Source organism: Vidua macroura, chromosome 11, assembly GCF_024509145.1.
Source record: "Vidua macroura isolate BioBank_ID:100142 chromosome 11, ASM2450914v1, whole genome shotgun sequence".
Classification (NCBI taxonomy): domain Eukaryota; kingdom Metazoa; phylum Chordata; class Aves; order Passeriformes; family Viduidae; genus Vidua; species Vidua macroura.
This window is the reverse complement of record NC_071581.1, coordinates 21,504,500-21,750,984: the sequence shown is the minus strand read 5'-3', so window position 1 is coordinate 21,750,984 and position 246,485 is coordinate 21,504,500. Positions and strand designations below refer to the sequence as shown.

Here is a 246,485-nt window from a genome sequence, read left to right as displayed (position 1 = left end):
ATATTAAATATTATCAGCTCTCATTATTCTTATCCACAGCTGCACATCTAATTCCCCAGTGGATTAGGACCATCCCAGCACCAAGAGCATCTCGTGTGCATCCTGGTGTCCTCCTGTCCCTGGCACCAGGCTGGCACAGGGGTGGCTGGATCCTTCCAGGCTGGTGGCTCTGAACTCTCCTCAAGCCAAATTGTGCCGGGGTCCGTCCTGTGCAGTTCACCCCAGCTCCATCCCTCCCAGCTCCATCCAGCCCTGGGGGATGAGAGCTGGAGCTCTGGGCTGCTCCCTGTGGCAGCAGATGCAGCTCTGCAGCCTCCCAGCTCCTGGCTATTTTTAGGAGCATGTCTGTGGCTAAATCTGGTGCCGTGTGGGCTCGAGGCTTCCCGGCCACGTGGCTGCTGCCCTGTGAGGCTCTTTTGGGTCCTGTGTGTCCTCGTGGGAGCTGGGAGCATCATGGGCACGCTCGGGGCAGTGCTCCCTGGCCAGGGTGTGCTGAGAGTGGGACGTGCAGGATGGGAAAACCATCCCGGAGCAGGGGTGGCAGCAGCAGGAGAGCAGTTCTGCAGCCCCGAGTGAACGCGGGGGACAGGGTGGGTGACACCAGGGAAACACCAGCACCCCCTGCCATATTTAACAACTCCTGAGTGTCAGGAGAGAGGGAAAAGCCCTGACCCCAAGCACACTGATCAACAGCCCGGGGCTGGGGCCATCAGGGCACCTCTTCCCTCCCTGTCTCTCCCTGGGCCCCGTGGCCCAGCTGAGCTGGGAGCTCGTGGTTGCTTTGATAAGAGGGGAAAGCTGTTGAATACAGAAATGTGGCTGCGGGAAGTGGAGCCAGCAGGGCCTTGCAGGCCCAGGGGAGTAGGAGGAGGAGGAGGATGTGCCTTCTTCTTCCAGTCTGGCCATTGCCCAGCCAGGGCTGAAACAGAGTGTTGGGAGGGTTGTGGGTTTTTTTTTTTTTTTTCTTTCCCTTATGTCTTCCCCCCAGTCCCACTGTTCCTGTGCATGTACAGCCCCAACCCTGTCTCCTTCCTCATCTCTGTCCTCATCTCCGTATCTGACCCCATCCCTATCCCTGTCCTCATCCCCATCCCCATCTCTATCCCTGTCACTGCCCCCATCCTGATATCTGTCCTCATTCTCATCTCTGTCCCACCCCCAACCCCACCCCCCATCCCATCCCATCCCATCCCATCCCATCCCATCCCATCCCATCCCATCCCATCCCATCCCATCCCATTATCCCATCCCACCCCCGCCCCTCCCCAGAGCCCGGCGGGTGCCGGCAGAGCCCCGGGGATGCTCGGGGATGCTCGGGGATGCTCGGGGCCGCTGTGCCCGGGGCACAGAGCCCAGCACCCCGTCAGGGCCCGGCTGCGCGTCCCCGCGGCTGCCGACGGCCGCTGCTCTCCCCTCTCCCCCTCCCCTCTCTCTCCCTTTCTGAAAATTGATAATTAACCTTTTGTCCGTGGGGCTGTTGTGTTTATTTGGCGCAGGCGGCTGCAGGGCGCTGATATGGAAATCGCAGCCGGCAGCCAGCTCCCGTCCCCCCGCAATCTGCAGCCGCGCACAGCCGCTGGGCAGAGATAAGCAGGTGCTTATTCACAGCCCCGCAGCTGCCGCCGAGGGCAGCCCTACCTGATCACTCCAATCTCAGTGAAAAACTACTTGAGGTTGGGCTCCCGTGATGGAGAGAGGCGATAGGGACGCGCCAGACAGCTCCCCCGGCTCCCGCTTCGCCTCCCCGCGCCGCCTGCTTCCCTCTGCCCGCGTCCTCTCCGCTCCCTCCGTCTCCCTGCTCTGTCTTCCCTCTTATCTCCCTCTCCACATCCCTTTGATTTCTTTTTTTTTCTTTTTTTTTTTTCCTTAAAGAATTTGTCTTTGTGTTCCCTGTGAACTCTCGGCAGCTCCCATCTCCCTGGCTTGGCCATCGCTCTCCTTCCCTCTCCCAGCTCCTGCTTTTTGCTCCTGCATCCCCATTTCCCTGGGCTGGAGGAGGCCGATTTAAGCCCCATCCCAAGGCCAGGCTGGGCCGTGCCCCTGTCCCAGCCCCTTTTGGGAGGTGATGGTCTCGGTTTGGCTCCGGCAGCTGCCGGTGATGTTTTGCTCACCGGTTGTTGCTGCCGCTTCCTTTTCCCCCTTGTTCCCCCACCCGTCGCTTTCAAATGGAGAGGGGAAGGCAGCGGGGCACTGCAGGCAGAGGGGCGCACGAGCACGGGGCATTTCCAGCACTGGGGAAGCGTGCCGTGCCATCCTGTGCTGTGCCGTGCCATCCTGTGCCGTGCCGTGCCGTGCCATGCCATGGCGTGTCCCGCCGAGCACAGGGCTGGCACAGCCCCGGTACGTGTGAAGGTGGCAACACCTCGACCGCCCCCCGGGGCTTTCTGACCTCGTTCCCCCGGGTCGCTGCGAGTGTGGGGGCGGTGGGAGCCCGTCCTGCTTCTCCTTGAGCAGGGGGAAGTTCCTGCTCGGCAGCGAGAGCCGCTCTGACTCAGAGAGAAAGCGGCCGGGAGCACCGGCGGGCTCCGGGAGCGTGGCCGGGAGGGGTCACCTGTGACGGGGCAGACCCCGGACCCAGGGGTTCCCCCGTGCCAGGGCGGGCCCTCCGCCCCCAGCGGTTCCTCTCCGTGTTAGGAGACCTCAGATGTTTCCCCTCGCCGAGCCAGACCCCGGGGGTTCCCCTCCCTCGCTGAGTCAGAACTCCGGATCCCGGGGGTTCCCCCCTCTGCGAGGCCGGACCCCGGGGGTTCCCTGCACCCTGGGCCAGAGCTCGGGGGTCTCCCCCACGCTGGGGCATTCCCCGGCAGCCCGGCGTCTGCAGCTGCCCGGGCAGGTGCTCTCTGTTTCCTGGCGGAGAAAACCCTCCCGCCCGGGTGACACGGGGACACGGGGCCGCAGCTGCCTGGGATTTTCCTGGCCGGCCCTGAAACCCTCTTGTTTTGACTCGCTGCCCTGGGACACTCCCCAGAAGTCGCCACTCCGTGTCCTATGGCCAGCCTGGCCCTGGCCAAGGGGGAGCTTGGCAAAACCCCGAGCGATGACACAGCGCCCACCTGGGCTGGCCAGAAAGAAAAGGGGAAGAAGCCAGAGCCTGAAACACAGCTGGAAACCCTGCCAAAACCTCTGCCAGCCTTCAGTCCACACTCAGGCTGCTGTGCCTGTGCTGGCGGGGCACGGGCATCTCCAGGGTGGGCAGAATGGAGCTGGGGTTGCAGGAGGTGGGGCTGGGGCTGTGCTGGGGACAGCTGTGACACCTCTCCCCAAACACACGGTCCTGGAAGGGTCAGGCTGTGCTTTGTAGCTTGTGGCCCTTTCCCCAGCACATCAGCCCCGTGCTGGGGATTCCCCTCATCTCCCTGCAGCACCCAGACCCTGCTCAATGTCCCCTGGGGCTCGGGGCTGCACCCAGAGGGCAGGGACCCTGCTGGTGACACCCCGCTTTACCCCCACAGCACAGCACCCCCACACCTTCCACCCATCCCTTCCTGCCCCCCCCCCGAGCCCTGGGCGGGGGGCACGAAGCGGGGAGCCCCGGGTACCATCTGCAGGAGCCCAGGTGGCCGCCGAGACACGCCATCTGCTCAGCCACCTTCGGGGACCGTGCAGGCGCTGCTGTATTTTTAGGACACGTTTCCTCCCTCCCACCTGCAGCCCAGAGCCGCCTTTCGGGTTTCTAACAAGTTGTTTCTCTCTCACTGACAGCTCTTGGGGAGCCCAAACGCCGGCGCTGAGGGGCCTGGCCGGGGGTGCAGGGATGGGCTGCACAGGGGGGGGGTCACCCCAAGTGCTGAGAAGGTCGGGGCGATGCTGCAGCTGCAGATCAGGGCAGGAGCCGTGGGGAAACCTCATCCCATGGATGATCCCAGGCAAAGGGGCTGCAGCAGGTGGGGGTGAACCCCGTGTTTGTGCCAGGCTGCAAATGGACAACCACGCCATGCCTTGCCATGCTGGTTATGCTGTGGCCCGGTGCACGGGGCTCCCTGTGCCAAGGTGCACCAGGACAGCCGTGCCGTGCCAGTCCTGCCGTGCCCGTCCTGCCGTGCCACGCTGCACCGTGCCGGCCCCTCGCAGTGAGGAAGTGGGGCCGGCGCGAAGGGGAAGTTGTTGGAAAGTCAGACCGGAATGGCTGATAGGGAAGGCAGAGCTGGGCTTGGTCACAGATGGTTCCTGTTGGGGAAGGACACGGGCGCAGCTGCCCGGCCACCCCCACCCGCCGCATTATCACTGCCCGGCAGCTGTTCACCTTCCCCTCGCCATGGGACACGGCTCCGCTGCCACCGCGGCCCCGGCCGTCACATGAGCGGCCCTGGCGGCCGGGCAGGCGCCGAGCGGGAGCGGGCAGGACACCCCGCGCCCCTCCGGAGCTCGGCATCGCCAGCCCCAGCACAGCTCCTGCCCACACGTGGGACAAGGCTGGCGGCACCAGGCTCGGCGGGGCTCGCAGATTTGGGGTGCTGCCAGCATCCCCTCAGGACTCCTCGGAGCGGACAGGGACCCCTCTTGGGCCAGGGCACCACGCAGGAGCAGCCAAGGTGAGAGGCAGAGGCGGGAGGAAGGTGGCGGTGGCAGTGCCATGTGCCGTGGCACGGGTGGCTCACCCCGGTGCCAAACACAGCCTTGGGCAGGCAGGTGCTCCCCGAGGGTGGCACGTGGCTGGCACCAGTCGGTGCATCTCCCTGGGGACCTGCCAGAGGGAACGGGGAGCTGGGACACGGCCAAGCCCGTGGCAAAGGCACCATGGGGCTCCATGGGCTCACTGTCACGGGGACCCATTCGGAGCCTGCTCTGTGATTAAACCTTTCCATAACGAGTAATCAGCCCCGGGGATGTTTTATTTCCAGCATTTCAACCCTGTGTTTGCTGGGTGTTTGCTCATTCTGGGGTCAGCAGCTCACATCTGACCCCACGGGTGCTGCTGCTGATGGTTTGCAGTGTGGAGGCTCCGTGGGGATGGAGCATCCCACACCCCCGTGCTGGAGCATCCCCAGGCACCGAGGCCAAGGGGCTGTGGCAGCTCTGGGGGGCTCGGGGGCTCTGCTGGGCCCCTGCCCGGCGCGGGCAGGAAAGCGGAGCCGGCTGAGTCACCAGTGTGAACAATGCTGGCCCCGTGCCTCGCTTCCCCTCACTCCCCACCCCGCTGCCCCGGCACCGCGCTCTGGCCGCAGCCCCCTGCCCACCCCTGGCACCTGCCCATGGGTCAGGGACACAGCTGGGACAGCACAAGGGCAGGGCTTGGGTGCACCCTGGGTGCTTCACCTGTTGTGCAGGTCCACCAAGGGTGGGGGAGCCGCGCTGGGGTCCCTGTCCCCAGAGCTGGCACATGCCAGGCAGGGGCACGCTCCGATAAGGCGCCGGGATGAGGCGGCGCGGCCGCGGGGCTCGGCGGGCACCGCGCTCCGGAAGGCTGCAGCCAGGGAGCCGTGCAGATTGCTGCGGGCTCGCCGGGCTGCCCGTTAGGCTTTTGGCAGGAGAAATGTTTATTTTGTTGGCCAAATATCTCTGCAAACTTCCTGATTTCCTTGCGGCCGGCGAGGCAGCGATAGGGCTGACGAGGCCGTTGCCGGCCCCGCTCTCCGGCTTCGGCACCGAGAGCTGTTATCTCTGATGCACAGCGGGCAGGGAAGAGGTGGAGAAAGGGAAATGAAATACAACAGAGGTGGCACATTTTTTGCTCTTGATAACAAGCCCTGCTTTTAGCCTGGGAACTTGGAAACGATGCAGGTGGCCAGAGACAGCCGCAACGTCCTCTGCTGCCGTGGCGCATCTGGAGCTCGTAACAAATCCCAGACCTCATCCGTGGCTCCCCGTGGCATGGCCTGGCACAACACAGATCAGCACTGGCCTCCTACACAGCCAGAGCCCAAGGCTGGAGGATTTTGGCCCTGGGAAGGTTCTGAAAGCAGCCCCAGGGCTTGGATGTCCATCCAAGCTGCGTGCCGGAGTGAGGGCAGGCTCACACCACCTCCTGCTTGCTCCCATTGATTTTTGCAGGGATGCGAGGTGTTGGAAGCTCAATGCCTGCTAATTAAATTCCCATCATTATTGGGAACGATGCAGGCGGTGCAGCCTGTGGGATGGGGAGGGCCAGGAAGGAGCTGCTCCCCAAGGTTGGGGTGGGAGAAGGGGAATGTGAACCTGTTGTGAACCCAAGGGCAGCTCAGGGGATTTTGGTCAGCATCTCCCAGTGAATTCCTGCTGGCCAAGGTTGAGGCTGGCTGGACTTACGACTGGGTGCTGCTCCCATGGAGGTGCCAGCAGCGTCTCCATGCACCCCAAAACAGCTCCTGGAGTCAGGGCAGCACGTGGCCATCTTTGCTTTGCAGTTCAAACACTTCCCAGGCTCTCCATGGGAAAGAAAAGCTGGAAACTTTGCCTTTGGCAGCCCTAAAACCTGGAGGCACTCAGGGAATGGTGCTGTATCCTAAAGTCTCCCGTTTTTTAAGGCAAGCCAGTGATTTTCTGGAGCCAGCAGTGCAGGGCGAGCGGGATGATAAGCAGTACGGGGTGGTTTCCCTTTGAACGCCACGAAGCAGGAACGAATCTGTCAGCAAGGAAAACAGGATTTTAATTTTTCTTTTTTTTTCTTTTAATGGGAGATGCTCTTTTTTTTTTTTTTTTTTTTTCTTTTTTCTATGTGGAAGTTGTGAGAAAGCCACAAAGCCACTGGATCTGCTTCAGCAGCTGGTGGGGCTGCTCCTTCCAGCCCGATGGCTGCAGGGTGGGTGAGCCCAAGTGTGGGGACCCCCAGGAGTGGTCACGGAGGGAAGCCAGGCACAAGCGAAGCCCCTTCCCCGGGAAAGGCTGGTGCACGGCGCTTCCTGCCGAGCAGATGTCCCCGGGCGGATGCAGCTGCGGAGGGCGATAGCCGGCGGGCAGGCGAGCGTCTTCCCCGGCCGCTGGCTCCCCACCAGCCCCTTATCTCCCTGCTGCATTCCCCGATGGATTAACGTGCAGGAAAATCCAGCGCCAGGGCTCCTGCTGCAAGGCAAATGCCAAGGGAAGAGCGCCGGGGGCTGCAGCCCGGCTCCCGGTGCTCCGCGCTGGCTCAGGGATGGATTTGGGCACTGAGATTTGGACACTGAGATTTGGACACTGAGATTTGGGCCACCACATCCGTGCTCGCAGCCAGGGCGATGGGATGGGACCATCCACGGTCACACCCAGCTCAGCAGCTCCCTGTCCCTGCAGGGATGCTCCAAGCAAATGGGGGTTGGAGACGCCCCAGCCGTGCAGGGCTTTGCATCACTGCAGCTTGGGGACACTCGGCCACACGTTGTCACCAAGCTCTGCTTGTAGGGCACCGCTGGCAGTGCCATATCCGGCGGGGACTCAGAGAGGTACCCAGGGATGCTCTGCTCCCCGAGAGGGAACGGATAGAGATTGAGAAACCCAGACGGACAGACAGACCCGCTGGGGGTGACACAGGAAACCCGTGGCACGCCAGGGCTGAGCACCGGCACGGCTCGGTGCCCTCGCCTGCAGACACCGTCCCGTGAGAGCGGGCAGGGGCAGGACCCGGCACGGCACGGGGTGCCCGTGGGGGGACAGGGCTGAGCCACCAGCCTGGCCAGGGGCAAGGTGTGATAAAGCACCGTGGGCTTTTTTAAAAAGCCTGAGGCTTGTGAAGAGGGGATGCAGCCGGAATAGCAATCAGCTCGTCCCGGCACGCTGGGAAGCGCCGGGGCTGAACCAGAGCTCCGGGAGAAGGGGGAGTGCATCAGCTGTGGGAGGCACGGGGACAGCACTGGGTCACCACCGATGGGTGGGCACCCACAAGCTGTGAAAAGCGTCCCCATCACCACGGTGGCTGCAGAGGCAAGAGGGGGAATCCACGGGTGCTTTGGTGGCACCGTGAGCCCAGCAGCCGCCGCGCTGCCCCTGCCTGTGTGCACGGCCCCGATAGCTGGCAGGGTCATGTGCCGGGGCAGATATGGATGGCACATGGTGGTGACCATTTCCTGTGAGGTTTTGTTGCCAGTTGCCTTCATCTGCCCTCAGCGAGCGCTTTATCTCCTGGCACGCACCTTGCCAAGGCCTCTGTCCTCCCCTTCTCCCCCAGGCTGTGCCTTGGGGTGTCCCTTCCCCTGGGACAGGTCCTTGGCACCCTCAAACCACTGCATGCAGCCTCTCCACGTGCACACCCAGCAGGGATGGAGGACACGACCCAGCTCCGTGAGCACGGGTGCTGGGTGATGGTGACACCCTCCCGTGGGACTGGGACCCCTGCGGGGTGGGCAGGCATGGATGGGCACTGGGCAGTGGGAGATGCCACCTCCCCACAACAAGGGGAGCACGGATCACCACAACGCGTGTGGCTCGTCCCCGCCCCGGGCTCGCCACGCCATCAATCACGCGCCAGCGTGACCGACACCGAGTCAGGACAGGAGTTTCCACCGTCTCCCACGGGTGGGAATGCACTGGGGCCCCATCCTGCCCCGGTTCCAGATTTGCCGGGGGAAGGATTGCCAGGCCGGGGCTGGGATGGATCCAGCCGGCTATCGGGCTCCGGCAGGCGCTTATCTCCGCTCCAGCCGTTAATTTCCCACCGCAGCGGAGCGGGGCCACCGGCTCTGCCGGGGCGGGGCTGCTCCCATCGCCTGTCCCCAGGCACCCAGGGAGCCCCAGCAGCACAGACCCCAGGGAGCTGAGGGATGGGGGAATGTTTTCCCGTAGGAATGCCAGATCCCCCTTTATCCCACCCATGGGACCCCGGCGTGTGGCCATGGAGCCCACAGCAGCCCATGGCTGGCAGCGGGTTTAGGGCAGGAAAGGGTTAACCCGGGGAAGTTTGCTCACTCTCAGCAATGATTTAAACCAGACAGAAAGGTTCTGTCATCCATCACGCTAACAGCCAGATCATTGTGTTTTAAAGTGTCTGTAATTGCAGCAATACAGAGACCGGGAGGAAGATAAAGGCTGGGAAGATGCAAATGCCGAGGGAAGCAGCAGCCCCTTGCACCCAGCAGGGAGAGATCTGGGGACAGCCCTGGGGACAGCCGGGCGTGGGGGGGCCCAGGTCGCCCCCTGCGTGGCCGTGGCACGGGGTGGGCGATGGGGTTTCTCTGGTGTGGTGGGAGCATCCCCAAAACAGCACAAGGGTACAAACGCAGTGACAGGGATGGGTAGGGAAGGGTCTGAGTAAGTGCTGGACTCCAAACATTGTCTAAAAATTACGTTTATCTTCCTCATTATCACTGGATTAGTACAAAGTGGCTCTCTTTTCCCATTTCCTTCGGGATCCAGAGGATCCTAGGGATAGGGTACAAAGGAGGGTGGGAACTCGCCCAAAGCCTGCGAGGAGGTGGCCACGGCCATGGCCACGGGTGCCCCGGCTTTGTCCCAGCATCCCAGGCCACGTGCAAAGCCGCCGGCGGGGAATTATTAACATTCAGCCGAACCCCGCCGAATAAAGCGAGCTAACACAAATGTTTATTTTCACAGTAGTGAATTATGACTTCAATAGACCAAAATTACAGGCTGCGTGCGTGGAATGGGAACGCAGCAGCCCCTGCCACCCAAACGCTGCCGGGAGGTGGGGGGGGACGCGGTGGCTCTGTCCCCCTGCTGTCCTGCGGGGTGACGGTGCCACCTGCCCGTCCCGGCAGTGCTTGAGGGGCTCCTGGGGCACGAGGTGCCAGGGCAGGGGGTGTTTGTTTCAGCTGCACCCCGAATTAAGGAGAGGTGGTGACAGTTCCCGGCAGGTCCCTGTGAGGTGCTCGCGGCAGGTCAGAGGGGACGGGTTTGGTCATTGCCAGGCTGGTGGCACGGCACCATCTGGGCACTCACAGGAGGGCTTTGTGGTGTGCTCCAGGGCTGCCCTTGGGTGTGTGACACAGGTGGCTGCGCTGAGAGCGTGGTCACCCCCATGGGCAGGTCCCTGCTCTCCCAGTGAGCGGCCTGATCCCGAAGGAGCCCTGTGCTGGCAGCCCAGAACTCTGGGAACACTCTTGGGCTGCCCCCCTGATGCTGGGGGTCCACAACGCCTCGACCTGTGCTGGGAACCACGTGTCCAAGTGCCTGTGTCCCCAAGCACACGTGGTGCTGGCATTTGCATGTGCCAGCGGTGCCACCCATGCAAGGCCGGGTGCAGCTGTGCGGGGTGGATTTCCCTCCGGTGCTCCTGTGCCAGTGGGGCCATGGCACCTGTGTGGCTCCTGGGGAAAGATCCCCGTGGGAATGGGGGCAGCACGACCTGGAGAAGCAGAGCCCCCTGGGAGCCCCCTGGGAGCCCTCTGGGAGCCCTCTGGGAGCAAAAACTGGAAAACTGGAGCTGAGGCTGGAAGGGCTGGGTCAGGGCTCTGCAGCACCTCCTGCCGTGACCCCATCAGTGCGGGGAGCTGGGCTGTGCAGTGACCAGGCAGGGGTCATTTGGGGACCGTGTGGTGGCCCCACAGTGGCCAAGTGATGGCCATTTAGTGGCCATCGAATGGTCACTCCGTGGCCTTGTGATGATCATTTACTACCTACAGAAAGGTCACTCCGTGGCCACGTGATTGGCATTTACTGGCCGTATGATGGCCATTTACTGGCCATGCAGTGGCCACACAGAGGCCATGCAATGACCATTTACTGGCCATGCAGTGGGCACGCAGTGGCCATGCACTGACCATTTACTGGCCAGGCAGTGGCCACACAGAGGCCATGCAATGACCATTTACTGGCCATGCAATGACCATTTACTGGCCATGCAGTGGCCATGCACTGACCATTTACTGGCCATGCAGTGGCCACACAGAGGCCATGCACTGACCATTTACTGGCCATGCAGTGGGCACGCAGTGGCCATGCAATGACCATTTACTGGCCATGCAGTGGGCATGCAGTGGCCATGCAATGACCATTTACTGGCCATGCAGTGGGCACGCAGTGGCCATGCAATGACCATTTACTGGCCATGCAGTGGGCACGCAGTGGCCATGCAATGACCATTTACTGGCCATGCAGTGGGCATGCAGTGGCCATGCAATGACCATTTACTGGCCATGCAGTGGGCACGCAGTGGCCATGCAGCACTTGTGCAGTGGCCGTGCCAGGGCCGTGCAGTGCCCACGCAGTGCCCACGCAGTGCCCACGCAGTGCCCATGCCTCTGGGCCACTCTCTGGCTGTCCAGTGGCCACGCAGCTGTTCTGTGGCACCCAACCCCGGCTGTGCAGCAGCCGTGCCATGCCGGTGACTCCGCCTGGCAGAGCTGCCGCTCTCCCAATCCCTGGGAAGCGGGCGAGGATGAGTAATGCACCGGCACAGGGCAGTCGCAGAGGGAAGCAGCTGCCAGGCACAGCAATTACACACAGAGGCAGGGCTGGCTTCGCAGGGAAATTCGCGGGGAAACTCACAGGGATTGTGTTCCCAGTGCACAGGAGCGGCAGCGCTGTGGTAGGACCTGGGGAGGGAAAACTTGAATGCTGTGCCCCAGCTGGCACAGGGGCACGCGGGAAGGGTGTGCCAGGCAGCCAGATGTGCACCGCTGCCCCGCAGCGCCGTCGGGGAGGGTCCCACCGGCATTCCCAGCACGCAGCTGCCCGTGGAGCCCCACCGAGGCCCAGCAGGGTGGGGGGCACTCCAAGGCCAGGCCGGGATGGGCATGTGGGACTCTGAGGGCTGTGCCTGTGGTCTTGTGGCTGCTTCAGTGCAACCCCAGCCCTTGGGCCCCTGGAGAGGGAAGCTGAGCAAGCACAGCTCCATCCCCCCGCAGCCCCCCAGCCCCTTACAGACACCCCCACCCTGCTCCACACCCTTGACTCTTCCCATGGCCCCAGACAAGTCCTGGCCCGTTCCCTTGCAGTCCCTCCACCTCCCCCAAAACAACTCCCAGCTCCTTGCAGCTCCCCAAAACGCATTACCCCGCCCCCCATGCAGCCCCCCACTCTCAGCTTTGCAACGCCCGATCTTTAGCATCCCAAACTCTTTTTTTTTTTTTTTTGCAAACCCAAATCCCTGCAGCCTCCAAGCCCCGTACACCGCCCTGCACGGCCTTCCAGTCCCCATGGCGTCACCAGGTCCCGCTCACCCCCTGAAGCCCTGGGCAGCCCGGTGTCCCCGTGCAGACCGCGGGTGCCCCGCAGCCCCGTGTCCCACTCAGTCCCCCGGTGCCGAGCGGCCCCTCGGTTCCGTGCCGAATCCCTGGTGCCCCGTATCCCCGTCCATCCCAGCCCGTTCCCGTCCCGATTCCGCCCATTCCCTGTCCCCGTCCATCCCAGCCCGTTCCCGTCCCGATGCCGCCCATTCCCTGTCCCCGTCCATCCCAGCCCGTTCCCGTCCCGATGCCGCCCATTCCCTGTCCCCGTCCATCCCAGCCCGTTCCCCTCCCGGTCGCGCATCCCGGGGGTCCCGCTCCGGTGGCGGCGGCGGCGGCGGGGCGCCCCCTGGCGGGCGCGGCGCGGCCCGGTCTAAGGCAGCGGCGCGGGCGGGCCCCGCTCACTCCGGGCCGGGCGGGCGGCGCGGCGGCAGCGGCGGCGCGGCGGGGGCCCGGCCGGGCACGGAGCGCGGCCGCGGGGGCCCCACGGCCGCGGCGCGGCGCCGGGAGGATGCGCCGCCGGGCAGCGCGCAGGGGGTGAAGCGGCCCCGCGGATTTACCGCGGCTTCTCCGCCCTCCCCCGCTTCTCCGGTGCCCCCCCTCCGGGGGGAGGGGAAGCGCCCCGACCCCCGGAGCTGGCGGCGGGCGGCGGCCCCGGGCGCGGCGAGCGGCGGCGGGCAGGTGCCGGGGGCAGCCGCCGCCGCGGGGCCGCGCTCCGCCAGCGCCGGCCTTAAGCGGACCGGGGCCGCCGCCGCCGGGGGCCGCTGCCGGCTCTGCCCGTTCCTGCCGGCGCCGCCGGCCCCTGCCTTGGGACTTACCTCACGCCTCCGCCACACCTCAGGACGGTAAGTGCCGTCCGCCAACCGGGACCGGGACGGGGAGGCTGCCGGTGCCCGCGGAGGCTCCCGTGAAAGCGGGGCTCGGAATTCTCCAAGGGGGAGGTGTTCGGGGGATGCTCTCGGTGCACGGGGGAATCGGAGGCTCCCGGTGCCCGGGGGAGCTCGTAGGGCAGAGGAGCCTGTGGGTACTACCGGTGTTCGGAGGATGCTCCCGGTGCCCGGGGAGACTCTCGTGGAAAAGGGGCTGGGAATGCTCCTGATGCTCGGGGGTTGCTCCCGGCGCGAAGGAGCCGGGGAGGCTCCCGGTGCCCGGGGGACGCTCCTGTTTGTGCAGGAGTCCGAGATGCTCTCGGTACCCGGGCGAGGCTCCCGGTGTCGGGGAAGCTGCGGGTGCGCAGGGCGGTAAGAGGCTCCTGGTGCCCGGGGAACGCTCCCGGTGCGCAGGGCAGTCGGAGCCTCCCGGTGTCCGGGGGATGCTCCCGGTGTCGGGGCAGCTGCCGGTGCGCAGGGGACGGTGATGCTCCGGTCCCCGCCACGGCGGCGGAGCGGGGCAGGGCGAGCGGGGGCACAACCGGGGCGAGCGGGCGCAGCGTTCGGAGCGGCTCCGCGGCGGAGGCAGCCCCGGAGCGGGATCGCCGCGCCCGTGGGCCCCGTTCCCACGCAGCGCGCTGCCGCGGGGGGCGGCGGAGTGCAGACCCCTCTTCCCTGCGCTGCCGGGCGCTTCCTGCTCTCCCCTCCGTGTCCCCGGCGCCGTTTCCCGAGCGCCGGGGCGGCGTGGGGCGGCACAGCGTCCCAGGGAACCCACGCGAGTTTGTGCCCACCCCCAGCAGACCCCCCCCCCCCCCCCCCGGCTGTGGCTCCCGACTCGTGCCCAGCAGTCCAGCTCTTTGTCATCCCCGCATCGCTCCTCTCTGCCGCCAGCTCCGCATCCCACGCCGGCTGCTGTGGGCTTGGAGCTGCAGCCGTGTTGGGTGGCGAGGAGGAGCTGACCCACTCGGGAGAGTTTGCGGGAGGAATCCCGGGGCTGCTCTGGGAAGTTGCAGCTCCCTTCTCTGTGTTTTTTGTGCGAGGACGCGGGTCCGTGCTGGGGACACGGGAACGCTGGCAGAGTCCTGGCGCGTGCCAGGGGATGTTTGTTTGGATGCGGATTTGGGAAGGAAGGCTGGCTCGGGAGTCTCCAGCGCTGCCATTCATCACCGCCTGCTCTTGCTTTCCCTTTGGAATTGCGCTGAGCTGGGCAGCCCGGCTTTGCCAAGGGAATGCTGCCGGCGGAGCGATGGAGCGAGGCTGGCCCCGCGCTTCTCCGTGGCTCCCCCGCGACACTGAGCCGGAGCACAAGCAGCTCTTCCCGTCATTCCCTCGCCGCTGGATGGTGCCTTCGGATACCGCAGAGCGTTTCTCTAGTTAAACACACCTTTTCTTGGAATTATTTTTTTTCCCTCTATTAGCCAAGAAAAACTTTGCAACTTTCCTTCGCTGTCGGAGAGGAGCCACTGCCGCTGCTGCGTTTCATTTTGTTTTTTTAATTCGAGGTCACGTGTGCATTGACAGTGTCTTTGATTCCAAGCGATGGTCTCGTCTCCAGCTTAGGAAGAGCTTTTGAGCTCTTCCCTCTGTTGTTTTCTCTCTGTTCAGGAACAAAGAGATTTTTCTGCCTTTAATTAAAAGGAATATTAATTCCCTGCTCCTTTGTCGAGCGACTTGAAGACACTCTGCAAACATCCGTCTGCTCGGCGCCGCGGTGGGGTGAGCTCTGCCGTGTACAGGGCATGGAGAAATGGGGGAACCAGCCCGAAATCCCACGGCAAACACGGAGCAGCAGCCGGGGAGGATGCTGACAGCCACGGTCCTCGGGTGAGGAGCCCCATGGAGCTGAGCTGCCGCCTGGGGTGGGCTCTTGGGTCCTCGGAGCTTTGTGAGGCAGGTCCCCGTGCTGAGAGTTTCCACACAGGGAGAGATTGCGTGGTTGGGGAGGTGAGTGGAGGTGAACTTGGCTGTGCCAAGGGGGTTTTCCCTGCCGGCTGCCTCCCATGCTGGCAGGTAAGCTTTTACCCGGGAGCAGACAGATGTTGGGTGTGTTTTGTTTGGGAAACGTGAGTGCAGATGTTGGTTTGTAGAGGGGAAAAGCCAGGACACGGCGGGGGAGAGGCTGTTCTCCCGTGGCTCTGGGTGCTGCCGTGGGCTGGGTGCCGGGTTTGGGCAGTGGGGAGGCTTCCCGTGGCTGCAGGATTTGCCTCTTACATCGGGAACTTCCAGGCTGCAGGACGGAAAAATATTCTGGTGCTCAGGCCCCCCTTCAGGGCTGGGCTGCTGCAGGCAGGAGGGGGCTCTGGCAGGTCCTGTGGGGTACCTGGGGCTGGCAGGTCTCTGCCGACATCGCAGGAATTCTGCTTTGGAGCCATGGATGTTTGCATGCCTGGAAAACCCCTGGAGCTGAGGCTCCTGCGGTGTCCGGCGGTGCTGAGGAAATGGGGTCTGGCTCCGCTCGCTGCCGTAAATCCCTGCTGAAGTCTGGGGGCACTTTCGGCTCTGCCCGTGGTTGTGCATGGTCCCCTGTCCTGCAGCCACCTCGGGAAGGTGTCTACGTGCTGTGGGACCCCCGGGGAGGAGAGGCACCCCATAAATATTTTACCTCTTCGTGGGAGTCATTGGACTGGCAGCGAGTCAACCAGGAAGTGCAGGGCTGCCAGGGAGTGCTGGCAGCGGGGCAGGAGCTGGGTCCCTCCCGGGGGGACACACAAATCCCCCCACACCAGCACTGACCCTCCTCAGCCCCCAGCCCGACCAGCAGGGTCACAGTGAGCACAAGGTTTGGGGCAGATCAGGGCCGGGTACTGCGAACGGGGCTGGGAGGGACCAGGGACAGCCCATGGGTTAAGCCGGGCTTAATGGCTGCTGCTGGGGCCGGGGGACGCGGTCGGAGCTGCAGGTCGGGTGCTGCAGCCCGGCCTGGGCTTTCCAAGCTGGATCTCACGTGGGAGATGGATTTAGCTGCCCTGCAGGATGGCGACAACGGGAGTCCCCAAGCTGGGATCAATCCTTGCCAGCCAGGGGCAAGAACAGGCTGGTGGCACAAAGGGCACCCCCTGCCCGGGTGCCCTGGCCTTAGTGCCATTGCCCGGTTTGGGGTTATTTTTAGATTTCCTGAAGCTGTTTTCTGCCCACCCTCCCGCTGTGCTCAGGCTCCCCAGGGGGAACCCCACCTTGACAAACCCCCAGCTTTCCTTCGGAAGATGCTGACCGATGGTTCCAGAAAACATCCAAGGGATTTCCTGTTTATTTTGCAAAACTCTCATTAATATTTTTTTTCCCTGTGTTCTTTGAATTACATTTCACATGGGCAAAATCGCCTTGGAAATGGAGCCCGTGGTTCAAAAATAGACAAAGAGTCGGTGAGGCAGCAGCCGGGAGGCTGTGGGAGAGCGCGGCCGCATCCGGCACCCCTCGGAGCCGCTACCAGCCTGGCGCCCGCGGGGCAGGGGCTGGCACGGGGTCCCTGGGGAGCCGGCGGCGCCTCGGCGTTCCCACGCTGCAGGGGCCTCGCCGGGAGCTCCGGCGCTGTGGAGGGGGAGCTTTCCCTTCTCCAGCCACTCTCTGCCTCCAGGATGCCCCGAGCCCGCTGCGTGTGCCGCTTGTCCCTGCTCCAGCCACCGGGGCCACCTTTGGGCATGAGCATCCCCGTGCCCACGGCCGCAGAAAGCCCCGGCTGGGGCGTGGGGCCGGTTTTGGGGTGCCCCTTTGGCAGTGCTCTGGGGGATGGTGCAGCCCAGGCGTGGGTGTTTCCTGGGTGAGGGCAGCTCCGGCAGGGTCAGCCCCAGCCCTGCTCCTCTCCAGGTGTTCCGGGCTGCCCGCGGCACTGTTTACTCCTGGTGTTTAGCCAGGATATTTAATTTCCAGGAGTGTAAGGCAGCTGGGGAGCAGCAGGGTGTGTGTGTGCGTGCCCACCTCCCTGTGCCACCCCGGTGGGATGAATCCGACGGTGGCAGCGGGCACGACACTGCAGCAGATATTGTGCCCTGCTGGCCGACAGATCAGGGGGACCCCCCAAACTGCCCCTGTGTGTGGGGGACCCCTCCTCCCAGCCTGTCCCCCCGCCAGCAGCCACGTCGTCGCCAGCCGCTGTTGACTCACAGGCTCCGCTGTCGAGTCCCGGGGCTGAGGCCGAGATGCTTTTACAGGCAGGGCTGAAATGCACAAAATGTTCGACTTGTAAAATATGTAGCGTGAGAAAATAGCCTTTTCTGCTCTCCGCCTCCTCCTGCCGCCGCTCCCTGCCCCATCTGCTCGCTTGGAAAGCTTCCCGCAGCCGGGGGGGGGGCCGGCGGCGCCCGGGGTCCCTGGCCAGGGATGGCACCCACCCCGCGCAGCCGTGGGGCCACCCCTCGGGGCCACCAGGAGGGCTCCCGGGGGCAGCACGAGGATGCGCTGGGTCCATGAGGACGCTGCCTCCTCGCTCCTCTCGCCATCCCAAAGTTTTGCTCTCTCCCGTTTGGAGAAGGAGCGCGGGGCTGGCACCGGCAGTGCCAGCGGGGCTGCGCCGCCCGGCGCGGGGGGTGACGCAGGGGCATCCCGTGGGGCTTGGGCTTTCCAAAACCTCTCCAGAGGGTCCCGGGAAATCCCCGTGCGAGGCGCCCCGGCAGCCCCGGGAGGGAGCCGCCACGCCGGAGCTGGCCACGAGCCACGGTTTTCACCTTAATCCATCATTATCTGGGCACATTTCGGATCCTTGCCAAGAGCAAGGTGGGAAGGGGGGGGTGTAAGCATGCTTTCCCTATTCCCCTGCCATCCTTTTTGCTGCCTGTGTGTAATTAACAGAGTAATTAAAAACAGGATGAGTTAATTGGTATTCATTTATGTGGCAGATGTTTTTAATTGAGATACGAAACAATTTACCTGTTTACATAAACAATAGCAAATGAAGGCTTGTAAAACAGAGAGGGCACCTTTTTTTTTTTTTTTTTTTTTTTGGCTTTTTTTGTTGTTGTTTCGAGGAAAAATCAAACCCATCCCCACCCCCGGCCACGCCAGCTCGGGGCCAGCAGGAGCTGCTGGCACTGCCTTGGTGGCACCGAGCCAGCTGGTTTGGGTCCCTGGGTGCTTGGCTTTGGCTTGAAAACTGGGATTTTGGGGTTTGGGGTGCGTGGAGAGCCTGGCTGCGGGTGCTGCTGTCCCGTGTGGAGCTGTGCTGTCACTGCCACATCACGGGAGGTGGAAGGGCACCGGGGGGGGGCTTGGGACCTGCAGGGAGTTGTTGGCCTGGAGTTGCCCGTGGGGCATCTGCCAGCAGCGCTGGCACTGCAGGATGCGGGTGCTCAGAAAGCAAAGCCAACTGGGACGTACCTGAGCTGGGGAAATCTGCTCTGCCCTGGAATTGTGCTGGTGGGAGGCGTCCCAGCTGGGCCAGCAGCACAGGAGCTGTCTCAGGATGCCCGTGGGGAAGGTGGGGATGGCCTGCAGGGGCTGCCCAGGACTGGAGCTGGCTGAATCTGGGTTCCTCTACAAATTGCGCAGAGAGTTTGATTAATTGGATTTACTTTTGAAGGGCTTAATTTCTGCTGATGAGTGCTGGGTGTGGATTGCTCCCTGCTGGGCTGGCTCCCCAAAATGAGCACCTGCGATACCCCGGTGATGGATGGGCAGCATCCCTCCAGCATCATCATGGAATCGTGGAATGGTTTGAACTGAGAGGGGCCTTAAGGCTCACCTCATTGCCCTGCCAGGCAGGGACACCTTCCATCATCCCAGGCTGCTCCAAGCCCTGTCCTTGCACACTTCCATGCATCCAGGGGCAGCCACAGCTTCTCTGGGCAACCTGTGCCAGGGCCTCACCTCCCTCCCAGGGAAGGATTCCTTCCCAATATCCCACCTAAACCCACCTTCTGTCAGCATCCCACAGCTGCACTCCTGCTTTCTCATGCTCCAAGTGCAGCTGGGGATGAACTCCAAGCTGCCTGTTGTCACCTTTGTCCCCTTTGTCACCATGGCCCCAGGGAGGGGGTCAGGGTGGGAGCTGATGGTGCCGTGAGGTCCCACCAGCTCTGCCGGGCTGGTGCACGTGGCTGCCGCTGCTGCCCGGCCTCAGGCGCTGCACGCTTCCAAACCTGCTCCAGCTGGGACAGCTCCGGCCCTGCCATCTTATCGGGGAGTTGTTCTTGGCCCCGCTGGCTGCGGCAGCTGAGGAGCAGGAATGCTTCCCTGCCTTTGTTTCGGAGGCAGCCTGGCTCGGGGAGACGTCGCCTCCAGCATCTGGATTTCATTTGTGGCCATTTGGAGAGCATGAAGGATGCTGGGCGCTGCATTCCCTTTAACCCCTTCTTCACCCGGGAAGCTTCGCCTGCAGGGAGCCGGGGCTTTCCAGGGGCCACATCCAGGGCAGCTCTGTGCTTCCTTCGTCCCCATCCCTGGGGAAAGGAGAGCAGAGCAGCCGGCCCGGGCGCTCCGCACTCACCCCGGAGCTGGCACATCCCACTTGTTGCCCGGGAAGAGGCAGAGCCCCGGGGCTCGTGGTGGCTGGATGGGCTCCCTGGGGCTGTGGGAAAAGCAAACGCCGGGCTGGGATGGCCGCCAGCCCCATCCCTCCGGCACTGGTCCTGTCCCCCCGGCTCCAGGCTGCAGGATGCCGTGTGCCCGCTGGAATGCTTGGCCGTGTGACGGTGTCACCCCAGCAGGGACCCTGCCCCGGGGGTTAAACCCTGCCGTGTGACAAATGGGGGGCCCGGGGTCACACAGGGGTGTGCGGGGGTCCGGCATCCGCTGGCCCCGGGGGGCAGGGTGGGGAGCAGCCGCTCCCGCCAGCCCAGGAGAAAATACTAATCCTTTTATTTTTATATTATTACTTATTCATCTGGGCTGCACAGACCTAATGGAAACCAGATGGAGGAAAACAGACACGGCCCCGAGCGGCTGGGACAAATTACCCCAAAGAGAGAAAAAAATAGAGGGAAAAACAATTCCAGTGGAGTTGGAGTTGGAGTTGTGCTGGGGAATCGCTGTTTGGAGGGAATCACTGAGGGGAGGCTGCACTTTGCTCCCCAAAACCTCCTTTGCTCTCCTGGAGCTCATCCCATCCTGCAAAGGACCTGAGTTGGTGGCACAGACCTGGTTGGGTCCTCTGGGCATTCCAAGCTCTTTACCCCATTCCTGTGCCTGCCTGGCTGTATTTGGGTTGCAAAGACCTCGGGGAAAATTTAAAACTTAAAGGCAAAAAAGAAAATACAAGAAAAACCAGAACCAGGCCCCATTTCCCTGAGTGCTTGCTGAGCTTGATGGAAACTTTCCTGCTGATGGGAAGCTGTGGAAAAGCCATGTCGGTGCCAGGATGGATGTATCCATGTTTTCTCCTTGGTGTGGGAATGTGCACGGAGCCAGGGCAGCGAGGGGGACCGGAGCTGGGATGGGGATGCAGGTAGGGACCATTCCAGGGATGCAGGCAAGGATGCTGCCAGGGGCGTGACAAGGACAGGGGTGGTGCCAGGGATGCAGGCAAGGATCGTGTGGGATCCAGGTGCTGCAGCTGTGACCCTCACAGGGTCACACTCTGTGCACACTCAGGGTTCATCCTCTGCCCTCAGAGCTGGATCCTGCTCCGCTGAGTGACGGGGGAGGCCTGGAAGGCTGGAGAAGTTTTGCCCAGAGATGGACATTTCCACGAAAAGAAAAATAAAAGCTTTTCAAAGCAAACCATTTCTTCTGGCAGGCCCTGTAAGGAAGCTGAGGTTTTGGGGTGAGGGAAGCTGCGTGGTCTTGGGGTTTCTCCTGTGGCTGGGGAGGCAGAAGGGAGCGAGGAATGGGGAACTGCAGCATTCACATCCAGGTGTGTGCAGCATTCCAGTGTGCTGTGGACAGAGAGGGATATCCATGGTGCTGGAGCCTTCCAGAAGGATCCTGTGGGTGACCAGCTGAGATTTTGGCTCCTGCCACCATCTCCTGGCGCTCCATGCGCCGCTGGCTGTGGCACAACCCCGATAGCATCTCCGGGGGATCAGGCCCCGCTTTTACTCCGCCCGGCCAATGCGCTGTGGCCGGGTTCAATTCATCTCCCCGCAGTTATCCTGGATTAAGGATGAATATTGGATTAGTGATTATCAGCCAGGCCAGGTGGGAGCGTGCCAGGGCACAGGGGGGACCCCATGGCCAGGGGTGGCCGCTTCCATCTTTGGCCAGAGCTGGCGGCAGCGCGGGCACGGTGACAGATCCCCACAGCTGCCAGCACTTGTGGCCACCCGTCACGGCCAGCGTGGCAGGCGCGGGGCCCAGGCCCTGCCCCGGGGCCGTGTCTGCAGGGGATGGATGGTGCTCCCCCCGGGAATGCACTGCTGGCAGTTATTTGGGGTTGGGAGGGAGGCGGCGATGCCCGCTGGGGTGATGGTGATGGCCGGAGCTCCACGATCCCTGGATTGCAGGACCTGGCCTTGCAGGGCCACTCGGGTCTGGGGGGGACAGTCACTGGTGCATGTGTGCGTCCTGCTATTGTCACTGCCACTAAACACTGGCTGTAACGATGCCACAGTCTCTGCCAGGGGCTGTGCCAGCCCTGGGTGATGCTGCCAGGGATGGTGAGGGGTCAGCAGGAATTCCCAGGATGTGTCAGGAGGGTGCTGTGCTGTGACAGCAGTGATGTGACACAGGCTGGGGCAGGGTTGGCACGGCAGGGGCAGAGCGGTGCCAGCACCCTGTGTCCCTGCACAGGGCACTGTCCCCACCTCTGTGCAGATGAACAGCAGGTCCATCACCCTCCCCAGCACCCTGTGGCACACAGAACACTGGGCACTGTCCCTGTTACCCGAGTTCTACAATGGCACTGCCGATGCCCGGGCCAGCCCAAGGTCCCCAGGTGTCCCCTCTGCCCCTGAGCCCTGTTTGCCAGGGAATCACTGCCCTGCCTGGCACACCCCCGCTCACCACCCCGTGCCCTCTTCCCGCAGATAACGCGGAGACTCCGGCCGCCGCCATGCCCGACTCGCCGGCCGACGTGAAGACGCAGGCCCGCTCCACGCCGCCCAGCATGCCCCCGCCGCCGCCCGCCGCCTCGCAGGGAGCCACGCGCCACCCCTCCTTCACGCCCAGCACCAGTGAGTACCGCTGGGCACGGGCTGCCAGCCCGGGGCCGTGCCCTCAGCTCCGCCTCGCGTGGCACCCGGGGCCAGCAGCGCGCTCAGAGCCCGGCGCGGTGCTGCCGGTGACGTGGGGTGACATTACCTGCCCTCGGGCTGGAGGCTCTCCTTGGGTGCACGTTGCCAAGCCGTGGTTCCTGCAGGGAGCACCGTGGCGCTGCCCGTGGCCAGCAGTGCCCTGTGAGGTCCCTGGGGACAGGGACATCCTGCTCTTCTGCCAGCCCGTCACCAAGAGCTGGCACAGGGCAGCACGTGGTTGGAGGGTGGTGGGGCTTTGGGGAGTTCCTGTGGATCAGAGATGGCCCTGTGGTGGGTCCCATGCATGTGGGGACACATCTGCCACTCTGCACGTGGCACCCAGTGGTGGCAGGGCAGTGTCATGGCCAGCCACAGTGGCTGGGACCTCCTTGCCCTGCCCAGGCTATGGCATGGTGGCATCAGGGGACTCCAGGTGGGAGTTTCAGTCTCTGTAGTTGGACTGGGGACAGCCACCCAGCGCGGTGGTGGCACCAGAGGCGCGTGGGCTCATGGCACACCCGCAGGGATCTGTCACTGTGCTGGTGCCACCGTCCTGGCACGTGGATGGACAAGGCACATGCAGTGCAGGATCCAGGCAGGCAGGGGACAAGGCTGGCCCCCTGGCAGCAGTGGCAGTGGCCACTGCCAGCAGCTGCTCCGGTTCTGCTGAGACTTTTCCTGGGCACGCGCATGCGCAAGGGTTTTGCTCGTAGCTGTTTCTTGCTCAGAAGAACCCCAGTGGGGAAGAAAACACCACAAAACAACCCCCGAGATCCATCCCCTGACACCTGCAGCCCCCCAGCAGCCCTTATGGACGCTAAAAATCAGCTCATGCTCGGCTGTGCTTGGAGGGGCTTTGGGTGTCAATCCCAGCCCCGTGCTGATGTGGCAGCCCAGCTGTGGCTGGGCCTGGGATGAAGCACCAGGGGTGCAGGCGGCCTCTGCACCACTGCTCAGCACAGAGAGGGGTTTGGGACACGGGGCTGGGGGTGCAGGCAGCCTCTCTGCCACGGCTCAGCGCGGAGCAGGATTCAGGATGCAGGACCAGAGGTGCAGGCGGCCTTTCCTTCCCAGCTCAGCATGGAGCAGGGTTTGAGACACACGGCTGGGGGCATGGAACAGCTTGGCATGGACACCATGGCATTTTGGTTGTTTTTGGCTTTGAGGCACCTCATTTGGTCCCTAAACTGTCAGGACTTTATCGGGCAGCCGAGCATCCATCCCCTGACCCCTCCCTGTGGCTGCAGTGGGACGCAGGGACCCGGCTCCCCGGTGGGTCTGGCGGCTTTGCCCATGGCACACGTGCCCGTGGTGAGGAGCATCCTGTGCAGGGCTGGAGAGCTGCCCCCTCTGCTCTCTCATCATAGCGTGTTTTATTTTGCTTGCAGATCGAGACGCTGGCCCTCCGACGTTTCTGCCTCGCGGCCGTTTTCATGGTTGCTTGAAATGGTCGATGGTCTGTCTTTGTAAGTAAAATGAAACACCCGCTCTCATGAGAGACCCGAGCGCAGCCGCAGCCCCGGGGGTGCTCCCCGTCGCCAGCCCCTCGCCCTGCCCCGGAGGGTCACGGGGACGGGAACCCCAGCCCCATCCCGGCCCGGGGACACGTGTGGTGTCCAACTTAGGGGCGCACCTGTCGCGGGAATAAAAGCAGTTGTGGCCGCCGGGTTATTTTTGGCACCTCTTCAGCGGGCGGCGGGCGCTGCCCGGCCGGAGAGAGAGCGGGACCCCCCAGAGCAGGCAGGGCTGGCAGGGCAGCACGGCACCCCCAGGTCAGTGAGAGCCCAGCGGGGACAGGCGCGTGCGTGCCGGGGGCCGTGGGGCGACGCGCCGTCGGGACGTGGGTGACACGTTTTGTCACCCGTGCTGGCTGGGCACAGGTGATGCGTGTTGTCACCCTAGCCATTGGGACATGGGTGACACGTTTTGTCACCCGTGCTGGCTGGGACACGGGTGATGCATGTTGTCACCCTAGCCATTGGGACATGGGTGATGCATGTTGTCACCCGTGCTGGCTGGGACACGGGTGATGTGTGTTGTCCCATGCCATTGGGACATGGGTGACACATGTTGTCACCTGCACCATCAGGACATGCGTGATGTGTGTTGTCACCCTAGCCATTGGGACATGGGTGATGTGTGTTGTCACCCTAGCCACTGGGACATGGGTGACACATGTTGTCACCTGTGCTGGCTGGGACATGGCTGATGTGTGTTGTCACCCACGCCATTGGGACATGGCTGATGTGTGTTGTCACCCACGCCATTGGGACATGGCTGATGTGTGTTGTCACCTGCACCATTGGGACATGGCTGATGCGTGTTGTCACCCGTGCTGGCTGGGAAAAGGCCCCTGTGGGGCTGGTGCAGGAGAGAGTGGTCTGCCACTCTGATGGTTGATACCCCAAAATATCCCCCCTAGGTCTGCTGGTGTGCGGTGTTCAGGCAGCTCCTGTCTTTCCTGACCGGGCAGTGGGGACAGAGGTGGCAGGGTTCTGCAAGCCAGGCTGGGCTCCATGGGAAATGGCTCATGGGCTCTCTCTGGGAGTGCTGAGCAGCTCCCCGAGGGGCAGGATGGAGCCCCTCCCCTTGGCTGCTTTGGCTGTTGAGGAGCTGGATCGGGTCCTTGCTGCACTGGGGCATGCTCTGCATCCCCTCCTTCCCCACAGCCCCCACAGCACTGGGACCAGTCCAGGATGCAGCCCCAGGGATTCACCAGCATCCTGAAACCTTCCAGGGGCTGCCAGCCCCACATTACCCAGCAGGACACTCTGGTCCTACCATCCCAGCCTTGTCCCCGTGGTGCCAGGGCACGGCCACCCGCTCTGACCTCCCATTCCCTGTCTCCCCAGTGATGAACGGGAGCAGCCACTCGCCAACCGCCATCAACGGGGCTCCGTCCACCCCCAACGGGTTCAGCAACGGGCCGGCCACCTCCTCCAGCGCCTCCCTGTCCACCCACCAGCTCCCTCCGGCCTGTGGGGCCCGCCAGCTCTCCAAGCTCAAGCGCTTCCTCACCACCCTGCAGCAGTTCGGGAACGACATCTCCCCCGAGATCGGGGAGCGGGTGCGCACCCTCGTCCTGGGGCTCGTGGTACGTCCGTGGGCTCAGCCACGGGGACCCCTCCATCTGAGGATCCTGGGTTTTCTTTTGGGGATGGAGATGCTGCTAAAAGGGAAAGAGTGGCCTAGATGGTTCTAAATCCTGGAGGAGAGGGGGTTGTTTCCCCAGCGTCTCCTGGGAGCTGCACAGACAGTGCAGGGTTGGTCCTGGCTGCTGGCGCTGCCAGTGAAGCCTTGAGCATGGTTTTCCCTTGAGTGTGGTTTCCCTGTGAGCCTGGCAGAGGAGCAGGAATGGGGGAGGAACAGCCAAGTGTCCCCAGGGGTGCGGGGGCTGTGCCGGGGGTGCTGAGCCCGGGCTGTCCCCACAGAACTCCACCCTCACCATCGAGGAGTTTCACGCCAAGCTCCAAGAGGCCACCAACTTCCCGCTGCGACCCTTCGTCATCCCCTTCCTCAAGGTGGGTCTCCAGCCTGGGCAGGGCGGGATTTGTGGCAGCATTTCAGCACAGGGGATTTGGGGATGGCTTTGGGGCTGGCAGCTGCCTGTGGGTCTGCCTGTGCCCCCCCAAGACACACGTGTGCCCCCACACGTGTGGAGTCACACAGGGCCAGGGCTGGTTGCAATAAAGCGAGGGGTCAGCCCAGCTGGTTGCCATTTGCAATTCATTAAAAATCCCCCCCCTTTTTTTTTTATTTTCCTTTTAATTTCGTGCTGACTCTGCAGTGTCACCCCGCTCCAGAGGAATTTGCCCAGCGCTGGCACGCCTGGCAGCACCGGCACTGCCAGCAGATGTCCCCTGTCCTTTATTAGTGAAGGAATAATTAAAAAGTGCAAAAATAGCCCCTTTTCCACCTCTGCATGCCAGCTCAGAGCAGGGGTCCGTGAGTGGAGGTCCATGCTCATCACAGGAATCTGCTGGAGTGGTCTGCTCCAGGCTGAGCTGGAGGGGGACGGCAGAGCCCCCTCCCCTCCTGTCCAGTTTGCAGGGTTTTTGGGATCCACGGGAGCAGGGAAAGGTGAACGGCCAGGCCCCCACAGGCACTGGTGGCCCTGTGGCTCCAGGCAGGCTGGGATCCATCCCCGCTGTCCCAGTGCCAAGAGCGCAGCGGCCGCGCCGGCCGCCCTGGCACCCCGCTCCCAGCTGTTCCCACCACCCGGCCCAGATGTTTCTCATTATCCTAACTGCAACCAGCCGGGCTCGGCGTGCTTCCCAGACTGGGGACTTGCTGTTTTTGTGGGATTGCTCCCCCCCGGCCAGGGAAGGGAAGGGGAGGGAGGGTCTGGCCCTGCTCACCGCAACTGCAGCTCGGGCTCGGGCGCTAACGTGTCCCACAGATGGGATTTGGCTGCGGCTCAGCTGCCTAAGGCAAAATCCAGGGCTGGCAGCCAGAGTGCCAGGCAAAAGGGGGCTCTGCTGCTTAATTCCTGCTGCTCCTGGGGCTGCAGCACCGTGGGGGGACACAGTGGGTGGGTGGGAGGGGAGTTCACAGTTGATCCTTACAGCTGTGGGTGCCACAGGGGCTGGGGGTCCCAAAGGTGCAGTCCTGGGGCCAGGGTGGCCGGGGTGGCTGACCTGGCCCAGGGATGATGCTCTGCAGCCCCTGCCACGATGCAGGAGGGCTCTGTTGAAGCTGTGTCTGAACCCTGTGGGGTGCCACACACGTCCCCCAAAAGCCCACCTGGCCCCTGGGTACCCTACTGGCATCCCAAGGCTGTCCCCTGGGGAAAAGGAGCAGGACCCCAAAGGGAAGGCACCCCCTCACACCCCCTGCCCGTGGCGAGCTGGGGGCACAGCCAGGTGCTCCGGGGGGCTGCAGGGCTGCGGACTGAACTGTCACCTCCCCCCGCAGGCCAACCTGCCGCTGCTGCAGCGGGAGCTGCTGCACTGCGCCCGCATGGCCAAGCAGACCCCGGCCCAGTACCTGGCCCAGCACGAGCAGCTGCTGCTGGACGCCAACGCCTCCTCTCCCATCGACTCCTCCGAGCTGCTCCTGGAGGTGGGCGAGAGCGGCAAGAGGAGGACGCCAGACAGGTGCCAGCCGGGGAGGGGCGTGTGGGATTTTTCGGGGACGCACCCCTGAAAAGTGGGTGGGGACCAACCTCCAACCTCCTCTCCTCCGGCCAGGACCAAAGAGAACGGTTTGGACCGAGACCCCCTGCACCCCGAGCACCTCAGCAAGCGGCCGTGCACCATGAGCCCAGCGCAGCGCTACAGCCCCAGCAACGGGCTGAGCCACCCCCCGAACGGGCTGGGGCACCCCCCCGCCGGCCCCCCCCTGCCCCAGCACTACCGCCTGGAGGACATGGCCATGGCACACCACTACCGGGACGCCTACCGGCACCCCGACCCCCGGGAGCTCCGCGAGCGCCAGCGGCCCGCCGGTGAGCCCTGCTGTCCCCAAGCACGGGGGGGGGAACGGGGCTGGGACCCCCCTGAAGGATGGGGGGTCCTGCAGGAGGGGCTGACCCCGCTCCGCTCTTGCCTTGCAGCCGTGCACGGGACGCGGCAGGAGGAGGTGATCGACCACCGGCTCACGGACCGGGAGTGGGCGGAGGAGTGGAAACACCTCAACAACGTACGTAGTGTCCCTGCCCCATCCGTGTGTGTGTGTGTCCTTCCCCTCTGCCCCCAATCCCTCACGGGGCTTTCCTCCCGAGCATCCTCTGCTTCCACAGCCAGCTCAGCAGCCCGGAGCCGGCACAGCCTGGCGTAGCCCGAATCCCCCTGCCCAGCACCGGGCACCGCAGCCCCCCGGCTGCCCGCAGCAGAGCCCCCTCCCCATGCCCGCTGTTGCCCCCGCAGCTGCTGAACTGCATCATGGACATGGTGGAGAAGACGCGGCGGTCGCTGACGGTGCTGCGGCGGTGCCAGGAGGCCGATCGCGAGGAGCTCAACCACTGGATCCGGCGCTACAGCGACGCCGAGGACATGAAGAAAGGCAGCCCCCCCTCCGCACGCCCCCACAACTCCTCCTCCGCCGCCACCGAGGCTCCCCAGTTAGGTACTGACCCCCGGGGCCGCGGGGGCCGCTCCGGGTGCCTGCGCCGTTCTCCCGGGGGTCTGGCGCTGCCGGCGGGGGCGTCCCAAGGGGACGGCATCTCCTAAGGGCGTCCCCTCTCTCCTTCGCAGACGCGCACCGGGACTTCGCGCCGCGGCCGCTCTCCGGGTACATGCCCGAGGAGATCTGGAGGAAGGCTGGTGAGTGCGGGGTGTGAGCAGGAAGGGGCTCTGCCCCAGCTCCCCTCACTGGGATGCCTGCGGCGCAAGAGGAATTCGGGGTGGTTTTGCGGGAAGGGGGGGGGATGCTGGGGCAGCGGCACGCCGCGGCCACGCTCGGCTGCTGCCTTCCAGAAGAAGCCGTGAACGAGGTGAAGCGCCAGGCCATGTCCGAGCTGCAGAAGGCCGTGTCGGACGCCGAGAGGAAAGCCCACGAGCTGATCACGACGGAGCGCGCCAAGATGGAGCGGGCCCTGGCCGAGGCCAAGCGCCAGGCGTCCGAGGATGCCCTCACCGTCATCAATCAGCAGGAGGACTCGAGCGAGGTGGGGACCCCGGGGGGGCGGGTTGGTGGCAGTGCTGGGGTGCGGGACCTGCTCGTCATGCCATCGAGGTTGCAGCATCTGCATGCGAGGGTGGGAATGGGAGCATGCAGCAGCACCGTGGGATGGGAGGAGAGGGGAATTCCTGCAGCGAGATGGGGATGCAGCACGTGGGCAAGGATGGGGTGCATGGTCCTGGATGTGGATGCAGTCTAGGATGATGTGCATGGTCCAGGGTAGGGTTGTATGGTCTGGGATTAGGGGGACCTGGTTCAGGACAAGGGGAGCACGGTCCTGAATGGGTGTGTCTGGTCTGATATGGAAATACACAGTCTGGCATGGATGTGCACACTCTGGGATGGATGTGCAGAGACTGGGATGGATGTGCACGGTCTGGGATGGATGTGCACACTCTGGGATGGATGTGCACACACTGGGATGGATGTGCACTCTCTGGGATGGATGTGCACAGACTGGGATGGATGTGCACACATTGGGATGGATGTGCACATTCTGGGATGGATGTGCACGCTCTGGGATGGATGTGCACACACTGGGATGGATGTGCACTCTCTGGGATGATGTACATGGTCTGGGATGGATGTGCATGCTCTGGGATGGATGTGCACTCTCTGGGATGATGTACATGGTTCAGATGAGGGGTGCACACTCTGGGATGGATGTGCACACATTGGGATGGATGTGCACACTCTGGGATGGATGTGCACATTCTGGGATGGATGTGCACTCTCTGGGATGGATGTGCACACACTGGGATGGATGTGCACTCTCTGGGATGATGTACATGGTCTGGGATGGATGTGCATGCTCTGGGACGGATGTGCACACTCTGGAATGGATGTGCACTCTCTGGGATGATGTACATGGTTCAGATGAGGGGTGCACACTCTGGGATGGATGTGCACGCTCTGGGATGGATGTGCACACTCTGGGATGGATGTGCACACTCTGGGATGGATGTGCACGCTCTGGGATGGATGTGCACACATTGGGATGGATGTGCACACTCTGGGATGGATGTGCACTCTCTGGGATGATGTACATGGTTCAGATGAGGGGTGCACACTCTGGGATGGATGTGCACACACTGGGATGGATGTGCACTCTCTGGGATGATGTACATGGTCTGGGATGGATGTGCACGCTCTGGGATGGATGTGCACGCTCTGGGATGGATGTGCACACTCTGGGGTGGATGTGCACTCTCTGGGATGGATGTGCACTCTCTGGGGTGATGGAGTGCCCAGTCCTGGGTGGGGGTGCACAGCCTGGCCCGGGGTGCACGTTCCGGAGCTGAGGCCGTGTTCCCGTTCCCGCAGAGCTGCTGGAACTGCGGGCGGAAGGCGAGCGAGACGTGCAGCGGCTGCAACACCGCGCGCTACTGCGGCTCCTTCTGCCAGCACAAGGATTGGGAGAAGCACCACCACGTCTGCGGGCAGACTCTGCAGGGGCTGCCGGGCCCCGCCGCCCCCGGGCCGGGCCAGCCCGACGGGGTGCCCGCCATGGCCAGCAGCCCCAGCGAGGCGGGCTCGGTGGCCGCGTCCCGTGCCGGCACTCCGGCCACGCCGGCGCCGCTGGACAGCGCGTCCCGCTGAGCCACCCTCGGGCTGCCGGAGCCACGGACTGCACCCCGTGCAATTTCCTCAGCTACCTGACTCGTGTGACCTCCGAAACGACCTCTCTAGCTCTCACAACTAATCCTCACGGATCCTCAAACTGGGCTTTAAGTGGAGTTAAGGCAAATACCGGTCTCTGTTCTTTCTTCAGTCTTTGTTTTGGCTTTTTTTTCGGTTGGTTTTCTATCGGTTGGGGGATTGTGGTTTGGGATTTTTTGGGTTTTTTGGCTGTTTTTTGTTTTTTTTTTTTTGCTCTTTGGATGAGGGATTTGGCTCCAGCATCACCACGCAGTGCTGTGGGGAGAGACCAGCCCGATCCCATCCCCCATCAGTGCTGCCGAGGGGCTCACTTGGAAGAGGACAGAACCTTCTTTTCTTCAGCTCTCTCTTCCTATTTTTTTTTTCTTTTTACCTTTTTTTTTTTTTTTTTGTAAAAAAATAAAGAAAATAAAAAAGAAAACGTCGGACTCTTTGGCTTTAAGTAAGAAATTGTAAAAAAGAGAAAAAAAAAAAAGAAAAAAAAAAAAAAAAGGAAAAATCCAAAAACCAGACGACGCGTGACGGACGCTCACCTGTAACTACCTTGCTAGCTAGCCAAGAACAGACCAGACTCACCTCTGCTCCAAAGGAAATCCAAAACCAAGGAAGATCCAAACGTCTCTCCACTGCCAAAGTTCGTTTCGTTCTGTTGTCGCTTCCTTCCCCTCCCCACAAGGATGGATGGACATGCCCCTGGGGCTTTAAAGAATTTCTATTAAAATAAAGCAAAAAAAAAAAAAAAAAAAAAGGTGTTTTTTTACTAAAACCCCAACCCCCAAGGTGTGGGAGGGGGAGATGGGGCTGAGAACCGCAGCCGGAGCCGGCACATCTCTACCTCTGCCCGCCACCGCCCTGGGAAAGGAGAACAAAAAGGAGATTTAAAGAAAAAAAAAATAAAAAAAAAAAGAATTAAAAAAAAAGAGGAAATTAAAAGACGGATTTTGGGTTTCTCCCTCACCGAAGCTGTCGGGGGACCCCCCATCCCTTCACTGCCAGGCTGCTCCCACACCCCGCGCTGGATTTGTTTCACAAGGATTTTTAAGAGGAAAAGGAAAAGGAAAGGAAAAGGAACGCTGCCGCCTTCCTGGCCAAGGACAATGTGGATTATTTGGGATTCTTGCCTCGCTGGAGCGGCACGGAGGACGGAAGTGCAATAGGGAAAGTCCGAGCTCCGAGCGGAGGCAGCAGTGCTGTGCGCTAATGTGAATGTAAATAGTGTCTGCAGAGGTCCAAAAATGAATAATAATAATAATGCTAGTGATAATAATAAGAGACGTTTGCCAAATAAAGGATGAGGAGGAAGCGTGGGGCCGTGGCGCTGGCCGGAGCGAGGCCTGGCATCGAGAGGAGCTGTAGTTTTTCCGCATTTGCAAAACCCATCCTGTGTGTTTTCCGTAGGGGAGGAAGAGGAGGGAAGGGCTCGGGGCCGGGGGTTGGGGTTGTGCTGCGGGTCACAGGGCTGGGCTGAGCCACAGCAGAGCTTGGCACACGCCAAGGGTGATGTCAGTGGCCCTGTGCCGCCGGCACCCGGCCCTGCTGGGGGTTCTGTGCACCCCAAAGCCTTGGTGCATCCCCGGGGAGGGTTCTGCGCACCCCAAAATCTTGGTGCATCACCCTGGATGAGTTCTGTGCACCCTAAGACCCTGGCGGGGGGGGGGGGGGGGTTTCTGTGCACCCTGAGATCTCTCTGAATCCTCCCAGGCTTCTTCTTCTGAGGTCTCGGTGCATCCCCCCCCCCCCCCCCCCAGGAGGTTTCTCTGCACCCCAAGACCTTGGGGCATCCTCCTGGGAAGGTTCTGTGCACCCCAAGGTCTTGGTGCGTCCCCCCAGGGTTTCCCTGTGCACCCCAAGGTCTTGGCCCAACCCCGGGGACGTCTCTGTGCCCCCCAAGACCTCGGTGCACCCCCTGGGTGGTTTCTGTGCCCCCCCCCCCCAAACCCTGGGAGCTTCGCCGGGTGCCCCTCCCGTGACTGTTCACTTTATTTATGGTGTGACATATGTAATATTGTCTATTTTTCTTACGTTTCCTGAGAAGAGGTAATATATAAGAGTATTGCAGATGCCCCTGCTCGCCCGGGTGTCCGGCCCGTCCCCGCCGTGTCCCCGCCTGTCCCCGCCTGTCCCCGCGTGCCCCCGGCCCCGCTCCTGCCGGGGCTCTGCCTCTCTACCTCCACCTCGCCGGGAAACCGCGGGCGAGAGCACTTCCACAGGGACTGCTCTCCTTTCCACTCCACTCCCTGCTGGTTTGCTTTTTTTCTTTTCTTTTTTTTTTTTTTTTTGAGTTACTATGATTTTTTTTTTAATTTTAATTAAGAATAAAACTACCCTACAGAACCTTGCATTGAAACCAAAAGCCGAGGGAGGGGAGGGGGGAGACGGCGGTGACGGGCGGCCAAACCAGAACGACAGCTTTAAATGCGAGATTTCCCAAAAAAAAAAAAAAAAAAAAAAAAAAAAAATTTAAAAAAAAAAAATGTGCTGCGGGGAGGACGGAGCGGCCGCGGGGGCTGCAGTGATGCTGTGCTGGTGCCCTGGGGGCTTCCACCATTCCGAAATGGTGGTGTTGGGGGGCGAGGGACGCGTGCCACGTGCTGTGCCCCTTTGGTGGCACCGTGGAGATGGCAGCGGATGAGCAGCGTGGGGCTGGCACAGCCTGGCCGGAGCCTGGGGACACACCAGGTGCCCGTGGCTGCTCACAGCTCCCGGGTTTCCTGCTCCCATCACGGCTGGGGACACCGCGGACGGCGCTGGGGACACGGGGACAGCGTGCCCCAGGTCCCCGGGGCGCTGGGTGCTGGTGTGCCACCAAGCTGGGGAGGTGGCAGGAGGGACGTGGCTCTCTGGTGCCACCCACGGCACCAGGGTCCCCTCTCCAGCCCCTTCCTCACGTTCCCAACCCAAAATCCCAGCTGAAACCAAAGTGCCACGTCCCGGCGAGGCTGGAGCGGGGGTCCCACACCTGCCTGGCTTTTGCTCCGTCACTGCCAGAGCCCCCCGAACTCCCCCTGCAGCATCTCCTCCTCCTCCTCTTCCTCCTCCTCCTCCTCCTCCTCCGGGGGCTGCTGGGGTCCCCCTCTGGATCCCAGCGGGTCTGAGGCTGGGGACAAGATGCCACTGTGTTCCCAGGTCCCAGGCACTGTGATGGGGTGTCCCCCCTGCCGTGGCAGCCCTGGGGGCTCCTCCGATGTCACCGAAGGCCCCGGGAGGGAGGTCGTGCCAGTGTCCCCCCCTCCCTCCCGGCTGCGGCAGCAGCGCTTCCCCGGCCCCGTGCGGGGCTGAGCCCTGCCCTTGCTGCCCTGGGATGGGGACACCGGGGCACGGGGGGCCCTGAGGGGCTGGAAACCAGAGCCCCCCGCCGGGGCCGGGCGTGGGGAGCGGGGCCAGCCCAGAGAGATGACGTGGTAGGACTTTCCTTCGGCATGCTGTCCCCCCCCTTGCTGTTCCCCGCTTTCTCTAAGTGTACTGTATGTTTGACCTGTGAAAGATGTAAACTTTATGATTCAGGTTATGTCTGTTCTTAACTCTGTATCTGTGTAATAAAGACAATTTAATATCAACCAGAGGCTCCGTAGCCTGGGCTTGTGCCGGGCGCCCTCGTCCCCCACTCCTGGCAGTGCTTTGCACTCTGTGCCCCCAGTCCTGGCTCGGGGGGTTCATTTACAGCCCTGGGGCCGCTCGCTGCAAAGGAGGGGTGTCCACGGCGGGGTAACTCAGCTGTGTCCTCGGGCCACTCAAGGCGATCTGTCCCACCTGTTGCTGCAGCTCCACCCTTGGGGCGCCCCCCCTGCTGCCCCGGTGCTGCCAGCCGGCCGCAGCCCCGGCCCCACCGGCGGGGTCGTTGCACCGGGCGGGGCGGAGGGGGCCCTGCCCCGGCCATCAGCCCCAGCTGAACGGCGCTGCCCGGTCTCGAACCCGCGGCCCCGGAGTGTCGTTTTTTTGTTTTTTGTTTTTTTTTTTTCCCCCGTGGGCGGGGCCGCCTCCCGCCGGCGGGGGGGCGGGGCCCCGGCGCGCGCGCCCCGCCCCGATTGGCCGCTGATGTGTGAAAGTGGCGCGCGGGCGCGAGCCCCGCTCGTGGTGGCGGGAGAGCCGCACGTGGTCGCCGCTCGCGCGGGCCGCGCGCAGCATGTTCGGGGGCCGGGCCAGGTGCGTGCGGGGCTCGGGGCCACCGGCCGGGCACGGCTGGCCAGCGCTCGGACACGGCTCGGGCATGGCTGGCCAGTGCTCGGACACGGCTGGCCAGCGCTCGGACATCGGCCGAGCACGGCTGGCCAGCGCTCGGGCACGGCTCGGGCACAGCTGGCCAGCGCTCGGACACCGGCCGGGCACGGCTGGCCAGCGCTCGGACACCGGCCGGGCACGGCTGGCCAGCGCTCGGACACGGCTCGGGCACAGCTGGCCAGCGCTCGGACACCGGCCGGCCAGCGCTCGGACACCGGCCGGGCACGGCTGGCCAGCGCTCGGACACCGGCCGGGCACGGCTGGCCAGCGCTCGGGCACGGCTGGCCAGCGCTCGGACACGGCTCGGGCACGGCTGGCCAGCGCTCGGACACCGGCCGGGCACGGCTGGCCACGGCTCGGGCACGGTGCCGCAGCTCCACGGGCTGCAGCCGGGGCGGCTGTCCACTCCCGGGTGGGAGAAGTCGTTCTCCTGGGTGGGAGGGTGTGTCCCTCCGTGAGCCCCTCGGGAGGGTGCGGCTCTTCCTTCGCTGCCTCTCCCGGCCGCTCCCTCTGTGCAGCTCTGCTGGTGGCCGTGTGCTGCCGCCTCTTTCCGTTCCCTACCCGTCCCCTCTGTGGCCCTGGGGTTTTTTTCCACTTTAGGGCAGCTGCTTCCAGGTCCCCTCTGCAGCCCCCGTGAGCTGGGAATCGACTCCAGTATGAACTGGAGACCTTTTGGCTGCGCTTTGCAGTTCTGTGCCTTTGCTGCGCAGCTGCATTAATGTCACCTCTTCATCCTTCTGCTGGGAACGCCCTGCAAGCCTTTGCCTGGCGGAGGCTGTGCTTTAGCTGATACGTTAAATGGCTGTTGGTTCAATGCCCTTTGCCCCTTGTCCCGTCCAGTCCTCTCTTCCTGGACACTTCAGAGATCTGGTGGCAGGACCCACCGTCCCTGCGAGCCGAGGCAGCGCCCTGGGACGTGACAGAGGTGGCAGCCGTGTGCAAGGCAGCGGATGAGGGCTCGGATGCGAGCCCCCAGGAGGGGAACAGCACAGAGGAGCAGGATGTTCAGGACCCGGTGAGTGCCCGCCTCCATGGGGAACCCGTTTTCCCTGGTGCCCAAAGGAAGTGGGGAACTTTTTACACCTGGGCTGTCCCCGCTCCGAGTGCTGCTCGTGCAATTCTTGGTTTGGGATTCAGGAGCTGGAGGCCATCAAAGCCAAACTGCGGGAAATAGAGAAGGAGGATGAGAGGTTGAAGGAGCTGCAGCTGGAAGCTGAGAACCATCTGTTCATGAGCTCAGAAGCAGGTATGGGTTGTCACAGGGTGCTGTTGTCCCACCCCAGGGACACCTCTGGGGCACAGGGTGACAATTGGAGCCCAGAGTATTTGGCTCTGTCTCTCTGGGCACCTGGGACTGGACACATAAGGTGGGTGAAGGGGGTTCCAGGCCTGGTGTGGTGCTAATGCACATTCTATCAGCTCTAACCTCCTACCTGTGTGGGCCCAGATGTAGTAAATTAATTAAATTGTGCTTAATTCAGTCAAGTAATTGAGTTTATTACCAACAGCCGCAGTAGAGGAGTCACTGTGAAAAGAAGAGGGCCAAGGGGGGTGGAGGAGGAGGCAGCAGTGTGAGGGTTTGGATACACCTGGATGTGAGAGGCATCTGAGGAGCTTTGCAGTGTGTCAGCTCAGGGGTGGCTGTGCTGGGAGCAGACAGATGTCCCTCTGTCCATGACAAATCCCTCCTCTCCACAGCTCTCTTCCCACTGACAACCAAGGAGAAGATGGAGGCTGACCAGCGTTCCATCTACGTGGGCAATGTAAGTGGGAGCCCCTCTGGGTGTGTGTCCCAAATCCCGGGTGTGGATCTGTTCCCCACCAAAGCCTGGCTGTTCCCATCCCAAGTGTTTCTCCTGTGCCCAGCCTGGGAGCATCGCTGGTTGTCTGCCACTTCCAGCTCATCTGTGGCAAGTGTCAGCTCCCCAAAAAGCCCCCTGGAAGCTGTGGGTTGTGTGGTGTTGCTTGTTCCTTCAAAACGGGGCAGGTTGTCTCTTGGATTTGTGTTCCAGGTGGGAGCACTCAGCTGGGAGGGTCCCCTGACCCTCAGCAGAGGCTGAGCTGTGGTGGGGGGGTGTGAGTGGGGCCAGCTGGGCCCTTTGCCTCCCGTGCTGGGGTGTGGATCTGCTGCCTTGAGAGGCTGGTCTGGAACAGAGAGTAGACAGAGCTAAAAATTGACAAAACAGGTATTTATTGCAAGGCCTTAAAAGGACACACCTTGGGCAGCACAAGAGCCTGGCCAGGGCTACAGCCAGGTTGAATCCAAGATGGATCCCAGTCACGGGTGTTTACACTTTTCTAAGTTTTGGTTCATCTACATATTGGGTTCAATTGTCCAGTTACAGCTCCAGGTCATGAAGTCCCAACCCCCTGGCTTGCCCCCTTCCCTTTGCTGTTGTTTGTGCTTTTTGGGTAAGGTTGTCCTTGATTCTCCAGCTGGGAAGGGATTGTTTTGTCCAGCTACCCTGTGAAGAGAACCTACTAACACCTAATAAGAAATTTCAGAGTTACACACCAGGCAGCAGAGAACCTGAAAAACAGAAAAGCTGAAACCCAAGGCATCAGATGGCACTTGCACGAGTTGGGTGCTGGGGCTGTCGTTGCAGGTGGATTACGGGGGCACAGCAGAGGAGCTGGAGTCTCACTTCAACAGCTGTGGGCAGATCAACCGCGTCACCATCCTCTGTGACAAGTTCTCGGGCCACCCCAAAGGGTCAGTGCTGTGTGCAGGGAGGGCTGGGGGTCTGCAGGGTGTCCCTGGGGCTCTGCTCACACCGTTCCCCCACAGCTATGCCTACATCGAGTTCGAGGAGCAGAGCTCTGTGAAGGCTGCGGTGGAGCTGGACGAGAGTGTGTTCAGGGGCCGCGTCATCAAGGTGAGAGCTGGGGGAGCCCTGGGGGGCTGCTCCCCCCCCTGTTCCCAGCCCTGGCTGCCTGGGGCTGGGCCAAATCCCAGCTCCTGCAGCCCTTCCCCACCCTCCAGGTGCTGCCCAAGAGGACCAACATGCCCGGCATCAGCAGCACCGACCGCGGCGGCTACCGGGGCTACTTCCACGCCCGGGGAGGGCTGGGCCGCTGGGGGGGCTACTACGGGCAGCACCCCAGGGTGCGAGGGAGGATCTACAGGTGAGTCTGGGCGTGGGAGGGTCCTCAGGTGTGGAGCGGGATGGGGTTCCCTGCTCCCCTGTCTCGGCTTTGCTCCCGCCGTGGCTGGGAGGATGGAGGAGGGCTCTGGCAGGAAGGAACGTCTGGGAAGTTGGGAGTTGTCACCCTGTCCCTGCAGGAGTGTGGGCAGTGCACTCCCAGCCTGACCGGTCCCAGAGCTGTGGCTGGCTGTGGGGCTCCCCTGGTTTTGGGGGTGCTGTGCAGGAGGGGAATCCCAGCCCTTGGGAGGGTGACAGGAGCAGGGAGCGATGCCCCTGTGCTTCAGGAGGTTGGTTTTGTTCCTGTTTAGGGGTCGGGCAAGGCTGCTGCCTTGGTATTTTCCATACTAGAAGAGGCTGGACTGCCTGGTGATGCCATCGGGACTGAAACGAGGAGATGGGATTGGAGAGATTTAAAAATATGCCTACCCAAGCCAAAAAACAGATTAATTTTAAAAATGCCATCTGCCTGGCCATGAGGATTACTGGTGAGCCCTGTGCTGGGCTGCAGGAGGGAAGATGGGATCTGCTCCACCCTGCCAGCATCCCAGGAGAGCTCATCCCACCTCAGCTCTGCCCGGGGGGCTGTGTTTGCACAGAGAACAGGCTCATTCCAGAGAACGCTGTCCTGGGAAGGGAGGAGCTCTCCCAGACCATCAAGTCTTCTCCTTATCCCATGGAAAAGGGCTGTCCTGGAGGGTTTGGTTCCTGGCTGGCTGCATGCCCTCCATGCCACTGCTTGGCCATGAACCTCCTCAGCTCTTCCTGCAGCAGCTGGATGTTGTCGTCTTTTCTTCTAAGAGCCTAAAGACTCTTTCCTAAATCAATGGAGAAAGTTCTGGGTTGCAGCTCCAGATCTGATTGCTGGGGAGCTTTTCCTTCATCAGCCCTATGGATGTGACCTTCCTCTTGGGAAGCCTGATGTGGTTTGGGTCTGGTTTTTAGCTCGCTGTGTTTGTATATCCAGGACAGGGGAAAAGCATCCCTTGTTTCTCTGGGAGCCTCTCTGTCTCTGTGGTAGCTAAACAGGACCTGGGTGTCACAAAACCCTTCCTCTTTTTTAGTTTGGCTGTTAGCAAAGCCCTCTTCCCTCCCTCCTGCTTTTATTCCAATCTCCAGGGGTCAAGGGGTGCTGGCACCTCCTCTTTCTTGCAGTAGCAGCATTACAGAGTCACCTTCACTGGTGCAAATTTGGTCTGCTCTCCTTCTTTATTCCCATCACCATTCCTGCTCTGGAGTCACATTTGGGGATGGTGTGAGCCCTGCTGGAGGCTCAGGACCGAGGAGCACCACAGGAGCTGGGTACCAGGGAAGAAGGTTCCTGGCTCTTCCCTTTCCTGCTGAATTTGTGTTTATGCAGCCACGTGTTTTTAAAGGAAGAGCTTTGTGTTAGGAGAGGCAGGCTGGAACCCCAGCACACAGCATTCCTGGGAGTTCTGCATGGAAATGGCTTTTATTATGTAATCCTCCCACTAATCTTTTGGGATCCTTGGTTAGGATTCCTCTAACCCAGATGCAGCAGATGCAACTGACTCCTAAAGCAGCTTTTCACAGCTCAGGGGCATTGCCAGGCTAAAAATCCCACTGATTTTTTTTTCCCTTTAAGATCTCTAGATTTTTTTTTAAAAGCTTGGGGCCTTTACTCTTCATGTTGTGTTGATATTGTGCTCAGAGCTGCTGAGACTGACCTTGATTTGAGCTACCCTTAGGCTTAGACTATAAACCAGCTTTTTCTAGGGCTTCTGTTTGATAGGATTATAAATTTTTGAGGCTTATTTTTTAATAAAAAACTACTTTGGGGTGTTTGGACTCTGTTGTGGAAGAGGCAACACTGAGCTGCCATCTCTGTGAGTGAAAACAGCCAAATTTTTTAGATGAAAATGTTTGTGGATAACAGTGCACAGCTGTGCCTTGTGGAGATGGTGGGAGAGGCTTGAACCTCCCCAGATATTCCAGGTGGTTGCTGATGAAATGAACTTAAGTTCTGTTTGAGAAAGTATTTGTAACTGTTACTTATTTTTAAAATAAATGATCCTGCTGTGTGAACTTCATGTGCAGTTCTGGCTTTCTCCAGGCTCCTGGGATCCCCTGGGGCTGGGCAGATCTGCTGTTCTTAGCTGGTTTCTGTGGTTTTTAACTGATGAGCTGCTTGCAGCAGAGGTGTTTATGCCTGCTCCTGCTTGCATCTCCTCTGCTGAACCAGGAGTGATGGAGCTGGGATGCTTTTCCAGTGCAATTTGTGCTTTATTCCAGATAAATACCTGCTCCTGATTTGGGAGTCTGTAATTAGAACAGCAGGGAGCTGCAGGGGAGGAGATGCTAATAGAGATGAAGTTGGGATGAGCCAGGCAGCTGTGCAATCCTGATGGCTTAATCCATGCATGGATTTGGGTGGATTTATTCCAGCTGCTCTACCTGGGCTGGGGATCACTGTGCAGTGTGTCTGGATGAGGTGCAAACTGAGGCACCCAGAAATCAGCCCAGGCAGGGAAGCTGCTGGAAAGGTTTGGGTTGGAAGGGCCCTTGGAGCTGCTCTTGTTCCAGAGGGCTTGGGGCAGCCTGGGACAGTGGAAGATGTCCCTGCCCATGGAATGAGGTGGCTTTGATGTCCCTTCCCACCCAAACCATGCCATGATTCCTTGAGCAGTGGTTTGTGTTTGCTCGAGTACAAACCCAGGCAAACCTCGCAGGTGTCAGGTTTATTTTACACAGAACAAATTTAAATTATTACACAGAATGGAATATTTACAGCACTGCAGGCATGCTCCTGCACACAGGGAATGTTTCCCAGGGGGGTGGGAAGGGGTTCAGCACACCTGCATCATCATGGAGTTCACCATAGTATCAAAAGCCCTGGAGAGGGAAAATAAACACAGATTATTAAAGGAAGCAGCTCATTCTGCACAGCCCAGCTTTTGTAACAAAACTGCTTTCTCACCCTGACTCTGCCTGGCTTTCCCTAAGCTGGACATGGGATATTCCTTTAGAGCACAGGCTGTTGAGGGATTAATGACCCTTAATTAAGCTGAGGTAAGGACAGGTCTTATTCTGGCTGCTGCCCTGGGTCTGCAAAGTTGTTCTTGCCTAGGCTGTAGAAACTCCCAATTTATTAAAATTCCCTGAGAGGTTACAATGGGAATGGGGCACACTGACCCTCACAGGTGAGGAATTCCATGTGCTGAATGTTTGTCCCTACCTCAGGATAAACCCTGGAGCACTTGTTAACTCTTTAACCTGTTCTATGTACTACATTTTAATATTCACAAATATTACATTTGCAGAAGACCTCTAGGACCATCAAGTCCAACTATTGTTACCTCTATTTTCAGGTAATTTTTTCACTCAAAAAGATACATTTTCTTGGCTTAATGTTTGTAACCCCAGTTCTGAGGTAGGAGTTGGGAGTTAATAGAACTTTTTATCACACCATCAGTTTTTCATGAGCAGGAATGGCCCAAAACCAACATCAGTGCTCTCATTAAGGCACTTGGAGCACACACACCTGAACTGGCCAACCACAGGGTTGGTCCTGTTGCAGCAGAGGTGCCCTGAAAATTCCAGGAAAGTGTCAAAGAACCGTGTGGACAACCCACTCACCTGGAATGGATCCTGTCCCCGGGGTTATAGAAAGGGTTGCACATGATGTCCGTGTAGGAATTGTGCAGCTTTCGGAACATCTGCAAGGGGAGTGGAGGTGAGTGAATCAATTGTTTGTCCCTCAGCACGTCCTGAGCAGCTGCCAGGAGCAGCCCCACCGAGGTGGCCCTGCTTTGGTGCACTCACACTGCGGATCTCGTTGTCCCTCAGGGCTGTGTTGGAGGAATCCACCACCATGACAAACTTCACCTTGGAGTTGGTCACGTAGCCGTAGCTGGGCAGGGGTCAAGGACCTGCCTCTCACACAGCAGGGCCTGGCACAGCCATAAACCAGGCTGGAACGTGCCCAGAGGGACAAACTGAGAGGGAACTTCCTCATGAGGGGCAGACACAGAGCTGTTCTCTCTGTGACAGGGACAGGACCCAGGAAGCTGTGCCAGGGCAGGTTTAGGTTGGATCTCAGGGAAAGGTTCTTCCCCCAGAGGGTGCTGGCACTGCCCAGGCTCCCCAGGGAATGGGCACAGCCCCGAGGCTGCCAGAGCTCCAGGAGGGTTTGGACAATGCTCTCAGGGATGCCCAGGGTGGGGTTGTTGGGGTGTCTGTGCAGGGCTGGGGTTGGACCTGATGATCCCTTCCAGCTCAGGATATTCCGTGATTAAACTAAACCCACAGTGGCCTGGCCCAAGGCTTGACAAAGATACACCTTGTAGTCTTCAGTGGGGTAGAGGAGCCCCAGGTACAGCTCCCTCTGGTCCACCAGGGCTTTGCCCATGGCCGAGATCTTCTCATCCACCACGTCCAGGGAGGTGTGCACGGTGTAGTGGAACTTCAGCTCGTTCTCCGTGGGGACACTCCGGATGTACAGGGGGTAATTCTGGGAGCAGAGCAAGTCACGCTGCCTGGGATGTGCTGCTGCCAGAGCTGGTTAACCATTTATGCTCCCAGCAGTGCCCCTCCCCACGCTGCAGCACCTCTGGAGCACGGCTGTCCCCGTGGCAGGAGAACCACTTGCACAGGCAGCACATAAGGCTCAGGTCTCTGTGCTCTGCTGTCCCAGCAGGGCCTGTGCCTGTCTGTCCCAAGGAAAACCCTTCTCCCCAGCAGCAGGACAGCCCAGAGGCAGCCTCGCACTGTGCCTGTGCTGGCTGCCCCAGCCCTGCTCCCGTTCTGCTCCTGCCCAGCCCTGCTGCCCCGGCTCTGCTCTCTTCTGCTTCCCTCACCCCTATCCAGACCCCACAGCCTGAGATCCTGCCCGTTCCCCTCTCCCCTGCCCCACAGCCCCAGTCCTGCTCGGACCCTAAAACCAGAACCCCTCTCCCCTCACCATTCCCCAGACCCCACTAATCTCCTCTTTTCCTCAACCCCACAACCTGAGGCCCAGCCCCTCTCCCATCACCATTCCCCAGACCCCACTAATCCCCCGTTCTCCTCAACCCCACAACCTGAGGCCCAGCCCCTCACCATTACCCCAGACCCCACTAATCCCCTCTTTTCCTCAACCCCACAACCTGAGGCCCAGCCCCTCACCCTTCCCCAGACCCCACTAATCCCCCGTTCTCCTCAACCCCACAACCCGAAACCCTGCCCATCCCCCTCTCCCGTACCCCACAGCCTCACCCGGCCCCACAGCCCCGGCCTCTTTCCCCTCACCATTCCCCACACCCCACTGCTCCCCCGTTCCCCACAGCCTGAGGCCTCCGCTCCCCGTCCAGGCCTCGCTGCTCCACCCGGCCCCACCCCGGGGGCGGCATGACGCCGTCCGGACACGCTGTCCCCCCCGCTCTCCTCCCCTGGGTCCCCGCGGCCCGGCCGTGCCCCCGCACCTCCTTGGCGATCACGGCGATGCACACCGCCATCTTGGCCCCGCCCCTCCCGCCGCGTCACGCGCGGGCCGCGGTCACGCGGGCGGCGCGCGGCCCCGGTTGCCATGGCGAGCGCGGCGCGGAGGCCGCGGGGCCTCCGCTGGGCCCTGGGCCCGCTGGGGCTCTGCTGGGCCCTGGGCCCCGCCGCCGCCACCAACATCGTCCTGCTCCTCATGGACGACGTGAGTGGGGCAGGCGGCGCGGGGTGGGGGGGGGGGTTTGGTGTCGCCGTCGCGGAGGGGCGGCTGTGAGGGGCCTGCAGCGCTGTCCTGGCTGAGGAGGGGCCGGGCCGGCTGACGGGGGGATCCCATCGCTCCGCAGACACGTTCGGAGCACCGTGCCGGGCTGTCCCCGGTGGTGCCCGGCCACGGGAAGAGGAGCAGCGGCCACGAAGCGAAGCACGAGAAGCTCCCTGGCCATGGAGGGGGGCAGAGCCCCGGCACAGCTGCCCGGGGATGTGGGGCTCTCCTCTCTGGAGACATCCCAAACCCACCTGGGGGGCGCCTTCCTGCCCCGGGTGTCCCTGCCTTGGCCTGGGTGGTCTGCAGAGCTCCCTCCCGACCCTAACGATTGTTGGTCATGAGGAGGGGCTTGGTGGCCTGCTGAAAAACTAAACAAGAAGAAAAGTAATTCTGCTCATTATGGCTCTCTGAACGGGGAAGAAAACAAATGATTAAAGAGCAGAAATTATCACAGGTTTATTTCTAACTCAGAATCTTGTCAATTTTGCACCCTTGGCCACATGGATAAGGAATTATGTTAATTTCCAACTCATTCAGGTCGCTGCCATCTACCCGGTTTGCTTCTCTCCTAATAATTTCCTGCTGTGTTTGTGGTGGAAATGCGTTTGTTGCTGTTTGAAGCTACTCAGGGAGCTCATGAGGGTGGGCAAACCCTCCCTTTTTGCCAGTTTATCCTGCCCGTTGTTTCCGTGCTGTTGCCACACTCCTGAGCAGGAGAATCCCCTGCTTTTCCAGGCAGCTGAGCCCCTGGCAGGGGCTGCCCAGGGAGGTTTGGAGTCCCCAGCCCTGGAGGTGGCACTCAGTGCTCTGGGCTGGGGACACGATGGGCACTGGGCACAGCTTGGACTCAGAGTATTTCCCAAGCTCAGTGATTCTGTTACCTCAGTTTTCCATTCAGGAATATTTCCCCCCTCCCAAGCTGGCATTTGTAATTTTCCAGAGGAAAGCTCTCTGGAACAGGGATTGTCCCACTCTGGAAGTGTTGCTACAGCACGTGTCTGCAGCTTCTGTGAACCATTGATTTATTTAAAATGTCCATTTAAAACACCTCACTCTGGGTTTTTCCCCTTGATCCTCTGGGTCTCTGGAATTAGAGCAACGTGAGATTCTTTTTTCCTTGAGGATAAAGAAAAATCAAGAACTTGGGGGTGAATCCATTTTAATCCCTCATCCCAGTGCCAGGGGGAACCATTTAATTGCTCCTTAACTCAGAAACCATCTCTGCAATGATTTTCTTTTCCAAACTTATGGTTCCCTGAGGATCTGGATGCATCCCTGGCTCACCTGACACACACCTGCATCAAAGGCACCTCTTGCCTTTCCTAAAGCACACTAAAATCCCAGCACCTCTGGTGCCTAGTGGCTCATTAAGCTGCTCCCTTCTAGAACCTTCTGCCTGGAGCTGTGCTTTCCCCAGGAATGGTTTTCAGCAGTGAGCACAGACACCCTGATGGGAACGGTGTGGTTCTCCTGGCGTGTGACCCCTCGGATTCAGGAGGAAGAGCAGGGTGAAGCCACACTCCTGCAGTGACTGCTGATGCCTCTGGCTTTTAAAACACTCCCTGGCTTTTCCTGCAGCGCTGCTTTGGAGTTGAGGCCTTTTCCTTGTGTTTGCAGTCCTGCAGAGGGACAGATCCAGAGGCTGAGGTGGAATCCTGGGCTCCAGCACAGACAGCAGGGCAGGGACTGAAGGCTCAGGCGTGGCAGCTGCACAACCCCGAGTAAACCACGTGTAACTTCCTCTTCCTCCCTGCTCTGGGTGTGCCTCAGGGCTCTGAGTAGCAGTGAAGGCACTGGGCTTCCTGCAAGTGCTTTAATACCTGTTCATAAGTCATTTAATCCTGTGTGTGCCTCAATTTCCCACCCACCAGGGGAAAGTGTAAGAGTTCCCTGCTCCACAGGGCTGGCAGAGATCGTTTCTGTCACATTTGTGAAGTGCTGAGTAGGGAGATGAGCACTGTGAAAATTTATAAATTAAGGGGTACAGTGAATGTGTTATGTGGGCCCAAAAATGTGGTTGTGGAGAGGGCCTTTGACATCTTCTGGTGTGTTCCTTTTGCAGATGGGCTGGGGGGATTTGGGAGCTTTCGGAGAGCCTTCCAAGGAAACCCCTAACCTAGACCAGATGGCTGCAGAAGGGATGCTTTTCCTGGATTTTTATACTGCCAGCCCCCTCTGCTCTCCCTGTAAGTAAACTGCAGTTGGAACCACGTAAGCATGAGAAACATCTCCCTCTGAGGAGTTTGGGGTGTTTGCCAGCCTCTGACATGGGCTAACAACCAAACCAGTGCCTGCCCTCAGGCCAGAGATTGCATTTGCTGCTTTGATCTTGCATTTTGCTCCCTTTTTATTTATGTTTGGATTGGAAACCCGACAGTTCTCAGTTTGTACAAAGCGCTGCTTCAGTGATCAGTCCAGCTAAAGGATTTTTATACCATTTCAGTTCAGTATTCCAGCCCCAGTCATTGCATTTTTTTCATCTTTCTCATTTTGGGTTGAACAAAGCAGGATCTGAACTGTGGCTGGACGTATTTGGTCTGATTCTTTTGGCCCTGGTGAGACTTTCATGCAAGGAAAGGCAACAGTTTGTGTCCTGCTTTTGACCCTGGTGTCTTACAAGACTCCTGGGACAGGGACAAGAGATAAAATGAACGTTTGGGTCTGGAAGAAGCAGATATTTTCCTTCTTGTTGTTTTTTCCTGTGAGTTGGTTTGTTTTTTTTTTTTTTTACTTTCTTTTTTTCCCCTCAAACCTGATTAGCTGCCAAGAACTGAAGCAAAATTGAAGAACGGGGCCTTTTTATTTGGGCTCTTATTGAGGGTAGCACTTGCCAGTGTGTTGATGATGTCCTTGCTCAGAAAAGGCATTTAAAATAAGCTGAAATCCTGCTAAGCCAGTGGTGGCACTGCGTATGCTTGAAGTTAAACATCTGTTTAAATATTCCCTGCAGTCAGGACTTGACTTTTATTGTCAAAGCTGGACAGCTCTTTCTTTGTATTTCATGATTTTTGTTCAGTCAAGCTCGAAAGCTTAGCCTTGAGCATCTAATCAGTTTGTGCTAGGATTTCCTCTTAAATACATAATAAATATATATATATAACTGAGCTGTAAGGGTTGCTTCCTTTGACTATTCAAAGGAATGAGCCTTCAGTGTGGCTAATTTAATAAAGGGGCCAAATTTCAGCTGGAATAACTGAAATGATGCATCAGAACTGATTCTCTCCATGGCTCATGGGAGAGTGTGGGTGATTTAGTGGCTGGCTGTGACAAGAGGACACTGACACACAGTCAGTGTGCTGGCCTCATCCTCCTATAATAATCTGAATATTAAGCAGAGAATGGCTATAAATAAATGTTTGTGTTGCTTGCAGCAAGGGCAGCGCTGCTGACGGGCCGGCTCCCGGTCAGGAATGGCTTTTACACCACAAATGGACACGCCAGGAATGGTAGGAGCCTCCTTCCTGACCTCCCTTCCTCTCCTGATTTCCCTCTGTGCCTTGTAGGAAGTTTCTCTTTGGGCAAAGGGGATCTTCCCCACGGATGTCCCAAAGTGCCACCAAACCCTGTTAAGTGCTGGTAGTAAGTGTGAATTTCACAGAATCACAGAATAATGAGGTTGGAAGAGACCTCTAAGATCATCAAGTACAATTTATTGCTTCCTCCTCATCAAGCAGAAAACCTCCTCAAATTAAGAGGATAAACCTGGCTGCTTGATCATTTCTTTCTGCTGGCTGAGAAACATTTCCTCTGGGCAGGGGAATTGGGGTCTGGTGAAGGAAAATTAGGTGGGGATGTCAATCCCCACAGGGGAGAGCTGGCTGCTCACAGGTTTATTCAGATTTCTACCCAGTTGTAGAGCAGTTTTGCATCCCTCCTGCCTCTGGTGCTTCCAGGGAAGATCCCTGGGTTGATTTGGGTCCCAGAGTGACAAATGCCACGTGCTGGGACATGGCTGGGCAGGGATCAGCAGCCTGGGGTTGATTCCCTGAGCAAAGTCACACCTGGGAGCCTCAGGGGCTGAGAGACACTCTTCATTTCTTTCAGAATCACAGAATGAATTAGGTTGGAAAAGACCTTTGGGATATCACCCTGTAATATATCAGCCCTTGCAGTCTGAGCACCTTTATTGGTGATTTGAGTTAGGGAAAGGCTGCCTTCATTTTAGAAAGCACAAAGCAAATTTACACTGTAAAGACCACCCCTAAAGCACCTGATTTTCTGTGACATCTCCCTTTCAAGGATGTCACCTCCACTCTGGGGTGGCAGCTCCCTTTATTATTTGCCCTCGTGCACAAGTGGGTGGAAATGTCCCTTTGGTCTCCCTGGATCACTTTATTCTCTCCATCCCATGGGAGGATTTCCAAGGAATGGCATTGCTGGGACACCACACAACTCTATTTCTGATCCAGTACATGAGCTGTAATAATTTGAAGAGTCAGAAAGGTGTTTTTGATTTGTTTTCCACAGCATACACACCACAGGATATAGTGGGAGGAATCCCAGATTCCGAATTACTGCTTCCAGAGCTCCTGAAGAAAGCTGGTTACACCAATAAGATCATTGGCAAATGGTAAATTTATTTGGAGATCTCTTGCTTTGAGATTTCACTGTGTGTGTGTGTTGGGAAGGAGCAGCAGAAAAAAAAAAAAAAAAAAAACAGAATTACAGGGAAAAAAAAACTGTTTTGAAGCCCAAATGTCCAACTTTGGAAAGTGTGATGGATCTTCCCCCTGCTGGGATCAATTCCTGAGTGTTCCCATTACAAGAACTGACATATATCTTCATACAAAGAGTTGATGAGGTTTTATGTGTGTATTTGTATTTATAAACTCTTCAACTCTGGCCTTTTATCCACACCTCACACCACTTATTTAGTCAGCAAACACCAGGATATGCTGTTGGAATTTGCCTTGAGCACCTACATGGTTTTTATCTTTGACTCTTGCTATATGTTGGGGTTTTATTAATGAACTGAATTCCTGTGGAAAATAACAGGAATTTCTTTATCAGTTTCATTAATAAGTTAGAGATGGGTGAGTTTGAATTGTGGTTGGATTCACCTGCTGGAATTGGGAAGAAAGCAAAGCACCCTAAGACAGTGAATTATTCAGCACAAATCCAAGCAGGAAAATTGCCCTGAGGGATCAGCTCAGTGGGCTGGGTGCAATCAGCTGCAGTTCAGTGCTAATAAATGGAAATTCATACACCCAGGGAAAAGGAATAAACAAGGCAAAAGCAGATTGGTGCCAGTTCCTTGGGAAAAAAGGCAAATCTGGAAGGAGCTGCAGCTGTTAGCAGGAATAGGACTAAGTAGGAATGTGCAGGGCATTATTGTGCATCCAAAAACTTCTCCTGGACAGGACTGGGAGTGATACCTGCTCTCTGGAAAGGTGTGAAGAAATGCAGGGTAAAACTGGAGTCTCATCCTGGCCTCACAAAGGTTTTTCCAGCAGAAAATTTTCTTATTGTTTCATCATCTCTTGTAAAAACTCTTCAGGGTGTCCTGTGACAGTGAATTCCATGGTTTAATTATAAGTTTGCAAGTCAGGTATTTTCCACGACCAGCGTGGAATTTGTTGTGTTTCATTAAATCTCAATTTTTTGTGCTGTAAGATGCAGAGACTGATCTGGATCTCAGTCATTGTTTAATGTCTCTGTAAGTTCTTTTAGGGCTTTTGTAGAATAAGAGGTTTTTCCATCTCCCCTGTTGTAGAAACAGCCAGGAATGACTTTGTGTTCCCACTTCTACAAAAGGGGAAAGGGTGGAGTCCAGCAGGTCAGACCTGCAGTGGCAGTTACATCACCAAGCTGTTATCATAGCTGAAATGAGGATTATTTCTGTAATAACTCAGTTTGGAACAGCTCAGAGTAACTCCAAGCATCATTTTACTCCAGGGAATGCATTTTATGCCCTTTATGCTCAGAAGGTGCAGAGGGGAATGGCACAAAGTGGACAGGGGGCAGTTCCAGGCTTGTGAGGGGAAGATGGAATGGTTAAATAAACATTGAGCTACCAAGATCCCCTTTAGAGACAGAGAGCATGGGAATTCTCTGTCTTCAAGGTGCTATAAAAGCAGGAAATGTAGAATTTGCAGTACAAAACCTGGAGATTAGAGAGGACCTTCATCTGGAAGTTAAGGATGGAAGATTTTCAAGCTGCACAGTAGAGAGGAGCTGTCATCAGGAGCAGCTAAATGTGTTTTATGTCCACATGTGCACACAAAAACTTCATTTCATTTCCATTCAGGTCTCTTTGTACCATTTTGGCAGCATGAATGCTCCATAAAGGGGATGAGGATGGAATGGTGCATTTCACGAGCTCTGCCTTGTGTTTTTACAGCTCAGTGGGATAAAAGGGACTTGTCATAGATCAGAATCCTTAAGTAAAACATTATGTGCATCTCTGCAGTGGTTTGGGGCAGTGTAGTCCATCAGTGCTGATCATCAGACAGCATGGGAGAAGACACCAGTGGAAGGAAAAAATGGAAAACAGTGATTGGAGAGTAAATAAAATGGAATATAAGTGAGCACTGGGGTGAGTCTGCATGGCTGTGCTTGCAACAAGTGTGAGAGAGCTCAAGACATTGCTCTGGAGTAATTTATGTGATTGAAATGCTTTGAGTTTTGATTTCTTAGGCAGAGACTGTGTTCTTGCATGCTGTTCTGAGGAGCTGAGGTTTGGCTTCCCTGCAGCAGAATTTTAACTCTTCCTGTTGCTTTTGCTGCCAGGCACTTGGGGCACCGGCCCCAGTTCCACCCCCTGAAGCACGGCTTTGATGAGTGGTTTGGGTCCCCAAACTGCCACTTCGGGCCCTACGACAGCACAGAGCGCCCCAACATCCCCGTCTACAGGGACTGGGAGATGGTTGGCAGGTAAGCCAGCTCCTTGTGGCAGGCACGTTCTTCTCTCTCTCAGGATTTTTCATAGAGGAGCACAGAGAGAAGAAAGAGAAAACAATTTCTGTTTCTGCTCCTTGTTTTTCCCATGTGGAATGTGTTTGGAGAATTGTTTACCTGGGGTGATTGCTTGGTTGGATTCTGGTGAGGATTGTTTGGGGCTAGTGGCCAATCCAATCCAACCCAATCCAACCCAATCCAACCCAATCCAACCCAATCCAACCCAATCCAACCCAATCCAACCCAATCCAACCCAATCCAATCCAACCCAACCCAATCCAACCCAATCCAACCCAATCCAACCCAATCCAACCCAATCCAACCCAACCCAACCCAATCCAACCCAACCCAATCCAACCCAACCCAATCCAATCCAACCCAATCCAACCCAATCCAACCCAATCCAACCCAATCCAACCCAATCCAATCCAACCCACCTGTGGCTGCACTCTCAGAGAAGGTCATGAGTTGTGAGTCAGAAAAAGTAAGTATGTCGTTTTAGTGTCTTCTTTAAATAGTATATTAATGTTTTAGAGTATAGTTATAATAAAGAAATCATTCAGCCTTCTGAGCTGGAGTCACACATCAGCATTTCTTCCCACTGGGCTCACCTACATTTACAACAGCTCCTTGCCTGCCACTGGGGTTGTTTGGGCTCTCCCTGCTGCCATTACACACCTGGATGAGCTTTAGGGTTCCTTCCAAGCCAGGCCATTCTGGGATCCCGTGATTCTGTGGTTAATAAAGGTGCAACACCATGACCAACATGGAAGTGTCATGTGGATGGTGCAGGGATATGGAGCTGCCCTCCCAGAGCTGTTTGCTCATCCCTGGCACCCTAAAGGCTTCCACTCTTGGAAACTGCTCCCATTCTGTACTGAAAGACCTCTTTGTTCCTTCTCTTCCTGTTTGGAATAACAGCTTGTGTGTTTGCATAGCTCCATTCCCTGCTCCAGTCTGCAGTCTGGGCCCTTCTTGTCCATTCATTTTTCACTCTGGTGTTGTCTCATTTCACTGCTCTTATTTCCCTGAGCACTTCCCCAGGCCCTCCTGCTTTACTGGTGGCTGAAGATCCCTCTAAACTCATGTTTCCAAAGCAGCCCAAGTTCTGCTTCCAGCATTTCTCTGTCTCGCTGAAAGTTGTTGTGTACTTCTGAAATTTTGTTTACATTTCAATCAGCTCTTTGTGAATCACCATGAGATTTTTAAGCATTTTGTCCCCTACAGCAAAAGGCCAGTCCCTCAGGTTTGTCCAAAACTAGAAGTCATTAATTTGCATCAAGCTGTGTCACTGCTTTCTCCCATAAGAACAATTACAGTGACATATTTTTAATATCTGAAGAGAGTTTGCTGAGTGTTAACTGTGACTTGTTTGTCACCTCCTTACACGGAGGGAAAAAAATCCATAAAGGGGGAAAAAAATCCTTTTTCTGATGGTTTATTCCTTAGCATTGATTCTTTTCCTTCTCTGATTCCTTTTATCTTAAGATACTATGAAGACTTCAAAATTGATCTGAAGACAGGTGAAGCCAACCTGACTCAGCTGTACCTGCAGGTACTATTTTAGTACTGGCTTAGAAGCCAAGGTGACTTTATGCTTTTTGTTTTGGAGAAATTTTGATGGCAGAGGATAAATTCATTTTTATTGTTGTTTACAGGAAGCTCTGGATTTTATTAGCAAGCAGCAGGCCAGCCAGCAGCCATTCTTTTTATACTGGGCAATTGATGCTACCCACGCTCCTGTTTATGCCTCCAAACAGTTCCTGGGCACGAGTCAGAGAGGGCTGTAAGTTCTGCTTTTTGGGGATGTTGGTTTTGGGGTTGTTTTAATGAATACCTCCTGCAGCTGGAACAGTCAACCTGAGCAGTGGTTGGTAGATCCAAGGCATGGATCACTCCTCAAGTGTGTGTGTGCTGAAATGCATTATTTGCTTGGATTGTTCTTTCATAATTTGGCTTTAATCTGAATCTGAAGCCTCCCAGGGGGAGGAGGGGAGCTCTAAGCTCCTTTGCCAGTTGTGTGAGGAATGAAATGCTGTCTGTGGCACAGATGATTTTTTAGAAGGCTTTTGTATGATTAGTGCCTGTTTTAAAAGCCTATAAATCAGACCAGCAAATAGAAAAGCACTCCTAAAAATGCAGTTTGGAGGAGGCAAAGAGCTCTGTAGCCACTGGGAGTGTTGCTTCAAAGAGATTCTAACCATAAGGAAAGCCATGCTGTTACCTCCCAGTCTGTGGCAAGGTGGGTTTGGCCTCTGTTTGTGAATTTTATGGCTGAATTCCTCTGTCCAAGAGTGGCTCACACCTGAGCAAACCCTGACCCTCAATACCCCAGAGGGGCTGCTCTCTGCAGGCCAGAGACACAAAAGTTTGCAGTGGCAGCAGAAAACCTGATGCATGAGAAGGATTTCTGCAGCACAGGTACAAATTAAATCCACTGAACACATTGTGCTGACTCTTCTTTTGAGTATTTTGCATCTCCTTTTGCCCCAGGTACGGGGATGCTGTGCGGGAAATCGATGACAGCGTTGGGAAAATCCTGAAGCACCTCCAGCAGCTGGGCATCAGTGAGAGCACCTTTGTGTTTTTCACCTCTGATAATGGGGCTGCTCTCATTTCAGCTCCCAAGCAAGGTGAGGCTCAGCTGAACAAACCTGGCCTTGGGAAATCAAGGCTTAAATCTCTCTCTCTGAGGAGAAAAGAACCTGTGTGTGGGGTGTGTTATGAGGTAGGAGAAGCCTCAAAAGACATTTATGTTTGGAATAATTTATGTTCAGTGCTTCTGGCCACTGTTGCAGGAGATGTCCTTGGCCAAATGGAATTTTTCCTGCCCCAATGTTGCTGTTACCTGTGTGTATTTGCACTGTCAGGGAGGGAATATTCTGTAATTTATTGACAACCTGGCTCAGTAACTTAGCAGGGTGTTTACTCTCCATCTGCCAAATGCATATTTCAGCCTTCTGAGCAATTAGAGAGAGTTCAAGAGTCCCTCATTCTTTAGCTCTCATGAAAAATATCAAGAAGATAAACGATTTTTGTTGCCTAACAAATTTTCTTTTGTTTAAGTGATGGTTTCTCTGAAACAAATCACTGCAAATTGATTTTAGAACCTGCTCTCTTCTCTTTGGAGCCAGGCTTGGCTTGTGGTTATTGAACCACAGAGCAGGGAGTAACCTGAGTTCTGATTTCAGCTCAGCCACTGGCTTTGACTTTCTGTGACCTTTTAGTTATGAGACTAAAAGTTATGTTAAGTTATGTTATGAGACCTCCTGATTGTTCCTTGGCCAGCTGAGCTCCAGGGTTGGGTTAAAACTCCAGATATTCCTGCAAAGCCTTGGTTATCTCTGAGTGACCATTCAGGGAATGCAGGATAATTTTTCTCACTCTTATACCTTCACCTAATATTGTTCTGGTAAAATTTAAAATCATTATGAAAAAATGCTATTTCTGCCTGAAAGTGTCAGATTTCCTTTGGTTGCAGACAGCAGTTAACACCCTTAGAGGGAAGGAAAACACCAGCGAGGTATTTCCTGTTTGTTTGGGGTTTGTTTTTAATTTGGTTGTTGATAGCAAGGTGTATTTAACTGTCACTTTCTCCCTGTGCTGAAAAGACACTCCTAAAATTTCATCACAAATGGATATTGAAAAAAAAAATAAAATATACCAAACCAAAACCACAACAAAACAAGCAAGGAAATAATGACAAAAAACCCAACTCTGGCCGTGTTGTTTGAAGAAGCATCCATGCAGAAATGAGAATTCATTTCACACCAGCCTGAGTGACGGTGTCCTTTTGAAATGCTGGTGTTTTGTGGGGTTTAAGGCATTTTTTCTGTCCCTAGGAGGAAGCAATGGGCCTTTCCTGTGTGGCAAACAAACCACCTTCGAGGGTGGCATGAGGGAGCCGGCCATCGCCTGGTGGCCCGGCCACATCCCTGCAGGAGGGGTGAGTGTGTGCCTTGGGCAGTTCTCAGCAGCCTGGGGGGGCTGCAGGGAGTGCAGAGCTCCTTGCTGGGCTCAGGGGGCTTTGCTTCACACTTTTACCATGCCCCAAGTCCCAGTGTTTGTGTGAATAAGGAGCTGCTGCTGCCCCAGACAACTGCGCCATTTCAATGCAAATTTCCATTTAGAGGGTCTGTGCTCAACTTTGCTCTGCTCTTCTCTTCCTGCTCTTTTTAAACCCTTTACTCTTTTGGACCTCGATATTTCTCATGTGTTTGAACAAACTGGAGTATAAAGAGCAGGAGTTTGTTCCCCCCACTCTCCATGCCCTGAGGCACTGAGTGGTTTGACCCTCTCATCTCTCACTTTGGTGCTTGATGAAAGTTCCACTCGGGGAGGTTTAGATTTAGACACCACATTATTGCTCTGTGCTGCCTGTACACAAATGCAGATATGATCACTTGAAAATATCCCCCCAGTGGCACTGCCAGCCCCCCTTGTCCCAGCTCTCATTACAGGAGGATGCAATCAATCCTGCTGCAGGATCAGGGGGACAGCACAGCCCCCTCCCCCTGATGAGCATCTCTGAGCCCTGCAGAAAGTGATCCTTCATTAACTGGGCACCGTGCTCCAGCCTGCAAACCGGTCATAAATAAAACATTTGTGGAAGTTGCATTCCATGGGGGTGGTTTAATTGAGGCAGGCTAATGATAATTTATCATTTACATTTAGGAGGGACCGTGGGGCAGCTCAGATCTGCAGCTGAGGGCAGGAGGGTGGTTTGCTTTCATTATTTTTCGAGAGTTCACCAAACCTACCAAGGATGGTTTATTATTTTTCTAATTTGAAATGAAAACAGTCGTTTTGTTTAAATTTAAACATTTCCATAAAGCCTTTGCAAGCCAAGTACAACAGCCCTGGGCTAGCAAAGGAGAACATGAAACTGCAGCTGAGTGTTTTGTTTGCTGGGTCCAAACCAAATAATGTGATAAAAGTAAACATGCATTATAAATGGGGATGAGAAAATGCCCAAATTTAAAAATTCTTTCCATTGTAGTAACTCTGAGGATAATTAAGAACAGGAGGAGAGAGAAATCCTTGTGGCTGCTTCTTTTCTGCCTGGCTGGGACCCCTTTCCCAGGTAGTTTTTGGGAGCTGCTGCTTGAATTCCTGGGAAGAGACATTGCTGTGCAGAGCTGTGTGTGCAGGGTGGGCTGGGCAACTGAGCTGTGCCTGGAGCTCCTAGATTTTGGGATGCACCCAAAATCCCTCCTCCACCATGCCAGTGTCAGCCTTAAGCACGTGCTCAGCTTCAAATCCTCCTTTATCTGCTGCTCAGGAACTGTGATAGAAACTCACCTGTGTTTTCTGCTTGTGTTCTTGCCTTCGAGGCTCCAGCACTGCTCCCTCAGCAGCCCTGACCACAGGTGAGAGACTTGTGTCCACCACTACACTTGTGGCTTTTTTTTTTCTGTACCTTGCTGTAGCTTCACCATCCTCTGGAGGAATTTTAACTGCTCAGCCTGGGCACTCCAAGTAGCTGTGAAATGTGGGAAAGCTGCTTCAAAGTCTCTCGTTGCTCCTGCTTTTCAGGAGTTGAAGGAAGCAAAGGCTTGGGAGATCTGAACTTCAGCACAAAGCTGAAGGGTCTAGTCCTTTATGTGCTGGGTTTGCTCCCAGGGCAGTGGTTGTTTCTTTCCATTTGAGGAGCAGGGGAAGGGCCAGGAGCTGTTTCAGGTGGAACAACTGCAGCCAGGAAAGGAGAGTTTGTGTCTCTGGCCAGTGAAATCCAGTTATTGTGTGGAAAAGCTCTGCCTGCTGATGGGAATGCTCCAGGGAGACCTCACTGCAGCCTTGCAGTGCCTTGGGAAAAGGAGGGAAAGGGACTTTTTATATGGGCAGATAGTGCCAGGATGAGGGGGAATGGCCTCCCACTGCCAGAGGGCAGGGATAGATGGGATATTGGGGAGGAATTCCTCCCTGTGAGCGTGGGCAGGCCCTGGCACAGGTGCCCAGAGCAGCTGGGGCTGCCCCTGGATCCCTGGCAGTGCCCAAGGCCAGGCTGGACAGGGCTTGGAGTACCTGGGACAGTGGAAGGTGTCCCTGCCCATGGCAGGGTTGGCACTGGATGGGCTTTCAGAACCCCTCCAACCCAAACCATTCCATGATTCCACCTGGCAGTTTGTTAATAATTTTATTGATCCATAAGGCTGGGGGGTTTGTTTTTATTAAAGAGCACATTCATGTGCTGGAGTACAGGAGCTCCTCAATCTGTGCAAGGAGTGAGGCACAGGGTGGGAGCACCTGCCAGGCTCCGTGGAGCTGGGGATAATTGGTGCAGTTGGCTGGTTTGCAGGTTTTTGGAGGGGAAAGATGCCTCAGGAGTGTGTGTTGCTCTTGGCATCAACACTCAGTGAGTTCTGCTCCCCACCAGGAATATTTATTCCCACACAAACAGCCTGACTGCACTTCCCTCCTCGGCTCCGTTTTCCAGGTGAATTCACAACAAATCAGCGTTTCAGCATTCCCCACATCACATCTGCCTTCTGGAAGGATCCAGCTGGAAAAAAAAAAAATCATATTCTATTGGTATTTGAATCCTCCTCCTCTCTCCCCTCGCCCTCCTCCCCTTCCTCTCTCGTGCCTGCTTCCTGAAGGAGAAAAGAACATATCAACCCAAAGACAGCATTGCAACCTTTTCTTCCCTATCTCCCATGGGGCGCAAATTGAAATTGAATTAGACAGGGATATCAGGTCTGCTCGCTGTGATAACTGTAAAAGGATTTTATTTAAAAACACCCTGACATTTGTTCACCCAGTTTCAAATATTTAGCTTTCCTCCTTTCCATTCCTGGCGGGGGCGACTTTATTAATTGTCGCCTTTGATTCAGAGTTAAAGCTTGAAAGCACTGATAACAGCACTGGGGACTATTTCTTCCAGCGCCGTGGCCCACAGCAAAAGGATTTCATTTTCTTAAAGACGTTGTGTGGATACTGAGAGTTTATTAAAAAGAAGGGGGGAAGGAGGGGGAAAAAAATCCTTCCTTACGTGCGTAATACCGGCTGTTCCTCACTGATACAGCAATATCTGATCTCCCTCCGTTTATATATTATTTATTTTCTCTGGGCTGTTGCCCTCTCTGGATTTTTCTTTTTCTTTTCTTGGAAAAAAAAAAAAAAAGAAATAAATAAAAGGGAAAGGCAACTAGAATGAAAGAGCCCTGTTGACAGGAGAAAAATGGTAATTTTTTTATTTTTTCTCTGAAAATACTTCAAAGTTGTATATAAACATTAACCTTTTTTTTTTTTTTTCCCTTTTTCCTTCTTCAATGTGGTGCTGCAGAGCACAGATAAATCCAAGTGGCTGTGGCATGGGCATTTAATTTCCTTAAGAAGTTTTCTCTGCTTCGCGGCAAAAATGTTGTCTGAGACCAGAAACGTAATTGGATGATTAAAGAGAGTCATCTACATCTGGTGCTGGTTAATAAGGGCCAGGACAAGGGGAGCGTGGTGGCCCCCCAGGATTGTCCCCACGCTCTGGATAAATGAGGTGACATTAAAGGCACGAGCCCGGGGTCAGTGATTGCCTCTTATCAAAAGATTGAGGCGCTGGGACGGAGCCACAACAGGAAAAGTGATTTTTGGATTAGATGGAGAAATTGTGAGAGCTCTGATTACAAAAGGGCTCAGGCAGGGGCTGGCTCCTGGGCTGGCTGGGGGGAGCAGGAGGGGTTGGAGCTGCTCCTTCTGCAGCTCTGCAGGTGGGAATGAGCCCGGGGAGGAGCCCCCAGGGCTGGGAGCTGCTCATGGCCTCAGCTTCAGCCCTGGGGACAGGCTCAGGGGGACCTTGGCCATGTCCCTGTGCAGGGAGGGGACAGGACAGGGCTCACAGGGACCTTGGCCATGTCCTTGTGCAGGGAGGGGACAGGACAGGGCTCACAGGGACCTTGGCCATGTCCTTGTGCAGGGAGGGGACAGGACAGGGCTCACGGGGACCTTGGCCATGTCCTTGTGCAGGGCCAGGGCTCAGAGAGACCTTGGCCATGTCCCTGTGCAGGGAGGGGACAGGACAGGGCTCAGGGGGACCTTGGCTGTGTCCCTGTGCAGGGACAGGGCTCAGAGGGACCTTGGCTGTGTCCCTGTGCAGGGAGGGGACAGGACAGGGCTCAGAGTGACCCTGGTCATGTCCTTGTGCAGGGACAGGGTTCAGAGGGACCTTGGCCATGTCCCTGTGCAGGGAGGGGACAGGACAGGGCTCAGGCTCTGCTTCCAGGGCCCAGCCATGGCACAGGAGGGATGGGCAGGAACTGATCCCAGGGAGTTGCAGCTGGACATGGGGCAGAGCTTTCCTCTGTGCCCAGAGGGGGTGTGCAGTTCCCTCAGGGGACGTCCCAGAACTGCCTGGACACCATCCTCTGCTCTGGGATGGCCCTGCTGGAGCCAGGAGGTGGGACTGGATGATTGAAATCATTTTAAGGAGAGGAAAAGCCTACACTAAAATAAAGAATAAATGTACTCCAAACCCCATCCAAGCTGGCCTTGAGCACTTCCAGAGCTGGGGCAACCAGAGTTTCTCTGGGAACATCTCCCTTTGTGCCTGCCCCCAAGGCCAGGCTGAGCAGGACCTTTCCAGGCTCTGGCCATGGATGAATCCTGAACTGAGGGCCCAGGTCCTGTTGGTCGTGGCCAGCTGATCCAGCTGCTTTCCCAAGGATTTCCACAGCCAGGTTTCCTCTTGTGCTTCAAGCTTTGCACTTTGTTTCCTCCCAAGGAATTGTGGCAGGATTCTTGCATGCAGCTTTAATAAGATGTGTTCCTGCCAACACCTCCTGATGAATGAAAGCCATTAAAAATTTAAATGACTGTAATCAAGTAATGTGATATTGTAATGTTAAACTTGTAATTAGGCCCCTGCATGTTGCTTTCTCCAGTTCTTTTTTTTTTTTTAATTTCTTAATTCTTCCTTTGTGTTCACTTTGTTCAGCCCAGCCTCTTAATACAAGGTTTAGTATCCCTTTTTTTCCCTTTATTTTCGAGCCAGCATCTCATAAAAATTCATTTATTGTGTCATCATTTGTTGCATTTAAATAATTTGTGTCAGCTTAGAGGCTGGGGGTCTGTTTGTGAGTAGAAGGAATCAGAGGTAAAAAGGTCTTTGATAGTCCCAACATTGTTCTGTTGGGATTGGACTTGGATTTTAGTCAGAAAGTGCTTTGGTACTCACAGCTGTGGGGTTTTATCCAATGGTTTCTTGTTTCCCAACAAGTGCTGTGGCTGAAAATGCTCTTTTCCTGTCACATCTTGTGCTGGTGCATCCTGGTGCTCCTGATCTGGCAGCATCTGCTTTAACTGAGTGTGTCACTGACTAATTAAACACCCTGCAACAACGGGGAGGGAGCAAAGACTCACAAAGAATCAGGCAGAACAGACTTTGTAGGGTTTTAAAATATAAATAATTAAGAGCATAGAGATGAGTATGGCTTCCAAGTAAGGAAGGAGGGAAAAAAAACAACCCTTGCACATCTCCATTGAAGCCAAACCCAGATGTTTTTCTCCCTTATTAAAATATGGACTAAAAATACCACAACTTTACAGTTCTTGAATTGTTGGAAATGGTTTGCAGATGAAGTCATCAGGCTCTTTTTGTTATTATCCATCTATCCCTGTGCTTTCTGGGAACTCTCTCAGGGTATTCTGGACTCCAGAGATGACCTGGAGAAGGGAACAAATCAAGGACTTTTTTTTCCCTTGGTGTAAGTGCTGATTTTTCAATCCACAAATGAGCTGGAATTTGCTAAATTAAGTTGAGCCCTGTGACAACACACTCCTGGAAAAGGGATACACAGCAGTGAGGAGAGGGAGAGGAAAATGGAAAAAAAAATCAAAATGCAAAGTCTCCCTGGAAATGGAGCAATTAGGATTGTTTCCTTTGCTTCATTGTTTTCAGAGGAGTTCACTGGTGAGTGCAGCAGTGTGAAGGGAGAGCTTTTCAGGGAGCTTTGGAGGGAACCTGTTTCCATACAGATTTTCCTGAAGGGCTCTTTGCAAATGTGTTTCTGTTGATTTTTTTTGGTTGCAGGTCAGCCATCAGCTGGGCAGTGTGATGGATCTGTTCAGCACCAGCCTCTCCCTGGCGGGTCTGCAGCCTCCCAGTGACAGACAGATTGATGGCATCGACCTTTTACCTGTCATCCTGCAGGGCAAGCTAATTGACAGGTCAGTGATTATCCCAGAGCTGCCAGCCCTGCTCCTGCCTGAAGGGATGCCAGATTTGGGGCTGGTTTTTTTTTTTTTAACACCAGCTCACAAGTATTTAATGGAAGCTGAGTGTGTGCAGCAGCAGAGCTTCCCACTGCGCTCCTGCTCCGCTGGAACAAGCTGAGGTGGGAATTCCTGACATGTGGCATGTTGCCATACAGTGGAGTCTGGGGACAGATGAAAATGTCACAGGGTTAGCAGGGATCCCTGGAACAACATATGGCAGGAGGGGAGATAAAAGCCTGAGAACTGGAGCCTGGCTGGGGGAGAATCCATTATTTATCACTGCAAAAGCTGCCCAGAGTGTGCTGGGTCCTTGTCCTGCTGCAGAGCTGGGAGGTGAATGCTGTGCTGCTGCAGAGGACCTGGAAACAGCAGGAAAATCCTCTTCCCAAGGTCCTGGAGAGCTTCTGCAGGGATCAGTTTGGGTGGAAGACCTGGAATCTTTATGTGCTGTCAGCTCTTGGGCACAGGCACCAAGGTCTGACAGCAAATCCTGCCAACAAATATTTTATTGGAAGTGTCAGAGGTCAGGAGAGGTCTTGGAGTTGGGATTTTGGTGAGGAATTTTGGCAGCCTGGGAAATCTGACTAGCATAAGGAAACTTATGCTTGGAAAACATTTTTGGAGCTCTTTTCCTTGTTGGATGAGAGCCTTTGTGCTGTGAAATTCCTTTTGTGCCGCTTAAGCAAGGAGCACACCTGAGTGTTACCTGACAGGAGCCCTGCAGGTTCCTCAAACACAGCCTGGCCCATCTTCTGGAAGTTTGGGAAGTTGCTTTGTTGTTTTAAAAGGGAATTTAAGTGCAGTCACCAACCCCTTGCTTGTGTTACAATATCAGTCCCTCAAAGCACATTGTGGCTTTTTTTCCTTCTTTTTTTCTTTCCTTTTTTTTTTTTTTTTTTTCTTCTAGACATGACTAGGACAAAGTTTTCACAGCCCCCCAGAAACTTTCCAAGAGATGCAGTTTTTGTGGTTTTTTAAGCTTAAAAAGGAAAGAGTGAATGGGCAGGGGGGGCGGGGGAAGAAATAATTTCTATCAAAATACTGAGTACAAGCTGCAATCCTCCTTCAAAACAGAAAAATTATTTTTTTAAAAGGAAAAACCTAAAACCTTCAGTCAGGAGGGCACATAATAACTGATATTGGCTGTTGATGGCAAGGAAAAGGAGACTGGAGCGTTGTGTGGAATATTTTTGGGAGGTTTTGTTGATGGCACTGGTTTAGATCAGGTGCTGCACTTTGGCAGCTCTCTCTTGCTGCCTTTATTTCACTTCCAGGTGTGTTAAGGATACAGGAATGGGCTTTTCTGGGAGCAGCTTCCCCGTCTTCCTGGGGACCAAGTTGTTTTTCCCTTTGTTCCTGGTGACAAAGTTGTTTCCTCTTTGTTCCTGGTGGCAGCTCTTGGTGACAAAGGAGGGAGGCTCATTGTTACAAGAGCTCTGAGGCCACTCCTGTCATTCACCCAGGGATATTTAAATTTCACCTTGCATTTAGGGACGGGTTTTTCCAGGTGGCATTGCCAGAGTGAGTTGTGTTTGGAGTGGCATCTGAGAAGGCAAGACAAAGGTTCCCCCTGACAATGACAAACAGCTTCACCCTCGTGTCCTGTCAGCAGCCCAAAAGAGCTGGAGAGAGGAGCTGCACCACCAAATCAACCCCCTCTCCTCCAGATAGTCCCTTCCAGTAAAATTTTGTGCTATTCCCTCAAAAAAAAACAGGAGTGTTTTGTTGGGAAAACCAACAGGAGTGTTGCTGGGATGCCCAGGGAGCAGCACAGATGCAGCGAGTGCGATGCATTTCCTGGATGAATTATTAATTAGGGAAACCTCTGGGAGCAAGTGCAGCTTTAGCAGCGTGTTTACATGCTGCAAAGTGAGGTTTGGGGTGGGGGCGGGGGGGGGGAAATGGAGAGGAATTAAAATCACAGCGTGTCTGGCTGCCAGGTTTTTCCATGTGGAGTTTCTCAGAGATGTCATCCAGAACACGCCGGCATCTGGTGTCCTCCTGGCCACCCTGCCCGTGTGGCACTGCCAGCTCCACCCTGCCCCTGTGGCACTGCCAGCTCCATGGCAGAGCTGTGGAGCTGGGCAGAGGAGCCTGAGCATCCCAGAGCCCGTGAATCCCCCTCTTCCCTCCCAGGCAGGCACTTGAGAGCCGTTTGACGCTGGAACCGCCACGCTCCAGAGGAAATCCCAGGGGCTGAGAGTTCAAGGATTAACAATCACTGGCAGCCAAGCTGGATAATGTTTCATTCTTGCACCGTGTGAGCTCTCAACTTGATGAACACTTTAAGAAATGTTAATTGAAAACCTTGCAGAGGAGACTATTAGGAGGCAGCCTGTTCCTGCCTGATATCCACATGGGAAGTGGGATGCCATTAAGGGGTTTGTGGCCCTTATCAGGGGGCTGGGCCCAGGCTGTTGGTGTTTCTCATGCAGCTCTGCTCTCCTTCCAGGCCCATTTTCTATTATCGTGGCAACGAGCTGATGGCAGTGAGAGCTGGGCTTTACAAAGCTCACTACTGGACCTGGAGCAACTCCTGGGAGGAGCACGGCAAGGTAATGGCACAGGGAGCTGGCCTGGAGTCACTGGGATCCTGGGGACAGACACCCTGTAAACTGGGGGATGTCACCATGCTTCAGGCTCCTCAGAGCTACCTGAGCTGCTGGGCAGGTTTCTGTCGGGTATCAGGAATATTTCTGCCCCAAAAGGGCCGTCCAGCCCAGGCAGAGCTGCCCAGGGAGGTGGTGGAGTCCCTGTCCCCCTGTTTAACAGCCATATGGATGTGGCATTTGGGGACATGGGTCAGTGGTGGCCTTGGCAGTGCTAGGAGAACAGCTGGACTCGATGGTCTTAGAGGATATTCCAACCTAAATAATTCTGTGCTCCTAAAAAAACCTGAGGGGACTGGACACCCCCCTCCTGAAATCAGGGACAAAGAGAGGAAAATGAGCAAATTCCAGGTTGTTCTGAGGGATGCTCCCTTTAATCAGCTCTTAATCCCCCTTAATATTAAACCTTCCCTGCTGAGTTTGGAGCTTTTAGATGTTCACCTCTGGTTGGACTCCCTGATCCCTGTGGGTCCCTTCCAACTCAGGATATTCTGGGAAAGTCTGGAGCCTGATGTCACACTGACCACGAGTCTCACAATTCCTGGCACAAAACCCCTATTTTGAACTATTGAAATGGAACTGGGATGAGTTTGTTGGGTTTGTGATGGTTTAAAAGGAAAGCTGTAGGAAAGGCACAGTGGAAAATACAGCAGTGCTTGAAAACAGTGAAATAAACGTGTTTAATCTGTTATCAGCACTTGTGTGAGCCCACATCACACTACGTCCAACACTTCATTTATTTTATTTATCTCCTGGCTGATCTCCTCACAGTTAGATGTTAAGCACTATTATTTCCTTTACTTTTTGTGTCTTTCTGGGCCCTAAGCTCTGGGGCATTTGCTGAGTGGCAGCTTCACACGTGTGCCATGCTGCAGATCCCTTCAGACAGGAACCCAGAGCATTGAGGCCCAGCTCTCAGCAATCCTGACAGCAGCCTGGGCTTGGGGAGGGATTGTTTGTATGATTTTTTTTTTTCATGCTTTCGTTTTTTTTTTTTTTAACTTATGGAAGGTCCTCAAGGCATCACAGGTGCAGAACTAAGTGCTGGTGACATTTGTGGATATAAAAGTGCAGGGATTCTTTCACTGGGATGTCCTGGGGGTAGAAGGAAGTGTCAGCTCCAAGGGAGTCATTTCCACTCAGGGCTGTAAAAGTGTGTTTGTCTTTTTTTCAGACTGCAGTGCTTCAGGAGTCAAAGCTTGTTTTACAGGGAGCAAGCAGGAAAGGAAAGTTGGCTCTAGAAATGGTTTTTATGCTCTGTCTCAGTGCTAATTCCACACAGATAAAATGAGATCATTTATTTGTCATGTGTGTGAGTTAAAACCTGTTTATCACCCGTGGAGGGTTTTCCTTGGGTGGGAAGAACTGGGAGCTCCTCTGTGTGTGTGTTTGGGTGTAGGGGTAGCAAATTCCCACAGGAATTCTTGCTCTCCGTGGTGATAAAAGCACATACCCACACTTCCAGTTGGCAAATAAATAAACCCCTGCATGGAACTCAACTCATTCCTACATGTCTGAGTGTGGAACAGTGATAATGGGGACCAGCTACTCCTTCCAGAGGCTCTCCCACTGTGAGCAGTGGCAGTGCTGCAATTAAGGAATATTTATTTCTTTCCAAGTCTTTGTTTAACTGCTGTCTGATAAAAGTCAGCAATTATCCTGTACATCAGAGAGACGATTACAAATCCACTCTCTTTCCTGCAGCTTGGATCACATGAGCTGGATGTGGGGAAAATTGGAGCACATTAGTGGCCAGAGCAGCCATTAACAACACGCAGAGGAAGCTGAGGCTGAGATTTGTTCCAATTCTCCTCATGTCTTCGAGCCATTAATTACAAACCTCGCAAGTTTAAAAATAGAAATAAATCAGAATGCAGGGCAGCTCCACAGCTCCCAGCCCTGCTGGAGGAGTTTCTAAGCTCACCTTACAGCACAGTTCCCTCTTTCAGTGACTGGGCTTCCCAGCTGTGTTGATATTGGACTCTGGAATCAAAAAGGCCACTTTGTTTGCTAATTCCATTTGAAAAACAACTATAAATCCATGCACATCTGTGGCATTTGGAATTCTGACTGTTGGCTGTTTGTTCAATAAGGTTGGCTTGCCATCCCAGTAGAGCTCCAGCTAATGAGGATTTGTTAATTGTATGATCTTTAGAGGTCTTTCCTCATTGTGAATCCAGTGAGACTTGCAGATATGAAACTCTCTGTGTGAAGGTCCCCACCCAGACCTGGAATATGTAGTTTCCCTGTCATCCATTGGAAAGAGAGCTTAGGTTGGCCAGATGTGGCAAAACAGCTGCCTGCACATTTTGGAGAGGTTTGTTTTATGGGTAGGGGAATATTTCATGGTTTTTACAGACAGGGTTTAGCCAGCCCTCATTTCACTTTCAGAGTTCCCTTGGTAATTGACTGTGTGGAAAAGCACTGATACAGTAAACTTGCCCTGGGTTTCATCCACATTTTTGTTCGACTTTCAGATGGGATTGTCTCATTAAAGCAGCCAGAACCCCATTTTCATGCTGATACTGGAAAATGGGGAGCTGGTGCCTGTCCTGGGCTTGTTTGGGATGACCAGGATGGTGAGGGAGGATGTGGCCCCTCACCTGGAAAGCTGTGTTTGACTGGGGTGTGAGTTGGTTCAGTAATAAAGGATGTACACACAAATAAAAATGTACCAGGGAGACACAGCCTGCAGAAAGCACAGCCTAGCAAAGCAGAACAGGGCTCTGAAGACTCCTCTCCATCTGGCACTCGGAATATTGACTCTGGAAACATCCCGTGCAGGCAGCACACAGGTTTGCTGTCATCCTCCAGTCCCATGACAGCAACATGCCCTTACTGGTCTGCATCCTCTGCCTTATGGCCTGGGATTAGGGCTTGTCATCTGACACACTGATGAATTGTGCTCTTCTGTTCTTCCCAGCTTTTGTTTGTTTATTTTTTAACCCCCAAGCAGTTTTTTTTCCCTAGTCTGACTCCTGTCAGGAAGTCTTGTAGTCTCTCTCAGTGCTGGAGGATAACTTGATGCTGCCTTTTCTGCTGGATTAACTGGATTTCTTGATTCTTGAGGGGGTGGTCTCTTGAAGGCATAAAGGGAAGGCTCACTCCACAGAATCAAGTGGGAGTAAGCATTTTGTGGGACATTTTCCCTCAGGATTGCACAGGAGGCTTATTTGGAGCTGTTTACCTGCCTTCCATCTATATAGGTGGCTCATGTTTACATAATTTGACATCTCTGACATTCAGGAGGTGATAAATGGGACAGAGGGAGATGAAAGGAAGCCTGACTTGAAAAATGTGTTTGTATTTTTAAACAGTTTGATAAAGGCAGAAAAATCTCCCTCCTGCACACGGGCTGAGTCCCTGCTGCTCCAGGACTGGTGGATATCAAGCTTTTCCATTGCTGTTCACCTTTTTTTCCTTGTAGCAAAAATCAGCAGTGATGAAAATTGCCATGTGTGCAGGAGCAAAGGGAGAACTGAGGATAAACCTGGGGAGATCCCTCTTGGACAGTGAAAATACACGACTTTTACTGGCAGTCACCTGTCAAATGCTGGGGTTTTTTGCAAGTAGGGGTCTGAAAGGGTAAAAAAATTGGTGTTTTCTATAAATTTACCAGAGTAGGCAGCAAGTCCTCAGCAATTTCTTAATTTAGTGCTGTATAGAGGAGGCAGGAATGGGAGGTAGCAGGAGAAAGGAAATTTCCTTTTCTCTGCCTCCCACCAAAAGCATCCAGCACAAAACAGCCCTTGTACCTCCCAAGAGCACTGGTGCAAGAAGGGGAAAAAATAATGAAGGAAAAAACGTGGAAAACGCCCTTTGGTTGTGGGAGAGGGGCTGATAACATCAACCTTTGTGCTGTGAGCTTGGTCGGAGCCTTCAGTGGGATTCCTCGAGCGCTCCTGTGGCTTTAAAGGCTGCGTGGAGGCGCCTCCTGCAGCCGCTATTGTTTTAATGCGAAATGCCAAAGGGGTTATTCCAGTCAGGCTCTGTGATTGCCCTTCTCCTGCACGTGAAGGGATCGATAAAGCCTTTTCTTCGCCGGGGATGTGAAGTCAAGTAGAACCTCACAAATAATGATATTTGATTTTGGTCCTCTGAGCATATGAACCAGGCATCGATCGGAGCTCGCTGTGCTGCCCATGCTGGGGGCTGCCCATCATCTCTGGGGCTGCCCAACATCTCTGGGGCTGCCCATCATCTCTGGGGCTGCCCATCATCTCTGGGGGCTGCCCATCATCTCTGGGGCTGCCCATCATCTCTGGGGCTGCCCATCATCTCTGGGGGCTGCCCATCATCCCTGGGGCTGCCCATCCACAAGGGCTGCCCATCATCTCTGGGGGCTGCCCAACATCTCTGGGGGCTGCCCAACATCTCTGGGGGCTGCCCATCATCCCTGGGGCTGCCCATCATCTCCAGGGCTGCCCATCATCCCTGGGGCTGCCCATCCACAAGGGCTGCCCATCATCTCCAAGGCTGCCCATCATGCCCAGGGCTGCCCATCCACAAGGGCTGCCCATCATCTCTGGGGATGCCCATCATTTCTGGGGGCTGCCCATCATCTCCAGGACTGCCCATCATTTCTGCCCATCACGTTTCAGGATAACAGGAGACCGGAGCAGGAGGCAGAGCTGGGCTGGGGTGGCTCCTGCTCCTGCCAGCCCGAGCGGCTGGGCTGGAGCCAGGCTGAGGAATTGCCAGAGGGCTCCCGTTAACACAAGTGGTGATTCCATCTCTTGGCAGGGAGCCCAAACTGGCAACCGGCTGTGTTTGTCTCATGTCTATATTGACACAGCATCTGTGGGCCATTTGCTCTGGAAATTAAAGCTGTGCAACCAAAGGCTGCTGCATCGCAGGGATGGAAAACCAGCCCAGGCTGTGTGAGTGCTGAGAAGGACAGGGATGGTAGTCGCTGGAAGGCTCACCTGGTGGGCAGGGAATGTCATGCTTTAATCTGAATAATGGAAGGAAAGGATTGTTGGACTCTCTCCTGCAGCAAACAGGTTTCTGTGGTGGTGCAAAACGCTGTAAGAGCAGTGAGCTGAGCTGCTCTTGATGGGCTCCCTTAGAAGGCAGGAGATGCTCCGGACTGGTTTGGCTTTCAGGCTTTTGTGATGCAGGAGAAAAGCTCCAAGAGTTTGCTGAAACACAGGGAGTGGCCTCTGTGCTGTGTTTGATCCGTGAGCCCTGCAAGTCCCAGAACCCTGGAGGCTGGAAAAGCCCTCCAGGGTCATGGAGTCCAACCTGGGACCAGTCCCCAGGTGTGAGCACTGAGCCACATCCAGTCCTTCCCTGAGCACCTGCAGGGATGGGCACTCCACCCATTACCTTGGGTAGGGAGCAGGGACAAAAATTAGGAATCTGCTTAAATTATTGATCCCTGCATATTGCTATGAACAGTCTGACAATAAGCAGGATAACAGGAGAGTGGGATTGGGTGGTGTTATCCTCCTGGGTAGGACAGGCTTCTCCAGCTCCAAACATCACCAAACCTACCTATACAAAATAAATAATATTGAATTCTATATATTTCTATATATTTTTTACTAATTTGTTGATGAATAGATAGAAAATCTTTGAAGCTCTCTCTGCAGGTTGAATATTGACTCACAGAGTACATAAAAATAGCAATATTCAATTTTATTTCCAGGAATAAAGTTGGAATGCCTTAGAAATGTCCTAAAATGGTATTATTGGGGTTTTATTTACTTACCTATTTATTTATTTGACTTTTCTCCACTAGACTGCTTTTCAAGAGGGCACTGAGTGCTTAAATTGGAATGACAGGTGGCTTTGGGCTGGTGGCATCAGGCAAATTGTCCCAGCATTTTCTTTCCTGGGAATCTTTGGGATTGTGTTTTGGAGTATGGGCTACAAGGATTTCCTGGGAAACACAAGATAAAATAGAAACAGAGCAATGTCTAAACAAACACCCAAGAGACGAAAATCTTTCACACTGAAGCATTTGCAGCCAAGGAGCATTGTACCAATTAGCAGGCTCTTAATTAAATTGCTTGTTTGATTTGCATCCAAATTATAATTTGGATGTTATGGAGGCTTTGATACCTTTTCATTACCCGGTCCTTTTGTGGGGGAAAAAACCCACAAAAATCTCTTTTCCCTGTGTGTTTCAGAGGCCTGTGGCATCACAGGCTGGGAAGGTCAATCAGTTTTGTATCCATTTAAAGTCCATTTATTGGTAGGGCCACTCCAACCTATCGAGCAATATTTTTCCAGTCAGTGATTCAGGAATCTATAGCCCTGTGCAGATAAATGGGATTTCATGGGCTTCTAAACTTCTTGCTTTATTGAAAAGCAGAATATTAACTGCTCCACTGACCAGCTGTCCATTAAAAACACGGGATATTTTTAGAAAATTGTTTGCCAATCAAATCCTACCAACATCTGTAGAGAGCCTTTTCAGTTTGTTTTATAAGCAAATGCTACAGCTGCTTTCCCACTTCCACTGAACCATTCCCATTTACCTGCTCTCCATGTCTCTGTCCGTGTCTCGGGGCACTTTGGGATTGTGAGGAACAGCGTGGGAGCTGGAATTGTAAAACCCAGCTTTAACAAGTCCATTTGGGGCCGGGCCTGCCTGGGCTGGGCTGGGCTGGGCTGGGGGGCCCTGCTTTATTGCCTGCCCAGGGAAATGAGTGCTTTTGCATTTTTGGCTCTTGCTGGGGTTTAAATGGGCTCTGGTGGCCCTGGAGGCCACAGGCCAGGGATTAGGGAGCTCCCAACTGGCAAATCAGGGCTGGCAGGGCAGGGGGGCAGATGGAGCTGGCAGCTCTGGTGCCCAGTGAGCATTTAACCCCTCGCTGCTCCCAGCTGCTTCCCCAGGACATTCCCAGTAGCTGTGCCCTGCTGCTGCAGGGAGAATGCCACCTTGTGCCCCCACAGATGGTCAGAGACAGGAATGTGGGAATGTCTCCCCTTCCTGCAGTACTCCCATCCCCACTGTCATGCCCAGGAGAGTCACTCAATATTGAATCAAATTGAAAACACATCAGTTTTTATAAAATTAACCAGTTTTGCTTCATTTCTCAGAGAAACTGGTCCCTCAGGTGCTGCCAGGGGAGTTTTCAGGTGCCTGCTGCCTCTCAGGGTGTCTGGATGTCTCTCCTGGGGTTTTGGTTTTGATCAGAAGTGTCAAGCAATCCCCTCTTCCTGGGGCCTTCCAAAGCCAGTAAAACCAGCCAGAAAATCCTTTCCACGTGCAGGATTTTTATGATTAAATGCTTCCACCTCTTTGTCTTTTCCTCTGCCATTTCATTTTAATGAATATTTTATTGGGATTATATTTTTATAAGACAAGAATACACGGCTTTGCTTCAGCTCCTGTGTCAGTGCAACACCACTTGCTCACCTTATTTTACCCCACCAGCTCAGAATGTGTTTTGGAGATTGAAGTGGACTCTTGGTTTAAAATAATCCTGAGGTTTGTTGGTGTTTTGCTGGAGGAAGTGGCATCAAGTCAAGTTTTTGCTGCCTGCCCTGCATCACCTTTGGTGACCTCTCTCCTTTTTTTCCTGCAGGGCATTGATTTCTGTCCTGGCCAGAGCGTGGCTGGAGTGACCACACACACCCAGGAAGAGCACACTCACCTGCCCCTGCTCTTCCACCTGGGCAGGGACCCTGGTGAGAAGTACCCATTAAGGTGAGCCACTTCATGGGGTGCCATGAAAACTCAGCAGTGTCACTGTTCAAAAGTTATCTGCTGGTTCTTGAAATCTGCTTAAAAACTGTCCCAGAAAGCCACGCTGGGAAATAATGGCTGTCCTGCTGGCTTTTTCTCTGGAGAAGGAACAAAAACCTTGTTTTCAGGTGGTCAGGTGAGCTGGGTGTGCACATAGACTTGTCAGCCTGGTTGTTCCTGTTCTGTGTCCTGCAGCCCCTCGGGGAGGAGGAAAACACCAATTTTTGGGCAGGACAGGGCTGAGTGCAGCACACTCAAACGGGGCTGCTGGGCAGCTGTGCCTTGGAGTGGGAGTTTTGGGGCCAGGGAAGAAACAACCAGTGCTGTGTGCTGCTGGAATCTCTGGAGGGCAGACTGGTCACCTTCCAGTCTCCTACCCCAGCTAAGAGAGCTTCTCCAGAGGGTGTTTAACAGGAGGACTTTGTGCCCAATCCTGCTCCTTCCTCGGGCTCTCCTGGCTGTCTGAATCCATTTTCCTCTAAGCCTGCTATTGTAATATTTATCTCTGGCACTCACCGTGCCCTGAGAGATTCCCACAAGGATTTATGCAGTCAGCAGCCAGCAGAGGCCACAAAGAGCCCTGCCACCTCCAAAAATGCTCCCAAGGTGTCCTCACCTCCCTCCTTCCCTCCCTCCCTGCAGCAAATCAGGGACTCACAGCCTCATCCCTCACCAGGGGCTCTGACAGGGAGAGTGTGGAAATAAATCAAGAAGGAACAAGAGCTGCTGGGACTGCCTGCCCAGAACTGGGTTTGTGCAGCAGCCTGGAGAGGCAGAGATGTTTCCTGAGCTGACAGGGCTGCAATTACTCAACTGGTTTGAATAATTGAGTGGACACACTCGCCCCATTCCTTCCAGAGGAGATGAGCCTGTGCTGTCCACGGAGTGTTTTCACTGGAGAGAGGAGGGGAGGGGAAATATTTCCATTCTCTCTCACTTAACAGAGCACTTTAGAGGTGCATCAGCAGTGGGTCAAGCTCTTTGGGGGCTCTGCTCCCACTGCATTCCAGCACTAATGAACAAAGCACAGCTGCAGCCCCAGGGCTGTAAATACAGCTCAGTGCAACTAAACCGGGCTGGGATTCCAGGCGAGACCTGGGCAGTTTAACAACTGGTTCATTTCCCAGGGGATGGAGGGACAGGACACAGGGAATGGCTTCCACTGCCAGAGGGCAGGGATGGATGGGATACTGGGGAGGAATTCCTCCCTGCCAGGGTGCTGAGGCCCTGGCACAGGCACCCAGAGCAGCTGGGGCTGCCCCTGGATCCCTGGAAGTGCCCAAGGCCAGGTTGGACAGGGCTTGGAGCAACCTGGGACAGTGGGAGGTGTCCCTGCCATGGCAGGGGTGGCACTGGATGGACTTTCAGGTCCCTTCCAACCCAAACCATTCCAGGATTCTGTGATTCTGTTCTAGGAAATGAGTGTATAGAAATAATCTCTTTTTCCAAAAATCAAAAAATGGATAGCAGTAACTGAACTGTAGCTTACCTGCTGTGTGTGTCACCTTTGTCACCTGCTCCAGGTGACCCTGCCTTGCCAGGGGATTGCACTGGATGAGCTCTAGAACTCTCAGCCCTAAATACTCTGTGATTTTGGGATTCTCTGACACTGTTTGTGTTTCCTCTGGATTTGAGGCAGAGGAGCTCTTCCCTCAGAGGTGTTTGCAGCACCTGCTTCCCTGTGATTCCACTGTTCCTTCCCACCACCGTGGAGTGAGCATTGAAATAAATTCCAGGGTTCCAACTGCAATCATTTCTCATATGGTTGCATTGATTTTTTGGATATTCACAAGCTGTTGCCTTGATTGAATTTTATGGCAAGATTATGACCCAATTATGGAGAGCTGGGCTGGTGTTTATTATGCAGCCCCTCATAGAAACCCTCGTTTTAGCACTCCACTCTTCCTTTCTCCAGCACATTCTGCTGCTATTGTCTCCTCTCTGGTCACAATGGAAAACTCATGGGAAGTGGGTCTGCTCTATCGAATGTGGTAATTAAATTATCCTCATTTGTGGAGCTGCTCTTGGTGTGTATTTTTATTTAGCTTAATTATCCCCCTTGGCAGGGAGCCTGCTGGGAGTCCCGACACTAATGTTTCTCCAAAGGGAATCCAGCATCCTGCTCCCAGCCTGCATCTGTCTGTCCCTACGTGCTGGCTCTGTTCTCCCTGCCTGCTTTTGCTCATTTTTTATTACATTTATTCCTTATTTAGTGCAGCCTTTTCTTCTCCCTTGAAATGATTTTAATAATCTGTCATCTCTCTTGATTTACATGGGTTTGGAGTGGGGTCACGTGCAAAGCCACCAGCAGTGGGTGTCACTGCTGCTCAGGAGGGCCTGGCATCACATGCACCTCCAGAGGGAATCACTGCTTCTATATTTGGCATCTCAGAGCCAGGGAATCCCAGGAATCAGCAGCTCAGTCACCCCTGAACTCGCAGGGTCGTGGCACTGCACGTGCAGGACACACAGGGACAGTTCTCCCAGGCTGCAACTTTATAGGTTCAGGGAGGATTTAAGATTGGAGCCTTAGGACCACCAGGTGCCATTAACCTGGCCCTGCCAAGCCCACCACTGTTTGACTCTTCTCATGGGGGCTGGAACTAGGTGAGTTTTGAGGTCTCTTCCCACCCAAAGCATTCCATGATTGTTACTCTCTGTCAGGAAGATGAGTGGATAGAAATAACCTATTTTTCCAAAGCTTTTCAGTCTTTGTTAAAGTGGCTGCTAAAGGGATCCCTGAAGATGCAAGTCCTGCAAGACCCAGAGGCAGCAGTAACATGTTCACCTCCCTGGGGTTCTTGGTGAGGCAGGACAAGTCCTTCCTCTTCCTCACACTGTTCGCTGCATTTCCTGGAGCCTGCCTGCAAAGAGTCCCAGCAAAAGGAGCTCCACATGCAGTGAAAAATGGCTCAGGCCATTCCAGGCAGGTCCTGTCAGCGTGTGGGGACACGTTGGCAGTGCTAAGCACCTGCCCATGTGTTCTCTTCCTGCTGCTGCCCCTCTGGATTTGGCTGGACCTCCCCTGCCCCCCATCTTCTGCCAAGGGACACAGCTGTGTGTGCTCCTTGGCCTTGAAATATCCTGGGATCCTGGAATGGGTTGGGTTGGAAGAACCTGAAAGCTCATCCAGTGCCACCCCTGCCATGGCAGGGACATCTTCCACCATCTCAGGTGGCTCCAAACCCTGTCCAGCCTGGCCTTGGACACTTCCAGGGTGTCACAGCTGCTCTGGGCACCTGTGCCAGGGCCTCACCTCCCTCACAGGGAGGAATTCCTTCCTTTGGATTCCTTGTGTAGGAAACCTTTAGACCCTTGTGTAGGAGTCACCTCATCGCTGGTGGTGAGAGGTGAACTCTTTGTGCCTTTTTCTCACCTAGATCAGTGCAGGCTGGGGACAGAAAAAGCTCTTTTTTTACAGCTCTCAACTTTAAGCTGTAACTAAGACTGTGTGTTGGGCAGCACAGAAAGCAGAAGCATTTCCCTGAGTCTGAGCAGGGCTTTGTTTCCTCCCTGGATGCAATAACTGCCCTTGTTACCAAATTTATCCAAATGCAGAACTAAAAGATCTGATAGGCTTTTTACTTGGCAGATTCTGTTATCTTTGGCCTGTGGTGTGTGTGCTAAGTACCACAGAGGGAACTTGTTTCTCCAATGTGACAAATTCAGTAAAATTATCTGTTGGTACCATCTTCACAAGCAGTTGTCAGTTTTATTATCTGAGTCAGACTATTGTTTATACAGACATTTACTAAAATACTGCATAATGATTATATATATATATATAGAGAGAGAGATAAATATATATATATATATCTAAAAAAGCAAAGCTGGCACAGCTAAAAATACAGTTAGTAAAATACCTAATGCAGCCTGAAGTAGAAAAAGTGTTTTGAAGCCAAAGAATTTCTAACAGCAATCTCTGAAATGCTGCCAGTTTGAGCCAGAGGTGCAAAGCTTAATAACAAGTGAGGCCAGGGTAAGTACAGCCTGCTCACACCTTGTTGTTACTCCAGGTTTGTAGCAGCTTCTGCCCTGAGCAATGAGTTTATTGAATTATGAACATCAAAATTCCTGTGTTTTACTTAGGGCAATGGATTTTACTATTATGGAAGAAAATGGAAGTGATAAGGCTTGGTTGATGAACATAATGATTTTAGAACACATTAATTAAGAAGAGAGCTCACAAGTGCCTATTTCGAGCAGATGGAAAATTCAGGAAATCATCAGAGAGGTAATTGCAGTGGTTATGGAGCCAGAAAAAAAAGGGAAGGAGCTCCTGAAGGGAAGCTAAAGGGGAGAGGATCTGACAGAAAAGTTGCCAGTCTCACCTTAGTGCTCAGGGCACAAACCTGGCTGTGGGGAAGAGAGAGAAGGTGCAAAACAGAGGGAAAATGTGAATAATAACAGAGATTGTGCTCAGGGGAGATGCTGACTCCTATCTTGGAAAAGAGGGAAATGGTACCAGCTGCATTGCAGGGGTGAATGAGCAGCTGCCACAGGAGAAGTGACACTAAAAGTGTGGAAACTGTGGCTGAGGAGCCTCAGAGGTGGCAGTAAAAACCATGGAGCACCAACCACGCTGGGAATGGCTGCAGCAAGGTGGGAAGAAGCAAGGGAGCCAGGTGGGAGAGGTACAGAGCCAGCTGGAGGGAAATAAAATCCACCTGTGGAGGAGAATCATCAGCCTGGAGACTGGGAATGGACACAAACACCTCTGGGTCTGTGGCTGCCCTTTCCCAGGGTCTGGGACCCACCTGGAGCTCGTGGTTCATCAGCCCACAGCCCTCAGGTGTTCTGGGTGGAGTGATGCTGCATGAAAAGGAATAGTGGGAAAAAAAAAGCTGCACAAACCAGCTGGAAAAAAATGCAAAATGCACTTTGACATGGACGCCATCATCTTCATCATCATCTCCACAGACAGGTCCAGGCAGTGCTGCAGCCACAAGAAAGTGGCCTGAAGAGCACAGTACATAAATCATGATTCAGGAATAGCACTGAAAAATGGAACTTCAGGAACAGCACAGGAGCAGCCAGCAGGAGGATCAGTGGATAGCTGTTATTTCCTGTCACCTGTTCACCCCCAGATGAAGGCTTTACTGCTCACTCCACCTTTATCCCCTTTGCCATTTCAGTGTGGGGTTCCTGGCAGTGAAAGCCAGGATTCTGGGAGCTGGGGAGGGAAAACTTCCATGAAAATAGGTGAGCAGGTGGAGGATCAGCACCACCACATCTCCTTGCTGCAAGGAGTGTGCTGATCATCACAGCTTGGGCTCTCCCATCTTGGAGGCCTTTTCCAACCTGGATGATTCTGGAATTCCAAGGTTTCTCGTGGCCCAGTGGCCACATGCCCTTTGTGCCTCCAGGGATGCATCTGGCCCCAAAATGCTGCTGGACTTGGGGTAAGGGCCACCTTCACCCTTTGATTCCTCATTTGCTTTCCTTTGGCTCCTCTGAGTCTCTCCAGTAATTCCAGCAGCAGAGCCCCAAACCTGTCTCTGCCTCCTGCATTGTGCAGACCTTAAATTGCAAATAAACTTGATAATAGGAGAGAGGAACTGAGGAAGACTGAGTAATAAGACAAGATCAAGACTTGGATACCACGGTGCTGCGAAGCCTCAAAGCACTGATAACAGATAAAATCAAATTATCAGAATCTGGGTGTATTTCAGAATTAAAAATAATGGTTTTAATTAAAATAATTCCAGGGGAGAAGGAAGTAAAGTATCATTAGCCACGTTTTATGCTCTTCCCATAACTTCCTATCAATCTGAGAGCTGCTGTTCCTAGAACCATGGAATCCTGGAATGGTTTGGATTGGAAGGGGCCTTTAAAGCTCGTCCTGTTTAAAGTTCATCACCTTTGGCTGCTCCAAGCCCTGTCCAGCCTGGTCCAGAGCCCTTTGTCAGGTTTCTGTGAATCCCATTATGGGAGTTTTTATAATATTCCCATTTTGGTCCAGTCCTCTGAGTTTCACCACGGCCCCCTCGCTCCCAGGACAGACACTGCGCTGTGAATCAGCAGGATGAGGTGTAAAACAAACATCCTGAAATCCTGCTGGAAATGCTCCTGGATTTGTTTGGGTGCTGATCTATTTGAGGGTGCATTTAACCATGGCAGAGAAGCATCCCTGAAGGTGAAAGCCCAAGGAGCACAGGATTGAAGCAGAGTTTGACTCTCCCTGCAGAGCTGCGTTTGCTGGGAGGGCACGCTGGGGTTAAGCAGCAGAGCAGGTTCCAGGAGCTGTGGGGGGAGGATGGAGCAGATTGCCAAGGCACAATTACAGTAAATGAAGGAAGCACAGCCCACACCTGTGCCTGGGACCCCGCGCTCCAATCCAGCCCTGATTGCATCTCCAGGGACTTCCCGGAGGTAAAGTGTCAATTAGTGTAATGACCCTGGACTTTGTCCACTCTGCTCCCTGCTTCTGAGCGTGGAATAATTTCATGGACGCTGGGGGATCTCTTTTAGCAAACTCCTCACAACGCCACCTGCTCACCCTCTCATTCTTGCACTGCTATTCCCAGCTCTCCTTCCCGGGATTGCTGAACTGGAATACGAAATGCAGCTCGCCCCGGAGGCAGCTCTCCCAGACAATGGTGCCCAGACACCTGGACAGATAATTCCACCTCTTTTTTGGAGCAGGGAATGCAGCAAACCTGGCCTTGCAGCCCAGGCCTGGATATGCATAGCAGGAAAGGATGGGACTCCAGGTAGGAGAGGTTCCCAGCTCCCTTAACAGCTCCGACTGATTACCATGAGGTAATTATCCCCATTTTACATGCAAATTCCACGCACTCTTGCAGATTTTGTCTCAAAATGCACTTGCTTAGGGCTGGAGGCAGTTTTAACTCCTGTGCAGTCAGTAAATACTTCACAAATCCATGGATGTGGGATTTTGGGGCATGTTGTGGAGCTGAACTGGAATATCTGAGGAAAAACTGAGCCATGAAGGCAGGAAAACCAACCCCTGTAGAATGGGGATTTCCATGGGGTCAGGAAAAGAAAACCAACCTCCATGGAGCAGGGTTAGATGGGATTTGGGAAGGAATTCCTGGCTGTGAGGGTGGGCAGGCCCTGGCACAGGTTCCCAGAGCAGCTGTGGCTGCCCCTGGATCCTGGCAGTGCCCAAGGCCAGGCTGGACAAGGCTTGGAGCACCCTGGGATGGTGGAAGGTGTCCCTGCCATGGCAGGGGGTGGGATGAAATGGTCTTTAAATCTCTTCCCACCCAAACCATTCCAGGATTGTCGGCTTCTATGAAATTCTGGAGCTTCTCAGGATCCTCTGGGTTTCAGGGTGGTCCTTCAGCTCTCTCCAGCAGGATCCAGGCAGCTGGGTGTGAGAGCAGCAGCTCCAGCTCCTCATCCCACGTTCCCTTCCAGCTCTCTATCAGCACAGCCCAGCCCAGCCCCACAATCAGCCTCTCCCTGGCTGCCTGCCCAGCTGGGATATTTATAGGGTTTACTGGAAGCGCTTGGCACATCACTGGCCTTCCAAATGTGATTGTTTTGCAAAGAAGGAAATTAGCTGGAGTGTGGGGCTGGTGGCCAGCTTGGCCTGGGAGCAGAGGGAGCCCGAGGTCAGGACCCAGCTGCATTGTTTCTTTTATCTTCAGAAGGAATTTGCCGCTCTCTGTGGGGTTTTTGGTGTTTTTTTAAGTGACTCTTAAGGTGATGGACAAAGATCATTGATAGGAGTCCTGCTTTTTAGAAATACTTGAGATATTAGTGAAGTGCACCCTGAGCCACTCCAGCAAATACCTGCTGGAGGAGTCGGGTGGGTCAGGCTCTGGTCGTTTATAACCACATTTTGGGGAATGGCAGATGGATCCCAGCTTGGAATAATCAAGCTGTAATGGAAGAATGTGGATGGGGCAGAACCTCGGCATTTTGTGGAATGGGGGGAGGTATTCTCGTCTTGGACGAGGCCCTTCTATTCTTCTCCTCTCTGTTTGCATAATTTTAGTTCATTTCCTTGGTGGTTGTGGAGTTTAACTGGCCCGGGGTTGTGTTTGAAAGCCTTCCTGAGAACACTCTCGTAAAACAAAATATTGACATTCCCTACAACAAACGCCTCTGCCCGGGGCGGGTGTTCCAGGAGAGCTCTTGGAAGAGTGGGGTGAGAGTGTGGAGAGCTGCTGACCTCAGGTGGGACACGCTGGAAGGGTTGCCTTGGGAAATTTCTGTCCTAAGCTGTCTGGGAAAGTGTTTGTCCTGTGTCTGGGAAGTGTCCCTTGATAATCATTGAAGGGACAGTTCGAGGATAGCCCAGAAATGCCCTTTTATTTGCTAAGACAATTCCCTTGGGAATCCACATGAGCTCCTAGCAGATCTGCACGAGGAGGAGACATTCGGGGCCCCTGGAGCAGCAGTCTGGGAAGCTGAGCTGCTCTGAAGCCAGGTGATTTCTGGGGAGGACAAGCCACTGCCATCCTCGTTGCCCTAAGCAGAGCACCTGCACCCTGCCAGCCTGGATTTCATTCCCTACAGACCCGTGGGCAGCTGGCAGGATGTTTGCACATCTCCTCCTCCTTGTGGCCCAGCCTGGTGACGTGGACACCAGAGGAAGCCCCAGCAGTAACCCCTGTGCTTTTCCCCCTGCAGTTTTGCCAGTGAGGAATACCAGCGGGCCGTGGAGCACATCTCAGGGCTGGTCCAGCAGCACAAGGCCACCCTGGTGCCAGGCCAGCCCCAGCTGAACGTGTGTGACCAGGCTGTCATGGTGAGTGCCTGAAGCACAAATGCACTGAGCAATCCTTGGATTAAAATACCTCTTGTAAAGGTTTCATAAAATGTCAGTGTTGGGAAGGGATGGAGATGCACGGTCACACTTCCTTGCTTAGAAACAGGGCAGATCCTTCTTCCCCTTTCTAATCCCCTTGTGCAATTCTCAAAATCCTGGAATCCTGCAATGGTTTGGGTGGGAAGGGATCTTAGAGCTCCTGCAGTGCCACCCCTGCCATGGCAGGGACACTTTCCCCTAGCCCAGGATACTCCAAGCCCTGTCCAGCCTGGCCTTGGGCACTGCCAGGGATGCAGGGGCAGCCCCAGCTACTCTGGGCACCTGTGCCAGGCCCTGCCCACCCTCACAGGGAACAATTCCTGCCCAATATCCCATCTATCCCTGCCCTCTTTGTTCTGAGTCTTCTGTGGAACAGTTCATTTTCAGTGATTTATCTTTGGTCTTGCTCTGTCTCCTCCAATTCCCCCCGTGCCTGAATTTTCCAAAGTCTTTATTGAAATTGAACTTTTTCAGCTCTGTTTTCTCTTTCAAGTCTCCTGTTGGAAAGTTACAGTTTGACTTCCCTGTCAAACACTGCTTGGTTTGTTGAGAACCTGGGAGAGAAACTGGATAATCTGGGGGAGGTTGTCACTTGACAGGAGGTTGTGTAGTCTGAGGGAATGTGTTGTGGGCTGACAGACAAAATAGTAACAGGCAAAATCTTCTTACAGACAAAATCTTGCAACAGGCTGTTACAAAATAGTAACAGGCAAAATCTTCCTGATGCAGAAATAATCTCCTGAATCAGTCAGAACCTGCTGCCTCTGGTCTGTCACCAGCAAAGAACAAAACGTGGAGATGTGTCCCCTCAGCAACAAGGCAAAGATCTCCCTTAGCTTTGTCCCATCTCTTTATTTTTGGCTGTTAAATAGGAAAAAGATTTGAGGGCCCATTGTTTCTATGTTGTTTTCTTTCCTTATTCAACTTTTCCCTTCATAAACACTGTTCTCTGCTCCTCTGGGACCTTTTGGATTCAGGCACTGTCCCCAGGGCCTGGCTGCTGCCAGAGGCAAAGGCATTTCTTCCAAAAGTGCTCTGCAAGGCATTTCTTCCAAAAGTGCTTCCCAAATTGAAGGCCATGGGTGGGCTGGGAGATCCTAGTCCCAGGAGAAATGTTTCAATCCCAGCAGGAAACACGGTGAGTTCTCCAGTCTGTGTGCACTCCTCACAGGATAACTCCATGGTCACTACACCACAATATCAGGCAGCAGCTTGCTGCCTTTGGAGACCAGAAATGAAGATAAGCAAACCTTTAGGGAGTGATTATATTGCTGGGTGGACTGGGGGCTAAATCTGGTTTTGGGGGATGCTGGGAGATAAAGATAATTTACTGACACTATCTCCTGTCACCTGTTTATTTGAAAAGGGTTTTTGTTGGATGTGTTTGGGAGAGAGGAGGAGAATTGTCTTTGCTTTCACATAAACAAAGTGTGTGGAAGTGTTCAAGGAAGTGTCCAAGGCCACGGAGGGACAGGACACAGGGAATGGCTTCCCACTGCCAGAGGAAAGGGTTAGATGGGATATTGGGAAGAAATTGTTCCCTTTGAGGGTGCTGAGGCCCTGGCACAGGTGCCCAGAGCAGCTGTGGCTGCCCCTGGATCCCTGGCAGTGCCCAAGGCCAGGCAGGAGGGGGCTTGGAGCAGCCTGGGACAGTGGAAGGTGTCCCCACCATGGCAGGGGTGACACTGGGTGAGCTCTAAGGTCCCTTCCCACCCAGCCATTGCAGGATTCCAGGACAGCAGATGGATCATCCTGCAGCTCCTGCAGAGGAGTGGTGGAAGCAGGAGCAGGGGGGTGTTTGCAGCCCATCTGTGCTGGATCCCGGAGCAGTGTCCGGGGAGCTCCCCCAGAGGCAGCTCTGCTGGGTTTTCCTGCTGTGCAAGTGTGGGAGAAGCTGTTCCCCGCAGCTCGGGGCTGCCTCTGAGCACACGTGGTGTCCCCAGGGCTCCAGCACAGCCCAGCAGCGGGACAGGGACTGCGGGAGTGCAGCACAGACCGTTTATTGTTCTGCTTTTTCAAAAGAACAAACATTTCATTTCATGCCTTTCCTTTGGCTCTCAGTTCCTTCTGCAGAGTGCTCTGATTTTTCCAGCCGTGGCTGCACATTTTAGAGCAGAGGAACAGATTTAGGAAGCGACATTAATTGTTCTGAAAGCCTGCGGAGCCCTCGGTGCAGAGGTGCCTCCAGCACAGCTCCCTCTGTGTCTGCTGCTCTGCAGGAATTGCTGGTGTCTCACTGCCATCTGTTGTCAGCTCCATGGAACAAAAACCTGCTCCAGCGGTTTTTTTTCCAGGGGTTGAACGTTTCTTTTCCGTAGGAATTTAATTCCAAGAAAACAGAAATACTTGCAGGGTGAAAATCGGCAAAACGAAAGGCAAGAGGTCAGTGTTGAACTGGCCTTTAACAGGGGACAGCAGGAATGTCCCATGGATGGACAGACCTGAGAGAGGGAGGCACAAAAGATTCCCAAGGGCAGAATGGGAATTGTCATCTGCCCTTCCCATGACTGAAATCCCACATTTAAAATGGCAAAACCTCTGTGAAATTAAAAATGTTCATTTACCGAAATTCCTTCCTCCATTAATCCCTCTGGAAGCCGAGGTTGGCAGTGGATCTCCTTTTTCTGTTCTACACATGCAGGTAGCTCAGGAAACGTGGAAAACTGGAAAACAAATAGTTTTGGTGTGCAGGCACTGGAAGAGGAGTCTCAGGAATGCTTCCTGCTCCATGTGCCCATGGGTTCATCCATCAGAACGCTCCTTAAAATACCAGCATTCTGATCTCTCTCACACCCTTGGCCTTCTGCTGCCTTTTGCTTCCTCAGGACAGTGCCTGGATATTGCAGTGCTGAGAATGGGAACCCCAGGAACCCCAGGAAAACCGGGGGTGTCACCAAAACCTCCTGGTCTGGTTGCTCTGTGCTGCCACAGGAGGGAGAGGAGGGTCACCAGCATCCCAGCAAGCTGGGCTGGGAGAGGCCAGGAAGGACTGGTGTGTCCCAGGAGAGGGAATCATCTGCTGCACAGCATTTGTAGCCTTTCCCAGCTTTTATTTGAGCACTGTTTGGAGTGGGGAAGTTTATGAGCCCAGAGGCTTGGGCTTGCAAGAGGAGTTTCATTTTTCAAGCAGCACATAAAAGTGTCTTTGTGAGGATCATAAAGAGCTGGTTGGGGTGAGAGCTTAGCAGATACTTGGTGTGAATCATCGTTCTGTCTATTTCTGTTTGTTTTTAACAGAACTGGTCCCCTCCAGGCTGTGAGAAGCTTGGGAAGTGCCTGAAAGCACCAGAGTCTGATCCTAAGAAATGCTCTTGGCCTCACTGATGGCTGCAGCCCTCCAGAGCTACGCTGGACATCCAGTTTCCAATGCCTGCTCCTGTTGGCACTCCTGTTTACACAGGAAGGGTGTGATGTGCGCATGATATCATCACTTGCTCTTCCAAAAGGGCCAGTGTTTATATTCCTCGTGCTCAGGGTTTAGCCTCTACTCCTCCTTTCCCCCAGTTCTTTCCCTAAATGGTAACTCCAGTGAGGATTGGGTCGGCTGTAAAAGCTCCCTGGACAGCCACGACTCTGCCATCAGCTCCAAAATGCCATGGATCACTTCTGCTCCTTCCACCCAGCCTTGCTCACAGGGGTGCCCCAACAAGAGCCACGGGACAGGTCAGGAAACTCAGAGCTGCCAGAGAGCCCTGCCCAAGCTGCCCGTGTTTTCTTTGCCTGTAGCTTGTTGTTTTAACATTTGATTTCCATTGTGAACTCTGGACATCAACTTGTTTTCCCTTTCTCCCCAAATTTGTGAGTTCTGGGTGCAAACCAGGGATCCCTCCTGCTCACAGCTGAGGGGTTTGGAACTGGGGACAATGCCCTGAATTCCTTCCATGTGTAGCTGCAAACATTCCCTAGGTCATGGTTTAAGGAAAGGTGGGCATTGTCTTCAGGTAAGTGTTGGATTGGGGTTACAGCCCCTGCCAGTGCCTGAAGGAGCTCCAGGAGAGCTGGAGAGGGACTTTGGGGAAGGGCCTGGAGTGCCAGGACACAGGGAATGGCTTCCCACTGCCAGAGGGCAGGGATGGATGGGATATTGGAAAGGAATTCTTCCTTGTAGGAGTGGTGAGGCCCTGGCACAGGTTCCCAGAGCAGCTGTGGCTGCCCCTGGATCCCTGGCAGTGCCCAAGGCCAGGCTGGACAGGGCTTGGAGCAGCCTGGGACAGTGGAAGTGGGATTGCACTGGATGAGCTTTCAGGTCTTTTCCAGCCCAGACCATTCCAGGATTCTGTTGCCAATTGTTTGTGCAGGACATCTGTGGGGAGCTGGGGGTCAGCTGTTCATCTTGGGGCTTTCCTTAATTTCCAGAAATCTGGATCTAAAGCTGGTCCAAGCCACACTTCCCATCTCGTGCTCTGGGCCCAGCCAAGTGCAGGCTCAGAAATGCCCCTTGGCATCAGCCCTTAACTCTTGACCCCATTTCCAGCACACTCTCTCCCAGGAATTCTCCTTGTGCAAACCTTCCCAGCCTGGCTGTGGCTCTCCTTTAGCCAGAGTTCCTGGGGAACACAGAGCCTTTGCTCAATCCTGCAGGGCAGCTCCCTGCTCTGCCTTGGAGCCTGTTCCACACCCTTCCCTGTCTCAAATAAACCTGTCTGGAGCAAAAAAACCCTCCTCTGGGCCTTCAGGGCAGCAGCTGGAGGGAGCCTGAGCATGTTTGGGTTCAGACTGAAAGAGGGGAAGTTTAGTTGGATGTAAGGAAGGAATTGTTCCCTGTGAGGGTGGGGAGGCCCTGGCACAGGGTGCCCAGAGAAGCTTGGAGCAGCCTGGGATAGTGGAAGGTGTCTCTGGCCATGGCAGGGGCTGGAGCAGGATGAGTTTTTAGATCCCTTCCCACCCAAACCATTCCATGATTTTCCATTTGTCCCACCAACAGCTCTGCTTCCACCCCTCCAGTGTTTTCCACAGTACACGTGCCCTGTGTGTGTGATGTTGTGCTGCCTTAGGAAAATCCAGGTGCTCTGTACCTGGAAACAGCTCAAATTCCTCCCCAGCTAAGCTTGGAGCTGCTTGAGAGCTCTGCTCTTGTGCCAGCTGTGGTGCTCCTGGCTCTCAGCTGCTTGTTCCAGCCTCCTGTAATCCCAAACCCCATCCCATGGTTTATGTACCTGTAATCCCCTCCACGGGAATCCCTGGTGTGTGTCTCGTGAAGCTGGATAATCCCATTAAACTGGAATGAGAGCAGCACTTGGGTCAGCTCTTGCTGTTGCACCTCTCAGAAATCCCAGCCAGCATTTCAGAGATCCCTGCACATCTGCAAGTGGCATTTGTTTATAGCCCACGTTTCTTAGGATGTTCCTACTTGTCCTTCAAGTCTATCACGGCATTTCCAGCTCATCCATAACATTCCTCCTTGTTTAGACACGGCTCAAGGCTTGGGAGATGTGGCCAGCAGCTCCCTCGGGGTGAGGTCAGGGCTGGGAGCAGTTGTGGCTCTGGCAGCACAGGAGACCAGATAAAAGCAGGAACTCCCCATTTGCTGGGGCTGCTCCACCTCTGCTTTAGGGCTTCTCCGTGCCCAGAGGAGGGAATGGAGCTGGGAAGGGGCTGCAGCACCAGGAGAGGCTGAGGGAGCTGGAAAGGGGCTCAGCCTGGAGAAAAGGAGGCTCAGGGGGTCCCTTGTGGCTCTGCACAACTCCTGACAGGAGGGGACAGGCTCTGCTCCCAGGGAACAGGGACAGGAGGAGAGTTGTGCCAGGGGAGGGTCAGGTTGAATATCAGGGAATTTTCTTCATGGAAAGGGTGAAAAGCATTGGCACAGGGCAGTGCTGATATGCCCAGCCCTGGAAGTGTTGAAAACCATGTGGATGTGGCATTGGGGTGACCGTGGGGGTGCTGCTGAGGGCTGGACTCGATGATCTCTGAGGTCTTTTCCAAGCTCAGCGACTTTGATTCCACACTTCTGTCACTGGGACTGTCAGAGCATTCAGTGTAAAACTCCCACCAGAGGAGGGAGTCCATGGCTGCAGCTCCCTGGCAGTCCTGTCAGCCCTCAGATCCTTGTGAGGTAACAGCACTTGGTGGGTTTTGTGCTGCTTAGGAAGAGTTCCCCCAGGATCAGAGCAGGGCCCTGGCCTGGCCACGCTCCTCAGCCCCCAGAATCTGCTCTGGACACCTCCTCCCTGTCCCTGCCTGCTGCTTCCTCCTTTTCTCTTTCCCAGCTGCACTTTGGAAGATCCTGCTTTGCCCCTGGAACTTGCTCTGAGCAGCCACGGGGTTTGTCCCCCCCTCCCAGCACAGCAAACCCTCATTCCTCATTCCTGGAGTACTCTCAGGACACAGATCCTGGAGGGAAATTTTGCACTTGAAAGCAAGTAAGTGAAGCCATGACGTGTCTGTTTAGAATAAAAGGACATGTAGCAGATAATAAATAATCAGGGTTTAATATGACAGAGCTTCTGCTTTAAGTTTAAATAGGAATCGTTGTTTTACAGCTGCATAATAGGAGGAATTTTAAATGAATGCCTTTCCTAAAATTGCACAGATTTAAAAGTTGTGAGGTGAAGAACTAATGAGGAAAAATAAACTAATTTATCAGCAATGCAGTCTGTGATTTCACCTGTAAGCCACGGGAGTAACGCCTTGCTTTGGGGCACTCTCCCAGATTCACCTCCTGGATCATGGGACTGACTGGGCTTAAAAAGAACTTGGTTTGTTTTCCTGGAATTATTTTTACCATGGATCAATCTCCCAGCCCCCACGGTGCAGTTCAGAGGCTGGGGGGATCCAGGGCCAGCACAGGGGTGGGGATGGTGCCTGCAGCCCCCACTGCCCACTCGGGGCACAAAGGGGCCACATCTGCCCTTAAAAACCATCCTGAGTTCTGGCCTGAAGCTTCCCAGCTTGGGAGCTGGGGCAGGAGTGGGGCTGGAGGGATTTCCTGCCCACTCAGGGTCCTGCAGCAGCCAAACTGATCTGCTGGTGGCTTCTGTTCCCAAGCTAGGAGACAGAAATGCCAAAGGAATGCCGGAGTTTAGGGCTGTGATGTTCCTTTCTTTATGTTTACTACGCTGAATGCTAAAAGCTCAATATCTTCCTGGCCTAAGAGTCCGAAGAATTTCTTTGTTGTCTTTAATTTCCAATTAGCTGAGCCTCTCAAGCCTCCCAGCTCTGCCCCTGAGGCTCTGTTATCATCCCACCCTCCGTGCAGAGGAGCTTCTGAAATGGATGGAACTAATAATCGTGGAAGAACTCCGGCTGCATTTCCAGGCTCTGGCTGCAGCAGTGGAGCCTTGATTTCAAATCCTGCAGCGACAAATGGATTATTTCGGTGGCAAATTGGTCCCTGGGGACCAACAATTTGGGGAGCTGAATGCTGGAACTGGGAAGCAGCAGATCAATTCCCAACACTTAGAGCCAAGGTTAATGCCCTGCAAACTGCCCTGAGTGCAGCAGTGAGGAGAACACGGCCCTGCCTGGCCGAGGGGAGCCTGGGAATGTGTCAAAGGAAAATGGGGAGCTCTGGAGCAAGGGAAGTGAGCGAGAGTCCCATGGATTTGCTGGTGAAACCTGGGGGCTGTTTTGGGGCAGTGACAGTGGGATTTGACTAAAAGAAGTGGAACTGGGATCTCCAAGAAGGAGGCTGTGGGACTTGGGACAGCAGTGGCAGTGGCAGTTCCCATACCTGTCACCTCCAGCCCTTCCCAGACATCGTGGACAGCATCCCAAAATTCCTGGTTTCACATAAAGGATCTCCTCAAGGTTGGACACTCTTATTTTCCCCAGTGACAACAGCTTTGAAGTAACCCCATGAAAGAATTCCAGCAGCTGAGGAAGGACCCGTGGAAGGTGTGAACTGAACGGAGTTTGTGGGGGAGGAAGGTTTGGGGTGCTGGGGGGTGATTTTTGGCTGCAGAGTCCCCAGCAGCCTCTGGAGCACAGCCAGCAGAGAAATCCCTCCCCAGGGATCCTGCCCTTGTCCTCAGCACTGGGAAACTTGACAAACTAAACACACTTTTATTCTCTTAGGAGTTCCTTTGCTTGTTCAGTTTCCAAATAACTGTTCTGCAGTTAGAATGGCCTGTTTTCCATCTCTCCTAGCAGTTAGAATACTTGGAAATCGACTTTTCCTTTTGTTTTCTGGTAGCACTGGATGTTTTTCTATGTTATCAGGAGGCGACACTGTGGTGCCCCTTGAATTAAACTGTCAGGTTTTGAGAACAGCTGTAAGGGAAGAACTGAAATCCCATTTTGGGTTCTTTTCTCCTTTGGAAAATGGCTATTTGAAACACCAAGGCTCCATTTGCCTGTTTTCTTTATATCCCCTTCCACCATTTAAAATTTTGTTGTTGCTTGAAGTCTAGTTGGGATTATATAAATCCTAAATAAAGGTGGATCCATGGCCAGAAGCTTGTGGTCTTTTAGGAGGGAGAAAAAAAAAACCTCTGCCTTCCAGCTTCTGCAGAGAGGCAGTCTGGCAGCTCTGCGGGCCTTTGTCCCTCTTGGAGTCACTTAACACCCTCTGGGTGACAGGAGGTTGGTAGCACAATTCCCAGCTGAAAGGGAGAGCAGATAAAAGCCAGCAGTGAGGAATGCGAGCCAAATCCATTCGTTCTGGATCAGACACAAAACCCAGGCTGGCCAGGGCAGAGAGAGGAGTTTTGTGTCTTCTCCAAGGGCCTGATCCAACCTGCTGCAGCAGGCAGGAGGTGCTGCCTTGGGCTCCCAGGGAGGCAGAGCTGGATCACGACGCTTTTCCCTCTTTTAGGGGGACAAAACCAGGTCCGAGGCTTCCATCCCGAGCCCAGGGATCTGGCTGGGGAGCTGCATTCTTCTGGTGTTGAAATAAGATATTTCAAATTTGGGTTTTTTTTTTTTTTTTTTTTTTAAAGGGTTTAAAGTGCATGAGTTTCCTCAGCTGAGGTTGAAACAAAACATTCCAGTGGATTTGCAGGGAAATTTTCGTGCTCGTTTTCCCTCGTGCAAGGGGGATGTTGAAATTTGGGGCATTTTGTTCCACTTCACACTGAAGTGTTAAAATCCTGAACGGAACAGAAACTTCCAGGCTCAGCACAGCTCTTTAACTGCCTGGTTAAGCTGATTAAAGTGAGTTCCCAAGCTTTTGTATTCCCAGTTTCTCTGCTCCCTGGCTAGTAACACCTCTCCTGTCAGGATCTCAAAGCACTTTTAAATCACTGATGGCCTCGGTGTCCAGAAAAGAGGCAAACCCAGCGTTCCCTGGGGCAATCCAGATTCCAGGTGGTGATTCCTTTGCCAGGCACGGAGCAGCCCTGAACCTCTCAGAGCCACGAGCGGATGTGGAGTCACCTCCCGGGTGATATTCCAGAGCCCTTTGACATCACATTTGGAAAGGGGTCCTAGGAAAGTTCTTTGCAGATGGAAATTGCAGTAGGAGTCAGCGGTGTTGTTTGAAAGGTGGAACAGTCACAGGGAAAACTGATTTCCTTGGGGTGTTCCAGTCCAGTCTGTGCCGGTGGGTGCGCTTGGAATCCTTGGAGATGGGGATAAATGAGGAGTTCAGACAGGAATCTCAGCAATGTTGTCTTTTAACCACGATTTCTGGCAGCTGGGTCACTGCAAGTCCAATTTGGTGTAACCTTTGTGCCCTTCCCGGCAGAACCGACGGGGACAGACTGATCCCACATCCGAGGAGGAGGAGGAGAGATCCCTGGCTGTGGGGTGGAGCAGTGGGGGCACGCAGCAGCTCATCCTGCTGAAGGTTTGATGAGGGGCCTGGGAACCTCACTCGACCTCCAGGAAAACGTGGTGGAGTCTCCTGCGGTGAGGGTGGGATCATGGGGGGGTCACAAACAGGACAGGGGTGACACAGACCCCCCGCTCCGGCCCCTCCGTTAGTGAGAGGCAGAAGCAGAGCTGCCTGGCAGGCTGAAAAGATCCTTTTTCCCAGGAAATAAGCTCCTGCTTATTTATTTCCACGAGTAGGCAGATAAATTCCATCAGCAATTCCATCTGCCAGGAAGAAGAGGAGTTGCTGGAAGAGCTCATTGTCCAGTGCTGTGCTTGTAAGGTCACCAGAGCAAGGCGTCCAGCTCATCGCAGGGAGCTCTGCTGGAAGGCCCTGTCCTTCCTCCCTCTTTGCTTCCCTGGAACAGCTGCCTGAGAGGATTCTCCCGGTGCCAAAGAGATGATCTGAGTTCAGGGAAAATCTTAGTTTGTGGGGGAATGGCTGTGAAGGGAGCACGGGCTGTCTCTGGCAGCAGAGGGAGTTAACCTTAACGGGAGCTGGGATTGTGCAGCCTGGGGAAGAGGAGGCTCCAGGGGGACCTGAGGGCTCTGTCCAGTGCCTGAGGGGGTTCTGAGAGAGCTGGAGAGGGACTGGGGACAAGGGCCAGCGTAAGGGGGAATGACTTCCCCAGAGGGCAGGGTTAGATGGGATATTAGGGAGAAATTCCTCCCTGTGAGGGTGGGCAGGCCCTGGCACAGGTGCCCAGAGCAGCTGTGGCTGCCCCTGGATCCCTGGAAGTGTCCAAGGCCAGGCTGGATGGGGCTTGGAGCACCTTTGGCTAGTGGAAGGTGTCCCTGCCCATGGCAGGGGCTCTCCAGAGGGGGTGGGTGAAGTTTTCCCAGTCACAGCTCTCAGCAAACACTGAGCTCAGCCAGGGGTGTTACAGCTCAAACTGCTTCTGCTTTCCTCAGCGAGCTGTGCCCGGACGGGTTTGGAGCAGATCCAAGGCGTATTTGCTAATGGAAGGGGAGACCTGAACTCATTTGGTGGATTTTGCATGGCCAAACAACATTCAGCAGCAGGAGATGGGAGATGGGAGCTGTGGGAGCTCCCTGCCCTGCCCAGGGCTCGGGGACACCAGGAGCTGTTGGTCCAGGACCTGGGGCTGTGTTATTGTCCCTCATCCCAACCAACGGGTTTAACAAACACAGAACGACTCCAGGAGTTCACACGAGGTGATGAGGGATGGAAAAGCAGGAAACAGTGAAGTCCTGAGGAGTTTGCTGTCTGTGGAAGGCTGGGCAGGGTGAGGGGGTGGAAATGGAACCCCCAGGCAGGGAGCTCCTTTCTGAGGCTGAGGCCAGGCAGGGACATCCAGCTCCACAGGGAGCAGGTACCTGGGAACTCTTCAGAGGAGAGCCTGGGGCTCCATCCACTGCTCCCAGGGCTCCGTGCCCCTGGGAATTGCAGCTGCATGTGCCAAGGAGCCAGGGCTCCATGCCCCTGGGAATTGCAGCTGCATGTGCCAAGGAGCCAGGGCTCCATGCCCCTGGGAATTGCAGCTCTGTGTGCCAGGGTTATCAGAGCTCCATGCACAGGAGGATTTGGGTTCTGTGCATGAAGTGTCAGGGCTCCACACACCGAGGGTATCAGTGCTTCGTGTCCTGGGGTACCACACCTTCAGGGGGGGCTGGGGGCTCTGGGATAGCTCCATGTCTGGAGTATCAGACCTCCATGCACCGGGAATTTGGGACTCTGTGCACGGGGACAGCAGAGCTCCGTGTGCCTGGGGGCAGTGCTCCATGCTCCAACATACCAGAGCTCCGAATATCGGGGGCTGGGGCTCCAATGGCCTGGGATACCAGAGCTCCACACCCCGGGGTTCCAGAGCTCCACATACCGGGGGACTTGGGTTCCAATGCCCCAGGATACCGGAGCTCCAAATACCGGGGGTACTGATGTTCAATGCTCCAGGATACCGGAGCTCCACAACCCGGGGTACCAGAGCCCAAATACCAGGGGGACTGATGTTCAATGCCTTGGGGTACCGGAGCTCCAAATACCGGGGGACTTGGGCTCCAATGCCTCAGGATACCAGAGCCTCAGATACCGGGGGGACTGATGTTCAATGCCCCGGGGTACCGGAGCTCCAAGTACCGGGGGGACTGATGCTCAATGCTCCAGGATACCGGAGCTCCAAATACCGGGGTACCAGAGCCCCAAATACCGGGGGGACTGATGTTCAATGCCTTGGGGTACTGGAGCTCCAAATACCGGGGGGACTGATGTTCAATGCCCCGGGGTACCAGAGCTCCAAATACCGGGGGGACTGATGTTCAATGCCTCGGGATACCAGAGCCCCAAATACCGGGGGACTCCAATGCCCCAGGATACCAGAGCCCCAAATACCGGGGGGACTGATGTTCAATGCCTTGGGGTACCGGAGCTCCAAATACCGGGGGGACTGATGCTCAATGCCCCGGGGTACCGGAGCTCCAAGTACCGGGGGGACTGATGCTCAATGCCCCGGCATACCGGAGCTCCACAACCCGGGGTACCAGAGCCCCAAATACCGGGGGGACTGATGTTCAATGCCCCGGGGTACCGGAGCTCCAAGTACCGGGGGGACTGATGCTCAATGCCCCGGCATACCGGAGCTCCACAACCCGGGGTACCAGAGCCCCAAATACCGGGGGGACTGATGTTCAATGCCCCGGGATACCGGAGCTCCACACTCCGGGGTACCGGAGCTCCAAACACCGGGCGCACGGATGCTCCACGCCCCGAGGTACCTGACCCCCACGCCCCAAGGGCGCTGCCGCCCCATGCCCAGGTGCCCTCCCGCTCCGGTGCCGCCCCGGGGCGGGCGGAGCCGCCCCCGCCCCGCCCGGCCCGGCCGTGCCGGAGCTGCGGCGGCTGCGCACGGCGGGGCCGCCATGAGCGACGAGCGGCTGCGGGCGGTGCGCGACCGCGTCCGGCCCTTCCCGGACTTCCCGGAGCCCGGCGTGCTGTTCCGGTGCGGCCGGGACGGGCACCGGCACGGAGATGGGGGCGAGGATGAGGACGGGGACGGGGATGGGATCGGGGAGGGAACCACGGCCGAGACTGGAGCCAGAGCTGGGGTTGGAAGCAGGGATGGGGATGGCGCCAGGGATGGGACCAGGGCTGGAATTTGGGATGGGACCTGGGCTGGAGCCGGGCCGGGGACTCGCTGCTCATCCCTGGCTCCGGCAGCACCAGGCGGGAGCCTCCCCCGGGCTCGGGAGCCTCCCCCGGGCTCGGGAGCCTCCCCCGGGCTCGGGAGCCTCCCCCGGGCTCGGGAGCCTCCCCCGGGCTCGGGAGCCTCCCCCGGGCTCGGGAGCCTCCCCCGGGCTCGGGAGCCTCCCCCGGGCTCGGGAGCCTCCCCCGGGCTCGGGAGCCTCCCCCGGGCTCGGGAGCCTCCCCCGGGCTCGGGAGCCTCCCCCGGGCTCGGGAGCCTCCCCCGGGCTCGGGAGCCTCCCCCGGGCTCGGGAGCCTCCCCCGGGCTCGGGAGCCTCCCCCGGGCTCGGGAGCCTCCCCCGGGCTCGGGAGCCTCCCCCGGGCTCGGGAGCTCAGCGTTCCCAGAGCTGCCCCGCAGGTCCCTCACCCCCTGCCCTCCCTCATTGCAGCGATATCAGCCCCTTGCTGAAGGATCCTGTGGCCTTCAGGACTCTGATTGATCTTCTGGAGGATCATGTGAGGGCGTCTTTCCCTAAAGTCGACTTCATTGTGGGTGAGTGTTGTTGGTTGGACGTCCCCGAGGCCAGGGCAGAGCAGTGTGTCCCGGCTGGGAAGTTTGGGGTGGCCCTTGGGGAACGTTGTAGCCCTTGGACACGAAAATCACCTGAACATTGGCCTCTGTCACGTGGTGACACCAGGACAGCTTCTACCCTTCAGCTCCTTCTGGGATTTCCTGAAATGCATCCCACACTTCAGTGCCAGCTGCATAATTCATTGCTAAAAAGGAGGGGGCACCCAAAGCCTGCTGTGCCCTCAGTGTCCCCACGCTGTCCCCAGGGCAGGCAGACCCTGTCCCAGCTGCTTTTCCTCAGGGAGCCTCTCCAGGCCAGCACAAACGACCTTGGTGGGCAGAACACCTCAGCTCAGCTGGCAGAGTGCTGAGGAAGGCAGTGCTTGGGCTGGGCCACAGCCAAAGGGGCACGCACCAAACCTGGCCCAGGTGTGATAAGTGAAGTCTGCCCAGAGGTGCAGAGCTCCTGCTTGCGTGGCAGGACTGATACCAGGGCCCTGCTGGCTTTATCTCTAAGGAAAAGGGTCAGAGGGGAGGGAAGTGGGCTCTTGGGGCCAGCAGCAGCACATCTGGGTGAGAACAGGAGTGTGGGCTGTGTTTTCTTCACTTTAGAAGAGACTTGAAAAGCAAATTGCTTTTAGAATGGGAGGATAAAACAGAGGGGTTGTGCCAAGACTCTCCCCCAGTGAAATGATTCTGATCTGAGTGATGGGACAAGAGGAAAAGGCCTCAGGTTGCACCTTGGGGGGTTTAGGTTGGATATGAGGGAAAATTAATTCACTGAGAGGCTTAGCAGGTATCAGAACAGGCTGCTCAGGGCAGTAGTGGAGTCACCATTCCAAAAAAAAAGGTGGATGTGGCACTTGGGGACGTGGCTCAGTGCTGCAAATGGTTGGACTTGATGGTCTTGGAGGCCTCTTCCAACGTGACTGAATCCCTGGTTCCTGCTGTGCCCCCCAGGCCTGGACTCCCGTGGGTTCCTCATCGGGACCCCGCTGGCGCAGAGGTTGGGGATCGGCTTCGTGCCCGTGCGGAAAAAGGGGAAACTGCCCGGTGCCACCGAGTCCATCTCCTACAGCCTGGAATACGGCAAGGTGAGGCCAGGGGGCCTCAAACCCGTGGGGAGGGGGTCCCAGGCTGGGTTCTGATGCCGTGGATAATCTGGCACAAGGCCCGGGAGGGGAGCGGCGCCGAGCCACGCTCGCTCCGTCTGTGCCCACGGGTGACGTTTGCTGCTGGGCCGTGATCCTTCTCGGGGGCTGGTGCTCAGACTTGGTGCTAAATGGCTTTCTTTGGCTTGAATTCAGGGGCACGGCCGCGGGGAGTGTCCCCCACTCTGGCAGTACGTGCTGTAAGTCGGAGCCGTCCCGCGTGGCTTCCCCTGCCCCGCAGCCCCACGGCTGCTCCCAGGGCTGAGCCTCGCTCTGTGCTGCTCCCACTAACAGCAGCAGAGCCCCCAAAGCCAGGCCTAAGCCATGAGGATTGTTTGGGCCAACCAAGCTGGCGTGACACATCCAAACAGGTGCCAGTTTGGATCTGGCTCTAGGCAGAGCTCCCCAGTGCGTGACAGGAGATTTTCCTCGCTGGAGAACTGCTCTGGGATAAGATTCCACCATAGCTCACACGATGAGAGTTCAGGATCTTGGCGTGCCACAGGGTTGGCCCAGCAACCCCCTCCCTGCTCTTTCTCTGGCGCTCCCCTGTAGCTGGGATTTGTGGGGTTTTTGGGATTTTAGGTGCTGAGTTTAGGCTGATGTCGCTGAGGACTTGTCTGTGTTCCAGCATGAACCAGCAGCTCCTGAGGGGTTTCTCTCCAAGGCCAGACTAAAACAAAGCTGCTCTTTGCTCCCTGCAGGCTGAGCTGGAAATCCAGAGCGATGCTGTGGAACCAGGACAGAAGGTGGTGGTTGTGGATGACCTGCTGGCAACTGGAGGTGAGGGAAGCACGCGTGCCCCAAGTACACCTGTGTGTAAATCCCATCCAGTGCCACCCCTGCCCTGGGCAGGGACACCTCCCACTAGCCCAGGTTGCTCCAAGCCCTGTCCAGCCTGGCTTTGGACACTCCTGGGCTAGCCACACCTCTCTGGTATCCACAGCCTGGCAGCAGCAGGGGTGGCTGTGGGGCTGGAGCTGCCCCTGGAGTGAGGATGTTTCTGCTCCCCTCCACAGGTACCATGCGTGCTGCCTGCGAGCTGCTGAAGAGGCTGAAGGCTGAAATCCTGGAGTGCCTGGTGATCATAGAGTTAAAAGCCCTGAAAGGGTCGGAAAAGCTCAATTCCATCCCTTTCTACTCCCTGCTGCAGTATGACTGAGGAGGAGCAGGGAGGAGAGAGCACTGGGAACAAATCTGGGGCTTTATTTAGTGACTCTGGATGTCACAAGGGGGTGGGGAAGGGGGCTAAACACAGCATGGCCAGATGCTCTTCAATCCTAAATTTCCCAAGCACTGTGTTGAGTGTAGTGATCCCTTTTTGACGTTCATCCTTTTAGGAAGAAGGAACAGGCTGATTGTCTGATTGACCAAGATGCAGCCTCACTGAATCTGTGGTTTTTAGGAGACCAAAGCGATGACATTGCTGCTGAGGCAGGAGGGCTCTGACAGGGCACCAGCATTCCCTGGGCTGGGCCTGTCAGCCTCCAAGGAACCTGCTAAGAAATTCCCAAAGAAACACAGGGGATGGGCAAAAAGCAATTCTTTCTGTAAGGGACAAATCCTGCTGTATTTGACCTCAGGATGGGCTGGCTGCTCCGTGCTGTCACTCACACCAGAACAAGTTGCTCTTACACCAGGGCTGTGCTTGTTCAGGTGAATGAAGTGCCTGCTGTGTCCTTAGATCAGGAAGGTGCTGGTGTGGGATGAGCTCAGTCAGTGTTTTCCTTCCCTGGAGACCACAGGCACCTTTTGTTCAGCAGGAATTCCCCATCTCCTGCACCACATCCCACTCCCCTGCTGCTGCTTCCCCTCTGCTGGGCTGTTCTGGGCCATCAGGCTGCTGCCAGCTCAGAGCCTGCCCTTGGTGCCAGCTGAGGCCACAGGAGAGGTGCTGCAGTGGTCTCAGGTGTGTGAGGGGTGGGGTTGGAGATGCTTCCTCCAGCACGGTTCAGTTTGGTCACAGCTAAAATCCCTGTGTGCCAAAACTTCCACAAGCCTGAAAACACCAGGGACTGTGTCCCTGGCCCAGCAGGGACTGGACTCACAGGTGAAATAAATATTGATGTATTTTTGTATTTCCTAAGCTGTCTCAGAGCTGTTCTTGCAGTGGCTGAAGCCGTGAATGACCCTTGGGAGTGTCTCCCTGCAGCCCCAGGTGGTTGGTGGGGCAAGGCTGTGGTGTGAGCTCTCCCTTATCCCCCAAATGCTTGGAGTTGTTTCCCAGGGAGCATTCAGGTGCCTTTTATTTACTTTGCACCAACCTCTGGCTGGAGAGGCTCGGTCAGCTCAGCTCCCCTTCCCCACCCAGCCCTTCCACTTGGAAGGACCATTCCAGCTTATTTCCATCCCCATTTCCTGGAAAGCCCCTTCAGTGCTGCTCACTTCACACCGAGGAACACAATTCCCTGGGGACCTGCCTGCCCCAGGGCCCTCGGGGAGCCAGGGCAGGCAGCACCTCCCGGGCTTGGCACCAGGAGAGGGTCCCTGCTGCGGGGGAGAAGGAAAAAATCAATTCCACCCCAAAGAGCCGTGGAAAGCAGCTGCGTGCCGGGGAAGCGGCGTCAGCCCTGCCAGTGCCAGCAGGTGACATCAGGGAACGTGGGGACGCTGCCTTGGCCCTGGCTGGGCTGCCAGCAGCCCCTGATGTCATTTGCTTGGAGAGACCAGTCTGGGCAGGAGCAGCTTCCAGGTGGGAGAAGGGTTTTATCCCGAGGAGCAGAACGGGAGCTCTGCTGGGACGTGAGTGTGGCTGCCAGGCTGCTGATTCCAGCTCCTTTCCAGTCCTGCTCCTCGACTCCAGCTGCTGCAATCCAGCTCCTTCCCACCACGGTGAAGTCCCTGAGCATGGCTGAGAGCCCAACCTGCCCCAGGAGCTCCCAGCCTCACCCAGGAGTCCCCCCAGCCTCACCCCCAGCCCCTGGGTTGGATTTAATCCCTTCTCCTCCTCCCTGGAAACTGGGCAGGCTCCTGCCAGCAGAGCTGGCCAGCTGGGCTGCACAGGCAAGCACGGGCCTGGAGGAGGAGGAGGAGGAGGAAGAGGAGGAGGAAGGCCTCTTGCTCCCTCAGGAAGTGCTGTGGGATCTCAGATGCTGCCAGACTCCAGCCCAGCACTTAAGGTGGGGAATCTGCCCAGGAGCAGCATGGGATGAAAGGATGAGAGGGAGTCCCCGTTGCCTGCAGCTCCCCCGGCTCCAGCCAGCCCAGCCCGGTGTGTGTGACATGGCCCTGGGCAGCTCCCACCCCTCCCCTGAGCCCACACTGCCCTGACCTGGGCACGGTGCCAGCCCAGCACCTCCGCAGCCATCCTCACCCTCTTTGTCCCTCTTCCCAAGCCACTTCAGCCAAGTGGCCTGGGATTTCCCCTGGGAGAAAAAAAAAAAAACCCTGGAGCCCTCAGCCCTGCCTGCCCCAGTCCCTGCAGCAGCTGCTCCCCCAGCCCCATTTACAAAAGCTGCATTCAGCTCCCTGCAAACCCACGCTCACTTTTTCCAGTGAGTCTTTCTCCAGGAGCTGGACGAGGACCCAGCCCTTCCCGGCGCCAATTGCCATGGAGAACCACGAGACAGGCAGCGAGGAGGAAGAGCACTGGGTTAACGCAAGTCAACTATATTTAAAACATTTAATACAAATGTGTTTTGACAAGTCCTGTAGTTGTTTCCAGCGAGGACTGGAAGATGCGTTTTCCCTCCCTTAAAAACAGAACGAGGCCCGAAGCTCCAGAAACATCCATTTGTGACTTTTTCTCTCACTCCTTCCTGCCTGTCACCCTCTCAGCCCGCCCTGTTCTGCCTTCACCCCACCAGGACCCAGTAAATGGAAGGAAACTCTGAAATTGGACCTTCAGGACACCCCTCATTGCACTGAACCTTCATGAGAACCAGGAAAGGGAGAAGAAAAGGTTCCTCAGGTTAGGGTCACTTTCATCATCAACCCCAGGACACAGGATTGCTCAAGGACATGGGGACCTACAATCCTCACAGCTCCCACCGCAGGAATTAGTTAAATTAAGGCATTTTACCCTTCCTCAGCCACCCGAGGACGAGCCTCCCTCCAGCCCACCCCAGAACCCAGAGAGCTGTCGGGATTTGCTACACTTGGAGGAGATTGCACAGAAAAAAAACCCCAACCCTGGAGGGGCTCAGAGCGCTCCGGCCTCCTTGGCCGCCTTGTTGAGCCTCTCGGTGACGAGGCCCAGGTCCTTCTCTTTGTCCAGCTTGACGTAGGTGTCCGTCCTGAGGGCGTGGACGCCCACCCAGTCGGGCAGCAGCTCCGCGAAGAGCCGCACGTGTTTCTCCATCTCACCTGCGGCCGGGAGCAGCGGGCTCAGAGCTCGGGAGCACCAGGGTCAGAGCTTGGGAGCACCCCGGGGTCAGAGCTCGGGAGCACCAGGGTCAGAGCTTGGGAGCACCCCGGGGTCAGAGCTCGGGAACACCCCGGGGTTGGGAGCACCCCGGGCTCAGAGCTCAGGAGCACCAGGGTCAGAACTTGGGAGCACCCCGGGCTTGGGAGCACCCTGGGCTCGGAGCTCAGGAGCACCCGGGGTCAGAGTTCGGGAGCACAGGGATCAGAGCTGGGGAGCACCCCGGGCTTGGGAGCACCCTGGGGTCGGAGAGCTCAGGAGCACCCCAGGCTCGGGAGCACCCCCGGGCTCAAAGCTTGGGAGCAGTGGGGTCAGAGCCCAGGAGCACCCCGGGGGTCGGGAGCACCCTGGGATCAGAGCTCGGGAGCACCCTGGGGTCAGAGAGCTCAGGAGCATCCGGGGGTCAGAGCTCGGGAGCACCCCGGGGTCGGAGCTCAGGAGCACCCCAGGGTTGGAGCTCGGCTGCCCGCAGCCCCCTCCTCCCACAGATCCCCTTCCCCCAGCAAGTCCTACCGGGTGCCACCAGCTCGGGGCAGCTGTCGGCCAGGCGGGCACAGAGCAGCTCCATGCTGAGCGCCGGCTTCCTCTCGGCCACGAAGACGCTGCGCAGGACGCGCGCCATGGCCGGCAGCCGCGCCAGCCGCGCCGCCCGCTCCTCCTGCCGCGCGTCCCGCGTCAGCAGCGCCGCCAGCCGCGCCGCCTCCTTCGCCCGCACCTGCGGGACACCGCAGGTGAGCACGTCCCCGAGGGGATGGGCTGGGCGTGGGGATGGGGAGAGCCCCCCAGCCCCGTGTTTGGGCCAGGCCGGGGTGACTCACCCGCTCCAGCAGCCCCTGGGACACCCCTTTGAGCGCGCTGGAGGTGCTGGCAGGGGCCGGGGCTTTGGAAAGCGCCGGTTCCCCCGCGCTGGCTTCGGCCGTTCTGAGGGCCAGGTTGGCAAGAGCTTTTTCCATCTGCTCATGTGGAAGAGGGAGGAGGAGTTGGGTTACAGTTCAAGCTGGAGGAAGGAGAAGTTTCCCCTCTGCCGCCCCCGCCGTCACCCGGCAGCCCAAGTGATCCTGATCCATCCTGCCTGCACAGGGGAGTTTGAGGTGCTTCATGGAATCGTGGAAGGGATGTGGAAGCTCTTCTTATTTGCAGCCCCCTGCCATGGGCAGGGACACCTTCCACTAGCCCAGGTTGCTCCAAGCCCCATCCAACCTGGCCTCGGACAATTCCAGGGATGGCACAGCCACAGCTGCTCTGGGCACCCTGTGCCAGGGCCTGCCCACCCTCACAGCCAGGAATTCCTTCCCACTATCCCATCTAACCCTGCCCTCTGGCAACGGGAAGCCACCCACACCTTCCCAGAGGTGGCACAGACGGAGCCAGCCCCTGGCCCTGCCTCACCTTGGGGCTCAGCATCCCCCGGGCCGTGCTCAGCACCTCCTGGGCCGTGCTCAGCCTGTCCTCGTGCGGCGGCCGCGGCAGCTCCGCGGGGCTGATGTCCGGCACCTCATCCACGTTGAAGCGGGGATGCCACCGGGTCAGCTTCTCCTCTGGCACCACCATGGGAGGGCTGAGGGCAGCCAGGAATGCCTGGAGAGGGGCGAGAGCTGTGTCACGGCAGCAGGAACGGAGAGGCAGCCGCTGCCCTGCGCTCCCAGCACGGCTTGGTGACACGGGGAGCGAATTCAGAGCCCACCTCCGAGAGGAACCTCCGTGTCCTTCAGCCTGGATGGCCCCAGTGACAACCCCGGGGCAGGGGGTGCCAGGTGGCCCTCACCTTGTGGTGCTCCCTGACGATGTTCACCAGGTTGCGGTGGAATTCCCGCCGGCGCTCCAGCAGCCGCGACGCCGACAGGTGCGGGCGCCCATCCACCTTCTCCTCTGCCAGGAGGGACACGAGTGTCACCCACAGCACCCCAGCGGGGCACAAACCACGGCGGCCTCGGGAAGGACAGGATCAGAGCCCTGCCACGGAGCTGAGTCGCTGCCTGGACACTTGTCCCTCCTGTCCCACATCGTTTCCCACTTCCAACACGTTCAGAGGCTCCATTTAACGGACCAAGCAGAGAGCATCCCTATGGATTCAGGGACCAGCCAGCACTGAGCGTACCCCAGCTCTTGGGCACCCCAAAACCATCCGTACCTTCCCCCAGGACTGGCTCCAGCGTGAGCTGATACTCAGACTTCTTTCCACCGCTGCTGAAGGTGGGGACGTTCTTCTCCTGGCGCAGCCGGTACGAGCTGGGATACACGGCCTTGATCTGCCCCAAGTGCTGCTCTTCAAACTGCCTGTGACAGCACCACAGAGGTTGGGGACCCCCAGAGCTTCAGCTGGGACCCCAAAACGGGCCGCTGGCACCCCAAAACGGGCCAACTCACCTGCGCATCATGTCCTGCACGCCCTGCTTGACCTTGGCGAAGGTGACGGTCTCGGCGCGGTTGAAGAGCATCCCGGTGATGGTGTCCACGCTGCGGAACATCTCTGCCAGCACCCTGAACTTGTAGGGCAGCGTCAGCCCCGGGGGCAGGTCCTGGGCCAGGGTGTGGAAGCGCTGGTAGGCCGGGGGCTTCTGGCTGCGGGGAAGGACAGGACGGGGTCAGGGTCCTGCTGCTGCCACGGTGCCCAGCTCTCACCCCCATCCCAAACCCCTTCTCTGAGGAGCTCTCGGGGTGGCGTCACAACGCTCAGAGCCCCCACAGCCCCCAGACCCTCACAAAACCACCTGGGGGCTGCGGCAGCGCCCTCAAATCCCTCCTGCAGCTGCTCCTCACCCGGTCTGTCCCTCAGGAGCGGCCGCCCCGCTGTCCCCGGCCCCGCTGGCCGCTCTCCTCTGCCGGGCGCGCAGCTCCAGCTGCCGCACGCGCTCCAGGCGGCTCCGCAGGTCACTGCTGGTCCCGCTGGGGACAGAGGGCACCTGGCCCAGCACCTTCATCCTCTGCAGGCGGCCCTGCAGCTCGGCCACGTCCTCCTGGGCAGGGAGGGGACGCAGGGTCAGAGCGGGACGCGCGGCACCAAATCCACCCGCGCCGGGAGCAGCCCGTACCCGCTGCAGGCGCCGGGCCGGCCCCGGGGCTGCTGCGCTGGGCTCTGTCCCCGCGTCCTGCCCACGGCCCGGGGAGCCGCTGGTGCTGGCCGGGGGGGACACGGCCAGGTCCTGGGAGAGGGGCGTTGGGGGTCGAGGAGTGGCCAGAGGCGAGGAGCTGGCGGCCTGCAAGAGAGAGAGGAGAGTTAGGGACTGTCCGGGGAACCCACCCGCCCGGATCCCCTCCCCTGTGCCCCCCAAAGTCTTGCACTGGGAAAGGGGAGCCACAGAGGGGTCTGCAATAGGGGCAGGGGGGCAAGCCCGGGGGGCAGAGGGGCTGAAGGGGGCGAGTTTTGGGGCTCGTGCACTCGGGGCCGGGTTAAGTCCGGGTGAGGGGGGCATTGTGAATCAGGAGAAGGGGAGGCAAGTTCGGGGGGTCCTGCACGGGGAAAAGGGGTGGGACACTCGCGGGGCTGTTGTTTGATGGTTCCACACGCACCCATTCACTCCCCCACGCCTTTATCCTCCCCTATCCAAGAGGAAGCGGCGCATCCCCGACCCCACCACCTCCCTACCGCTCCCGGAGACCCCGGCTCCGCATCCCGGGGCAGCTCCAGCCTCTTCCGCGCCGATTTCCCGCTCGGTTCTCCGAGCCGGGCCCCGACCGGCGACTCCGCTTCCATCTCGCGGCGGCTCCGCTTCCTGCCCGCCATGCCCCGCAGGGCCGGGCAGCCCCCGCGGGCCGGGGTGCGCGGCGAGCCGGGCAGCGGCAGCGAGCGGGCGCTGAGCCCCGCCGGGACACCATCCTCCTCCTCCCGGTGCACCGGGGGACCGGCGAGGGCCGCCTTGAGCAGGCGGCCGCCGCCGCGCTTGGCCGGGGCTCCGGTGGTCGCTTTTGTCTGGCCGAAGAAGTCGGTGAGGCGGAGCTGGGCCATGGCTGCGGTCCCGATCCCGGTCCCGGTCCCGATCCCGGTCCCGATCCCGATCCCGCTCCCGGGAACACGTGAGGCCGGTCCCGCGCGCTTCTCTCTTGGCGGGAGCCCGCGCGCCGAGGCCCCGCCCACCGGGGCGGGAAGCGGTCACGTGAGACGGGTTTGGCGCCACTCGGCTCTTAAAGGGGCCGCACCCCCTCGGAGCGCTGCTGCACGTGGGGAGCCGGGGCGGGGGATGTTCGGGACAGCTCCGGGGGACGGGGGGGCTCCGGCCCTGCCGGGTCAGGGAGCAGCTGATGCGCCGTGGGCAGGGATGGAGGTTGCCCACTCCGGCTGGGGCTAGTGGGGAAAAGCCGGGAATTTCCATCTGGAATGGTGCTGGTGGTCGCCCGCACGTGGGGCCGAGCCCTAGCTGGCTTCCACCGGGAGCTCCATGGTGGCAGGGAGACCTTCAGGGTGCAGCCATGGGAACGAGGGGCTGCGGGAGCTCCTGCAGCATCCCCCCGCCCGCCATTCCCTGCCCCACGCCTGTCCCTGTGCTGTTGGCAGTGCCCGGAGCTGGGAGAAGCCTCTGGCCCATCACTGCCAGAGCGGGCACTCAGACCGTGCCCGCAGCACTTTACGGAGCCTCACGGGTCTCCCCCATCCCTCGTAAAACCTGAGCGAGGCTGGCAAAGTGCAGCAGGGCTGGATTCAGCCGGGCAGGGCAGGGCTCTGGGGTGCCATTCCCGGTGCCCATTTGCTTCCACCGCCTCCATTCCCCGCCTGCCTGCGGGTGCTCGGGGCTGGGTTGCAGCGAGAGGCTGGTGCGGGTGCCTGCACCACCCTTTCCTGGATCCCTGCTGGCCTGGGGTGCACTGGGGTGTTGGCAGGGGTAATTCCCATACCCAGGTCTCGTGGATGTTGGTGTTAACGCTGAACTTCACGTCTTTTGTGACCACGAGGGTTTCATTTACACGAGCAGCTCCCTCCGGATCCCGGTGATGAGGGTGGGTGCGGCTGAGTCCCCGTGATAAGGATGCTCCCACGAGGGGCTGTGCCCACTGAACCCATGGATACACACATTTGGGAGCCATCAGGCCCACCCTGGTTTGGGGGTTATGGTGTGGGCAGGCGTGCCTGGATGGTTCGGGGTGGGGAGAAGAGGCCCTGGAATTCTGGAGGGAGCCCAGAGGAGAGTGGGGAGCAGTCTGGCAGTGTGCCAGCTGGATGCCAGTTTATTAACCGTGCTGGGAAAACAAGCGCAGGGAAGCCAAGGAATGTGGAGAATTCCATGGGCCAGTGGTTCCTGTTGGAGGCTGGTGGTTACCAGCACTGCCAGGTGTCACCGGCCACGCTGCCCGTGCCACCGGCTGTGCCCGCTGGGATCCACCGGGATTCGGGACTGAGACAGCCCAGCTCCAGATGTGACCCCAGGTCCCCACACCTGGGCTCCCACTTCCATGGGGGTGTGGGTCTGCATCTGGCTCTGCAGTGGGCACCGAGCTCGGGGAACGTGGGACTGTGGGTCCAGCTCCAGGGATCATGGACCCAGCTCCAGGAACACAGAATGGTTCCCTAGGGCCAGGGATCATGGACACAGCTCCAGGAACACAGAATGGTTCCCCAGTGCCAGGGACACAGCACCCAGCTCCAGGAACACGGGATGATTCCCCAGTGCCAGGGATCATGGACCCAGCTCCAGGAACACGTGATGATTCCCCAGTGCCAGGGACACAGCACCCAGCTCCAGGGCTGCACATCAGCTCCCAGGGGAGCCCTGCCGAGCTCCCCACTCCATGCAGCCCTGGTATCAACAACAAACATTCAACAAAAACTAGCTCTGACTTCTTCATTTCATTTTCGGACGAAATAAACACGAAGCACATCTGCTTATCTTTCTTTCCCTTTTTCCTTCTTTTGAGTCGATACTTTTTTTTTTTTTTTTTTTTTTTTTTTTGTCCCCTGACCGCAAAAAAAGCGGAACCCGGAGGGCTGCGGGGCCCGTGCTGAGCCCGGACAACTCGTGTCAGCGGCGGCGGCGGGCGCGGTGCCGGCGGGCGGCGCTGGGGCCGCGCCGGCCCCGCGGGTGGGGGGCGGGCGGTGCCGCTTTATAAAGCGGCGGGCGCGGGGCGGGGGCAGCGCCTCGGAGCGCCGCGGCACCGGGCAGCGGCGTCGGCACCGGGGCCTGCCCAGCCCAGCCCCGGCGGGGCGGAACGGCTCGGAGCGGCTCGGGCCGGGCCCCCGCCGCGGCGGCCGGGCGGGATGAACCGGCGGGGGCTCTGCGCGGGGCTCTACTGGCTGCTGCTGCCGCTCGCCCTGCTCGCCGGTGAGTGCGGGGATCACCCAAAGGTGACCCGGGTGCGACCCCCGCCCGTGGGGAGGGTGGCTCGGGGGACGCCCCGGGGCTGTCCCGGCGGCTGTCGCCGCTCGCCGGTGGCTGCGCGGCGCGGAGGCTCCCGCGGCACGTGGGGCGAGGGGCGCGGGAAGCGCCGGGAAGCCAGGGGCGAGCGGATCAGCGCGCAGGAACCGCGGCTGGGATCCCGGGGCGGGGGGATCGGTGCCGGGACGGGCGGTGGTTCCGCCCGAGATCCCGCCGGCTCCACCCGTGACCGAGCCCACTCGCGGGGAACGCTGCGACTTTCTCCGGGGCGGGACGGTTGTGTGCGTGTCCCCCCCCCTATCCCCCGACAGCCGGGGGCTGTCCGGGGTGCAGGTGACCCACTTGGGTCACAGCCGTGTCGCCGTGCTGCGTTTGCGAGCGGAGGTTGCTCGGGCCGGGGTGGGCGATGCCCGGGGGGCAGCTGGCACCCGTCCTGTCCCCATGCCCGGGTGGATCCCGGCAAGCAGAGTGCCCACCCCAGCCCCCGTGGCTCTGCGGTCCCCAGGCTGCCACCGGCCCGTTCCCCAGCACTGTCGGCCTTTGATGGCAGATGTGCCACCCACCGAGGCAACCGGCTGGCCACCGGCCTGGAAAATCCCCGTGTCCCGGGACGCGCAGGACAAGAATCGGCTCTTTGAAGCCCGCCTGCTCCGGAGCCGCTCCGGGGACGCTGCGTTTGCGTAGACGCAAAGGAAAAAGCTCTTTATAGCGAGGATTGTTCAAGGGGCTCCTTGTGCCGGGCACGGGCTGCGGCTGGCACCGACACCGGGCTCGCACCACCCGCGCTGGGGGCCTGAGCCCCGGGGAGCTCTGGCATGGCTTTTGGGGGTGGCCCTGGAAAGGACTTTTGGGATACTGTCACCTGCAGAGAGGGGGACACGCTCCCGGCCGAGGGAGGCTCGCCCAGCCGAGCAGCCCCGTTCCCGGCTGTGTTTTGGGGAGCGGGGTTGGGTTTCGGGGCGCTGGCACCGGGCAAAGCCTCGCTGGCGGAGGAAGTCGGCGACTCTTGAAAAAGCTGCTTTTCCTTTGGTTTGCTGGGGCAGTGACTCAGAGCATCGCGCAGGATGTCAGGAGGTTAATTATAACCCAGCCCAGAGCGGGGCTGGGAGAGGGGGCTGCGCCGCCCGCACCGGGGGGCAGCGGCCGGGCCGGGGCGCGGGAGCTGCCGGGTGCGTCCCATGGGTGCCTGGGGCGACACGTGGCCTCCGGGCCAGCCTCCCGCGGGGCCCTCCTGCTCCCAATAACGCTGATTCGGCCCCACATCGTGACGGCCGTGCTTGGCTCTGCCCCCTGCTCCGGCACGGGATATGCTGGGGACCGCCGGTCCCCCGCGGATGGGGACACTGGTGGCCTTGCTGTCCCCCCCCCCCCCCCGCGCTGAGCTTGTAGGTGGCTTGTTTAAATTTGGGGCCCCGCTTGGGCGGGGACTCCGTCCTGCTCCAGTTGATTGGCGAGAGGGGGTGACTCAGCAGCGCCCAGGGGTCTCGCAGGAGCAGCACCCGGGGGAAACTGAGGCACGGTGGGGGGGGGTGTGTGTGGCTCGTCCCACTGCACCTGGGTGGGAGGATTTGCCCCGCAGCACGACCCGCCTGCGGCCTTTCCTTCCCGGCCGGTTTGGCTCTCCCCAGACGTCCGGAGGATGTTTGCTCGCGGCTCCCGGCCAGCTCGGGGCGAGTGGAGGCGCAGGGCTCGGGCCCCGTGCCTCGGGGCAGCCCCCGCTTCCCACGGCAGCCCCCCCCGGCTGGCACGGCACTGGGGGGGGGGGTCCCAGGCGTGCCCTGGGCTGTGTCCCCACCTCGGCTCCATCCTTCCTGCTGGGATTCTGGGGTGCTGGAGCCGCTGTGGGGGGGCACAGCACATCCCCCACGAGAGGGGACCGGGCACCCCCAGTGCCAGTCGTGGCCACGCTGATCCGTGGCTCTGTTGGCAGAGGTGATGGGGGAAGGTGGCACCCCCTCTCTGGGGCTGCAGTGCCCCCCGAACCCCCTGGTGTGGGGACACAGCCCCCCCAGCCCAGCCAGGGTGCTGGGGGGGGTCCCTGGGGGTCCCAGGTGCCACAGGGCTGGAGCCCAGCTGGGTGCCAGCGTGGGCTGCAGCAGCTGCCTCCTGTGGTCAGGTGCTTTTTATAAAACCCAGGGAAATAAAATAGAGGAGGAGAAAAAAAAAAAAAAACTATTAAAAAAAGAAAAAAAAAAAAGAAAAAGCAAAGACACTGCTGTCTCCAAGAGCAATAACTGCTGCTTCCTCCCGGGCACAGGGGGAGGGGAGGGGATGGGGTGGCAGGACAAGATGGGATGGAGATGCAGGCCCCGGGTGCCAGGACTGAGCCCCCACAGCCCCAGTGAGGTGGGGGACACCATGGGGGGCTCCCCAGGGGTGCAGCGGGTCCCCTTTGGGTGAGGACAGCAGGGTTTGGGCACCGCTTGGCACTGCCACATGGCAGCCACGGTCATGGCCCCACTGGGAATGTTGGTGGCTCTGGGAACGTGTGTCCTCATGTGTCCCAGTGCTGAGCCTGCAGCTCCGGGAGCCCTGTGGCACGGGCTGTGCCCTCCTGGCGTGTGCCAGGGAAGGGGGTGTCCCTGACACTTGTCCCCCTGAGCTGTTGCGCTCCCCGTCCCATGGCACGTTCCCTGTCCCGTGGCACGAGCTCCTGGCTGATGCTGGGATTTGCCGGGCTGGCAGCCGTGGCACCCGCTGGCACCCGGCCCAGAGCCCTCCTGGGGCATCTCCTGCAGCATTCCCTGGAGCAGGGTCGGGAGCTGGCGGGATCAACTTTCCACAAAAACAGGATATGGTGGGTGAGCCGGTGGGGCTGTTCTTTCCTGGAAAGAGGGGCTGAGGCTGGCGCTGGGAATGTGCCGGTGGCCAGCTCCGCTTGCCCAAGGGCTTCTTGCTTTGGGGCTGATGGGATTTTGGGATAGGAAGAGCCACACTGACGGGATTTTGGGATGAGGCCTCTGGGTTCCTCACCTTGCCTCTGGTTTGCAGCCAGCGGGTGCAAAGTCGAGTCCTGGGAGCAAAGTGACTCCTTGGTGACCCTGTCAGGGTGCCCGGGGTCGCCAGCTGGGGCTGGTGACCTTGGCCCCAACTTGGCAGAGCTGCCTGGCCCCGGCAGCAGGTAACGGGCCCTTGTGAGGCAGCAGGGCAGGGAATTAAAGAGCTCTGCTAATTAATCCTGAGTGCTGCAGGTCCCCGCAGAGCAGCGGCTGCGCCGGTGCCGAGCACCGTGTGGATGCAGAGCGATGGTGGAGCAGGGCTGCTGTGTGGGGCTCCCCCAACTCCGGGGGTCTGGGGAGCCCCCTCTCCCCGTGCAGCTGGGATGGATCCCTGCTGGAAGCTGGCTGGGTGTGCAGCGGTGCCTGGTGTGCAGGGAGGGGGCTGTGCCAGACCCCAACCCTCTTCCCAGGAGCCCAGTGCCACGGGGAAGGCGCTGGTGCCCGCTCCTCCTGGCTGCCCCCACTTTGCCAGGGGTGCCCAGTGACCCCAATCCCCTCCCACGGGGAAATTCAATTAAGGCTGGCGTGGAGGAACCCCGGCACATCCCGCCCAGCTCCCCAGTGCTGTAATTTATCCTCCTCCAGGCTCATTAATGTCGTTAATATTTCACGTGCTACCGGTGCCGGCCGCGGTGGCGGTGAGCTCCCGGCAGCGTGGGAGCTCCTCGGGCTGCTCCGGGGTCACGGGGCTGGGCAGGCAGGAATTGGGGTGCCAGTCCAGGATACCTGGCTCAGGGGACAAGGTGAGTGCTCAGACAGCCGGGGTGTCGTGGGCGAGGGCACTGCTTGCGTGGGGAGGGGGCTGTGGGTGCTGCACCCACCCCCCAGCCGGCTGCTGGAGGGCGGGTTTGCTCTCCCCACACGCCAAACTGGTTTTTCTCCCTGTGCCTGCACTTTCCCCGCTGTCAGCACTGCGGGGAACCGGTTCCCTCCCTCCGACTGTGCAGGACGGAGCACCCACGCAGCCGGGCACGGCACGCCCCGCTGCAGCCGGGGGGGTGCCAGGCCGGGCTCCGAGGGTGCCCCCAAACCAGGCTGCCACCTGTCACCACCTCCTTTCCCTCCTTTTCCACCCTGGTTGAAGCCTTCGAGCACTTCTGGGAGGTTTCCTGGTGACGCCCGAGGGGTGCAGGGTGAGCCGCCAGCCAGAGGGTCCCGGGGGGTGCTGGTGGCACCAAATCATGGGGTCAGCAGGCGGGCAACCCCCCAGCGCCCAGCAATAATCCGTGTTCTCATTGGAACTCCCAGCCGTGCCACCACGTGCCCTCGATGCCACCAGCGCCCGGGACGTGGCCGTGGCTGGGCCGGGGGGCTCCCGGTGGGGCTGGGTGGGCGCTGGCACGGCGGTGCCAGGGGCCAAGGGGCCCTGCCTGGCTCCCACGGAAGCCGGAGCAGCGTCTCGCCCCCGTGCCGGGAAGGCTCCTCTCGGCTGGAATATTTGCTCCATGAGATCATGGTTTGCCGAAACAGCCAGGAGCCCTCGGCAGCGGCTGCGGGAGGTGACGCCGCCCGGGGTCACCGCGGGGAGGTGGCTGCTGGTGACGGTCCTGGTGCCCCCCAGCCCTGCTCGGGGCCAGGCTGTGCTTCGCAGCCTTGGGGACACGTGGGGACCCCGCTGCGGGGCCGCGGCTGGGTTTAGCCCCAGCCTGGGACGTGTCCCGGGGCGTTCCTGGGCGCTCCCTCCGAAGGTGTCCCGCCGTCCCCGGCGTTGTGCCGTGTCCCCCCCCCCCCGGGTGCGCCGTCCCTCTCCCCAGGATGTGTTGTCCCATTGAAACCTCGTAAACACAGGAAGGGCTGTGCCGGGCTGCAGAGCTGAGCGTGTCCCTGGCGCCCGGCCGGGCCCCCCTCACCCCCTCCAGTCCCGCGGGGTCAAGGCTGAGCCCCCCCCGTGTCACCCCCTTCCCACGTGGGGTGCCAAGGGGAGCAGCTCCCTGCCCTGGCACCCCTTGGCACCCCAGGGTCACCAACGCCGGTTCCTTGTGGCTGTCCCCTCCCTGGGCTGTCCCAGAGGGACCCCCCGTTGCTGGTGGGATGTGTCCCTGTGGTCTGCAGCAGAGGGGATGGGGGATGTCCCCGGCAGTGCCTGGGGCAGGGCACAGTGACAAAGCGCGTGGCCCTGTCCCCAGGCGGGCGCTGATCCCGCGGGTGTCCCGGTGGTGCTGCCCATCCCCATCGGGGCTGCCCCGTGGGTGCTCCCAGCCCCTGCCGGTGCATGTGCTGCTGTCCGTCACTGTCACCGTGGTGACAGGAACGCTGAGTCCCCAGCCGGGGTGACAGGTGCCCCGCCACGTCCCTGTCCCCATGCCTGTCCCCATGCCTGTCCCCGCAGGGCGCTGGCTCGGCCCGGCTCCTCCGGTAGTTTCGTGCCTCCAAACAAGCTGTAATTTAGGTCTAAAAATAAGTGAGGGGGAAGGTGCAGAGCTGGTGGCACACCCAGAGCAGGGCTGGGGGCGGGTGCTGTGCCAGCCCTGGGGGGGGGTCACGGGTGGGGGTCCCAGCCTGGCCATGGGGTCCCTGCAATGCTCAGCCTGGTTTGGTGGGGATGATGTGGAAACGCAGCAGATTTTTCTCATGGCTCTTCTTCCCCTGTCACCCCATGTGTCTGGGACCTCTGGTGTCCCCTCTTGTCACCCACGTGGCTCCCCAGGAGTGGCGCAGCCTGACGTCCTGCCCGTGTCCCTCTTTCCGATGGCACTTTTTTTGGGGCTTGACCCCCTTGTCTTCCCTGGCATCACCCAGGACCCCAGCACCGCCTGGCATTTCGGGGTGCCCCTCTTTTGGGCATCCCCGTGGTGGGGGGGGGGGGGGTGCAGCTGTGAGCCCTCCCTGTGCCACATCCCTGTCACTAACCCTTGTCCCTCTGTCCCCAGCCTGCCTTTTCCGCTACAACGTCCTGTCCCTGGTGTACCTGCTCTTCCTGCTGCTCCTGCCCTGGTTCCCGGGGCCCTCCCCACGCTTCACCACAGGTAAGGGGCTCCCCTGGGGGTGCAGGGCTGGGATGGGGTGGGGTGGGCAGCAGGGCAGCTGCCACCCCCCCCTGCCACGGGCACCTTCGCTGCGGTTTCGCCCCGGCTGGGCAGCGTGGCTCCGTGTGGAGCCTCTCTCTGTTAATTATAGCCCAGCGGGGCTATTAATAGCCCTCGTGCTCCAGAGCGGCCGGTTTGGAGCCTTTATTAACCAAAAACCTCAGGGCTGGGCTGTGCGGGGCACACCACGAGCAGCCCCTCCGCCCTGCCCGGGGCTGCTGGGGCGTCGTGGTGGCCTCAGGGGTCACCCACAGCGGGGCAGGTGCCCGTAGCCCCCCTGTGCCCGGCTCTGACCCCACCCCCAGCGCCTGGCACGGCCACAGCTAAAAGCTTTACCCTCTGAATATTTCATGGGCTCGCACGGCCCCGGATCCCGGCACTGCCGAGAGCCTTTGCCTGGATTTACAGGAAAAAACAAGGGGAGGGAAAGCTGTTGGCCCGGGGCCGCCCCCAGGCCAGCTCGCAGCTGTGGTGGGCTCGCTGCCCACCCCACCCCCTGGCCAGGAAAACGGGCACAGGGCCCGGAGAGCCGGGTGGGATGGGGGCACGGCTGCAGCTGGTGGAAGGGCTGACGGGGTTTGGAGTGAGGGGGACCCCTGGAGCCCTCCCACGGGACGTTCCAGCAGGGATGGGGACCCCTGGAGCCCTCCCACGGGGTGTTCCAGCAGGGATGGGGACCCCTGGAGCCCTCCCACGGGGTGTTCCAGCAGGGATGGGGACCCCCTGGGTCCCAGCAGGGCCAGGGAGGTGCCAGCTGGGGCTGCAGGGCACATGGATGGTCCTGGGCTTTGGCTCTTGCTGGGTGAGGGCAAAGCCTTGGTGGGATCCCGACCCTGGGGCAGAGCCCTGGAATCTCTGGGCGCAGTGCTCCCTTCCCAGCTCTTCCTGAGTGTCCCTGCTGGGGTTACTGGTGTCCTTGGCTGGTGGGTGGCAGCTTTGCCCGTGTCTGGCAGGTCACACCAGCCGCATCCTCAAAGCTCTGCTGGGGACCAGCATCCTCTTCCTCCTCGCCCACCTGGCTTTCCAGATATGCCTGTACACGCTGCCCGTCCTGGACAACCTGCTGGGGCCCAGCTGTGAGTAGGGGGTGCCCGTGCCCACCCTCACCCACCCACCCACAGCCCTGTGCTGCCCTGGGGCTGCACCCTGGGGTAACGTGTGGGACCCATCCTGCCGGTGCTGGGGGGGGCTGCTGGGGCTCTGCAGGGTCCCAGCCACGTGCCACCTCTGAGGACATCCCGTGCCATGCCGGGGTGTCTGCTGGGTGCCCCCTGCACTGGGCAAGAGCCCTTCCTGCGCTGCCATAGATGGCAGTGCTCTCCCCGTGGTGGGGGATGCTCAGTGCCTGCCCACGCGGGGTCTGCCCTGCTCAATGCCCCCCTCCTCCCCACAGGCAGCTCCTGGGAGGTCCTTTTTCGGCACATTGGGGTCACCAGGTAAGGGCACCCTGACCTGTGGGGCTGGGGGTTGGCAGTGGCTGGGGGGGGGGTCACCCCTGAGCCCTCCCCTGCCCCGCTGTCCCCCCAGGCTGGAGTTGAGTGACATTCCCAACTCGGTGCGGCTGGTGGCACCCGACGTTGGCATCCTGCTGGTGTCGTCCCTGTCCTTGTGCCTGTGCCACCGCCTCAGCCCTGCCACCTTCAGAGGGAATCCCGAGCCCCTGGAGTCCTCTGAGTTGGTGAGAGCCACCTCCACTGCCATGGGGACATCCCACCATCCACATCCCACCGGGCCCTTGCCAGCCTGTCTGGCTGGTCCCTGTCCCTTCCCCGGGCACAGCCTGGGGCTTGGCATGGGGCCATCCCCAGTGGCAGGGGACCCAGTTTGGGGCAGTTTTGGCCAGGTTGGAGGGCTTGGTCATTGTCACACAGTTTAGGGTGACTCAGCCACGGAGGAGCGCCCATGTTTGCTCTGGCATTGCCACAGGGATCGTGGCAAACAGCCGGGACAGTGGGGTGGGCAGTTGTGGGGTGGGCAGTTGTGGGGTGCTGGCCCCCAGCTCGAGCTCGCTGGTGCAGGGCTGGGTGCTGTGCCATGCCAGCCTCACCTGGCAGTGCCAGCAGCTCACTGTGGGGACACTGTGCTTGTGGCACCCGTGGCAGAGCCACCCCCAGCTCTGGGGCTCCCCAGCAGCCCCGGCCGTGGTGCCTGGCTCCGGCTGTGCCGGGCTGTGAGTGGAGCAGCGGCCGGCGCGGATGCCTTTGCCGTGAGCCCGGGAGGGAGCCTGGAAAAAAGCTCAGTGCTGGGAACCCGGCTCCCGGAGCCAAGAACAACAGCCGCCCTGTGGAGGCGCTTTCCAGGCGGCTGACGAGATAAACACGGCCAGGTGCCGGGCACTGAGCCCGCCTGGCCGGCCACCCCTGCCCTCCGCAGAGTGGGGAAACTGAGGCACGGCCAGGAGCTGCCCGGAATCGGGTCGTGGAGCTCACAGCGCCCTGGTTTTCCCTGGCAGAGGGAGGAGAAGGACGCGGGGCGGCAGCGGCGCGCGGCGCACAGGGACACGCGGCTGCGGAGCCGGCTGCGGGACAAGGCTCACTCCCTGCTCTGGGAGGCTGGCAAGGGCCTGGCCATCCTGCTGCTGGCCCTGGCAGGTGGGCACGGCGTGGGGGGGGGGACATGGGGGGCTGTGCTGCTGGGGAGGAGGCTTGGTGCAAGGTGGGGATGCTCGGTCCAGGGTGGTTGTGACGCTCGGGTCCGAGGGAAAGCGTGCCTGGGGCGTGGAGGGGGGGATGCTTGGTCCAGAGGGAAAACAGTCCAAGGAGAAGGGATGCTTGGTCTAAGGGGGGAGAATGTTCAATCCAAGGCAGAAATCTCAGTCCAGGGGAGAGCTGTTCACTCTGAGGGCCAAATGCTTGCTCTGTGGAGGAAGAGATGCTTGGTCTGGGCAGGGAGGGGATGCTCCATCCAAGGAGGGAGGATGCTCATTCCAGGCAGGAGCGATGCGTGGTCTGAGGACTGATTTAGAGTCCAAAGGAGAAAAGCTTGGACCAAGGTGGAAAACTCGGTGCAAGGGGAAGGGATGCTTGATCTGAGGAGGAATGCTGGGTGCTGTGGGGTGCTCTCAGCCCAGTGGGGTGCTGCTCGGTCCAGGGGGCTGCCGGGCTGTGCACTGACCGCCCGTGGGGCGCTGCTCCCCAGGGATCACCCTGCCCTCCGCCTCCTCCAGCGTCTACTTCCTGCTCTTCATGGGGCTGTGCACGTGGTGGGCCTGTCACCTCCCCACCAGCCACCAGGCCTTCAACGTCCTCTGCGTCCTCGTGGGCATCTACAGCGCCTGCCACCTGCTGTGCCTCTATGCCTACCAGACCCCCTTCGTCCAGGGGGTCTTCCCGCCCCCCACCATCTGGGCACGGTGAGTCCCTGGGGAGGGAGCTGTGACTGGCTGAGCTGCCCTGTCCCAGCCTGGGGAGAGCAGCCAGAGCATCCCTCTGGTGCCAGCGCAGCGATGGGACCCTGGCTCCTGGTCCTGGCTGGGGGGTTGATGCCACCTCCTCTGTCCCCACAGGGTGTTCGGCTTCAAGGACATCATCCTGTACTACAACTGCTCCCAGCCCAACACCCTGGAGCTCAACGACAGCTACCCCTGGTTTGTCTACGCCAACCCTGGCATCCTACTCCTGCTCTACTACACCGTGGCCACCCTGGTGAAGCTGCGCTGGCGGGACACCAAGGTGAGGGGCTGCAGGACTGAGCCAGGCCCGGGTGGTGACAACGGTGACAGTGGTGACGATGTGCCTGGCTGCAGCCGGCCCTGGTGCAAGGGAGGTGGGGGGCAGTGGGGTGCCCACAGTGTGGGGTGCCTTGGCAGGGGGCTGGGGCATGGTCCATGTGCCCAGTGGTGGCATTGGGTGCCCTGATCTGGCTCCTGCCCCTCGCAGAGAACCGTGGCACCGGCGCGGCCGAGGGACCTGGTGGAGCTGGAGAGCTGGCCCCAGGACACTGATCGTGTGGCCGAGGACACCAAGGTGGGTTTGGGGGGGGAGCTGTGCAGGGAATGGGTGCGGGATGGGGGTGCCAGGGTGGGCTCTGAGCCCTCTCTGCCCTCAGCCCATGCTGTGCCCCAACACTGGGAAGCCGAGCGCCAGCAACGAGAACTGCACCATCCACACCTTGAGCACACGTAAGGCTGACCCCAGCCCCTCCCCACACCCCGCCTGCAGCCCGGGGGTGCTCTGTGCTCCCTCTCCCCACACCCTGCCTGGGTCCCGGGGTGCGGGGGGGCCTCACATTCCCTCTCCCCATGCCAGGCAGGAGGCATCCGGCGGCGTGGCTGCCCCTGCACGCCCTGGGCCACGTCCTCATGAAGCAGAGCTACGTGTCCGCCCTCATTGCCATGATGGTAAAGAGCTGGGAGGGGACGCGGCCCCGGGGAGGGGACGCGGCCGTGGTGGCCCGAGCCCTCATCGTCCCTGCGCCCGCAGGTGTGGAGCATCTCCTACCACAGCTGGCTGACCTTCGTGCTGCTGCTCTGGGCGTGCCTGATCTGGACGGTGCGGAACGGCCGGCACTTCGCCATGCTCTGCTCGCCCTTCCTGGTGCTCTACGCCGTCACCCTGTGCAGCCTGCAGTACGTGTGGGCCATGGACGTGGTGCCCGAGCTGCCCACCCACATCAGCTTCATACGGCTGCAGCCGCTGGGGCTGGTGCACCCCAGCTACCCCTGCATGGCCCTGGGGGCCAAGGTGAGCGTGGCACTGTCCCGCCCCTGTCCTGCCAGCGCCCGGCTGTGCCCGCTCACCGCCTGTCCCCGCAGCTCCTGTTCACCCTCACCTTCTGGATGCTGCTGCGGCGCTTCGTTACGGAGAAGGTGCTAACGAGGAGGGCCCCGGTCACGCCGCTCCTGGAGGTGTCTGTCACTGACACGGGTGAGGGCTCCCGGCGTCACCCACGCTGTGCCACGCTGAGCACCCCACAGCGGTGAGGGGGGTGCCCCCGCCCGGCTCCTGCAGCCCCTCTGTGCCCCACAGAGGCCAGCCAGATGCGGGACGTGCTGCAGAAGCTGGGGGAGGTGGTGTGGAACTTCTTTGTCAAGTTCTGGTTCCTGGTCTGCGCTGCCAAGTTCATCGTGGTGACCTTTGCTGGCCGCCTCGTCGTCTACAAGATCGTCTACATGCTCCTCTTCCTCCTCTGCCTCATCCTGTTCCAGGTAGAGAGGCTAGGGACCCCTTGGGGTCCTGTGCCATCCCCAGGGTGGCCCTGCTGATGTCCCTGTCCCCGCAGGTGTACTACAGCCTGTGGCGCAAGGTGCTCAAGGGTTTTTGGTGGCTGGTGGTGGCCTACACCATGCTGGTGCTCATCGTCACCTACACCTACCAGTTCGAGGACTTCCCCATGTACTGGAGGAACCTGACAGGCCTCACCGATGACCAGTGAGTGTCCCCCTACCCACTGTGGGGTCCCTGCTGGCACCAGCCCTGAGGTGGCACCAGGGCATGGCCGAGGGCTGGGTTGCACATGGGGAAACCGAGGCACGCAGCAGGTTGGCGTTGATCCCCGGTGCAGGGGCTCGGTGCCTGGTTGGGGTGGGATGGGTGAGACCCTGTGCTGACCCTCCTCTCCCCCATGCAGGCTGAGCGACATGGGCCTGGAGCAGTTCAGCGTCTCCAAGCTCTTCTCCAGCATCCTCATCTTGGGTTTCTTCCTCCTGGCCTGCATCCTCCAGCTCCACTACTTCCACGAGCCCTTCATGCTCATCACTGACCTGCAGCGCGTCCGCCCCCCCTCTCCAGCCCCCTGCCACATCCCCAGGTAGCAGCCGGTGCTGGGTGACCCCCCCCCCCTGCACCCCGAGCCCCCCATCCCTGCTCTGAGCCCCCTTCCCACAGGTCCGAGGAGCTGCACGGGAGCCGCCTGCTGCGGGACGCCGCCGCTGCCGAGACCGCCCAGTCCCGAGAGCCGGACACCGCGTCCCTGGGTACAGGGCAGGGGTGGGGCATGGCTGGGAGGGGGTGTCCTCCAAGCCAGGGGGGACCTGGGAGGGTAGGGAGATGGATTTGGGTTGATAGCCGAGTGTGGGGAGGGTATGGAGGTGGATTGGGGCATCCTCCAAGCCTGGAAGAGACTTTGAGGGTATGGATTGAGGTGTCCTTCAAGCCTGGGAGGGTGTGGGGATGGACTGGGATGTCCCCTGAGCCAGGAGGGGGCTGGGAGGGCGTGGGGGTGGATTGGGGTATCCTTCAAGCCTGAGAGGATGTGGGGATGGACTGGGATGTCCCCTGAGCCAGGAGGGGGCTGGGAGGGTGTGGGAGTGGACTGGGGTGTCCTTCAAGCCTGGGAGGGTGTGGGGATGGACTGGGATGTCCCCTGAGCCAGGAGGGGGCTGGGAGGGTGTGGGAATGGACTGGGGTGTCCTTCAAGCCTGGGAGGGTGTGGGGATGGACTGGGATGTCCCCTGAGCCAGGAGGGGGCTGGGAGGGCGTGGGGGTGGACTGGGGTCTCCTGAAAGCCAGGGTTGGGACCAGCGTAGTGCAGGGATTTATTGGGGTCTCCTCCAAGCCTGGAAGGAGGAGGATCCCCTGCAGGGATGGATCTGGATGCCCTCTGAGCCAGGAAGAGGCTGGAGGCTGCAGGGACGGATTGGGCTGTTCTGCAGGAGTGGAGGGGTTGTGGGAACGGATCGGGGAGGACGCAGGGGATGGGTTGGGGTGTCCTGAGAGCCAGCGAGGCTGTTGGGGGTGTCCATGAGGGTCCGTGCCCCACAGTGTCCAACAAATGGGGGCTGGTGCTGGAGCGCCTGGTCGTGCTGGGCCGGACCTTCTCGGACACGGTGACGCGCGGGGAGGTCTTCACGAGGCGCCTGCTGGAGCTCCACGTCGTCAAGATGGTGGCTCTCTACACTGTCTGGGTGGCCCTGGAGGAGGTACCCCTGGGGCTGCGGGGGTTGTGGGGGGCTCAGCCTGGGCCCCCCGAGGTGCTGATGTGGCCTCTGCCCCAGGTCTCGGTGATGAACTTCTTGCTGGTGCTGCTGTGGGCCCTGGCCATGCCCTACTGCCGCTTCCGCCACATGGCCTCGTGCCTCTCCACCGTCTGGACCTGCATCATCATCGTCTGCAAGATGCTCTACCAGCTCGAGGTCGTGGACCCCCACGAGTACTTCAGCAACTGCACCCAGGTGTGCCCAGCGGGGCCGGTTCTTGGGGGGCTCCCTGGCTGGAGGGGGGGCCAAGGGGCGCTGACCCACCCCCCCGGCGCTCCCCTTTTGCAGCCCCTACCCAACGGCACCAACCTGACGCCAGAGGAGCTGGGCAACTCCACGCTGTACCGTGGCCCCGTGGACCCTGCCAACTGGTTCGGCATCCGCAAGGGCTTCCCCAACTGGGGATACGTCAAGGTGGGCACGGGGACACTGTGGGGACCGCCTGGAAGGGGTTCTTGGCTTCACGCCGTGGTCCTGAGCATCTCTTCTGAGAACCTGGAGAGATGCTGTTTGCAAGGACCGCCACGGTGGGGGGGTCCTTGGCTTCACGCCGTGGCCCTGAGCGTCCCCTGTCCCCCCAGAACCACCTGCAGGTGCTGCTGCTGCTGGTGTTCGAGGCCGTGGTGTACCGGCGCCAGCAGTACCACCGCAAGCGGCACCAGCTGGTGGCCCCCGTCACCGAGACCGTCTTCGAGGACATCTCCCGCGAGCACCTCGACCTCGGCCTCGTCAGCTGCGCCAAATACTTCATCAACTACTTCTACTACAAGTTTGGCTTGGAGGTGGCAGCGTGGGCCTCGTGCTGGGCGGGGGGGGGGGGGGTCCCAGTGCTCGCAGCATCCCCGGTGCTGAGCCCCGCGCACCCCCCCTGCGCCCCCAGATCTGCTTCCTGATGATCGTGAACGTGATCGGGCAGCGGATGAACTTCCTGGTGATCCTGCACGGCTGCTGGCTCGTGGTGATGCTGACGCGGCGGCGGCGCGCGGCCATCGCCCGCCTCTGGCCCAAGTACTGCCTCTTCCTCGTCGTCTTCTTCCTCTACCAGTACCTGCTGTGCCTGGGGATGCCGCCCGCCCTCTGCATGGGTAAGGGGCACGGGGGGCACCCCACCTTTCTGTGGGGCGCCGTTGGCCTGCCCTGGGAAGGGGCTGGAGGAGAGGCCTGGCACTGATGGTGCCCCCCGCCCCCCCAGACTATCCGTGGCGCTGGAGCCATAGCATTCCCCTCAACTCGGCGCTCGTCAAGTGGCTCTACCTGCCCGACTTCTTCCAGGCTCCCAAATCCACCAACCTCATCAGTGAGTAGCCCCCCTGCCCATGGGGTGCCCTGTCCCCCTACTCCAGTCCCTGACAGTCCCCTACTCATGGGTGACAGCCCATGGCAGCCCCCTGGCCCCCCACCTCTGTGCCTATGGGGTGCCCTGTCCCCCTGCTCCAGCCCTTGACAGTCCCCTGCTCATGGGTGACAGCCCATGGCAGCCCCCTGGCCCCCCAGCTCTAGCCCCTCTGTGCCCATGGGGTGCCCTGTCCCCCTACTCCAGCCCCCCCAGCCTCTGGGACCTCCCCAGCCATTGTTTGTGTCCATCCTGCCTCCATCCAGGACGGGGGAAGGACAGGCAGGAGGGGTGGAGGAGCTTTAAGAGCCCCACTCCTTTGGAGACATAGCTTAAATCACACACACCCCCGTTGGAGAAGGAGTCGTGGCAAACCCCACCCCTTTTTGGGTGACCTTAATTGTTTTGCCACCCCCTTTTGGCAAAAGGAGGGGCCTGGAGAGATCCACACTGGGTTAAAGAGGAGGTGGGGCCGGGGAGAGCCGCACCTGCCCGGAGGGAATTAACCAGCTCCCCATCCTGGGCAGGACGGGGATGCCCCATGCCTGGGGGCAGGGTTTGGTGGGGGGGTAGCAGCATTTTGGGGGAGCCCGTGGCCTGGGCTGAGCCGTGTTCCCCCAGATGACTTCATGCTGCTGCTGTGCGCGGCGCAGCAGTGGCGCGTGTTCGAGGCTGAGCGCTCCGAGCCGTGGCTGCGGGCGGCCGGGGACAACTCCGACCGGCTGGACCGGGAGCAGGAGCACCACAACCCCACCCCAAACTTCATCTACTGCAAGTGGGTGCCCCCGGCACAGCACCCCCCCCCCCCTCCAGTGGGGCTGGGGTCACGGGAATGGGATCCCCTGCGGGCAGTGAGGGGGGCGCTCCTCTGGGATGGCATCCCTGGGGGTATGGAGGGGATGGGACCCAGCTGGGATGAGACCCCTTGGGGTGTGGACACAATGGAATCACACCCTTGGAATTCCAGCCTTGGGATGCCAAACTTTGGGGTATGGGCAGGATGGGTTCCCCCCCCTGGGATGGAACCCTTTGGGGTAGGGACAAGATGAGATCCCACCTTTGGATGGCAAATCCCCTGGAATGGGATTGAGGTGTGGGTAGGATGGGACCTGCTGGGCTGGGATCCTCTGGAATGGGACTGGAACCCCTGTGGGGTCCCTTTGGACATGACCCCCCCCTGAGCAGGGACACCCTGAGGCTCTTCTGGAAGGAGATGAGGTGGTCCAGGACGCCCCTGGTGATGGTGCCAGACCCTCACAGGCTTTGTGCCATAAACTGGGACAAAGCCCTTTGACCCCCTGATAGGGCTGGTGGGGGGACTGGGACCGTGCTGGGAAGGGAAAGGCCCCTGCTCTGACCACCCCACCCGCAGGTCCTACCTGGACATGGTGAAGGTGGTGGTGTTCCAGTACCTCTTCTGGGTCGTCCTGGTGGTGGTTTTCATCACCGGTGCCAACCGTATCAGCCTCTTCGGCCTGGGCTACGTGCTGGCCTGCTTCTACCTGCTGCTCTCGGGCACGGCCATGCTGCGCAAGCCGGCCCGCGCCCGCCTCGCGCTCTGGGACTGCCTCATCCTCTACAACATCACCGTCATCGTCTCCAAAAACATGCTGTCGGTGCGTTGTGATCCACCTGCTTCTCCTCGGGTCGCCCCGGGGTGGTGACAGAGCCCTGAGTGCCCTCTGTGCCCGCAGCTGCTGTCCTGCGTCTTCGTGCAGCAAATGCAGAGCAGGTTCTGCTGGGTGATCCAGCTCTTCAGCCTCGTCTGCACCGTCAAGGGCTACTACGACCGTGAGTTGCTGGTCTGGGGGCGATCTGGTGCGCTTGGGGCTGCAGGTTTTTGGGCTGCTGCCTGACCTGCCTGCGCCTCTGCCCGCCAGCCAAGGCGATGCCCAAGGACCACGACTGCATGCTGCCCGTGGAGGAGGCTGGCATCATATGGGACAGCATCTGCTTCTTCTTCCTCCTGCTCCAGCGCCGCATCTTCCTCAGCTCCTACTACTTGCACGTCATGTGGAACTTCCGAGCCTCTGCCCTGCAGGCTTCCAGGTGGGATTGAGGTCCTGGAGGGTCCCCATGAGTGCTGGGGGCCCCCCCGACCCTCCACTGTCCCTGTCCCCCAGGGGCGTGGCGCTGTTCAAGGCTAGCATCATGAAGAGCCTGCGCTCGCACCAGCGAGCCGAGAGGAAGTCTCTGGACCAGCTGAAGCGGCAGTGAGTGGGTTTTGGGGGCCACTGGGACCCCTCTCCCTGCACCTTGGGACACCCCCGCTTAATGGGGTGCCCCGGGGGGGCCTGGGGGGAGCGGGCTCTGCAGCATCCTCTGCCTCCAGGATGGAGCGGATCCGAGCCAAGCAGCAGAAGTACCGCCCGGAGTGGGCCACCAGCCCGGGGCAGGAGGGGGCCAGAGCAGGTGAGAGCCAAGGAGGGGGGGGTCCCTCCCGTGTCCCCAACCCCTCTGCGGACACACGGGTGGCACCGCGACCCTTCTCCAGCGCCCATCCTGGTGGAGCCCCGTGCAGCACTGTGGTGACCCCTCCCGCCCCGAGCGCCCCCCAGGCGGGGTGGGTGCCCTGAGTGGGGCCGTTCTCAGCCCCGTGTGCCGTCCCACAGCGCCCGGCGGCCCGGCAGACCCGTCCCGGCAGAGGGAGCGCTGGTGGCGGCCATGGTTAGACCACGCCGCAGGTACAGCCCCCGGCACGGGGCCGTGACGGGGCTCAGCCCCTCGGAGAGGGGACCACTAACACCCGCAGGGGCGCTGGTGGCACTGCTTGGCCAGGGTGACACCCTGCATGTCCCCTGTCCCCAGGCTCGGCCGCAGAGCACTAACCATGGCTTCTCTGCTCCCCAGCACTAACGGGGTGTTGGACTGGGGGTGCCAGGCTGGGTTTGGGGTCGCTGACGCCGGTCAGCTCCGAACGCTGGCGCCGGAGGGACGCCGCTTTGGGGACGTGGCAGTTGAGTCGTCGGCTTTGACGTCCCCCTGGGTGTCCTCGGTGCCAGGCAGCGCCCTGGGAGATGGCAGCGGGGACAGCCTGGGGTGTGACACCCCTGCCACGGCCCTGGCTGTGCCCTGACACCCTGTGCCCCCCCGGCAGTGCTGCACTCCGGGGAATACTTCCTCTTCGAGTCGGACAGCGAGGAGGAGGAGGAGGTGCAGGAGGAGCCGCAGCCGGGGAGGCCGAGCGCCTTCCAGGTGAGCGGGGCTGGGGGACTGCAGAGCAGCCGGAGGGCTGGCAGTGTCCCCGGGGTGCTGATGGCCCCTGTCCCCCTCCAGCTCGCCTACCAGGCCTGGGTGACCAACACCAGGACGGTGCTGCGGCAGCAGGAGCAGCCCGAGCAGCCACGGCCTCCCAGCACCGACAGCGCTGCAGGTGGGTGTGACACCCCAAAAAAAATTCGGGCTGGGGGGCAGGAGGGGACACAGCCCCGCCTGGCGCCCACTGTGTGCCCTGGCAGGGCGCTCCCAGTGTGTGGGGAGACTCTCTGGTGGCTACAGCGGGGTTTGGCACAAGCTGTGCAGCTCCTTTGGTGCCCACCCTGGTTTTTAAGGCGGATGTGGGGGCATAGGGGATGGGGTGGTGGATGGGAGAGCTCCAAAAATGATGCTCATCCTTCCCTGGGGTCTGATCTTCGAGGGGACGGCGCAAGGAGAGAGGTGGAGGCTGCCGAGGGGGCTGAAAGCCAGGAGGAAGAGAACGTGGAAAGTTCTGGTAGGTGGGCAGCAGGACTGCAGCGCAGGGGGGTGCTGGGGAGGTCTGAGAGGGCACCAGTGACCCCTCCACCCCTCTTTTTGCCCTGGCAGAGCACAGCAACGTCTTGCAGCGGGCACTGAACACGCTGAGGTTCCTGTGGCTGCTGTGCCAGGCCCTGGTGGACGGGCTGACCCAGTGGCTGGACACCCACACCCGGGAGCACACGGACATGTCCCAGGTCCTGTGCCTCGAGAGATTTGTCATGGCACAGCGGCTGGCCAAGGTGAGCCCGGGGGGGGACATTGGGGCACGGGGGGGGGGTGGGTGGCAGCCCGCAGTGGCACTGACGTCCTGCCTGCCCCAGGGAGAGGAGATAAACGAGGAGTTCCCGGATGAGCTCTACGAGCCTGAGGAGTTCCCGCAGGAGCCGAGCCCGCCCGGCTCCTTGGCTGCCGATTCCCAGAGCGGCGCTTCCAGGCAGGTGCATAGATACCCCCGAGGGGGCCGCTGGCAGTGCCACAGGTGGGGCTGGGGGCTCGCCCCTGTCCCTGTGTCATCCCCGGCGGGTGCCTAAGAGCTGCCCCTTCCTCCAGCAGCCAGGAGCAGGTGACGAGCCTGGAGGACGTGGCTGAGGCTCAGCAGTTCCTGGCCGTTCCCCAGCAGCGCAGGAGGACTGCCAGTGAGCTCCTCAAGAGCAGGTGAATGTGGGGACACGGGGACAGCAGGATGGGGACGGGGGGTGGCGGGGGGGGGGCTCACCCCAGCCCTGCATCCTGCAGGAGGTTTTATGTCTCCGAGCTGGAGCAGTCGGAGCAGTTCTACCAATCCCACAACCGGTTCCTGAAGCTGCTGCTGGCCGGGTACCGCTGCGTCACCGGCCACTCCGAGCTGCTCTGTTACTTCACCATCATCCTCAACAACATGGTCACCGGCTCCGTCATCTCCCTCTGCCTGCCCGTCCTCATCTTCCTCTGGGCCATGCTTTCCATCCCCCGGCCCACCAAGCGCTTCTGGATGACCGCCATCATCTTCACCGAGGTGGGCAGGGGGTGGCCAGTGAAGGGACGATGCCACCCGGCCCCCGCTGCCACCCACTGACCCCAGCGTCCCCCACAGATGACGGTGGTGGTGAAATACCTCTTCCAGTTCGGCTTCTTCCCCTGGAATGGCTACATCACCCTGCTGCGCCACGAGGGCAAGCCCTTCTTCCCACCACGCATCCTGGGCCTGGAGAAGTCTGTCCACTACATCAAGTATGACCTCCTGCAGCTCCTGGCCCTCTTCTTCCATCGCTCCCTGCTGCTGGTGAGCCCTGGGCTGTGGGTGGGTGTTGTAAATGCAGGTGAACCCGGTGGGAAGAAATGCTGATGTGTGACTCCAGCTCAGAAGGCTGAATGATTTCTTTATTATAACTATGCTAGAATACATTAATATACTATTTAAAGGAGATACTAAAACTGCCTATCTACTTCTTCTAACTACTATATCTAACTAACAACTCATGACCCTCTCGTGAGAGTCTAAACACAGGTGGGTTGGATTGGCCATCAGGCTCAAACAATCCTCACTAGAATCTAATCAAGCAATCACCCCTGGTGAACAATTCTCCAAACACGTTCCACATGAGAAAAACAAGGAGCAGAAATAGAAATTGTTTTCTCTTTCTTCTCTCTGTGCTTCTCTATGAAAAAGTCTTGAGAGAGAGAAGAATGTGGTTTACCACAGGTGGGCATCTGGGGGGAGCTGGAGCTGCTCCTGGGGGCTCCAGGCAGAACCCAGCGGGTGCTGGGTGCTCTGCCGTGGTTTCCCACCAGTGCTGGTGGGAGATGATGCTGCAGGATGGGGAGTGAGGTGTGTGGGGCTGGGGGGCAGCAGGACCCCTGACCGTGTCCCTCCGCAGTCCTATGGGCTGTGGGAGAAGACCACGGACGAGAAGCGGGAGAGCAAGGAAGGGGAGGAGAAGCCGGACGAAGCCGTGTCCCTGCCATCGGCGGTGGCTGAGGAAGGGCTGGAGGCTCCAGCCCAGCCAGGAGCACTGGGAGCAGCCATGGGGCTGGAGCTGGAGCCAGAGGGCGAGTCCGTGGAGCAGGAAGGGGGGGCCGAGGCCACGCAGCTCCGCTTCAGGAGGAAGCAGGGGAGGAAGACACTGGAGGTGGTTCCAGCAGAAGGTGAGCACCAGTTCCCAGCCCTCGTGCCCTGCTGAGGAGCAAGGCTGGCACCCCCAGGGTGCTGGGGTCGGGCAGGATGCGGCCCTGCAGGACTCTGGGTGTCACCCACGCTGTGCCTCACTTCAAGGGGAGGAGGAAGAGGAGGAGGAAGTGTCAGAAGAGAGCCACGCTCACAGGAAGCTGAAGGCGTTTGGCTTGCGGGTCAAGGGCTTCTTCCTCACCAAGTGAGTCGTGGCGGTGCTGGTTGGGGTGGGGGTGCAGTGCCAGTCACCTGTCCCCCGTGTCCCCCGTGTCCCCTGTCCCTGCAGGGCACAGAACATGTACCAGCCGGTGTGCAAGTTCTTCCGGAACATCCTGGACACACAGAGCCACGCAGCCACCGACGTCTACGCCTACATGTTCCTGGCTGATGTGGTCGACTTCATCATCATCATCTTCGGCTTCTGGGCCTTTGGGGTGAGCGGGGAGTCCCACCGGGCCCTGACTGTCCTGCTTCCACCACGGGGTGAGGCTGGGCCACACGCTGACCTCTCCTGCACCCCAGAAACACACGGCAGCCGCCGACATCACCTCCTCGCTGTCGGAAAACCAAGTGCCGGAGGCTTTCCTTTTCATGATGCTCTTCCAGTTCAGCACCATGGTCATCGACCGTGCGCTCTACCTCCGCAAGATGGTGCTGGGCAAGCTCATCTTCCAGGTCACCCTGGTCTTTGGCATCCACGTCTGGATGTTCTTCATCCTGCCCTACGTCACCCAAAGGTACGTCCCAAAGGATTCCCGGTGCCCACGGCACAGTGTGGCCCTCGCGTGGCACCTGGGTGTCCCCGAGCCCACGTGGTGGCCCCCGGCTGGTGGCTGAAGGGTGACACGTCCCTCCCGCAGGTCGTTCCGCCACAACACGGTGGCCCAGCTGTGGTACTTTGTGAAGTGCATCTACTTCGGACTGTCGGCCTACCAGATCCGCTGTGGCTACCCCACCCGCATCCTGGGCAACTTCCTCACCAAGAAATACAACCACCTCAACCTCTTCCTCTTCCAGGGGTACGGCACGGGGCCACAGGGAGCTCTGGGGCAGCCTGAGGGTGCCCTACCACTGCCCTCTCCCCGTGTCCCCACAGGTTCCGCCTCGTGCCCTTCCTGGTGGAGCTGCGGGCCGTCATGGACTGGGTGTGGACGGACACCACGCTGTCCCTCTCCAACTGGATGTGTGTGGAGGACATCTACGCCAACATCTTCATCATCAAGTGCAGCCGGGAGACTGAGAAGGTAGGTCCCCTACGCCGGGAAGGGTCCCTCACTAAACCCCTCTTGGGAGCTTGTTGGGGTCCCCCTGAGCCCACCCTCCACCGTGTGCTGTCTCCCCCCGCCCCAGAAATACCCCCAGCCCAAGGGGCAGAAGAAGAAGAAGGTGGTGAAGTATGGCATGGGCGGCCTCATCATCCTCTTCCTCGTGGGCATCATCTGGTTCCCGCTGCTCTTCATGTCCCTGGTGCGCTCCGTGGTGGGCGTCATCAACCACCCCATCGATGTCACCGTCAACCTCAAGATAGGGGGGTACGAGGTGAGCATGTGGGGCTGGGTGTTGGGGTGCCCAGATGGGACCCCAGGGTGCCCTGCCTGGCTGATGTCCCCCTGTCCCCACAGCCTCTGTTCAGCACGAGCTCCCAGCAGCAATACATCCAGCCCTTCACCTCCGAGGAATACGACGACCTCACCAAAGAGTTCGAGAGCGAGCCGGTAAATCCCCCCCCCCCCCACCCCCAAAAAAATCCCTGCTGGCTGCCCGGGGCAGGGGCTGGCAGAGCCCCCAGGGCAGGGCTGAGCCGTGTTCCCCACCCCGTGTGGCAGCTGGCCATGCAGTTCGTCAGCCTCTACAGCATAGAGGACATCGTGACCGCCCGCATCGAGGGCAGCTCGGGCTCGCTGTGGAGCATCAGCCCCCCCAGCCGCGAGCAGATGCGGCTGGAGCTGCTGAACGGCTCCTCTGACATCACCCTGCACCTCACCTGGATCTTCCAGAGGTACCTCGGGCACGGCCAGGGAGGAGCCAGCCCTGCCTGCACCCCCCTGCCCACACTGAGCCTCTCGTGCCCGCAGGGACCTGAGCAAGGGGGGCACAGTGGAGAACGCCTACGGCAAACACGACACCGACCTGCAGCCCGGCGCGCCCCAGCGCCTGGAGCTGGCCCAGATGCTGGATGGCACCAGGGATAAGCCCGTGTGAGTGTCCCCTGAGGGGGGGGGCTGGACCCCTGTGCTCAGTGGGATGGTGTAACCCCCCCTTATCACTCCACTTTCTTGCAGGGAATTGCCAAACCTCTTCCCCAGATACATCCGGGCGCCCACCGGCCTCGAAGCCGAACCTATCAAGCAGCTGCTGCCAAGTAGGTCCCAGCGTGTCCCCAACACTGGGTGCCACCTCTCTGAAGAGAGGGAGGACATGAGTCCCAGTGTGTCCCTCCCTAACACATCAGTGCTGGGAGCACACCAGTAGCCCTGATGGTGCCAGCCCCTGCGGACAGTGAGGACACGATTCCCCCCCAAAAAAAAATCGTCCTTAAGAGCACAGCAGCCGCTGTGCCGTGCCCTGACGGTGTCACCCTCTCCAGATGACGTGGAGAGCTACCTGGACGTGGAGGTGCAGCTGAAACGGGAGCACAGGGGCTCTGGCCCTGGGGAACACTTTGTGGAGTGGTGGGTGCTGAGGCAGAAGGACGCCCCAGCCCATGAGGGCAACATCCTCCCCATGGTCATCTTCAACGACAAAGTCAGCCCCCCCAGCCTGGGCTTCCTGGCTGGCTACGGGTACGTGGAGGGTGCCAGGGTGTGGGGGGGGGGGGGATCCGTAGGGAATTGCTGGTGGGATCCAGGACGTGCCCCCACTCTTGCAGGATCATGGGGCTCTACGTGTCCATCGTGCTGGTGATCGGCAAGTTCGTGCGGGGCTTCTTCAGCGAGATCTCCCACTCCATCATGTTTGAGGAGCTGCCCTACGTGGATCGCATCCTGAAGCTGTGCCAGGACATCTTCCTGGTGCGGGAGACGGGCGAGCTGGAGCTGGAGGAGGAGCTCTACGCCAAGCTCATCTTCCTCTACCGCTCGCCCGAGACCATGATCAAGTGGACACGGGAGAAGAATTAAGGGGAAGGGGCTCCAGCCGCCCCCCTGACAGGGACATCACCGCCAATGCCTTAAGCAGCCCCCCCAGCTGGGGCCGCATCCCGGCCCGGGAGGCAGTGGGATGTGGGGTTCTGGGCACAGATGTTTTTCTGGAGGTTTTTCTTACGTTGCTTTGAAGCTGTCCGACCTGCACAGACCACGTTGTGCCTTCCCGGGCAGGGGGGGACAGGAGGTGGCCCCCCCACCCACTGGGCACCCCTGGCTGCCAGGTGGGGATGGGGGGGGGTCAAGAGCCAGCCTGTGCCCCCTCCCTGCCCCAGAACCAGGTTGAACTCAAGCAATAGCCCCCTCCCCCCCCAGCTCCAGGATGGGGGTCCTGGGTTGTGGCCCCCCCCAAGTTTGAGGGGGTCTGGCAGCCCCAGTTGGACTTTAGACACTTGTGACTTTGGGTTTGGTTTTTTTTAATAATTCAAATGTTTTATTTATACAGATACCGAATAAAACAAACTTGAGGCCTCCCTGGCTGACAGGCAGCTGGGGCAGGGAGGTGGGGGGGACCAGGGACCTGAACCCCAGCCCCCTGTAAATGGGGATGGGGACTCTCCCTGCCCCTGGCTGGCACAGAAATGGGGTATAAAAGCAGCTGCCTGGGCGTCACGAGTCCTCAGCAACCTCTGGGGTCTCCCTGAGGAGCGGCACCTGCCCCAGCAGTGCCACAGTGGGATGGGGGTGTGTCCCCAGCTGTCCCCAAGCCCTTCAGCTCTCTGCCTGGTTCTGCTCCATCTCTGCTCTGCAAGGGACAGACGCTGGATGGACACGGCCTCGGGGGCAGAGCAGGCGGGGAGGGATCCCCCCAGCCCCGGTACCTGCGGATCCTGCGCTGGCCCTCGGCGCGCACGTAGGGTGGCAGTGTGTCAAGGGGACCCTGCACGAGAGGGGCCGTGAGCCTGGGGACCCCCACCAGCCCCGAGAACCACCCCCCCCCCCCCCCCGCACCCCAAAACCTCACCAGCTCCTTGAAGGTGAGGCGGCAGCTGTAGCACAGCAGGGGGATGTAGGCAGCTTTGCTCTCAACCCTGTGGGACAGGGACAGGGACGGGGACACTCAGCGGTGCCACCGTGGTGGCCTGGGAGTGGCTGTGGAATCCCGGAACGCCCCCAGCCCACGTGCTCACCCTGCTGCTGGCTCCTCCAAGATCAGCGTGGGCTCCAGAGCCAGCTCCTCCTCTGTAAGAGCCAGGGGGTCGCTGAGGGCTGCATGGCTGCTCCCCAACTCCCCCGAGCCCCCCCAGTGCCCTCCCCACTCACCCCCATAGGTGTCCAGGCCGCAGAGGCACAGGAGGCAGCGCTGGGACTCGCTGCTGGCCTTGGCCGGCTCCGGGCTCAGCTTCTCCCCTGTCCTGCAGCCAAAATGGGGGTTGTGGGTGCACCCCAATCCCCACCCACACCCCCAGTAGCCCCCCTGACCCGCCCCCGTACCGGTACACGGTGCTGATGGTGGAGGGGAACTCCTCCTGCAGCCCCAGCAGGAAGCGCTCGACCAGCTGGTGGATGCTGGGCTTCTCCCGGCGCTGTGGGAACCGACAGGGAGGGCAGGGCAGCACTGGGGGTCCCGTCCCTGCCACGGGGACACCCCCCCTGCCGTGGGCTCCCCACCATGGGAACCCCCTACCTTGGTGAAGAGCGGTGGCACGATGACGGTGGGGACGCCGAAGAAGAAGTTGTAGAAGGCGATCTCCTTGGCCGTGTAGTCCCGCATGGGTCTCACCACCATCACGTCACCGTGGCGCCGGTCCGTGAAGCCCTGCGGGTGCCGGGCTGCCAGGGGACTGTGCCACCACCAAGCCATGCCCCTGTGGCATCGTGTCACCCCTCGGTGTGCGGGCGCCCGCCCCCAGCTCACCGTGTCCACGGCGAGGAAGGCGCCGCGGCCCAGGGAGAGGTTGGTGAGGAGCTTGACGGCCACGCGCGTGAGGCTCTCGCCCATCATCACCTTGGCGTAGCCCCTGTCCCGGGCCGTCTGCACGATCAGGTGGCTCCTGGGGGCGAGGCGACAGCGGATCAGAGCCACCCTGCCCAGCTGGCATCGGTGCTGGCACTCGGCAGGGCCAGCCCCTCACCGCAGCATCTCCAGCAGCTCCTCCCGCGCCGTCGCCGTCGCCGCGGCCTCGAAGCAGCGGAGCAGCTCCTGGGTTTGGGCGGCGTCCGGCAGGCGGGGGGTGGCCGGGGGTCCTGCTGGCGTGTCCGGGGCGCTGTGACCAGGCTGAGAGGTGCCACTGTCCCCGTCCTGCCGCTGCTGCTGGATGAAGCTGTCCACAGCCTCCTTGTAGGAAGGGCCGGACGTGCCGGCGCGCTCCGGCCCCGGCTGTAAGATGGATGGGGGCAGCTCCAGCGCCTGCGGGGCAGAGAGGGATACGGGAGAAGTTGTCCCAGTGTGTCCCCTCACCTCGGCACCTGTCCCCATGTCACCCCAATACCTCCTCCAGGTGGATCAGGTGGTAAGGGAAGCCGGTGGCCTGCAGCAGGGTCTCCATCTGGGCCAGGGTCTGCTCCCGCTGCTCCGGGCTCTGCCTGCGCACGGCTCCCTCTGGAAGGCAGGGGGGCAGTGCCAGGGCTGCTGCCACATTCCCAGCCCCGTTCCTGGAGCAGGGGGGCAGTGCCAGGGCTGCTGCCACATTCCCAGCCCCATTCCTGGGGCCAGGGGGGCAGTGCCAGGGCTGCTGCCACATTCCCAGCCCTGTTCCTGGAGCAGGGGGGCAGTGCCAGGGCTGCTGCCACATTCCCAGCCCTGTTCCTGGAGCAGGGGGGCAGTGCCAGGGCTGCTGCCACATTCCCAGCCCCGTTCCTGGAGCAGGGGGGCAGTGCCAGGGCTGCTGCCACATTCCCAGCCCTGTTCCTGGAGCAGGGGGGCAGTGCCAGGGCTGCTGCCACATTCCCAGCCCCGTTCCTGGAGCAGGGGGGCAGTGCCAGGGCTGCTGCCACATTCCCAGCCCCGTTCCTGGGGCCAGGGGGGGGCAGCACCCCAGCCCTGGCACAGTGCAGGGGACACTGTGCTGGGAGTCGGTAACGGGGCAGGGAGTGGGGCTGGGAATGGGGTACAGAACGGACAGCGGGGCTGGAAAGGGGACAGGGAACAGGTAAGGGGGATAGGGAACAGGCAGTGGGGCAGGAAATGGGGCAGGAACAGGCAACAAGGCTGGAATGGGGAGTGAGGCAGGGAACAGGCAGCAGGACAGGGAATGGGCTGGGAATGGGCAGTTTTACAGGAGCAGGGAATGGGGCTGGGATGGGCAGTTGGACAGGAGCAGGGAATGGGGCTGGGATGGGCAGTTTTACAGGAGCAGGGAATGGGGCTGGGATGGGCAGTTGGACAGGAGCAGGGAATGGGGCTGGGATGGGCAGTTTTACAGGAGCAGGGAATGGGGCTGGGATGGGCAGTTTTACAGGAGCAGCAGCGAGGCTCCCTCACCCTCAACGTAGACGAGGCCGGGGACGAAGCGGAGCCTCTTGGCCGCCTCCCGGCTGAGCCCCTGCAGAGCAGTGGGGTGAGGAGCGGGGTGAGGAGCGGGGTGAGGAGTGGGGTGAGGAGAGAACGAGCTGTGCTCCCCCCGAGCCCCCCCTGAACCCCCACTCTCACCTCCTGCACCTGCCGGACCATGGCACTGGAGGCCGGGCCCCCCGACACTGCCAGCAGCACCTGGGGGGACAGCGGGGACGGTCAGCGGCCCTGGGGCCACCTGGGGTCCCCTGGCCGGGTCCCCCCTGCCGGTACCTTCTCTCCCGGGAAGATGACGCGGTTCTTGCCCAGCATGGCACGGAACTTGTGCACGAAGTACTCGCGGAAGCAGCCGCTGGGGGACACGGGGACACGGGGACTCCCGAGCCACGGGCCTGTGCTGGCACCCCCTGGTCCCGCATCCCCGCGCCCCAAAGTCCCCCCGATGTCCCCCAGACCAACGTCCCGGAGAACAGCGTCCTCAGGCCCCGACATCCCAGAGATCCCGTGAGCCACGTCCCCCAAGGTTGCTGTCCCCCCTCCTCTGTGTCCTCAGCGCTCAGTGTCCCCAAGCCTTGATGTTGTTTGGCCCCGATGTCCCCAAACCTTTAAGTCCCAGAGATCCCATGTCCCCAGGCCAATGCTCCAGACACAACGTCCCTGAGAACAAATGTCCCCAATCCCTGATGTCCCCAAGACCCAAAGCTCCCCAGCCTCCATCCTCTGGAGACTCAAAGACCCCAAGTTCTGATGTCCCCAAGTTCTGATGTCCCCAATTTCTGATGTCCCCAAGCCCCGATGTCCCCAGTTTCTGATGTCCCCAAGCTCTGATGTCCCAAGGCCCCAATGTCCCCCATTTCTGATGTCCCAAATTTCTGATGTCCCCATTTCTGATGTCCCCCAGCCCCGATGTCCCCAATTTCTGATGTCCCCAATTTCTGCTGTCCCCCATTTCTGCTGTCCCCCAGTTTCTGACGTCCCCGTTTCTGATGTCCCCATTTCTGATGTCCCCCATTTCTGATGTCCCCCATTTCTGATGTCCCCAGTTTCTGCTGTCCCCCATTTCTGACGTCCCCGTTTCTGATGTCCCCAGCCCCGCTGTCCCCGCGGTCCCTCACCGGCAGAAGGGGTCCCCGACGCGGATGACGAGCGCGGCCGTGCCCTGCCCGCACTTCATGCACGTTCGGGGGTGGCTGCGGGGACACGGCCGGTCACCGGGGACACCGGGACCCGACCCCCCGGCAGCGGTCCCGGTCCCCGGGCTGCACCGGGGATGTTACCGGGGCAGCACCGAGAGATGACCCCGGGGGGGGATGCCCGGAGGAACACCGGGGGGTACCGGGAGCGGCCCCGGGGGTCCATTCCGAGGCCGGACCGGACTCACACCTGTCTGCCGGTGCGCGGCGGCGCCGCGGCGGATCCGTGTCCGCCCCGCAGCCACCACCGCCGCCCGCCACGTCGCACATGGCGGCGCCACTGGGTCCCGGTGGATTCCGGTGAGTCCCGGTTGGTCCCGGTGGATTCCGGTGGGTCCCGGTGGGTCCCGGTCGGTCCCGGGGAGTCTCGGGGGTCTTGCTCGGCTCGGGCCTCGTTCGGCTCTCACTCGGCTCCGCTCGGCTCTCGCTCGGCTCTCACTCGGCTCCGCTCGGCTCCCGCTCGGCTCCGCTCGGCTCTCGCTCGGCCCGCACTCGGCTCCGCTCGGCCCGCACTCGGCTCCGCTCGGTCCCGCCGGGTCCCGCCGTGTCCCGGCGCGCTCCCGTCGCGCGGCGATGACGCGGCGGCGCCGCTCGGTGACGTCGCCCCCGCCCCGCCGGCCGCCGCCGCCGCCGCCATGTTCCGGAGCCTGCTGGTGGCGGCGGCGCAGCGGCCGCAGGGCCCGGCCGGGCCCCCCCGCGCCGCCCCCGGGCCCGGGGCCGCGGCCGAGGCGCTGGAGGCGCAGTTCAGCTGCCCCATCTGCCTCGAGGTTTTTCACCGCGCCGTCGGCATCGCGGGCTGCGGGCACACGTGAGACGGGGCCCGGGCGGGGGCGGCGGGGACCCCCGGAATGAGGCGGCCCCGGGGACGGGCGGGACGCGGGGCTGGGCGCTGTGCCGGCCGTGGGATCCTTGCGGGCGCTCTGCCCAGGCGGCACCGGGACCCCCGGCCCACACCGGGGATGGTTCGGTACCGGGACTCCCCTCTCAAGTACCGGGGTCCCCATCCCACAGCGGGATCCCCATCCCACCCTCCCACGCCCTCAGCTCCCAGAGCTGGCTGCTGTCCCCAGGACCCCCAACCCTTGCCCACGTGTCCCCCCGGCATTCCGGGGACACGCTGATCCCTTTCCCATCGGATTTTGGGGACGTTCCCAAAGGGCTGGGGCTTTGTTTGGGGCTCCAGCACCGCCTCACCGCTTCTCTGGGGCTGGGGGCGATTCCTGACCCTTCCACGATCCCCTGTCCTCGCTCCCCTGGCAGTGGCAGGGCCTTTGGGGTGTTTCATTCCCTGTTCCTGGTGAGTTTGGGGATAATCGCGTTTTGGGGACGCGGGGGCTCCTTTGCCTCCTCTGGGCTGCTGGCATTCCTTTGCTCCTGGCGATGGAAGGAGCTTGGGATGAGCTGATCCTGCCTGGCCTGGATACCCAGCACTGCCTTGGGCTCCTTTCCAATCCAGCCTTGGAGCAGGGGAATTGTGTGAGCCTGCAGGAGCTCCCTGGGGACTCACCTGCTCCCAGTTCTCCCAGTTCCCCCAGCAGGGACGCCGATCCCTGCGATGCCCAGAACAGAGGCTAAACAAAGTAAAAGGATTGAAATAGGGATTTATTAAAAAGGCCTTCAAAGGATACACCTTGGGCAGTGCCAGAGCCCAAGATGGACTCTGAGTCACAAGTTTTCACACTTTTATAAGTTTTGGTCCATTTGTTGGGGTTCATTGTCCAGTCACAGCTCCAGGTGATGCAGTCCCAGCCTCGCAGTTTGCTCTCCTCAATTCCCTGTGGTTTGGATTTTTTGGGCCTTTTTGTTGTTTGCACTTTTTGGGCCTTTTGGGCCTTTTTGTTGTTTGCACCTTTTGGGGCTGAAGCTGCAGCGGTGTCCTTGGTTCTGGGGCTGGAAAGGGATTGTTCTGTCTGAGCTGTGGGGAGAGCTGCTGACATTCATGTGCAGTTCAGAGTTCTTTACCAACGCAGCGCAGAATCTGAAAATACAAAAGCTAAAGCTGCTGAAAAGCCAAAGCCCATCACCTGGCTTCTGGGGGAGCGGGGTGCCCTGCTGGGATCCCGCTGTGCCCGGGGTGCTCAGGGCCACCCTGTGCCCCCCAGGTTTTGTGGGGAATGCCTGCAGCCCTGCCTGCAGGTGCCCTCCCCGCTGTGCCCGCTCTGCCGCGTGCCCTTCGATCCCAAAAAGGTGGAGAAGGCTTCCAGCGTGGAGAAGCAGCTCTCGTCCTACAAGGCTCCCTGCAGAGGCTGCAGCAAGAAGGTAAAGCTGCCTGTCCCCACTGTCCCACTGTCCCCACTGTCCCACTGTCCCTGCTGTCCCCACTGTCCCCATCCTCCTCTGGAATGTGTCCAGAGAAGGGAACGGAGCTGGGGAGGCTCAGCCTGGAGAAAAGGAGGCTCAGGAGGGACTTTCTGGCTCTGCACAGAGGAGGACAGCCAGGGTGGGTCGGGCTCTGCTCCCAGGGGACAGGGACAGCACCTCTGGGGATCCCTGCAGCCCCAAATCTCCGTCCTGCAAGGTGGCTGCAGCATTCCCGCTGCTGTGGGTCATCCCACACGGACCAGAGGTCGCTGCCACCTCAGCTGAGCAAAGCCAGCTCCTCTCCTGGCTCCTGGCAGGCGTCCCTGCACCTCCAGGAATGTTTCTTGTGCTCCTTCCCCAGGTGACCCTGGCCAAAATGCGCTCTCACGTCTCGTCCTGCGCCAAGGTGCAGGAGCAGATGGCAAACTGCCCCAAGTTTGTTCCTGTTGTCCCCACATCCCAGCCTATTCCCAGGTATTCCTGTGCCTCAGGTAGGGAAACGTGGCCCTCCTTGCATGCCCTGAAATCCAGGTGTGTGTTGTGCCTTTCCCTGGGAGGAAGAGCAGCGCCTGTTTCCCTCCTGGCGCTGCCGCTCCGCGTTTCGGAGCGCGGGGTGGGATGAAGGCTCCACCAAAGCAGGGAGAGGGGCTGGGCTGGCTCCTGCTGCCACAGAGCTTCTGCTGCGTTGGTTTGGAAGGAGTCACTGCAGCCTCCCCTCAGATCTGAGCTCATCCTTGCTCTCTCCAGCAACATTCCCAACCGCTCCACGTTCGTGTGCCCGTACTGCGGGGCGCGGAACCTGGACCAGCAGGAGCTGGTGAAGCACTGCATGGAGAACCACCGCAACGACCCCAACAAAGTGGTGAGTGCTGCTGGGCTGTGTGCCACGGCTCTGGGATCCAGCCACCCCCTGCAGCACCCCAGGCCAGCAGCACGGGTGGGTGTGGAGGCACAGCTGTGTTCCAGCTGGTTTAGATCCCTTTGGGAGGTGGGGATCTGTCTCTGCTTTGTTAGAGGCTCCCTGGGATGAGCTGCCTCCATCCCCCTGTTCCTGCAAGCCAGGTGGTGCTGGATTTCCTCTCCCTGTTCCCTCTGGGTGGACCAAGGTGGGGGACTTGGGATCTTCAGCACAGGGAGGACCTGGAGCTGATGGAGCAGCTCCAGGGGAGATCACCAAGTTGATCAGAGGGGTGGAGCAGCTCTGCCATGAGGAGAGGCTGAGAAAATTTGGGATTGTTCAGCCTGGAAAAGAGAAGCTTCAGGGAGACCTAATTGTGGCCTTCCAGGACCTTCAGGGAAGGTGGAGAGAGACTGTTGACAGGGTTCTGGAGTGACAGGACAAGGGGGAATGGATCCAAACTGCCAGAAAGTTGGTTTGGGTTGGATATTAGGGAGAAATCTTTCCCTGTGAAGGTGGGGAAACCCTGGCACAGGGTGCCCAGAGAAGCTGTGGCTGCCCCTGGATCCCTGGAAATGTCCAAGGCCAGGTTGGATGGGGCTTGGAGCCTGTCAGAGGAGGGGCACCACTCACCTCTCTGGGAGGTCCCTGTGCAGGTGCCGCCATTCTGTGTCCCCACAGGTGTGCCCGGTGTGCTCGGCCATGCCCTGGGGGGATCCCAGCTACAAGAGTGCCAACTTCCTGCAGCACCTGCTCCACAGGCACAAGTTCTCCTATGACACCTTCGTGGTGAGTGTGACCTTGAGTTAAAAAAGGGGGGCTGTGTTCTGTGCCAGGAGGTGAAACCAGCCCTTCACGGGGCACACGTGTCCCACCCACGAGACCCCCACACCCACCAAGGTTGTCCTCACACACCAGGAGGGAGAGGGGGTTGTTCCTGTGCTCCACAAAATGGGTTTATCCATGGAACTCCTGCGCTGAGGAAATTGTAACACAAAACCCCTTTTCTTGGAGGTTTTGGGAGCAGGGGGTGGGAGCAGCCCTGCCCCAGGGTTTGGGGGGGTGTGGTTGCTGCACATGGGGGGTCCCTGACCCCTCCTGTGTGGGGGGCAGTTGTGATGGCTCAGCCTTGGCCTCAGGGGAGGCTCCGTTCCCATCCTGCTTTCCTTGGAGATGTGTCAGGGAAAAGAACCTCCAGGCATTTTCAGAGGAATATCCTGACTTCAGGAGTTGGATAAACCCGACCTGGAGCTCTGCAGAAACCCCTGGCCTTGCTAGAAAGCTTCACCCTTTGGCCTCAGCTTGTGTGGGCACCCCTCCTGGCAGGTGTGGGATCCCAGGCAGGAGAGGGATGTGGGCACAGGGGGCACCCCGGGGTGCCACTCCTGGGATGTGTGTGCCAGAGCAACAGAGGCTCCGTTAAGCAGAAATGTTTCTTAAGAAATTTAATAGGAGAAAGAATTAAATACTCCCACCTGAAAAAGAGAGGACAACCTGACACAGTTAGAAAAGTTTAATTCAAAATTAAGAGTCCAGCCTGTGCCACTCCTACATTATTTTTTATATATGACATATATATTTCCTCTTTATCTTATTGCAATATTCAGGCTTACAGATAACTTTTTTCAGTATGTGATTTAAATATAAAAAAAGGTGTCACTAATAAGGAAAGTACAGGGAATATTAGGTAAAGATATAATTCGGATAAGAATTGACTAAGTCTATAACTGTGAGGAAACCAGTACTCAGGGGAGCAGGGAAAAATTCAAATATCAGTGAATTCAGGAGATTTTAGTTACAAACAGCACTGAAATCCAACAGTGACCATTAATTTTTAGCTCGTTTTCTTTTATCAGAGAGTGAACTGCGATTCACAGTGCCAGCTGTGCCAGCTCTCCTGAGCTGCCCTCTTTGATTTTCAGGATTACAACATCGACGAGGAGGCAGCGTTGCAGGCGGCCCTGGCTCTGTCCCTCTCTGAGAACTGAGGCTGATCCCTCTCCCTGCCCTGGCTCCTTCTGGACACTCCAGGAACCCTCCGGAGCCCCACTCTGTTCCCACTGCAATTCCCACCTTGTTTAAGAAGGTGGAGCCTCTTCAGTTGTCACAGTGAGTGAGCAGAGAGCGCTGGAGCAGGGCTGGGATCAATCCTTGGATTGGCATTCAATATCCGTGTTGGGAGCATAGCCCTGTGTCCAGATCTATTTATTGTTAGATGCTCTTCGGCACACTCGTCCCTGCTCTCTGTTGCAGCAGAATAGGAACCTGAAAATGACAGACTGGATGCCCAACACCCTCATTTGGGACTGGAATCAGCCACATCCTTTTAAAAAGGAGGAAGGCAGCACGGAGCATCTTTTTTTTAAACTCTCCAAGGATTTTTCTAGAGATGTCAGGCTGTCCTGACCCCCGTGCTGGAGGCTGGAGCTGCCTCCTTCACCTGGATCCCAGGATGAGACTGAGCAGTGGTTCAGAGGAGCCCTCGAGGATGGCATCCAGCATCCAGGGAAACCTCTCCTTCCTCGTTTTCTACCGGCTCTTGGGACACCAAACCCTTGCCTTTTTCTACACGAAGCGAAGCCTTTTCCACGTTTTCTAGAGCGGGGTCAGAAGCTGTTCCCCTTCACTCTGCAATATCTGCCACCTGGGACAAGAGTATTTTTATGGAACACGATGAAGAAAGTTTATTTTTTACACAGATAACCCAAACCAATGAACACGTGGATTTGGGAACGGGGCAGGAGGCAGGAGCTGGATCCCGGAGCGGCGCGTCGGACTCTGAGGTGGGGGAAGTGCAGGGATCTTTCTGGGCCTTTCCTGGATCTTTCTGGGCCTTTCCTGGATCTTTCTGGGCCTTTCCTGGATCTTTCTGGGCCTTTCCCTTCCCTCAGCAGAATTCCTCTGCCTGTGAGGGAGCGGGCAGGATGGCTGGGTTGGATCCAGGTGCTGGTTGCCCGTGGAATTGCTGTCCATGCAGGATCCCAGCCCCGAGCTCCTGCTCCCCCCAGAAATCAGGGATTGCATCTCCCCGTGGTAATCCCTCCCTGGGAACGGGATCCAAGGTGCTCCACAGCATCCTGGTGACCCCTTCCCCCTGCCCCTTCCTCTCAGCCCTGCCTGTTGCTGCTGGAGTTGGCTCTGCAGGGCTGGGAGAGGCTGGGGGGGAGATGGCACCAGGCACGGGGTGAGCCCTGAGGGAGGGGGTGATTCCTGAGAGCCTTCCTGCAGGGATTTGCAGGGAAAGGGTGGGAGAGGCCCCCTCTGCGTCTCCCTGCTCGGAGAATTCCTGAGCTTTATCCAAAACCTGGCTCCAGCTCTGCTCTAGCAATACTGGCTTGGGGTTTATTTTGGTTTTCCTAGTCCTGGATGATTTTGGGATCGTGCAGGGAGCCCTCAGCTCCCCTGGCAGGGCAGGGAAAGGGCTGGAGCTGCCCCGCTCCCCTTTCTGGAGCCAGGCCAGCCAGGAGAGGTGGGATCTTCCCTTACGTGCCCAGCATTGCTGGCACCTGGGGATGTCCCTGGTGGGATGGAGAGCACTGGCATCTTCCAGGAGGGACCTGGGAGTGTTTCCCTGTCCTGTGCTCAGCTGGGACCCTCAGCTGCTGGAGCGGCCTCCCTGAGAGCTCCGTGCTGTTGGGCCAGCACTGTTAACCTCGGGCTCCTTCCCTGCCCTCCTCCTTTTCCTCCTCCTTTTTGCCCCACAGAGACAGAGCAGGGGCAGCAAGAGCTGCTTTTGTAAAGCACTTTAAGGCCCTGGCTGTGAGGGGCCACACCAGGCTGTGCCAGGGATCCCTCTCTGTGCCAGGGATCTCTCTGTGCCAGGGATCTCTCTGTGCTGGAATCTCTCTGTGCCAGGGATCTCTCTGTGCAGGGATCTCTCTTGCCAGGGATCTCTCTGTGCCAGGGATCCCTCTCTGTGCCAGGGATCCCTCTCTGCCAGGGATCTCTCTGTGCCAGTGATCATCTCTGTGCCAGGGATCTCTCTGTGCCAGTGATCATCTCTGTGCCAGGGATCTCTCTGTGCCAGGGATCTCTCTGTGCCAGGGATCCCTCTCTGTGCCAGGGATCTCTCTGTGCAGGGATCTCTCTTGCCAGGGATCTCTCTGTGCAGGGATCTCTCTGTGCCAGAGATTCCCCTCTCTGTGCAGGGATCTCTCTGTGCAGGGATCTCTCTGTGCAAGGATCTCTCTGTGCCAGGGATCTCTCTGTGCAGGGATCCTCTCTGTGCCAGGGATCTCTCTGTGTGCAGGGATCTCTCTGTGCCAGGGATCCTCTCTGTGCCAGAGATTCCCCTCTCTGTGCAGGGATCTCTCTGTGCAGGGATCCACAGATCCCAGTGGCCGTGCCCACCAGTGCATCGCCCACCACTTTTTTTGCATAATTAGAACTTTTAACGAGCCGTCCTGTTTTTTGAAGAGGAATTAACTCGATGACGTATTTGTAGCAAACCATTTTTCTCAATAAAGGCAATTTCATCCACGCGTGGCCTCTGAGCCAGGGGAAGCACTGGAGGGATACTGGGAGCACTGGGATACTGGGAGCACTGGTGTACTGGGAGCACTGGGATACTGGGGATACTGGAGGTGCTGGAGCACTGGGATACTGGAAGCGTTGGGACACTGGGGGTACTGGGAGCACTGGGATACTGGGATACTGGGGATACTGGAGGTGCTGGGAGCACTGGGGTACTGGAGCACCGGGGTACTGGAGCATTGGGATACTGGAGCATTGGGATACTGGAAGCACTGGGATACTGGGGGTGCTGGGAGCACTGGGATACTGGGAGCACTGGGATACTGGGGGTACTGGGAGCACCGGGATACTGGGAGCACTGGGATACTGGGGGTACTGGGAGCACCGGGATACTGGGAGCACCGGGATACTGGGAGCACTGGAGCACTGGGATACTGGAGCATTGGGATACTGGAAGCACTGGGATACTGGGGGTGCTGGGAGCACTGGGATACTGGGAGCACTGGGATACTGGGGGTGCTGGGAGCACTGGGATACTGGGAGCACTGGTGTACTGGAAGCACTGGGATACTGGGAGCACTGGAGCACTGGGATACAGTGGCCCTAAAGGCTCTGGGTGCACTCGGAGTACTGGGGGACAGTTGGAGCGCTGGGGTGGTACCGGGGACACGGGGTAGCACTGGGGACTGAGCGGTGCAGGCAGCAGAACCGGGCGGGTGCCGGGAGCGGTACCGGCGGCACCGGGAGCAACTGCGCACGCGCAGGTGTTGCCCAATTCAAAAATGGCGCCCCTAGGCCCAGCCCAACGCGCTCAGGGGGCGGGGCCGCGCGTGGTCCGATCGCTGCCATTGGCTGTTGGGAACCGGGTGCCGCGCTCTCGGCCAATGGCGAGGCGGGACCCGCCGCAGGCCACGGGTCACGTGCGTGGCGCGGGGGCGGGGCATGAGGGCGGCCGGCGGCGATGGCGGCGGAGCGCGCGCTGGCCATGGCGACCTGCACGGCCCCCGTGAACATCGCCGTGATCAAGTACTGTGAGTGCCGGGGCGGGCTTGGCACCTGCGGGGGCCCGGGGGCACCGGCTCCGGGCTGGGCTGGGTGTGCGGTGTCCGGCGGCGCCGGGCCAGGCCGTGCTGCACTGTGTCCTCGCTTGCCGTGCAGTTCCGTGCCGTGCCGTGCCATCCCAAGCCGTGCCAAGCGCTGTTGTGCCTTGCTTTGCCTTGTGTCCATCAGTGCCATCCGGAACTGTTCCATGCCACTCCTAGCCGTGCCATTCCTGGCTGGGCTGTGCCATTCCCGGCTGTGCCGTGCCATTCCCGGCTGTGCCGTGCCATTCCCGGCTGTGCCGTGCCATTCCCGGCTGTGCCATTCCCGGCTGTGCCATTCCTGGCTGTGCCATTCCCGGCTGTGCCGTGCCATTCCTGGCTGTGCCATTCTTGGCTGTGCTGTGCCATTCCCGGCTGTGCCCTGCCACGCTTTGCTGTGTCCGTCGGTGCCATCAAACTTCCATGCCATTCCTAGCCGTGCCATGCTGTTCCATGCCATTCCGTGCCATTCCTAGCCGTGCCATGCCGTGCTCTCTTGCAGGGGGCAAGCGTGACACCGACCTCATCCTGCCCATCAACTCCTCCCTGAGCGTGACGCTGCACCAGGACCAGGTGGGTCAGCATCAGCACCAGGTTTAGGACCAGGACCAGGTTTAGGACCAGCCCAGGCGTGCTGAGCCCCCTCCCTCTCTCCCCCCACAGCTCAAGACCACCACGACGGCGGCGGCCAGCCGGGATTTCACGGAGGACCGGCTGTGGCTCAACGGGAAGGAGGCGGACGTGGGGCACCCGCGGGTCCAGGCCTGTCTGCGCGAGGGTGAGCGTCCCCTGCCCGGGGGTGTCCCCGCTGTCCCCTGACCCCACTGTCCCCAGTATCCCCTGACCCCACTGTCCCCACTGTCCCCTGTCCCCGCTGTCCCTGCTATCCCCTGCCCCCATTGTCTCCTGTCCCGCTGTCCTCACTGTCCCTGGTGTCCCCTGTCCCCGCTGTCCCCTGTCCCCATTGTCTCCTGTCCCCTCTGTCCCCGGTGTCCCCTGACCCCACTGTCCCTGCTGTTCTCTGTCCCTGGTGTCCCCTGACCCCGTTGTCCTCGCTGTCCCATCCCCTGTCCCTGCTGTCCCCTGACCCTGCTGTCCCTGCTGTCCCCTGTCCCCGCTGTCCTGTCCCCTGACCCCACTGTCCCCGCTGTCCCCTGTCTCTGCTGTCCCTGCTGTCCCCTGACCCCACTGTCCCTCCTGTCCCCTGTCCCCACTGTCCCGTCCCCTGTCCCCTGACCCCGCTGTCCCCTGACCCCGCTGTCCTCTATCCCCGCTGTCCCCTTCCCCCTGTCCCCCCTGTCCCCCTGTCCCCCCTATCCCCCTGTCCCCTGACCCCGCTGTCCCCGCAGTGCGGCGCCTGGCGCGGAAGCGCCGCGGGGGCGCTGAGGACACGGCGGCGCTCAGCCTGTCCTACAAAATCCACATCGCCTCCGAGAACAACTTCCCCACGGCCGCCGGGCTCGCCTCGTCCGCCGCCGGCTACGCCTGCCTGGGTGCGTGTGGGGCCCTCATCTGTCCCCTCCTGCCTTGGGAGGGGTGCTGGGGGTGTCCCCTTGCTGTGACCTGTCCCCTGCCTGGGGTAGTATGGCATGGAGGGTGCTGGGAGAGGTGACAGGGCTGTCCCCTCTGATTGCGCTCTGGCTGGCCCAGCTCTGTGGTAGCACTGGGAGGGGTGACAGGGCTGTCCCCTCTGACTGTGCTGTGGCTGGCCCAGCTCTGTGGTAGCACTGGGAGGGGTGACAGGGCTGTCCCCTCTGCCTGTCCCCTCAGTGCCAGCACTGGCCCAGCTCTGTGGTAGCACTGGGAGGGGTGACAGGGCTGTCCCCGCAGTGTCAGTGCTGGCCCAGCTCTGTGGTAGCACTGGGAGGGGTGACAGGGCTGTCCCCTCAGTGTCAGTGCTGGCCCGGCTCTGTGTTCGCATCAGGAGGGGTGACAGGGCTGTCCCCTCTCATTGTGCTCTGGCTGGCCCAGCTCTGTAGTAGCACTGGGAGGGGTGACAGGGCTGTCCCCTCTGCCTGTCCCCTCAGTGTCAGTGCTGGCCCAGCTCTGTGGTAGCAGCAGGAGGGGTGACAGGGCTGTCCCCTCTCATTGTGCTCTGGCTGGCCCAGCTCTGTGGTAGCAGCAGGAGGGGTGACAGGGCTGTCCCCTCTCATTGTGCTCTGGCTGGCCCAGCTCTGTGGTAGCAGCAGGAGGGGTGACAGGGCTGTCCCCTCTGCCTGTCCCCTCAGTGTCAGTGCTGGCCCAGCTCTGTGGTAGCACCAGGAGGGGTGACAGGGCTGTCCCCTCTGCCTGTCCCCTCAGTGCCAGCACTGGCCCAGCTCTGTGGTAGCACTGGGAGGGGTGACAGGGCTGTCCCCTCTGCCTGTCCCCGCAGTGCCAGCACTGGCCCAGCTCTGTGGTAGCACTGGGAGGGGTGACAGGGCTGTCCCCTCTGCCTGTCCCCTCAGTGCCAGCACTGGCCCAGCTCTGTGGTAGCACCAGGAGGGGTGACAGGGCTGTCCCCTCTGCCTGTCCCCGCAGTGTCGGCGCTGGCCCGGCTCTATGGGCTGGAGGAGGAGCTGTCCGAGGTGGCCCGGCGGGGCTCGGGCAGTGCCTGTCGCAGCATGTTCGGGGGCTTCGTGCAGTGGCAGCGCGGGGAGCGCCCCGATGGCACCGACAGCCTGGCCCTGCAGGTGGCCCCCGAGACTCACTGGCCGGAGCTCCGCGTCCTCATCCTGGTGGTGAGGGGCTGGCGGGGGATTTGGGACTCGGGGGGGCTCAGGAGGGGCCGTGTCCCAGCGCCTGTGTCCCCCCCCAGGTCAGTGGGGAGAAGAAGCCGGTGGGCAGCACGGCGGGCATGCAGACCAGTGTGGAGACCAGTCCCCTGCTGAAGGTAGGGGGACACGGGACTCGTCCCCTTTCCCTTGCAGTGGGGCTGGAGGGTGTGCAGTGACCCCCAGAGGGTCATGGTGCTGTGGCTGTCACCAGATTGGGGGTACAGTGACCTTCCTGCTGTATCCCCAGATTTGGGGTGACCACAACCCACCTGTTGTGGGCGTCACCAAAGTGGGGTAACCGTGACCCTCCTGCCATGGGTGCCACTGAAGTGGGGTGGCCACAACCTGCCTGCTGGGGTTGTCACTGATTTGGGGCGACCACGACCCTCCTGCCATGGGTGTCACTGAAGTGGGGTGGCCACAACCTGCCTGCTGGGGTTGTCACTGATTTGGGGTAACCGTGACATGCTTGCCATGGGTGTCACTGAAGTGGGGTGGCCACAACCTGCCTGCTGGGGTTGTCACTGATTTGGGGTAACCGTGACACGCTTGCCATGGGTGTCACTGAAGTGGGGTGGCCACAACCTGCCTGCTGGGGTTGTCACTGATTTGGGGTAACCGTGACACGCTTGCCATGGGTGTCACTGAAGTGGGCCGACGGTGACCCCCCCGTGCCGTGGCAGCACCGGGCAGAGGTGGTGGTCCCCGAGCGCCTGGCGCAGATGATGCAGCACATCCAGGAGCGGGACTTTGAGGGCTTTGGCCAGCTGGCCATGAGGGACAGCAACCAGTTCCACGCCACCTGCCTCGACACCTTCCCGCCCATCTTCTACCTCACGGACGTGTCGCGCCACATCATCGCGCTGGCGCACCGCTACAACGCCCACCACGGCCACACCAAGGTACCCGCGGGGCCCCGGGGCTGCCACGGCACCGTGGCCCTTCCCCGGGTCCCCACGTGCCCACAACGCCGCCGCAGGTCGCCTACACCTTCGACGCCGGCCCCAACGCCGTCGTCTTCGCGCTGGCCGACGCCGTGGCCGAGTTCGTGGAGGTGGTGAGGCGCAGCTTCCCCCCCGCCGCCAACGGGGACCAGTAAGGGAACCCCGCTCCTCACCGGGGAGGGTTGGGGGGTGCCGGGCACGCGGGGACTGAGCGCCGGCCCCCCCCCGTGCCGCAGGTTTGTCCGGGGGCTGCCCGTGGGCTCGGCCGCGCTGCCGCAGGAGCTGCTGGCCGCCGTGGTCACCGAGCCCGTGCCGGGGGCTGTCCAGTACATCCTGCACACCAAGGTGAGGGGGCTGGGGGGGGCTGGCCGGGGGGGACACGGCCTCTGGGGGAGGGCTCTGACCCCATTCCTGGTGCCAAGGGGGTGGTGGGACCCCACTGCTGTCCCCAGGGGTGTCCAGGACCCCATTCCTGTCCCAGTTCCTAGGGGGGGTGTGTAGGGCCCTGTCCCCATCCCCAGGTGGGTGTGTGGGAACCCATCCCTGTCCCAGTTTCTAGGGGGGTGTGTAGGGCCCTGTCCCCATCCCCAGGTGGGTGTGTGGGACCCCATCCCTGTCCCCATCCCCGTCCCCAGGGTGGTGTGTGGGACCCCATCCCTGTCCCAATTCCTAGGGGGGGTGTGTAGGGCCCTGTCCCCATCCCCAGGTGGGTGTGTGGGACCCCATCCCCATCCCCAGGTGGGTGTGTGGGACCCCATCCCTGTCCCAATTCCTAGGGGGGGTGTGTAGGGCCCTGTCCCCATCCCCAGGTGGGTGTGTGGGACCCCATCCCTGTCCCAATTCCTAGGGGGGGTGTGTAGGGCCCTGTCCCCATCCTCAGGTGGGTGTGTGGGACCCCATCCCTGTCCCAATTCCTAGGGGGGGTGTGTAGGGCCCTGTCCCCATCCCCAGGTGGGTGTGTGGGACCCCATCCCTGTCCCCATCCCCAGGTGGGTGTGTGGGACCCCATCCCTGTCCCAATTCCTAGGGGGGGTGTGTAGGGCTCTGTCCCCATCCCCAGGTGGGTGTGTGGGACCCCATCCCTGTCCCCATCCCCAGGTGGGTGTGTAGGGCTCTGTCCCCATCCCCAGGCGGGTGTGCAGGACCCCATTTCTGGACACATTCCCCCTGTCACCACCCATGGGGTGACCTTTTAGGGTCTGTGGGTGCCCCCCACCCACAGCAGGGGGGGGCCCTGCAGGCAGTGGGGCTCCCTGGTGTCCCTGACCCGTGTCCTGCCCCACAGCCTGGCCCTGGTCCCCAGCGGGTGGATGACCCCAGCCAGCACCTCCTGGGCACGGACGGGCTGCCCCGGAGCCGTGCCTGACCCCGGTGACACCGGGACACGCCGGGACACGCCGGGGGGACTCTGCCGGTGCCACCAGCAGGCCTCAGGACCTGAGCCAGGCCTGCTGCAAAGCTGTCCCCAGCCCCGGGGCGGGATGTGACGCCGGGGCTGGTTTTTTAATCTTTTGTAAGGAAACAGAAGGTTCCTGGTTCCAGTGCTGTTTTGGGCTGTCGGGTTCTGTGTGCGGGGCTGGGAGGGGGAACAGCGCCAGCCAAAAGCGGGGACAGGAGATGGGGACAGTCCCTGGGGCTGATCCTGTCACCCCGCACAGCCCTGTCACCCCACGTGGCCCCTGTGTCCCTTGTGGGGCATCTCCTGTCCCATATGCCCCCAAGTTGTCACTTGTCCCTCCACGTCCCCCGTCCCCTCCCTGTCCCTTGCAGGACTGATCCTGTCCCCATCGCTCCGATGTCCCTGCTGCTGGGACGGGCCCTGTGCCCCCGCGTGGCCCCTGTTGTCCCCGCGTCCCTCCGCGCCATCCCTGTCACCGCCGTGACCCCGGCTCGGTGCCGTGACCCCGGCTCGGTGCCGTGACCCCGGCTCGGTGCCGTGACCCCGGCTCGGTGCCGTGACCCCGGCTCGGTGCCGTGTCCCCGCGGGGGCGTGGCCAGTGGGGAAAGGGGTGTGGTCAATGCGAAGGAGGCGTGGCCTGCGGGAGTAGCGCCGCACCCGCCTTCCGGGTCGGGACCGGAGCGAGCGGAGCCGAACCGGGACAGCCGGGCCCAGCGGGGCCGGGAGCAGCCGAGCTCCAGCGGGCAAAGCAAGGCAGAGCAGAGCGGGCCGGGGCGGGCGGTGCGATCCGAGCAGAACCCGGCCGGGCTGAGCCGAGCGGAGCCGAACCCTCTGGGCTGAGCCGAACCGGACCGGGCCGGGAGCAGCCGAAGGCGCTCGGAGCGAGCCGAGCGCAACCGGGAGCAGCCGAACCTGTTCGGACCGAGCTTAGCGCAACCGGGAGCAGCCGAACCCGTTCGGACCGAGCCGAGCGGAGCCGGGAGCAGCCGAACCCGTTCGGACCGAGCCGAGCGGAACCGGGAGTAGCCGAACTCGTTCGGACCGAGCTTATCGGAACCGGGAGCAGCCGAACCCGCTCGGAGCGAGCCGAGCGGAACCGGGAGCAGCCGAAGTCGCTCGGAGCGAGCCGAGCGGAGCCGGGAGCAGCCGAAGCCGCTGTGGGCCATGGGGCAGATCGAGTGGGCCATGTGGGCGAACGAGCAGGCGCTCGCCGCCGGGCTCAGTGAGTGCGGGGGGCCGGGGGAGGTTTGGGGGCACTCCAGAAAGTCCCCGGGCTCTGGAAGGATTGAGCGCCCGGGGCATGGCATGGGATGGGTGGGGGTCCCGGGCTGGGGGTGCGGGCGGGAGGCGCCGGCGGCAGCCGGGAAGTCCCGGCCCAGCGGGGCTGCAGCCTCCGCTTCCTCCTTTTCTCTTCCTCCTCTGCCCTCTCTTCCTCGGTTCCGTCCTCTCCTCCTCCACTCTCCTCTTCCTCCGGCCGCGAGGCCAAAAATCTCCCCAGAGGCCCCGGAGTTCCCTGGGCCCGCGGGTCCCGCCCGCAGCATCTCCCCGGCATCCCGCACCTGGGACTCCTGAGGGCCACGGCACCCCCAGGGCCCTGCCCTGGACCGGGGGGGTCCCGAGTGTCCCCAGGGCCACGATCCCGCCTTGGGGCTTTGCGGGGGGCTGCGTCCCGAGTTTGGGGGCGGCACATCCTGAGCTCGGGGCTGTATCCGCGGTTTTGGGAGCCGTAGCCCGGGTTGGGTGTTTGCGTCCAGGTTTGGGCGTTTGAGTCCCGTTTTTGGGGGTTTGTGTCCCGGTTTTGGGGGGTTGTATCCTGGTTTGGGGGTTTGTGTCCCGGTTTGGGGGGTTGTGTCCAGGTTTGGGGGGGTGTATCCAAGTTTGGGGGGTTGTATCCCAGTTTTGGAGGTTTGTATCCAAGTTTGGGGGTTTGTGTCCCGGTGTGGGGGGGTGTATCCAAGTTTGGGGGGTTGTGTCCCAGTTTTGGAGGTTTGTATCCAGGTTTGGGGGTTTGTGTCCCAGTTTGGGGGGTTGTGTCCCGGGTTGGGGGTTTGTATCCCGGTTTGGGGGGGTATATCCAGGTTTGGGGGTTTGTGTCCCGGTTTGGGGGGGTGTATCCCAGTTTGGGGGGTTGTGTCCCAGTTTGGGGGGTTGTGTCCCGGTTTGGGGGGGTGTATCCCAGTTTGGGGGGTTGTGTCCCAGTTCGGGGGGTTGTGTCCCGGTTTGGGGGGGTGTATCCCAGTTTGGGGGGTTGTGTCCCAGTTCGGGGGTTTGTGTCCCGGGTTGGGGTCGGTGTCGTGGCCTGGGGGCCGTGTCCCGGCGTGGCCCCTCCATGCCGGCTGTTCCCGCAGTCCTGCTGACGGGCGGGATCGTGGCCGTGGCGGGGCAGTTCAAGGGCTGGTACTTCGCGGCGTATTCCATGTATCCTTCCCGACAGCATTCCCGGGGCTGGGCTGCGGGAAAACCCTGTCCCGATCGGGGTGGGAGGCATGACCGGGGAGGGCTCACATCCTTATCTCCCCCTCCTGCTGCCAGCTGTGCGCTCCCTGCCCGGCACAGCCCCTTTTTTTGGGATGCGGGTTGTTCCCGGTCCCACCCCGCGTTTCCTTGACGCCCCGGCAGCGCGGCGGGCGTCCTGGTCTGCCTGCTCGAGTATCCCAGGAGCAAACGGAAAAAGGGCTCCACCATGGAGAGGTGGTGAGTGCTGGGTCCCCCCTGCAGCCCTGGCACTGGGCGTCCTGCTACCCCCAAACTCAGGGGTGTGGGAGCAGAGCTGGATCCCACGGGTGGGTTCCTCGGGGTGATCCTTGCCGAGATGGGGGTGCCTGGAGGCCGGGTGTCCCCCGAGGGTGGGGACACCCCCAGTGACCCCCTGCTGTCACCCTGCAGTGGCCAGAAGTACCTGACAGCCGTGGTGAAGCTGTTGGGGCCCCTCACCAGGAATTATTACATCCGAGCTGTCCTCCACGCCGCGTGAGTGGGGTGCGGGGTCGGGAGTGGGGCTGGGCCCCTCCCCAGCTCCCTCTGAACGTCGGGAGTGGGGCTGGGCCCCTCCCCAGCTCCCTCTGAACGTCGGGAGTGGGGCTGGGCCCCTCCCCAGCTCCCTCTGAACGCCAAATCTCTGCCACAGCCTGGCTGTCCCTGCCGGATTCCTCCTCTCCACCATCCTGGGCACCGTCTGCCTGGGCATCGCCAGCGGCATCTACCTGCTGGTGAGTGCAAAGGGGCTTTGGGGGGCTGGGAGGAGCAGGGCACCCCTAAACCCACGAACCAAAGCTTCCGTGTGAATTCCAGAAGCATTCCCAGGCTGGGCTGCAGGGACACCCAGGACAGGGGGGTCACATCTTCCTTCCCCAGCTGCGCTTTCCCTGCCCCACACAGCCCCTTTTTGGGGGTGGGGGTTGTTCCTTGGCGCTATTCCCGATCCCACAGGCTGCAGTTCGAGGGGAGGAGTGGAGACCCATCGAGCAGAAGCCCCGGGAGCGGCCACAAGTGGGGGGCACCATCAAGCAGCCCCCCAGCAACCCCCCGCCCCGGCCGCCCCCCGACGCCCGCAAGAAGCAGCCGGAGGTGGGGGGGCAGGTGAACCCCATCCCTGTGGAGGTGGAATAACGGGGGATCCTCCTGCCCTGCTGCCCTGCTCCTGCTTCCCAGCTGCTCCTGGATCCACTGCAGCCAGCGGGCTCCTGGGGATCCCCAAAAGCCCCGGGGGTGCTGAGCTCCTGCTGTGGGTCCCTCGCTCCTGGTGATGCTCAGATCCCTGGGATCATCAGTTCCCCCCCGGGCTCCCCAAGGGATTCCCAAATGCCCAGTGATGCTCTGGGGTCCCCAGCTCCTGGGCGTCTGCAGATCCCCAGCAATGCTCAGCTCCTTGTAGGATCTCTGTCTCCCTGGAGGATCTCCGTCTCCTGCAGACCCCCAAATCCCTTAAGACGCTCAGCTCCCAAATTCCCAACTCCCTGTGATGCTCCCTGTGGGGTTTCCAGCCCTTGGGGACTTCCCACCTTATGGAGATTCCCAAATCCCTGGGGCTGCTCTACTCCCTGTGGAGTCTCCAGCTCCCAGGTACTCCCCAGCTCCTGGACCTCCCCAAATCCCCAAAAATCTTCAGCTTCCTGTGGGGTCTGCAGCCCCTAAGGCCTTCCCAGCTCCTAAGGATCCCCCAAATCCTTGGGGATTCTCAGCTCCCTCTGGGTCTCCAGTTCCTGGGAAACCCCTGGGCATGCTCAGCTCCCTGAGGGTCCCAACTCTCCAAGCACCCCCCAGTTCCCTGGGGGATCCCCAGATCCCTGTGGAACTCCAGCTCTCAGGGAATCCCCAGCTCCCAGGGGGATCAGGCAGCTCTGCTCCCGCTCTCCCTGGTTTTTGTCATTTCTGCAGTTGCTGTTGCAATAAAAAGTGGGAAAGGCACTGCCTGCCCCTGCCTCCTGCTCCAGGGGGAATCCTCCCAGTCCTGCCCTGCTCCTGGGAGGGCTGGGGCAGGAGTGGGGAGGTGTTTTGGGGACAAACAGTGCAGTTGTGGGCAAATCCAGGATGTGGATGTGCAGAGTATGGCCACGGCAGGGTCCCCTCCCAAAATCCTTATGGAGCCCACAGTGGGGTGGAACTGGGAGGGCCCCGCACTGGAGGTGCACAGGGAGTCCCAAAGGAGCCCCCAAAACCTGGGACAACCCCCCGCAGGGAACGTGGGGAGCATTTCCCTTCCCATCCCCACTCGTGGGTGCTGCACGTTCCCCGGTGTGATGTGGGTGCCGAACCCCAAATCCTCGATCCCACTGGGATCAGCAGCTGCTCCAGGCCCCGCTCTGTCCCCTCCCCACACAGACCCTGGCCCCTCAGGGGCTGCAGGTGGCCCAGGGCCCCCCTAGGTGCTGCCAGCACAGGTGGAGTGGCCCTGGCAGGTGGCACCAGCTCCGTGGGATGGGGCAGAGCCGTGGGAAGGGTGTGGGGTGTTGGGGTGCCAGGGCTGGGGTTTTGGGGCACCCCCGTGCCCTGCCGCCCTCCCCATCACCTCCCAGTTCATCCTGCCCTGCTGCACTGGTGCTCTGCCCACCCTGCAGGGCCTCAGGGGCGTCCCACAGCTGGGCATTGCCCACGGATGTGCCCCTGTCCCTGCGCCCCAATTCCCAACATCCCAGTGCCCGGGCTGGGAACAGAGCAAGGACTGTGCCAGGGGTTGTTAGCTTTTATTTTGCAGCATTAAATAGCACTAGGAAGGAGACAATAAATACCTTTTTTTGGGGGGGGGAATAAATAACCAGTGAGTGCAGCACTCACAGGGTCTGGCCGTGGGGCGATGCTGGCCCTGGAGTCACAGCCGTGGCTGGGCGGGGGTCACCAATAAATAGAGGGTACAAAAAGCCCCCCGGCAGCAAGGCTCATTAAATTACTCATAAATAACCAGGGGCACACCCTGGCGGGCTCGGGTGCTCTAAAACAAGCACGGGCGGGGTGACACGGTCACCGGGGCGGGCTCAGCGCGCCGTGCGGGGCAGGACGCAGGTGCAGCCCACGGGCACTCGGATGTAATCCACCTCCAGCGCCACCAGCCCCGGCCCCGCGGGCCGCGGGCACGGCTTGCGCCGCAGCACCAGCATGGTCTGGTGGATGGTCACCGAGTTGAGCGACGTCGTCTCCCGGCCGGTTTTCACGTCCACGCAGCCGCTGCACAGGCACTCGGCGAAGGCCAGCTTGCGCGGGTAGCGGTTCTCGTCCTCGTCGATGCTGCGGGGGACACGGCGACAGCTTGCAGCGAGCCACCGGCCCTGAGCGGGCGGGAAAGGGACGCGCGGGGTGGTCGGGGCGAGGGCGGCCACTCACCGGTAGCGCCACGGGGAGATGGAGCGCTCGTGGGGCTCGCTGCGGAGCCCGGCGCGCAGCGACAGCGCGGGGCAGCCGGGCGGGCGCTGCCGCCGCAGCCGCCGGGCCCCGCCGGCCTCCAGCCGCTCCAGCTGCGGCACCAGCTGCACGGACACGTGGCGGTCCCAGCGCAGGCTGCGGCCCAGGAGCTGCGCGGGAGGAGCCTCGTCCCCCAGCTCGGCCCCGCTGTAGCAGCGCACGGCGGAGTGAGCGGAGCCGCCCGCGGGGCGCCGCAGCCCCCGGCACTGCCCCAGCGCCGCCAGCAGGGCCAGGGCACACAGCCAGCCCTGTGGGGACAGCGCAGCGTCAGGGACAGCCGGGGGGACAGGCACACAGGGCACAGTGACAGGGACACCGCGGGGACAGGCACACAGGGCACAGTGACAGGGACACCGCGGGGACAGGCACACAGGGCACAGTGACACCCAGGGGGACAGGCACACAGAGCACAGTGACAGTGACACTGCAGGGACAGGCACACACAGCACAGTGACAGGGACACTGCAGGGACAGGCACACACAGTGACAGTGACACCGCGGGGACAGGCACACTCAGCACAGTGACACCACAGGGACAGGCACACACAGTGACAGTGACACCGCAGGGACAGGCACACAGGGCACAGTGACAGTGACACCGCAGGGACAGGCACACAGGGCACAGTGACAGTGACACTGCAGGGACAGGCACACACAGCACAGTGACACCGCAGGGACAGGCACACACAGCACAGTGACACCCAGGGGGACAGGCACACACAGTGACAGTGACACCGCAGGGACAGGCACACTCAGTGACAGTGACACCGCAGGGACAGGCACACTCAGCCGGGCAGGGAGCAGCAGAGCCCTCCCCAAAACGCGAGTGCGCAGCCCCACGGCCCCGGGGCAGGTGTGTGCATTTATCGATTATCTATTAGCTATCGATGTATCGATTTCTATAAGCCTCTCTCCATGTGTAATCTCTAGATCTGTAGATGCCTGCATATCTCCATGTCTACAGAGCATCTGCACGTTTTAATCTGCACCTCGGTATCTCTACATCACCTCTGCATCTGTCTCTGCGTGCCTCTATCTGGATATTTACATATCTATATCTGTCTTTATCTGTCTCTGTATCTATGTCTATATAACTAGATAGCTATATATTTATATCTATCTATATGTCAATAGATCTATGTATATATCTATTTCTACTAGATCTATCTGTATCTATATCTATCTATAGCTATCTATATTTCTATCTATATTTCTGTCTATCTGTATCTATATTTATCAGATATTTATATATCTGTCTATATTTCTATCTATATCTATCTGTATCTATATTTATCAGATATTTATATATCTGTCTATATTCCTATCTATATCTATCTGTATCTATATTTATCAGATATTTATATATCTGTCTATATTTCTATCTATATCTGTCTATCTGTATCTATATTTATCAGATATTTATATATCTGTCTATATTCCTATCTATATCTATCTGTATCTATATTTATCAGATATTTATATATCTATTTATATATCTGTTTATATATCAGATATTTATATATCTATCTATATTTCTATCTATATCTATATTTTTATCTCTATAATCTATTTATCTATCATATCTATCTATCTATCTATCTATCTATCTATCTATCTATCTATCTATATCTGTACCTATCATATCTATCTATATTTATGTATTTATCCCATATCAATCTATATTTATGTGTTTATTTATATTTATGTATGTATCCCATCCCTAAAAACTTAGCACACCCACATGCAGACGTGCTTGGGTACACTCAATATCCACAGACACACACACTGTACACACACGGAGCAACATCTGCAGGTCTGAACACACACACACAAATATAAATAAATAAATACGCACACAAATATTATATATATATATATATATATATATATATTCTATATAAATATATTTTATATAAATCTATATTTATATATAAATATATAAATATATAAATAGAAATATAAATAAATTATAAATACACACACACAAAAATATGTAGAGAGAGAAAACCTCACAGACACATATATATATGTATAAAAGTATATATATATATAAAAGTATATATATATAAAAATATATATTATATATATATAATATATTAAAAATATATAATATATTTATATATTATATATATAAAATATATATATATATATATGCACACACGGGGATATCACACCCTTCACCCCAAAAAAAGTGTCACAGGTGTGCAGGACAGGTGCACACACACAAATATACACCTACATGCACACAGAATATATATATATATATATATAAAAATAATAAAGGTAAATGTAATAAATAAAATCAATTAGAAAGAAATATAAATACATAAAAATATTTTTGTACTTCAATGTTTTAAAATAAAGTATATAAAATAAATAGAACTATAAATAAGTAAATAAATATATAAAGGATTAGACAATGTAAACAAAAGGATAAAGCAAAGAAATAGAGAGTATAAATACACATAGAAAATGAAAATAAAATAGGAAATGAAAATAACAAATAAAGAAAAGAACATAAAATTGAATATAAAGAACATAAAATGGGATATAACAGAGTAATAAATAAAAATCTGTGTGTGTTGAGGGGACAGCCTCCAGCAGCCCCTGTGCTCACAGCTGCCAAAAGCACACCTGGGTCCCTCTGTGTGTGCAGGGCTGCACGGGAACGTCCCAGCCACGGACAGAAATATGTATAAACACATACAAAATAGCTAGATATATATATATATATATATATATATATATATATAAAAAATATATATATATTTAAAAAAAAAATATATATATAAATACAAATATAAGTATAAATATAAAATAAATAAATAAATGAATAAATAAATAAATATTTATTTATTTATTTATTTATTTATTTATTTATAAATAAATAAATGCATGGAAATACAGGTAAACAGAGAGCACAGAGCAGCAGTGCCCACTCACACACTGACATGGAAATAAATATATATGTAAATATATATAAATATATTAAATAAATAAATAAATAAATAAATAAATAAATATATATATATATATATATATATATATATAAAAAACAGATAAACACAGACACAGCACAGAGCAGCAGTGCAGACTCACACACACAACACTGACATGGAAATAAATATATATGAACAGATATAAATATAGATAAACACAGATAAACACACACACACAACCCTGACATGGAAATAAATAAATAGAAATATATATAAACACATATAAACACAGATAAACACACACACAGAGCAGTGACATGGAAATAAATATATTTAAATACCTATAAACACAGATAAGCACCCAGAGCACTGACACAGGTGTGCCCACACCCCCCGGCACTCAGTGCCCGCCCCTGAGCTGGGTTTTACACACGCTCACACCTGGGCACAGGTGTGCACACACGGACACACACAGGGAAACACGGCACGGACACAGAGGTGAAAACACACACATAAAATACACACAGAGCCCTGCACGGTGTGTAACACCACATGAAATACACATAAAACACACACATAAAATACACACACGTAAAGTACACACACATAAAATACACACACACAAAATACACACATAAAACACACACACATAAAACACACACACATAAGATACACACACATAAAATACACACACATAAAATACACACACATAAAACACACACAGAGCCCTGCAGGGGCGTGTAACGCCACATGAAATACACATAAAATACACACATAAAATACACACACATAAAATACACACACATAAAAACCACACACATAAAACACACACTATGTGTAATTCACACATAAAACACACAGAGCTGTGCACAGGGTGTGTAATACACACATAAAATACACACAGGGTGTGTAATACACACATAAAATACACAGAGCTGTGCACAGGGTGTGTAACACACACATAAAATACACACACAGAACCCTACACGTGGCGTGTAACACCACATGAAATACACACACATAAAGTACACTCGCAGTGTGTAACATACACATAAAACACACAGGGGTGTGTAACACACTCATAAAATACATACACATAAAAAACACACAGAGCTGTGCACGGGGTGTGTAACACACTCATGAATCACTCAGAGAATCCCACATATGACATGAAACACATATAATGAACACACAGACACACAGAGCTGTGCACAGGGTGTGTGACACCCACATAAAATACACACACAAAACACACACAGGGTGTGCAACACACACATAAAACACACACAGAACCCTACACGTGGTGTGTAACACACACATAAAACACACACAGGGTGTGTGACACACACATAAAACACACACACAAAACACACACGGTGTGTAACACACACATAAAATACACACAGAGCTGTGCACAGGGTGTGTGACACACACATAAAACACACACAGGGTGTGTAACACACACATAAAACACACAGAGAACCCTACACGTGGTGTGCAACACACACATAAAACACACACAGAACCCTACACGTGGTGTGTAACACACACATAAAACACACACAGGGTGTGTGACACACACATAAAACACACACACAAAACACACACGGTGTGTAACACACACATAAAATACACACAGAGCTGTGCACAGGGTGTGTGACACACACATAAAACACACACACATAAAACACACACAGGGTGTGTAACACACACATAAAACACACACAGAACCCTGCACAGGGTGTGTGACACACTCATTAGACACCCAGAGAACCCCACACACACACACCCCCCCGCCCCACACCCCCTGCCAGCCCCACACTTTCTCCCCTCACCCCCCACATCCCCCAGCCCCCCGAACCCCACGTTACCATCAGCCAGGTGTTGAGGGACCACGCCAGAATTTTGGTGGGGTGGGGGGGGGGAGGGAAGGGGGTTAGGGAACACTCCCAAATTTGGGGAACAAGCCCAAATTTAAGGGGGGGCCCCTCGGGAAGCGCAGCCCCAGGGATGAGGCGGCCGAGTGGCAGCGCCGCCGCCGCCGCCGCCTTTTTATAGGGCCGGGCAGGTGATGTGCACACACCTGGAAACTCCAGCTCCAGGTTCCTTCCTCCTCCCCGCGGGCCGGCACTTCCTTCTGCACTCCACGTGTGCCAGCCGGGAGTACGGGCGCCTCCGAGCTCCAGAATCCCGGGAGGGAGGTGGGAAGGGGTGTCCCGGTGACACGGGGACGGGCATCCCCCAGGCCCTGCCCCGTTGCGTCACCATCGCATTCCCGGGCAGAAATCCCAAATTGGGCAACCCCCGGGAAGGGCTCAAGGGCTGCCATCACCCCTCCAGGATGGCCCAGTGGCTTCCAGCAGCACCAGTGGGATACTGGTTTTACACTGGGAACAAGGAGCAGGGCTGGAGGATGGGGAAGCCCAGGGGATGGAGAATCCCAGGGACCCCAAAAATTGTTCTCTGAATGAGAGGGGTCTGGCAGATGATGCCCCCCACTTTCACTTCACACCAGTAGGATACTGGTTCCATACTGGGAACAAGGAGCCTGGGAAATCCATTGGGATCAACACTGCTCCCTAAATTAGGGGCATTTATCAGAGGGAGCCCCTGATGCCAGGCAGGGCAGGGCCCCCCAGTCACACACCAGTGGGACACTGGTTTCACACTGGGTGCTCCCCCAGGAAACAGAGCAGCTTTTCCAGCTCCACGGAGCTGCTCCTGCCCCCAAAACCCCCAAAGTGAGGGGTACAAACCCCCTCCCCCCCAAAGGCAAGGGAGATGCAGAGAAGCGCAGGAAAATTGGTTATCAAAATATTTTATTTCAGGGAGATCCCTCCAAAAAAAAAAAAAAAAAAAAAAAGAAAAAAAGAAAAAAAAGAAAAAAAAGAAAGAAACCAAAACAAAACCAAACAAAAAAAAAAAAAAAAAGGAAAAACCAAAGGAAGAAGGACCCTCCTGGCAGACAGACACGCCCACAACACCTGCAGGGCTCCTGGGCAATCAACTGAACCGATGCCCTGCTCCAAAGAAACGCCAGGGCACTCCCGAGGGAACTGAGGCAGGAATATATATATTTTTTTTTCCTGGGGGAGGAGGGGTGCTGCCAGCAGTTCACAGCAGTTTTCGGCTCTCTCGGCACACGGGACTAGAACTGCATTGCTGAAGACACTCAACACACAGCAGGGCTAACTAGGAGAATACAACTCGAGGCTAGCAAAGAGGAGAGGGGACACAGGAGAGGCGGGAGCATCCCACGGGGCTGGAGTCCTCTGTGCAGAATTTACAGAGCCCCGGAGCCCTCCCGGAGCCGTTCATCGCGGGCTTTTCCCGGCTGGACAAAAACTTCCTTAATTTTCTTTGAGTGTGTGTGTGTGTGTGTGTGTGTGTGTGTGTGGGTTTGGTTGGTTGTTTGTTTGTTTGTTTTTTTTTTCCTTAAAAAGAACCGCGGCCAAAATGAAGACGAGGAACTGCAAAATCCCAAAGCGGCCGCTTTTTCCCCCCCACTATTTATAAAAACATCCACAGTCACTACGGGGCACGGCCCACTATACTTTTCCCGGGATTTTGGCCCGTTTGCGGGCGATGGCGTCTTCCACCGCCTTGAGCTGCTTCAGGAGCTCCTCCCGCCGGGACAGGGTGCTGGATTTGCTGCCCTTGGCAGCCGCAGGGCCCGGCTCCGAGCCCTTGCCCGGCACGCTCGTGACTTTGCTGGAGCTCTTGGACTGAGGGGACAGCTGGCGTTTCCTGCAGGGAGAGAGGGAGGCGGCAGTGAGAGGAGTTGGGAACGGCCCAGAGGCTCCGAGGGAAGCCCAAAAGTGCGCTGAGCCCCGCTGGCCACGCTGAAATCATGGGTTTTAAGGTTCTTACACAAATTCCATCTCTTTCCTCTTTTCACTACCACGGGTTGATTCAGCCCGGCCTTGGGCACTGCCAGGGATCCAGGGGCAGCCACAGCTGCTCTGGGCATCCTGTGCCAGGGTCTCCCCACCCTCACAGGGAAGGATTTCTCCCTAATTTCTGAACTAAAATATCAGAAGTGCCACATGTAACACATGGCTCGCTCTAGGAGCAGGTGGGAGAAAAGAGGCTGGGAGACAGGAGGAGGCCTTGGGTTGAAAACTGGCTGAAACAGTAAAAAACCAGCCATTCCATAGGGATTCCCAGGATTAAACTCAGTGCCAGCTCGTGGCTGCACTGAGCAGCTCCCTGTGAGACCCAGAGGGGGAGAGCAGCCCTGGAGCATCCCCTCAATCCCAAATCCTTCAGCCCCTTCCCTGTGATGTTTGCCCCCAGAGATCCTTGGAGAGGATCCACAACCCTCGAGCCCCCAGGGCCACACATCCAGTCCTGCACTGGGATATTCCCAACGCTGCAGCAGGCACAGCCTGCCAGGAGTTTGGCTGAGCTGGTCACCTGGCACCTGCATGGGAAGGTGCCAGGGCTGTCACTGCTCTGTCCCAAGCAGGGGACACATCTGAATATGCCACAGCAGCAAGGGGAGCAGCTGAGGGTGTGCCAGGCTGGGAAAAGGGGAATCAGGCACTGGAACCAGGTGCCAGGAGGAGCTGGGGCAGGGGGGGAAGGGGTTGCACTCTGGTGCTCATTAACACCGTGCTAACGAGCTGCAGAGGCACTGCCTGAGCTCACTCCTGACCCACTTGGCTCCTGGCACTCCTGCTCTTCTCTCCCAGCTGGAATGGCCCAGCTGGAGGCTCTGCACGAAGCCCTGGCACCCCTGGCACCTGCCCAGGCAGCTCCGCGTCCTTCCTCGTGCTGCGCTCCATGGCAACTGGAACTGCCAGCCTGGGAGAGCCTGGGAGAGCCTGGGAGAGAGCCTGGAGCAGGGCTGGAGCAGGGCTGGAGCAGGGCTGGAGCCCCTGCAGGAGTGTGGGGCCCAGCAGAAGCAGCAGCACTCACCTGTCTGCCTGTGCAGGGGAAGGTTTTGGGTTCTGGCCCCGCTGCCGTTCCTGTTTGGGGGACGAGAGTCTCCCGGTCGCCTTCCTATCGCGAGAGCCTGGCAGGAGAGCAAAAGGACATTCCTTCATTTTCCTGCTTGGCACCAAGGCACAGGCCACCCCCTGCCTGCACTCACTGACCACATCGTGCCAAAAAAAAAAGCCAAGTCCAGCAGCAGCTGGAGAAGCCTCACTGCGTGCCCCCCGCACCTCTGAGAGAAGCCAGGCAGGGCTGTGCCCCACAGTCACCTCCCAGCAGCCCTTCTTCACCCTCCAGCTGCTGGAATAAGGCTCTTCCATGGCATTTGGTGCCTGCAGAGCTGCTGGCTCTGCCCTGGCGGGTCACAGGGTGCACTGGCTGCAGCAGTGAGAGGTGAGGGCAGCTCTGCTGCCTCCGGAGCCAGCGGGGCCTCCCCCGAGGCAGCAGCACCCCCCTGTTTGTTCAGCACGGCTCAGCTGCCAGGCCCTGCCCCAACAGAGCTGCCCTGGCCCATTCAGATGCTGGGGAGCAGCTGGGTTATCCCAAGAACAGAGAGGGAATTCCACCTGGAAGGCAGCTTGTGGAGCTGCTGCCCTGCACTGACCTCAGCTGGAGCAGCGAAGGTGCCCAGTCCCTCGTGGCAGCAGCCCCTGCGTGTGCCAGGGCATCCCTCTGCTCCTGAGGATGGAGCTGGGACAGCCTCAGCCCACAGGTGCAGGTCACAGAGCAGGTGACACACTCGGCCACCACCAGTTTGGTGCTGGGATGGCGAGGGGCTCAGTCCCAACTCAGCCAAGGGCACCTTTGCCATTGGATTTGAGGCTCCGTGCCTCGGACTCCCCATCCCTGGAAGTGCTCAAGGCCAGGCTGGATGGGGCTTGGAGCAACCTGGGGTACTGGAAGGTGTCCCTGCTCTTTGGTCCCTTCCAGCCCAAACCAATCTGTGCTTCTGTGATTTGCTACGGCTCAAAAACTGCTTTTTATCAAAAAGCAGAGGATGACATCAAGGTCCCTCTAGAAAGTGTGCTGGCCTGGCCCTGTCACTCGTGTGTGAACCAGACCCTGGTGAACTTCAACCCCGGGCAGTCCCTTGCAGGCTGCCCTTGCAGGAGGTGAACCTTGCAGGTTATTAGCACAGACCTGCTGCTGGCTGGCACCCAGAGTCAACAAGATCCACCTACGGCTGAGCCACCAGGGAAAACAACATCACGTGGCAGCTCCGACGTCACCAGCAGCCACCTCTGGCTGCCAACTCCCCCCACACCCCCTCTGCCTCTGGGCAGCCACGGCCAAGGCTGGAGGGTGGCACTGAGGTCCCTGCCTGTGGCTGCCAGCTCGGTTTCCCGAGCTGTTCCTGCTGCTGGGGAGGACTGAGGCCCAGGAGAACACTTGGAAAGGCCAGGTCTTTCTAAACATCCAGGGCAGTTGTGTCACCCAGAGGTGGGGCAATCAGCTCGTGTCCCAGGCTGGCTGATGCAGGCAGGCACTGATTGCATCCCTCCCTCCAGCCCAGCCTTTCGAAGCACCAGCCTGGCAGGCAGGGACAGCTGCCCCGGGAAAACTCCAGGATGCACTAAAGGAAACTCCTGTGACTCAGAATCCTGGAGTGGCTGAGGTTTGGAAATGATCTTCAGGATCATCCAATCCAACCTTTAGCCCAGCACCACCTGTCCCCAAGTGCCACATCCTCACGTTTTTGGAACACTTCCAGGGATGGGGACTCCCTACCTGACAATCTGTTCCTTTCTGGGAAAAAAATATTTCCTGATTTCCAACCTAAACCTCTTTTCCACAGCCACATCCGAGGGCAGCAGCAGCGAGCAGGAGGCCCTGGGGTGGATGTGGAGGTGAGAACTCCGTGTCTTCAAAGCCAAGGGGTGTTTTTTTTGGACAAGACTTAGAGGGACACAGTGGAGTCACAATGTGCCCCTGGGACAGTGTGGCAAGGCTGGCACTGGCCTGCCCAGGGCCTCAGCTCTGCTGTGTTTCTGCAGCAGGATGGTGGCAATCCCACTCTGAGGTTTTGGGATGAGTGCAAAGGCTCTTTCCAGCTGTTGGAAAGCAGGAGCCCGGGCTGGAGGATGCCTCACCTCTGTCAGGTGACAGGTTGGCCCGTTTGGCTGGAGGAGAGGTTGGCCTCTCTTTGTCTGCTGGCTCGTACCTCTTCCTGCTTCCTTTGTCAGCTGCCTGCAATGGAATTAAAACAATGGAGCTGAGCAGCCACTTCCCTCTGGAGAGGGAAACAGGCACAGCCATTCCCTGGGATGTGCTGCCTGCCTCCTGCAAACACCTTTCTCAATAAACTCTGCACACACCAGGCCCAGCCATCCCTGAATCCACCTAATTCCCAACCACCAGGAGCCAACAGCAACACCCCCCTGCACTGGGGTTGAGGCTGTACTAATGTCAGAACAGGAACAGGAAAAGAGCAGCTTGCTGGGATGTTTTTTTTTCCCGGCAGCACCAAGGATAGCAGATGTGAGGGAGGCATGTGGAGCCGTGCCTTTTCCAGGCTGTCATGTGTCACTGCACACTCCTCCCTCCGGAGCAGCTTCCTGCCTCTGATAAAGCCTCCTCACGTCAGAGCACAGGGAAGTAGAGAAATCTGCAGCCTCAGACTGCGCCGGGGAATTTGGGCTGGCAGAGCAAAATATCAAAAACAGGAACCTGCCCACGTGATGGGGCCAACACCCTGCCCCAGCAGCAAACCCCACGAGGCTCAACTCCCCCACACACGCTGCGGGTTGGGATCTGCGCCGAGGGCTCCAAACCGGGGCAGCGGGATCAGCGGGGAGGGGAAGAGCCAGGTGGGCACCCCAGGGGCTCACCTGCCCCTTTCTCCCTCTGGACTCTGTGCCTGGCTGTTCCCAGCCCGCTCTGGCGTGGCTCAGGGAGCGCTCCCAGAGCATCTCCCAGGGGAAAGGCCCCGGCACACGCGGGACCTTCGAGCAAGCGGGGAAGAGCCTGGAAGCTGCAGCAGGAATGTGCCCCAGGGAAGCCGCCAACACAGTCCCAAAGTGAAGCCACCACAGGGTGTGTGCTGCCAGACTGGTTCTGTGTGCTGCCCTCCAAGCCAGCCCCAGACCTTCCTGGCTGAGCTCATCCCAATAGTGCCGAGCCTGGAGCTCCCCTCCCGACCGGATCCATCCCCCTCCTGACCAGATCCATCCCCCTCCTGCCTGCATCCATCCCCCTCCCGACCGGATCCATCCCCCTCCCGACCAGATCCATCCCCCTCAGGCCCCCAGGAGCAGGCAATCCCAGCCACCAGGGATTCCCACCTTGTTCAGGAGGGTCAGTTTGATCTCCTTGTGCCCGCTGAAGCTGCCCTGCTGCGCCTGTGGGGCCGAGGGCTGCTGGCCCTGGGGCAGCTGCTGGGATTTGCTTCCCGGGGTGGGCTTGGCTGATTTCAGGAGCTGAGCGGGCACATCCCGTTTCCTCTTCTCCTCTTTAGCACTGTCTTCTTTTTTTGACTTTCCTGTTGAAAGCAGGGAGCACAAGTGGTCATTTGGGAATGATTCCTGTAGCCTGCTCTCCCTCTGGGCAAGAGGATGCTGCTGCAGGGATGGGAAAAGCCCACAGCACTTAACTCGTGGACACGAGGTTAAGGGATTCAGGAAACCAGCACTGCCACAGAGAGCAACAGAAAAGACAAAGAACAAAAGGCTTTTGCCACAGGCTCTGCCACGGTCTGGAACGAGCAGAGGACGAGCAAAGTGATACTGGAGTTGTCCAGATTTACATCACCTTCCAAGGGTGAAGGAGAACGGGGTGAGGGAGAGGCAGGACGAGGGATGAGACAACCAGAGGCACAGGGACGGAAGGATGTGCATGCAGATTTGCTCCACAGCCTCCCTTCTCCACAGGACCTCTGCTCCTGTGCCACCTCCGCTCAAGGATTTTCCTGGAGCCCAGAGGGAAGGATCTCTGCTCCTCCCTTCTTCTCCAAAGACTCCCTAGGGGGAATACAAGCCCAGCAAAGCAGGTGCCTGTACCTTTCTTCTGCTGGGCCGGGGTGGGGGAGCGGGAGCTGGCCGAGGACACGGGGCTGGCCAGGTCTGCGTACATGTCCTCGGAGTCGGCGCTGCGCACGGAGCTGCTGCTGGACGAGGCACTGGACACGGAGGAGACGCTGCTCACGCTCAGGGACCTGCCAAGAACCCAACAGCTCATCACACCCAGGAAGGCAACGAGGCCTTTTTGCATTTCCCTGTGTAGCTCGACAGGGAATGGCACGCAAAGGCCATTCCTTTGTGTCCTGGGGTGCTGCTGGTATGAAAAATCCCAAAGCTGTCGGGTGCAGGCCTAGAAAGTAATGGTTATTTATAGCCAGGATTAAGGCAATGTGTAAACAGGTCACTGTTTGTCCAGGAAAACAGGGAGTGAAAGCAGGGAGTGCACACTGGCACATCCAGGTCAGTGTCACAGCTCAGGGCAAGGGTTCCCTGGCAGGGTTTCTGCTGCCAGCACACACCCCCTGTCACGACTGATAACGACAGGGAGATGCCCTCAAGATGGAAATCTCCTAGCAGGGCCTATCCCAGGAAGTGTTAAAGCCAGGCTGGACAGGGCTGGAACAACCTGGTCTAGTGGAAAGTGGCAGTGAGTTGGACTGGGTGAGCTTTAAGCTCCTCTCCAAGCCAAACCATCCCACTCCATGAATATTCAGGCAGCCTCTCCAGCCTGCTCTGACCACACCAACCTGCTCTGCCAGCAAGGCCCAGGCTCCCTGGCTGCAAGCTGCATTGGGACGACTGAAGGGGCTGTGGCTGCTTCAGCACAGACCAACCCTCTGCAGCCTCTACCCCTGGCACCAGGAGTTCTGAGAGGTCTCATGGATTGCTCCAACGGTGCCAGGATGAGCCAGGAACTCCTCCAGGCCACCAGGCTGGCCCAGCAAAGCTGGTGTGGGCACAGAGTGCATTTCCCACGTTTCCCCCTTCCCACAGGAGCAGCACAGGCAGCCCCAGCGTGCTCACAGCTCCCATCCATGCCCTGGTGCTCTCTGAAGCTCTTGCATCACCCCAGGCTGAGCTGATGAATGTGACAAGCACGGAGTAAACAAGCCGGGATTTCCGTAAAATAACGCGGATGTGGAACCTCGGAGTTCCACAGAGTTCACAGATGAGAATATGCAGCTGCTCAGAGCCAAATCCTGCTCCAGCCACTGGTTTTACACCACAGGACTACTCTTACCCCCATGTGCCAGGGAAGTGTTGGGTTTCAAGACTCTGCCTGTGAGGATTCAGGAAATCCTCTGTGTGAAGAGATGAAAAAAAAACCTGAAGGAATGACTCGAGAGTGGTTTGTTTTTCTTTGCTGGAAGGAGTTTGTTGTTTACACATCCCACAGACCAACAGTCTTGGAACTGTTCACTTGGGGCTAAACAAAGGAACTGAACCTGCAACTTTGCCAACAAAGGGAAAATATCATTAGCTGGGCCATTTAGGGATCTTCTGACCTACCTTTCTTGACAGGCCAAGCATCTTCCCTAAGGACACACAGGAACAGAGGTAGGAGAGGCTCAGGAGAGCCAAGCTCCGTAGCCTGAAACTGTTCATTTGTAGTTTAATTAGGATGTGGGATCACCCTGGCCAGAAGGAATTGTTCTGGTCACCATTTAGGTTAAATGGGTACTTGGACACACGGGACAGGATTATTTCCTTGAATAAACCACAAGGGAAATATCAGGGAATCGTGGAATGGTTTGGGCTGGAAGGCACCTTAAAGATCATCTAGTTCCAAGCTCAACACCTCCCAAAAGAGCAGGTTGATCCAAGTCCTGTCCAAATTGGCCTTGGACACTGCCAGGGATGGGGCAGCCACAGCTTCTCTGGGCAACATTTGCCAGGGCCTCCCCACCCTCACAGGGAAGCATTTTTCCCAAATATCCCGTTGAAATATCCCCTCTATCAGTTTAAGGCCATTATATCTTGTTCTGTCACTCCATGCCCTCTCCATTACTGTATTCCCAACACAATTCAGGACTTGGGATCTGTACCACAAACACAACTTTGTCCCACCCCCAGGCGCCTGCAGCTGGTGCTGCTGGAGCTACAGAGAGTTTCCACTGCAAGAAACCAAACCTGTGAACAACAGCCACAATCTCTGCTGTTAAATAAAGGCCACGAAGGCTCAGGGCTGTACCTGGATTTCCTTGAGCCAGAGGGAGAGTGGGAGACTGAGGCAGAGGATGATCTGGAATGAGATCTGGAGAGAGACCGGGACAAGGACCTCGATCGGGAGCTGGACCCGCTGTAGCTGCTGGCACTGCCACTGATGCTGCCACTGATGGTCCTCCTGCAAGGCAGCAAACACCCCTCCCAGAATGAGAATTGTAATGGCAAAGAGACTGGGGGGGACCCCAAGAGAAAACCAGCTCAGCACCCTCTGACTGACGGGCAGCCCTCCCTGAGGGGTGATCGGCCCCCTCCACCACTTCTCCCAGTTTATGTACTGGGAATGATGTTCTGTGGTGGGGAGCATCCCTGGGAATGATGTTCTGTGGTGGGGAGTATCCCTGGGAATGATGTTCTGTGGTGGGCAGCATCCTTGTGGTCAGTGGGGGTCAGCTGCTGACCCTCTACCACATCAGATCTGTGTGGCACCAAACAGATCCCACACGTTCCTTTTTCCTCACTCTGCCACCTCCACAAGCAGCAGCTCTCAAAAATGCCTTTTCCCCCACTCCCACCCCGATTTTGCCACATTTCCTGTGTTCCACCCACTCCATCCTCCCCCCAGCCTCCACAGGCAGGAGCCACCCATGGCAGATCAGGACCATCCCAGCCCAGCTCTCTTCCCCTTCTCTCCCTGCCCCAGGAGATGGATTTCTCCCTGAACACTGACACTCCGGGGATTTGCTGGATCTTCCAGGAGACAGAAACCTGGGATTTTCTGGATCTCCCATGAGATCAAGCATCACTCCACCCCCCATATCTCTCACCTCCTGGGTGGAGTCCTTGTCTGACGTTCCTTCCTCCTTGCTTCCCGATTATCCCCTGCCTTGGCTGGCTCCGGGGCTGCTGCTGTAATTTTTGTGAGTGGCTGAGGGACTGGCAGGGCAGTGAGTTTCTTCACAGATTTCTCCCTGGAAAAATGACAATTTTCAGGTGTGTGATCCCAGGGGGTGGGCACAGAGCACAGACATCCTCAGAAATGATGTGCTCTGTTTGTTGCTGTTTAATATTCTAGAGATTATGGAATCCTGGGATGGTTTGGGCTAGAAGGGACCTTAAAAATCATCCCACTCCACTCCATTCCATGGGACACCTTCCACTATCCCAGGTTAACTCCAAACCCCATCCAACCTGGCCCTGATGTGATTCCTGAAGCTACAAACACTTGGCTGTTTCACTAAAACACAAACACCACGGATTTCCCTAAAGGGATTTGTTCCTCACATGCTCAATCAATTCATCTTTTCAGAGACAAATTACTGTACAACAGCCAATTTTGGAGATATTTGACTTGTAAATTAACTCCTGAAGCAGACTGGGTTGAAATGTTGTTTCTCATCCATTTAATTCCATCATTTTTATCCCAGACACTTACACCTGCTTAAAATCTGCCAGACAAGCTTCAGGATGAAATGTGCACAGTTAATGCAAAAATTCTCTCTTTAACTCCAGCACACAGATCAGGAGGGTGCAGAACAGCTTGTGTGTGTGCCTGGATCTGTCCCTTGGCTTGTGTTCCCTGTGGAAAACTGGGTGGGAGCACCACTGGGTTATCCAACACCCACTGCAGGAGATGGGAATGGCTCTGGCTCCTCAGGGCTGCCCCGTTCAGGGCTCAGAGCTCTGCTCTGACAGCTGGACACTGCTCCAAGTAGGGATCCTGGAATGCTTTGGGGTGGAAACACCTTGAAGATCATATTCCACCCCCCCTGCCATGGCAGGGACACCTTCCACTAGCCCAGGCTGCTCCAAGCCCCATCCAAGCTGGCCTTGGGCACTGCCAGGGATCCAGGGGCAGCCACAGCTGCTCTGGGCACCTGTGCCAGGGCCTGCCCACCCTCACAGGGAAGGATTTCTCCCTGATATCCCATCTAACCCTTTCCTCTGGCAGTGGGAAGCCATTCCCTGTGTCCTGTCCCTCCATGCCTTGTCCACAGCCCCCTCAGGCCCTGGAGCAGCCCAGCACTGACTTCACAGCCAGCAGCTGGGGAGGAGGTGCTGCCTGCACACACACACTGCTAATTCCTCCTCCCGTGCTCAGTATCTGCAGTTATCCCCTGCAGAACACAGGATTAAGCCCATGGCACGTTATCCAGTGACAATAACCCCTGTGCTGGGGCAGGCTGCCCTGGTGTCACCAAAGCAGCACTGCCAGGAGCACTGGGAGGGAGCAGAGAACCTCGGAGGGCTGAGCCCCACGTGGAGGGGGAAAAACCCCAAAAGGCAGGCTAACAAGGGACAAGAACTGTGGCAAAGGGGATTGTCCTAAATTCTGGAGAATTCAGGGGGATTCCCATGGTGTCATTTATTTGCAGGTCAGCTTAGAAGAGGTGACATCACTGCGGTGTTGTGTCACCCTCCAACCTCCCCGTAATTTGCCACTGCAGGGTTTGTGAAATAGCAATTTCAGGAATTTAAAAGAGCAGCAGCGCTGTCAGAATGTGCCAAACCCAGCTGCAGAGAGCTCCAGTCCTGTTTTCATCTGTCTCCAGTGTGAAAAGTTGATGAGGCTGAACCATTTCTTTATTCTGAGGCTGTGGATTAACCAAAGCCACAGGAGAGGAAGGAACTTAAACTTACCCACAACTCCTATTATGTATATTTAGATTATACAAATATATCTGCACACACAGAATGCTCCAGCAGTAAATCATGTGTTTAAACACTTGTATACAGGTAATATTTAAGGATACTTGTACAGTTTAACTTGGATTTAATAAGTAAAAGTGTCATTATTTAATTAAATCTGCCAAGCCAAAAACTCTTCAATAAAAGTTGTATTTGGCATCTTTCATTTCTTTCTTAAACTTAATCAGGTTTAGAATCCCAGAATGGTTTGGATGGGAAGGAACCTCAAAGATCCTGCTCCACCCCCTGCCATGGGACACCTCCCACTATCCCAGGCTGCTCCAAGCCCTGTCCAACCTTGAACACTTCCAGGGATCCAGGGCCTCCCCAATATTCCATCTAGTCCTGCATTCCTTCAGCTCAAGGCCCCTGAAGGTCAGAAGGGCTTCTGTGGACTCTCACCCAGAGGAATTTGGATCCTTACCCTTTCCCAGGAGGTGGCAATAATTCCCCTTTAGCCTTGGCCAGTGGCTTGTGAGGAGATGGTGTTGGAGAAGGAGAGGGAGAAGATGAGAAGGACCTTGACCTGGAAAGGAAGGGGACATCACTCAGCTCTGGGATTGCAGGAGCTTTTCCTGGCTCTCAGGGCATTCAGCCACCACTCCCCCCTCCCCAGGAACCTGTCCTGAGCTTCTCCTGGTTTTATATTACATCTCTGTGCAACAAAACTTAACTTCTGCCACCAGACAGCGGGAAAAGTAGGAAACAGAAGGAAAAATAGGATCAGCTAGAAGAGAGGCACTCCAGGTATTCCACAGCAATACCTGAAGCTGTCTCCATCCTCTCTATTCTCTCCTTAGGGAGAATACACAAGAAAATAAACAGGATTTTGAGTTTTATGTTCATCACTTTATGTCCTGTAACTCCTAGAGCAGTTCATCCTTTAAACAGAAACAAAACCAAAAGAAACTCGGGAGAAAGACAAAAAATACAGCTAAAGCTAATACGGATCTGTAATTTCTGCAGCACAAGAAGCAGCATTAAGTGGAGCACCCCAAAGGTGACAATCAAGGGCAGGAGCTGTTTCCTGAGCCCCTGAGCACTGCTGGGGTGATTCACCCCAGTGCCAAGACTGGAAGTGCCTTTGTTGCACCCTCAGCAGCCTGACTCCTGTGTGCCAGCTCCTCTGGGGACAGCTGGGCACGGGGTGTTCCTCACTCTGTCACCTCGGGGAGAGGCAGCCAAGGGTGTCACCCACACTGGCACTGTCCTGCCTGGAGCATGGATGGATGGAGAAGCTCATTCTGCTCCCCAGATGGAATCAGCTCCCAGCTGAGCTTTTCCTAGGAGAAATCAGTCTCCAGAAGTGACAGAGTGTTCTGCCATCAGCTGTGGGATCTGCTCTGGGTTCCTGTGTGGCTTCAGCTCCTATCCAAGGAGCCAGTTCTCCTACTATGGATATTCCAGACTTGGGAAACTGTCTGCAGGGGCAAGGAAGTTGCAGAGGAATAAATCTTAATCAGCATGGGACACTGGATTGCTACTTTGAAGTGTCAGGACTATCACAAGACACAACTGCTTTAATAAAGAAACGGGATTTGCCTCTTGAAATAGAAGTCCCAGTGCCACAGAAAAGACATGCTGCTGAACTTCTTCCAATCAGAAAATGCAAATGATGGGAATGTTAATCCACCACAGGCATGGGAAAGAGCCCAGCCACAACAGCACTGCACCCGTGGGTGAAGAGCACTGGGGAGAGGAGGGGGTGGCTGACAGATCAACCACAGCCTCCCTCGCTCAGCGAAGGGCTTGGAACGGTTCATTTTAACAGAGCAAAAAGGAACTGTCAGGAAGCATTTGGAAACCATCCCACCACTGGTCCCCAGTCCCAGGAGCCACTACCTGGACCTGCTGCCTGAGAAAGAGCTGTGCCTGGAGGAACGACTGGAGTAGGAGCTGTAGGAGGAGGACCTGGAGCGCGAGCGGGAGGAGCCGGACCCAGAGTAGGTGGATGAACGAGAAGAGGACCTGCAAGAGAAATATTAAAACTCAGAGCTTCCTGAAAAGAAATGTTAAAATTCAGAGCTTCCTGAAAAACCCCCAAGGTTTTGTTTCCAAAGATGTTCTGCTCCAAACCCCACCTGCCTTCCTCTCATGGAACTGTCAGGATTTACAGCCTCTCCTCAAATCCCCTTTTTCTTTTAGGGAGGATCCTGTTGTTGCTACTCTCTTTGCACCCTTAAATAAGCCTCCCTTCCTTTAATTACTGATGTTCCATCCTTTCTGGGAACTGCTTCCACATATTTTGTGCCTTTTCACTGGACAATCCCCTGACAGATCACCTGACTGGGTGCAGTGATCCCAGCAGGAAAATCTGCTTCAGGAGGGCTCTGCCTTTTAGATGTCTATCTCCAATGTAACGTGTTCCTCATTCCTCCTTGGATACTTTCCCCCTCTTTCAGGAGCTTCAAGCATTTAAAGGAAATGGATCCAGTTTGTGCCTCGAGGCTCTCAGATTCAGGGAGTTTTTTTTCTGAAAGATGGTTTTTATCTTATTTTACACCGTTGGTTTCCAAGCCCCATTCCAGCCCTCCAAGGCTCTGTCAAACATCCACAATCCCAGTTCTCCCAGTAGCATTAACCTGCTCTTACTGGAGTGAGCTCAACTCCTCCCTCCATCCATCCCAGAATGACCAGGACCTAATTTTTACAGTTCTTGCTGCTCCTTTGAGATCAGTTTTCATCTAGGTGAGCTGCTATCATGCAGACTGCATCCAGCTCCAATTCACTGGAAAAGTGGCTTTTTTAAGGATTTGCCTTTCCCTGATCTCCACCAGTCACAGCACAGCTCCCACAGCTCCCTGCCTGCTTTGGCTCCCATCTCACCACGTGTCCATGGGTGCTCCTGAGCAGCAAGTGTTGAACTGCTTTCCCAAACATCAAACCATGGAATGGTTTGGTTTGGATGGCACCTTAAGGATCATCCAGTTCCACGGGGCAGGGACACCTCCCACTATCCCTGGCATGGAGAAGCCACAACCTCTCTGGACAACCTGTTCCAATCACCTCAACGCCTTCCCTGGCCACGTGTGGGAATCAGAAAAACAGAAACTTCTACAGACACTGAAGGGTTTGATCTGCAGCCTTGGAAGAAGCTTGGATTGACGTAAAAATACAGCACACAGATATTAAGCAGAAAAATCATAAACTTATATTTCTATAGTTGTAAGTAAGAATATGCCTTAAGTAAGTGAGAAACTGTACTGGTGAGATGGTGAAGGGTTATAAGGTGAGGGCATGGTTGTATGGAATAAGTTAAGAGTTTAGAAGTTATAATAGAAGTTATATAGTTATAATATATAGTTATAATAGAATATCTAAAAGAATATATTGTAGAATATATAATAGAATATATAGTTATAATTGAATATGTATTGACATGAGTTAGAAGCCCGCTAGATAAAAGTATCCTCAGTGCAGCAGAAGTAATGTGATAGGTCAGAAAAGCAAAATAAACCCTGTGGCAACTGTCTGCTGGATTAGAAAGTTCTGTATTGCCTTGTAATGAAGAAACTTGTGACTACTCTTGAGCTATGGCTGACTGCTTGCTCCTCTAAAATCTCACGGCCTCTGAGATTGATGTTTATCTGAGCAATAAATGGTTCTTAGCTTGAAAATAGTCCCATCCCTTCATTTCTAGCAGCAACAGTGACAGCCACGAGGGAGCCCCATCCCATTCCAGGACACGCTCCCAGACTCTCCCCCTTGCTGCCTTGTGAAGGCTGACCTAGAACAGAGACTAAAGAATAAAATAAGGATTTATTAAGAGGCCTCAGTAGATCTACCTTGGGCAGCACAACCCAAAATGGCCACGAAAGTGGACAACCAGTCACGGGGCCTCTCACTTTTATAACTTCTGCTCCATTTGCATACTGGAGCTAATTGTCCAGTTATAGCTTTAGATTATGAAGTCCCATCCTGCCAGAGTCTTCCCCCAGACTGGGGTGACTCCGGGTGCTGGTAAAGTCTCTCCTCCAACCCGTGCCTTCAAAGAAAGACTCAGCAGTCTTCAGTCGTGTGGTCTCAAGGCAGCTTATTGCAATAATCTCAAGGCACACAGACTCCCTGACATTGTCCCTGACTCCTTCTCCCTCTGCGTCTCTCTCCGTCTCCCTCCGTCTTCGTCTCCCTTTGTCTTCTTCTCCCAAGGGGCTGGTGCCATCTTTTATATCACACATTACCTATTAAATGTTTATAGTTTTTCCCCAGTGCCTATTACCTATGTTGAACAGTGGTTTTCTACTCTAAACCAATCTGTGAGTGCCAACATCACCAAGAACATGGGGAATAGGAAGGAGAAAGAAGGAGGACAGGGCACGCCCAAATCCCTCCATCTTAGAACCTCTGACCCCCATGTACAAAACTCAGACCCCTCTGTACAAGGCCTAAACCCCCCTGTACAGCACTCAAAAATCCTACCTTTTACTTTGTGACTACTTCTATTATAATATCTAAACTTTTGTGATTTCTTGTTCTTCCTGCAAAGTTGGTAAATTGTTCCATGGGTCAAACTCAAAACCACAGGGGTTTCCAGCTGCATGCCAGGGTCTCAGAGGCTTCTGCCCTGGGCCCGGAACATCCAAGAGTGTCTGAGGGACACCTTGGGTTCCGACACCATCCTTGTTTTTCTCTCTCCAGCCCACGCTGCCTGTGCTCCTGGCCCTGAGATTTGGATCATTTGTGCTTGGTGCCCAGCTGGAGCCAGAAGAAAGAATTGTTTTATCTCTTTGCAGAGAGCTGACAGGAAGCCCAGACCCGGGCGCTAAAACACGAAACCGCGCGGCGCTGGCCTCACCTGGAGGAGCCGGAGGCGGACGCCGAGGAAGCCGAGGTTTTGCGGCGCCTGCGCGCGCGGCTGGGGGACACGGAGACGCCCAGCTTCTTCTTGGGGGACTTGGATCGGCGCCAGGGGTCCTTCCACTCGTCCGCCCGCTTGGACGGGGCGCTGCCCAGCGCCGGGGCCTCCTTGTCCTTCTTTGGTGCCTCGGGCTGGCGGCTGCAAAACAGGCACGGGGTCAGCTGGGCTCGGAAAGGTGGGTGTGTAAGGGCTGCGGGGAAGCAGCCAGAAATGCTGCTGTAATAATAATATATCATAGCATAATATATATATTATATCGTGTCGCACTAGGACACGAAATAATGTATGCACGCTAAGATTGAAGGAGTAAAAGGAAGTAAAAGGAGCCAACTTTACTTTTGACCTTGCAATATATAGAATTCTGAAAGTGGCAGTGGATTGGAGGGTGGAATTGCCACCTCTCCAACCACACTGGTCAAACCAACAGTCCAACAATTCTCTCCTCCCACAAAGAAGAATGCAAAACAATCATTATTTACGTGAAGAGTGCGTGAGAAACTCCAGGAGAAATACGTAAACTAAAGAAGGCATAGAAAACTTTTAAAAGAACTTTAAAAAGAACAGAACAACAATATATATTAAAAAAAATTATTATATATTACATATTATAATATATATTATTATATGTAATATATGATAATATATTATATGTAATATGTATATTATATGTATATGTATATGATAATATATTATATGTAATATATGATAATTATATGTAATATATGATCAAATAAAATATAATAATATTATTTAATATTATAATACTAATTAATATTATATTGTTTATTATAATAATATAATACAATGACAATATATGAATATATTATATAACATTATATAATAATATATTCACATTATATGAATATATTAACAATAATAATTAATAATAATAATATAATTATTTATTAATATTAATATATTATAATAAATTGTATGAATAAACATACATGGCCATGGAAAAATCCCCAAATTCATGCCTTTGATTGATTGCTTGCAGCTCCTAATCTCCCCTGTGGGATCCCAGCAGCATTTTGGGGTGGTAAAGGTTTAGAAGAACTGGGTTTGGGAACCTGGGACAAACCAGAGCTGCTCTGCAAACCAACCAAGCCACATTCTGGGAACTCCCTGGTCCCACTGAGCACTCTGTGACCCCCTGGCTGATTCCAGGCTCAGCTCTTGGCCTCCAAGGACTGGACACAAGCAAGAGGGAAGGGAATGGGAAACGTGGTTCTCCCCAGAGAATGGAGAGCTGGAGCAAGCCCAGCCTGGAGCAGTGGAGGAGCCACCAGCAAGCCTGGATGACTCTGAGGTTGCCATCACCAGGACACGCCGTGGGGCTGCCACAGGCCAAGGCACAGTGACCTCCTTCCACCCTTCCAAAGGGAACACTTCCCTCCCCAGCTGGCCACAAACCAGGCTGGTTTACCCTGGTGCTCAAACAGCACCAAAGAGGTGCCCAGCCAGGCCTCACTCTCCACTTCCTCCCTTCCCTTTTTAGGGCCCTACTTTCATTTCCCCTTTTCTGGTTCTCTGGGTTTCCTTTCTCCTCTCCAACCCTCTGCAAACAATTCAGGGCCAAGTTTTCAGCACCTGCACCAGACACTTTCTTAAGTACTCCAGGATGAGTTTCTTGAGGCTGAGACTTTATTACCTCTCTTATCTCTGGGTGATTTAACCTGGAATTAACCTGCACTCAACTCCTCAATTACCTGCTTCTAACCTTCTCCATGGGGTTTCGGGCAGAGTTTGTGAGGGATTAAAGCTTTCTGAAGCCTCTTGCACTCACCAAATTAGCAGGACAATGATGCACTTACTCCTTTCCTCAAACCAGTGAGTTCCCAGGGAATTTGGGGAAGGTTCAGCCAGTACCACCCCATTATTCACACCACTGAAGCAACCACTCCCCACACAACTTCCTCTACCTTTTTGAGATAAAAAAGCCACCTTCAAGTTTTCTAATAATTCCAGGCACACTTCAACAAACCCCAGGGATAATGAAAGCTCTTGGTCAGGAGCCTGTCCTTTGAAGACTTTACACCTCACAGAAGCCTCATCCCTTCCTTTTTGGCAGAGTTTCCTCATCCCCAGCCCAGGGCTGGGATGTGCTGACCTAAAAATCCAGCATCTGACTCCTTCCTTATCTCTACTGATGTAAAAGCAATTCTACTCTTTGTCCCACAACTCCCTCGGAATATTCAGAGGAAAACCTCTCCTTTCACGTTCACCCCTCCCACCAATCTCACTCCAGCTCCAGCAGAGGAGAATTGGATGCCTCCATCCCACACAGAAGTGCTGAGAGCCCGGGAAGGGAGTCCCAGGCAGGCTCCTGGCTCAGCCTCACTCCCCAGCAGCCCCATTCCATCCTCCCCCTTTCCCAGCACTGCTCCATCACACACTGTTTAACTCAGCACAGGCAATCTGCAGTGCTTTGGTCAAGTTTTCCCAGTTACAGCCACAATTCCATGAGAATTCCACCTTGGAGGAACACCAATGTGTTACAACCTGGTAACGTTCAACAGTCCAAGCTGGGCTCAAGGGCTCCTTCCAGCAGATGTTTACAAATCCATTTGGAATTGCCAATTTCACCTCTGGAATATCCTCAAATCAACCGAGTGCAGAGCAAGAAGAAAAGGAAGACTGGGAAAAGCCTCCACACCTTGCATGAAGCAGCAGGATAAAGAGCAAGGAAAGGGGGAGAGAAAACCATGTGAGGGTGCTCATGGAAAATGCCCAATATCCTGATCCAATGTCCCTTCCCAGGGGACTGCAGTCTGTGAGCTCTGGGAGATGCAGGGGGAACATTCTGCTGGCACAGGCAGCTTTATCCAGGATAAAACCTCTGGAGAAGTTTCTCCAGAATGACAAATCTGAAACCAACAGCTGTGCCAGGGCAGGTTTAGGTTGGAGATCAGGGAAAGGTTCTTCCCCCAGAGGGTGCTGGCACTGCCCAGGCTCCCCAGGGAATGGGCACGGCCCTGAGGCTGCCAGAGCTCCAGGAGCCTTTAGACAAAGCTCAGGATTGGATTTTGGTGTCCTGGGCAGGGCCAAGCATTGGCCTGAAGATCCCTGTGTGTCCCTCCAGCTCAGGACAACCCACAAGTCCATGAACTAACGAATGCCCTCGCACCTCTCCAGGCTCAACTCCCTCCTGAACCAGTTTTCAGAAAGAAAAGCATCCTACAGGATTTATTCTCCCTTAAAACCACCTCAAACTCACATCCAACAGCACATCCTGGGAGCTGGAACAGCTCCAGCTGAAGTCCAGAGCTTGGGAGCACGGATGACTCTGAAGGCAAATCTCATTTACTTCCACCTATTACCTGGTTTGATGCAATTGCCTCTGGATGAAGTCACCTTCTGGAAGGAAGGAAAACCACAACAGAAAGGCTCATTTTGGGGTGTGCTTGGCTTTTTGACTCAGCACTAAACGCTACAGACAAGGAAGATGCTGCTCCTGACAGGACAATTTCAAAGCCTTTCCTCAGAGCTTCCAACGTGCGGCATCACCAAAGAAACTCGTTCAACCTAAAACTGGGATCTGATGCTGCTGCATTCATCTTCTCCAGTGGAATTCAGGAGGCAGAATGGGAAGTGAGCTGGAGCAGCTCCCTAGAGAACATCCCAGTCACAGCCTGGCCAGGTCCCACGGCTGGGAGATGAGCAGGGGAGGATTTCTGCTCACTTTCACTCTTACAGCCAGGTGATTTTGTGCTGGATCTGGTGCTTGGTGGAGCTCCCAGCTCCTGAATTCAGTAAATTAAAAAATAAGAATGCTTTGCTGCTGGTTTAATGAGATCAACCTGCCATGGTGAAAAGGAAGGAAGGAGGGAAGAATTCCAGGGCTGGTGAGCCATGGGATCAGCTCAGGAGTTCATCCTCACCCTCAGCACAGCTGCCCAGGCTGCTGGCAAGCCTCACCTACTTCAGAACAGAGAGTGGCAAAGAACTCTCGTGTTCATCCCAGTCTTGTTCACCAAATTCCAATTTTTAGGAAACAACTGAAGTATTTCAGAATTAACTCCTAAGTCTCTTCCACAAGGTTTTAAAAGAATTAATTAGAGGGAAGAAGAGACAAGGCAAGAATGACCTAAAACACCTGAATTTGCACCCAGATCCTCAAGAATCACTTGGGCAGCAGCTTCCAAAGGCAATTTTACCCTTAAAACAACTGAAAGTTTTCTTTTCCAGAAGGAACATGCTGATGCCCATTTGGCTGGAATGTAATGACAGCAATCAGGAGAAGTGAAGCTGAACCTGGCTTTGGCAGGGAGAGGAGGAGCAGAGGCAGCTCCAGCTGGCAGCACCCCAGCGTGGCTCAGCCAGCTCCCAAATAAGCCTGCCTCCCAAAAAAAACCCGGGCTGAACATCACTGAGTCCAACAAAACTTTGGAGGAGGGAAAAAAAAAAAAAAAAAAAAAGCTGCCCAGCTCAAGTTCTCCTCATGTATTATGCAAATGCTGCCAAAGCATTTCTAATCTTGGAGGGGAAAATGAGCGTGCAGGGGAAAAGTGTTTCCTGTCCTTCCCATCCCGTGGGACAGGGAACCAAACCTTATCACCCCTGGGCAGCAGTGACGTCAGCCTGGCTCCAGGGCTGCTCTTCCAGCTCCCTTTTCTCCAGGAGGAAAGTCCAGGGATGATTTAACAGCCTTTGTGTTCCTGCAGGAAAGCTGTGATTGCGTCAGCAGCGCTTTTCCTTCAGTGGCAAGTGGAATTTTCCAGAGGAAATGGACTCGAGGAATGACTGGAGCCATGTGCCAAGGCAGCTGTGAAGCTGTAAATTCCAGCAGAGTGCAAGCACGCAGGAACTCTTCCTGTCTTGGAGTAATGGAGAGGGACAACAGCTCTGGAGAGCCACCTACGTGTGTCCAGGACAGGGAATGCTGGGCCTTGGAGCTGCTGCCCATTGAGCTGGGTGAAATATTAGCAGGGAAAATGCTTTTCTCAAGCTGTTTCCATCTGAAGCTGAGTTATCAGTCACTTCAGAAAAAAAAAAAAAAAAAAAAAAAAAAGGAAGGATTTCTTCAAAGCCTGATGGGGAGAGGCTTGGAAATTAAAGAGTGGAGATACAATCTGAACCTCCAGGATGAAATCATCCCAGCAGGGAGATAAAGCTATCTGAGATGGCATCTCCCCTAAGGGCTGAGCATTTGACGCCTGGAGAGCCTCCTCTCCATGAGCAGGAGGCAGCCATCCTGCCTGGAATGTGCCAGTGATCCTGCCCTGGAATTACCTTGTTCCACTAAAATCCAGGCTGGGGGATCTCCCTGTAACTCCAGCTCTGAAATGCCAAAGAAAATCACATTCCTTGAGATCCACATCCGAGTCACTCGCTGCCCTCCATCTCGATTTAGGGTTATGAAATTCTTCTGCTGCTGCTGGGGAAGTGGAGGCTGCAGCTCAGGAACCATAAGGACCAACAGAAATTCCAGGCAGCAGGAATTTTTTGTGGAGAACTTGGAAAGCTTGGTTTGATCCACAGACTTTATCATCATGGAATCACTAAATGGTTTGGGTGGGAAGGGACATTAAAACTCATCCAGCCCCTGTGCAGGGACACCTTCCACCATCCCAGGGTGCTCCAAGTCCCATCCAACCTGGCCTGGGGCACTTCCAGGGATGAGGCAGCCACAGCTTCTCTGGGCAACCTCCATCTTCAAAGGGAGAAATTCCTTTCCAATATCCCATCTAATCTGGCAGTGGGAGCCATTCCCTGTGTCCTCCTGTCCCTCCATGCCTTGTCCCCAGTCCCTCTCCAGCTCTCCTGGAGCCCCTTTAGGTCCTGGCTGGGGCTCTGAGCTCTTCCTGGAGCTTTTCCTTCTCCAAGCTGAACACCCCCAGCTCTCCCAGCCTGGCTCCAGAGCAGAGCTGTTCTTATCACCAACTTCCCCAAAGTCCTGGGAGCAGAAATGAAAGCAGAGCTGTCTAAGCAGGTTCCATGGCTCGGGGTGGCAGCTGCACCACGAAAAACGGGGATGTAAACAAGTTGTTATCGTGTTTATCACAGCAGAGCTTCCATGCAGGGCACTGGATTGAGATTCCAAAGAACCTTGGATGTGTTCTGTATGTGAAAAGAAGGGAATTCCTTCTCTGAGCAGTCCTGGAACACCTGGAGTGTGCAGGAGCAGAGGTCCAGCTCCAGCTGGAGCAGATAAATCTCGTCTCAGCCTGGGAAACTCAACAGCCTGGGGTCATTTGCTTCCCTTAATCCCCTGCACTCCTGGAAGCTGCCCAGGGAGGTGCAGACACCTGCAGAGCAAATCCATGCCCCTGGACAGAGGTGTTCCCCCCTTCACTCAATTTTCATGGACACAGACTAAATCAGGGCATTCCAGGCTTTCACCAATGCCCAGCTCCAAAACCAGGAAGAGCACACAGCTGTCTGTCCTGCCTGCTCTTCCTCCTGTGGCAGGACAAACGGGAACAAATGAAGGATTTCTTTTAGGAATTAACAGATTTCCACAGGGAAAACGAAGAGGATCCCAAATCCAACCATTCTCCCACCTTTAGGCAGCAGGATGAGATGCCATCACTAAGCCCTCCCAAAACTCACTGACAGCTACTTTCATTCAGAGCTTCTACACCCAAAAAATAAGGAACAAATCCAGCTGGCAGCACTGGGAGACTCCCAGAAGCTCTCAGGAAAGACAAAACAACGACCCAGGAACACTCAGAATTAGAGATTCTTCCAAAAAAACGAGTTCAGTTGCTTTGTGGTGCACACACCACCATGAATCACTCCATTTGCATTCCCTTCTTTTTGCCACTCCTTTATCTAATCAAGCTCATTCCAACACTTTCTGACTTGCAGGCCCTGGATAACCTGCATTGATTCCAGAGCCTGGGTTATCCTGCTCATTAACGTGCTCAGAGATTAACAAAGTCAACTTGAACCAGCCTGAGAAAACAACACAAGGGTGAGCACGGCCGTGGGATCACGTAACCTTTTGTCCTGGAATCTGCAGCACCTCACACTCCAGGTGACACCTCGGGAGCAGCTGGGAAGAAGCTCAACGTTCCCTGTTGGAAAGGTTTTAGGAGGATTTATGATTTGTCCTTTCTGACTTTGCTGTCAGGTGTCTGAGTCCCCGCTCACAGGGTTATTTTGGTTTTTAATGGCTGCCTAAGTGCTCTCCATTAATAGGTTTTAGTCCTGATGGAGGGAACTTCCTTCCAAAAAAAGCGTGGTGTGTGCGATAATGACAGGATGGTCTGTCAGACTCTGCTCCTTCCTGGCACCTTCGGAGCTGCTGTCACCTCCTGGGAACATCTCTGAGGACAAGAGCCCCCTCCTTCTCCTCATCCTACCTGGCACTGGTGGTTCCATGGAATTGGGCCTCCATATCATGAGAATCCCAGAATCATTGAGGTTGGAAAAGAGCTCCAAGGTCATCAAGTCCAACCTGTGACTGATCCCCACCCTGTGCCACGTCCTGTCCCTCCTTGGACACCTCAGGGATGGGGACTCCACCATCTCCCTGGGCAGCCCATTCCAGTGCTCAATCATTTCTTCCATAAAGAAATTCCTCCTGAATCCAACCTGAGCCTCCCCAGGCACAGCTTGAAGCTTGTCTGGTCTTTATGGGAAGAACTTTTAGGTCAGACGTCAGGACAAACTCCAAGATTGGAGATGACAATGTCTCACTCCATGGTTCATTTTGCCAATCTGCTCCCCAGAAGAACCCCCAGCATTCCTTGGAGAGGAAATGCAGGTGGGAAAGAAACCAATGCCCATCTCATGAACCTTCTTCCTCCTTGCTTGATCAACAACACCGAGCGCCACCCCAGCTGAGGGGGCAGCAAAATTGAGGTGCCTTCTCTCTCTGGTGGGTCCAACCCCAGCCCTGCACAGACACCCCAACAATCCCACCCTGGGCATCCCTGGGAGTGGTGTCCAAACCCTCCTGGAGCTCTGGCAGCCTCGGGGCCGTGCCCATTCCCTGGGGAGCCTGGGCAGTGCCAGCACCCTCTGGGGGAAGAACCTTTCCCTGATAATCCAACCTAAACCTGCCCTGGCTCAGCTCCAGCCACTCCCTGGGTGCTGTCCCTGTCACAGGGACATCAGTGCCAGCACTGCCCCTTGGGAATGATCTCCTGAATCTCCCTCAGGGCTTTGGGAATACAACTACCAACAGGCCCCACAACACTGAGTTGCTTCACGAGCTCCTGGAACAAACAGATTCCATCAGATGCTGGTGGGATAAAGGCCTATGGCAACAACAGAAAGGATTAAAGCAAATTATTTCAGTGTGTGGAGCTTCTGCCCCCAGCTAAGGGTCAGAACATCTTGCACTGCTCTAAGTTTCTTCAGAGGACATATTTCATGTCACTTCTTTATCCCTGAAAGGCTTTGCACAACAGGGAGCTCCACCGGCAAGACGGAGAGAAAAAGAAGGAATTTTTGCACTCAGCAAAAATCAGGCCCAGCCTGGGGCATCAGAACTCGTTCTGGAGATGGGAGCAGGAGGACAGACAGCCAAGTTATCCCTCTAATTGATCATAAAGTGTCCTGGCTTGTCTGAGTGTTCAATGCCTGAGGAGGGAGGAGGAGGAGGAGGAGGAACAGTTTTACCATAAGTACAATCGCAGATTTTAAACTTCTTGGAGTGCTCACCTTAAGCTTGGGAAATAAAAAACCTCAACCCAAAGCTTAAAACAGCAATTGCACATTCACAGAACCATGGAATGGTTTGGGCTGGAATGCATCTTAAAGCTCATCTCATTCTACCCCCTGCCATGGGCAGGGACACCTTCCACTAGCCCAGGGTGGCTCCAGCCTGGCCTTGAGCAGTTCCAGGGATCTGGGATCCAGGGCAGCCACAGCTTCTCTGGGCAACCTGTGCCAGGACATCCCCACCCTCAGAGGGAAGATTTTCTTCCCACAGTCCAATCTAAACCTGCTCTCTGCCAGTTTGAATCCATCTCCCCCCTTGTCCTATCACTCCATGCTCTTGCTCAAAGTCCCTCTCTCTCTCTCTCTCGGTGGCTCCCTACAGGTACTGGAAGACGATTTTGTGAATTCCTTCAAAAAAGGCCAATCCACATGTGACAATCCCATTGGAGCCCAAACACCGCAGCCTCTTATTTCCAAAGGTACAAGGAGAAACACTTGTCCCTGCATGCATCAGGGTTTAAATCCTTGTTAAATGCTATTCCTCCTCAGCTCCATCACCCAGCAATGCTGGGAACAACTCCGGCTTCTCCACGTTTTTAGCCTTGAACTAAAGCCTTTTAACTTTTTAGCCTTGTTTAGAGATCAGGTTAAACCTTCCTGCTTCCAGCAGAATGGAAAGGCAGTTTGTTCCTGTATTCCTGGCTGTTTGCTGTTGGGCTTCTCTCAGCCCTTGATTCTGTAGCTCCTGGTTTGTTCCTTCCTCCAGCTCCTGCGGGAGCGACCGGCATGGACCTGGAATTACCGACATCCTCAGCTCTGCCTTGGGCAAAGCTCAGCGCTGCTTGCACAACCCCTGTGCAGGAGTTCTCCACGTTCTGTGCAGGAGTTCTCCACGTTCTGTGCAGGACTTCTCCACGTTCTGTGCAGGACTTCTCCACGTTCTGTGCAGGACTTCTCCACGTTCTGTGCAGGACTTCTCCACGTTCTGTGCAGGAGCTCTCCCAGCCCCATGGAGGAGCTCTCCCAGCCCCATGGAGGAGCTCTCCCAGCCCCATGGAGGAGCTCTCCCAGCCCCATGGAGGAGCTCTCCCAGCCCTCTGGAGGAGCTCTCCCAGCCCTGTGAAGGAGCTCTCCAAGCCCTGTGAAGGAGCTCTCCCAGCCCCATGGAGGAGCTCTCCCAGCCCCATGGAGGAGCTCTCCCAGCCCTGTGAAGGAGCTCTCCAAGCCCTGTGGAGGAGCTCTCCCAGCCCTCTGGAGGAGCTCTCCCAGCCCTCTGGAGGAGCTCTCCCAGCCCTCTGGAGGAGCTCTCCCAGCCCCATGGAGGAGCTCTCCCAGCCCTGTGAAGGAGCTCTCCCAGCCCTCTGGAGGAGCTCTCCCAGCCCATTAGCGACAGGGCCGCGTGGGCCCTGGAAGTGGCAGGAATGTTAACGGGCAGCCGTGGCGTGAGCCAGCCCGGAGAGGCTGGACCTGCCAAAAGCTGGGATCCTGCAATTAGGGAAAGCCCAGAGTCTATAAATAGAGCCCCAGGTGTGTGCTGTGGCCCTGCTGTGCATCCTGCTTCCCAGGAAGCGCGGAGCAATCCCAGGTGTGACACGTTAAACGAGCTCGGGAGCTGCTCAATCCCAGGATTGCTGCCCCGCTGGAGCCTGGCACGGAGGATTCTGGAGAAAAGGTGAGACAGCTCGAGCTGCTGCACTGCCATGAGGAAGTTGGGAGCTGGTCACAAAGTGACGTGGGACACAGGCCAAAGCCAGGTCACGGCACGAGCGTGACGGGGACGCCTGGGGAAACGCCAAGTGGCGGATGAGGGATGTGGCCTCCAAGGGAGAAGCTGGAATTACGCTTTCACTTGTTAAAAAGCTTTTTCAAAACTTCTTTCTGCAGGTTTGTTTTCTCCACCAGACACCTGCAGAGCTGTGGGACGGGGTCATGTTGACATGGATGTCCACCATGGGAACTGAAATCCCATGGCAGGGGATGGGATGGGCTTTAGGGTCCCTTCCAACGTGGGCAACCTGTGCCAGGGCCTCACCAACCTCACAGGGAAGAATTCCTTCCCAATATCCCACCTAACCCTGCACTCCCTTGAACTTAAGGCCATTCCCTCTTGCCCTGTCACTCCATGCCCTTTGAAAAGTCCCTCTCTGTAGCAGACTTCAAACAAAAAAAAAGCAAAGAGGCGCAGAAACTATTTCTGAATGACCAAGACTCATCTCAAGGAGCCTGTTTTGGAGACACAAGAGGCATCCCCAGCTCCCTTGTGCCAGAGGGAAGCAGGGAATGTGTATCCCCTGAGTGCTGTCCATCCCATCTCTGGGCTCCCACGTGGTTTCATGGAATGAGATGGATCTGAGATTGGTGAGCACAGCCACTGTTCCTACCCAGCACCCTTTGGGCAGCCCAAACTCTCCCAAGAGAGCCCTGCCCCAGGACTCCAGGAGTGCCAAGGGAAGGAGCAGCCAGCAGGCTCATCCTTGGGTCACGGTGACTGTCACTGACTCATGACCTCGAGCTGCCAAGCAGGTGACATCACTTTCATTGACATCATCTCCATCACATGGGTCTGGACAAGATCTGTCCCATCACCAAGCCAAGGAGAGCACAAACCACCGGGCAAGGTGGTAATTAAGGTGCACAAATTGTGGTTGTGAAGATTATAATTAAACGGAACATGTAATTATGGTATTCCTATAACTGCTCTGGAGCTGCTGCTGCTCCTCCAGACCGTTCTGAAACTGTCACTTCCTCTTGGGAAAGAGGGTCAAAAATCAGCTAACCTTTCAGTAATGCAGATAAAAATTTTGGGTTGGATTCAGGGCTAAGCCCTGATTCCACGTGGAGCCTCATTCCTGGCATTCTTAGCCCTGCTCTTCATTGATCCAACTCTTCCTCATGCCCATCGTGTTTCACGCCTTCCTCCAGTGCAGAGGAACAGCACAGACACCAGGCAGCAGGAAAAGCTCCAATAAATCTTGGGAAACAGCTTCCCTGCACTTCTCTGTGCTCCACACACCCCTGTGTGTCCCCAGGGTGCTCCACATGCTGTGGGAGTCTCCGTCTGCCACTCTTCCCAAGAAACTGTTCAGCAGTTTTCCTGGAGATCCCAAAATCATGGAATGGGATGGGTTGAGAAGGACATTGAAATCCATCTCACTTCACCCCCCTGCCACGGGCAGGGACCTTCCACTAGACCAGGTTGCTCCAAAATGTCCCTCTGCAAAAAATGTGATACTTTTCCATGATTCTGAACCAGACGAGGTTGTGACATCAGAGCTTCCATTCCACTGGGATATTTATCCAGTTGTTTACAAATGTGCCTCAGCCAGAAGAGGCTGGGAAGGCAGGGTACATAAATCATTGACAGAGGAACAAAACAGGAATCACATTCCTGCACTTTCAGTCTGTCTGGTTCCATTTTCTCTTTCACACAACTACGATTTCCACAAACAATGGGTGGTCAGAGGAAACAAACCTGACCTCACACTGCAATTCCACTGAGCAGAGACTCGTTCCAAGGACAATTCCCTTACTTTTTCGAGTTGTACTCAAATCTCCAGATACTTTCGCTATCCACAAACTCCCAAAGCAGCCCTGGTTCTTGTGACAGACATTTCTCAAAGCCTCAAAGGGAGCCACCACAGCCCTCCCAGGAATCCAACCCGCAGCAGCCCCTCATCCTCCCAAAACCTCTCCAGCCAGAAGGGAAGAGGGAGGAGCCGACCATCTCCATACCAAAGGACACCCCTGCTTTCAGGGTCAGGTTTTGCACTCTCATTGTCACCGATGTTTTAGCTCCACTTAGTGGCCACAAGGCTCATGAACTGCTACTGTCCTCAGCAGTCACACCCACCCGGATCCTCACTCCCATCAGTCACCAGCCAATCCCAGCTCGCACTTACCTGGGGAGCAGCGGGGACCGGGGCTTTGCCTTGTCCTTGTCCTTGTCGCGCTCCCGCTCCCTGTCGCGGTCGCGGTCCCTGTCGCGGTCCCTGTGCTGCCTGTCCTTCTCGTCCCTCTTCACTCGCTCCCGCTCCCGTTCCCACTCTTCCTTCCGCCGCTGCCGCTCCTTGTCGCGCTCCCGTTCCCGCTCCCGTTCGCGCTCCCGCTGCCGCCGCTCCCGCTCCCGCTCTCGCTCCCGCTCCCGTTCCCGCTCCCGCTGTCTGGTCTCTCTTTCCCTTTCCCGTTCTCGCTCTCTTTCCTTGAAAAAAAAAAAAAACACAGAGAAGCCACGGTGATGCTGTGGGAGCAGCTCCCAGCAAAGCCTGGCGGGCCTGGGAACGCCAGGAATGACATCCGCCCTCCCTCAGCAAAGGATTGAGATCAATAATCTGCAAACAATGACATGGAGACCAATGATCTGGAGATCAATGATAGATCAACAGTCTGGAGATCAATGACAGATCAACAATCTGGAAATCAATGACTGATCAATGACAGATCAACAATCTGGAGATCAATGACAGATCAACGATCTGGAGACCAACAATCTGGAGATCAATGATAGATCAGCAATCCAGAGATCCAACAATCTGGAGATCAATGATAGATCAATGATCTGTAGATCAACAATCTGGAGATCAATGACAGATCAACAATCTGGAGATCAATGATAAATAACAATCTGGAGATCAATAATCTGGAGATCAATGACAGATCAACAATCTGGAGATCAATGATAAATAACAATCTGGAGATCAATAATCTGGAGATCAATGACAGATCAACAATCTGGAGATCAATGATAGATCAATGATAGATCAATAATCTGGAGATCAATGACAGATCAACAATCTGGAGATCAACAATCTGGAGATCAATGATAAATAACAGTCTGGAGATCAATAATCCAGAGATCAACAATCTGCATCCTGCTGAGCAGAACCTGGTTACAAACCCAGCATCACATCCCACACAACTGTTGTTTTCAAAAGGCAACGCTTGGATTAATTTGGTTTATGAAGCTCATTAAATAAATGTATTGCTGTTTACAAGTCTTTCCTCTCGTTGCTGATCATTTCTATAACCAGATAATTAACTTTGCAAATGAGCACCAGGAAAATAATTGGTGATGTGTGGCCACAGTGAGGCCCAGGCTCCTGTCCTGCAGAAAACAAGGATTTAGAGCAAAGGAAAAGGTACTCTTGAAAGGATTTGATGGAAAGCACTGAAAAGCTCCCCCCTGAGCAGGACTGGTTGGTTTGGTCACTGCTCCAGAGGCACAAAGTTTGCATGAGGGGAAAGGAAGAGCAGGGAAAGGTTTCAGAGCCTTGTTGTCATCCAGATCCATTCCTGGTGTACCACCCACAACTCCTGGGATTTCAGCACCTGGCTGCTGCTGCCCTGGGCCTCAATCCTGACATTTGCAGTCAGGCTGGAGCCTCTGCTGCTACACAGAGCACACCTGCCCAAATCTAATCCTCTCCTTCCCAGGAATTAACAAGGAACCCTTTCCTGCACCAGGACCTTTCCTGGAAACTCCCTCCCTCTCCAAGATGTCCAAGGATGGGCAAGCACTGCTCAACTGCTACACTGAGGAGCAGCCAAGGAGCAGGAGCAGGAACCACCCTCCCACCTCAGACATGGAATTGTTAAGGTTGGAAAAGACCTTTAGATCATCAAGTGCAACCCTCAGCCAGCACCATCACCAAGGTCACCACTGACCATGTCCCCAGGTGCCACATCACAGGTTTTCTGAACACTTCCAGGAGTGAGGACTCCACCACTTTCCTGGGCAGCTTTTTCTAATGTTTTACACCCTTTCCATGGAAGAGTTTTCCTAAAATCCAATCTAATCAACTCCTGGTGCAACTTGAGGCTGTTCCCTCTCCTCCTGTCGCTGTTCCCTGGAGCAGAGCCCGACCCCCCCGGCTGTCCCCTCCTGGCAGGAGCTGTGCAGAGCCAGGAGGGCCCCCTGAGCCTCCTTTGCTCCAGGCTCAGCCCCCTCAGCTCCCTCAGGATCCTCCAGCCCCTTCCCAGCTCCCTCAGGATCCTCCAGCCCCTTTCCTGCTCCTTCAGGATCCTCCAGCTCCTTTCCTGCTCCCTCAGATTCTCCAGCTCCCTCAGGATTCCCCAGCTCCCTCAGGATTCTCCAGCCCTTTCCCTCTCCCTCATGAATTCTCCAGCCCTTTCCCAGCTCCCTCAGGATCCTCCAGTCCTTTCCCAGCTCCCTCAGGATCCTCCAGCTCCCTCAGGATTCTCCAGCCCCTTTCTTGCTCCCTCAGGAATTCTCCAGCTCCCTCAGGATCCTCCAGCCCCTTTCCTGCTCCCTCAGGATTCTCCAACCTCTTCCCAGCTCCCTCAGGATCCTCCAGCCCCTTCCCAGCTCCATTCCCTTCCCTGGACACGCTCCATCCCCTCCAGGTCTGTCTTGGAGGAGCCCAAACCTGACCAGAACTCCAGGTGTGGCCTCAGCTGTGCCCAGCACAGGGGACAGTCCCTGCCCTGGGGCTGTGGCCATGCCAGGGCTGGTGCCAGCCAGGTGCCAGTGGCCTTCTCAACCAGCACTCCAGGTCCTTTTCCATCAGGCAGCTTCCCAGCCTCACTCCCCAGCCTGGAACACTGCTTTTGCCCCCATGGTGCTGGCACAGAACATCCTCCATGCCCTCACCTCTAGCATACTCTGTGCTGGAATTAAGCCAAGACTGAATGATTTGAAAACTCCTGTTTCAAGCACTGCCCTGGAACCGTGCCAAGGCCCAGAAGAACCTGGAAGAAAGTCAGGAAGGAAAAGGGGGAAGGGGGAGTTTCCTTACTTACTCTGTAGTTACGGTAGGGGTCGGGGTCTGTGTACTGAACCCTGAAATTCTCATACTGCCCACCACGCCAGAAGCGCTCTATTTCATAGTCATAATAGGGATCTGCATAGGGATCAAGCCTACAATGAAAAACAGGGAATGTTAGAGAGGGAAAAGGCACCTTGGCACCACAAAAACTGTGTGTGCTAGGTCAGCTCAGCCACTGTGACAAGAAAACCACGTTCAGTGCAGCAGGGCTGTGCAGAGATGTTTATTTTCTACACAGCCCAACCAGACAAGACTTTTTAAAGTGAGGCTTATCAGAGAAAAGCACAAACCTTTCTTGATAAACACCAAAAAAAAGAGCTACCAAAAATTCAGCCTTCAAATCAATGTGGTGCAAACACAGAAAGTGCTTTTGAGAGCCTGCAAAGGGAGCAGGACATGCTCTGCCTCATTGATTGAGAGCTGGGATTTCTGCCCAAGCACCCACAGCTCATCCCAAACTCCTTCAGGAGGGGAAGGGATGGAGACTCCCCAGTTCCCTGCCCCTGGAGTGATGGCTGCCACCAGTGCCACCAGTACAGGACAGGTGCTGAGCTTTCCACAGGGAGCAGTGGAGCTTTTGGGGTGGGTCAGCAACACTCTGCACCTGGAATTAGCCCCTGGAATGAAGGCACGAGTTCTGCAGCTCAGATTCTCCAGTGGGAATCAGCTGCTGGCCCAGCCATGGACTGGTGGCACACACAAAACTGCAGAAGGATGGATTTCTGGGGAGGAGGAGGAGGATTGAAACCCCACCCTCCTTAAAGCTGCTTCCTCCATTTCCTGATTTCTATTTACATTGTTTGATGGTTTTAATCCCCCAACTCAACAACATCCAACCACCTGGAGTGCCAATATCAGATCCACTGTGAGGATGAGGAGGGGGTACAGGGAATAAGAAACTTCCAGGGCCACAGAGGAGTTGGTGGCAGAGCTAAGATTATACAGCAAGTGCTCCCAAATTCCAGATTATCCATAATGAGGCTCTGATTTATCAAACAACTAATAAAGGGGCCACTTTTTGAATTTTACAAGTGCCAAAGAACCAGGTTAAGATGAAGGTGCTGCCCTGTGAGTGGTACTTGTATTTCTTTCAGTGCTTTTAAATAATTTAGGATTTCTCTTTTGGACTGAAGCAATAAGCCAAGGGAAGGAGAAGTAGGATTTTGGTATGCAACAAACTCCTGATGCAAACAACCCCAAACCAGCCTGGATTCAGTGACATCAGGTGTTCAACGAGACAAGAAAACATCTCAAGCCACGCCAGAAAGGAAGCTCTGCTTTTTCACACAGCCTCAAGCCCAAATTTCCCCTTTCTATAATATTGGTGGAGGTTTTTTAATTTCAAAAAGGATCACTGCTGTGTGTTTTGGTAATTCAGTGCTTATATCATTAGAAAACAATTGGTACCACCCCAAAAACAGTCCAATATATCCACTGAGTCACTGCTGAGGGGACAGCGGTCCATCTGTGGCCTCGGAAGTTGGAGGAAATGCAATGGAAAAAAAGGCAAAGGAAAATTTTCTTACAGTTGTAACAGTACTGGAATCAAAGACCTGCTTACCCATAGTTAATGTTTTCTTTGATGTCCACCTCCCTATAGTTATTCAAAAAAGAAAAAGGGATTCATGAACTACTGAGACAGCTCCACGTGTCACAGGACAGTGCTGAAAGCATTTTCCACATCCCAGCTGCACTTCCAGTGCTCAGGTGGCTGCAAGGTGTCCAATGGGGCAACTAATTGTGTGTGGGCAGGAGAAAAATCTGTATTTTCTAGAGCTTACAGCAGCAGATTCATAACTTTTCCCTTCACACACAATGAAGATATTTTAATGTCACAGCCTGCTCACGCAGCCTTCAATTTTCAGGAATTCCAATTGTTGGATGAGTTTTGTTTAACACTGGTTATGTGCAATACATTTTTTTCTGGACTATAGGAAAACCAGGCCTGCTCTTAACAGTTCCTACATCAGAGAGGCCCAAAATGCTGCTGGTGCATTTCATAGGTCAGTCATAAAATGAAGAAAATGGATGAACAGCCCCCAGAACACTGAGGGCAAACCTCTGGTGCCTCTGAGAGGAACACAAGGCCAAGATCCAGAGCTAATTAAACTCAGGAAAATATTAATACTTTAGAAATTTATTTTCCTTCAGAACTGAGGACAGAGTTTGTTTTTTTTTTTTTGTTTTTTTTTTTTTTGTTTTTTTGTTTTTTTTTTTTTTTTTTTTTTTTGTTTTTTTTTTTTTTTTTTTTTTTTTTTAATTAGGGAAAGGAATTGCACTCCAGAGCAAATCAAAAAATATTGAACAAAAGCTTAATCTACTCCTTTCCAGACGTTTTTTAGTAATTCATCCACTCTAAAATAAACAGAACTAAGCCTTGCAAACCCTCTGGGAGTGGAAATATTTCCATAATCTGTCCATGTAGGAAGAACAGAGGATGCACGAGCAAGGAAAGACAAATCCACCTGTATTCCTTCAGAATCCAAGCCTCTTTCCCAAAAATTCTCTTCCCATTCCTTTTCTTGGCTCGAGAACTACCAAACAATTTCCCAGAGCTGGGTTTGAGGTCTCCAACACTTTCAATTTTACCTTAAAACCCCAATGACCTGAACACTTAAATTTAGGGTGCTTCTTGTGGCCAGCTTTGTTTCTCCCAGTGCCCAGTTTAACTGGGACCAGTCCAGGTGTTTGTTAAGCCAGTTCTGCACCAGTGCAAAGAAGCCCCAGCTGGGGCCATCAGCTCCTGCACACTGAACACGCTCCAACTTCGCAGCCTCACCTGGAACGCTTTTAAATTCTCATGGTTAGGGTAAGGAAAAAAAAAAAAAAAAAAAGGAAGGAAAAAAAGCTGGAAGAACACACTGGTGTGAGGGAGGCAATGCAGAGCTGGAGAGAGCCCAGGAGGGAGCAGAACTCCAAGGAGATTGGAGCAGGAAGGGTTCAAGGAGACTGGGAAGGGAGGTGGGGTTGAACCGGCGCGAGCGGAGGCGGCTCAAGTGTTTAACCTCCCGCTCCATGGGAGCTGCTCCCCGTTTGGAGGTGACATCCCCCCCAGTCTGGAGGGACAGTGAGCCCCAGGCAGGCTCCCTGCACTGCACTCCCACCCAGCTGTTATCCCTGGGGCAGCCCAGGGGTGTCTCTTACGCGGGGTCCCGGACGTCTCTGGTGATGCGGTAATTCCAGTCCCGGAAAAACTCGTTCTCCTTGTCGAACTCCCGCTCGTCCTCCCCGATGGTCACTGTGAACCTCTTCTCCTCAAAGTCAGGCTCCTGCTCTTTCCTCATGGTTGCTTTTTTTAATACCTTTTTAAAGAGAACAAGAAGTTTTAATACCTTTTTTTAATATATATATATATATTTTTAATACCTTTTTAAAGACCACAAAAACAGCGTGAGAAGGTTCCTGGGGCAGGGAGAAATTGGAATATTAAAAATCCTGCCCTCAGGAGATTTCCTGCAGCCAGAGCACCTTCTTCCCTTCAGAATGTGCAGGATACTGGACTTTTCCTGATTAATTCCCTGTTCCACTAGCTCAGAACAGCAGGAAACAGAAGTTTCCCCCCTGCAGTGATCACAAATTGGAGAAACAGGTACTGAAGGGAGGGAAATTGGATCAACTTAAAGCTTTGCTTTGTGCAAGGCTGGACTTGAGGAACAGAAATTCTCACTATTTCTAAAATATAACCCCCCCAACCTGGATTTGAGCTCCTCTTGGCTGTCTAACAACTGTGATGCACAAAAAAACATACTTAATAGATTAGAAGGAATGGAGAAAGAGCAAGACACTCGTGCTCCAAAAGGAGCTTTTCCAGTGGATTTTGGAGGCAGCAATTCCCTGAGGAAGGAATTTACCTCTTTAGCATGCCGGAGTCCCCTCTCCCAGGCACTTTCTGTTGGAGGGTCTGGAGGAGGTGGAGGTAAGATTTCATCAACCACTGGGCCTCCCTGTTGGAAAGGTGAGGAGAGCAGGGGAAGACACTTGAGTTAGTTTTAAACAGCAAAGCTGTGCTTTGTAAAGCTACCTCAGAGTCACTCCAGACGTGCCTCAGCTGCACTAAGCTGGGAAAGCATGGAAAATTACCCCCCTCTACTGGCAACTCCAAGAGCTCCACCTGAAAATCACATCTCCAGCTGCTGAGGCATTAGGTCAAAATAAAGAGGAGGAAAAGCCCAGGATGGTGGAATGGTTTGGGTTGGAAGGCACCTCGAAGCTCATCTGGTTCCAGAGGAAGGGACACTTTCCACCAGACCAGGCTCTCCAAAACCCCACTTGGAACACTTGCAGGGATGGGGAGGGTGGTGCAGAAGCCATAAACAGCCAGAAGAGATTCCATACCCAGGGGTTGGCTGGCATCAGCGGGTGAGGGCCCATGGGAGGGGCACCGTTGGGGGAGAAGGGCTCAGGTTTGGAGATCAGGGAGTAATTCCCCTTGTCGTTCACTCCGGGGTGGATGAAGCGACAGTTCATGCCCCATGTGCAGTGCCCTGTGGGAACACACAGCTGTTAGATCCCTGCTTCCAGCAGCAAGCAGCACTTCAGAGTGTTGCACTTCAGCCCCACAGCCACCAAAAACCCCACCAGGCTTTTAAAACCCTTTAAGGAGTAACGTTGTTGGAGGTGGTTTGACTTTGCTCCTCGCCAGCTTGGGTGGGATTTAGCTGTTTTCACACACATGGGGAGAGATTTGGCACTCTCCACCTGCCAGAGGGGACAAAGAGATCCAGACACAGATGGATCCATGTACAAGAACCTTATTCCCATGGGGAGAAGGGAGAGCTGGACACACACTGTTAGTTAAATGTAGGAATGAGCCTATGAGATCCTCATTTGTTAATGACAAACATTTCCAATCAGGAGCTCTGCCTTTCACAAGAAACCTGAGGGCAAAGCAAGCACCACAGTGCATCCCAAACAAACAGTGGTGAGGCAGGGAGCAGAATCATGGAATGGTCTGGGCTGGAAGGGCCTTAAAGCCCATCCAGTTCCAATCCCAACACCTTCCACCACCCCAGGCTGCTCCAAGCCCTCTCCAGCCTGGCCTTGGACCCTTCCAGGGATGGGGCAGCCACAACCTCTGTGTTTTATTCCAAAAACTCCTGCAAGTCTCCCTTTATTTACCTCCTGCAGGCCCACCCCGCTGAGGGCAAAGCCCTTTTTGTGTAGTGGCTCCATGAAAATTCAGCTTTGGCCACCAACAAACAGCAGGGTGATGCTGAGGATGCCTGGGGCAGAATTTATCATGTAACAGCAGCTTAATGGAGAACAAAAATCCCCAAACAGGACCAGCTGCAGCAGCTTTGGCTCCTCACACACCCCAGAGTGTGGTTACCTTTCATGAAGAAGCGGCAGGTGGGCCGTGGCCTCACCTTCCTGTCGTTGGGGTCTTTAACTTCCCCTTCTTCCAAGTCATCATCCTGGAACAGACACACAAAGCTGACATTTCATGTGGGGCGTGCCCTGCAGGGCCTGGCATTTCCCAGTCTGCTCAAACACCAGGCACTGAGAGCCACCCTGGGGGAAAACCATGGGAGAAAAACAAGGTCAGGTTACAGGAATGCCCCAGAGCACCTGCACAAGGTGAAGACTGAGGATTCCAGGTGGCTGTAAAAGCACCTTGCACTGTCCCAGGCTGCTCCAAACCCCGTCCAGCCTGGCCTTGGGCACTGCCAGGGATCCAGGGGCAGCCACAGCTGCTCTGGGCACCCTGTGCCAGGGCCTGCCCACCCTCCCAGGGAGGAGTTTCTTCCCAATATCCAACCAAACCCTGCCAGTTCCACCTCGTTCTATCACTCCATACCCTTGTCCAAAGTCCCTCTCCAGGGACAATGTCACAAATGAACTTTTCAGGATAAATCCAACAGATTTCTTCCAGTCATCTCCACCTTCCCTTCTACTCCTCAGCTCCACGTTGGAGTTGGGAACCAGTTCAAACAAAACTGTGCCTCATCCCCAGGGACTGCAACCCCAGGAATAAATTCTGGTAGCTGGAGGTTGCTCCAAGATTAAGAAATAACAGACATGAAACACCTCCAGAAGAAAAGTTCTTGGAACTTTCAAGTACCAGCATTTTCTCCTTTCTCCAAGGAGAAAAAAAAAACAAAAAAAAAAACCCTTCCCCAGCTTTGTTAGGCTGCACTTGGAAAGCCAAAAGGAGCTGAAAGGAGCTGGGGATGCAGGAGGCAAAGGTACAATGACCAGAGAGGTGTCACAGGTATCTGGCCAGGAAATCAGGATTTCATCCCAAAGGACATCCTGGTTTTCCCTCTCTGCCTCCATTTCCCCATTTTCAGCACGTGAAACATGGTGAAGAGGGAGCATCTGGAGAGGCCTTCCCTCTGCCTGGCCACAGCTGTTCTCTGGGTGGAAAACTGAGGGAAATTCTCTCCTTTGATCCGGTGAGCAGCTGGGCAGAAGGAAAAAGCCATCCCTTGGCTGCAGACAAACCCAGGAGCACAGAGAGGAGGGTGAAGAGCCTCTCCTGCTGCATTCCTGAGCCAGCCAGGGACAGAGAGCTCTCCTCAACAGCAACGGATTTAAAAGCCTGCACTTATATTCCAATTAAAATTTACATTAATATTCCCCTCCCTCCACGCCAGGAGGCTGAAAGCAGAAGAAAATGCAGAGCTTGAAGTTTTCCCCAAAGCTGGGGCTGGCTTTCAGTGCTGCATGAATGGGAGAACCAGCTCCACTCTGCTGCTTTCAAAAGAGCTGTGTGAAGTCTGGAACAAAAGGGGAAGTATTTATTTCTGGGAGGTCTCCTTGGAATCAGGCAGCTGAGAATGCTGTTATGAGTTAATGTATGAAAACCAGGGTACAGATTCATCTCCTGCTTTGTGAGGAGAGCTCCCAAGAATGCCTCAGGCTCCAAAGGAGAGCATTCATATTTTAATCAAGGAGCAGGCATGGAGTGAGGACTCCAGGAATTTTTTTTCTGCCCCTAACTACTGGAATTCCTTCTAACTGATTCAGGAATACATAAAACCTTTGGAAAACACGTGTTGAACAAAATCACCTGCCAGGATGGGCACGAGGGAGAAAAACTACATCATTTTTGAAAGCAATTAGACTTGTCAGTGAATTAGGGAGAGTAAAAACCACACCAAATATGATTCTTTAGAGAAAAGGGAGGAGCACAGTGAGGCTCCAGGAGCTTCCCAGGTCCCTGTGGCCAGGTCAGACCCACAGGAATGGGCCCTGGAAGGACAGAACATCTCCCCTGCTCAGCTGAGGAGCCCCAGCAGTGACCCCACCCCACTCCAGTGCTTCCCTGCACGTCCCCAGGACACTCCCACACCCCAGCCCAGCTGTGCAGCTGGAATTCTGGAATGGGGAGCCAGCCCAGGTGCTCTGCACCAGCAAATTCTCTTCACACTCCCACCACTGGGATGCAATTCCAGACCAGGAGCCCACGGGAGGGGTTTTACTGGAATTACTCTGCCCTGTTTTCTTCATGGAAAAGGAGGAAATTGCTGTTAAGCTGCACAAAACAGCTGCTGCTCTGCAGAGCTCCCTGCTGAACACAACCATGGCTGAAGGTGAGATTTTCCCTAACCCCCACTTGCAACTAAACCCCACTTTTGATTTTTCTGAGTATCTTGGTTGGTTCAGGGCTGTGAAACACTGCACGTCCCTGACCCCATCCCCAAACCATGCCTTGGGTATTTTCCAGAAATCCCATCACCTTCCAATCCCTTTCTAAGCACCCAGATGCTGCTGGAGCCCCAGGAACAGCTCAGGCTCAGGGTTTGAGCAGCACAACCACCCCCCAGCACCAGCCCTGCATCTGAACAGCTCCTGGACACCCAATCCATGGGATTTGCTGTCAGCATCATTCCCAAGTCCCCCTGGAGCTGAGGCAGGGCAGTTTCCTACAGCACTGGAGTCTCCCCACACTGAGGGAACAAAGCTCATTTTGATGGCTCTGGCACAAAGTTTTGGTTCAGCACAGGGCAGTCCCTGAGATCAGGGCTTGCTCCATGCTCTGGCCTTACCTCCAGGGAAAAGGGTTCCCTGCACACCAGGGATGTGGATATTCCCACCAGGAGGAGGAAGGAATTGCAGTGGGAGAAGCAACCAGCTCTGCCCACCTCCTACTTACATCAATTTCTCCATCATCAATTTCCCCATCATCCTCTTCTTTCTTCTTCTCCTTGAGGGGATCCTGCCCATTCTTCTCATCATCACTTTTGCTGCTGGATTTCTTCTCATCCTCAGGGGCATCGTCTCCTTTCTCCTCTTCCTCATCATCCTCCCCAGCAGCTTTCTCCCCGTCCTCCTCTGCAGCAGCAGCACTGGGTTCCTCGGGAACCTCCTCATCATAGTCCAGCTCGTGCTCATCCAGCTCCCTGGTGACAGAGGACACTTCCAGGTCGTTTGTCCTGTCTTCCTCCTCCCCCTTGTGGGGCCGGGGGCTCTTCAGCTCCACGCTCTGCTCGTTGGTGTCGGATTCCTGCGACTTGGCCTCGCTCAGCCGATCCTCCTCGTCAGAGTGGTTCTCCTCCTCTCCCCGGCTCAGGGCCCTGCCTGCCTCCTCCTCCTCGCCCAGGAGGCTCCCCTGGCCACCCTCCCCATCGAGTTCCCGCTCTGAGCCGCTCTCCTTCAGGACCTCCTCATCAGAAAGCTGCTGGTCCTCTTCCTCAGGAGAGCAGGGGTTTCGCTCCGGGCTGTCGGAAACGTCCATCAGTCCCCGAGAGTCTGCAGGGCAGAGAACAGCTCTGGTTATGGGCAGCAAACTGGGCAAGCAGGGAAGCCTCACCCTCAGGGACTCATTCTCCCGTGCTTTGCTTCCTAAAGAAAGGTTCTTGGACCTCCTGGAAAGCCAGGCTGGATGGGGCCCTGAGGAACCCAACCCAGTGAGGGGCGTCCCTGCCCGTGGCAGGGGGTTGGAGGGAGGGGAGCTTTAAGGTCCCTGCCAACCCAAACCATTCTGGGATGCCATAAATTCAGGAATACGGCTTCCCATAGATCCTTCAAGAGGGAAATTCAGAGTTTAAACTGCACAAAGAACTGATTCCAATATTGTCCCAGACTGGAGTGTGCTGCCCTTCACAGACAATGACAGAGCTTGAGGTTGGAATTTCATAGAGCCCCAGACTGGTCTGGGTTGGAAGGGATCATAAAGATCCCATCCCACCCCTGCCATGGCAGGGACACCTTCCACTAGCCCAGGGTGCTCCAAACCCCATCCAGCCTGGCCTTGGGCACTGCCAGGGATCCAGGGGCAGCCACAGCTGCTCTGGGCACCTGTGCCAGGGTCTGCCCACCCTCACAGGGAACAATTCCTTCCCAAAATCCCACTTATCCCTGCACTCCTTCAGCCTGAGGCCATTCCCTGTGTCCTGTCCCTCCATCCCATGTCCAAAGTCCTTCTCCATCTTTCCTGCAGCTCTTTCAGGTCCTGCAAGGCCAAAGCTTCTCCTGCCCAGGTGAGCAATGCCAGCTGTGCCAGCCTTTCCTCCCAGCAGAGCTGCTCCATCCTCTGCTCCTCCTGGAGCCTCCTCTGGATCTCTGCAGCAGCTCCAGCTCCTCCCTGTGCTGGGACAGGTGGGGTCTCACCTGAGGGGGCAGAACCCTCAGTAAAGAGCCCAAAATCCCTTCAAAGCAGCAGATCCAGCTGCCTGCACAGAGACCTTCCTAGAAGATGTCTACACATGTGCTTGGTGGAAGTTCAAAATCCCATGTCTGTCAAGAATAAAGCCAATAAACCCAACAGAAAAGGGCAGGGTGCAAAGCAGGGAAAAAAAACCTGGGCCATACATTAATTTCTTTTACTCCAGAAACAAAAATCCCATAAATTATAGAAATGCCTGACTGGAACTGGCTGAGCTGACTGGGTGACATCCACACAAAAGCTCTAAATACCCTTAAAAAAAGCCACAGAATTACAAATCATCTTCATTTTAATGTGTCCCATGTTTTACTCCAGCTGGTCCCTGCAAGTTCATTTAGTGCTGCCACAAAACCATGGCATAAATGAGCAGAGTTCCACCTGTTATTTTTAAAACCCTTGGAGCAGAAATGCTACCCATGTCAGACTCTGGTTGCTCCTTGAAACACACCCATCACGAAATCAGAGTTTACTAATCTTTTATTAAGTTCCTATTTCACCTTTTCCTGACACTTTTCCCTGTTTGTCCAACTGGTTTTGCACAGGAAAGGTGATTTCCCATCAAAAAGCCCCACAGACACACCAAACACAGCCCCAAGAAAAGCAAATTGAGCCTTCCCAGCACCTGAACCCACAAAATCTTTTGGTAATGAACAGAATTTGCTGCAAACTCCCAAGATCAACTCCAGAAAACGCTGCTCCTTATACTATGGGAGGTCTGCAGAGGAATTAAAACCAGAAAATAAATTCAAACCACTCCCAGAAGGACCTTAAGCTGTATTTTAGGACTGACTGTGCTCTCCCCAAGCCCTCAGAGCCCTGCTGCTATCAGTTAATTGATCAACACGAGATGATCTCAACATCAGCAGGGCCCAGAGCAGCAGAAAATCCACATTTTGAGCTCCCTCCCAGCTCCTCTTCTTCCTCTGCACACTGAAGTTGGTTCTGGCTCACCAGCAAGGTTCTGATTTCCCTGACAAGGTCAAACCCAAATGAAAAACCAGAAGTTGCCTCCTGGTGACAGCAACTCTGAGCAGTGCCCCAGGATGGAGCTGAAGCAAATGATCTCCTTATTGAGCACATCAAACCTGATGCTGAGCTCATAAATTCCTGCACAAATCATTATTGGCTCCAAGAGTGGGATTTTAATTCAGAATGGGGATTTTAATTGCCCAAGTGCCTGAGAAGTGACTTTGTGTGAACACAAAGGTCAGCCTGAGGAGGCCACCAGAAATATCAAATCTGCCAGGGGCACGTGGACTCAGGAAATTTGTTTTCTGTTCTCTTGCAAATACGCAGCACCAAAAAAAGAATTAAAAAAAAAAAAGGTATTTAAGTGAAGCAAATGGCTTTTTGTGTTTGACATGGAGACCTTTAGAAGGATGGGAGGAAACAAATATGTTCTGATGGTGAGGAATATAAAACACTGAAATACAAAACACTGACCTGCACAGCAGCTTTTATAAAATCCAGAGCATCCAGTAGTTGTAATAATTTCCTATTAATTTCCATCAGCAGAAATGATAAGAAACACAATAAATGATGGCCCAAGTGAGAAGGGTTCACAAAATCCAGGCAGGGAGGGTTTTTTTTTTGGGGTGTATTTCCTTGGATTCAGGGATTGGGCTGTTGCTCCAAGATTGCCCAAAACCAACAAAGCAGATTTTGGCAGCAATCTTACCCTGCATGGAAATGTCCCAAAACAAAGCCCAGATGTCCAAAGGTAAAATCAGCAGCAAGGAAAAAATTTGGGAGTTGGAAATTAAAAGGAAATGAAAAGGAAAACTGCCTGATGATGGAACAGGACAGCAAGTTTAATTCCAGTTTTAAGTGTTGTCTTAAAATAATCTGCAAATCAATTTATTCCAAATCTTTGGAATTCTATGAGGGTTTTTTTTTTTTTTTTTGAGATGGTTTTTAAACTGCAAATCACAATTTATCCCAAATCTCTGCAATTGTGAGAGGTTTTTTCTGGAGAGGTCTTCTTAATGTGAAAATCACGATTTATCCCAAATCTCTGAAATCTTGAAAGGATTTTGGGGATTTTTTAGGGGTTTTGGGATTTTTGTACATTTGGGGTTTTTTAAATTCCTTTCTGCTGTCCTTTAGGGAAACATAAAGACAAAAATCACAAAAACTGAGAAAAATTTACTCCTTGGAAGTATTTGAAATCAAAGAGCAGTGACAGACGTGGCAGAGCAGAAACCCCCAGGTTTCATCCCTCCCTCATCATAAACTTGGCCTTTTTTTGTGCCTTAAAACTAAGCCAGTTCCTTCCTAGTTCAAAACCAGTCATAAAAGCAAAAAATTAACTCTCCTAAGCCCCAGATAAGCTTGTTTGACTTGCAGCTCAGGCAAGAGGCAGGGATGTATTAATGCCTCTCACCGAGCAGCCTTTTATCTTTAAAAATCTTGAAAATTCAGGCAAAGCTGCCTTTGGTCCCAGCTGCACAACTATTTCTGTTCCAAAAGCAGCTCCTTTTGCTCAAAGTGTGTCAAATATTCCTTTCCTGAGTGTCTGAGGCAGCTTGGGGCAGCACAGGGCACTGGGAATTCCAGCCAGGCTCCCAAACCTCTCCAGGCTAAATGAGCTGGGCCAGCCTTGCCATGGAGAGTAAATGAAATAAATAAGGGGCATTTTCAGGCAAAAAAAAAAAAAAAAAAAAGGTCTTTCCTTGCTTTTGGAATGACTTGAGCATGCCTCAGTGAGCTGAGAGCCTCTTCAAAGCAGATCACAGCTTCTGAGGGAAGAAATTGAGGATGTGGCAGCAGAACTTCCCAGGAATGAGGAGCTTTTAGTCCCACAGCACATCAGTGACCTGGAAGTTTCACAGCCTGGGCTCTGCAATATCTCAAATTAGGGAATGAAGGATGAACTGCTCCTGAATTGATCAGAGTCCCATGGCTTGCACAAGGTGGGACAGAGGTGCTCCTCCTGCCTGGCCATCCTCACCGTGCCTGGATGCACCAGGCAGGAGCCAATTTGCTCCTACTAAAGCCTCCTTAGAAACATTCAAAATGACACATTTCCCCCCCTAAAAAGGGGAGGAGAAATTTGTGGAGATGCTACAGAAATTTAAATTCACCTTCTTCACTTCCTGTAGAAGATATTTTTATCAAAGCTTAATGACATCCAAGATTTTTTAACTTAAAGCACTGGGATTAAGCAGCCTTGGCACAGCACTAAGGGCAGGGAGAGAAAAGCCCTTTGCTACTTAAGTTGCTTTTAAAACCCCTCTTCCACCTGGCCAGGACACTTTTAAATAATACCCTGAACCTCACACCTTTGTCACTTGATTTTCACAAGGCCAGAGGAGTCAGAGCAGGAATTTTAACCCAGCAGCTCCTTTTGTAAAATCAGGCCCAATTTATTCTCTGTTGTTAACTGAACAGCACCAAAAGGTGCAAAATTAAAAGGGAAGAGATTCCAGGCAGGAACTGAGTTCCTACAAAAACCTGGAGCTGGGCAGAGCCTTAAAATCCTACAAATATTCATGGATATGAAGAACCAAGTGCATTCCCCATTTCTGTCCCCCTGGCAGCCCTGGGGGAGGTCACAGGACACATGGGAAGGGAAAAAAAAAGAGAGGGAGCTTTTCCCTTCAGGCTGAAATCTTTGGGATGAAAGGATAAAATCCACTTCCTAAAAGCCAAAGAGCTGCTGTGAATCAGAGCCATGACATGCAGGGGTGCAAGCAGAGCAGCAAAGTTCTGGAGCAGGGTGCAAGAGCAGGCAGGAACCACGAGGGAGCTGAGGAGAGGGAACAGTGCTGACAGGACAGGTGAGGAGAGAAGGGCAGCACACAAAGATTCAGGGAACAAAGAACTGCAAAAGCAGAGGCAAAGCAAAACCAAGGGCAGGAAGCAACACAGGGGAAAGCATGGAAGAGCAGTGACAGCAGGAAATCAATTCCTCAGGATCCAGGAGAGGGGAAGCACAGAACACTGAGAGGATGAACCCGTGTGCAGCCCTGGCCTGACTGCAATTCCAGCTGCTAACAGGGTTAATTAACCCAAATCCTCATTCCTCGGCCATCCTTAGGGAGCTCTGAGGTGCAGGATGCCCAGGGAACTCAGCAGCTCTCAGGGCACCCTTTAATGCCCCAAACCCAAACCACAGTCTGGTGCTGAGAGGCATTTCCAGGAGCTGAGCAGAGCTCAGAGAGCTCCAATGGGGAATGTTCCCCATGGATTTGTGGTGGGGACCTGAAGGGAAAAGCAGCTGCAGTCTGTTTTCCCAGCACAGCTGATTTTTCCTGCAGCTCTCCCCCAGCAAATGCTGGGTGTGAGTTCTCAGGGCCTCAGGAAGAGACAAGCAGCAGGGTCATACCTGGCTCCAGCAGGATTTGGGATAATCCCACTCAAAAGACTGATTTTGGATCAGCAGTTTGGCAAAGAGCTGTCCTGATAAACTGGGAGCCTTTCCCTGAATCCAGGCAAACCTTGGGAAGAAAGAATTCACACCCTGGAGGTGCTGTCCTTGCTGCAGCTCTGAGGAGACTCACCCCAGAGCTGACCCCACAGGTAACAGACCCCAAACCCACCTGAGAGCTGACCCTGCAGGTGACAGACCCCAAACCCACCTGAGAGCTGACCCTGCAGGTCATGGACCCCAAACCCACCTGAGAGCTGACCCTGCAGATGACAGACCCCAAACCCACCTGAGAGCTGACCCTGCAGGTGACAGACCCCAAACCCACCCCAGAGCTGACCCTGCAGGTGACAGACACCAAACCCACCTGAGAGCTGACCCTGCAGGTGACAGACCCCAAACCCACCTGAGAACTGACCCTGCAGGTGATGGGCCCCAAACTCACCCCACAACTGACCCCATGGGTGACAAACCCCAAACCCAGCCCAGAGGTGACCCTGCAGCTGATGGACCCCAAATTCACCCCAGGACTGACCCTGCAGGTGACAAACCCACCTCAGAACTGACCCCATGAGTGACAAACCCCAAACCCAGCCCAGAGGTGACCCTGCAGCTGATGGACCCCAAATTCACCCCAGGACTGACCCTGCAGGTGACAAACCCACCTCAGAACTGACCCCATGAGTGACAAACCCCAAACCCACCCCAGAACTGATCCCACAGGTGACGGACCCCAAACCCACCTGAGAGCTGACCCTGCAGGTGACAGACCCCAAAACTACCCCAGGACTGACCCCATGAGTGACAAACCCCACACCCACCCCAGAACTGACCCCGCAGGTGATGGACCCCAATCCCATTCAGAGCCGACCCCACAGGTGATGGACCCCAAAACTACCCCAGAGCTGACCCCACAGGTGATGCACCCCAATCCCAATCAGAGCTGCCCCCGCAGGTGATGCACCCCAATCCCATTCAGAGGTGACCCCACAGCTGATGCACCCCAAACCCACCCCAGAACTGACCCCACAGGTGATGGACCCCAAACCCAGCCTAGAGCTGACCCCGCAGGTGACAGACCCCAATCCCATTCAGAGCTGACCCCGCAGGTGATGCATCCCAAACCCACCCCAGAACTGACCCTGCTGGTGATGCACCCCAATCCCATTCAGAGCTGACCCCACAGCTGATGCACCCCAATCCCATTCAGAGCTGACCCCGCAGGTGACAGACCCCAATCCCACTCAGAGCCGCCCCCGCAGGTGCCAGACCCGAAGGCCAGCCCGGGCTGTCCCGGGTGCCGGCGCTGCCGGGCCCCGCAGTTTGTGCCCCCTCACCTCCGAGCCTCTCCTGCCGGGCGGGCTCTCCTGCCGTGCCCGCGGCTGCTGCCGCTCTCCCTGTTCCCACTGCCTGCCGAGGGGGGACGGTCAGAGCCTCCCGCACCCCTGCGCTCTGTCCCGACCCCCCCCCAAAGCCTCCGGCTCCCCCCGAAGCCGGGGCCGCCCCCTCCCCGTTCCCCGCCCCGAACAAACGGGGCAATTCATTCATTTCCGCGCCCTCCCGGCCCCGAGCGCCCTCCGGCCTCCCGCGTCCCCCCCGACCCCTTCAGAGCACCGCCGGCCGCTCCCCTCCTCTCCCCGCCGCCCTTCCCGGGCCGCTCCCCGGCGGTGCCGCTGTCCCCCCCTCTCCGGTGCCGCCCCCGCCCCGCGCTTCCCCCCCCCACTCCCGCCGGGCCCGGGCCCGCCCCCCCCTCCCCGGCGCTAGGCCGCGGCGGCGCGGGCGGCGGCTCACCGGCGTCGGGAGGGGCGGCGGGGGCCCGGCGCGGTGCGGGGCGCAGCGGGGGCGGGCCGGCGGGCGGCGGGGGCCGGCGGGGGCCGGCGGGGGCGGCGGCGGCAGCGCGGGACGGGGCGGCGGAGCGGCCTCTACTCGCGGCGGCGCAGGGCGGCCATGGCGTGACGTCATCCGCGCGCGACGGGCCCCCGGCGGCGGCGCGAGGGGCGGGGCGGGGGAGCGCGCGCTTCGCTTCCCCCCCCTCCTCTTAAAGGGGCCGCGCACGGCGCGGACGGAGCGCGCAGGTGTGCGCGCACGGGCGGACACGGGGGCGCGCCGAGGGGCGGGCAGGTGCAAGGTGTGCCCAGGTGCGCCCAGGTGTGCCCAGGTGTGCCCAGGTCGCTGCCGAGCGCGGGGATCGGGGAGGGTTTCAGGGTGGAAGGGAGCTCTGGCAGGGACACCCGGGGCAGGAACGCGCCCCCCAGGTGGGTTTGGGATGTCTGCGGAGCGATGGGATCCCCCCGTCAGCCGGCCCAGCCCCTCCTCAGCCAGGACAGCGCTGCAGACCCCACTGGGGCGGGCCGGGCAGGAGGGGCGGGGGAGGAGCCTCCGTGACAGGTACATAAGGGCAGGTGAGGCACACGGAGGAGAGCCGGTGTTCCCTGCGGGTGAGGCGATGGGGAAGCTCCACTGGACCCCCCCCCACCATGGGGCTCCTGGCTTGGATCAGCAGGGCTGGGGGTGCTCCCGTGGGTGCCCGGTTGCCCTCTCCGGGGCTGGTGTCTCACCTTTGCCCCAGCGCTGACTCAGTTTCCCGCGTGTCCCTTTGCGCAAGAGCCGTGCTGGCAGGGGACTCTGGCCGGGCGGCCAGCGCTGGCCTGGCCCTGGCCAAAGGGCAGGACCAGCCCCTGTAAAGGCAGCGGTGGCAGAGCTCAGGCTCACTTGTGTCGCTGGCGGAGATCTGCAGCAGACGGGGGCCTGGAGCAGATCCCCTGGAGCAGATTTGGACGCGGGGTGGGAGCGGCTCTTGAGCTGACGGGGACGCTGTCCTTCCTCCCCGCAGGCTGCCCCCAGCTCCTCGCGTGATGGATTACGCCAAGTCCCTGAGCCAGCGCCTGGCTGCCCCCGTGTCCAAGTAAGTGCCCTGTCCCCAGCACGGGGGACATCCCCCCCGGAGCCCTCCCTGGGCGCTGGCACTGCCAGGGGGGTTCTGCGGGGCTCTCCGAACACCCCAATCCCCGCGTCCCCCTCCCCAGATGTGTCTCGGCCAGCGCCTCCATGACCCAGCAGCTGCTGGCGGGCCCGGCCCCACGGCCCCGGCCCTACCGCGTGTGCAACTGGGACCGCAGCCTGCGCAAGGGAGTCACGGCCCCGAGCCTCGCCGAGCTGCTGCGCCAGGTCTGTGTGCCCGCCCGTCCGTCCGTCTGTCCGTCTGTCTGTCTGTGTGGGCCCTGCTGACCCCCGGCCCCTCCGCAGGCTCAGAGCGCCCTGGCCCTGCCCGCGCCCATCGCGCTGGTGCTGGACGAGGACGGCACGGCGGTGGAGACCGAGGCCTTCTTCCGCAGCCTGGAGGAGAGCACGGCCCTGATGGCCCTGAGCAAGGGGCAGAGCTGGACTGCCCCCAAGGTGAGGGGACCCCTGCGGGGGTCCAGCTGATGGACCCCAAACCCACCCCAGGACTGACCCCGCGGGTGACAAACCCACCTCAGAACTGACCCCATGGGTGACAAACCCCAAACTCACCTCAGGACTGACCCCATGGGTGACAAACCACAAACCCACCCCACGACCGACCCCGTGGGTGACAAACCCCAAACTCACCTCAGAATTGACCCCATGAATGACAAACCCCAAGCCCATTCAGAACTGACCCCAGGGGTGACAAACCCACCTCAGAACTGACCCCATGGGTGACAAACCCCAAACCCACTCCAGGACTGACCCCATGGGTGACAAACCCCAAATTCACCTCAGGACTGACCCCATGGGTGACAAATCCCAAGCCCCTTCAGAACTGACCCCATGGGTGACAAACCCCAAACCCACCCCAGGACTGACCCTGTGGGCGACAAATCCCAAACTCGCCTCAGGACTGACCCCATGGGTGACAAACTCCAAATTCACCCCACAACTGACAAACCCCAAATTCACCTCAGAATTGACCCCACAGGTGACAAACCCCAAATTCACCTCAGGGCTGACCCCATGGGTGACAAACCCCAAATTCACCTCAGGGCTGACCCCATGAGTGACAAACCCCAAACCCACCCCAGAACTGACCCCACGGGTGACAAACCCCAAACTCACCTCAGAATTGACCCCACAGATGACAAACCCCAAGCCCATTCAGAACTGACCCCACAGGTGACAAACCCATTCGGAACTGACCCCTGAGAGGCTGCTTTGTCCCCTGTGTCCCCCGCTGGGGGTGGGCTCGGGGGGCTGGGGGCGCAGCCGGTGACCGCCACGCTGCTCTTCCCTAGACACGTGGCTACCAGGTGAGCCTGTCCCGCAAGCCCCCGCGCAGGATCGACGTCGCCTGCGTCACCTTCGACCTGTACAAGACCCACCCGAAGGACCTGGGCTGCCTCAACGTCAAAGCCACCCTGTATGGCACCTACAGCATGTCCTACGACCTGCGCTGCCACGGCGCCCGGCGCCTGGTGAAGTGAGTGCGGGGGGCTGGGGACACTCCGGGGGACAGGGAGTCTTGGGGGGGATTTTTGGGGTGATTTTGGGGGAATTTAGGGGGGGATTTGAGGGGGTTTGGGGGGATTTGTGGAGGTTTGGGGGGATTTGAGGGGGATTTTGAGGGGGTTTGGGGGGATTTGAGGGGGATTTTGAGGGGGTTTGGGGGGATTTGTGGAGGTTTGGGGGGATTTGAGGGGGATTTTGAGGAGGTTTTGGGGGATTTGAGGGGGACTTTGGGGAATTTGAGGGAGTTTGGGGGGATTTGTGGAGGTTTGGGGGGATTTGAGGGGGATTTTGGGGAATTTAGGGGGCAATTTGAGGGGATTTGGGGGGATTTGAGGGGGATTTTTGGGAATTTAGGGGGGAATTTGAAGGGGTTTGGGGGGATTTGTGGAGGTTTGGGGGGATTTTTGGGGAAATTAGGGGGGAATTTGAGGGGATTTGGGGGAATTTAGGGGGGAATTTGAGGGGGTTTGGGGGGATTTTTGGGATGATTTTGGGGAATTTAGGGGGGAATTTGAGGAGATTTGAGGGGGATTTTTGGGAATTTAGGGGGGAATTTGAAGGGGTTTGGGGGGATTTGTGGAGGTTTGGGGGGATTTGAGGGGGACTTTGGGGAATTTAGGGGGGAATTTGAGGGGGTTTGGGGGGATTTTGGGGGAATTTAGGGGGATTTTGGGGAATTTAGGGGTTTGGGGGGAATTTGTCCAGCCCTTTTCCCCCCCAGGGCACGCTGACCCCTTTCTCCCTGCCCAGGGAAGCCCTGCGCTGGGCACTGCTCACCATGCAGGCCACGGGCCACGTCCTGCTGGGCACCTCGTGCTACATGCAGCAGCTCCTGGATGCCACCGAGGAGGAGCAGAAGGAAGAGGAGAAGGGCCCGCTGCCCCTTCAGAACCTCCTGCCCTGCGGCCTCCCCGCCCTGCCCTACAAGAAGATGTCGCAGTGAGGCTGGCTGGCCTGGCCTGTCCCCTCCGCTGTGCCCCCAGCCCTCGGGGGTCCCAGCACCCCGCTAGGTCAATGCCTGGGCAGAGGCTGCCAACGGTGCCTGGCACAGCCTCTCCTTGCACTCTGCTGGCTGAGTGTGGACGGATCTGCTCTGGAATAGCTGCTGCTCTGTAAATATATTTATTTAAGCAAAGTTCTCCTGAAGTCAGCTGCGTCTTGTGTCATCTTTGCTGGGGGGACACGCAGGACACGCGGCCCTTGCACTGCTTGGCACCCTGAGCTGGTGGTGTAAGAGGGGTGAGGAGGGGCCCTGTCGCAAGCGCTTCCCCAGGGGAGCTGCTGCCTTCATCCTCCTCCTCCCTGGCACCAGAGCCTGGCTCCCACCCCCTGGCACAGAGTGAGGCTCCCCTGGCACTGCAGCCACCCACTAAGCAGTGCTGGGGCAAACCCCAAAGCCCCTGGCCTGTGGCAGCTGGCACCACGCCTGTCCTTGCTCCCTTTAAAGGGACGAAAGATCCCCCTGCTCCTGGTGCCCCTGACTGGCACAGAGGGACACGGTGGGGATTGTTCTGGTCCCTGGGGTCCCCAGCCCTGTTGGCAGCCCTGGGCAGGGGCACTGTGCCCACCCCAGCCTTGCACAACTGCTGGTGCTGCCCTGGCCAGGTCCAGGGGCATCCCAAGTGCCTGGCAGCCCCAGGGATACCAGCTGGGAGACAAACAGAGCTGGGGGCACTGGGCTCCAGTGGCCTGGCCCTTGGGGACTGTCCTCGAGCGTCCCCAGAAAGATCCTGAAGCACCAGCCCTGCCAGAGAGGGGAACTGCCCGCCTGTGCTGGACTGGGAACACTGGGATGAGCTGTGGGGAGGTGAGAAGCCATGCTCCGGGGGTCCTTAGGGCCACCCTCCCCTGTCACACCGTGGGGGACACCTGACCTGAGCCACACTCACCTGGGCACCCACGGCACGGTCTGGAGCTGCTCCTGCGGCAGAGAGCTGAGCCCCACCCCAAGCTTAATTAGCTAGATAATTAGGAGCCATCAGCACCAGCTGAGCCCCATCTGGGAGCAGCGACTTTGCCCCGTGGCACAGACGTGTGACCTCCCCGGGCTGCTCCAGGTGCCACCCGGGGACAGCGTGGGGACGTCATGCCCTGCCCCTGCTGTCACCCGTGGCTGTGCACACCCCGTGTCCCCCTGGCCCGGCCCCTCGGGCTGCCGGCGGCCGTGCCAGCCCCCGCAGTGTCCCCCACCCGACACAGGTGTTTAGCAGACATATTTATTTCTGTACACACTTATACACACAGCTCCCGGGGCAGCTCCATCCTCACTGCCGGGGCTGCCTCCGTGCAGGGTCCGCTCTGCGGCGGGGGCACCCCCAGATTTCCTGAGGTGCCGGGGCCAAGCCCGTGCCCCCCACGCCCCCACCCCAGCCCCGTAGTGTCTACGGGGAACAGCCCCCCCTACAGCCCCCAGGGCAGGGCCATGCACAGTCCTCCTGCCTCAGTTTCCCCCCGGGGCACAGGTTGGGGGCCGATCCCCCACCTCCAGTGTCCTCACCCCCCAACCCGGGTGAACTTTGGGGCTCCAGATGCCAAAGCTGCCCCGGTGGAGCCTCCTGGGTGGGGGGTCCTCCATCACCCCGACCCCTGCCCAGGGCGGGTGTCAGGCACCGGTTCCATCCCCCAGCCCCTGCAGCCCCCCGAGCGGTGGTGGGGGGCTCTGGGTGGGGGGGGTTACTTGACGTGCTCGGCGGCGTGGGAGGAGCAGTAATACTTCTTGTGGGCGATGAAGGTGGACAGGCTGCTGAACTTGATGTTGCAGAGGCGACAGTACCTGTGGTTGCCGTTGGGCACCGGGCCGGGCACGGCCTTGGCCGGGGGGGTCTGCACCCCCCTGTCCGTGTAGGCGGGGGGCGTGGGGGGCTTGCGGGCGGCTTCCCGCAGCGCCTCGGGGGCTCCGGGCGAGGCGGGGGCCCGGGGGGAGCCGGGGGGCCGGGGGCTGTCCCGTCCCTCCTTGGCGGTCAGGCTGTCCCGGCGGAGGCGGGGGGCGGGCGGGCGAGGAGGGGACGCCGCGGGCAGCGGGGGCTCGGGCGTCCTGCTGGCCCCGGGGGCCAGCGCGTCCGGGAGCCCCGGCCCGGGCCCCGCCGGCGGCTTGGCCACGAAGAGCCCGTGGGCGTTTCGGAAGTGCTCGAGGAGGTCGCCCTTGATGGCCCCGTTGAGGGGACAGTAGGGACAGGCGGCGAGGGGACCCTTGGCCCCCGGCGGTGGCAGGGAGCCCTTGGGGTGACGCTGCAGCGAGTCCGCCCCGGGGTAGGGGATGCCGGGGCTCCCCGCCGGGGCCGCCCTCAGCCGCACCCCTCCTTCGGGGTCCCCCTCGCCGGGGCTGCCGGGGCTGCGCCGGCCCTTGAGGGGGGCGGCCATGGCCCCCTTCATCTTCTGCAGGTGCTCCAGGGTGCGGGGCTGCAGCGGCGTGGCCGGGCACTGGTACTTCTTGTGCGCCAGGTACGCGTCCAGGCTGTTGAAGCTGATGCGGCACGCGGTGCACTCGTGGTAGTCGGCCAGGGGCAGCAGCGCCGGTGCCGGTGCCGGTGCCGGCTCGCTCTGCCACCGCGGCTTCTTGCTCAGGTCGATGGGACCCTCGGCGTCGGGGCTGGCGCGGGGCTCGGGGGCGGCGGCGGGCGGCTCAGCGGGCGGGGGCTCCGGGGCCGGCGGGGGCTCGGCGGGGCGGCGAGCGGCGCCGTGGATCTCGTAGAGCTTGCGGCGCTTGCGGGTGCGCAGCGGCTGCGGCAGGAAGGGCACTTTGGGGGCGGCGGGGCGGCGCAGGGGGGGGTCGTGCCGAGAGGCGCAGTAGAAGCGCTTGTGCACCACGTAGGTCTCGTGGCGGCTGAAGCGGATGTTGCACGCCTCGCACAGCGTCTTGCTGGGGTCCTCGTCCCCCTCGTCCCCCGCCGAGCTGCCCGGGCTCTGGCTGTCCTCGCTGCACCGCCCCGACCCCCCCTCCGCCTCGGGGGACCCCGCTTTGGCGCTCCCCTCTTCGGCCTTGCCCTCCGGCGCGGTGCCCGGCGGGGTGGCGTCGCGGCCGGCGTCCCCGTCCCCCGCTGCCGGGCTCTGCCCGTTGCCCGCCGGAGGGGACAGCAGCGTGCCGGGGGCGAGGGGAGCCTTGGGCGCCCCCGGGGGGGCTTTGAGCTTGCGTGCCCCGGCGGGGCTGTCCTCGGCCAGGTGCCGGCTGGAGCAGTACAGGCGCTTGTGCACGTAGTAGTTGTTGATGTTGTTGAAGGTGATCTCGCACTCGAAGCAGGTGGCCCCCTTGGGCACCGGCGTGCCCGCGTAGATGGCGGGCGGCACCGCGCCCCCGTGGCCCTGCTTCAGCCGGCTGTGCACCAGCTCCGACATCTTCGCCAGGATCTCTGACGCCTGCGGCACCACCGTGGCCTCGTGGCCGAACACGTACTGCGGGAGGAAGACGGTGCCGCCGGCCGTGCCCGTCCCCGGCTCGCTGGGCACGGGGCTGGAGCCCGGCGTGGGGCTGGCGAGCTCCGACTTGACCTTGGCCGAGGACAGGCTGCGGGGGGACGAGGTCCGGGAGCCGGCCTCGGGGCTGCCGGCCCCCTCCCCGCTCCTCGGCGCCTCCGCCTCGCTGGCCGGGCTGCCGGCCGGCTCCTCCTTGATGCGCACGGGCTCGCCGGACGTGGAGGAGGAGGAAGAGGAGGAGGATGCTGATGAAGGCCCTTCCCCGTTCTGCGGCTGGGCTGGGGGCGAGAGTTTGCCGGCCCTGGGGTCGGGGGGCGAGGCGGGCGGTGCCGGTGCGGTGTCGGGGCCGGGCAGCACCACGTGCTGCGGCAGGGCCGGCAGCGCCTCGGGCAGGAACGCGCCCAGGCTGCACTTCCGCAGGGACGCGTTGTTCGGCTGGCTCAGCCCTGCAGGGGGACAGAGGGTGACGGCGTCACCGGCAGCCCCGGCACAGGGATGATCAGCACCGGCATCACCGAGAACACCGGCACGGGGATGGTGCCCTGCCCCCCCATTATTGACACCCCCAGGGCAGGATCCTCACCCCGTTCCCTGTTCCACACATCCTGGCAGAGAGATGCTTGCCATGTCCTGTTCCCAACACCCCTGGCACAGGGATCCTGCTCTGTTCCCCATTCCCAATGTCCTGGCACAGGGACACTGACCCATCCCCACCTCCCTTCCCACCACCAGACCCAGCTGGGGACAAGCCCTCGGTGACGATGCCATCCTGTGTCCCCCATGGCCACAGCCCCAGGTCTCACCAGGAGCGAGGGGTTTGGCAGCAGGAAGGGCTGATCCAGGTGAGAACACCTCACCCTTGGAGCCCGGCTGGCAGATCATGTGGTTGGTGACCAGGTGGCTGTACAGGATGTCCCTCGTGGTGGAGATGAAGCCACAGCTGTGGCAGACACCTGAGGGGACAGAGCAGCGGGCTGAGCGGGCAGGGCAGGAAGGATCCCTGGAATGGGACAGGGCTGTCCCCGTGGGACACTCACCGTTCAGGGTGTCCGTGTGCACCTTCAGGTGCCGCTCACAGTTGGCCTTGGTGGTGAAGGCGGACAGGCAGATCAGGCAGACGAACGGCCGCTCCCCTGCCGGACAGACGGACACTCAGCGCTCAGGGGAGGGGGACAGGGACTGTGGGGACACCCACAGCGCCAGCTCCCTCTGCCTCTACAGGTCTGAGATGGGGGAAGACCTACAAGTGAGCTGTGCCAAACCAGTGACCCAGCTGGGGAGAGCCTCATCCCACTGCTCAGTGTGCTCCAGCCCTGCATCCTCCCTGCCCCTCCAGCAGCTCGGCTGGGCTCAGCCTCCTCTAACCGGTCACCATGCTGCCACCCCAAAGCCTCCAGATGAGGGGTGCCATGCCGTGCCGTGCCGTGCCGTGCCATACCGCTATGGCTTCGCATGTGGATCTCCAGGGAGCTGGCACTGGGACAGCTCTTCTTGCACTGTGGGAAGGGGCAGACCCTCTCGTTGGGATACGTCTCCTTGGGCTTCTCGTCCAGGGCGGGGGAGCCGGCGCCGGCGCTCTGCCGGCTGGCACAGTAGTACATCAGGTGGGCCTGGAGGTTGCGCTCGCTGCGGTACCAGATCCCGCAGTCCTTGCAGGGGAACACGTCCTCTGTGGAGAGCAAGGGACAGGGACATTGCTGTGTGACGGGCTGGGGAGCCCCGGCAGGGCCGCGGTGCTGCGTGTCCCTCCCTGCGTGTCCCTTGCCGTGTGTCCCTCCCTGCATGTCCCTCTCTGTGTGTCCCTCTCTGTGTGTCCCTCTCTGTGTGTCCCTCCCTGCATGTCCCTCTCTGTGTGTCCCTCTCTGTGTGTCCCTCTCTGTGTGTCCCTCCCTGCGTGTCCCTCCCTACGTGTCCCTTCCTGCATGACCCTCTCTGCATGTCCCTTTCTGTGTGTCCCTCCCCGCATGTCACTCCCTGCATGTCCCTCTCCTCGTGACCCTCTCTGCATGTCCCTCTCTGTGTGTCCCTCCCCGCATGTCCCTCCCCGCGTGTCCCTCCCCGCGTGTCCCTCCCCGCGTGTCCCCGAACTCACTGTTGACCACGGCGGTGGCCAGGATGGCGGCCATGCCAGCCTGCTGTGGCAGCAGCTGGATGTCCGAGTGCAGCGCCGCCGGGTACGGGGACTCGCCGGGCTCCGCTTTCACCCCGTGGTTGGGGACAGCCGGCGGCTCTGCCACCACGAAGGCGCTCAGGGGCTCGTCCTCCCGCAGCGCGCGCGTCGTGCGGCACCACAGGGCTTCGTCTGGAAAGGGGACAGCGGTGAGCGGGGATCGCTGGATCCCGTCCTGCCGCCCGCCTGGCCCGGCCCCTCTGTCCCGCCCTGTCCCCGCCGTGCCGGCAGCGGCCGCTGCTTCCTCCCGGCCGTGGCCTGGAGATGGCGGTGTCTGCCCGTGTGAGCCCCGCAGAGCCCGCCCGGAGCCGCCGCTCCGGCTTCTGCCCATCTCTGCACAGATCCCAGTGCCCATCCCTGCGACATGCCTGTGCGATCTCTGCGTCCATCCCTGCGACATCCCTGCGTCCATCCCTGCGACATCCCTGTGCGATCTCTGCGTCCATCCCTGCGACATCCCTGCGTCCATCCTGCGACACCCCTGTGCCCATCTCTGCATCCATCCCAGCGACATCCCTGCGTCCATCCCTGCGACACCCCTGTGCCCATCCCTGCGACATCCCTGTGCCCATCTCTGCATCCATCCCAGCGACATCCCTGCGTCCATCCCTGCACCCATTCCTACATCCATCCCTGCACCCATCCCTGTGCCCATCTCTGCATCCATCCTTCCTTACACCCAGCTCTGCACTCACCCCTCTGCCAATCCTTGTGCCCATCTTTACAACCATCCCTGCATCCATTCCTGTGCCCATCTCTGCATCCATCCCTGTAACATCCCTGTGCCCATCCTTACACCATCCTTGCTCCCATCCCTGTGCCCATCCTTACACCATCCTTGCTCCCATCCCTGTGCCCATCCTTACACCATCCCTGTGCCCATCCCTGTGCCCATCCTTATACCATCCTTGTTCCCATCCCTGTGCCCATCCTTGCTTCCATCCCTGTGCCCATCCTTACACCATCCCTGTGCCCATCCCTGTGCCCATCCTTATACCATCCTTGTTCCCATCCCTGTGCCCATCCTTGTTCCCATCCTTGCTCCCATCCCTGCTGGGACCCTCCCCAGCCCCGCTGGCTGCAGCCACCCAGGGAAGCTGGGACAGGGACAAGCCCGGGGACGGCCAGCAGTGGCACAGGGGGAGCAGACCCTGGCACAGGGGACATGGATGAGGACCCTTCCCACGCCCAGTGCCCCCAGTACCAACCCTTCCTGTAGATGACGGCGTTGGCATCGGGCTCTCCGGGCACGAGGGGCAGGAGGGACAGCCAGCAGCTCTCGTCCCCCAGCACCAGCGTCAGGGGGGGGGTCTGTGGGGCAGGGACAGGGGTCAGCACCGGGGTCACACTGAGGGGCTGCCAGGGGGGTCACATGCTCCCCAAAACGGGCTGGGGTCACACTGAGGGGCTGCCAGGGGGGTCACAGCACTCCCTGCTCAGCCCATGCCCAGCTCAGCCTCCCCGCATTCTAATGAATATTAATGAGCACAAGGGGGGGGAAATTAATCTCCCTGATCCTCCGATGGCTGCTGCAGTAACGATATGAAATCTAATTATCCATCCCAATATTTCCAACCCTCCAAGTCAGCCTGACAGTCACAGCCAGTTGGGGCCTTATCACTGCCAGGAGCAGAGTGCTGGCAGCGTGATAAAGCCCCCAGCGCATGTGTGTGACACTGGCACACGGGTGTGACACACGAGTGACACACTGGTACACAGGTGTGACACACTGGCACACGGGTGTGGCACACGAGTGACACACTGGCACACGGGTGTGACACACTGGCACACGGGTGTGGCACACGAGTGACACACTGGCACATGGGTGTGACACATGGGCACACGGGTGTGACACACGAGTGACACACTAGTACACAGGTGTGACACACTGGCACATGGGTGTGACACACGAGTGACACACTGGTACACAGGTGTGACACACTGGCACACGGGTGTGGCACACGAGTGACACACTGGCACACAGATGTGGCACATGAGTGACACACTGGTACACGGGTGTGACACACTGGCACACGGGTGTGGCACACAAGTGACAGACTGGCACATGGATGTGACACTGGCACATGGATGTGACACACTGGCACACAGGTGTGACACACTGGCACATGTGTGTGACATACTGGCACATGGGTGTGACACAATTGCACATGGGTGCATAGGTGTGACACTAACACATGTGTGTGACACACTGGTACATGTGTGTGACACTGGCACACAGGTGTGACACACTGGCACATGGGTGTGACACAATTGCACATGGGTGTGACACACTGGCACATATGTGTGATACTGGCACGTGTGTAACATTGGCACACGTGTGTGATGCTGGCACACAGGTGTGATGTGACACACTGGCACCTCTCATGGTGGCGGGGGACCCCCCGCCCCTGTGGATACGGGAAATGGGGCTGGGGGCTTTGGGACCCCCAGCATCCCCCCAGGGACGGGCACTGCTGGTGCCACATGGGCGGAGGGAGAGGAGGATCCCTTGGGAATTCTGCTCCCGCCTGCGGGTACCCCTGGATGGAGGTGCTGCCTGCGCTGCCCAGGACCCTGCAGCGCCCCGAGGTGCTCCCTGCACCCCAGGGTGCCCGTCCCGGCTCCCCGCGGCGGCCCCAGCCCGGCGTGAAGCCCTTCCTTGTTCTCCCTGGAACAAAGAGGTCGCTGTGTCGCTCCACACCGGCTGATAACCATCGGAAACCCTATCTGCTCCGCATCCGCCGGGACGGCGCATCCGCACGGCCCCTGCCCTCGCTGCAGCCCGGCCTGGGGGGGACACGGGCGCAGATGGACTCGGGGGACAGTCCCAGAGGGGCTCCACGTTCCCTTGGCAGCCCTGAGCTGTCTTGCCAGAGGGTTCCCACACCCTCCCGAGCAAGGATCTTTTGGGGGAGCCCTGTGGGATCAGGTGGGGGCGGGTAGGCATCTTCCTCCTCCTTCTCATCCTCCTCCTCCTGCTGCTCTTTTCCCTCCTGTTCTTTCTCCTCCTCCCTCAGCAGGCCATGGGGCCACATGGTGCTCCACACCACGGAGTATTAAAGCCACCCAGTGCTCCCAGCTCCCACCGAAACCCCAGGCTGGGATCATCTCCCACACAGAGATGAAGAGCAGAGCTGGGCAGGATTTGGGGGAGACCCCCTGCACCCCCCCCACCGCCGCCAGCAACAAAGAGGAAGGGACCTGAGGGTGACAGCCCCTATCAGGGATGGGGCTGCAATTCCTTCCTCCCTTCCCCGAGCAGAGATAGGGAGGGAGGAGAGTGGCAGAGGAGAGCAGGGCTGGGAATCATCAGCCGGGCTCGATAAGGGAGCTGCTGAAATGGGAGCAAAAATATTTAGACAATAAATGAAGTATCAGAAAAAAGCTGCGCATATCTTCGGGAAATCAATCATCCTGTACCGGGTGTCTGGACACACGGCGCCAACCGGGAGATAGGGAGCCAAACTGGGCAGATAAGGGTTAATCAAGGATTTAATTCAGCAAAGATAAACGGGCCTGAGCTTAAAAAAAAAAAAGAAAAGAAAAAAAAAAAAAAAAAAGAGCAAAGGAGAGAGGAGGAGGAGGAAGAGGTGGGGATGGAGCCAGGGCTTGAGGATCCTGGGCTGGAGCTGCCTGTGTGTGGCTTGGGGGGGATGTGGAGGGAAGGACGTGGCTGGGATGGAGGATCCAGAGCCTGAAAACACCCAGAGTCACACTCGTGGACGCCTCCCTCCTCTGCTGCTCCCCCGGGTGACGGCACTAATGGCCACCAACAGCCACCAGCCCCCAGTGTCCCCTCAGTGCTCCTCTCCTGCCCCTTCCCCAAGGCTGCTGGTGCTTTCCAGGCACCACCAGCATCCCCAGGGAGCAAATCTGGGGTGGGAAAGCCAGATCCCATCGCCTCTGTGAGCAGACAGGTGCCACCAAGCAGCCAGTGCAGAGGGGATGGCAACCTCCTGTCCCCTGCCCGTGGGAACGCCCTGGGCTGGCAGGGAAACCTCCTGGGCACTCAGACCAGGAGATTCCCAGGGCTGAGGAGCTCAGGCAGGGACTTCCCTTCCCAAAGCATTTGTTTCCTCAGGACTTGCCCCGCGGGTGGCTCCTTACCGTGTCGCCGTGCCCCGGCGACGCCGGCTCGCTGTGGATGCTGCCCGGGAAGGGGCCCCAGGAGAAGCCCTCGGGGAGGCTCCGGCGGCTCCGGACCCGTCTCTGCCCATCCTGCACCTCCAGTTCCAGCTCATCTGCGGGGAGACACGCACAGCGTCAGCGGGGTGCGCCCCCAAACCCCCCCCCGGCCTGCGGCACCCCCAAATCCTGGGGGGTGTGGGCACCCGGCTGGAGCCGGGAGCTGCTGCTGGGTGTCCCGAGGGGGGGATCCAGCCCCTGCCCCGGGGGTCCCGGCACAGCCCGGGGAGCGGAAGGAGCGCTTCCCATCCCCGCACCCGAAGTCGCAGCAGCTTCAGGGCTTAATGGCTTTGATTATCTGATAAGGCTCCGGTTTAATGGGTTAGATAACATGTGAATACGCTATGAAGGCTGCTCGAAAATGTTTTAACTGTGCCTTTGTCTTTGGGAGCGCAGATAAGATGGCAGGTAACCAATACCCAGATGGATGTGCTGCCTTGCCCCTCGCCGCCGGCTGCCGCCCCCCAAAACCGAGCTGCTCCCCGGGGACAGCGAGCCCAGCCCTGCCCGTGCTGCGGCCGGGAACGCTCCGAGCACCGCGGGGTCACCCCCGGCCCGGCACTGCAGGACAAAGAAGCCCCCTCCGGCCCCGAGGGGCCGCAGCCGGTGCCGTGGGCAGGGAGGAGGCTGCGCTGGCTGAAGGCAAAATTGCCTTTGGAGCCGGGAGCGCGGGGAGGATAAAGCGATCCCATGGCTGCGGAGATTGAAATCTGATGTGTTTATTAGCAGGGCTGACATCTGGATCCTCCCGGCGCTGGGGTGAGCTGAGGTGAGCGCCTGGGTGGTGTCACCTGCCATCGCCCAGGTGCCACCGGCACCCGCGGGTCCCCTCTGTCCACCCCAGGCCACTGGGCACTGCTCGGAGCACGTCCCAGGGGAGCAGCCGCTGCCACCTCGGCAGGACCTGCCGCCCACCGGGAGGTGTCCAGGCTCCCCGAGGTGTTTGGGGTCACCAGGCTGGTCCCTGTCACCCTCCAGCTCTGTGCCACAGCCCCCAGCACTGCTGGTGCCGGGCTCTGCCTCACCTCCCCTTCCCACTCCTGCAGCCTGGGAGCCCCTGGAGCCGGCGTGCTCCCAGAGCCACCCTGGCCATGGAGATCCCAGCTCTGTTTCTAGCTGGGATCTCATCCCTGCAAAGGGTTTTGGGAATGAGCATGGCATGGGCTGTGCCTGCCCTGCATCCCTGGCATCCTCCCACCCCACATCCCCCCCATTCCTGGCATCCTCCTGCCCTGCATCCCCCTGCCCGTTTCCTCATCAGCCCCACCTCAGCACAGGGAGGAGGAGGAGGGATGAGGACTCTGAGGAGCTGTTGGGATTTATTCCCTGGCACAAACTGAGCCTGAGGAAGGGTCCCTGAAGGACTGGGGGCAGGCAGGGAGCAGAGTGGCCTCGGGGCTGAGCGGGGCAGTCGGACCCTCACATTATTCCCCATTTCCAGCACCTCCCATCTGATTCCCAAAGTGCTGCTGGGGTGCTGGACTCCCCCCACCCTCAGCATCCCCGAGCTGCCCTCCTTCCCCTCCACCCCTAAACCCCCAGCAGAGCCCCAGCAGTGCTGGCTCCCCTCTGCCTTTGCCACCCCGAATATCCCGGCTGCTTTTTGGGGACCGGAGCCCAACGGCCGCGTCCCCCTGCGGGTGCCCCCCCCGCGGTGCCCCCCCCCCCTTTCCCCGTCTCACTGGTAATCAGCAGCGTTTGGGTCAGGAGACCATGTCTCCGAGATAAGAGCATTCGCCTGACACTTCCCATGTCAGAGCACTTCATCTTGTGTGTATCAATCCCCAGCAGAGAAAACACGCAGGCGCTGATAAAGAGAAAACCGTTCCAGACAGGGGGACAAAAATAGTGCTGCCAGAGCCGGCCCCGTTCCCGCCAGCGCCCCGCGGCCTCCACCCACCCAAAAGTGGGGTGCTGGAACCCCACCGACGGGGCTGAACCCCTCTGTGGTGCTGAGAGCTCCTCCAGCGGGATGGGTGTCCCTGGGCCAGCCAGGGATGCTGCCAGAGCCCCTGCGCTGCGCCCACGTTAACGCAGCGAGGGAAAAAAGGAGGGAAAAGATGATTTTTTTTTTTTTTCCAGCTAAACACACAGCACTGCTGAGTGGGAGTAGGGAAGGTGATGGGGAGGCCTGGGAGATGCTGCGTGCTCCACGCTGGGAACAAAGCCCAAAGGCAGCAAGCTGTGTCCCCACGTGGGGACCACCAGGCCGCAGGGAGCGATCCCACCGTGGATCCAGGCATATCCCGCTGCCTGCAAGGTTGGGAAGAGCTGCTGCCAGCCCCTGGGGTGTCCTGGAGCAAAGTCCTTGAGCTGCAGCTCCCTGTGGGATCCCCTGGCAGGTGAACACCCCCCAGGTATCTCACCTGGCCATCGGTCCCTCGTTATCAGGGAGCAGGGCTTATCTCCCAGCTCATTAACCAAATTGGGCAGGGACCAGCCTGTTTGCTCTGGGGCACAGAGAAAAGCAGCAGGGAGGAAGGAAGGGAAGGGAAGGAAGAAGGAAAAGCCCCCGGAGAGCCAGGTGCACCTGCCTGGTGTGACACGGATGAGGGAGCACGGGGCTGCTCCCGGCTTGCCTTCCCATCGAGAGATTCCAAAGGAATCGGCTGAGCTGTGCCAGGAGCAAAGATTAATCCTGTCACCACCCCGTGGCCGAGCAGGCATGGCTGGCACCCACATTCCTGGGTCCAGGGTGGGCACAGGGGAGGGAGGAAGCCTGTGGGGATGCACAATTCCAGGGAAGCATCACTGAGCCTTCCTCCAGCACAGGGTGTGATGGAGATGAACGGCCAGAGCCCACGGGCACGGTGACCACAGCATTCCCAGGGCCAGGGAGAGGAGTGGCACTGCCAGGAGCAGCGCTGGAAGCTCTGGAGATGCAACCACAGCCAGGCACCTCCATTTGCTTTCCCTGTGGGAGCGAGCAGGAGGGAAGGGCAGAAGGCCCCCAGACAAACCCACTCATCCCTCATCCCCATCCCATTCCAAGCTCTTCCCGCATCCCTTTGCCTCAGCTGCATCCAGAGGACTTGAACCACATCCAAACCACTGCTCTGCCCCTCAGTGGGCAGCTGGGCTCGGAGGTCCCTGCAGTGTTTGCAGCTGCCTGGATACTATCGGGATAAATACTGCCACCAGTGTGTCATGGGATCACATCCCGGGATCAGCCGCCTTGCTCCGATTAAATTCAGCGCCCTGTGCCAGCCTGGGGGGCACGCCAGACCCAGCCCTGGTGATGGAGAGACTGGGAAATGGGGATGGATGGGTGGGTGGACCTCCAGATTCCTGCTAAGGGGCTGAACAGTTTGTTTGGATGTGATTCCAGTCCTGTGGATGCAGCTGAGGCAAAGGGATGCGGGAGCAGCTCGGAATGGGATGGGGTGGGATGGGTGGGTTTGCCTGGGGGCCCTCTGCCCTTCCCCATACAAGGAGAGCCTGGATGTGGCTGCACCTCTGGAACAATCCAGGAGCAAACGTGGGCGGCTGCAGGAGCTGGCCTGGCAGTGGGATGGAAGGATGGATGGATGGAGGGATGGATCCATCAATGGGTACCCAACCTCCCATGGCTCTCCTGCTCCTGCCTGGGGGAATCCGAGCTGGAGAAGCCCCATTCCTCCCCATTTCCCCCCGTCCCGGCCCCAGCTGCTGTTTTTAGAAGCGGTGAGAGCGCGGCGGAAGGAATAAATCCTGACAACTCAACTACTGCAATGATGTGATGGCACCGCTCCGATAAGATGGAGGGAGCCGATTGGGAAGAGTCTTAAGCTGTGAACACGCAGCATCTCCACTCTTCACCTCCGCTCACAAAGGGAAATCTCTCCAAAGGGGCTAAGGAGATTATCCCGGCTTTGCCGTCCCGGGTGCTCGAGTAATCAGGGCAGCCTCGGGGACGACAAAGGAGTGAGGAGGGTTTAAATCGAGCCTTGCTGGGCTGCGCCTGCCTGGGCTCAGCCTGGGCGTGCTCTGCGGATGGAGAGGGGATGGCTGTGGCAGAGCTGGGCTCTGCCCCCCGGTTTGGGGTGCTGGGGACGCCCCGGTGGGGCGGGAGCCGGGGTGGGGGGGGGGATTTCTGCCCTTATCTCTGCTGCCCATCGCTTGCCACTTATTGATTGTTTGCTGCCCGAGTCCAAAAGCGACTCCTTATCGGGCTGAACCCTGCCCCCGGATAATGGAGCAGCCAGGCCCTGCCCCGTGGGCACCACCCGGCACCCGGGGGGGCTGGACAGGGGGGCTGCACCCCAAAAGGGCTCGCTCCTGCTCGCCAGCTGCGGGGCACAGCTGGCCGGCGCTGGCGCCGGGGTGGCAGCGGCCGTGCCGTGTGTTCCCCGGGATCACCCCACGGAAGCTGGGGTGCCCTGCCCCTGCAGGATGGGCTGATAAGCATTCCCGGGACATTTGCCTTTGGGGTGTTGCTGTGCCTTGCTGGGATGGAGCTGGGAGGGGGTCCCCCATCCCTGAGGTGCTGCCATCCCCAGGGGTGTCATCCCTCATGGCAAGGGGTTCCCATCCCAGGAAAGAACTGGGACTGTGCCTGCAGGGGTGTGGATGGGAACACCGGGAATAACATCAGGAAAGACTCAGGGAGGATGGGAAGCAGGAAAACTTCCTGGCTTCCCTGGGGATGCCAGGACCTCTGTGCCAGGGGTGCCCTGTCCCTGCTCTGTCCCCACTCAGGGACCTCATCCCAAGGGGTTCCCATGCCCCATCCCAAGGCAGTCCCTGTTCCCAGGGGGCCTCCTCACAAGGGACATCCAGGAAACACACGGGACCTGTGACCACAGGGCTGGGGACAGGAATAAACACTGGGAAAAACACCAGAAAGCACTCAGGAAGGATGGGAAGGAGGAAAACTTCCTGGCTGCCCCGGGGCTGCCAGGGTGGTGGGACCCCAGTGCCAGGGACACCCTGTCCCTACCCTGTCCCCTCTCCCGGGGCTGCTGGGACCCCTGGCTGTGCCCAGGCAGTGGGAAGAGGGCACTGGGGGGGCAGGAAGTGGAGAGGGGAGGAAGGGGAATGCAGGGGCCCCGGAGCTGATGCAGAGGGAAGATATCCCGTCCGGAAAAGGGGAGGGGACTGCGGGGGGGGGTCCCTGCCACAGCCCCAAGTGCCTGTGGGGGGTGGGAGAACCCCTGGGAGGGGGTACTCAGATGGAGGAGGGGGGGTCCAAGCCCCAAATCCTCACCGGTCCTCAGATCCAGCCAGGGCAGAGCAGCCAGGTGAGTGATTGACAGCTGTCAATCAGCAGCAGCCTGGAGGTGTCAGCCTCAGGGCTCTCACCACAAGAGTGCACATTGGAAAATGCCAGGGAAAATGGGAACAGATGCCTGAGCATCCCTCCCTCTGCCCTGTCACTGTCCCCAAAATCCCTGAGCATCCCTCCACACTATCCCCAAAATTCCTGAGCATCCCTCCCTCTGCCCTGTCACTGTTCCTAAAATCCCTGAGCATCCCTCCACACTGTCCCCAAAATTCCTGAGCATCCTTCCACCCTGTCACTGTCCCCAAAATCCCTGAGCATCTCTCCACATTGTCACTGCTCCCAAAATCCCTGAGCATCCCTCCACCCTGTCACTGTCCCCAAAATCCCTGAGCATCCCTCCACCCTGTCACTGTCCCCAAAATCCCTGAGCATCCCTCCACACTGTCACTGTCCCAAAACCGGTCTGGTCATCCTTCCACTCAGCAACGTCCCCAGAGCAGTCGGAGCATCCCTTCACCATATCAGTGTCCCCAAACTGTCCCCCCGACCCTGCAGTGACCCCAGGCACAGGAGGACATCCCCCAGCAGGGACAGGTGCTCTTCCACGCCCCAAATCCGCGACAGGTGCCACCATCACTGCTGGCATGGTCCCCACCCCTTTGGCTGCCCTTGGCAGGAGGATTTGCTGGACGCACGTGGGGCGGGGGGGGGGGGGGGAGGATTTCAGGGTGCTGGGCACCCCCTGATTTGGGACTCTGGGGGTGCCAATTCCCTGAATCCCACGTCCATCCATCCCCCAGCAATCTCCCACAGACACAACTCTCTGCTGCTCCGCTCCCAGCGATAAAAGGGAATAGCTGGGATAATTTTTCCCACCCACACATACCAGGGCGGAGGGGGAGGGATGGGGCAGATGTGGCGGGGGCCGTGCCCCCCCCCCCCGGGACGAGCCGTCCCCCCCATTGTGCCCTGCTCACCCCGATAATGAACCTTGAGGTTTCCAGACAAACCCTGGGCAGCTGGAGATTATTGAAGCTGGAGATAAACACAACTGAAGGGAAGGGGGAGCTGGGAGGAAAAGGGGGAAAAAAAAAAAAAAAAAGGAGTTGGGAGTTTTAATTAGATGCACCAAAAAAAAGAAAAAAAAAAGAAAAAAAAAAAAAAAAAAGAGGAGTTGCTCTGTGCCATCCTGATATGGAGGATGGGAGGGGTTTGGGGGATCAGGAAAGGAGCCTGAGCCCTGTGATCAACCCGGAGCCATCATTACCACCCAGAGGAAATATTAATATTAAATATTTAATAATTAGTAATTAATTATTTAATAAAGCCCAAACAGGCAAGACAAGCAGCAGGGCTTGGGGCTCAGCAAGGTGGAGCTGCAAACAGTGATGCTGATGTAGGGAAGGGGGTGAGGAATTCCCTGGGGATTCCCAGGTGGGACACGGATGGGTGGGGTAACAAAAAAGCCACCCTGGGTTTGGTCACAGCTCCTCCAATCCTGTCCCTGCCTGTGGTGTTCCCACAAGGACAAAAGCAAAAAGCTCCATCCCACCTGGTGGAGAGGGAGGAATCCAGGATTCCCAGGGGCAGCTCCCAGTGGGAATTCTCTGGTGGCTCATCGTGAGGTTGAGCAGCCTGCTCCTCAGCAGGGCTCTCCTCTGCTGCATCCCTGCCCCATGCGAAATTTGCCAGAGTTTTTCCTCTTATCCTTCTGGGAAAGCTGGCTGGAATTGCTGAGGCTGGCTGGGCAGGGATGGGGCAGCCCTGGGAGTTGGAGGCTGTGGGCGCTCCCGAAATTCTCTGCTACCCACCCTTCTGCAGGGCAAAGCAAAAGGAGTGGGAAAGCTGGAAACCTGAGGCACAGATGGGGGGGCTGCGGGGAAAGGTTTGGGGGAATTTGGGAAGGATGGACATCCTGTGTCCAGCCCCTCCAGAGGATGGAGTGAGCACAAAGCATGGCCATGCTCCATCCCGTGATGCCACTGGCAAGCAGAACAGAGCCAGGGTGTCCCAGCACCCTGGATGAAGGGGTGGCACATCCCTAAAGACTCCCAAGTTTGGGATTTCAGCCTCCAGCTCCTGGGAACTTGCCCATCATCCTCAGCCCCCTTCCAGGGAACAAGGTCATTTCAAAGCTAAACCAAAATCCTCCTTCTCCCTCCCGCCGCGTGGGGCCGGGCAGCCCCAGGGCGAGGTCCTGGCGGGCCACATCCCCTCTGGAGCAGCGGGATGACCTTTGGGAGCACCAACCCACAGCGGGGGGCGACCCAGTGACCCCCTAAAACTCGCCGTGGGACGGGGAGGCCCCGCGGGGTGCGAACAAAGCCCGCCCCCCCCCACCCCGGGCGCGGCGCATCCTCGCGGCTGACACCCGGCGGATCCTGCCAGATAAAGCAGAAAAATTCAGGCTGCTCCGAGCTTCCCTTTTCGCCAGCTCCATCCCCGATAAGTGCCGAGCCTGCAGAGCTCCTGATAGCCGGGGCTATCGCGGCGGTTGGTGCGAGAGGAACACCCTATCGGCGCGGCATCGCCGGAGCGCCAGCAACTCCCAGCCACGCCGAAATTAATACCACTCCAATTACCAGAATAGAGATGGGGCTGCCGGGGCCCGATAATAAAATCTCTTTTACATAAAGAATGCAAATAACCCCCGAGAGGGGAGGGGGAAGGGGAGGCACGGGCTCAGCCAGGCTGCCCGGCTCCTCTCAGGAGCTCGGGATGAGTGGGGTGTGGTGACCCCGCAGGGAATTTGGAGCTGCAGCCCCCTCCCAGCCTGTCCCGGGGTCCCGGGAGCGCTGGGGGCAAAGGGCTGGGAGCAGATAAGGAGGAGCCGGGGGTGGCCTCGCAGCTCCTTCCTGCCCGGCACGCAGGAAGGGCCGGGATATCAGCGGGGTCGGCAGGAGCTTCCCCTCGGCCCCGACGGGAAGGGGAGCGGGGTTCCCGCCGGGCCGTGGGGATTTGGGCAGCTGCAGGAGCACGTGCGCTGGCAGGCGCCGCTTCCCAGGGCTCCTGCAGCACCCGCAGCCCGCTGGCCTTGGGGACGCAGCGGGACCTGCCCGGTGCATCCATCCCCAAAGGGCCATCGCCGCCCTGGAGCGGGGTCACCGCTGCCCCACACTCCCCTGGGAGGAGCAGCAGCCTGAGATGTGGCACGTTCAGCCCTGGTGGTGTCGGGTCCCCCTGGTCCCATCCCCATCCACCTGCCAGGAGCCGTTCCCAGCGGAACAACCCACAACCCCAGTCAAGGAGTGATGGCCACGAACGAAACCACGGGAAGTTCCACCTCAACACGAGGGACAGCTTCCCTTGGAGGATGGCAGAGCACTGGCACAGCCACTGGCACTGGCCAGAGCACTGGCACATCCCAAACCCACCTGGATGTGGTCACCTGCTCCAGGTGCCCCTGCCTTGGGCTGGATGAGCTCCAGAGCTCCCTTCCAACCCCAGACATTCCGTGATTCTGTGAATCCGTGTGGCACACGTCTGTAACCCCGTGGCTTTGGAGATAGTGGGTGATAGGGCTGGGGGTGCCCACAGGGCCTCACTGGTGCCCTGGTGCCCACAGCCCCGGCGTGGAGATACCAGGGGGAGATAGAGGCTGAATTAGCTCCTTGGGGTTTTGATAACCATCACCAAACCACCCCAGCGTCGCTCTTGTGGTTGCCAGGATGTTGGTGAAGTGCCCTGGCGCGACGCAGGACGGGCCCAAACCCTGCCAGTGCCAGGGAGCGTGATGCCCAGCTGTGGGGATGGCATCCCTGCTGCTCCCAAATCCATGGTTTTACCATCCCAAAAGCACCCTGGAGACGTCGGGGATGACAACCATCACCTCACACCTCCCTTCCAGCAGGAGTTCTGGGGTTTGCAGCCTGCCCAGTGCTCCCAGTCCTCCTCATACTGGTGTTTGCAGGAGGAGGCGAATGCTGGAGGGCTGCTCCAGCAGATCCAGCAGATGGAGTGGGATGACCAGTCCCACACCAGAGACTCACCTGGCCCATTCCAGGCGTCTGGCTCCTGGGGGTTCTCTCCAGGATCCGGCTTCTCCGGCTCCTTCGGACTCTCCAGAGCGTCTCTGGACTCTGCAGCAGGAGGGGGAAGGCAGCGGGTCAGGAGCAGGGAATTCCAGAGGCAGCATTCCACAGGGGCTGGGATGGGCACAAGGAGGGGATTCACATCCCCCTGGGGGACGCCCCGTGGGCCCAGCCAAGCCCCTCCACCGCAGAGCCCCGGCCCACCCGTGCCACGCCACGCCAACGGGCCCAGCCCCGCTCCCCTCACGGCTCTATTTGTGGCGTATTCATAGCAACTTGATAACAATTATTTTCTCCATTAACTGCTGCTGGAGATGGGCTGATAAAGCCAATCTGCATATGACAGTGTGGCAGATTAGTGCCCAAAGTACATGTTTGCCTTGGCGTCCCGGGCGGATCGAGCAGCGCGGAGCCCAATCGATCGGCGCCACCGCGGCCGCCCAGGGGTGACGTCACCGCCATTGGAGATTATTAATACAGGTGATAAGCGCGATGATTAACATCAAATAAATCAATCACCGGGTATAAAAGTCCTATTATTTTTGGCTATAAATCAAAGTGCCTGGCATATCGATTTTTATCCATCGCGCTGAAAGCTTTAGTGGCCGTTATTGCTGCTCGGCCTTATCTCTGCTATCACCTCTTTATCGAGGCAGGCCAGTGCCAGGTGCAGCTCCGCGCCCCGGCTCCAGCTCCTCGCCCCCAGCCCGGCTCCCCCATCAGATAAGAGCCCTCAGTTCCCTCCACCACTGAGCAAAGTTTGCCTGGGAGACCTCCCTGACTCAGATACTGGGGTCCCTTCCCTGCTCCAGTTATCAGGTCCCCTCCCTGTTCCAATTATCAGGCTCCCCGCCTGTTCCTGTAGGATCCCTTCCCTGCCCTGGCCGTTGGGGTCTTTTTGCTGAAATTGGGGTCCCTCCTTGCTCCAACTAGGGTCCGCTCCCTGCCCCAGCTTTAGGGTCCCTGGCCTGCCCCAAATACTGGGGTCCCCTCCATGCCCCAGCTACTGAGGCCCCTTCCTTGCCCCTCATTATTGGGGTCCCTTCCCTGCCTCCTGATCTCTCCCTGCCTTGTCCTGTTGGGGCTATCAGGGTCCCTTCCCTGCCCCAAATGTTGGGGTCCCTGACTGTCCCAGCTATTCGTGTCCCTTCCCCACTCCACGACCAGGATCCCTTCCCTGTCCCAGCTATCGGGGTCCTGCCCTTCCCTGTCCCAGCTATTGGGGTCCTGCCCTTCCCCAGCTGCTGTGGATCCCTGGTGCACCTGGCTGCCCTGTTTTGGGGGGCACTTCTCCCCCAGATGCAGCAGCTGGGGGCAGCAGGGTTTGCCGGGAGCCGCGGCTGCGGTGAGCCGGCGCAGCCTTGCCCCGGCGCGGTTATCTCAAAGGGCACTGCAAACATTAACTGATTGGGATTTGCCCCCACCTCCACAGGAAGGAACTTAAAGGATATCTGGGACTGTTTCAGCCCGGCCCTGAGTCGCAGCCACCTTTGGGGTGTGGCACGGCTCGGCTCGGCGGCAGCCTGGCGGCTGCGTGGGCACTGTGGTGCCACCGACGGCCCCGTGCCCCCAGCCCACCCGTGGCACGGCCAGGGCCACCACCTGTGCCCTCTGGGGCTGCTTGGCACGCCGGGGGAGTCACTGGGTACGCCAAGGGATGGGACTTTGTCCCCCTGGGTGGGGGAACTTTGCACCCCAAGGGACGTGACTTTCATCATGGGCGGGGAGAGGAACTTCGTATTGCAAAGGATGTGACTTTGTACCCCAAGAGGTCACTCTGCACCCCCGGGATGGGACACTTTGCACCCTAAGGGAAGGTGACTTTGCACCCCAAGGTAGGGGGAAGGGTCATTCTGCACCTAAGGGGTCACTTTACATCCCAAAGGTCACTTTACATCCCTGTGAAGGGTCACTTTAAACCCTGACTTACGTGACTCCACACCCCAAGGGACACGGCTTTGCAACCTGCGCTGTCCCCAGAGGGATGGAACCCCCCAGGGACACGGGGCTACCACTGGCCCACTAGCCCCGAGGGGTGGCCAGGCTGCTTGCTGAGCTAATGCCTGGCAGGTTGCTCTGGGGAGGGGACAGCAGGGACAGCCCAGGGCTCACCTTCACTGCCGGGGGGGCTGGAGGTGTCGCGCTCGGCGGAGCCCTCGCAGTCCGAGGTGGCCCCGTCCCTCTCCGAGGGGCTCTTGTCCCCCACCGGGGCGTCCTCGCCTTCCTCCATCGCTGCCAGGGAACCTGCGGGAACACGGACAGGGCGGTGAGGAGGGCACAGCCAGAGGGAAAAGACGCCAGGGGGTTCTCCCACTTGGGAAATCCGGATGCTGGGAGGAAATGCCCTGCCCAGCCACCCCTGCGGCGCGGCATCCCCCTGGGGTACGCTGTCCCCTTGCAGAGGTGGCCACGTCTTGCTCAGAGGTGGCCACATCTTCCCCTCCCTGCGGGGAATCAGCCTGGCAGCAAGAGGGGTCCTGTGCACACAGCTGCGGCGTCACCTGTCCCCAAAAAGGGACCCCAGAAATGGTCCCCACCACCCTTCATCTGACCGGTGACACGGACCCACTGCAGGGGGGGACACGCAAGGGGGGGTGACAGGGACACCCCTCATCCCTGCCATCCCTCCCGGCCGTTCCCATGGCAACGCAGCCATGTCCCCAGCCGGGTGGGCACGGCCCAGCCCCGGTGGCACACGTGGCCAGCCCCGGTGGCACACGGCCCAGCCCCGGTGGCACACGTGGCTGGCGCCGCACGACGCCGCGGTGCCGGGGGCTGCCGGGCCCCAGCCAGGCACGGTACCGGGGATCACGGGGGGATCACGAGGGGATCACGGGGGGGATCCGAGCGGGGCCGGCCCGTCTGCAGACCTCAGCTGCTCGCCGTGACTCCAGGCATGTATATTTACAGCAGCAGAACAAAGAGCCCATAATCTATACAAAGCACACAACAATGAGCGTGAATAAAGAGGCTGCCGGAGAAGGGAAGGCAATTTATTCTAATTCTGCTAATTTCAGTTCCAGCACAATTAAAAAGGCTGTGATAATATTCAGAAACAATCGCCAGCTAACAAATCGTTTCTCCCGCTGTAAATGAAACATTGTTAGGCTAATTTCTTCCTTCACGCCTTCGCGGCTCTTGGGCTTCTGATAAAGTTAACCCGACGCTCGCCTGCGCCGGGGTTTGGCACCCCCAGCCTGCCCAGGGAGGGGTGGATGGGGCAGGGAAGGGATGGGTGGGGCCAGGAGGGCACCTGGCACCCCCCCAAGGGTGCTGAGACCACCCACATCCTGCCAGGGAAACGTGAGGAGGAGGATGGGGATGGTGTTGGGTACCACAGCATCCTACAGGATGATGGGCAGCCAACAGCATCCCATCCATGGTCCCTGGATCCCACCCCGAAATATCCATCCCCAGCCAGGAGGGAAATGGGGATGCCCCGTATGAATCCAACGGGATGCTCCATAAAAAATCCAGCTTTGAGTCCTGTGGTGGCACCAAGTCCCTGCAGGGATGATGGGTGGCCAACAGCGTCCCAGTGCCACCTCACTGGGGTCGCTGGATGCACCCTGGGGTGACCCACATCCCACCCTGAAATCTCCATCCCCACCCAGGCAGAAGATGGGGATGCTCCACCTAAATCCAGCTGGGCTTTGGGCACTGTGGTGTCACCCAGCGCCTACAGGGATGATGGGGAATGAACAATCCCAGAATCTTGTCACTGTGACCCCTGGATGCACCCTGGGACCACCCACATCCCACCCCAAAACACCGAGGCCCGGCCATGAGGAAGATGAGGATGCTCCATACAAATCCAGCCGTGCCAAACCTGGTGTGGGGACGAGTGGTGGCCAACAGCATCCTGGAATCATCTCACACAGTCCCTGGATGCGCCCCACATCCCACCCCAAAGCACTCCCAAGCACAGGGGAGGTGGGGATGAATAAAATAGATAAAAATAAATAAAAATATAATAAAAATAAGATAAATCCAACCCTGAAAAACCAGGGGTTTAGGGACCACGGTGTCAGCCAGTGCCCATGGGGAGGCTGGGTGGCCAACAGCATCCCAGAGCCGTGTCCTTGGGTGCATCCCAGCCCCACTGCAGCATCCCACTCCCCAGGGATGCACCACCAGCGCTCCCAGCTGCGCGGGTTAAACGAACCACTGGGGGGAAAAAAAAAAAAAAAATCAAAAAAAGGGGAAAAAAGGGAAAAAAAAAAAGCGAGTGAGGGAGAGGGAGCGTGGAGCAGGAGCGGAGGGAGCGTCACTTGCCCGGGATTGCTGGGAGCCCTGCACAGTTATCACCGCACACAGCCTCCCTCGGCTGGCCTGATCTGTCTATTCTTCATTAAGCAAATACGCTGAAATGGAAATGAAAACATAATAGCTATTTGATTCTCGGCGAGATATTTTGCATATTGGTTCAGTGCTGATAGTGGAATTTCATCAACTCCCTTTTTTCATGCTTTAAAACTGAATTACTGAGGCTGGTTTTACAGAGAGGGGAAGAGCCAAAAAACGCTCCCTTCCAAGATACTCCGCTTCGACGATTAACTCTTCTCCCTCCTTTTTTTTTTATTGATAACGAGAAAGGATTTCTTTTTTTTTTTTCACCCTTTTCTTCTTTTTTTCCCCTCAAAAAATAATAATAATAAAAAAAAATAAAAAGACAGTGACTCTACAAACTTGCAGGAAGCTGAGGCGCTGTGCCCGTGGCAGCAGGGCTGGGCCGAGGGTCGGCATTCCCAGGGAAACCCGGCGTTATCCAGGTAAAGATTTGATCACTGCACTCCAATTAAGGCTCTCCCAGCGCAGGAACAATAAAGCTTTTCTTGATTCTTTGTGCTTAGCTGGTAAATTAAATAAAAGGCAAAAGAATATAGGGAATCAAGGAGGAGGAGGGGGGGGATTTTTCCAGGCTGCCAAGAGCGAGACCCTGGGCGCTCGGAGAGCCGGCACGGAGACAAGAGCAAAGTGATAAGAGGCCTTGATAACAGATAGAAAATAGCAACAGCCACAGACTTTCCCACCGGCTCTGGAGCAGGGAGGAGGAGGAGGAGGAGGAGGAGGAAGAGGAGGAGGAGTTCCCGTGGTGGAAAGCTGGTCCTGGATTGGGAACACGTGCAGGCTGGTGGCAACCTGCCTTCGCCGGCTGGCGCTCGGTGCTGCCATCAGGTCCAAGTGTTTATTTTTAAATACGAATTTAAATAAAATTCCCCATCCGACTCCTTCCAATTCCCACCTCTGGAAGCGTTCAAGGCCAGGGTGGATGGGGCTTGGAGCAACCTGGGCTAAATGGAATGTGTCCCCGCCCGTGGAGGGGGAGGAAGGAGATGAGCTTTAAGGTCCTTCCAACCCAAACCGTTCTGGGAATCCACGATCCTTATTTCTAAAAATAAAAATTCCTCCAAGTCCCATTGGGCAGGGGATGAGTCCAAGGAGGGCTCCAGGAGTCAGGGAATGATGGGCAGAGCCTGGAGTCAGGTGACCTCACATCCCAAACCTTCTCTCCAGGCACCTCAAAGCTCAGCCTTGGCTCTGGGTGTCACTGGGGGGGACAGCAGGGACATCTCAGCTGTGCCAGGGCATCCTGAGGGATATTCCAGCTCCACCAGGCAGGCAGCATAATGGGGGATCCCCTCTCCATCCTTCCAGCTCCTCCTCATCCCTGCGTGGCATCATCCTCTTCTAGAAAACCACAATAATAATAATAACAATAATAAAAAAATAATAATAACGAAAACCAACCCAAAAGCAGGTGGGCAAGGCTCCAAAAACCAGGTTTTGGGATGCACAAAGCATCACCAGGATACTCATCCATCACCTCATGCTGGAAGTGTGGAAATTCCACTCAGGCATCGCTTCCTCGCTGCCCTAAATCACCGCTTTTCCCCCCAAATTATGGAGCCAAGAGCTGCAGGAAGAGGCCGGTATTCCTCAGGGAAAGATGCTCCTGGAGGCAGTCCCAGCTGCTCCTTCAGCAAAGGCAGCCCTGGTGGTTCGGTGGGATCTGGAGCATCCCGGGATTCCCCGGGGTCTGGCCGGGGCTGTGCCGTGCCCGCCCCGCTGCCAGAAACACCCGGAGAACAACCCGGGCTGCAAATCCCGCTATCTGATGGGCCACCCGCCCGCTCTTCTCACCCAATTCCTGCCTGGGCCCTCCCCATGTTTGTTTTACCAACGACCTCGGCTGCTCCCCAGCCCGTTCCCTGCGGATTGCATCGGGAATGCCGAGCCGGGAATGCCGAGCCGGGACAAACGAGCTCTGGGAGCGTTACCGACCCCACGGAACATCTCCCCTCGGTGATGCTGCACCAAGTTCCAATGGGAACTTGGTCTGGGGTCCCTCTGGGAGGAAAAAAGGGGCTTTTGGAGCACAAATCAGCCCTCTCCCCTATCAGCCTGGCTGCAGCATCCCAGGCCGGGCTCTTCCCATGGATATCTCCCCATGAAAGATCAGCCCCGTGCACGGAGCCGATAGCGGCTGGGCCCGGCCCCAGGGGGCTTTATCTCAAATTTGGGGCCCTTCTCCATCACCTCCAGATAAAATTCACCCTGACCCTGCCCGTGGTGCCCTGGGGGAAAAGGGCAAGGGAAAAAAAAAAAAGAAGTATGGTTGGAGAATGGGAAGGTGCAGGGGGGGATTTATAATGTATTGATCACGATTTGGTATTAAATTATTACTGGTTTATCCAGGAGGTGGCAGGGATGCTGGGACTGCTGATGGGGGATATTTATAATCATTTACAAATCAATTTTATAGACCTATTACATTTCTGTATTTAGGCCTAATTTATCCATGAACAGAGTGATGTTGGGTGATGCTGCAGTTCTTGACGGGGAGATGCTCCAACTGTTCATGAGGGGTCTTATAATGATTAATATTATTACAGTTAGAACCAATTAGGCCTAATTTATACCAGGAAGGGGAATAAAGGGTGGTGGGGGAATAGAGATGGTGGGGCCATGGAGGGGGTGGGTGATGCCGCCGTTGCTCGTGGGATGGTATTTACAATAATTGTTAAAATTTATAATAATTATTACATTTACAATAATGATTACATTTAAAATAATGATTACATTTACAATAATGATTACATTTACAATACACTTAGGCCTAATTTTTCCAGGAGAGCAACAAAGGACAGAGAGGGAATGGAGGTGTTGGGAAGGCTGGGATTTCTTGGGATGGGATTTCATGGGATGGGATTTCTTGGGATGGGATGCTCCAGCCACTGCTGGGGAGTTGCTCTGCCCCAGCCACCACAGCCTGGTCTGGTGGAAGGTCCCTGCTCTAGAACCAGATGAGCTTCACGCTCCTTCCCAACCCAAACCATCCCAGGGCGAAATCCAGAAACCACCCCTGGGCCGGAGACCCCCGGAGCACCCCTGGGTGCTGCGCTGCCCCGGGGGAGCCCCCCAGGGAAGAGCAGAAGCGGGGAGAGGCTGAGCCTGAGAAAAAGCAGCGCTGCTGATAGGGGAGGGATTGGTTTCAGCCGGAGCTGCTCGCGCTGCCAAGCCCAGGCGGGATCTCGGCGGGTGCAGTTACTGAACATTCATCACTGCCTGAACTCTGTAACTTTATCAGCAGCGAGCGGCGCCAGCGCCGGCCCCGCCAGCCCCGGCTCCGATGGGCCGATAAACCACCCAGAGATCCCGGGAGATTGGGGCGCTCCGGGGGCCGCCATTCCCAACAGGGACGGCCGGCGGATCCGCCGCGTGCGAGGGAGGGGAAGGAGCGAGGGGAGAAATCCGGGGACAATGACAATGGAGTGACTTTAGGTTTCAGATGGGGTCGATAAGGCCCTGATAGATTTGGAGAGAGCGGAACGGAGCCGTGCCTGGCGCGGCAGATGGATGGGGATGCTCCGGGAGAAGGGATGCGCTGAGCACACGGAGCCACGAGAGGCTGCTCGGAGCACGGCAGGGAAACTGAGGCAGCTGGCGAGACTGGGAGAGAAGGACCAGTCCTTCCTGGTGGGACTGGAGGTGTCTCCATCCAAACCCCATCCAGGAGCAGCTTGAAGAGTTCATCCCCACGGTGATCCAGGATGTGGGCACTTCGGGAGCAGCTGGATACGCAACAAGACGGGAAAGAAATTCCATCCAGGAAGATCAGGCCAGCCCTGCTCCCTGCCAAAAGGGTGGAACTGGGGGAAAACCCCTCGATTCCCATACTTCTTCTCCCACCTGGAATAAAGACATTCCAGGCGGGAATGGCTGGGGGTGCTCAGGCACCACTCGAGCACATCAATACCGGGTGACAGCAAGGACAGAGGTCAAGCTCTGGGCTAATCCAGCGACAAATTACCCCGGAGATGCCGGGCTGGAGCCATCCCCCTTCCTGTGTGAAGCAGCTCCAGGTCCTGCCAGGTCCATCCCGCTCCCAAAAGCGATGGAAAGGGAACAGGGATGGTTTTCAGTGCCCACCCCAAGCCTTTCGGGCTGTGACAGCCCTGGCTGACAAGGCCTGAGGGATGAGGACAAGGATGGGGACCAGGGGGCATCGGGAAAGATGCTCCCAGTCCCACGGGATGCCTGATCCCAGCTCCCAGAGCCATCCTGGAGCACCCCAGGACCAGCAGGAACTGTGGGGGCTCCAGGGGCAGGGAAGGACCTTCAGAGGGCACAGCCAGGTTGGGTGGCCCATCTGAGAGCAGCTGGCACCGAGCCTGGCACATGGAGATCCCTGGGACAGCGCTGCTCCCAAAATCCTTCCCAGCACCCCAACCCTCCTCTTCCTCCAACTCCAGGCCCTTCTCCCACCCGGCTCCGTGGACACTGAGTTTGCTCCGTGCAAACGTGCCTGTGCTGCCTCTCTCTCTCTTTCTTTTCTCTAATTTTTTTTTTTTTCCTGTTCTTGGCATTTTGGTGGAGCGAGATAAGAGCGAAAAACAACAGAGCTGCCCGGAGAGTGAAAAAGGGAGATAGATAACGCAGATACCGACTCCTACACAAAACAGTCCTGGCTTTATCTCTGCTTTTTATCACAGCTCCCCTAAAAAAAATAAAGAGAGCAACCCAACTGGAATGGGGCAGCACATTAAAAAATGAACTTTATACTGTTTGCTCTTTAGTTTTATATTTAGATGAAACAGACTCAGAGGCTCGTGGTCGATACCTTTTCCAAACTAAGAAGTCTGGAAGCTCTGTTTGCTCCAGCGGGGATGAGAGAGGAAAGCCAAGGAGTTGAGTATGGATATGGCAGAGGGATGAGGCTGCTCCGAAGTATCCAGGGCAGCATCCTGCAGCAGAAGCAGGGAGGCTCAGGCTGGAGGTGGCTACAGAAATGGAGACGCTCCCCGAGCATCCCTGGGCGCTGCCAGCTTGGGGACAGATCCCACCCGAGATGGCCCAGCCACCACCAGGATCACCCCGTGGCACAGCTGGCAAAGCCCTGGCTGCCCGTGGTGGGAGCAGGTCCCTGGATGCAGGGACAGCATCTCCATCCCAGCACAGGGCCGTGGCTGGACGTGCCCTACACCGCCCCACACGCAGCTCCCAAAAATCCTCTGTCCCCCCCATTCCTCAGGGCAGCCTCACAGGGCTCTGCCTTCCTGCTGGGAAGGGCATTTTGGAGCAGCAAGAACCCAACTCCCAGGGCACGGCCAGAAAGAGGGAAGGAAGGGGGGAAAAAAAAAAAAAAATAATAAAAATGGACTGGAGGTTTTTCCCCTCCCCTCGCACTCCCTTCCCTACCTTCTTTTTGAAAAACATAATTTATCTGTGTATTATCAAGAAATCCAGACACTTTAATCAGTGAGCTATGAAGTCAGTATTTCCATTCTTATCTAGCGGAGGAGTGGAAATGGAGAGCAGATAGGCAGCTCCGAGCCCGGCCGTGGTGGGGAATGTTAATGGGAGGAGCGGCGGAGCCATTGGCTACCGAGCTGCCGCTATCGCTGCCATTATCGGGCCCTTATCGCGGCAACCATCGCAGCGCAGTAATGGGGCCAGTTCAACTTTCCGCATTATCATAGGAGCTGCGAGTAGCATGAGAGGCCTCGGCTGGGAGACGGAGAAGAGAGAGAGCGGCCAAACTTCTCGGCGGAGCGCGGAGGGGAGGGAAGAGCGGCTTTTCCTCCCCGCCGTGCCCTCCCGAGCTGGGGATGCTCTGCCTGCTGCTCCCAGCCTCACCTTCCAAAAGCCCCGGGCGCCGTCCTGGAGGAACATCTCCAAAGCCCCGGGGACTGATCCCACCGAGCATCACAAAAGCTCCGGGCATCAACCCTAAGGCACATTCCCAAACCTCAGGCACTGACCCAGAGAAGTATGCCCAAAATGCCAGGCACCAATCGCATCAAGCTTCCCAAAACCCTGGGTACCATCCCAAGGCACATTCCCGAAGCTACAGGGACTGACCCTGCTGAGCATCCCCAAAGGCTCAGGCACAGCCTTCAGGTGCATCCCCAAACGCCTTCAAGCACCCATAAATTCCTGGGCACTGATCCCAAGGCGCATCCTTAAAGCCCCAGGCACTGAATCTGTAGGGAATCCCCAAAGCCCAGGGTGCCAAACATTGCCAAAATCCTGGGCACCGACTCCAAAGCCCATCCCTACAGCAAGGGGTACCGACCCCATCAAACATCCCTAAACCCTGGGTTTGCATTCCCAAAACTGCAGGCACCATTCCTAAATATTCCCAAAGCTCCAGGCACTGACCCCATTGAACATCCCAAAAATCTCCAGGCGCTGACCCCACCAAGCATCCCCAAAAACGCAGGCACCAATCCTAAATACTGCCAAAGCTCCAAGCCCCGACCCCATCGAGCATCCCAAAACCCCAGGCACTGACCCCAAAATCTCCAGGCCATGACCTTACTGAGCACTCCCAAAGCTCTGGGACCCCGACCCCACTGAGCATCCCCAAGCCCTGGCACTGACTCGGAGGCACATCCCCAAATCCTGGGGTCACGCTCCCGGCCGGCCAAGGCCGAGGGAAAACAATGGATCTACATTTCATCAGATGGACAAATCAGAGGAGCACATTTCCTCCACGGGCTATCGAATGGGAGATGTCAAGAAAATATGTTGATGTGAGAAAGAGGAGATAAAGAATTATTTTGGAGGAAAAAAAAGCCGTGGAAGGCTCTTATCTGGAGTGACTCATAGGCACACACTCCTTAACCCCACTGCAGCCCAAGGTCAGCAGTTGCATTCCTTTCGGCATTTCAGCCCTTCCAAAAAAACATGTTGCTGCAGGAACAATGTGGAGCCTTTACCGGGCAGCCATCGGAAGAGGGAACTGTATTACCCCGAAACACTTGAACTTTCCTGATAAAAGGAGCAGCAGGACACAGCCCGGCCAAAAGCCCTGAGTCAGGCAGCAAAAGCAGTCATGGGATGTGGCGCAGAAAAAAAAAAGGAGATATTGGCCTCCTGCTCCTATTCCTGCTCTTCTCCAAAGCGGGGCAGCTGATTCCTTGGCCCCACGGGAAGAAAAATCCATGTCCTCGGCATGGAGCAGAGGTGGAGTGTGGTGCAGGGCTGGCACAGAGGCCTTTTCCAACTTCTCTTCTGCAGCGTTGAATTCCGAGAAGCTCCAGGTTCCTCGCTCCTGCCGTGCCCTGGTTGCTCACATCCCTCTCTCCGGGCAGCATCAGCTCTCAGCCCTGCCTGTGCCTCTGTGGAAGCTCTGGGCTGGTTTTCCCTCCACAGCAACGCCCCATCCAGTGTTTTCCAAGGCAGATCATGTTTTTTTTTTTTTTTTTTTTTTTTTGCAGCAGGACGGATGGAAAACATCCTCAAAACATCCTCTTCCTTCGGCCAGCACAGCTGCGTTTGGCCCCAAATCCACCAGCACCACGCAGGGCCCAGCAGCTCCATCCCCAGCCCTGCTGCTCCCACTTTGGGCAGCGCTGTCCTTTCCTTTCCCAGGGATGTGGGTGTCCCCTCAGGGCTGGGAATGTCCCACAGCACGGAGATTCCTGCGCCGGGATGGATGTGGACACGGTGATGCCAGGTGGCCCCGCTGGCACCCCAGGGGCTGCCCCTCTCCAGGAACCTCGGATCACCCCCGCCGTGGCACTGCCTCCTTGCACAATTCCTGCAACACCCGTGGGGAAAGCACTGCTTTCTTCCCAAGGCCTGCTCGCCGAGCTGGCCGCATCACAACTTGGCCAAAGGGGAGGCTGCAGCTTGCTCGGTGGCCTCGTGATTCACCGTGGAAAATAAGACCTTGCCCAACCTCGCCACGCCGGATGCCGAGGTGTGAATCCCGGCTGGAGGTGGCTTCCCCGGGATGCCGGGGACAGTCCATCCCCCGGGGGCTCAGGAGGTGGAAGAGCAGCAGCAGACACAAAACCAACCCAACCCCGGCGCCCACGGGCCCTGGAAGGAGCTGCTGGCAAGGCAAAGCCTCCGGAGCCTCCCTCGCCGGCCGCCCCACGGCAGAACTGGTTTGGCCGTGGCCAGCCCGGCTCCCCCAGCATCCCCCTCATCCTCCTCTCCTGCCCGCTGCGGAGATGGGGATGGCCAGGAAGAGCCATCCTGGGATATACCCCCAGCACGGCCCCAAAAGGGCTTGGAGGGCTCCCTGGCACGGCTGGCAGGGCACGGGGTGGTGGCACTGGCCAGCAGTGCCATTTCTCCCTTATCCGTGGCGAATGGATTTCCTGCTCTGAGCTGTCCCCTTGGCCGCCAGCTGCCAACCGTTCTCCTGGAGCTGGGGCCTGCAGGGATGCCCGCACCTGGAGCACTGGCTGTGGGAGAGGAGGGAAACTTCTTCCAGCATCACCTGAGGCTGGGGCAGGCCCTCCACTGGGCAGGAAGGTGGCTCGTGGGAACCACCTGGGGATGGCCGGGAGAACTGGGTGCATCCCACGGGTCACTCCCCCAATCCCATCCCACCCGTGGGGTCCACGACGCTCCCCCAGCCCTGGGAGCCCCCAGTGTCACCCACGGCACACCCCAGGAGGCCGCTGGCACCCGGGATGGGCAGAGCCACTGCGGGGGCAGCTGTGCCACAGGGCTCTGCCACCCGCACCCCTGCCAGCTCCGAGGAGCCGTGCTCCGGTGCCACCACCACCGCGCCAGGGCTGGCAAAAGCCTCGGGGTGTTTGCACAAGAGAGGGGAGGGGTTGGCAGGCAGGCAGCGCCCGTGGGTGTAGCAGACACGTGGGACACGGGGATGCCACCCTGGGGATGCCACGAGTGGGGTACAGGGGGGGGGCCGGGAGGCCGAGGGAGCCCCGGGATGTGCAGAAAATTCCGGTTTTGGGAGCGGAGCTGGGAGGCCCTGCCGGGACCCAACCCTCCCCACCCCACGGAGCACCCCGGGGTAGCACCTCCCTCCCCAAACACCCCCACCCCGGAGGCGCGGATGGGGAAACTGAGGCACGGAGGTGGCGGGGATGGAAAAGCGCAGCCGCATCGGAGCGCAGAGGGAAAAACAGGCAAAAAAAAAAAAAAAAAGCAACAAGCAGAGGAGGTTGAAACAGAGTCACCTGAAAGGGAAGGACTCAGGGAGGGAAGGCAGCGGGAAGGAGCGGGCAGGAGGCGTGCCGGGAGCATCCCACGCCACCGGCTCACCACGCCGCCGCTAAAAATAGACGCTGGGTTTGGCCACTGTCATCTTTAAAAGAAACGCAATTTTCCAGGCTCCCGGGAAGGACGGCTCTCCCACGGCCCGACCGGCACGGCCACCCCCTGCCCGGCTCCACCATCCCCTTCCCGGCATCGCCGCCGAGCCCACGCGGGACCGGGGAGCAGCCGAGCGTGCAGGAAGAAAGGAAAAAAAAAATATAAAACCACCCGGCCCAACAACACAACCCCATCAAGAGACGGCGGCTTTAACAGCGCAGATCGCAGTCGTTATCTGACACCATCTAATAGCAATTAAAGAAAATACACATGCAAAAATATGACGGTGTTTTCACCTCCCCCCGCCCCCCCCCCCCCCAGCCCGTGCGTTCGCTCGGCGGAGCAGAATGGGAGATAATCATCAAAAAAAGTCAAAGCTCTCATCAAACTAATGCAACATCTGCAGCCGATAACAGGAGCTGGGAGAGCTCGGCTTCTCAACCCAGCTCGCTTCACAGAGCACGTGGAGGGGGGGAAACCACCCCACCACCTTGAGAAATAAAAACACACATGCAGCTGCCCCCCATCAGATAATTAAAGTGCCTGCGTTAATCACATCTGCAGTGGAACAAATTGTTGGAGCCCTTTTGCCCCTCTTTGCTGTGTTTGTTGTTGTAGCGAATCCTGCTCCGGTCTGGTGGGGAGAGATAAGTGGTCCTTATCAGCCCTGGCAATCTCTATCAGGATGGAGATCGGGGCTTGGCGCTTATCAGGAGCTCAGATCTACTGTAGCTGAGCGCAGAATAAAAAGGGAAAAGGAAAAAAAAAAAAAAAAACCACAAAAAAAAATAATAACCGCAAACAGGCCCCTGCAACTCTGACAAAACATTCGCTTCCAGCTCGCTTAGGAGCAAAAAAATAATAAAAAAAATCAGTATTAAAAGAACAAGGGAGGGGGAGGCACATCAGCGCGATGAGATCAATCTCCCGCTTATCAGGCTCCCCCATCGCAGGACCCGGCGCTGTGAAAGCACCGGCAGCTGCCAGAGCCTCGCTCATCAGCTGGGCGCCCGCGCTCCCATGTTTGAAGTTAATAAATATAACAGGCTATCTGGGTTGGAGATCAGCTCCTGCTCCCTATCAGCCCCTCACATCTATCTACCAGCAGAACAAAAGACAGACACACACATAAAAAAAAAAAAAAAAAAAAAAGAGAAAGGAAAAGAAAAAAACAAACCACCCCATAAGGCAGAAGCAGCTGCAGGGAGGTTGGTGGTACAGGCAGGGATGGAAAGAAACTGTCCTCTGCGGGCAGGAACCCCCAAAAATGAAAGGGAGAGATGGCTCGGGGTGTTTTCCCCGCTATCAAAAGCCACCATCGCGATGCAATCGGCTTTCAAAGCCTCCCCACCGCGTGCCACCGCCGCTGCCGGGGGGGCTCGCAGGGAGGGAGCGGCACCCCCGGCCCCTCCATCCCCGCACGGCTCCAGCCCGGAAAGGCACCGAGGAGAGGAAGGTTAAAGCAGCTGGTTAAATATAGTCCGGTGTCTGATCTTTGTCTTATCTCTGCTGGCGATCTCCCCGCTCTCCCGGCGATCTCCCCGCGAGCCTTAATCTGCGCCTCGCATCGGGCTTCAAAAAAAAAAACCCAAAAAAACAACAAAACCCCAACCCCACAAGAGAAGGCGAAGCCAGAGCGAGAACATCGCGTCACCCAGGAAAATAAAATCAGCAGATAGCAATCTGGAGGAGGTTTTTAATGCTCCAGCCGAGATGATAAGGAGGATAGACTTTGTGGAAACAGGTCCGGTCTGTACATGAGAGGAGTCTGGTTACCGGAGCCCTGATTCATGCATACCTTCCCTGATGGAGCAGCGGCAGGGCGCTCTCGCCGCGCTCGCCGCCTCTAATGACTGTTTTCATGTTGACACATACAGGAAGGCTTCCAAGCTCTCAGCTTTTAATCAGTTTTGGCCATCGCCGGCGGCCTGAGATCAGCCTCCCACTTTATCATTTCTTCACATCTCTGCAGAAAAGCAGCAGAGGAAGGAGATACGAGGAGCTGCCGCCGCCCGGCCGAGCTGCCACGGCCTCGTCCTGCCCCAGTTTGCCCCGTAAAGTCCACGCTGGTGGGTGCTGGGATCGGGCATCCCAGCAGCGGCAAAGCTCCCGCAGGGAGCGGTGTCATTCCAGCGCTACCGCTCGCTCCGGTCTGAACGCTCCCGGCTGAACGAGCTGGAGTTACCCGGGCAGGGCTCGCAGGGCTTTTTGCCGAAATAAAGCCGCGGAAGTTGGAGAAAGCCAAAGGAGAAAAGTATCCCGAAAAAAAAAAAAAAAAGAGGAGGCAGCTGGGACTATTTTTAACTCTCCCCGGGTAAAAGTCTAGCTGAGCGTTATCACCACAGCAATCACCCCAGGCAGGGAAACAGGTAGGTGCAACTCAGCCTTGCAATTATTTCAGGAGAAAGATAAAGGTAGATTATCACATGGTGGCCAGCCTTTCCTATCCTCCCATCTCCCTCTTATCACCAGCTTCCATCGACTCGAGGGGGGAAAGAAAAAAAAAAAAACACACACACACACAGGAGAGGAAGGAGACAAGCCAAGCTGAGCCCGGCACCAAAAAAACTTCCAGCACTTTGCAGGATTTCTCTGCCTTGCCGGTACATCCTCGCTGGAGCCCGGCCGGTGGGCTGGAGCGGGGGCAGCGCGACCCTCTGCTGTCACCATTCCACACGGAGGGACCGGGATGCGCCCAAAGTCCCGGGGGATCCCGCGGCGGCTCCCCATGGCCACGTCCCACCGGGGCTGGGATGCCGAGCGGGACCCGGCGGGCACGGGGCAGGGTGGAGCGCCAAGGACAGCGCGGCCGGTGGGGAGGGTGGCACATGGGGACGATGGGGACGGTGGCACGGCGGGTCCAGCAGCGCCCAGGCAAATGGGGGTCCCCGTGCGGGAAGGGGAGCCCTGGCAGGGTCACGGCGCTGTCCCCGCGGTGAGGAGCCCCTGGCAGGGCTGGGGTACCCCAGGAGGGATGGGGAGCCCCCGGCAGGGTGAGCGGCCCGTAGCCCGGGTGAGGAGCCCTTGGCAGGGCTGGGGTGGCCCGGCGGCGTTTGGGAGCCCCGGGGGGGGTTTGGGGGAGCCCCTGGCCCTGGCTGCCGGCGCTGGATGGGAGGCAGGCGAAGGAGATAAGATCACAATTTCAGGCCGTCCCGACAGAGCGATGTTATCAGGACGGGACTTGCAGAACGGAATATTTTAAAGCCTTATCGGGGCCCCCATCGGGAGCCGGTACCGGAGCCACCGCGCTGGCGGGGGGGGGGGGAAGGCGGCGCGGGAGGGGGGAGCGGCGGGGACAGAGACCAAGGCAGGCGATGGGCCGGTAGCGGGAACGGGCACCCACGGCGAGTGGGTCCCGGGTGTGTCCCGCGGGGACCGGGGGAGGGGGTGCGGGAGCGCTGCCGCCGAAGACGTGGTGCAAAAAAAAAAAAAAAAAAAATAAAAGGCGGGGGGGTGGGTGTGGGAGGGGAGCGGGGAGCGGTGCGGTCAGCAGGGAACGGCGGGAGGGGTGCCGGTAGCGGCGACTCACGTTTGATCTGCCGGGGGTTGCTCTGTTTCCTCCTGGACATCGCTCGGCGAGGGGCGAGCCCGGCGCCCCGGCTGGCGGCTGGGCGGGCGGCAGGTGGGTGGCGGCGGGCGGGCCCCCGGCTGCTCGCATGCCCGCCCGCCCGCCCGCGGGGCCGGGGCCGGGGCCGGGCCGGGGCCGGGCCGTGCTCGGCGGAGCGAAGCCGCCGCCGCCGCCGCGGGATTTTCTCAATGGGCGCCGCGCCGGATCAAACCCGCGGGAGCGCTCCGGGGGGGGCGGGGCCTCCGCCGCCGCCGCGGCCGCCCATAGGCCCCCGCCCCGCCGCCGGCCACGCCCACCGGATGGCGCGCGCGCCGCGGGGCGGGGCTAACGGCGGAGGGGGCGTGGCCTCGCCGCTCGATCCCGGCCGGGGGCTCCGTGCCCCGCTCGCCCCCGCCGCGGTCCCCAAAGGCTCCCGAAGGTGTCCCCAGCCCCGCCCTGGGAGCCACGTGAGGCTCCGCCCTCTGCTTTGGGTCTCCGGCACCACCCCCTTAGGTCGGACCCCGCTTTTGGGTTCCACAACCCATCTCCAGCGTCGCGAACTTCCCCTCTGGGGTCTTCAATCCTTCCTTGGGGTGCCCGAATTCCCCTCTGGGGTCTTCAATCCTTCTTTGGGGTGCCCGAATTCCCCTCTGGGGTCTTCAATCCTTCTTTGGGTTCTTCAATCCTTCTCTGGGGTGCCCGAATTCCCCTTTGGGGTCTTCAATCCTTCTTTGGGGTGCCCGAATTCCCCTCTGGGGTCTTCAATCCTTCCTTGGGGTGCCCGAATTCCCCTTTGGGGTCTTCAATCCTTCTTTGGGGTGCCCGAATTCCCCTTTGGGGTCTTCAATCCTTCCTTGGGGTGCCCGAATTCCCCTCTGGGGTCTTCAATCCTTCCTTGGGGTGCCCGAATTCCCCTCTGGGGTCTTCAATCCTTCTTTGGGGTGCCCGAATTCCCCTCTGGGGTCTTCAATCCTTCTTTGGGGTGCCCGAATTCCCCTCTGGGGTCCCTTGTGACATTTCTGGAAGCTCCTACACTCACAGCAATCCCCCCCGCTGGAAGCTCAGTGCCCTCGCTGGGTCCCAATCCATCTTTCTCAGATCCTCAAAGCCCCTTGAGGGGTCCCCCAAACCTTCCTGTGGGGTCCCCAGAGGCTCTTGTGGATCCCTTGGAGCCCCTCTCATTTCCAGATGAAGGGTCCAAAACCTCCCCCTTGTCACTTCCACGGCCACCGTGACCCTGGCTCAGGGTGGGGGGACACTTACACCACCCCAGGGTGTCCTGGGGTCCCCCCTTGGCATCATCCCAGCCAGGTGAGCTGTGAGCATGAGGAAATTTTGGGGTGAAATGTGGGTTAAACAGGAGCCACTTATTCCACAATGGGAATATTGTCCCGTGAAAAACAATTTCTCCCAAACTGGACCTTGCCCATGGCTGACCTGGGATCAGGGGGATTTGCCGGTGGTGACAGCTGGTG

General features: G+C 57.6%; 16 protein-coding genes across 32 annotated transcripts; 9 read left to right on the top strand and 7 right to left on the bottom strand.

The window, feature by feature from the left end:
* The first annotated feature begins 4,316 nt into the window (after nt 1-4,316).
* Nucleotides 4,317-33,821, top strand: CBFA2T3 (CBFA2/RUNX1 partner transcriptional co-repressor 3). 7 transcript variants are annotated; one of them, XM_053987092.1, is made up of 12 exons: nt 4,317-4,532; nt 21,778-21,924; nt 23,373-23,450; nt 24,837-25,078; nt 25,416-25,505; nt 26,899-27,080; nt 27,174-27,430; nt 27,539-27,624; nt 27,852-28,050; nt 28,179-28,247; nt 28,401-28,591; nt 29,929-33,821. In XM_053987092.1, the coding sequence occupies exons 2-12, from the start codon at nt 21,804-21,806 to the stop codon at nt 30,202-30,204; spliced, it is 1,791 nt and encodes a 596-aa protein (XP_053843067.1). In that variant the 5' UTR covers nt 4,317-4,532; nt 21,778-21,803; the 3' UTR covers nt 30,205-33,821. The 7 variants fall into 7 exon arrangements, with proteins under 7 accessions (XP_053843067.1, XP_053843069.1, XP_053843070.1 ...); XM_053987095.1 differs by lacking the exon at nt 4,317-4,532 and adding an exon at nt 12,773-12,859; XM_053987089.1 differs by lacking the exon at nt 4,317-4,532 and adding an exon at nt 14,489-14,707.
* On the bottom strand, nt 12,416-14,047 carry LOC128812664 (translation initiation factor IF-2-like). Its single transcript, XM_053987189.1, has one exon. The coding sequence runs from the start codon at nt 14,045-14,047 to the stop codon at nt 12,416-12,418; it is 1,632 nt and encodes a 543-aa protein (XP_053843164.1).
* A 502-nt stretch (nt 33,822-34,323) lies between the features above and the next one.
* Nucleotides 34,324-39,676, top strand: PABPN1L (PABPN1 like, cytoplasmic). The gene is made up of 8 exons (XM_053987109.1): nt 34,324-34,407; nt 35,323-35,497; nt 35,620-35,728; nt 36,181-36,245; nt 37,089-37,195; nt 37,271-37,358; nt 37,466-37,608; nt 37,937-39,676. Exons 1-8 carry the CDS (start codon nt 34,388-34,390, stop codon nt 37,974-37,976), a joined length of 747 nt encoding a protein of 248 aa, XP_053843084.1. The 5' UTR covers nt 34,324-34,387; the 3' UTR covers nt 37,977-39,676.
* Nucleotides 39,677-40,309: 633 nt separating this feature from the next.
* TRAPPC2L (trafficking protein particle complex subunit 2L) lies at nt 40,310-43,112 on the bottom strand. The gene is made up of 5 exons (XM_053987122.1): nt 43,046-43,112; nt 41,924-42,096; nt 41,409-41,496; nt 41,223-41,302; nt 40,310-40,478 (listed from the first exon to the last, which is right to left on the bottom strand). The coding sequence occupies exons 1-5, from the start codon at nt 43,076-43,078 to the stop codon at nt 40,433-40,435; spliced, it is 420 nt and encodes a 139-aa protein (XP_053843097.1). The 5' UTR covers nt 43,079-43,112; the 3' UTR covers nt 40,310-40,432.
* On the top strand, nt 43,065-86,108 carry GALNS (galactosamine (N-acetyl)-6-sulfatase). Its single transcript, XM_053987098.1, is given in 15 exon segments — nt 43,065-43,109; nt 43,111-43,266; nt 45,389-45,512; nt 46,698-46,772; nt 47,794-47,896; nt 50,056-50,199; nt 51,712-51,778; nt 51,882-52,009; nt 52,717-52,856; nt 54,066-54,169; nt 60,245-60,381; nt 62,882-62,984; nt 70,577-70,698; nt 79,342-79,459; nt 82,757-86,108. Coding segments are annotated over 15 exon segments (1,653 nt in total). The 3' UTR covers nt 82,844-86,108.
* A 4,119-nt stretch (nt 86,109-90,227) lies between these two features.
* APRT (adenine phosphoribosyltransferase) lies at nt 90,228-96,219 on the top strand. Of its 2 annotated transcripts, none has more exons than XM_053987118.1 (5): nt 90,228-90,448; nt 92,861-92,964; nt 93,943-94,076; nt 94,838-94,916; nt 95,153-96,219. In XM_053987118.1, exons 1-5 carry the CDS (start codon nt 90,306-90,308, stop codon nt 95,293-95,295), a joined length of 603 nt encoding a protein of 200 aa, XP_053843093.1. In that variant the 5' UTR covers nt 90,228-90,305; the 3' UTR covers nt 95,296-96,219. The 2 variants fall into 2 exon arrangements, with proteins under 2 accessions (XP_053843093.1, XP_053843095.1); XM_053987120.1 differs by lacking the exon at nt 90,228-90,448 and adding an exon at nt 92,133-92,229.
* A 1,503-nt stretch (nt 96,220-97,722) lies between these two features.
* CDT1 (chromatin licensing and DNA replication factor 1) lies at nt 97,723-102,489 on the bottom strand. The gene is made up of 10 exons (XM_053987083.1): nt 102,083-102,489; nt 101,529-101,693; nt 101,257-101,453; nt 100,864-101,058; nt 100,628-100,773; nt 100,262-100,365; nt 99,886-100,074; nt 99,315-99,449; nt 99,010-99,211; nt 97,723-98,438 (listed from the first exon to the last, which is right to left on the bottom strand). The coding sequence occupies exons 1-10, from the start codon at nt 102,440-102,442 to the stop codon at nt 98,275-98,277; spliced, it is 1,857 nt and encodes a 618-aa protein (XP_053843058.1). The 5' UTR covers nt 102,443-102,489; the 3' UTR covers nt 97,723-98,274.
* Nucleotides 102,490-104,664: 2,175 nt separating this feature from the next.
* Nucleotides 104,665-128,573, top strand: PIEZO1 (piezo type mechanosensitive ion channel component 1). 3 transcript variants are annotated; one of them, XM_053987071.1, is made up of 51 exons: nt 104,665-104,747; nt 110,671-110,766; nt 111,780-111,902; nt 112,220-112,262; nt 112,354-112,504; nt 113,279-113,417; nt 113,965-114,178; nt 114,332-114,497; nt 114,705-114,791; nt 114,874-114,946; nt 115,074-115,165; nt 115,248-115,508; nt 115,580-115,691; nt 115,794-115,972; nt 116,047-116,195; nt 116,395-116,574; nt 116,652-116,740; nt 117,528-117,685; nt 117,761-117,937; nt 118,031-118,156; nt 118,324-118,524; nt 118,623-118,827; nt 118,935-119,039; nt 119,697-119,850; nt 120,448-120,691; nt 120,770-120,866; nt 120,956-121,124; nt 121,199-121,288; nt 121,408-121,487; nt 121,688-121,759; nt 122,173-122,270; nt 122,352-122,448; nt 122,713-122,787; nt 122,880-123,052; nt 123,134-123,250; nt 123,370-123,467; nt 123,549-123,807; nt 123,886-124,074; nt 124,670-124,937; nt 125,065-125,161; nt 125,246-125,393; nt 125,566-125,696; nt 125,820-125,978; nt 126,056-126,203; nt 126,310-126,498; nt 126,582-126,674; nt 126,786-126,958; nt 127,035-127,157; nt 127,242-127,321; nt 127,547-127,742; nt 127,829-128,573. In XM_053987071.1, exons 1-51 carry the CDS (start codon nt 104,684-104,686, stop codon nt 128,076-128,078), a joined length of 7,257 nt encoding a protein of 2,418 aa, XP_053843046.1. In that variant the 5' UTR covers nt 104,665-104,683; the 3' UTR covers nt 128,079-128,573. The 3 variants fall into 3 exon arrangements, with proteins under 3 accessions (XP_053843046.1, XP_053843044.1, XP_053843045.1); XM_053987069.1 differs by having other exon boundaries at nt 125,482-125,696; XM_053987070.1 differs by lacking the exon at nt 121,688-121,759 and having other exon boundaries at nt 125,482-125,696.
* Nucleotides 128,441-133,296, bottom strand: CTU2 (cytosolic thiouridylase subunit 2). Of its 2 annotated transcripts, none has more exons than XM_053987099.1 (15): nt 132,883-133,296; nt 132,672-132,746; nt 131,830-131,908; nt 131,695-131,754; nt 131,527-131,587; nt 130,535-130,644; nt 130,178-130,452; nt 129,961-130,096; nt 129,730-129,861; nt 129,537-129,628; nt 129,366-129,457; nt 129,233-129,284; nt 129,067-129,133; nt 128,924-128,982; nt 128,441-128,847 (listed from the first exon to the last, which is right to left on the bottom strand). In XM_053987099.1, exons 1-15 carry the CDS (start codon nt 133,017-133,019, stop codon nt 128,814-128,816), a joined length of 1,461 nt encoding a protein of 486 aa, XP_053843074.1. In that variant the 5' UTR covers nt 133,020-133,296; the 3' UTR covers nt 128,441-128,813. The 2 variants fall into 2 exon arrangements, with proteins under 2 accessions (XP_053843074.1, XP_053843075.1); XM_053987100.1 differs by having other exon boundaries at nt 132,940-133,296.
* An 88-nt stretch (nt 133,297-133,384) lies between these two features.
* On the top strand, nt 133,385-140,427 carry RNF166 (ring finger protein 166). 4 transcript variants are annotated; one of them, XM_053987113.1, is made up of 8 exons: nt 133,385-133,557; nt 134,852-135,008; nt 135,412-135,524; nt 135,798-135,912; nt 136,630-136,737; nt 137,871-138,057; nt 138,205-139,939; nt 140,269-140,427. In XM_053987113.1, exons 1-6 carry the CDS (start codon nt 133,385-133,387, stop codon nt 137,934-137,936), a joined length of 732 nt encoding a protein of 243 aa, XP_053843088.1. In that variant the 3' UTR covers nt 137,937-138,057; nt 138,205-139,939; nt 140,269-140,427. The 4 variants fall into 4 exon arrangements, with proteins under 4 accessions (XP_053843088.1, XP_053843087.1, XP_053843089.1 ...); XM_053987112.1 differs by having other exon boundaries at nt 138,202-139,939; XM_053987114.1 differs by having other exon boundaries at nt 137,871-138,553; nt 138,648-139,939.
* Nucleotides 140,428-141,356: 929 nt separating this feature from the next.
* On the top strand, nt 141,357-146,744 carry MVD (mevalonate diphosphate decarboxylase). Its single transcript, XM_053987105.1, has 10 exons — nt 141,357-141,452; nt 142,006-142,076; nt 142,167-142,281; nt 142,853-142,996; nt 144,024-144,223; nt 144,301-144,375; nt 144,943-145,161; nt 145,239-145,354; nt 145,440-145,548; nt 146,489-146,744. The coding sequence occupies exons 1-10, from the start codon at nt 141,383-141,385 to the stop codon at nt 146,567-146,569; spliced, it is 1,200 nt and encodes a 399-aa protein (XP_053843080.1). The 5' UTR covers nt 141,357-141,382; the 3' UTR covers nt 146,570-146,744.
* A 488-nt stretch (nt 146,745-147,232) lies between these two features.
* On the top strand, nt 147,233-151,009 carry LOC128812620 (cytochrome b-245 light chain). Its single transcript, XM_053987121.1, has 6 exons — nt 147,233-147,824; nt 148,951-149,020; nt 149,222-149,296; nt 149,489-149,572; nt 149,730-149,811; nt 150,032-151,009. The coding sequence occupies exons 1-6, from the start codon at nt 147,767-147,769 to the stop codon at nt 150,209-150,211; spliced, it is 549 nt and encodes a 182-aa protein (XP_053843096.1). The 5' UTR covers nt 147,233-147,766; the 3' UTR covers nt 150,212-151,009.
* A 760-nt stretch (nt 151,010-151,769) lies between these two features.
* IL17C (interleukin 17C) lies at nt 151,770-158,754 on the bottom strand. Its single transcript, XM_053987188.1, has 3 exons — nt 158,695-158,754; nt 152,420-152,745; nt 151,770-152,323 (listed from the first exon to the last, which is right to left on the bottom strand). The coding sequence occupies exons 1-3, from the start codon at nt 158,752-158,754 to the stop codon at nt 152,074-152,076; spliced, it is 636 nt and encodes a 211-aa protein (XP_053843163.1). The 3' UTR covers nt 151,770-152,073.
* Nucleotides 158,492-205,274, bottom strand: ZC3H18 (zinc finger CCCH-type containing 18). Of its 4 annotated transcripts, none has more exons than XM_053987073.1 (20): nt 204,751-204,772; nt 203,372-203,483; nt 197,533-198,128; nt 194,764-194,848; nt 193,770-193,918; nt 193,286-193,378; nt 192,579-192,736; nt 190,996-191,028; nt 189,409-189,526; nt 186,552-186,850; nt 173,977-174,177; nt 171,024-171,149; nt 169,606-169,707; nt 167,321-167,464; nt 166,522-166,674; nt 164,370-164,524; nt 163,656-163,852; nt 162,465-162,561; nt 160,357-160,453; nt 158,492-159,183 (listed from the first exon to the last, which is right to left on the bottom strand). In XM_053987073.1, the coding sequence occupies exons 3-20, from the start codon at nt 198,112-198,114 to the stop codon at nt 158,985-158,987; spliced, it is 2,988 nt and encodes a 995-aa protein (XP_053843048.1). In that variant the 5' UTR covers nt 198,115-198,128; nt 203,372-203,483; nt 204,751-204,772; the 3' UTR covers nt 158,492-158,984. The 4 variants fall into 4 exon arrangements, with proteins under 4 accessions (XP_053843048.1, XP_053843049.1, XP_053843050.1 ...); XM_053987074.1 differs by lacking the exon at nt 204,751-204,772 and adding an exon at nt 204,247-204,258; XM_053987075.1 differs by lacking the exons at nt 203,372-203,483; nt 204,751-204,772 and adding an exon at nt 205,205-205,274.
* Nucleotides 205,275-205,591: 317 nt separating this feature from the next.
* On the top strand, nt 205,592-209,030 carry CIDEC (cell death inducing DFFA like effector c). Its single transcript, XM_053987115.1, has 6 exons — nt 205,592-205,668; nt 206,247-206,318; nt 206,440-206,581; nt 206,660-206,809; nt 207,667-207,851; nt 208,631-209,030. Exons 2-6 carry the CDS (start codon nt 206,269-206,271, stop codon nt 208,821-208,823), a joined length of 720 nt encoding a protein of 239 aa, XP_053843090.1. The 5' UTR covers nt 205,592-205,668; nt 206,247-206,268; the 3' UTR covers nt 208,824-209,030.
* Nucleotides 209,031-210,100: 1,070 nt separating this feature from the next.
* Nucleotides 210,101-245,097, bottom strand: ZFPM1 (zinc finger protein, FOG family member 1). Its single transcript, XM_053987072.1, has 10 exons — nt 244,993-245,097; nt 229,992-230,123; nt 227,838-227,927; nt 218,568-218,701; nt 215,669-215,771; nt 214,383-214,592; nt 213,729-213,959; nt 213,328-213,423; nt 213,094-213,243; nt 210,101-212,736 (listed from the first exon to the last, which is right to left on the bottom strand). The coding sequence occupies exons 1-10, from the start codon at nt 245,030-245,032 to the stop codon at nt 210,554-210,556; spliced, it is 3,369 nt and encodes a 1,122-aa protein (XP_053843047.1). The 5' UTR covers nt 245,033-245,097; the 3' UTR covers nt 210,101-210,553.
* Between the last annotated feature and the right edge of the window lie 1,388 nt (nt 245,098-246,485).

Bases quoted from the DNA above. Each gene is read 5' to 3' on its own strand.
- LOC128812664 (XM_053987189.1), bottom strand. From the start codon at position 14,047: ATGAATGGCAGCGCTGGAGACTCCCGAGCCAGCCTTCCTTCCCAAATC.
- CBFA2T3 (XM_053987092.1), top strand. From the start codon at position 21,804: ATGCCCGACTCGCCGGCCGACGTGAAGACGCAGGCCCGCTCCACGCCG. The intron at 23,451-24,836 runs GTAAGTAAAATG...CTGTCTCCCCAG, and splicing joins ATGGTCGATGGTCTGTCTTT to TGATGAACGGGAGCAGCCAC. The intron at 25,506-26,898 runs GTGGGTCTCCAG...CTCCCCCCGCAG, and splicing joins TCGTCATCCCCTTCCTCAAG to GCCAACCTGCCGCTGCTGCA.
- PABPN1L (XM_053987109.1), top strand. From the start codon at position 34,388: ATGTTCGGGGGCCGGGCCAG. The intron at 37,359-37,465 runs GTGAGAGCTGGG...CCCACCCTCCAG, and splicing joins TCAGGGGCCGCGTCATCAAG to GTGCTGCCCAAGAGGACCAA. The intron at 37,609-37,936 runs GTGAGTCTGGGC...GTTCCTGTTTAG, and splicing joins GTGCGAGGGAGGATCTACAG to GGGTCGGGCAAGGCTGCTGC.
- TRAPPC2L (XM_053987122.1), bottom strand. From the start codon at position 43,078: ATGGCGGTGTGCATCGCCGTGATCGCCAAGGAG. The intron at 42,097-43,045 runs GTGCGGGGGCAC...CTCTGCTCCCAG, and splicing joins TCGCCGTGATCGCCAAGGAG to AATTACCCCCTGTACATCCG. The intron at 41,497-41,923 runs GTATCTTTGTCA...ACCCCTGCCCAG, and splicing joins CCCACTGAAGACTACAAGGT to CTACGGCTACGTGACCAACT.
- APRT (XM_053987118.1), top strand. From the start codon at position 90,306: ATGGGAGCTGTGGGAGCTCCCTGCCCTGCCCAGGGCTCGGGGACACCA. The intron at 90,449-92,860 runs GTGATGAGGGAT...CCCTCATTGCAG, and splicing joins ACTCCAGGAGTTCACACGAG to CGATATCAGCCCCTTGCTGA. The intron at 94,917-95,152 runs GTGAGGGAAGCA...TCCCCTCCACAG, and splicing joins TGACCTGCTGGCAACTGGAG to GTACCATGCGTGCTGCCTGC.
- CDT1 (XM_053987083.1), bottom strand. From the start codon at position 102,442: ATGGCCCAGCTCCGCCTCACCGACTTCTTCGGCCAGACAAAAGCGACC. The intron at 101,454-101,528 runs GTACGGGCTGCT...CTCCCTGCCCAG, and splicing joins CGGCCCGGCGCCTGCAGCGG to GAGGACGTGGCCGAGCTGCA. The intron at 99,212-99,314 runs GTGAGTCACCCC...GGTGTCCCGCAG, and splicing joins CCCAGGGGCTGCTGGAGCGG to GTGCGGGCGAAGGAGGCGGC.
- PIEZO1 (XM_053987069.1), top strand. From the start codon at position 104,684: ATGAACCGGCGGGGGCTCTGCGCGGGGCTCTACTGGCTGCTGCTGCCG. The intron at 125,162-125,245 runs GTGAGTCGTGGC...CTGTCCCTGCAG, and splicing joins AAGGGCTTCTTCCTCACCAA to GGCACAGAACATGTACCAGC. The intron at 125,979-126,055 runs GTACGGCACGGG...GTGTCCCCACAG, and splicing joins AACCTCTTCCTCTTCCAGGG to GTTCCGCCTCGTGCCCTTCC.
- CTU2 (XM_053987099.1), bottom strand. From the start codon at position 133,019: ATGTGCGACGTGGCGGGCGGCGGTGGTGGCTGCGGGGCGGACACGGAT. The intron at 131,909-132,671 runs GTGAGGGACCGC...CGTGTCCCCCAG, and splicing joins GTCGGGGACCCCTTCTGCCG to CGGCTGCTTCCGCGAGTACT. The intron at 129,285-129,365 runs GTGAGTGGGGAG...TGGCTCTTACAG, and splicing joins CGGCCTGGACACCTATGGGG to AGGAGGAGCTGGCTCTGGAG.
- RNF166 (XM_053987113.1), top strand. From the start codon at position 133,385: ATGTTCCGGAGCCTGCTGGTGGCGGCGGCGCAGCGGCCGCAGGGCCCG. The intron at 135,525-135,797 runs GTATTCCTGTGC...TGCTCTCTCCAG, and splicing joins ACATCCCAGCCTATTCCCAG to CAACATTCCCAACCGCTCCA. The intron at 136,738-137,870 runs GTGAGTGTGACC...TTTGATTTTCAG, and splicing joins TCTCCTATGACACCTTCGTG to GATTACAACATCGACGAGGA.
- MVD (XM_053987105.1), top strand. From the start codon at position 141,383: ATGGCGGCGGAGCGCGCGCTGGCCATGGCGACCTGCACGGCCCCCGTG. The intron at 142,282-142,852 runs GTGAGCGTCCCC...CTGTCCCCGCAG, and splicing joins CCAGGCCTGTCTGCGCGAGG to TGCGGCGCCTGGCGCGGAAG. The intron at 145,162-145,238 runs GTACCCGCGGGG...ACGCCGCCGCAG, and splicing joins CCCACCACGGCCACACCAAG to GTCGCCTACACCTTCGACGC.
- LOC128812620 (XM_053987121.1), top strand. From the start codon at position 147,767: ATGGGGCAGATCGAGTGGGCCATGTGGGCGAACGAGCAGGCGCTCGCC. The intron at 149,021-149,221 runs GTATCCTTCCCG...ACGCCCCGGCAG, and splicing joins TACTTCGCGGCGTATTCCAT to CGCGGCGGGCGTCCTGGTCT. The intron at 149,297-149,488 runs GTGAGTGCTGGG...GTCACCCTGCAG, and splicing joins GGCTCCACCATGGAGAGGTG to TGGCCAGAAGTACCTGACAG.
- IL17C (XM_053987188.1), bottom strand. From the start codon at position 158,754: ATGAACGGCTCCGGGAGGGCTCCGGGGCTCTGTAAATTCTGCACAGAG. The intron at 152,746-158,694 runs GTGGGATGCTCC...CTGTCCCCACAG, and splicing joins GCACAGAGGACTCCAGCCCC to GGCTGGCTGTGTGCCCTGGC. The intron at 152,324-152,419 runs GTGAGTGGCCGC...TGTCCCCCGCAG, and splicing joins ATCTCCCCGTGGCGCTACCG to CATCGACGAGGACGAGAACC.
- ZC3H18 (XM_053987075.1), bottom strand. From the start codon at position 198,114: ATGGACGTTTCCGACAGCCCGGAGCGAAACCCCTGCTCTCCTGAGGAA. The intron at 174,178-186,551 runs GTAAGTGCGAGC...CCTGTTTTGCAG, and splicing joins CGGTCCCCGCTGCTCCCCAG to CCGCCAGCCCGAGGCACCAA. The intron at 167,465-169,605 runs GTAAGGATCCAA...TCATTTTTCCAG, and splicing joins TTGCCACCTCCTGGGAAAGG to GGAGAAATCTGTGAAGAAAC.
- CIDEC (XM_053987115.1), top strand. From the start codon at position 206,269: ATGGATTACGCCAAGTCCCTGAGCCAGCGCCTGGCTGCCCCCGTGTCC. The intron at 206,582-206,659 runs GTCTGTGTGCCC...GCCCCTCCGCAG, and splicing joins TCGCCGAGCTGCTGCGCCAG to GCTCAGAGCGCCCTGGCCCT. The intron at 207,852-208,630 runs GTGAGTGCGGGG...CTCCCTGCCCAG, and splicing joins GGCGCCCGGCGCCTGGTGAA to GGAAGCCCTGCGCTGGGCAC.
- ZFPM1 (XM_053987072.1), bottom strand. From the start codon at position 245,032: ATGTCCAGGAGGAAACAGAGCAACCCCCGGCAGATCAAAC. The intron at 227,928-229,991 runs GTGAGCCCTGGG...CTCCTGCTGCAG, and splicing joins CAGCCCCCCCGGCAGTGAAG to AGTCCAGAGACGCTCTGGAG. The intron at 218,702-227,837 runs GTGAGTCTCTGG...GTCTCCCCGCAG, and splicing joins AGACGCCTGGAATGGGCCAG to ATGAGCTGGAACTGGAGGTG.